This window comes from Carcharodon carcharias, chromosome 11 (assembly GCF_017639515.1).
Source record: "Carcharodon carcharias isolate sCarCar2 chromosome 11, sCarCar2.pri, whole genome shotgun sequence".
Taxonomy (NCBI): domain Eukaryota; kingdom Metazoa; phylum Chordata; class Chondrichthyes; order Lamniformes; family Lamnidae; genus Carcharodon; species Carcharodon carcharias.
Genome location: NC_054477.1, coordinates 49,053,363 through 49,341,720, shown reverse-complemented (window position 1 = coordinate 49,341,720; position 288,358 = coordinate 49,053,363).

Genomic DNA, 288,358 nt, shown 5'->3' with positions numbered 1-288,358 from the left:
AGATTGGGAATCACTGAGAGATGCACTATCAATCTGACAGATATTAAGAGAGATTTTGAATCACTGAGATAAACAAACACTGTGACAAATACTGAGAGAGATTGGGAATCACAGACAGATATACAATCACTGTGAGAAATACTGAGAGATATTGGGAAGCACTGAGAGATATACAATCACTGTGACAGATACTGGGAGAGATTAGGAATCACTGAGAAATATACAATCATTGTGAATGATACTGAGAGTCATTTGGAATCACTGAGAGATATACAATCACTGTGACTGATATTGAGAGAGATTGGGAATCACTGAGAGACATAAAATCACTGTGAAAGATACAGAGAGAGTTTGGGAATGGCTGAGAGATAGGCAATCACTGTGACTGATACTTAAAGGTATTGGCAAAAACCGAGATGTACAATCACTGTGACAGATATTGAGAGAGACTGGGAATCACTGAGAGATATACAATGACTGTGGCAGATACTGGGAGAGATTGGGAATCTCTGAGAAATATACAATCACTGTGACTGATACTGAGAGAGATTTGGAATCACTGAGAGATATACAATTAGTGTGACAGATACTGACAGAGATTGGGAATCACTGAGAGATGTGCAATCACTGTGACAGATACTGAGAGACATTGGGATTCACTGAGTTATACAATCACAGTGAAAGATGCTGAGAGGGATTGAGAATCACTGAGATATACAATCATTGTGATAGATATTGAGAGATATTGGGAATCACTGAGATATAGTCATTCACTGTGACAGACAATGGGAGAAAATGGGATCACTGAGAGTTAAACAATCACTATGACAGATACTGACGGAGATTGGGAATCACTGAGATATACAATCACTGAAACAGATACTGAGAGAGATTGGGAATCACTGAGAGATTGACAATGAATCTGAAAGTTAATGCAAATTATTTGGAATCACTGAGAGATATACAATCACTGTGACTGATTCTGAGATTTATTGGGAACCACTGAGATATATACCATCACTGTGACAGATTCTGAGAGAGATTGGGAGTCACCAAAAAATATTCAATCAATGTGACAGATACTGAGAGAGATTGTAAATCACTGAGAGATATACAGTCACTGTGACAGCTACTTAGAGAAATTGGGAATCACTGATATATAAACAAAGACTGTGACCGATACTGAGTGAGATTGGGAATCAGTGAGAGGTTTAAAATCACTGTGACAAATGGTGAGAGACATTGAGAATCACGGAGAGACATAAAATCAGTTTGAAAGATATTGGGAGAGTTTGAGGTTCGCTGAGATATAGACAATCATAGTGACCGATGCTGAGAGTGACTGGGAATCACTGAAATATATACAATCCCTGTGACAGATACCTAAAGAGATTGTGAATCACTGAGAGATATACACTAACTGTTACAGATATGGAGAGAGATTGGGAATCACTGAGAGATGCACAATCAATCTGACAGATATTGAGACAGATTTTGAATCACTGATATATACAATCACTGTGACAAATACGCAGAGAGATTGGGAATCACAGACAGATATACAATCACTGTGAAAAATACTGAGAGATATTGGGAAGCACTGAGAGATATACAATCAGTGTGACAGACAATGGGAGAAATTGGGAATCACTGAGAGACATGCAATCACTGTGACAGATTCTGAGAAAGATTGGGAATCACTCAGAGATATACAATCACTGTGACAGACACTGAGAGAGATTGGGAATCACTGAGAGATATGCAATCAATGTGACAGATAATGAGAGAGATTGGGAATCACTTAAATGTATTAAATCACTGTGACAAGGCACTGAGAGAGATTGGGAATCACTGAGGTATACAATCACAGCGAAAGATGCTGATATGGATTGGGAATCACTGAGATATACAATCACTGTGACAGATATTGAGAGATATTGGGAATCACTAAGATATATTCATTCACTGTGACAGACAATGGGAGAAATTAGGAATCACTGAGAGAAACACAAGCACTTTGACAGATACTGAGATAGATTGGGAATCACTGAGAGATAGACAATGACTCTGAAAGATACTGCAAATTATTTGGATTCAAAGAGATATACAATCACTGTGACAGATACTGAGATTTATTGGGAATCACTGAGATATATACGATCCCTGTGACAGATTCTGAGAGAGATTGGGACTCACCGAAAAACATTCAATCAATGTGACAGATACTGATAGAGATTGTAAATCACTGAGAGATATACAGTCACTGTTACAGCTACTTAGAGAAATTGGGAATCACTGAGAGACATAAAATCAGCTGGACAGATATTGGGAAAGATTGATATTCGCTGAGATATATACAATCACTGTGACCAATGCTGAGAGTGATTGGGAATCACTGAGATATATACAATCCCTGTGACAGATATGAAAGAGATTGTGAATCACTGAGAGATATACACTAACTGTGACAGATATGGAGAGAGATTGGGAATCACTGAGAGATGCACAATCAATCTGACAGATATTGAGAGAGATTTTGAATCACTGAGATATACAAACACTGTGACAAATACTGAGAGAGATTGGGAATCACAGACAGATATACAATCACTGTGAAAAATACTGAGAGATATTGGGAAGCACTGAGAGATATACAATCACTGTGACAGATACTGGGAGAGATAAGGAATCACTGAGAAATATACAATCATTGTGAATGATACTGAGAGTCATTGGGAATCACTGAGAGATATACAATCACTGTGACTGATATTGAGAGAGATTGGGAATCACTGAGAGATATACAATCACTGTGACTGATACTGAGAGAGATTTGGAATGACTGAGAGATATAGAATTAGTATGACGGAAACTGACAGAGATTGGGAATCACTGAGATATACAATCACTGTGACAGATACCGAGAGAGATTGCGAATCACTGAGATGTACAATCACTGTGACAGATATTGAGTGAGATTGGGAATCACTGAGAGATATACAATCAATATCAGTGATACTGAGAGAGATTTGGAATCACTGAGAGATATACAATTAGTATGACAGATACTGAAAGAGAATGGGAATCACTGAGATATACAATCAATGTGACAGATGCTGAGAGAGATTGGGAATCACTGATTCATGTGCAATCAACATGATAGATGCTTACAGAGATTTGGAATCACTGAGATAGATTGGGAATCAGTGAAATATATACAATCACTGTGACAGGTAGTGAGAGATATTGGGAATCACTAAGAGACAATCACTGTGACATGTACTGAGAGAACACTGGGCATCACTGAGAGAAATACAATCACTGTGACAGATTCTGAGAGAGATTGGGAAACACTAAGATATGCAAACACTGTGACAGATACTGAGACCGATTGGGAATCACTGAGAGATATAAAATCACTGTGAAAGATACAGAGAGAGTTTGGGAATGGCTGAGAGATAGGCAATCACTGTGACTGATACTTAAAGATATTGGCAAAAACCGAAATGTACAATCATTGTGACAGATATTGAGAGAGACTGGGAATCACTGAGAGATATGCAATGACTGTGGCAGATACTGGGAGAGATTGGGAATCTCTGAGAAATATACAATCACTGTGACTGATACTGATAGAGATTTGGAATCACGGAGAGTTATACAATCAGTGTGACAGATACTGACAGAGATTGGGAATCACTGAGAGATGTACAATCACTCTGACAGATACTGAGAGATATTTCGAATCACTGAGATATACAATCACTGTGAGAGATACTGAGAGAGATTGGGAATCACTGAGAGATAGACAATGACTCTGAAAGATGCTGCAAGTTATTTGGAATCACTGAGTGATATACTATCAATGTGACTGATTCTGAGAGTTATTGGGAATGACTGAGATATATAAAATACCTTTGACAGATTCTGAGAGAGATTGGGAGTCAGTGAAAAAAATTCAATCAATGTGACAGATTCTGAGAGAGATTGTAAATCACTGAGAGATATACAATCACTATGACACTTACTGAGAGAGTTTGGGAATCACTGAGAGATATACAATCACTGTGGCAGATACTGGGAGAGATTGGGAATCTCTGAGAAATATACAATCACTGTGACTGATACTAAGAGTGATTTGGAATCAGTGAGAGATATACAATAAGTGTGACAGATACTGAGAGAGATTGGGAATCACTGAGAGATGTACAATCACTCTGACATACTGAGCGATATTTCGAATAACTGAGATATACAATCATTGTCAGAGATACTGAGAGAGATTGGGAATCACTGAGAGATAGACAATGACTCTGAAAGATATTGCAAATTATTTGAAATCACTGAGAGATATACAATCACTGTGACTGATTCTGAGAGTTATTGGGAATGACTGAGATGTATACCATCCCTTTGACAGATTCTGAGAGAGATTGGGAGTCACCGAAAAAAATTCAATCAATGTGACAGAAACTGAGAGAGATTTTTAATCACTGAGAGATATACAATCACTATGACAGATACTGAGAGAGATTGGGAATCACTGAGAGATATACAATCACTGTGACAGATGCTGAGACATATTTGGAATCACTCAGAGATATAGAATTAGTATGACAGAAACTGCCAGAGATTGGGAAGCACTGAGATATACAATCACTGTGACAGATACCGAGAGATATTGGTAATCACTGAGATGTACATTCACAGTGAAAGATGCTGAGAGAGATTGGGAATCACTGAGATATATAATCACTGTGAAAGATACTGAGAGTGATTGAGAATCACTGAGAGATATACAATCAATGTGACTGATACTGAGACAGACTTGGAATCTTTGAGGGATTTACAATTAGAATGACAGATAATGAAAGGGAATGGGAATCACTGAGATATACAATCAATGTGACAGATGCTGAGAGAGATTGGGAATCACTGATTCATACACAGTCAAGGTGACAGATGCTTACAGAGATTTGGAATCACTGGGATAGTTTGGGAATCACTGAGAGATAGACAAAGAGTTTGAAAGTTACTGCAAATTAGTTGGAATCACTGAGAGATATACAATCACTGTGACTGATTCTGAGAGTTATTGGGAATCACTGAGATATATACCATCCCTGAGACGGATTCTGAAAGAGATTTGGAGACACCAACTAAAATTCAATCAATGTGAAAGATACAGAGAGAGATTGTGAATCACTGAGAGATATACAGTCACTGTGACAGCTACTTAGAGATATTTGGAATCACATATATATATAAACAATCACAGTGACCGATACTGAGTGAGAATGGGAATCAGTGAGAGATATACACTAACTGTGACAGATAAGGAGAGAGATTGGAAATCACTGAGAGAGGCACAATCAATCTGACAGATATTGAGAGAGATTTTGAATCACTGAGATATACGAACACTGTGACAAATACTGAGAGAGATTGGGAATCAATGAGAGATATACAATCAACGTGAGTGATACTGAGAAAGATTTGGAATCACTGAGAGATATAAAATCACTGTGAAAGATACAGAGAGAGTTTGGGAATGGCTGAGAGATAGGCAATCACTGTGACTGATACTTAAAGATATTGGCAAAAACCGAGATGTACAATCCCTGTGACAGATATTGAGAGAGACTGGGAATCACTGAGAGATATACAATGACTGTGGCAGATACTGGGAGAGATTGGGAATCTCTGAGAAATATATAATCACTGTGACTGATACTGAGAGAGATTTGGAATCACTGAGAGATATACAATTATTGTGACAGATACTGACAGAGATTGGGAATCACTGAGAGATGTACAATCACTGTGACAGATACTGAGAGACATTGGGATTCACTGAGTTATACAATCACAGTGAAAGATGCTGAGATGGATTGAAAATCACTGAGATATACAATCACTGTGATAGATATTGAGAGAGATTTTGAATCACTGAGATATATTCATTCACTATGACAGACAATGGGAGAAAATGGGATCACTGAGAGATAAACAATCATTGTGAAAGATACTGACAGGGATTGGGAAACACTGAGAGATAGACAATGATTCTGAAAGATAATGCAAATTATTAGGAATCACTGAGAGATATACAATCACTGTGACTGATTCTGAGATTTATTGGGAATCACTGAGATATATACCATCACTGTGACAGATTCTGAGAGAGATTTGGAGTCACCAAAAAAATTCAATCAATGCGACAGATACTGAGAGAGATTGTAAATCACTGAGAGATATACAGTCACTGTGACAGCTACTTAGAGAAATTGGGAATCACTGATATATAAACAAAGACTGTGACCGATACTGAGTGAGATTGGGAATCAGTGAGAGATATAAAATCACTGTGACAAATAGTGAGAGACATTGAGAATCACGTAGAGACATAAAATCAGTTTGAAAGATATTGGGAGAGTTTGAGATTCGCTGAGATATATACAATCATAGTTACCGATGCTGAGAGTGATTGGGAATCACTGAGATATATACAATCCCTGTGACAGATACTGAAAGAGATTGTGAATCACTGAGAGATATACACTAACTGTGACATATATGGAGAGAGATTGGGAATCACTGAGAAATATACAATCACTATAACAGATACTGATTGAGATTGGGATTCACTGAGGTATACAATCATAGCGAAAGATGCTGATAGGGATTGGGAATCACTGAGATATACAATCACTGTGACAGATATTGAGAGAGATTGGGAATCACTAAGATATATTCATTCATTGTGACAGACAATGGGAGAAATTGGGAATCACTGAGAGAAACACAAGCACTGTGACAGATACTGAGAGAGATTGGGAATCACTGAGAGATAGACAATGACTCTGAAAGATACTGCAAATTATTTGGAATCACTGAGAGATATACAATCATTGTGACAGATACTGAGAGTTATTGGGAATCACTGAGATATATACGATCCCTGTGACAGATTCTGAGAGAGATTGGGAGTCACCGAAAAAAATTCAATCAATGTGACAGATACTGATAGAGAGTGTAAATCACTGAGAGATATACAGTCACTGTTACAGCTACTTAGAGGAATTGGGAATCACTGAGAGACATAAAATCAGTTTGACAGATATTGGGAAAGATTGATATTCGCTGAGATATATACAATCACTGTGACCGATGCTGAGAGTGATTGGGAATCACTGAGATATATACAATCCCTGTGACAGATACTGAAAGAGAGTGTGAATCACTGAGAGATATACACTAACTGTGACAGATATGGAGAGAGATTGGGAATCACTGAGAGATGCACAATCAATCTGACAGATATTGAGACAGATTTTGAATCACTGATTTATACAATCACTGTGAGAAATACTGAGAGAGATTGGGAATCACAGACAGATATACTATCACTGTGAAAAATACTGAGAGATATTGGGAAGCACTGAGAGATATACAATCACTGTGACAGACACTGAGAGAGATTGGGAATCACTGAGAGATATGCAATCAATGTGACAGATAATGAGAGAGATTGGGAATCACTGAAATGTATTAAATCACTGTGACAAGGCACTGAGAGAGATTGGGAATCTCTAAGAGACATACAATCACTGTGACAGGTACTAGGAGAGATTGGGAATCACAGACAGATATACAATCACTGTGAAAAATACTGAGAGATATTGGGAAGCACTGAGAGATATACAATCACTGTGACAGATACTGAGAGGATTGGGAATCACTGAGAGATATAGAATCACTGTGACAGCAACTGAGAGAAACTGGGCATCCCTGATAGGTATACAATCACTGTGACAGATACTGAGAGAGATTGAGAATCATTGAGAGATATGCAATCTATGTGACAGATACTGAGAGAGATTGGGAATCACTGAGATATATACAATCACTATAACAGATACTGAGAGAGATTGGGATTCACTGAGGTATACAATCATAGCGAAAGATGCTGATAGGGATTGGGAATCACTGAGATATACAATCACTGTGACAGATATTGAGAGAGATTGGGAATCACTAAGATATATTCATTCATTATGACAGACAATGGGAGAAATTGGGAATCACTGAGAGAAACACAAGCACTGTGACAGATACTGAGAGAGATTGGGAATCACTGAGAGATAGACAATGACTCTGAAAGATACTGCAAATTATTTGGAATCACTGAGAGATATACAATCACTTTGACAGATACTGAGAGTTATTGGGAATCACTGAGATATATACGATCCCTGTGACAGATTCTGAGAGAGATTGGGAGTCACCGAAAAAAATTCAATCAATGTGACAGATACTGATAGAGATTGTAAATCACTGAGAGATATACAGTCACTGTTACAGCTTCCTAGAGAGATTTGGAATCACATATATATATAAACAATCACAGTGACCGAAACTGAGTGAGATTGGGAATCAGTGAGAGATATACACTAACTGTGACAGATAAGGAGAGAGATTGGGAATCACTGAGAGAGGCACAATCAATCTGACAGATATTGAGAGAGATTTCGAATCACTGAGATATACAAACACTGTGACAAATACTGAGAGAGATTGGGAATCACTGAGTGATATACAATCAACGTGAGTGATACTGAGAAAGATTTGGAATCACTGAGAGATATAAAATCACTGTGAAAGATACAGAGAGAGTTTGGGAATGGCTGAGAGATAGGCAATCACTGTGACTGATACTTAAAGATATTGGCAAAAACCGAGATGTACAATCACTGTGACAGATATTGAGAGAGACTGGGAATCACTGAGAGATATACAATGACTGTGGCAGATACTGGGAGAGATTGAAATCTCTGAGAAATATACAATCACTGTGACTGATACTGAGAGAGATTTGGAATCACTGAGAGATATACAATTAGTGTGACAGATACTGACAGAGATAGGGAATCACTGAGAGATGTACAATCACTGTGACAGATACTGAGAGACATTCGGATTCACTGAGGTATACAATCACAGTGAAAGATGCTGAGAGGGATTGAAAATCACTGAGATATACAATCACTGTGATAGATATTGAGAGAGATTGGGAATCACTGAGATATATTCATTCACTGTGACAGACAATGGGAGAAAATGGGATCACTGAGAGATAAACAATCACTGTGAAGGATTCTGACAGGGATTGGGAATCAATGAGACATACAATCACTGTGACAGATACTGAGAGAGATTGGGAATCACTGAGAGATAGACAATGATTCTGAAAGATAATGCAAATTATTTGGAATCACTGAGAGATATACAATCACTGTGACTGATTCTGAGATTTATTGGGAACCACTGAGATATATACCATCACTGTGACAGATTCTGAGAGAGATTGGGAGTCACCAAAAAATATTCAATCAATGTGACAGATACTGAGAGAGATTGTAAATCACTGAGAGATATACAGTCACTGTGACAGCTACTTAGAGAAATTGGGAATCACTGATATATAAACAAAGACTGTGACCGATACTGAGTGAGATTGGGAATCAGTGAGAGATATAAAATCACTGTGACAAATAGTGAGAGACATTGAGCATCACGTAGAGACATCAAATCAGTTTGAAAGATATTGGGAGAGTTTGAGATTCGCTGAGATATATACAATCATAGTTACCGATGCTGAGAGTGATTGGGAATCACTGAGATATATACAATCCCTGTGACAGATATTGAAATAGATTGTGAATCACTGAGAGATATACACTAACTGTGACATATATGGAGAGAGATTGGGAATCACTGAGAGATATACAATCACTATAACAGATACTGAGAGAGATTGGGATTCACTGAGGTATACAATCATAGCGAAAGATGCTGATAGGGATTGGGAATCACTGAGATATACAATCACTGTGACAGATATTGAGAGAGATTGGGAATCACTAAGATATATTCATTCATTGTGACAGACAATGGGAGAAATTGGGAATCACTGAGAGAAACACAAGCACTGTGACAGATACTGAGAGAGATTGGGAATCACTGAGAGATAGACAATGACTCTGAAAGATACTGCAAATTATTTGGAATCACTGAGAGATATACAATCACTTTGACAGATACTGAGAGTTATTGGGAATCACTGAGATATATACGATCCCTGTGACAGATTCTGAGAGAGATTGGGCGTCACCAAAAAAAATTCAATCAATGTGACAGATACTGATAGAGATTGTAAATCACTGAGAGATATACAGTCACTGTTACAGCTACTTAGAGAAATTGGGAATCACTGAGAGACATAAAATCAGTTTGAAAGATATTGGGAAAGATTGATATTCGCTGAGATATATACAATCACTGTGACCGATGCTGAGAGTGATTGTGAATCACTGAGAGATATACACTAACTGTGACAGATATGGAGAGAGATTGGGAATCACTGAGAGATGCACAATCAATCTGACAGATATTGAGACAGATTTTGAATCACTGATATATACAATCACTGTGACAAATAGAGAGATTGGGAATCACTAAGATATATTCATTCATTGTGACAGACAATGGGAGAAATTGGGAATCACTGAGAGAAACACAAGCACTGTGACAGATACTGAGAGAGAATAGGAATCACTGAGAGATAGACAATGACTCTGAAAGATCCTGCAAATTATTTGGAATCACTGAGAGATATACAATCACTGTGACAGATACTGAGAGTTATTGGGAATCACTGAGATATATACGATCCCTGTGACAGATTCTGAGAGAGATTGGGAGTCACCGAAAAAAATTCAATCAATGTGACAGGTACTGATAGAGATTGTAAATCACTGAGAGATATACAGTCACTGTTACAGCTACTTAGAGAAATTGGGAATCATTGAGAGACATAAAATCAGTTTGACAGATATTGGGAAAGATTGATATTCCCTGAGATATATACAATCACTGTGACCGATGCTGAGAGTGATTGGGAATCACTGATATATATACAATCCCTGTGACAGATACTGAAAGAGATTGTGAATCACTGAGAGATATACACTAAATGTGACAGATATGGAGAGAGATTGGGAATCACTGAGAGATGCACAATCAATCTAACAGATATTGAGAGAGATTTTGTATCACTGTCATGTACAATCACTTTGGCAATTACTGAGAGAGATTGGGAATCACAGACAGATATACAATCACTGTGAAAAATACTGAGAGATATTTGGAAGCACTGAGAGATATACAATCAGTGTGACAGACACTGGGAGAAATTGGGAATCACTGAGAGACATGCAATCACCGTGACAGATTCTGCGAAAGATTTGGAAACACTGAGAGATATACAATCACTGTGACAGAAACTGAGAGAGATTGGGAATCACTGAGAGATATGCAATCACTGTTAAAGATACAGAGAGACTTTGGGAATGGCTGAGAGATAGGCAATCATTGAGACTGATACTTAAAGATATTGGCAAAAACCGAGATGTACAATCACTGTGACAGATATTGAGAGAGACTGGAAATCACTGAGAAATATACAATCGCTGTGGCAGATACTGGTAGAGATTGGGAATCTCTGAGAAATATACAATCACTGTGACTGATACTGAGAGAGATTTGGAATCACTGAGAGATATAAAATTAGTTTCAGAGATACTGACAAAGATTGGGAATCACTGAGAGATGTGCAATCACTCTGACAGATACTGAGAGATATTTCAAATCACTGAGATACGCAATCACTAAGAGAGATACTGAAAGAGATTGGGAATCACTGAGAGATAGACAATGACTCTGAAAGATACTGCAAATTATTTGGAATCACTGAGAGATATACATTCACTGTGACTGATTCTGAGAGTTATTGGGAATGACTGAGATATATACCATCCCTGTGACAGATTCTGAGAGAGATTGGGAGTCACCGAAAAAAATTCAATCAATGTGACAGATACTGACAGAGATTGTAATCACTGAGAGATATACAGTCACTGTTACAGCAACTGTAAAAAATGTGAATCACTGATACATAATCAATCACTGTGACCGATACTGAGTGAGATTGGGAATCAGTGAGAGATATAAAATCACTGTGACAAATAGTGAGAGACATTGAGAATCATGGAGAGACATAAAATCAGTTTGACAGATATTGGGAGAGATTGAGATTTGCTGAGATATATACAATCACTGTGACCAATGCTGAGAGTGATTGGGAATCACTGAGATATATACAATCCCTGTGACAGATACTGAAAGAGATTGTGAATCACTGAGAGATATACACTAACTGTGACAGATATGGAGAGAGATTGGGGATCACTGAGAGATGCACAATCAATCTGACAGATATTGAGACAGATTTCGAATCACTGATATATACAATCACTGTGACAAATACGCAGAGAGATTGGGAATCACAGACAGATATTCAATCACTGTGAAAAATACTGAGAGATATTGGGAAGCACTGAGATATATACAATCAGTGTGACAGACACTGGGAGAAATTGGGGATCACTGATAGACATGCAATCACTGTGACAGATTCTGTGAAAGATTGGGAATCACTGAGAGATATACAATCACTGTGACTGATACTGAGAGAGATTGGGAATCACTGAGAGATATGCAATCAATCTGACAGTTACTAAGAAAGATTGGAAATCACTGAAATGTATTAAATTACTGTGACAAGGTACTAAAGAGATTGGGAATCACTAAGAGACATACAATCACTGTGAAAGGTACTGAGAGAGATTGGGAATCACTGTGAGAAATACAATCACTGTAACATATTCAGAGAGACATTGGGAATCACTGAGATATACCATCACTGTGACAGGTACTGAGACAGATTGGGAACCACTCAGATATACAATTAAATTAACAGGTACTGAGATAGATTGGAAATCACTGAAAAATTTACAATCACTGTGACAGGTACTGGGAGGGATTAGGAATCAATAAGAGAGAGACAATCACTGTGGCAGGTACTGAGAGAGATTGTGAATCACTGAGAGGAATACAATCACTGTGACAGATTCTGAGAGAGATTGGGCATCATTAAGATATGCAATCACTGTCACAGATACTGAGACAAATTTGGAATCACTGAAAGATATACAATCACTTTGAAAGATACAGAGAGAGTTGGGAATCGCTGAGAGATGTACAATCACTGTGACAGATATTGAGAGAGACTGGGAATCACTGAGAGATATACAATGACTGTGGCAGATACTGGGAGAGATTGAAATCTCTGAGAAATATACAATCACTGTGACTGATACTGAGAGAGATTTGGAATCACTGAGAGATATACAATTAGTGTGACAGATACTGACAGAGATAGGGAATCACTGAGAGATGTACAATCACTGTGACAGATACTGAGAGACATTCGGATTCACTGAGGTATACAATCACAGTGAAAGATGCTGAGAGGGATTGAAAATCACTGAGATATACAATCACTGTGATAGATATTGAGAGAGATTGGGAATCACTGAGATATATTCATTCACTGTGACAGACAATGGGAGAAAATGGGATCACTGAGAGATAAACAATCACTGTGAAGGATTCTGACAGGGATTGGGAATCAATGAGACATACAATCACTGTGACAGATACTGAGAGAGATTGGGAATCACTGAGAGATAGACAATGATTCTGAAAGATAATGCAAATTATTTGGAATCACTGAGAGATATACAATCACTGTGACTGATTCTGAGATTTATTGGGAACCACTGAGATATATACCATCACTGTGACAGATTCTGAGAGAGATTGGGAGTCACCAAAAAATATTCAATCAATGTGACAGATACTGAGAGAGATTGTAAATCACTGAGAGATATACAGTCACTGTGACAGCTACTTAGAGAAATTGGGAATCACTGATATATAAACAAAGACTGTGACCGATACTGAGTGAGATTGGGAATCAGTGAGAGATATAAAATCACTGTGACAAATAGTGAGAGACATTGAGCATCACGTAGAGACATCAAATCAGTTTGAAAGATATTGGGAGAGTTTGAGATTCGCTGAGATATATACAATCATAGTTACCGATGCTGAGAGTGATTGGGAATCACTGAGATATATACAATCCCTGTGACAGATATTGAAATAGATTGTGAATCACTGAGAGATATACACTAACTGTGACATATATGGAGAGAGATTGGGAATCACTGAGAGATATACAATCACTATAACAGATACTGAGAGAGATTGGGATTCACTGAGGTATACAATCATAGCGAAAGATGCTGATAGGGATTGGGAATCACTGAGATATACAATCACTGTGACAGATATTGAGAGAGATTGGGAATCACTAAGATATATTCATTCATTGTGACAGACAATGGGAGAAATTGGGAATCACTGAGAGAAACACAAGCACTGTGACAGATACTGAGAGAGATTGGGAATCACTGAGAGATAGACAATGACTCTGAAAGATACTGCAAATTATTTGGAATCACTGAGAGATATACAATCACTTTGACAGATACTGAGAGTTATTGGGAATCACTGAGATATATACGATCCCTGTGACAGATTCTGAGAGAGATTGGGCGTCACCAAAAAAAATTCAATCAATGTGACAGATACTGATAGAGATTGTAAATCACTGAGAGATATACAGTCACTGTTACAGCTACTTAGAGAAATTGGGAATCACTGAGAGACATAAAATCAGTTTGAAAGATATTGGGAAAGATTGATATTCGCTGAGATATATACAATCACTGTGACCGATGCTGAGAGTGATTGTGAATCACTGAGAGATATACACTAACTGTGACAGATATGGAGAGAGATTGGGAATCACTGAGAGATGCACAATCAATCTGACAGATATTGAGACAGATTTTGAATCACTGATATATACAATCACTGTGACAAATAGAGAGATTGGGAATCACTAAGATATATTCATTCATTGTGACAGACAATGGGAGAAATTGGGAATCACTGAGAGAAACACAAGCACTGTGACAGATACTGAGAGAGAATAGGAATCACTGAGAGATAGACAATGACTCTGAAAGATCCTGCAAATTATTTGGAATCACTGAGAGATATACAATCACTGTGACAGATACTGAGAGTTATTGGGAATCACTGAGATATATACGATCCCTGTGACAGATTCTGAGAGAGATTGGGAGTCACCGAAAAAAATTCAATCAATGTGACAGGTACTGATAGAGATTGTAAATCACTGAGAGATATACAGTCACTGTTACAGCTACTTAGAGAAATTGGGAATCATTGAGAGACATAAAATCAGTTTGACAGATATTGGGAAAGATTGATATTCCCTGAGATATATACAATCACTGTGACCGATGCTGAGAGTGATTGGGAATCACTGATATATATACAATCCCTGTGACAGATACTGAAAGAGATTGTGAATCACTGAGAGATATACACTAAATGTGACAGATATGGAGAGAGATTGGGAATCACTGAGAGATGCACAATCAATCTAACAGATATTGAGAGAGATTTTGTATCACTGTCATGTACAATCACTTTGGCAATTACTGAGAGAGATTGGGAATCACAGACAGATATACAATCACTGTGAAAAATACTGAGAGATATTTGGAAGCACTGAGAGATATACAATCAGTGTGACAGACACTGGGAGAAATTGGGAATCACTGAGAGACATGCAATCACCGTGACAGATTCTGCGAAAGATTTGGAAACACTGAGAGATATACAATCACTGTGACAGAAACTGAGAGAGATTGGGAATCACTGAGAGATATGCAATCACTGTTAAAGATACAGAGAGACTTTGGGAATGGCTGAGAGATAGGCAATCATTGAGACTGATACTTAAAGATATTGGCAAAAACCGAGATGTACAATCACTGTGACAGATATTGAGAGAGACTGGAAATCACTGAGAAATATACAATCGCTGTGGCAGATACTGGTAGAGATTGGGAATCTCTGAGAAATATACAATCACTGTGACTGATACTGAGAGAGATTTGGAATCACTGAGAGATATAAAATTAGTTTCAGAGATACTGACAAAGATTGGGAATCACTGAGAGATGTGCAATCACTCTGACAGATACTGAGAGATATTTCAAATCACTGAGATACGCAATCACTAAGAGAGATACTGAAAGAGATTGGGAATCACTGAGAGATAGACAATGACTCTGAAAGATACTGCAAATTATTTGGAATCACTGAGAGATATACATTCACTGTGACTGATTCTGAGAGTTATTGGGAATGACTGAGATATATACCATCCCTGTGACAGATTCTGAGAGAGATTGGGAGTCACCGAAAAAAATTCAATCAATGTGACAGATACTGACAGAGATTGTAATCACTGAGAGATATACAGTCACTGTTACAGCAACTGTAAAAAATGTGAATCACTGATACATAATCAATCACTGTGACCGATACTGAGTGAGATTGGGAATCAGTGAGAGATATAAAATCACTGTGACAAATAGTGAGAGACATTGAGAATCATGGAGAGACATAAAATCAGTTTGACAGATATTGGGAGAGATTGAGATTTGCTGAGATATATACAATCACTGTGACCAATGCTGAGAGTGATTGGGAATCACTGAGATATATACAATCCCTGTGACAGATACTGAAAGAGATTGTGAATCACTGAGAGATATACACTAACTGTGACAGATATGGAGAGAGATTGGGGATCACTGAGAGATGCACAATCAATCTGACAGATATTGAGACAGATTTCGAATCACTGATATATACAATCACTGTGACAAATACGCAGAGAGATTGGGAATCACAGACAGATATTCAATCACTGTGAAAAATACTGAGAGATATTGGGAAGCACTGAGATATATACAATCAGTGTGACAGACACTGGGAGAAATTGGGGATCACTGATAGACATGCAATCACTGTGACAGATTCTGTGAAAGATTGGGAATCACTGAGAGATATACAATCACTGTGACTGATACTGAGAGAGATTGGGAATCACTGAGAGATATGCAATCAATCTGACAGTTACTAAGAAAGATTGGAAATCACTGAAATGTATTAAATTACTGTGACAAGGTACTAAAGAGATTGGGAATCACTAAGAGACATACAATCACTGTGAAAGGTACTGAGAGAGATTGGGAATCACTGTGAGAAATACAATCACTGTAACATATTCAGAGAGACATTGGGAATCACTGAGATATACCATCACTGTGACAGGTACTGAGACAGATTGGGAACCACTCAGATATACAATTAAATTAACAGGTACTGAGATAGATTGGAAATCACTGAAAAATTTACAATCACTGTGACAGGTACTGGGAGGGATTAGGAATCAATAAGAGAGAGACAATCACTGTGGCAGGTACTGAGAGAGATTGTGAATCACTGAGAGGAATACAATCACTGTGACAGATTCTGAGAGAGATTGGGCATCATTAAGATATGCAATCACTGTCACAGATACTGAGACAAATTTGGAATCACTGAAAGATATACAATCACTTTGAAAGATACAGAGAGAGTTGGGAATCGCTGAGAGATGTACAATCACTGTGACAGATATTGAGAGAAATTGGGAATCACTGAGATATATTCATTCACTGTGACAGATACTGAGAGAGACTGGGAATCACTGAGAGATATACAATCACTGTGACAGCTACTGAGAGAGACTGGGCATCCCTGATAGGTATACAGTCAGTGTGACAAATACTGAGAAAGATTGGGAATCACAGACAGATATACAATCACTGTGAAAAATACTGAGAGATATTGGGAAGCACCTAGAGATACACAATCACTGTGACAGATACTGGGAGAGATTAGGAATCACTGAGAAATATACACTCATTGTGAAAGATACTGAGAGTCTTTGGGAATCACTGAGAGATATACAATCACTGTGACCGATACTGAGAGAGATTTGGAATCACTGAGAAATATACAATCACTGTGACTGATACTGAGAGAGATTTGGAATCACTGAGAGATATAGAATTAGTAAGACAGAAACTGACAGAGATTTGGAAACACTGAGATATACAATCACTGTTACAGATACCGAGAGAGATTGGGAATCACTGAGATGTACAATCACAGTGAAAGGTGCTGAGAGAGATTTGGAATCACTGAGAGATATACAATCAATGTGAGTGATACTGAGAGAGATTTGGAATCACTGAGAGATATACAATTAGTATGACAGATACTGAAAGAGAATGGGAATCACTGAGATATATAATCACTGTGACAGATACTGAGAGAGATTGGGAATCACTGATTCATATGCAATCAACGTGATTGATGCTTACAGAGATTTGGAATCACTGAGATCGATTGAGAATCAGTGAAATATATACAATCACTGTGACAGGTAGTGAGAGAGATTGGGAATCACTAAGAGACAATCACTCTGACATGTACTGAGAGAAGACTGGGCATCACTGAGAGAAAGGCAATCACTGTGAAAGATTCTGAGAGAGATTGGGAAATACTAAGATATGCAATCACTGTGACAGATACTGAGACAGATTTGGAATCACTGAGAGATATACAATCACTGTTAAAGATACAGAGAGAGTTTGGGAATGGCTGAGAGATAGGCAATCATTGTGACTGATACTTAAAGATATTGGCAAAAACCGAGATGTACAATCACTGTGACAGATATTGAGAGAGACTGGGAATCACTGAGAAATATACAATCACTGTGGCAGATACTGGGAGAGATTGGGAATGTCTGAGAAATATACAATCACTGTGACTGATACTGAGAGAGATTTGGAATCACTGAGAGATATAAAATTAGTTTTACAGATACTGACAAAGATTGGGAATCACTGAGAGATGTGTAATCACTCTGACAGATACTGAGAGATATTTCAAATCACTGAGATACGCAATCACTAAGAGAGATACTGAAAGAGATTGGGAATCACTGAGAGATAGAGAATGACTCTGAAAGATACTGCAAATTATTTGGAATCACTGAGAGATATACAATCACTGTGACTGATTCTGAGAGTTATTGGGAATGACTGAGACATATACCATCCATGTGACAGATTCTGAGAGAGATTGGGAGTCACCGAAAAAAATTCAATCAATGTGACAGATACGGAGAGAGATTGTAAATCACTGAGAGATATACAATCACTATGACAGATACTGAGAGAGATTGGGAATCTCTGAGAAATATACAATCACTGTGACTGATACTGAGAGAGATTTGGAATCACTGAGAGATGTACAATTAGTGTGACAGATACTGAGAGAGATTGGGAGTCACTGAGAGATGTACAATCACTCTGACAGATACTGAGAGATGTTTCAAATCACTCAGATACACAATCATAGTGAGAGATACTGAGAGAGATTGGGAATCACTGATAGATAGACAATGACTCTGAAAGATACTGCAAATTATTTGGAATCACTGAGAGATATACATTCACTGTGACTGATTCTGAGAGTTATTGGGAATGACTGAGATATATTCCATCCCTGTGACAGATTCTGAGAGAGATTGGGAGTCACCGAAAAAAATTCAATCAATGTGACAGATACTGAGAGAGATTGTAATCACTGAGAGATATACTTTCACTGTTACAGCAACTATAAAAAATGGGAATCACTGATATATAAACAATCACTTTGACCGACACTGAGTGAGATTGGGAATCATTGAAAGATATAAAATCACTGTGACACATAGTGAGAGACATTGAGAATCACGGAGAGACATAAAATCAGTTTGACAGATATTGGGAGAGATTGAGATTTGCTGAGATATATACAATCACTGTGACCAATGCTGAGCGTGATTGGGAATCACTGAGATATATACAATCCCTGTGACAGATACTGAATGAGATTGTGAATCAGTGAGAGATATACACTAACTGTGACAGATATGGAGAGAGATTGGGAATCACTGAGAGATGCACAATCAATCTGACAGATATTGAGACAGATTTCGAATCACTGATATATACAATCACTGTGACAAATACTGAGAGAGATTGGGAATCACAGACAGATATACAATCACTGTGAAGAATACTGAGAGATATTGGGAAGCACTGAGAGATATACAATCAGTGTGACAGACACTGGGAGAAATTGGGAATCACTGAGAGACATGCAATCACTGTGACAGATTCTGCGAAAGATTGGGAATCACTGAGAGATATACAATCACTGTGACAGACACTGGGAGAGTTTGGGAATCACTGAGACATATGCAATCAATGTGACAGATACTGAGAGAGATTGGGATCACTGAAATGTATTAAATCACTGTGACAATGTACTGAGAGAGATTGGGAATCACTAAGAGACATACAATCACTGTGACAGGTACTGAGAGAGATTGGGAATCACTGTGAGAAATACAATCACTGTAACATATTCAGAGAGACATTGGGAATCACTGAGATATACCATCACTGTGACAGGTACTGAGACCGATTGGGAAACACTCAGATATACAATTATATTAACACGTACTGAGACAGATTTGGAATCACTGAAATATATACAATCAAAAGGACAGGTACAGGGAGAGATTGGGAAACAATGAGAGACAGACAATCACTGTGGCAGGTACTGAGAGAGATTGGGAATCACTGAGAGGAATACAATCACTGTGACAGATTCTGAGAAAGATTGGGCATCAGTAAGATATGCAATCACTGTGACAGATACTGAGAGAGATTGCAAATCACTGATAGATAGACAATCACTATGACAGATACTGAGAGAGATTGGGAATCAATGAGAGATATACAATCACTGTGGCAGATACTGGGAGAGATTGGGAATCTCTGAGAAATATACAATCACTGTGACTGATACTGAGAGAGATTTGGAATCACTGAGAGATATACAATTAGTGTGACAGATACTGAGAGAGATTGGGAATCACTGAGAGATGTACAATCACTCTGACAGATACTGAGAGATGTTTCGAATCACTGAGATACACAATCACTGTGAGAGATACTGAGAGAGATTGGGAATCACTGAGAGATAGGCAATGACTCTGAAAGATACTGCAAATCATTTGGAATCACTGAGAGATATACATTCACTGTGACTGATTCTGAGAGTTATTGGGAATGACTGAGATATATTCCATCCCTGTGACAGATTCTGAGAGCGATTGGGAGTCACCGAAAAAAATTCAATCAATGTGACAGATACTGAGAGAGATTGTAAATCACTGAGAGATATACAGTCACTGTTACGGCAACTATAAAAAATGGGAATCACTGATGTATAAACAATCAGTGTGACCGATACTAAGTGAGATTGGGAATCAGTGAGAGATATAAAATCACTGTGACAAATAGTGAGAGACATTGAGAATCACAGAGAGACATAAAATCAGTTTGACAGATATTGGGAGAGATTGAGATTCGCTGAGATATATACAATCACTGTGACCAATGCTGAGAGTGATTGGGAATCACTGAGATATATACAATCCCTGTGACAGATACTGAAAGAGATTGTGAATCACTGAGAGATATACACTAACTGTGACAGATATGGAGAGAGATTGGGAATCACTGAGAGATGCACAATCAATCTGACAGATATTGAGATAGATTTCGAATCACTGATATATACAATCAATGTGACAAATACTCAGAGTGATTGGGAATCACAGACAGATATACAATCACTGTGAAAAATACTGAGAGATATTGGGAAGCACTGAGAGACATGCAATCACTGTGACAGACACTGAGAGACATTGGGAATCACTGAGAGATATGCAATCAATGTGACAGATACTGAGAGAGATTGGGAATCACTGAAATGTATTAAATCACTTTGACAAGGTACTGAGAGAGATTGGGAATCAATAAGAGACATACAATTACTGTGACAGGTACTGAGAGAGATTGGGAAACACTGTGAGAAATACAAACACTGTAACATATTCAGAGAGACATTGGGAATCACTGAGATATACCATCACTTTGACAGGAACTGAGACCGATTGGGAAACACTCAGATATACAATTACATTAACAGGTACTGAGATAGATTGAGACTCACTGAAATATATACAATCAATATGACAGGTACTGGGAGAGATTGCGAATCTATAAGAGACAGACAATCACTCTGGCAGGTACTGAGAGAGATTGTGAATCACTGAGAGGAATACAATCACTGTGACAGATTCTGAGAGAGATTGGGCATCATTAAGATATGCAATCACTGTGACAGATACTGAGAGAGATTGGGAATCACTGAGATTTATACAATCACTATGACAGATACTGAGAGAGATTGGGAATCACTGTGAGATATACAATCACTGTGGCAGATATGGGAGAGATGGGAATCTCTAAGAGATATGCAATCACTGTTACTGATACTGATAGAGATTTGGAATCACTGAGAGATATAGAATTAGTGTGACAGATAGTGACAGAGAATGGGAATCATTGAGAGATGTACAATCACTCTGACAGATACGGATAGAGATTTCGAATCACTGATATATACAATCACTGTGAGAGATACTGAGAGAGATTGGGAATCACTGAGAGATATACAATGACTCTGAAAGGTACTGCAAATTATTGGGAATCACTGAGAGGTATATAATCAATGTGACTGCTTCTGATGGTTATTGGGAATCACTGAGATATATACAAAACTTGTGACAGATTCTGAGAGAGATTGGGAGTCACTGAGAAATATATTCTCATTGTGACGGATACTGATAGTCATTGGGAATCATTGAGAGATATAAAACTACTGTGACCGATACTGAGAGAGATTGGGTATCACTGAGAGATATACAATCACTGTGACAGATACTGAGACAGATTTGGAATCAATGAGAGATATAGAATTAGTATAACAGAAGCGGACAGAGATTGGGAATCACTGAGATATACAATCACTGTGACAGATACCGAGAGAGATTGGGAATTACTGAGATATACAATCACTGTGAAAGATATTGAGAGTGATTGGGAATAATTGAGAGATATTCAATCACTGTGACTGCACTGAGACAGATTTGGAATCACAGAGTGATATACAATTAGAATGAAAGATACTGAAAGAAAATGGGAATCACTGCGATATACAATCACTGTGACAGATGCTAAGAGAGATTGGGAATCACTGATTCATATACAATCAAAGTGACAGATGCTTACAGAGATTTGGAATCACTGAGATAGATTGGAAATCACTGAGAGATAGACAATTAAACTGAAGATTCTGCAAATTATTTGGAATCACTGAGAGATATACAATCACTGTGACAGATAATGGGAGAGATTAGGAATCACTGAGAAATATACACTCATTGTGAAAATTACTGAGAATCATTGGGAATCACTGAGAGATATACCATCACTGTGACCAATACTGAGAGAGATTGGGAATCACTGAGAGATATACAATCACTGTGACTGATACTGAGAGAAATTTGGAATCACTGAGAGATATAGAATTAGTAAGACAGAAACTGACAGAGATTGGGAATCACTGAGATGTACAATCATAGTGAAAGATGCTGAGATAGATTGGGAATCACTGAGAGATATACAATCAAAGTGAGTGATACTGAGAGAGATTTGGAATCACTGAGAGATATACAATTAGTATGACTGATAGTGAGAGAGAATGGGAATCACAGAGATATACAATCACTGTGACAGATACTGAGAGAGATTGGGAATCACTGATTCATATGCAATCAACGTGATCGATGCTTACAGAGATTTGGAATCACTGAGATAGATTGGGAATCAGTGATATATATACAATCACTGTGACAGGTAGTGAGAGAGATTGGGAATCACTAAGAGACAATCACTGTGACAAGAACTGAGAGAAGACTGGGCATCACTGAGAGAAATGCAATCACTGTGACAGATTCTGAGAGAGATTGGGAAACACTAAGATATGCAATCACTGTGACAGATAATGAGACATATTTGGAATCACTGAGAGATATAAAATCACTGTGCAAGATACAGTAACGTTTGGGAATGGATGAGAGATAGGCAATCACTCTGACTGATACTTAAAGATATTGGCAAAAGCCAAGATGTACAATCACTGTGACTGATACTGAGAGAGATTTGGAATCACTGAGAGATATACAATTAGTGTGACAGATACGGAGAGAGATTGGGAATCACTGAGAGATGTACAATCACTCTGACAGATTCTGAGCGATATTTCGAATCACTGACATATACAATTACTGTGAGAGATACTGAGAGAGATTGGAAATCACTGAGAGATAGACAATGACTCTGAAAGATACTGCAAATTATTTGGAATCACGGAGAGATATACAATCCCGGTGACAGATTCTGAGAGAGATTGGGAGTCACCGAAAAAAATTCAATCAATGTGACACAAACTGAGAGAGATTGTAAATCACTGAGAGATATACAATCACTGTGACAGATACTGAGAGAGATTTGGAATCACTGAGAGATATACAATCACTGTGACAGATACTGAGACAGATTTGGAATCACTCAGAGATATAGAATTAGTATGACAGAAACTAACAGAGATTGGGAAGCACTGAGATATACAATCACTGTGACAGATACCGAGAGAGATTGGTAATCACTGAGATGTACAATCACAGTGAAAGATGCTGAGAGAGATTGGGAATCACTGAGATATACAATCACTGTGAAAGATACTGAGAGTGATTGGGAATCACTGAGAGATATACAATCACTGTGACTGATACTGAGACAGATTTGGAATCACTGAGGGATATACAATTAGAATGACAGATACTGAAAGAGAATGGAAATCACTGAGATATACAATCACTGTGAAAGATGCTGAGAGAGATTGGGAATCACTGATTCATATACAATCAACGTGACAGATGCTTACAGAGATTTGGAATCACTGAGATAGTTTGGGAATCACTGAGAGATAAACAATGACTCTGAAAGTTACTGCAAATTATTTGGAATCACTGAGAGATATACAATCACTGTGACTCATTCTGAGAGTTATTGGGAATGACTGAGATATATACCACCACAGTGACAGATTCTGAAAGAGATTGGGTGTCACCGAAAAAAATTCAATCAATGTGAAAGATACTGAGAGAGATTGTGAATCACTGAGCTATACAGTCACTGTGACAGCTACTCAGAGAGATTTGGAATCACATATATATATAAACAATCACAGTGACCGATACTGAGTGAGATGGGGAATCAGTGAGAGATATACACTAACTGTAACAGATATGGAGAGAGATTGGGAATAACTGAGAGCTGCACAATCAATCTGACAGATATTGAGAGATTTGGAATCACTGAGATATACAAACACTGTGACAAATACTGAGAGAGGTTGGGAATCACTGAGAGATATACAATCAACGTGAGTGATACTGAGAAAGATTTGGAATCACTGAGAGATATACAATTAGTATTAGAGATACTGAAAGATAATGGGAATCACGGAGATATACAATCACTGTGACAGATGCTGAGAGAGATTGGGAATCACTGATTCATATGCAATCAACGTGATAGATGCTTACAGAGATTTGGAATCACTGAGATAGATTGGGAATCAGTGAAATATATATAATCACTGTGACAGGTAGTGAGAGAGATTGGGAATCACTAAGAGACAATCACTGTGACATGCATTGAGAGAAGACTGGGCACCACTGAGAGAAATGCAATCACTGTGACAGATTCTGAGAGAGACTGGGAAACACTAAGATATGCAATCACTGTGACAGATACTAAGACAGTAGAGGAATCACTGAGAGATATAAAATCACTGTGAAAGATACAGAGAGAGTTTGGGAATGGCTGAAAGATAGGCAATCACTGTGACTGATACTTAAAGATATTGGCAAAAACCGATTGTACATTCACTGTGACAGATATTGAGAGAGACTGGGAATCACCGAGAGATATACAATCACTGTGGCAGATACTTGGAGAGATTGGGAATCTATGAGAAATATACAATCACTGTGACTGATACTGAGAGAGATTTGGAATCACTGAGAGATATACAATTAGTGTGACAGATATTGACAGAGATTGGGAATCACTGAGAGATGTACAATCACTCTGACAGGTACTGAGAAAGATTTGGATTCACTGAGTTATACAATCTCAGTGAAAGATGCTGAGAGTGATTGGGAATCACTAAGATATACAATCAGTGTGATAGATATTGAGAGAAATTGGGAATCACTGAGATATATTCATTCACTGTGACAGACAATGGGAGAAATTGGGATCACTGAGAGATACACAATCACTGTGACAGATACTGACAGAGATTGGGAATCACTGAGATATACAATCACTGTGACAGATACTGAGAGAGATTGGGAATCACTGAGAGATAGACAATGACTCTGAAAGATATTGAGACAGATTTCGAATCACTGATATATACAATCACTGTGACAAATACTCAGAGAGATTGGGAATCACAGACAGATATACAATCACTGTGAAAAATACTGAGAGATATTGGGAAGCACTGAGAGATATATAATCAGTGTGACAGCGACTGGGAGAAATTGGGGATCACTGAGAGACATGCAATCACTGTGACAGATTCTGAGAGAGATTGAAAATCACTGAGAGATATACAGTCACTGTGACAGCTACTTAGAGAAATTGGGAATCACTGATATGTAAACGAAAACTGAACTGATACTGAGTTTGATTCGGAAGCAGTGAGGGATATAAAATCACTATGACAAATAGTGAGAGACATTGAGAATCACCGAGAGACATAAAATCAGTTTGACAGATATTGGGAGAGATTGGGAGTCACCGAAAAAAATTCAATCAATGTGAAGATACTGAGAGAGATTCTAAATCACTGAGAGATATACAGTCACTGTGACAGCTACATAGAAAAATTGGGAATCACTGATATATAAACAAAGTCTGTGACCGATACTGAGTGAGATTGGGAATCAGTGAGAGATATAAAATCACTGTGAAAAATAGTGAGAGACATTGAGAATCACGGAGAGACATAAAATCAGTTTGACAGATATTGGGAGAGATTGAGATTCGCTGAGATTTATACAATCACAGTGACCGATGCTGAGAGTGATTGGGAATCACTGAGATATATACAATCCCTGTGACAGATACTGAAAGAGATTGTGAATCACTGATAGATATACACTAACTGTGACAGATATGGAGAGAGATTGGGAATCACTGAGAGATGCACAATCAATCTGACAGATATTGAGACTGATTTCGAATCACTGATATATACAATCAATGTGACAAATACTGAGAGAGATTGGGAATCACAGACAGATATACAATCACTGTGAAAAATACTGAGAGATATTGGGAAGCACTGAGAGACATGCAATCATTGTGACAGATTCTGCGAAAGATTGGGAATCACTGAGAGATATGCAATCACTGTGACAGACACTGAGAGAGATTGGGAATCACTGAGAGATATGCAATCAATGTGACAGATACTGAGAGAGATTGGGAATCACTGAAATGTATTAAATCACTGTGACATGGTACTGAGAGAGATTGGGAATCTCTAAGAAACATACAATCACTGTGAAAGGTACTGAGAGAGATTGGGAATCACTGTGAGAAGTACAATCACTGTAACATATTCAGAGAAACATTGGGAATCACTGAGATATACCATCACTGTGACAGGTACTGAGACGGATTGGGAACCACTGAGATATACAATTACATTAACAGGTACTGAGATAGATTGGGAATCACTGAAATATATACAATCACTGTGACAGGTACTGGGAGAGATTAGGAATCAATAAGAGACAGAAAATCACTGTGGCAGGTACTGAGAGAGATTGGGAATCACTGAGAGGAATACAATCACTTTGACAGATTCTGAGACAGATTGGGCATCATTAAGATCTGCAATCATTGTGACAGATACTGAGACAGATCTTGAATCACTGAGAGATATACAATCACTTTGAAAGATACAGAGACAGTTGGGAATCGCTGAGAGATGTAGAATCACTGTGACAGATATTGAAAGAGATTGGGAAGAACCGAGATGTACAATCACAGTGACAGGTATTGAGACAAATTGGGAATCACTGAGATATATTCATTCACTGTGACAGATACTGAGAGAGATTGGGAATCACTGAGAGATATACAATCACTGTGACATCTACTGAGAGAGTCTGGGCATCTCTGATAGGTATACAATCACTGTCACAGATACTGAGAGATATTGGGAATCATTGAGAGATATGCAATCTATGTGACAAATACTGAGAGTGATTGGGAATCACTGAGATATACACAATCACTATGACCGATACTGAGAGAGATTGGGAATCAAAGAAAGATATACAATCACTGTGAAAAATACTGAGAGATATTGGGAAGCACTGAGAGATATACAATCACTGTGACAGATACTGGGAGAGATTAGGAATCACTGAGAAATATACACTGATTGCGAAAGATACTGAGATATCAATCAGTGAGAGATATACACTAACTGTGACAGTTATGGAGAGTGATTGGGAATCACTGAGAGATGCACAATCAATCTGACAGATATTGAGAGAGATTTTGAATCACTGAGATATACAAACAATCTGAGAAATACTGAGAGAGATTGGGAATCACAGACAGATATACAATCACTGTGAAAAATACTGAGAGATATTGGGAAGCACTGAGAGATATACAATCACTGTGACAGATAATGGGAGAGATTAGGAATCACTGAGAGATATACACTAACTGTGACAGATATGGAGAGAGATTGGGAATCTCTGAGAGATGCACAATCAATCTGACAGATATTGAGAGAGATTTTGAATCACTGAGATATACAAACACTGTGACAAGTACTGAGAGAGATTGGGAATCACAGACAGATATACAATCACTGTGAAAAATACAGAGAGATATTGGGAAGCACTGAGAAATATACAATCACTGTGACTGATACTGAGAGAGATTTGGAATCACTGAGAGATATACAATTAGTGTGAAAGATACTGACAGAGATTGGGAATCACTGAGAGACGTACAATCACTCTGACAGATACTGAGAGATATTTCGCATCACTGAGATATACAATCACTCTGTGAGATACTGAGAGAGATTGGGAAACACTGAGAGATAGTCAATGACTCTGAAAGATATTGCAAATTATTTGGAATCACTGAGATATATACTATCCCTGTGACAGATTCTGAGAGAGATTGGGAGTCACCGAAAAACATTCAATCAATGTGACAGATACTGAGAGAGATTGTAAATCACTGAGAGATACACAATCACTATGACAGATACTGAGAGATATTGGGAATCACTGAGAGATATGCAATCACTGTGGCAGATACTGGGAGAGATTGGGAATCTCTGAGAAATATGCAATCACTGTGACTGATACTGAGAGAGATTTGGAATCACTGAGAGATATACAATTAGTGAGACAGATACTGAGAGAAATTGAGAATCACTGAGAGATGTACAATCACTCTGACAGATACTGAGAGATATTTCGAATCACTGAGATATACAATCATTGTGAGAGATACTGAGAGAGATTGGGAATCACTGAGAGATAGACAATGACTCTGAAAGATACTGCAAATTATTTGGAATCACTGAAAGATATACAATCACTGTGACTGATTCTGAGAGTTATTGGGAATGACTGAGATATATACCATCCCTGTGACAGATTCTGAGAGAGATTGGGAGTCACCGAAAAAAATTCAATCAATGTGACAGATACTGAGAGAGATTGTAAAACACTGAGAGATATACAATCACTATGACAGATAGTGATAGAGATTGTAAATCACTGAGAGATATACAATCACTATGACAGATACTGAGAGAGAATGGGATTCACTGAGAGATATACAATCACTGTGGCAGATACTGGGAGAGATTGGGAATCTCTTAGAAATATACAATCACTGTGACTGATACTGATAGAGATTTGGAATCACTGAGAGTTATACAGTCACTGTGACAGCTACTGTGAGAGATTGGAAATCACACATACATATAAAAAATCACTGTGACTGATACTGAGTGACATTGGGAATCAGTGAGAGATATACACTTACTGTCACAGTTATGGAGAGAGATTGGGAATCACTGAGAGATGCACAATCAATCTGACAGATATTGATAGAGATTTTGAATCACTGAGATATACAAACAATCTGAGAAATACTGAGAGAGATTGGGAATCACAGACAGATATACAATCACTGTGATAAATACTGAGAGATATTGGGAAGCACTGAGAGATATACTATCACTGTGACAGATAATGGGAGAGATTAGGAATCACTGAGAGATATACACTAACTGTGACAGATATGGAGAGAGATTGGGAATCTCTGAGAGATGCACAATCAATCTGACAGATATTGAGAGAGATTTTGAATCACTGAGATATACCAACACTGTGACAAGTACTGAGAGAGATTGGGAATCACAGACAGATATACAATCACTGTGAAAAATACAGAGAGATATTGGGAAGCACTGAGAGATATACAATCACCGTGACAGATACTGGGAGAGATTCGGAATCTCTAAGAAATATACAATCACTGTGACTGATACTGAGAGAGATTTGGAATCACTGAGAGATATACAATTAGTGTGACAGATACTGACAGAGATTGGGAATCACTGAGAGACGTACAATCACTCTGACAGATACTGAGAGATATTTTGATTCACTGAGATATACAATCACTGTGTGAGATACTGAGAGAGATTGGGAATCACTGAGAGATATTCAATGACTCTGAAAGATACTGCAAATTATTTGGAATCACTGAGAGATATACAATCACTGTGACTGATTCTGAGAGTTATTAGGAATGACTGAGATATATACCATCCCTGTGACAGATTCTGAGAGAGATTCGGAGTCACCGAAAAAAATTCAATCAATGTGACAGATACTGACAGAGATTGTAAAACACTGAGAGATATGCAATCAATATGACAGATAGTGATAGAGATTGTAAATCACTGAGAGATATACAATAACTATGACAGATACTGAGAGAGAATGGGAATCACTGAGAGATATACAATCACTGTGGCAGATACTGGGAGAGATTGGGAATCTCTTAGAAATATACAATCACTGTGACTGATACTGATAGAGATTTGGAATCACTGCGAGTTATACAGTCACTGTGACAGCTACTGTGAGAGTTTGGAAATCACACATACATATAAAAAATCACTGTGACTGATACTGAGTGACATTGGGAATCAGTGAGAGATATACACTAACTGTGACAGTTATGGAGAGAGATTGGGAATCACTGAGAGATGCACAATCAATCTGACAGATATTGAGAGAGATTTTGAATCACTGAGACATACAAACAATCTGAAAAATACTGAGAGAGATTGGGAATCACAGACAGATATACAATCACTGTGATAAATACTGAGAGATGTTGGGAAGCACTGAGAGATATACAATCACTGTGACAGATAATGGGAGAGATTCGGAAACTCTAAGAAATATACAATCACTGTGACTGATACTGAGAGAGATTTGGAATCACTGAGAGATATACAATTAGTGTGACAGATACTGACAGAGATTGGGAATCACTGAGAGACGTAAAATCACTCTGACAGATACTGAGAGATATTTTGATTCACTGAGATATACAATCACTGTGTGAGATACTGAGAGAGATTGGGAATCACTGAGAGATAGTCAATGACTCTGAAAGATACTGCAAATTATTTGGAATCACTGAGAGATATACAATCACTGTGACTGATTCTGAGAGTTATTGGGAATGACTGAGATATATACTATCCCTGTGACAGATTCTGAGAGAGATTGGGAGTCACCGAAAAACATTCAATCAATGTGACAGATACTGAGAGAGATTGTAAATCACTGAGAGATATACAATCACTATGACAGATACTGAGAGATATTGGGAATCACTGAGAGATATGCAATCACTGTGGCAGATACTGGGAGAGATTGGGAATCTCTGAGAAATATACAATCACTGTGACTGATACTGAGAGAGATTTGGAATCACTGAGAGATATACAATTAGTGAGACAGATACTGAGAGAAATTGAGAATCACTGAGAGATGTACAATCACTCTGACAGATACTGAGAGATATTTCGAATCACTGAGATATACAATCATTGTGAGAGATACTGAGAGAGATTGGGAATCACTGAGAGATAGACAATGACTCTGAAAGATACTGCAAATTATTTGGAATCACTGAGAGATATACAATCACTGTGACTGATTCTGAGAGTTATTGGGAATGACTGAAATATATACCATCCCTGTGACAGATTGTGAGAGAGATTGGGAGTCACCGAAAAAAATTCAATCAATGTGACAGATACTGAGAGAGATTGTAAAACACTGAGAGATATACAATCACTATGAAAGATAGTGATATAGATTGTAAATCACTGAGAGATATACAATCACTATGACAGATACTGAGAGAGAATGGGAATCACTGAGAGATATACAATCACTGTGGCAGCTACTGGGAGAGATTGGGAATCTCTTAGAAATATACAATCACTGTGACTGATACTGATAGAGATCTGGAATCACTTAGAGATATACAAATAGTGTGACAGATAATTCGAGAGATTGGGAATCACTGAGAGATGTACAATCACTGTGACATATGCTGAGAGAGATTGTGAATCACGGATTCATATACAATCAACGTGACAGATGCTTGCAGAGATTTGGAATCACTGAGATAGATTGGGAATCACTGAGAGATGTACAATGAATCTGAAAGATTGTGCAATTTATATGGAATCACTGAGAGAAATACAATCACTTTGACTCATTCTGAGAGTTATTGGGAATCACTGAGATATGTACCATCCCTGTGACAGATCCTGAGGGAGATTGGGAGTCACCGGAAAAATTTCAATCAATGTGAAAGATACTGAGAGAGATTGTGAATCACTGAGAGTTATACAGTCACTGTGACAGCTACTGTGAGAGATTGGAAATCACACATACATATAAAAAATCACTGTGACTGATACTGAGTGACATTGGGAATCAGTGAGAGATATACACTATCTGTGACAGTTATGGAGAGTGATTGGGAATCACTGAGAGATGCACAATCAATCTGACAGATATTGAGAGAGATTTTGAATCACTGAGATATACAAACAATCTGAGAAATACTGAGAGAGATTGGGAATCACAGACAGATATACAATCACGGTGAAAAATGCTGAGAGATATTGGGAAGCACTGAGAGATATACAATCACTGTGACAGATAATGGGAGAGATTCGGAAACTCTAAGAAATATAGAATCACTGTGACTGATACTGAGAGAGATTTGGAATCACTGAGAGATATACAATTAGTGTGACAGATACTGACAGAGATTGGGAATCACTGAGAGACGTACAATCACTCTGACAGATACTGAGAGATATTTTGATTCACTGAGATATACAATCACTGTGTGAGATACTGAGAGAGATTGGGAATCACTGAGAGATAGTCAATGACTCTGAAAGATACTGCAAATTATTTGGAATCACTGAGAGATATACAATCACTGTGACTGATTCTGAGAGAGATTGGGAGTCACCGAAAAAAATTCAATCAATGTGACAGATACTGAGAGAGATTGTAAATCACTGAGAGATATACAATTACTATGACAGATACTGAGAGATATTGGGAATCACTGAGAGATATGCAATCGCTGTGGCAGGTACTGGGAGAGATTGGGAATCTCTGAGAAATATACAATCACTGTGACTGATACTGAGAGAGATTTGGAATCACTGTGAGATATACAATTAGTGAGACAGATACTGAGAGAAATTGAGAATCACTGAGAGATGTACAATCACTCTGACAGATACTGAGAGATATTTCGAATCACTGAGATGTACAATCATTGTGAGAGATACTGAGAGAGATTGGGAATCACAGAGAGATGGACAATGACTCTGAAAGATACTGCAAATTATTTGGAATCACTGAGAGATATACAATCACTGTGACTGATTCTGAGAGTTATTGGGAATCACTGAGGTATATACCATCCATGTGACAGATTCTGAGAGAGATTGGGAGTCACTAAAAAAAATTCAATCAATGTGACAGATACTGAGAGAGACTGTAAATCACTGAGAGATATACAGTCACTGTGACAGTTACTTAGAGAAATTGGGAATCACTGATATATATACAATCACTGTTAATGATACTGAGTGAGATTGGGAATCAGTGAGAGATATAAAATCACTGTGACAAATAGTGAGAGACATTGAGAATCACAAAGAGACATAAAATCAATTTGACAGATATTGGGAGAGATTGGGATTCGCTGAGATATATACAATCCCTGAGACAGAAAATGACAGAGATTGTGAATCACTGACAGATGTACACTAACTGTGACAGATATGAAGAGAGATTGGTAATCACTGAGAGATGCACAATCAATCTGACAGATATTGAGAGAGATTTCGAATCAATGAGATATACAATCAATGTGAAAAATACTGAGAGATATTGGGAAGCATTGAGAGATATACAATCAGTGTGACAGACACTGGGAGAAATTGGGAATCACTGAGAGACATGCAATCACTGTGACAGATTATGCGAAAGATTGGGAATCACTGAGAGATATACAATCACTGTGACAGACACTGAGAGAGATTGGGAATCACTGAGAGACATGCAATCACTGTGACAGATACTGAGAGAGATTGTAAATCACTGAGAGATATACAATCACTGTGACTGATACTGAGAGAGATTGGGAATCACTGTGAGATATACAATCACTGTGACTGATACTGAGAGAGATTTGGAATCACTGAGAGATATAGAATTAGTATGACAGAAACTGACAGAGATTGGGAAGCACTAGGATGTACAATCACAGTGAAAGAATCTGAGAGAGATTGGGAATCACTGAGACATATACAATCAATGTGAGTGATACTGAGAGAGATTTGGAATCACTGAGAGATATACAATTAGTATGACAGATACTGAAAGAGAATGGGAATCACTGAGATATACAATCAATGTGACAGAGGCTGAGAGAGATTGGGAATCACTGATTCATATGCAATCAACGTGATAGATGCTTACAGAGATTTGGAATCACTGAGATAGATTGGGAATCAGTGAAATATATACAATCACTGTGACAGGTAGTGAGAGAGATTGGGAATCACTAAGAGACAATCACTGTGACATGTACTGAGAGAAGACTGGGCATCACTGAGAGAAATGCAATCACTGTGACAGATTCTGAGAGAGATTGGGAAACACTAAGATATGCAGTCAATGTGAAAGATACTGAGACAGATTTGGAATCACTGAGAGATATAAAATCACTGTGAAAGATACAGCGAGAGTTTGGAAATCGCTGAGAGGTAGGCAATCACTGTGACTGATACTTAAAGATATTGGCAAAAACCTGTGATTTGTACAATCACTGTGACAGATATTGAGAGAGACTGGGAATCACTGAGAGATATACAATGACTGTGGCAGATAATGGGAGAGATTGGGAATCTCTGAGAAATAAACAATCACTGTGACTTATACTGAGAGAGATTTGGAATCATTGAGAGATATACAATTAGTGTGACAGATACTGACAGAGATTGGGAATCACTGAGAGATGTACAATCACTGTGACAGATACTGAGAGAGATTGGGATTCACTGAGTTATACAATCACAGCGAAAGATGCTGATAGGGATTGGGAATCACTGAGATATACAATCACTGAGATAGATATTGAGAGAGATTGGGAATCACTGAGATATATTTATTCCTTGTGACAGACAATGGGAGAAATTGGGATAACTGAGAGATACACAATCACTGTGACAGATACTGACAGAGATTGGGAATCACTGAGAGATAGACAATGACTCTGAATGCATACTGCAAATTATTTGGAATCACTGAGATATATACATTCACTGTGACTGATTCTGAGAGTTATTGGGAATTACTGAGATATATACCATCCATGTGACAGATTCTGAGAGAGATTGGGAGTCACCAAAAAAAATTCAATCAATGTGACAGATACTGAGAGAGACTGTAAATCACTGAGAGATATACAGTCACTGTGACAGCTGCTTAGAGAAATTGGGAATCACTGATATACAAACAAACACTGTGACCGATACTGAGTGAGTTTTGGAATCAGTGAGAGATATAAAATCACTGTGACAAATAGTGAGAGACATTCAGAATCACGGAGAGACATAAAATCAGTTTGACAGATATTGGGAGAGATTGAGATTCGCTGAGATATATACAATCACTGTAACCAATGCTGAGAGTGATTGGAAATCACTGAGATATATACAATCCCTGTGACAGATACTGAAAGAGATTGTGAATCACTGAGAGATATACACTAACTGTGACATATATGGAGAGAGATTGGGAATCACTGAGAGATGCACAATCAATCTGACAGATATTGAGACAGATTTCGTATCACTGATATATACAATCACTGTGACAGATACTGAGAGAGATTGGCAATCTCAGACAGATATACAATCACTGTGAAAAATGCTGAGAGATAATGCGATCCTTGAGAGATATACAATCAGAGTGACAGACACTGGGAGAAATTGGGAATCACTGAGAGACATGCAATCACTCTGACAGATTATGCGAATGATTGGGAATCACTGAGAGATATACAATCACTGTGACAGACACTGAGACAGATTGGGAATCACTGAGAGATATGCAATCAATGTGACAGATATTGAGAGATTGGGAATCACTGAAATGTATTAAATCACTGTGACAAGGTACTGAGAGGGATTGGGAATCACTAAGAGACATACAATCACTGTGACAGGTACTGAGAGAGATTGGGAATCACTGTGAGAAGTACAATCACTGTAATATATTCAGAGAAACATTGGGAAACACTGAGATATACCATCACTGTGACAGGTACTGAGACCGATTGGGAACCACTGATATATACAATTACATTAACAGGTACTGAGATAGATTGGGAATCACTGAAATATATACAATCACTGTGACAGGTACTGGGAAAGATTAGGAATCAATAAGAGACAGACAATCACTGTGGCAGGTACTGCGAGAGATTGGGAATCACTGAGAGGAATAGAATCACTGTGACAGATTCTGAGAGAGATTGGGCATCATTAAGATATGCAATCACTGTGACAGATACTGAGACAAATTTGGAATTGCTGAGAGATATAAAATTCTTGAAAGATACAGAGAGAGTTGGGAATCGCTGAGAGATGTACAATCACTGTGACAGATACTGAAAGAGATTGGGAAGAACCGAGATGTACAATCACAGTGACAGATATTGAGAGAAATTGGGAATCACTGAGATATATTCATTCACTGTGACAGATACTGAGAGAGATTGGGAATCACTGAGAGATATACAATCACTGTAGCAGATATGGGAGAGATTGGGAATCTCTAAGAGATGTACAATCACTGTTACTGATACTGAGAGAGATTTGGAATCACTGAGAGATATACAATTAGTGTGTCTGATAGTGACAGAGAATGGGAATCACTGAGAGATGTACAATCACTCTGACAGATACTGATAGAGATTTCGACTCACTGATATATACAATCACTGTGAGAGATACTGAGAGGGATTGGGATTCACTGAGGTATACAATCACAGAGAAAGATGCTGAGAGGGATTGGGAATCACTGAGATATACAATCACTGTGATAGATATTGAGAGAGATTGGGAATCACTGAGATATATTCATTCACTGTGACAGACAATGGGAGAAATTGGGAATCACTGAGAGATTTACAATCACTGTGACAGATACTGACAGAGATTGGGAATCACTGCGCTTTACAATCACTGTGACAGATGCTGAGAGAGATTGGGAATCACTGAGATATACATTCTCTGTGACAGGTAATGAGAGAAACTGGGAATCACTGAGATATACATTCTCTGTGACAGGTAATGAGAGAAACTGGGAATCACTGAAATATATTAAATCACTTTGACAAGGTACTGAGAGTGATTGTGAATCACTAAGAGACATACAATCACTGTGACAGGTACTGAGAGAGATTGGGAATCACTGTGAGAAATACAATCATTGTGACATATTCAGAGAGACATTGGGAATCACTGAGATATAGCATCACTGTGACAGATACTGAGACAGATTGGGAAACACTGAGATATAAAATCACATTGACAGTTACTGAGATAGATTTGGAATCACTGAAATATATACAAACACTGTGACAGGTACTGGGAGAGATTGGGAATCAATAAGCTTAAGATAATCACTGTGGCAGGTACTGAGAGAGATTGGGAATCACTGAGAGGAATACAATCACTGTGACAGATTTTGAGAGAGCTTGGGAATCATTAAGATATGCAATCACTGTGACAGAAACTGAGACAGATTTGGAATCACTGAGAGATATACAATCACTGCAAAAGATACAGAGAGAGTTTGGGAATGGCTGAGAGATATACAATCACTGTGACAGATACTGAGACAGATTGGGAAACACTGAGATATAAAATCACATTGACAGTTACTGAGATAGATTTGGAATCACTGAAATATATACAATCACTGTGACAGGTACTGGGAGAGATTGGGAATCAATAAGCTTGAGATAATCACTTTGGCAGGTACTGAGAGAGATTGGGAATCACTGAGAGGAATACAATCACTGTGACAGATTTTGAGAGAGCCTGGGAATCATTAAGATATGCAATCACTGTGACAGAAACTGAGACAGATTTGGAATCACTGAGAGATATACAATCACTGCGAAAGATACAGAGAGAGTTTGGGAATGGCTGAGAGATATACAATCACTGTTACAGATACTGAGAGAGATTGGGAATCACTGAGATATACCATCACTTTGACAGATACTGAGACAGATTGGGAATCAGTGAGAGATAGACATTCAATGTGACAGATACTGAGAGAGATTGGGAATCACAGAGAGTTATGCAATCATTGTTACAGATCCTGAGAAAGATTGGGAAGAACCAGTATGTACAATCACAGTGACAGATATGGAGAGAGATTGGGAATCACTGAGAGATGCACAATCAATCTGACAGATATTGAGAGAGATTTCGAATCTCTGAGATATACAGTCACTGTGACAGTTACTGAGAGATTGGGAATCAGAGACAGATATACAATCACTGTGAAAAATATTGAGAGATATTGGGAAGCACTGAGAGATATACAATCACTCTGAAAGATACAGAGAGAGTTGGGAATCGCTTAGAGATGTACAATCACTGTGACAGATACTGAAAGAGATTGGGAAGAACCGAGATGTACAATCACAGTGACAGATATTGAGAGAAATTGGGAATCACTGAGATATATTCATTCACTGTGACAGATACTGAGAGTGATTGGGAATCACTGAGAGATACACAATCACTGTGGCAGATATGGGAGAGATTGGGAATCTCTAAGAGATGTACAATCACTGTTACTGATACTGAGAGAGATTTGGAATCACTGAGAGATATACAATTAGTGTGTCTGATAGTGACAGAGAATGGGAATCACTGAGAGATGTACAATCACTCTGACAGATACTGATAGAGATTTCGAATCACTGATATATACAATCACTGTGAGAGATACTGAGAGAGATTGGGATTCACTGAGGTATACAATCACAGTGAAAGATGCTGAGAGGGATTGGGAATCACTGAGATATACAATCACTGTGATAGATATTGAGAGAGATTGGGAATTACTGAGATATATTCATTCACTGTGACAGACAATGGGAGATATTGGGAATCATTGAGAGATATGCAATCACTGTGACAGATACTGACAGAGATTGGGAATCACTGAGATATACAATCACTGTGACAGATACTGAGAGAGATTGTGAATCACTGCACTTTACAATCACTGTGACAGATGCTGAGAGAGATTGGGAATCACTGAGATATACATTCTCTGTGACAGGTAATGAGAGAAACTGGGAATCACTGAAATATATTAAATCACTTTGACAAGGTTCTGAGAGTGATTGTGAATCACTAAGAGACATACAATCACTGTGACAGGTACTGAGAGAGATTGGGAATCACTGTGAGAAATACAATCATTGTGACATATTCAGAGAGACATTGGGAATCACTGAGATATAGCATCACTGTGACAGATACTGAGACAGATTGGGAAACACTGAGATATAAAATCACATTGACAGTTACTGAGATAGATTTGGAATAACTGAAATATATACAATCACTGTGACAGGTACTGGGAGAGATTGGGAATCAATAAGCTTAAGATAATCACTTTGGCAGGTACTGAGAGATATTGGGAATCACTGAGAGGAATACAATCACTGTGACAGAATTTGAGAGAGCTTGGGAATCATTAAGATATGCAATCACTGTGACAGAAACTGAGACAGATTTGGAATCACTGAGAGATATACAATCACTGCGAAAGATGCAGAGAGAGTTTGGGAATGGCTGAGAGATATACAATCACTGTTACAGATACTGAAAGAGATTGGGAAGAACCAGTATGTACAATCACACTGACAGATATGGAGAGAGATTGGGAATCACTGAGTGATGCACAATCAATCTGACAGATATTGAGAGAGATTTCGAATCTCTGAGATATACAGTCACTGTGACAGTTACTGAGAGATTGGGAATCACAGACAGATATACAATCACTGTGAAAAATATTGAGAGATATTGGGAAGAACTGAGAGATATACAATCAGTGTGACAGACACTGGTTGAAATTGGGAATCACTGAGAGATATGCAATCACTGTGACAGATTCTGCGAAAGATTGGAAATCACGGAGAGATCTACAATCACTGTGGCAGTTACTGAGCGAGATTGGGAATCACTGAGAGATATGCAATCAATGTCACAGATACTGAGAGAGATTGGGGATCACTGAGAGATATACATTCACTATGACAGATACTGAGAGAGATTGGAAATCACTGAGAGATATACAATCAATGTGGCAGATACTGGGAGAGATTGGGAATCACTGAGAGGTATACAATCACTGTGTCTGATACTGAGATAGATTTGGAATCAATGAGAGATATAGAATTAGTATGATAGAAACTGACAGAGATTGGGTATCGCTGAGATATATAGAATTAGTTTGACAGTACCTGACAGAAATTGGGAATCACTGAGATATAAAATCACTGTGACAGATACCGAGAGATATTGGGAATCACTGAGATGTTCAATCACAGTGAAAGATACTGAGAGAGATTGGGAATCACTGAGATATACAATCACTGTGACAGATTTTGGGAGAGATTGGGAATCACTGAGAGATATACAATCACTGAGACTGATACTGAGACAGATTTGGAATCACTGAGAGATATACAATTAGTATGACAGATACTGAAAGAGAATGGGAATCACTGAGATATACAATCACTGTGACAGATGCTGAGAGAGTTTGGGAATCACTGAGAGATATGCAATCAATGTGACAGATACTGAGAGATTGGGAATCACTGAAATGTATTAAATCACTGTGACAAGGTACTGAGAGGGATTGGGAATCACTAAGAGACATACAATCACTGTGACAGGTACTGAGAGAGATTGGGAATCACTGTGAGAAGTACAATCACTGTAACATATTCAGAGAAACATTGGGAAACACTGAGATATACCATCACTGTGACAGGTACTGAGACCGATTGGGAACCACTGATATATACAATTACATTAACAGGTACTGAGATAGATTGGGAATCACTGAAATATATACAATCACTGTGACAGGTACTGGGAAAGATTAGGAATCAATAAGAGACAGACAATCACTGTGGCAGGTACTGCGAGAGATTGGGAATCACTGAGAGGATAGAATCACTGTGACAGATTCTGAGAGAGATTGGGCATCATTAAGATATGCAATCACTGTGACAGATACTGAGACAAATTTGGAATCACTGAGAGATATACAATCACTTTGAAAGATACAGAGAGAGTTGGGAATCGCTGAGAGTTGTACAATCACTGTGACAGATACTGAAAGAGATTGGGAAGAACCGAGATGTACAATCACAGTGACAGATATTGAGAGAAATTGGGAATCACTGAGATATATTCATTCACTGTGACAGATACTGAGAGAGATTGGGAATCACTGAGAGATATACAATCACTGTGGCAGATATGGGAGAGATTGGGAATCTCTAAGAGATGTACAATCACTGTTAGTGATACTGAGAGAGATTTGGAATCACTGAGAGATATACAATTAGTGTGTCTGATAGTGACAGAGAATGGGAATCACTGAGAGATGTACAATCACTCTGACAGATACTGATAGAGATTTCGAATCACTGATATATACAATCACTGTGAGAGATACTGAGAGAGATTGGGATTCACTGAGGTATACAATCACAGTGAAAGATGCTGAGAGGGATTGGGAATCACTGAGATATACAATCACTGTGATAGATATTGAGAGAGATTGGGAATCACTGAGATATATTCATTCACTGTGACAGACAATGGGAGAAATTGGGAATCACTGAGAGATATACAATCACTGTGACAGATACTGACAGAGATTGGGAATCACTGAGATATACAATCACTGTGACAGATACTGAGAGAGATTGTGAATCACTGCACTTTACAATCACTGTGACAGATGCTGAGAGAGATTGGGAATCACTGAGATATACATTCTCTGTGACAGGTAATGAGAGAAACTGGGAATCACTGAAATATATTAAATCACTTTGACAAGGTACTGAGAGTGATTGTGAATCACTAAGAGACATACAATCACTGTGACAGGTGCTGAGAGAGATTGGGAATCACTGTGAGAAATACAATCATTGTGACATATTCAGAGAGACATTGGGAATCACTGAGATATAGCATCACTGTGACAGATACTGAGACAGATTGGGAAACACTGAGATATAAAATCACATTGACAGTTACTGAGATAGATTTGGAATCACTGAAATATATACAATCACTGTGACAGGTACTGGGAGAGATTGGGAATCAATAAGCTAAAGATAATCACTTTGGCAGGTACTGAGAGAGATTGGGAATCACTGAGAGGAATACAATAACTGTGACAGAATTTGAGAGAGCTTGGGATTCATTAAGATATGCAATCACTGTGACAGAAACTGAGACAGATTTGGAATCACTGAGCGATATACAATCACTGCGAAAGATACAGAAAGAGTTTGGGAATGGCTGAGAGATATACAATCACTTTGACAGATACTAAAAGAGATTGGGAAGAACCAGTATGTACAATCACACTGACAGATATGGAGAGAGATTGGGAATCACTGAGAGATGCACAATCAATCTGACAGATATTGAGAGCGATTTCGAATCTCTGAGATATACAGTCACTGTGACAGTTGCTGAGAGATTGGGAATAAGAGACAGATATACAATCACTGTGAAAAATATTGAGAGATATTGGGAAGCACTGGGAGATATACAATCAGTGTGACAGACACTGGTTGAAATTGGGAATCACTGAGAGATATGCAATCACTGTGACAGATTCTGCGAAAGATTGGAAATCACGGAGAGATCTACAATCACTGCTGCAGTTACTGAGCGAGATTGGGAATCACTGAGAGATATGCAATCAATGTGACAGATACTGAGAGAGATTGGGGATCACTGAGAGATATACATTCACTATGACAGATACTGAGAGAGTTTGGAAATCACTGAGAGATATACAATCAATGTGGCAGATACCGGGAGAGATTGGGAATCACTGAGAGGTATACAATCACTGTTACTGATACTGAGATAGATTTGGAATCAATGAGAGATATACAATTAGTATGATAGAAACTGACAGAGATTGGGTATCGCTGAGATATATAGAATTAGTATGACAGTACCTGACAGAAATTGGGAATCACTGAGATATAAAATCACTGTGACAGATACCGAGAGATAATGGGAATCACTGAGATGTTCAATCACAGTGAAAGATGCTGAGAGAGATTGGGAATCACTGAAATATACAATCACTGTGACAGATACTGAGACAGATATGGAATTACTGAGAGATATACAATTAGTATGACAGATACTGAAAGAGAATGGGAATCACTGAGATATAAAATCACTGTGACAGATGCTGAGAGAGATTGGGAATCACTGATTCATATGCAATCAACGTGACAAATGCTTACAGAGATTTGGAATCACTGAGATAGATTGGGAATCAGTGAAATATATACAATCACTGTGACAGTTAGTGAGAGCGATTCGGAATCACTAAGAGACAATCACTGTGACATGTATTGAGAGAAGAATGGGCATCAAAGAGAGAAATACAATCACTGTGACAGATTCTGAGAGAGATTGGGAAACACTAAGATATGCAATCACTTTGACAAATACTGAGACAGATTTGGAATCACTGAGAGATATAAAATCACTGAGAAAGATACAGAGAGAGTTTGGGAATCGCTGAGAGATATACAATCACTGTGACAGATACCGAAAGAGATTGGCAAAAACCGAGATGTACAATCACTATGACAGATATTGAGAGAGACTGGGAATCACTGAGAGATATACAATCACTGTGGCAGATATTGGGAGAGATTGGGAATCTCTGAGAGATATACAATCACTGTTACTGATACTGAGAGTTATTGGGAATCACTGAGATATATACTATCCCTGTGACAGATTCTGAGAGAGATTGGGAGTTACCGAAAAAAATTCAATCAATGTGACAGATACTGAGAGAGGTTGTGAATCACTGAGTGATGTTCAGTCACTGTGACAGTTACTTAGAGAGATTGGTAATCACTGATATATATACAATCACTGTTAATGATACTGAGAGAGATTGGGAATCAGTGAGAGATATAATATCACTGTGACAATTAGTGAGAGACATTGAGAATCACAGAGAGACATAAAATCAATTTGACAGATATTGGGAGAGATTGGGATTCGCTGAGATATATACAATCACTGTGGCTGATGCTGAGAGTGATTGGGAATCACTGAGATATATACAATCCCTGAGGCAGAAAATGACAGAGATTGTGAATCACTGAGAGATATACACTAACTGTGACAGATATGGAGAGAGATTGGTAATCACTGAGAGATGCACAATCAATCTGACAGATATTGAGAGAGATTTCTAATCAATGAGATATACAATCAATGTGAAAAATACTGAGAGATATTGGGAAGCACTGAGAGATATACAATCAGTGTGACTGACACTGGGAGAAATTGGTTATCTCAGAGAAATATACAATCACTGAGACAGATTTTGCGAAAGATTGGGAATCACTGAGAGATATACAATCACTGTGAAAGATACTGAGAGAGATTGGGAATCACTGAGAGATATGCAATCAATGTGACAGATACTTAGAGAGATTGGGAATCACTGAGAGGTATACAATCACTATGAAAGATACTGAGAGAGATTGGGAATCACAGACAGATATACAATCTCTGTGAAAAATACTGAGAGATAATGGGAAGCACTGAAAGATATACAATCAGTGTGACAGACACTGGGAGAAATTTGGAATCACTGAGAGACATGCAATCACTGTGACAGATTATGCAAAAGATTGGGAATCACTGAGAGATATACAATCACTGTGACAGACACTGAGAGTGATTGGGAATCACTGAGAGACATACAATCAATGTGACAGATGCTTAGAGACTGGGAATCACTGAAATGTATTAAATCACTGTGACAAGGTACTGAGAGAGATTGGGAATCACTAAGAGACATACAATCACTGTGACAGGTACTGAGAGAGATTGGGAAAGACTTTGAGAAATACAATCACTGTAACATATTCAGAGAGACATTGGGAATCACTGAGATATACCATCACTGTGACAGGTACTGAGACCGATTGGGAACCACTGAGATATACAATTACATTAACAGGTACTGAGATACATTGGGAATCACTGAAATATATACAATCACTGTGACATGTACTGGGAGAGATTAGGAATCAATAAGAGACAGACAATCACTGTGGCAGGTACTGAGAGAGATTGGGAATCACTGAGAGGAATACAATCACTGTGACAGATTCTGAGATAGACTGGGCATCATTAAGATATGCAATCACTGTGACAGATACTGAGACACATTTGGAATCAATGAGAGATATACAATCACTTTGAAAGATACAGAGAGAGTTGGGAATCGCTGAGAGATGTACAATCACTGTGACAGATACTGAAAGAGATTGGGAAGAACCGAGATGTACAATCACAGTGAAAGATATTGAGAGAAATTGGGAATCACTGACATATATTCATTCACTGTGACAGATACTGAGAGAGATTGGGAATCACTGAGAGATATACAATCACTGCGACAGTTATTGAGAGAGACTGGGCATCCCTGATAGGTATACAATCAATGTGACAGATACTGAGAGAGATTGGGAATCATTGAGAGATATGCAATTTATGTGACAGATACTGAGAGAGATGGAGAATCACTGAGATATATACAATCACTATGACAGCTATTGGGAAAGATTTGGAATCACTGAGAGATATACAATCACTGTGTCAGATACTGGGAGAGATTGGGAATCTCTGAGAAATATACAATCACTGTGACTGATACTGAGAGAGATTTGGAATCACTGAGAGATATACAATTAGTGTGAAAGATAGTGACAGAGAATGGGAATTACTGAGAGATGTACAATCACTCTGGCAGATACTGATAGAGATTTCGAATCACTGATATATACAATCACTGTGAGAGATACTGAGAGAGATTGGGAATCACTGAGAGATATACAATGACTCAGAAAGATACTGCAACTTATTGGGAATCACTGAGAGATATACAAAACCTGTGACAGATTCTGAGAGAGATTGGGAGCCACTGAGAAATATAGACTCATTGTGATGGATACTGAGAGTCATTGGGAATCATTGAGAGATAGAAAACCACTGTGACCGATACTGAGAGAGATTGGGAATCACTGAGAGATATAAAATCACTGTGACTGATACTGAGAGAGATTTGGAATCACTGAGAGATATACAATCTCTGTGAAAAATACTGAGAGATATTGGGAAGCACTGAGAGATATACAATCAGTGTGACAGACACTGGGAGAAATTTGGAATCACTGAGAGACATGCAATCACTGTGACAGATTATGCGAAAGATTGGGAATCACTGAGAGATATAAGATCACTGTGACAGACACTGAGAGAGATTGGGAATCACTGAGAGATATACAATCAATGTGACAGATACTGAGAGACTGGGAATCACTGAAATGTATTAAAACACTGTGACAAGGTACTGAGAGAGATTGGGAATCACTAAGAGACATACAATCACTGTGACAGGTAGTGAGAGAGATTGTTAATGACTTTGAGAAATACAATCACTGTAACATATTCAGAGAGACATTGGGAATCACTGCGATATACCATCACTGTGACAGGTACTGAGACCGATTGGGAACCACTGAGATATACAATTACATTAACAGGTACTGAGATACATTGGGAATCACTGAAATATATACAATCACTGTGACATGTACTGGGAGAGATTAGGAATCAATAAGAGACAGACAATCACTGTGACAGATTCTGAGATAGATTGGGCATCACTAAGATATGCAATCACTGTGACAGATACTGAGACACATTTGGAATCAATGAGAGATATACAATCACTTTGAAAGATACAGAGAGAGTTGGGAATCGCTGCGAGATGTACAATCACTGTGAAAGATACTGAAAGAGATTGGGAAGAACCGAGATGTACAATCACAGTGACAGATATTGAGAGAAATTGGGAATCATTGAGATATATTCATTCACTGTGACAGATACGGAGAGAGATTGGGAATCACTGAGAGATATACAATCACTGTGACAGCTATTGAGAGAGACTGGGCATCCCTGATAGGTATACAATCACTGTGACAGATACTGAGAGAGATTGAGAATCACTGAGATATATACAATCACTATGACAGCTATTGGGAGAGATTTGGAATCACTGAGAGATATACAATCACTGTATCAGATACTGGGAGAGATTGGGAATCTCTGAGAAATATACAATGACTGTGACTGATACTGAGAGAGATTTGGAATCACTGAGAGATATACAATTAGTGTGACAGATAGTGACAGAGAATGGGAATTACTGAGAGATGTACAATCACTCTGACAGATACTGATAGAGATTTCGAATCACTGATATATACAATCACAGTGAGAGATACTGGGAGAGATTGGGAATCTCTGAGAAATGTACAATCACTGTGACTGATACTGAGAGAGATTTGGAATCACTGAGAGATATACAATTAGTATGACATATAGTTACAGAGAATGGGAATCACTGAGAGATGTACAATCACTCTGACAGATACTGATAGAGATTTCGAATCACTGATATATACAATCACTGTAAGAGATACTGAGAGAGATTGGGAATCACTGAGAGATATACAATGACTCTGAAAGATACTGCAACTTATTGGGAATCACTGAGAGATATACAATCACTGTGACTGCTTCTGAGGGTTATTGGGAATCACTGAGATATATACAAAACCTGTGACAGATTCTGAGAGAGATTGGTAGTCACTGAGAAATATAGACTCATTGTGACGGATACTGAGAGTCATTGGGAATCATTGAGAGATATAAAACCACTGTGACCGATACTGAGAGAGATTGGGAATCACTGAGAGATATACCATCACTGTGACTGATACTGAGAGAGATTTGGAATCACTGAGAGATATAGAATTATTATGACAGAAACTGACAGAGATTGGGAATCACTGAGAGATATACAATCACTGTTACAGATACTGAGAGAGATTGGGATTCACTGAGGTATACAATCACAGTGAAAAATGCTGAGAGGGATTGGGAATCACTGAGATATACAATCACTCTGATAGATATTGAGAGAGATTGAGAATCACTGAGATATATTCATTCACTGTGACAGACAATGGGAGAAATTGGGAATCACTGAGAGATTTACAATCACTGTGACAGATATTGACAGAGATTTGGAATCGCTGCGCTTTACAATCACTGTGACAGATGCTGAGAGAGATTGGGAATCACTGAGATATAATACTCTGTGACAGGTAATGAGAGAAACTGGGAATCACTGAAATATATTAAATCACTTTGACATGGTACTGAGAGTGATCGTGAATCACTAAGAGACATACAATCACTGTGACAGGTACTGAGAGAGATTGGGAATCACTGTGAGAAATACAATCATTGTGACATATTCAGAGAGACATTGGGAATCACTGAGATATAGCATCACTGTGACAGATACTGAAACAAATTGTGAACCACTGAGATATAAAATCACATTGACAGTTACTGAGATAGATTTGGAATCACTGAAATATATACAATCACTGTGACAGGTACTGGGAGAGATTGGGAATCAATAAGCTTAAGATAATCACAATGGCAGGTACTGAGAGAGATTGGGAATCACTGAGAGGAATACAATCACTGTGACAGATTCTGAGAGAGATTGGGAATCATTAAGATATGCAATCACTGTGACAGAAACTGAGACAGATTTGGAATCACTGAGAGATATACAAACACTGTGAAAGATAAAGAGAGAGTTTGGGAATCGCTGAGTGATATACAATCACTGTGACAGATACTGAAAGAAATTGGGAAGAACCAGTATGTACAATCACAGTGACAGATATGGAGAGAGATTGGGAATTACTGAGAGATGCACAATCAATCTGACAGATATTGAGAGAGATTTCGAATCTCTGAGACATACAGTCACTGTGACAGTTACTGAGAGATTGGGAATCACAGACAGATATACAATCACTGTGAAAAATATTGAGAGATATTGGGAAGCACTGAGAGATATACAATCCGTGTGACAGACACTGGGAGAAATTGGGAATCACTGAGAGATATGCAATCACTGTGACAGATTCTGCGAAAGATTGGAAATCACGGAGAGATATAGAATCACTGTGACAGATACTGAGAAAGATTGGGAATCACTGAGAGATATGCAATCAATGTGACAGATACTGAGAGAGATTGGGAATCACTGAGAGGTATACAATCACTGTGACTGATACTGAGATAGGTTTGGAATCAATGAGAGTTATAGAATTGGAATGACAGAAACTGTCAGAGATTGGGTATCGCTGAGATATATCGAATTAGTATGACAGTACCTGACAGAAATTGGGAATCACTGAGATATATGATCACTGTGACAGATACCGAGAGATATTGGGAATCACTGAGATGTTCAATCACAGTGAAAGATGCTGAGAGAGATTGGGAATCACTGAGATATGCAATTACTGTGACAGATATTGAGAGAGATTGGGAATCACTGAGAGATATACAATCACTGTGGCAGATATGGGAGAGATTGGGAATCTCTAAGAGATGTACAATCACTGTTACTGATACTGAGAGAGATTTGGAATCACTGAGAGTTATACAATTAGTGTGTCTGATAGTGAAAGAGAATGGGAATCACTGAGAGATGTACAATCACTCTGACAGATACTGATAGAGATTTCGAATCACTGATATATACAATCACTGTGAGAGAGATTGGGAATCACTGAGAGATATGCAATGACTCTGAAAGATACTGCAACTTATTGGGAATCACTGAGAGATATACAATCACTGTGACTGCTTCTGATGGTTATTGGGAATCACTGAGATATATACAAACCCTGTGACAGATTCTGAGAGAGATTGGGAGTCACTGAGAAATATAGACTCATTGTGACGGATACTGAGATTCATTGGGAATCATTGAGAGATATAAAACCACTGTGACCGATACTGAGAGAGATTGGGAATCACTGAGGGATATACAATCACTGTGACTGATACTGAGAGAGATATGGAATCACTGAGAGATATAGAATTATTATGACAGAAACTGACAGAGATTGGGAATCACTGAGAGATATACAATCACTGTGACAGATACTGAGAGAGATTGAGATTCACTGAAGTATACAATCACAGTGAAAGATGCTGGGAGTGATTGGGAATCACTGATATATACAATCACTGTGATAGATATTGAGAGAGATTGGGAATCACTGAGATATATTCATTAACTGTGACAGACAATGGGAGAAATTGGGAATCACTGAGAGATATACAATCACTGTGACAGATACTGACAGAGATTGGGAATCACTCAGATATACAATCACTGTGACAGATACTGAGAGAGATTGTGAATCACTGTGCTTTACGATCACTGTGACAGATGCTGAGAGAGATTGGGAATTACTGAGATAAACATTCTCTGTGACAGGTAATGAGAGAAACTGGGAATCACTGAAATATATTAAATCACTTTGACAAGGTACTGAGAGTGATTGTGAATCACTAAGAGACATACAATCACTGTGACAGGTACTGAGAGAGATTGGGAATCACTGTGAGAAATACAATCATTGTGACATATTCAGAGAGACATTGGGAATCACTGAGATATAGCAACACTGTGACAGATACTGAGACAGATTGGGAAACACTGAGATATAAAATCAAATTGACAGTTACTGAGATAGATTTGGAATCACGGAAATATATACAATCACTGTGACAGGTACTGGGAGAGATTGGGAATCAATAAGCTTAAGATAATCACTGTGGCAGGTACTGAGAGAGATTGGGAATCATTAAGATATGCAATCACTGTGACAGAAACTGAGAAAGATTTGGAAACATTGAGAGATATACAATCACTGCGAATGATAAAAATAGAGTTTGGGAATCGCTGAGAGATATACAATCACTGTGACAGATACTGAAAGAGATTGGGAAGAACCAGTATGTACAATCACACTGACAGATATGGAGAGAGATTGGGAATCACTGAGAGATGCACAATCAATCTGACAGATATTGAGAGAGATTTCGAATCTCTGAGATATACAGTCACTGTGACAGTTACTGAGAGATTGGGAATCAGAGACAGATATACAATCACTGTGAAAAATATTGAGAGATATTGGGAAGCACTGAGAAATATACAATCAGTGTGACAGACACTGGTTGAAATTGGGAATCACTGAGAGATATGCAATCACTGTGACAGATTCTGCGAAAGATTGGAAATCACGGAGAGATCTACAATCACTGTGGCAGTTACTGAGCGAGATTGGGAATCACTGAGAGATATGCAATCAATGTGACAGATACTGAGAGAGATTGGGGATCACTGAGAGATATACATTCACTATGACAGATACTGAGAGAGATTTGAAATCACTGAGAGATATACAATGAATGTGGCAGATACTGGGAGAGATTGGGAATCACTGAGAGGTATACAATCACTGTGACTGACTGAGATATATTTGGAATCAATGAGTGATATAGAATTAGTATGACAGAAACTGACAGAGATTGGGTATCGCTGAGATATATAGAATTAGTATGACAGTACCTGACAGAAATTGGGAATCACTGAGATATAAAATCACTGTGACAGATACCGAGAGATATTGGGAATCACTGAGATGTTCAATCACAGAGAAAGATGCTGAGAGAGATTGGGAATCACTGAGATATACAATCACTGTGACAGATATTGAGAGAGATTGGGAATCACTGAGATATATACAATCACTGTGACTGATACTGAGACAGATTTGGAATCACTGAGAGATATACAATTAGTATGACAGATACTGAAAGAGAATGGGAATCACTGAGATATACAATCACTGTGACAGATGCTGAGAGAGGTTGGGAATCACTGATTCATATACAAACAACGTGACAGATGCTTACAGAGATTTGGAATCGCTGAGATAGATTGGGAATCAGTGAAATATGTACAATCACTGTGACAGGTAGTGAGAGCGATTCGGAATCACTAAGAGACAATCACTGTGACGTGTACTGAGAGAAGACTGGGCATCAAAGAGAGAAATGCAATCACTGTGACAGATTCTGAGAGAGATTGGGAAACACTAAGATATGCAATCACTTTGACAAATACTGAGACAGATTTGGAATCACTGAGAGATATAAAATCACTGAGAAAGATACAGAGAGAGTTTGGGAATCGCTGAGAGATATACAATCACTGTGACAGATACTGAAAGAGATTGGCAAAAACCGAGATGTACAATCACTATGACAGATATTGAGAGAGACTGGGAATCACTGAGAGATATACAATCACTGTGGCAGATATTGGGAGAGATTGGGAATCTCTGAGAGATATACAATCACTGTTACCGATACTGAGAAAGATTTGGAATCACTGAGAGATATACAATTAGTGTGACAGATACTGACAGAGATTGGGAATCACTGAGAGATGTACAATCACTTTGAGAGATACTGAGAGAGATTGGGAATCAATGAGAGATATACAATCACTGTGGCAGCTACTGAGAGAGATTGGGAATCATTGAGAGATATGCAATCTATGTGACAGATACTGAGAGAGATTGAGAATCACTGAGATATATAAAATCACTATGACAGATACTGAGAGAGATTTGGAATCACTGAGAAATATACAATCACTGTGGCAGACACTGGGAGATATTGGGAATCACTGAGATGTTCAATCACAGTGAAAGATGCTGAGAGAGATTGGGAATCACTGAGATATACAATCACTGTGACAGATATTGAGAGAGATTGGGAATCACTGAGAGATATACAATCACTTTGGCAGATATGGGAGAGATTGGGAATCTCTAACAGATGTACAATCACTGTTACTGATACTGAGAGAGATTTGGAATCACTGAGAGATATACAATTAGTTTGTCTGATACTGACAGAGATTTCGAATCACTGATATATACAATCACTGTGAGAGATACTGAGAGAGATTGGGAATCACTGAGAGATATACAATGACTCTGAAAGATACTGCAACTTATTGGGAATCACTGAGAGATATACAATCACTGTGACTGCTTCTGATGGTTATTGGGAATCACTGAGTTATATACAAACCCTGTGACAGATTCTGAGAGAGATTGGGAGTCACTGGGAAATATAGACTCATTGTGATGGATATCGAGAGTCATTGGGAACCATCGAGAGATATAAAACAACTGTGACCGATACTGAGAGAGATTGGGAATCACTGAGGGATATACAATCACTGTGACTGATACTGAGAGAGATTTGGATTCATTGAGAGATATAGAATTTTTATGACAGAAACTGACAGAGATTGGGAATCACTGAGAGATATACAATCACTGTTACAGATACTGAGAGAGATTGGGATTCACTGAGGTATACAATCACAGTGAAAAATGCTGAGAGGGATTGGGAATCACTGAGATATACAATCACTGTGATAGATATTGAGAGAGATTGAGAATCACTGAGATATATTCATTCACTGTGACAGACAATGGGAGAAATTGGGAATCACTGAGAGATTTACAATCACTGTGACAGATACTGACAGAGATTGGGAATCGCTGCACTTTACAATCACTGTGACAGATGCTGAGAGAGATTGGGAATCACTGAGATATAATACTCTGTGACAGGTAATGAGAGAAACTGGGAATCACTGAAATATATTAAATCACTTTGACATGGTACTGAGAGTGATCGTGAATCACTAAGAGACATACAATCACTGTGACAGGTACTGAGAGAGATTGGGAATCACTGTGAGAAATACAATCATTGTGACATATTCAGAGAGACATTGGGAATCACTGAGATATAGCATCACTGTGACAGATACTGAAACAAATTGTGAACCACTGAGATATAAAATCACATTGACAGTTACTGAGATAGATTTGGAATCACTGAAATATATACAATCACTGTGACAGGTACTGGGAGAGATTGGGAATCAATAAGCTTAAGATAATCACAATGGCAGGTACTGAGAGAGATTGGGAATCACTGAGAGGAATACAATCACTGTGACAGATTCTGAGAGAGATTGGGAATCACTGAGATATATACAATCACTGTGACTGATACTGAGACAGATTTGGAATCACTGAGAGATATACAATTAGTATGACAGATACTGAAAGAGAATGGGAATCACTGAGATATACAATCATTGTGACAGATGCTGAGAGAGGTTGGGAATCACTGATTCATATACAAACAACGTGACAGATGCTTACAGAGATTTGGAATCAATGAGATAGATTGGGAATCAGTGAAATATGTACAATCACTGTGACAGGTAGTGAGAGCGATTCGGAATCACTAAGAGACAATCACTGTGACGTGTACTGAGAGAAGACTGGGCATCAAAGAGAGAAATGCAATCACTGTGACAGATTCTGAGAGAGATTGGGAAACACTAAGATATGCAATCACTTTGACAAATACTGAGACAGATTTGGAATCACTGAGAGATATAAAATCACTGAGAAAGATACAGAGAGAGTTTGGGAATCGCTGAGAGATATACAATCACTGTGACAGATACTGAAAGAGATTGGCAAAAACCGAGATGTACAATCACTATGACAGATATTGAGAGAGACTGGGAATCACTGAGAGATATACAATCACTGTGGCAGATATTGGGAGAGATTGGGAATCTCTGAGAGATATACAATCACTGTTACCGATACTGAGAAAGATTTGGAATCACTGAGAGATATACAATTAGTGTGACAGATACTGACAGAGATTGGGAATCACTGAGAGATGTACAATCACTTTGAGAGATACTGAGAGAGATTGGGAATCAATGAGAGATATACAATCACTGTGGCAGCTACTGAGAGAGATTGGGAATCATTGAGAGATATGCAATCTATGTGACAGATACTGAGAGAGATTGAGAATCACTGAGATATATAAAATCACTATGACAGATACTGAGAGAGATTTGGAATCACTGAGAAATATACAATCACTGTGGCAGACACTGGGAGATATTGGGAATCACTGAGATGTTCAATCACAGTGAAAGATGCTGAGAGAGATTGGGAATCACTGAGATATACAATCACTGTGACAGATATTGAGAGAGATTGGGAAACACTGAGAGATATACAATCACTTTGGCAGATATGGGAGAGATTGGGAATCTCTAACAGATGTACAATCACTGTTACTGATACTGAGAGAGATTTGGAATCACTGAGAGATATACAATTAGTTTGTCTGATACTGACAGAGATTTCGAATCACTGATATATACAATCACTGTGAGAGATACTGAGAGAGATTGGGAATCACTGAGAGATATACAATGACTCTGAAAGATACTGCAACTTATTGGGAATCACTGAGAGATATACAATCACTGTGACTGCTTCTGATGGTTATTGGGAATCACTGAGTTATATACAAACCCTGTGACAGATTCTGAGAGAGATTGGGAGTCACTGGGAAATATAGACTCATTGTGATGGATATCGAGAGTCATTGGGAACCATCGAGAGATATAAAACAACTGTGACCGATACTGAGAGAGATTGGGAATCACTGAGGGATATACAATCACTGTGACTGATACTGAGAGAGATTTGGATTCATTGAGAGATATAGAATTTTTATGACAGAAACTGACAGAGATTGGGAATCACTGAGAGATATACAATCACTGTTACAGATACTGAGAGAGATTGGGATTCACTGAGGTATACAATCACAGTGAAAGATGCTGAGAGGGATTGGGAATCACTGAGATATACAATCACTCTGATAGATATTGAGAGAGATTGAGAATCACTGAGATATATTCATTCACTGTGACAGACAATGGGAGAAATTGGGAATCACTGAGAGATTTACAATCACTGTGACAGATACTGACAGAGATTGGGAATCGCTGCGCTTTACAATCACTGTGACAGATGCTGAGAGAGATTGGGAATCACTGAGATATAATACTCTGTGACAGGTAATGAGAGAAACTGGGAATCACTGAAATATATTAAATCACTTTGACATGGTACTGAGAGTGATCGTGAATCACTAAGAGACGTACAATCACTGTGACAGGTACTGAGAGAGATTGGGAATCACTGTGAGAAATACAATCATTGTGACATATTCAGAGAGACATTGGGAATCACTGAGATATAGCATCACTGTGACAGATACTGAAACAAATTGTGAACCACTGAGATATAAAATCACATTGACAGTTACTGAGATAGATTTGGAATCACTGAAATATATACAATCACTGTGACAGGTACTGGGAGAGATTGGGAATCAATAAGCTTAAGATAATCACAATGGCAGGTACTGAGAGAGATTGGGAATCACTGAGAGGAATACAATCACTGTGACAGATTCTGAGAGAGATTGGGAATCATTAAGATATGCAATCACTGTGACAGAAACTGAGACAGATTTGGAATCACTGAGAGATATACAAACACTGTGAAAGATAAAGAGAGAGTTTGGGAATTGCTGAGTGATATACAATCACTGTGACAGATACTGAAAGAAATTGGGAAGAACCAGTATGTACAATCACAGTGACAGATATGGAGAGAGATTGGGAATTACTGAGAGATGCACAATCAATCTGACAGATATTGAGAGAGATTTCGAATCTCTGAGACATACAGTCACTGTGACAGTTACTGAGAGATTGGGAATCACAGACAGATATACAATCACTGTGAAAAATATTGAGAGATATTGGGAAGCACTGAGAGATATACAATCCGTGTGACAGACACTGGGAGAAATTGGGAATCACTGAGAGATATGCAATCACTGTGACAGATTCTGCGAAAGATTGGAAATCACGGAGAGATATAGAATCACTGTGACAGATACTGAGAAAGATTGGGAATCACTGAGAGATATGCAATCAATGTGACAGATACTGAGAGAGATTGGGAATCACTGAGAGGTATACAATCACTGTGACTGATACTGAGATAGGTTTGGAATCAATGAGAGTTATAGAATTGGTATGACAGAAACTGTCAGAGATTGGGTATCACTGAGATATATAGAATTAGTATGACAGAAACTGACAGAGATTGGGTATCGCTGAGATATATCGAATTAGTATGACAGTACCTGACAGAAATTGGGAATCACTGAGATATAAAATCACTGTGACAGATACCGAGAGATATTGGGAATCACTGAGATGTTCAATCACAGTGAAAGATGCTGAGAGAGATTGGGAATCACTGAGATATACAATTACTGTGACAGATATTGAGAGAGATTGGGAATCACTGAGAGATATACAATCACTGTGGCAGATATGGGAGAGATTGGGAATCTCTAAGAGATGTACAATCACTGTTACTGATACTGAGAGAGATTTGGAATCACTGAGAGTTATACAATTAGTGTGTCTGATAGTGAAAGAGAATGGGAATCACTGAGAGATGTACAATCACTCTGACAGATACTGATAGAGATTTCGAATCACTGATATATACAATCACTGTGAGAGAGATTGGGAATCACTGAGAGATATGCAATGACTCTGAAAGATACTGCAACTTATTGGGAATCACTGAGAGATATACAATCACTGTGACTGCTTCTGATGGTTATTGGGAATCACTGAGATATATACAAACCCTGTGACAGATTCTGAGAGAGATTGGGAGTCACTGAGAAATATAGACTCATTGTGACGGATACTGAGATTCATTGGGAATCATTGAGAGATATAAAACCACTGTGACCGATACTGAGAGAGATTGGGAATCACTGAGGGATATACAATCACTGTGACTGATACTGAGAGAGATATGGAATCACTGAGAGATATAGAATTATTATGACAGAAACTGACAGAGATTGGGAATCACTGAGAGATATACAATCACTGTGACAGATACTGAGAGAGATTGAGATTCACTGAAGTATACAATCACAGTGAAAGATGCTGGGAGTGATTGGGAATCACTGATATATACAATCACTGTGATAGATATTGAGAGAGATTGGGAATTACTGAGATATATTCATTAACTGTGACAGACAATGGGAGAAATTGGGAATCACTGAGAGATATACAATCACTGTGACAGATACTGACAGAGATTGGGAATCACTGAGATATACAATCACTGTGACAGATACTGAGAGAGATTGTGAATCACTGTGCTTTACGATCACTGTGACAGATGCTGAGAGAGATTGGGAATTACTGAGATAAACATTCTCTGTGACAGGTAATGAGAGAAACTGGGAATCACTGAAATATATTAAATCACTTTGACAAGGTACTGAGAGTGATTGTGAATCACTAAGAGACATACAATCACTGTGACAGGTACTGAGAGAGATTGGGAATCACTGTGAGAAATACAATCATTGTGACATATTCAGAGAGACATTGGGAATCACTGAGATATAGCAACACTGTGACAGATACTGAGACAGTTTGGGAAACACTGAGATATAAAATCACATTGACAGTTACTGAGATAGATTTGGAATCACTGAAATATATACAATCACTGTGACAGGTACTGAGAGAGATTGGGAATCATTAATATATGCAATCACTGTGACAGAAACTGAGAAAGATTTGGAAACATTGAGAGATATACAATCACTGCGAATGATAAAAATAGAGTTTGGGAATCGCTGAGAGATATACAATCACTGTGACAGATACTGAAAGAGATTGGGAAGAACCAGTATGTACAATCACACTGACAGATATGGAGAGAGATTGGGAATCACTGAGAGATGCACAATCAATCTGACAGATATTGAGAGAGAATTCGAATCTCTGAGATATACAGTCACTGTGACAGTTACTGAGAGATTGGGAATCAGAGACAGATATACAATCACTGTGAAAAATATTGAGAGATATTGGGAAGCACTGAGAAATATACAATCAGTGTGACAGACACTGGTTGAAATTGGGAATCACTGAGAGATATGCAATCACTGTGACAGATTCTGCGAAAGATTGGAAATCACGGAGAGATCTACAATCACTGTGGCAGTTACTGAGCGAGATTGGGAATCACTGAGAGATATGCAATCAATGTGACAGATACTGAGAGAGATTGGGGATCACTGAGAGATATACATTCACTATGACAGATACTGAGAGAGATTTGAAATCACTGAGAGATATACAATGAATGTGGCAGATACTGGGAGAGATTGGGAATCACTGAGAGGTATACAATCACTGTGACTGACTGAGATATATTTGGAATCAATGAGTGATATAGAATTAGTATGACAGAAACTGACAGAGATTGGGTATCGCTGAGATATATAGAATTAGTACGACAGTACCTGACAGAAATTGGGAATCACTGAGATATAAAATCACTGTGACAGAAACCGAGAGATATTGGGAATCACTGAGATGTTCAATCACAGAGAAAGATGCTGAGAGAGATTGGGAATCACTGAGATATACAATCACTGTGACAGATATTGAGAGAGATTGGGAATCACTGAGATATATACAATCACTGTGACTGATACTGAGACAGATTTGGAATCACTGAGAGATATACAATTAGTATGACAGATACTGAAAGAGAATGGGAATCACTGAGATATACAATCACTGTGACAGATGCTGAGAGAGGTTGGGAATCACTGATTCATATACAAACAACGTGACAGATGCTTACAGAGATTTGGAATCACTGAGATAGATTGGGAATCAGTGAAATATGTACAATCACTGTGACAGGTAGTGAGAGCGATTCGGAATCACTAAGAGACAATCACTGTGACGTGTACTGAGAGAAGACTGGGCATCAAAGAGAGAAATGCAATCACTGTGACAGATTCTGAGAGAGATTGGGAAACACTAAGATATGCAATCACTTTGACAAATACTGAGACAGATTTGGAATCACTGAGAGATATAAAATCACTGAGAAAGATACAGAGAGAGTTTGGGAATCGCTGAGAGATATACAATCACTGTGACAGATACTGAAAGAGATTGGCAAAAACCGAGATGTACAATCACTATGACAGATATTGAGAGAGACTGGGAATCACTGAGAGATATACAATCACTGTGGCAGATATTGGGAGAGATTGGGAATCTCTGAGAGATATACAATCACAGTTACCGATACTGAGAAAGATTTGGAATCACTGAGAGATATACAATTAGTGTGACAGATACTGACAGAGATTGGGAATCACTGAGAGATGTACAATCACTTTGAGAGATACTGAGAGAGATTGGGAATCAATGAGAGATATACAATCACTGTGGCAGCTACTGAGAGAGATTGGGAATCACTGAGAGATATGCAATCTATGTGACAGATACTGAGAGAGATTGAGAATCACTGAGATATATAAAATCACTATGACAGATACTGAGAGAGATTTGGAATCACTGAGAAATATACAATCACTGTGGCAGACACTGGGAGATATTGGGAATCACTGAGATGTTCAATCACAGTGAAAGATGCTGAGAGAGATTGGGAATCACTGAGATATACAATCACTGTGACAGATATTGAGAGAGATTGGGAATCACTGAGAGATATACAATCACTTTGGCAGATATGGGAGAGATTGGGAATCTCTAACAGATGTACAATCACTGTTACTGATACTGAGAGAGATTTGGAATCACTGAGAGATATACAATTAGTGTGTCTGATACTGACAGAGATTTCGAATCACTGATATATACAATCACTGTGAGAGATACTGAGAGAGATTGGGAATCATGAGAGATATACAATGACTCTGAAAGATACTGCAACTTATTGGGAATCACTGAGAGATATACAATCACTGTGACTGCTTCTGATGGTTATTGGGAATCACTGAGTTATATACAAACCCTGTGACAGATTCTGAGAGAGATTGGGAGTCACTGGGAAATATAGACTCATTGTGATGGATATCGAGAGTCATTGGGAACCATCGAGAGATATAAAACAACTGTGACCGATACTGAGAGAGATTGGGAATCACTGAGGGATATACAATCACTGTGACTGATACTGAGAGAGATTTGGATTCATTGAGAGATATAGAATTTTTATGACAGAAACTGACAGAGATTGGGAATCACTGAGAGATATACAATCACTGTTACAGATACTGAGAGAGATTGGGATTCACTGAGGTATACAATCACAGTGAAAGATGCTGAGAGGGATTGGGAATCACTGAGATATACAATCACTGTGATAGATATTGAGAGAGATTGGGAATCACTGAGATATATTCATTTACTGTGACAGACAATGGGAGAAATTGGGAATCACTGAGAGATATACAATCACTGTGACAGATACTGACAGAGATTGGGAATCGCTGCGCTTTACAATCACTGTGACAGATGCTGAGAGAGATTGGGAATCACTGAGATATAATACTCTGTGACAGGTAATGAGAGAAACCGGGAATCACTGAAATATATTAAATCACTTTGACATGGTACTGAGAGTGATCGTGAATCACTAAGAGACATACAATCACTGTGACAGGTACTGAGAGAGATTGGGAATCACTGTGAGAAATACAATCATTGTGACATATTCAGAGAGACATTGGGAATCACTGAGATATAGCATCACTGTGACAGATACTGAAACAAATTGTGAACCACTGAGATATAAAATCACATTGACAGTTACTGAGATAGATTTGGAATCACTGAAATATATACAATCACTGTGACAGGTACTGGGAGAGATTGGGAATCAATAAGCTTAAGATAATCACAATGGCAGGTACTGAGAGAGATTGGGAATCACTGAGAGGAATACAATCACTGTGACAGATTCTGAGAGAGATTGGGAATCATTAAGATATGCAATCACTGTGACAGAAACTGAGACAGATTTGGAATCACTGAGAGATATACAAACACTGTGAAAGATAAAGAGAGAGTTTGGGAATCGCTGAGTGATATACAATCACTGTGACAGATACTGAAAGAAATTGGGAAGAACCAGTATGTACAATCACAGTGACAGATATGTAGAGAGATTGGGAATTACTGAGAGATGCACAATCAATCTGACAGATATTGAGAGAGATTTCGAATCTCTGAGACATACAGTCACTGTGACAGTTACTGAGAGATTGGGAATCACAGACAGATATACAATCACTGTGAAAAATATTGAGAGATATTGGGAAGCACTGAGAGATATACAATCCGTGTGACAGACACTGGGAGAAATTGGGAATCACTGAGAGATATGCAATCACTGTGACAGATTCTGCGAAAGATTGGAAATCACGGAGAGATATAGAATCACTGTGACAGATACTGAGAAAGATTGGGAATCACTGAGAGATATGCAATCAATGTGACAGATACTGAGAGAGATTGGGAATCACTGAGAGCTATACAATCACTGTGACTGATACTGAGATAGGTTTGGAATCAATGAGAGTTATAGAATTGGTATGACAGAAACTGTCAGAGATTGGGTATCGCTGAGATATATCGAATTAGTATGACAGTACCTGACAGAAATTGGGAATCACTGAGATATATGATCACTGTGACAGATACCGAGAGATATTGGGAATCACTGAGATGTTCAATCACAGTGAAAGATGCTGAGAGAGATTGGGAATCACTGAGATATACAATTACTGTGACAGATATTGAGAGAGATTGGGAATCACTGAGAGATATACAATCACTGTGGCAGATATGGGAGAGATTGGGAATCTCTAAGAGATGTACAATCACTGTTACTGATACTGAGAGAGATTTGGAATCACTGAGAGTTATACAATTAGTGTGTCTGATAGTGAAAGAGAATGGGAATCACTGAGAGATGTACAATCACTCTGACAGATACTGATAGAGATTTCGAATCACTGATATATACAATCACTGTGAGAGAGATTGGGAATCACTGAGAGATATGCAATGACTCTGAAAGATACTGCAACTTATTGGGAATCACTGAGAGATATACAATCACTGTGACTGCTTCTGATGGTTATTGGGAATCACTGAGATATATACAAACCCTGTGACAGATTCTGAGAGAGATTGGGAGTCACTGAGAAATATAGACTCATTGTGACGGACACTGAGATTCATTGGGAATCATTGAGAGATATAAAACCACTGTGACCGATACTGAGAGAGATTGGGAATCACTGAGGGATATACAATCACTGTGACTGATACTGAGAGAGATATGGAATCACTGAGAGACATAGAATTATTATGACAGAAACTGACAGAGATTGGGAATCACTGAAAGATATACAATCACTGTGACAGATACTGAGAGAGATTGAGATTCACTGAAGTATACAATCACAGTGAAAGATGCTGGGAGTGATTGGGAATCACTGATATATACAATCACTGTGATAGATATTGAGAGAGATTGGGAATCACTGAGATATATTCATTAACTGTGACAGACAATGGGAGAAATTGGGAATCACTGAGAGATATACAATCACTGTGACAGATACTGACAGAGATTGGGAATCACTGAGATATACAATCACTGTGACAGATACTGAGAGAGATTGTGAATCACTGTGCTTTACGATCACTGTGACATATGCTGAGAGAGATTGGGAATTACTGAGATAAACATTCTCTGTGACAGGTAATGAGAGAAACTGGGAATCACTAAAATATATTAAATCACTTTGACAAGGTACTGAGAGTGATTGTGAATCACTAAGAGACATACAATCACTGTGACAGGTACTGAGAGAGATTGGGAATCACTGTGAGAAATACAATCATTGTGACATATTCAGAGAGACATTGGGAATCACTGAGATATAGCAACACTGTGACAGATACTGAGACAGATTGGGAAACACTGAGATATAAAATCAAATTGACAGTTACTGAGATAGATTTGGAATCACGGAAATATATACAATCACTGTGACAGGTACTGGGAGAGATTGGGAATCAATAAGCTTAAGATAATCACTGTGGCAGGTACTGAGAGAGATTGGGAATCATTAAGATATGCAATCACTGTGACAGAAACTGAGAAAGATTTGGAAACATTGAGAGATATACAATCACTGCGAATGATAAAAATAGAGTTTGGGAATCGCTGAGAGATATACAATCACAGTGACAGATACTGAAAGAGATTGGGAAGAACCAGTATGTACAATCACACTGACAGATATGGAGAGAGATTGGGAATCACTGAGAGATGCACAATCAATCTGACAGATATTGAGAGAGATTTCGAATCTCTGAGATATACAGTCACTGTGACAGTTACTGAGAGATGGGAATCAGAGACAGATATACAATCACTGTGAAAAATATTGAGAGATATTGGGAAGCACTGAGAAATATACAATCAGTGTGACAGACACTGGTTGAAATTGGGAATCACTGAGAGATATGCAATCACTGTGACAGATTCTGCGAAAGATTGGAAATCACGGAGAGATCTACAATCACTGTGGCAGTTACTGAGCGAGATTGGGAATCACTGAGAGATATGCAATCAATGTGACAGATACTGAGAGAGATTGCGGATCACTGAGAGATATACGTTCACTATGACAGATACTGAGAGAGAGTGAAATCACTGAGAGATATACAATGAATGTGGCAGATACTGGGAGAGATTGGGAATCACTGAGAGGTATACAATCACTGTGACTGACTGAGATATATTTGGAATCAATGAGTGATATAGAATTAGTATGACAGAAACTGACAGAGATTGGGTATCGCTGAGATATATAGAATTAGTATGACAGTACCTGACAGAAATTGGGAATCACTGAGATATAAAATCACTGTGACAGATACCGAGAGATATTGGGAATAACTGAGATGTTCAATCACAGAGAAAGATGCTGAGAGAGATTGGGAATCACTGAGATATACAATCACTGTGACAGATATTGAGAGAGATTGGGAATCACTGAGATATATACAATCACTGTGACTGATACTGAGACAGATTTGGAATCACTGAGAGATATACAATTAGTATGACAGATACTGAAAGAGAATGGGAATCACTGAGATATACAATCACTGTGACAGATGCTGAGAGAGGTTGGGAATCACTGATTCATATACAAACAACGTGACAGATGCTTACAGAGATTTGGAATCGCTGAGATAGATTGGGAATCAGTGAAATATGTACAATCACTGTGACAGGTAGTGAGAGCGATTCGGAATCACTAAGAGACAATCACTGTGACGTGTACTGAGAGAAGACTGGGCATCAAAGAGAGAAATGCAATCACTGTGACAGATTCTGAGAGAGATTGGGAAACACTAAGATATGCAATCACTTTGACAAATACTGAGACAGATTTGGAATCACTGAGAGATATAAAATCACTGAGAAAGATACAGAGAGAGTTTGGGAATCGCTGAGAGATATACAATCACTGTGACAGATACTGAAAGAGATTGGCAAAAACCGAGATGTACAATCACTATGACAGATATTGAGAGAGACTGGGAATCACTGAGAGATATACAATCACTGTGGCAGATATTGGGAGAGATTGGGAATCTCTGAGAGATATACAATCACTGTTACCGATACTGAGAAAGATTTGGAATCACTGAGAGATATACAATTAGTGTGACAGATACTGACAGAGATTGGGAATCACTGAGAGATGTACAATCACTTTGAGAGATACTGAGAGAGATTGGGAATCAATGAGAGATATACAATCACTGTGGCAGCTACTGAGAGAGATTGGGAATCATTGAGAGATATGCAATCTATGTGACAGATACTGAGAGAGATTGAGAATCACTGAGATATATAAAATCACTATGACAGATACTGAGAGAGATTTGGAATCACTGAGAAATATACAATCACTGTGGCAGACACTGGGAGATATTGGGAATCACTGAGATGTTCAATCACAGTGAAAGATGCTGAGAGAGATTGGGAATCACTGAGATATACAATCACTGTGACAGATATTGAGAGAGATTGGGAATCACTGAGAGATATACAATCACTTTGGCAGATATGGGAGAGATTGGGAATCTCTAACAGATGTACAATCACTGTTACTGATACTGAGAGAGATTTGGAATCACTGAGAGATATACAATTAGTTTGTCTGATACTGACAGAGATTTCGAATCACTGATATATACAATCACTGTGAGAGATACTGAGAGAGATTGGGAATCACTGAGAGATATACAATGACTCTGAAAGATACTGCAACTTATTGGGAATCACTGAGAGATATACAATCACTGTGACTGCTTCTGATGGTTATTGGGAATCACTGAGTTATATACAAACCCTGTGACAGATTCTGAGAGAGATTGGGAGTCACTGGGAAATATAGACTCATTGTGATGGATATCGAGAGTCATTGGGAACCATCGAGAGATATAAAACAACTGTGACCGATACTGAGAGAGATTGGGAATCACTGAGGGATATACAATCACTGTGACTGATACTGAGAGAGATTTGGATTCATTGAGAGATATAGAATTTTTATGACAGAAACTGACAGAGATTGGGAATCACTGAGAGATATACAATCACTGTTACAGATACTGAGAGAGATTGGGATTCACTGAGGTATACAATCACAGTGAAAAATGCTGAGAGGGATTGGGAATCACTGAGATATACAATCACTGTGATAGATATTGAGAGAGATTGAGAATCACTGAGATATATTCATTCACTGTGACAGACAATGGGAGAAATTGGGAATCACTGAGAGATTTACAATCACTGTGACAGATACTGACAGAGATTGGGAATCGCTGCACTTTACAATCACTGTGACAGATGCTGAGAGAGATTGGGAATCACTGAGATATAATACTCTGTGACAGGTAATGAGAGAAACTGGGAATCACTGAAATATATTAAATCACTTTGACATGGTACTGAGAGTGATCGTGAATCACTAAGAGACATACAATCACTGTGACAGGTACTGAGAGAGATTGGGAATCACTGTGAGAAATACAATCATTGTGACATATTCAGAGAGACATTGGGAATCACTGAGATATAGCATCACTGTGACAGATACTGAAACAAATTGTGAACCACTGAGATATAAAATCACATTGACAGTTACTGAGATAGATTTGGAATCACTGAAATATATACAATCACTGTGACAGGTACTGGGAGAGATTGGGAATCAATAAGCTTAAGATAATCACAATGGCAGGTACTGAGAGAGATTGGGAATCACTGAGAGGAATACAATCACTGTGACAGATTCTGAGAGAGATTGGGAATCACTGAGATATATACAATCACTGTGACTGATACTGAGACAGATTTGGAATCACTGAGAGATATACAATTAGTATGACAGATACTGAAAGAGAATGGGAATCACTGAGATATACAATCATTGTGACAGATGCTGAGAGAGGTTGGGAATCACTGATTCATATACAAACAACGTGACAGATGCTTACAGAGATTTGGAATCAATGAGATAGATTGGGAATCAGTGAAATATGTACAATCACTGTGACAGGTAGTGAGAGCGATTCGGAATCACTAAGAGACAATCACTGTGACGTGTACTGAGAGAAGACTGGGCATCAAAGAGAGAAATGCAATCACTGTGACAGATTCTGAGAGAGATTGGGAAACACTAAGATATGCAATCACTTTGACAAATACTGAGACAGATTTGGAATCACTGAGAGATATAAAATCACTGAGAAAGATACAGAGAGAGTTTGGGAATCGCTGAGAGATATACAATCACTGTGACAGATACTGAAAGAGATTGGCAAAAACCGAGATGTACAATCACTATGACAGATATTGAGAGAGACTGGGAATCACTGAGAGATATACAATCACTGTGGCAGATATTGGGAGAGATTGGGAATCTCTGAGAGATATACAATCACTGTTACCGATACTGAGAAAGATTTGGAATCACTGAGAGATATACAATTAGTGTGACAGATACTGACAGAGATTGGGAATCACTGAGAGATGTACAATCACTTTGAGAGATACTGAGAGAGATTGGGAATCAATGAGAGATATACAATCACTGTGGCAGCTACTGAGAGAGATTGGGAATCATTGAGAGATATGCAATCTATGTGACAGATACTGAGAGAGATTGAGAATCACTGAGATATATAAAATCACTATGACAGATACTGAGAGAGATTTGGAATCACTGAGAAATATACAATCACTGTGGCAGACACTGGGAGATATTGGGAATCACTGAGATGTTCAATCACAGTGAAAGATGCTGAGAGAGATTGGGAATCACTGAGATATACAATCACTGTGACAGATATTGAGAGAGATTGGGAATCACTGAGAGATATACAATCACTTTGGCAGATATGGGAGAGATTGGGAATCTCTAACAGATGTACAATCACTGTTACTGATACTGAGAGAGATTTGGAATCACTGAGAGATATACAATTAGTGTGTCTGATACTGACAGAGATTTCGAATCACTGATATATATAATCACTGTGAGAGATACTGAGAGAGATTGGGAATCACTGAGAGATATACAATGACTCTGAAAGATACTGCAACTTATTGGGAATCACTGAGAGATATACAATCACTGTGACTGCTTCTGATGGTTATTGGGAATCACTGAGTTATATACAAACCCTGTGACAGATTCTGAGATAGATTGGGAGTCACTGGGAAATATAGACTCATTGTGATGGATATCGAGAGTCATTGGGAACCATCGAGAGATATAAAACAACTGTGACCGATACTGAGAGAGATTGGGAATCACTGAGGGATATACAATCACTGTGACTGATACTGAGAGAGATTTGGATTCATTGAGAGATATAGAATTTTTATGACAGAAACTGACAGAGATTGGGAATCACTGAGAGATATACAATCACTGTTACAGATACTGAGAGAGATTGGGATTCACTGAGGTATACAATCACAGTGAAAGATGCTGAGAGGGATTGGGAATCACTGAGATATACAATCACTGTGATAGATATTGAGAGAGATTGGGAATCACTGAGATATATTCATTAACTGTGACAGACAATGGGAGAAATTGGGAATCACTGAGAGATATACAATCACTGTGACAGATACTGACAGAGATTGGGAATCGCTGCGCTTTACAATCACTGTGACAGATGCTGAGAGAGATTGGGAATCACTGAGATATAATACTCTGTGACAGGTAATGAGAGAAACTGGGAATCACTGAAATATATTAAATCACTTTGACATGGTACTGAGAGTGATCGTGAATCACTAAGAGACATACAATCACTGTGACAGGTACTGAGAGAGATTGGGAATCACTGTGAGAAATACAATCATTGTGACATATTCAGAGAGACATTGGGAATCACTGAGATATAGCATCACTGTGACAGATACTGAAACAAATTGTGAACCACTGAGATATAAAATCACATTGACAGTTACTGAGATAGATTTGGAATCACTGAAATATATACAATCACTGTGACAGGTACTGGGAGAGATTGGGAATCAATAAGCTTAAGATAATCACAATGGCAGGTACTGAGAGAGATTGGGAATCACTGAGAGGAATACAATCACTGTGACAGATTCTGAGAGAGATTGGGAATCATTAAGATATGCAATCACTGTGACAGAAACTGAGACAGATTTGGAATCACTGAGAGATATACAAACACTGTGAAAGATAAAGAGAGAGTTTGGGAATCGCTGAGTGATATACAATCACTGTGACAGATACTGAAAGAAATTGGGAAGAACCAGTATGTACAATCACAGTGACAGATATGGAGAGAGATTGGGAATTACTGAGAGATGCACAATCAATCTGACAGATATTGAGAGAGATTTCGAATCTCTGAGACATACAGTCACTGTGACAGTTACTGAGAGATTGGGAATCACAGACAGATATACAATCACTGTGAAAAATATTGAGAGATATTGGGAAGCACTGAGAGATATACAATCCGTGTGACAGACACTGGGAGAAATTGGGAATCACTGAGAGATATGCAATCACTGTGACAGATTCTGCGAAAGATTGGAAATCACGGAGAGATATAGAATCACTGTGACAGATACTGAGAACGATTGGGAATCACTGAGAGATATGCAATCAATGTGACAGATACTGAGAGAGATTGGGAATCACTGAGAGGTATACAATCACTGTGACTGATACTGAGATAGGTTTGGAATCAATGAGAGTTATAGAATTGGTATGACAGAAACGTTCAGAGATTGGGTATCACTGAGATATATAGAATTAGTATGACAGAAACTGACAGAGATTGGGTATCGCTGAGATATATCGAATTAGTATGACAGTACCTGACAGAAATTGGGAATCACTGAGATATATGATCACTGTGACAGATACCGAGAGATATTGGGAATCACTGAGATGTTCAATCACAGTGAAAGATGCTGAGAGAGATTGGGAATCACTGAGATATACAATTACTGTGACAGATATTGAGAGAGATTGGGAATCACTGAGAGATATACAATCACTGTGGCAGATATGGGAGAGATTGGGAATCTCTAAGAGATGTACAATCACTGTTACTGATACTGAGAGAGATTTGGAATCACTGAGAGTTATACAATTAGTGTGTCTGATAGTGAAAGAGAATGGGAATCACTGAGAGATGTACAATCACTCTGACAGATACTGATAGAGATTTCGAATCACTGATATATACAATCACTGTGAGAGAGATTGGGAATCACTGAGAGATATGCAATGACTCTGAAAGATACTGCAACTTATTGGGAATCACTGAGAGATATACAATCACTGTGACTGCTTCTGATGGTTATTGGGAATCACTGAGATATATACAAACCCTGTGACAGATTCTGAGAGAGATTGGGAGTCACTGAGAAATATAGACTCATTGTGACGGATACTGAGATTCATTGGGAATCATTGAGAGATATAAAACCACTGTGACCGATACTGAGAGAGATTGGGAATCACTGAGGGATATACAATCACTGTGACTGATACTGAGAGAGATATGGAATCACTGAGAGATATAGAATTATTATGACAGAAACTGACAGAGATTGGGAATCACTGAGAGATATACAATCACTGTGACAGATACTGAGAGAGATTGAGATTCACTGAAGTATACAATCACAGTGAAAGATGCTGGGAGTGATTGGGAATCACTGATATATACAATCACTGTGATAGATATTGAGAGAGATTGGGAATCACTGAGATATATTCATTAACTGTGACAGACAATGGGAGAAATTGGGAATCACTGAGAGATATACAATCACTGTGACAGATACTGACAGAGATTGGGAATCGCTGCGCTTTACAATCACTGTGACAGATGCTGAGAGAGATTGGGAATCACTGAGATATAATACTCTGTGACAGGTAATGAGAGAAACTGGGAATCACTGAAATATATTAAATCACTTTGACATGGTACTGAGAGTGATCGTGAATCACTAAGAGACATACAATCACTGTGACAGGTACTGAGAGAGATTGGGAATCACTGTGAGAAATACAATCATTGTGACATATTCAGAGAGACATTGGGAATCACTGAGATATAGCATCACTGTGACAGATACTGAAACAAATTGTGAACCACTGAGATATAAAATCACATTGACAGTTACTGAGATAGATTTGGAATCACTGAAATATATACAATCACTGTGACAGGTACTGGGAGAGATTGGGAATCAATAAGCTTAAGATAATCACAATGGCAGGTACTGAGAGAGATTGGGAATCACTGAGAGGAATACAATCACTGTGACAGATTCTGAGAGAGATTGGGAATCATTAAGATATGCAATCACTGTGACAGAAACTGAGACAGATTTGGAATCACTGAGAGATATACAAACACTGTGAAAGATAAAGAGAGAGTTTGGGAATCGCTGAGTGATATACAATCACTGTGACAGATACTGAAAGAAATTGGGAAGAACCAGTATGTACAATCACAGTGACAGATATGGAGAGAGATTGGGAATTACTGAGAGATGCACAATCAATCTGACAGATATTGAGAGAGATTTCGAATCTCTGAGACATACAGTCACTGTGACAGTTACTGAGAGATTGGGAATCACAGACAGATATACAATCACTGTGAAAAATATTGAGAGATATTGGGAAGCACTGAGAGATATACAATCCGTGTGACAGACACTGGGAGAAATTGGGAATCACTGAGAGATATGCAATCACTGTGACAGATTCTGCGAAAGATTGGAAATCACGGAGAGATATAGAATCACTGTGACAGATACTGAGAAAGATTGGGAATCACTGAGAGATATGCAATCAATGTGACAGATACTGAGAGAGATTGGGAATCACTGAGAGGTATACAATCACTGTGACTGATACTGAGATAGGTTTGGAATCAATGAGAGTTATAGAATTGGTATGACAGAAACTGTCAGAGATTGGGTATCACTGAGATATATAGAATTAGTATGACAGAAACTGACAGAGATTGGGTATCGCTGAGATATATCGAATTAGTATGACAGTACCTGACAGAAATTGGGAATCACTGAGATATATGATCACTGTGACAGATACCGAGAGATATTGGGAATCACTGAGATGTTCAATCACAGTGAAAGATGCTGAGAGAGATTGGGAATCACTGAGATATACAATTACTGTGACAGATATTGAGAGAGATTGGGAATCACTGAGAGATATACAATCACTGTGGCAGATATGGGAGAGATTGGGAATCTCTAAGAGATGTACAATCACTGTTACTGATACTGAGAGAGATTTGGAATCACTGAGAGTTATACAATTAGTGTGTCTGATAGTGAAAGAGAATGGGAATCACTGAGAGATGTACAATCACTCTGACAGATACTGATAGAGATTTCGAATCACTGATATATACAATCACTGTGAGAGAGATTGGGAATCACTGAGAGATATGCAATGACTCTGAAAGATACTGCAACTTATTGGGAATCACTGAGAGATATACAATCACTGTGACTGCTTCTGATGGCTATTGGGAATCACTGAGATATATACAAACCCTGTGACAGATTCTGAGAGAGATTGGGAGTCACTGAGAAATATAGACTCATTGTGACGGATACTGAGATTCATTGGGAATCATTGAGAGATATAAAACCACTGTGACCGATACTGAGAGAGATTGGGAATCACTGAGGGATATACAATCACTGTGACTGATACTGAGAGAGATATGGAATCACTGAGAGATATAGAATTATTATGACAGAAACTGACAGAGATTGGGAATCACTGAGAGATATACAATCACTGTGACAGATACTGAGAGAGATTGAGATTCACTGAAGTATACAATCACAGTGAAAGATGCTGGGAGTGATTGGGAATCACTGATATATACAATCACTGTGATAGATATTGAGAGAGATTGGGAATCACTGAGATATATTCATTAACTGTGACAGACAATGAGAGAAATTGGGAATCACTGAGAGATATACAATCACTGTGACAGATACTGACAGAGATTGGGAATCACTGAGATATACAATCACTGTGACAGATACTGAGAGAGATTGTGAATCACTGTGCTTTACGATCACTGTGACAGATGCTGAGAGAGATTGGGAATTACTGAGATAAACATTCTCTGTGACAGGTAATGAGAGAAACTGGGAATCACTGAAATATATTAAATCACTTTGACAAGGTACTGAGAGTGATTGTGAATCACTAAGAGACATACAATCACTGTGACAGGTACTGAGAGAGATTGGGAATCACTGTGAGAAATACAATCATTGTGACATATTCAGAGAGACATTGGGAATCACTGAGATATAGCAACACTGTGACAGATACTGAGACAGATTGGGAAACACTGAGATATAAAATCACATTGACAGTTACTGAGATAGATTTGGAATCACTGAAATATATACAATCACTGTGACAGGTACTGAGAGAGATTGGGAATCATTAATATATGCAATCACTGTGACAGAAACTGAGAAAGATTTGGAAACATTGAGAGATATACAATCACTGCGAATGATAAAAATAGAGTTTGGGAATCGCTGAGAGATATACAATCACTGTGACAGATACTGAAAGAGATTGGGAAGAACCAGTATGTACAATCACACTGACAGATATGGAGAGAGATTGGGAATCACTGAGAGATGCACAATCAATCTGACAGATATTGAGAGAGAATTCGAATCTCTGAGATATACAGTCACTGTGACAGTTACTGAGAGATTGGGAATCAGAGACAGATATACAATCACTGTGAAAAATATTGAGAGATATTGGGAAGCACTGAGAAATATACAATCAGTGTGACAGACACTGGTTGAAATTGGGAATCACTGAGAGATATGCAATCACTGTGACAGATTCTGCGAAAGATTGGAAATCACGGAGAGATCTACAATCACTGTGGCAGTTACTGAGCGAGATTGGGAATCACTGAGAGATATGCAATCAATGTGACAGATACTGAGAGAGATTGGGGATCACTGAGAGATATACATTCACTATGACAGATACTGAGAGAGATTTGAAATCACTGAGAGATATACAATGAATGTGGCAGATACTGGGAGAGATTGGGAATCACTGAGAGGTATACAATCACTGTGACTGACTGAGATATATTTGGAATCAATGAGTGATATAGAATTAGTATGACAGAAACTGACAGAGATTGGGTATCGCTGAGATATATAGAATTAGTATGACAGTACCTGACAGAAATTGGGAATCACTGAGATATAAAATCACTGTGACAGATACCGAGAGATATTGGGAATCACTGAGATGTTCAATCACAGAGAAAGATGCTGAGAGAGATTGGGAATCACTGAGATATACAATCACTGTGACAGATATTGAGAGAGATTGGGAATCACTGAGATATATACAATCACTGTGACTGATACTGAGACAGATTTGGAATCACTGAGAGATATACAATTAGTATGACAGATACTGAAAGAGAATGGGAATCACTGAGATATACAATCACTGTGACAGATGCTGAGAGAGGTTGGGAATCACTGATTCATATACAAACAACGTGACAGATGCTTACAGAGATTTGGAATCACTGAGATAGATTGGGAATCAGTGAAATATGTACAATCACTGTGACAGGTAGTGAGAGCGATTCGGAATCACTAAGAGACAATCACTGTGACGTGTACTGAGAGAAGACTGGGCATCAAAGAGAGAAATGCAATCACTGTGACAGATTCTGAGAGAGATTGGGAAACACTAAGATATGCAATCACTTTGACAAATACTGAGACAGATTTGGAATCACTGAGAGATATAAAATCACTGAGAAAGATACAGAGAGAGTTTGGGAATCGCTGAGAGATATACAATCACTGTGACAGATACTGAAAGAGATTGGCAAAAACCGAGATGTACAATCACTATGACAGATATTGAGAGAGACTGGGAATCACTGAGAGATATACAATCACTGTGGCAGATATTGGGAGAGATTGGGTATCTCTGAGAGATATACAATCACTGTTACCGATACTGAGAAAGATTTGGAATCACTGAGAGATATACAATTAGTGTGACAGATACTGACAGAGATTGGGAATCACTGAGAGATGTACAATCACTTTGAGAGATACTGAGAGAGATTGGGAATCAATGAGAGATATACAATCACTGTGGCAGCTACTGAGAGAGATTGGGAATCATTGAGAGATATGCAATCTATGTGACAGATACTGAGAGAGATTGAGAATCACTGAGATATATAAAATCACTATGACAGATACTGAGAGAGATTTGGAATCACTGAGAAATATACAATCACTGTGGCAGACACTGGGAGATATTGGGAATCACTGAGATGTTCAATCACAGTGAAAGATGCTGAGAGAGATTGGGAATCACTGAGATATACAATCACTGTGACAGATATTGAGAGAGATTGGGAATCACTGAGAGATATACAATCACTTTGGCAGATATGGGAGAGATTGGGAATCTCTAACAGATGTACAATCACTGTTACTGATACTGAGAGAGATTTGGAATCACTGAGAGATATACAATTAGTGTGTCTGATACTGACAGAGATTTCGAATCACTGATATATACAATCACTGTGAGAGATACTGAGAGAGATTGGGAATCACTGAGAGATATACAATGACTCTGAAAGATACTGCAACTTATTGGGAATCACTGAGAGATATACAATCACTGTGACTGCTTCTGATGGTTATTGGGAATCACTGAGTTATATACAAACCCTGTGACAGATTCTGAGAGAGATTGGGAGTCACTGGGAAATATAGACTCATTGTGATGGATATCGAGAGTCATTGGGAACCATCGAGAGATATAAAACAACTGTGACCGATACTGAGAGAGATTGGGAATCACTGAGGGATATACAATCACTGTGACTGATACTGAGAGAGATTTGGATTCATTGAGAGATATAGAATTTTTATGACAGAAACTGACAGAGATTGGGAATCACTGAGAGATATACAATCACTGTTACAGATACTGAGAGAGATTGGGATTCACTGAGGTATACAATCACAGTGAAAGATGCTGAGAGGGATTGGGAATCACTGAGATATACAATCACTGTGATAGATATTGAGAGAGATTGGGAATCACTGAGATATATTCATTAACTGTGACAGACAATGGGAGAAATTGGGAATCACTGAGAGATATACAATCACTGTGACAGATACTGACAGAGATTGGGAATCGCTGCGCTTTACAATCACTGTGACAGATGCTGAGAGAGATTGGGAATCACTGAGATATAATACTCTGTGACAGGTAATGAGAGAAACTGGGAATCACTGAAATATATTAAATCACTTTGACATGGTACTGAGAGTGATCGTGAATCACTAAGAGACATACAATCACTGTGACAGGTACTGAGAGAGATTGGGAATCACTGTGAGAAATACAATCATTGTGACATATTCAGAGAGACATTGGGAATCACTGAGATATAGCATCACTGTGACAGATACTGAAACAAATTGTGAACCACTGAGATATAAAATCACATTGACAGTTACTGAGATAGATTTGGAATCACTGAAATATATACAATCACTGTGACAGGTACTGGGAGAGATTGGGAATCAATAAGCTTAAGATAATCACAATGGCAGGTACTGAGAGAGATTGGGAATCACTGAGAGGAATACAATCACTGTGACAGATTCTGAGAGAGATTGGGAATCATTAAGATATGCAATCACTGTGACAGAAACTGAGACAGATTTGGAATCACTGAGAGATATACAAACACTGTGAAAGATAAAGAGAGAGTTTGGGAATCGCTGAGTGATATACAATCACTGTGACAGATACTGAAAGAAATTGGGAAGAACCAGTATGTACAATCACAGTGACAGATATGGAGAGAGATTGGGAATTACTGAGAGATGCACAATCAATCTGACAGATATTGAGAGAGATTTCGAATCTCTGAGACATACAGTCACTGTGACAGTTACTGAGAGATTGGGAATCACAGACAGATATACAATCACTGTGAAAAATATTGAGAGATATTGGGAAGCACTGAGAGATATACAATCCGTGTGACAGACGCTGGGAGAAATTGGGAATCACTGAGAGATATGCAATCACTGTGACAGATTCTGCGAAAGATTGGAAATCACGGAGAGATATAGAATCACTGTGACAGATACTGAGAACGATTGGGAATCACTGAGAGATATGCAATCAATGTGACAGATACTGAGAGAGATTGGGAATCACTGAGAGGTATACAATCACTGTGACTGATACTGAGATAGGTTTGGAATCAATGAGAGTTATAGAATTGGTATGACAGAAACGTTCAGAGATTGGGTATCACTGAGATATATAGAATTAGTATGACAGAAACTGACAGAGATTGGGTATCGCTGAGATATATCGAATTAGTATGACAGTACCTGACAGAAATTGGGAATCACTGAGATATATGATCACTGTGACAGATACCGAGAGATATTGGGAATCACTGAGATGTTCAATCACAGTGAAAGATGCTGAGAGAGATTGGGAATCACTGAGATATACAATTACTGTGACAGATATTGAGAGAGATTGGGAATCACTGAGAGATATACAATCACTGTGGCAGATATGGGAGAGATTGGGAATCTCTAAGAGATGTACAATCACTGTTACTGATACTGAGAGAGATTTGGAATCACTGAGAGTTATACAATTAGTGTGTCTGATAGTGAAAGAGAATGGGAATCACTGAGAGATGTACAATCACTCTGACAGATACTGATAGAGATTTCGAATCACTGATATATACAATCACTGTGAGAGAGATTGGGAATCACTGAGAGATATGCAATGACTCTGAAAGATACTGCAACTTATTGGGAATCACTGAGAGATATACAATCACTGTGACTGCTTCTGATGGTTATTGGGAATCACTGAGATATATACAAACCCTGTGACAGATTCTGAGAGAGATTGGGAGTCACTGAGAAATATAGACTCATTGTGACGGATACTGAGATTCATTGGGAATCATTGAGAGATATAAAACCACTGTGACCGATACTGAGAGAGATTGGGAATCACTGAGGGATATACAATCACTGTGACTGATACTGAGAGAGATATGGAATCACTGAGAGATATAGAATTATTATGACAGAAACTGACAGAGATTGGGAATCACTGAGAGATATACAATCACTGTGACAGATACTGAGAGAGATTGAGATTCACTGAAGTATACAATCACAGTGAAAGATGCTGGGAGTGATTGGGAATCACTGATATATACAATCACTGTGATAGATATTGAGAGAGATTGGGAATCACTGAGATATATTCATTAACTGTGACAGACAATGGGAGAAATTGGGAATCACTGAGAGATATACAATCACTGTGACAGATACTGACAGAGATTGGGAATCGCTGCGCTTTACAATCACTGTGACAGATGCTGAGAGAGATTGGGAATCACTGAGATATAATACTCTGTGACAGGTAATGAGAGAAACTGGGAATCACTGAAATATATTAAATCACTTTGACATGGTACTGAGAGTGATCGTGAATCACTAAGAGACATACAATCACTGTGACAGGTACTGAGAGAGATTGGGAATCACTGTGAGAAATACAATCATTGTGACATATTCAGAGAGACATTGGGAATCACTGAGATATAGCATCACTGTGACAGATACTGAAACAAATTGTGAACCACTGAGATATAAAATCACATTGACAGTTACTGAGATAGATTTGGAATCACTGAAATATATACAATCACTGTGACAGGTACTGGGAGAGATTGGGAATCAATAAGCTTAAGATAATCACAATGGCAGGTACTGAGAGAGATTGGGAATCACTGAGAGGAATACAATCACTGTGACAGATTCTGAGAGAGATTGGGAATCATTAAGATATGCAATCACTGTGACAGAAACTGAGACAGATTTGGAATCACTGAGAGATATACAAACACTGTGAAAGATAAAGAGAGAGTTTGGGAATCGCTGAGTGATATACAATCACTGTGACAGATACTGAAAGAAATTGGGAAGAACCAGTATGTACAATCACAGTGACAGATATGGAGAGAGATTGGGAATTACTGAGAGATGCACAATCAATCTGACAGATATTGAGAGAGATTTCGAATCTCTGAGACATACAGTCACTGTGACAGTTACTGAGAGATTGGGAATCACAGACAGATATACAATCACTGTGAAAAATATTGAGAGATATTGGGAAGCACTGAGAGATATACAATCCGTGTGACAGACACTGGGAGAAATTGGGAATCACTGAGAGATATGCAATCACTGTGACAGATTCTGCGAAAGATTGGAAATCACGGAGAGATATAGAATCACTGTGACAGATACTGAGAAAGATTGGGAATCACTGAGAGATATGCAATCAATGTGACAGATACTGAGAGAGATTGGGAATCACTGAGAGGTATACAATCACTGTGACTGATACTGAGATAGGTTTGGAATCAATGAGAGTTATAGAATTGGTATGACAGAAACTGTCAGAGATTGGGTATCACTGAGATATATAGAATTAGTATGACAGAAACTGACAGAGATTGGGTATCGCTGAGATATATCGAATTAGTATGACAGTACCTGACAGAAATTGGGAATCACTGAGATATATGATCACTGTGACAGATACCGAGAGATATTGGGAATCACTGAGATGTTCAATCACAGTGAAAGATGCTGAGAGAGATTGGGAATCACTGAGATATACAATTACTGTGACAGATATTGAGAGAGATTGGGAATCACTGAGAGATATACAATCACTGTGGCAGATATGGGAGAGATTGGGAATCACTAAGAGATGTACAATCACTGTTACTGATACTGAGAGAGATTTGGAATCACTGAGAGTTATACAATTAGTGTGTCTGATAGTGAAAGAGAATGGGAATCACTGAGAGATGTACAATCACTCTGACAGATACTGATAGAGATTTCGAATCACTGATATATACAATCACTGTGAGAGAGATTGGGAATCACTGAGAGATATGCAATGACTCTGAAAGATACTGCAACTTATTGGGAATCACTGAGAGATATACAATCACTGTGACTGCTTCTGATGGTTATTGGGAATCACTGAGATATATACAAACCCTGTGACAGATTCTGAGAGAGATTGGGAGTCACTGAGAAATATAGACTCATTGTGACGGATACTGAGATTCATTGGGAATCATTGAGAGATATAAAACCACTGTGACCGATACTGAGAGAGATTGGGAATCACTGAGGGATATACAATCACTGTGACTGATACTGAGAGAGATATGGAATCACTGAGAGATATAGAATTATTATGACAGAAACTGACAGAGATTGGGAATCACTGAGAGATATACAATCACTGTGACAGATACTGAGAGAGATTGAGATTCACTGAAGTATACAATCACAGTGAAAGATGCTGGGAGTGATTGGGAATCACTGATATATACAATCACTGTGATAGATATTGAGAGAGATTGGGAATCACTGAGATATATTCATTAACTGTGACAGACAATGAGAGAAATTGGGAATCACTGAGAGATATACAATCACTGTGACAGATACTGACAGAGATTGGGAATCACTGAGATATACAATCACTGTGACAGATACTGAGAGAGATTGTGAATCACTGTGCTTTACGATCACTGTGACAGATGCTGAGAGAGATTGGGAATTACTGAGATAAACATTCTCTGTGACAGGTAATGAGAGAAACTGGGAATCACTGAAATATATTAAATCACTTTGACAAGGTACTGAGAGTGATTGTGAATCACTAAGAGACATACAATCACTGTGACAGGTACTGAGAGAGATTGGGAATCACTGTGAGAAATACAATCATTGTGACATATTCAGAGAGACATTGGGAATCACTGAGATATAGCAACACTGTGACAGATACTGAGACAGATTGGGAAACACTGAGATATAAAATCACATTGACAGTTACTGAGATAGATTTGGAATCACTGAAATATATACAATCACTGTGACAGGTACTGAGAGAGATTGGGAATCATTAATATATGCAATCACTGTGACAGAAACTGAGAAAGATTTGGAAACATTGAGAGATATACAATCACTGCGAATGATAAAAATAGAGTTTGGGAATCGCTGAGAGATATACAATCACTGTGACAGATACTGAAAGAGATTGGGAAGAACCAGTATGTACAATCACACTGACAGATATGGAGAGAGATTGGGAATCACTGAGAGATGCACAATCAATCTGACAGATATTGAGAGAGAATTCGAATCTCTGAGATATACAGTCACTGTGACAGTTACTGAGAGATTGGGAATCAGAGACAGATATACAATCACTGTGAAAAATATTGAGAGATATTGGGAAGCACTGAGAAATATACAATCAGTGTGACAGACACTGGTTGAAATTGGGAATCACTGAGAGATATGCAATCACTGTGACAGATTCTGCGAAAGATTGGAAATCACGGAGAGATCTACAATCACTGTGGCAGTTACTGAGCGAGATTGGGAATCACTGAGAGATATGCAATCAATGTGACAGATACTGAGAGAGATTGGGGATCACTGAGAGATATACATTCACTATGACAGATACTGAGAGAGATTTGAAATCACTGAGAGATATACAATGAATGTGGCAGATACTGGGAGAGATTGGGAATCACTGAGAGGTATACAATCACTGTGACTGACTGAGATATATTTGGAATCAATGAGTGATATAGAATTAGTATGACAGAAACTGACAGAGATTGGGTATCGCTGAGATATATAGAATTAGTATGACAGTACCTGACAGAAATTGGGAATCACTGAGATATAAAATCACTGTGACAGATACCGAGAGATATTGGGAATCACTGAGATGTTCAATCACAGAGAAAGATGCTGAGAGAGATTGGGAATCACTGAGATATACAATCACTGTGACAGATATTGAGAGAGATTGGGAATCACTGAGATATATACAATCACTGTGACTGATACTGAGACAGATTTGGAATCACTGAGAGATATACAATTAGTATGACAGATACTGAAAGAGAATGGGAATCACTGAGATATACAATCACTGTGACAGATGCTGAGAGAGGTTGGGAATCACTGATTCATATACAAACAACGTGACAGATGCTTACAGAGATTTGGAATCACTGAGATAGATTGGGAATCAGTGAAATATGTACAATCACTGTGACAGGTAGTGAGAGCGATTCGGAATCACTAAGAGACAATCACTGTGACGTGTACTGAGAGAAGACTGGGCATCAAAGAGAGAAATGCAATCACTGTGACAGATTCTGAGAGAGATTGGGAAACACTAAGATATGCAATCACTTTGACAAATACTGAGACAGATTTGGAATCACTGAGAGATATAAAATCACTGAGAAAGATACAGAGAGAGTTTGGGAATCGCTGAGAGATATACAATCACTGTGACAGATACTGAAAGAGATTGGCAAAAACCGAGATGTACAATCACTATGACAGATATTGAGAGAGACTGGGAATCACTGAGAGATATACAATCACTGTGGCAGATATTGGGAGAGATTGGGAATCTCTGAGAGATATACAATCACTGTTACCGATACTGAGAAAGATTTGGAATCACTGAGAGATATACAATTAGTGTGACAGATACTGACAGAGATTGGGAATCACTGAGAGATGTACAATCACTTTGAGAGATACTGAGAGAGATTGGGAATCAATGAGAGATATACAATCACTGTGGCAGCTACTGAGAGAGATTGGGAATCATTGAGAGATATGCAATCTATGTGACAGATACTGAGAGAGATTGAGAATCACTGAGATATATAAAATCACTATGACAGATACTGAGAGAGATTTGGAATCACTGAGAAATATACAATCACTGTGGCAGACACTGGGAGATATTGGGAATCACTGAGATGTTCAATCACAGTGAAAGATGCTGAGAGAGATTGGGAATCACTGAGATATACAATCACTGTGACAGATATTGAGAGAGATTGGGAATCACTGAGAGATATACAATCACTTTGGCAGATATGGGAGAGATTGGGAATCTCTAACAGATGTACAATCACTGTTACTGATACTGAGAGAGATTTGGAATCACTGAGAGATATACAATTAGTGTGTCTGATACTGACAGAGATTTCGAATCACTGATATATACAATCACTGTGAGAGATACTGAGAGAGATTGGGAATCACTGAGAGATATACAATGACTCTGAAAGATACTGCAACTTATTGGGAATCACTGAGAGATATACAATCACTGTGACTGCTTCTGATGGTTATTGGGAATCACTGAGTTATATACAAACCCTGTGACAGATTCTGAGAGAGATTGGGAGTCACTGGGAAATATAGACTCATTGTGATGGATATCGAGAGTCATTGGGAACCATCGAGAGATATAAAACAACTGTGACCGATACTGAGAGAGATTGGGAATCACTGAGGGATATACAATCACTGTGACTGATACTGAGAGAGATTTGGATTCATTGAGAGATATAGAATTTTTATGACAGAAACTGACAGAGATTGGGAATCACTGAGAGATATACAATCACTGTTACAGATACTGAGAGAGATTGGGATTCACTGAGGTATACAATCACAGTGAAAGATGCTGAGAGGGATTGGGAATCACTGAGATATACAATCACTGTGATAGATATTGAGAGAGATTGGGAATCACTGAGATATATTCATTAACTGTGACAGACAATGGGAGAAATTGGGAATCACTGAGAGATATACAATCACTGTGACAGATACTGACAGAGATTGGGAATCGCTGCGCTTTACAATCACTGTGACAGATGCTGAGAGAGATTGGGAATCACTGAGATATGATACTCTGTGACAGGTAATGAGAGAAACTGGGAATCACTGAAATATATTAAATCACTTTGACATGGTACTGAGAGTGATCGTGAATCACTAAGAGACATACAATCACTGTGACAGGTACTGAGAGAGATTGGGAATCACTGTGAGAAATACAATCATTGTGACATATTCAGAGAGACATTGGGAATCACTGAGATATAGCATCACTGTGACAGATACTGAAACAAATTGTGAACCACTGAGATATAAAATCACATTGACAGTTACTGAGATAGATTTGGAATCACTGAAATATATACAATCACTGTGACAGGTACTGGGAGAGATTGGGAATCAATAAGCTTAAGATAATCACAATGGCAGGTACTGAGAGAGATTGGGAATCACTGAGAGGAATACAATCACTGTGACAGATTCTGAGAGAGATTGGGAATCATTAAGATATGCAATCACTGTGACAGAAACTGAGACAGATTTGGAATCACTGAGACATATACAAACACTGTGAAAGATAAAGAGAGAGTTTGGGAATCGCTGAGTGATATACAATCACTGTGACAGATACTGAAAGAAATTGGGAAGAACCAGTATGTACAATCACAGTGACAGATATGGAGAGAGATTGGGAATTACTGAGAGATGCACAATCAATCTGACAGATATTGAGAGAGATTTCGAATCTCTGAGACATACAGTCACTGTGACAGTTACTGAGAGATTGGGAATCACAGACAGATATACAATCACTGTGAAAAATATTGAGAGATATTGGGAAGCACTGAGAGATATACAATCCGTGTGACAGACACTGGGAGAAATTGGGAATCACTGAGAGATATGCAATCACTGTGACAGATTCTGCGAAAGATTGGAAATCATGGAGAGATATAGAATCACTGTGACAGATACTGAGAACGATTGGGAATCACTGAGAGATATGCAATCAATGTGACAGATACTGAGAGAGATTGGGAATCACTGAGAGGTATACAATCACTGTGACTGATACTGAGATAGGTTTGGAATCAATGAGAGTTATAGAATTGGTATGACAGAAACGTTCAGAGATTGGGTATCACTGAGATATATAGAATTAGTATGACAGAAACTGACAGAGATTGGGTATCGCTGAGATATATCGAATTAGTATGACAGTACCTGACAGAAATTGGGAATCACTGAGATATATGATCACTGTGACAGATACCGAGAGATATTGGGAATCACTGAGATGTTCAATCACAGTGAAAGATGCTGAGAGAGATTGGGAATCACTGAGATATACAATTACTGTGACAGATATTGAGAGAGATTGGGAATCACTGAGAGATATACAATCACTGTGGCAGATATGGGAGAGATTGGGAATCTCTAAGAGATGTACAATCACTGTTACTGATACTGAGAGAGATTTGGAATCACTGAGAGTTATACAATTAGTGTGTCTGATAGTGAAAGAGAATGGGAATCACTGAGAGATGTACAATCACTCTGACAGATACTGATAGAGATTTCGAATCACTGATATATACAATCACTGTGAGAGAGATTGGGAATCACTGAGAGATATGCAATGACTCTGAAAGATACTGCAACTTATTGGGAATCACTGAGAGATATACAATCACTGTGACTGCTTCTGATGGTTATTGGGAATCACTGAGATATATACAAACCCTGTGACAGATTCTGAGAGAGATTGGGAGTCACTGAGAAATATAGACTCATTGTGACGGATACTGATATTCATTGGGAATCATTGAGAGATATAAAACCACTGTGACCGATACTGAGAGAGATTGGGAATCACTGAGGGATATACAATCACTGTGACTGATACTGAGAGAGATATGGAATCACTGAGAGATATAGAATTATTATGACAGAAACTGACAGAGATTGGGAATCACTGAGAGATATACAATCACTGTGACAGATACTGAGAGAGATTGAGATTCACTGAAGTATACAATCACAGTGAAAGATGCTGGGAGTGATTGGGAATCACTGATATATACAATCACTGTGATAGATATTGAGAGAGATTGGGAATCACTGAGATATATTCATTAACTGTGACAGACAATGGGAGAAATTGGGAATCACTGAGAGATATACAATCACTGTGACAGATACTGACAGAGATTGGGAATCGCTGCGCTTTACAATCACTGTGACAGATGCTGAGAGAGATTGGGAATCACTGAGATATAATACTCTGTGACAGGTAATGAGAGAAACTGGGAATCACTGAAATATATTAAATCACTTTGACATGGTACTGAGAGTGATCGTGAATCACTAAGAGACATACAATCACTGTGACAGGTACTGAGAGAGATTGGGAATCACTGTGAGAAATACAATCATTGTGACATATTCAGAGAGACATTGGGAATCACTGAGATATAGCATCACTGTGACAGATACTGAAACAAATTGTGAACCACTGAGATATAAAATCACATTGACAGTTACTGAGATAGATTTGGAATCACTGAAATATATACAATCACTGTGACAGGTACTGGGAGAGATTGGGAATCAATAAGCTTAAGATAATCACAATGGCAGGTACTGAGAGAGATTGGGAATCACTGAGAGGAATACAATCACTGTGACAGATTCTGAGAGAGATTGGGAATCATTAAGATATGCAATCACTGTGACAGAAACTGAGACAGATTTGGAATCACTGAGACATATACAAACACTGTGAAAGATAAAGAGAGAGTTTGGGAATCGCTGAGTGATATACAATCACTGTGACAGATACTGAAAGAAATTGGGAAGAACCAGTATGTACAATCACAGTGACAGATATGGAGAGAGATTGGGAATTACTGAGAGATGCACAATCAATCTGACAGATATTGAGAGAGATTTCGAATCTCTGAGACATACAGTCACTGTGACAGTTACTGAGAGATTGGGAATCACAGACAGATATACAATCACTGTGAAAAATATTGAGAGATATTGGGAAGCACTGAGAGATATACAATCCGTGTGACAGACACTGGGAGAAATTGGGAATCACTGAGAGATATGCAATCACTGTGACAGATTCTGCGAAAGATTGGAAATCACGGAGAGATATAGAATCACTGTGACAGATACTGAGATAGGTTTGGAATCAATGAGAGTTATAGAATTGGTATGACAGAAACGTTCAGAGATTGGGTATCACTGAGATATATAGAATTAGTATGACAGAAACTGACAGAGATTGGGTATCGCTGAGATATATCGAATTAGTATGACAGTACCTGACAGAAATTGGGAATCACTGAGATATATGATCACTGTGACAGATACCGAGAGATATTGGGAATCACTGAGATGTTCAATCACAGTGAAAGATGCTGAGAGAGATTGGGAATCACTGAGATATACAATTACTGTGACAGATATTGAGAGAGATTGGGAATCACTGAGAGATATACAATCACTGTGGCAGATATGGGAGAGATTGGGAATCTCTAAGAGATGTACAATCACTGTTACTGATACTGAGAGAGATTTGGAATCACTGAGAGTTATACAATTAGTGTGTCTGATAGTGAAAGAGAATGGGAATCACTGAGAGATGTACAATCACTCTGACAGATACTGATAGAGATTTCGAATCACTGATATATACAATCACTGTGAGAGAGATTGGGAATCACTGAGAGATATGCAATGACTCTGAAAGATACTGCAACTTATTGGGAATCACTGAGAGATATACAATCACTGTGACTGCTTCTGATGGTTATTGGGAATCACTGAGATATATACAAACCCTGTGACAGATTCTGAGAGAGATTGGGAGTCACTGAGAAATATAGACTCATTGTGACGGATACTGAGATTCATTGGGAATCATTGAGAGATATAAAACCACTGTGACCGATACTGAGAGAGATTGGGAATCACTGAGGGATATACAATCACTGTGACTGATACTGAGAGAGATATGGAATCACTGAGAGATATAGAATTATTATGACAGAAACTGACAGAGATTGGGAATCACTGAGAGATATACAATCACTGTGACAGATACTGAGAGAGATTGAGATTCACTGAAGTATATAATCACAGTGAAAGATGCTGGGAGTGATTGGGAATCACTGATATATACAATCACTGTGATAGATATTGAGAGAGATTGGGAATCACTGAGATATATTCATTAACTGTGACAGACAATGGGAGAAATTGGGAATCACTGAGAGATATACAATCACTGTGACAGATACTGACAGAGATTGGGAATCACTGAGATATACAATCACTGTGACAGATACTGAGAGAGATTGTGAATCACTGTGCTTTACGATCACTGTGACAGATGCTGAGAGAGATTGGGAATTACTGAGATAAACATTCTCTGTGACAGGTATTGAGAGAAACTGGGAATCACTGAAATATATTAAATCACTTTGACAAGGTACTGAGAGTGATTGTGAATCACTAAGAGACATACAATCACTGTGACAGGTACTGAGGTAGATTGGGAATCACTGTGAGAAATACAATCATTGTGACATATTCAGAGAGACATTGGGAATCACTGAGATATAGCAACACTGTGACAGATACTGAGACAGATTGGGAAACACTGAGATATAAAATCACATTGACAGTTACTGAGATAGATTTGGAATCACTGAAATATATACAATCACTGTGACAGGTACTGGGAGAGATTGGGAATCAATAAGCTTAAGATAATCACTGTGGCAGGTACTGAGAGAGATTGGGAATCATTAAGATATGCAATCACTGTGACAGAAACTGAGAAAGATTTGGAAACATTGAGAGATATACAATCACTGTGAATGATAAAAATAGAGTTTGGGAATCGCTGAGAGATATACAATCACTGTGACAGATACTGAAAGAGATTGGGAAGAACCAGTATGTACAATCACACTGACAGATATGGAGAGAGATTGGGAATCACTGAGAGATGCACAATCAATCTGACAGATATTGAGAGAGATTTCGAATCTCTGAGATATACAGTCACTGTGACAGTTACTGAGAGATTGGGAATCAGAGACAGATATACAATCACTGTGAAAAATATTGAGAGATATTGGGAAGCACTGAGAAATATACAATCAGTGTGACAGACACTGGTTGAAATTGGGAATCACTGAGAGATATGCAATCACTGTGACAGATTCTGCGAAAGATTGGAAATCACGGAGAGATCTACAATCACTGTGGCAGTTACTGAGCGAGATTGGGAATCACTGAGAGATATGCAATCAATGTGACAGATACTGAGAGAGATTGGGGATCACTGAGAGATATGCATTCACTATGACAGATACTGAGAGAGATTTGAAATCACTGAGAGATATACAATGAATGTGGCAGATACTGGGAGAGATTGGGAATCACTGAGAGGTATACAATCACTGTGACTGACTGAGATATATTTGGAATCAATGAGTGATATAGAATTAGTATGACAGAAACTGACAGAGATTGGGTATCGCTGAGATATATAGAATTAGTATGACAGTACCTGACAGAAATTGGGAATCACTGAGATATAAAATCACTGTGACAGATACCGAGAGATATTGGGAATCACTGAGATGTTCAATCACAGAGAAAGATGCTGAGAGAGATTGGGAATCACTGAGATATACAATCACTGTGACAGATATTGAGAGAGATTGGGAATCACTGAGATATATACAATCACTGTGACTGATACTGAGACAGATTTGGAATCACTGAGAGATATACAATTAGTATGACAGATACTGAAAGAGAATGGGAATCACTGAGATATACAATCACTGTGACAGATGCTGAGAGAGGTTGGGAATCACTGATTCATATACAAACAACGTGACAGATGCTTACAGAGATTTGGAATCACTGAGATAGATTGGGAATCAGTGAAATATGTACAATCACTGTGACAGGTAGTGAGAGCGATTCGGAATCACTAAGAGACAATCACTGTGACGTGTACTGAGAGAAGACTGGGCATCAAAGAGAGAAATGCAATCACTGTGACAGATTCTGAGAGAGATTGGGAAACACTAAGATATGCAATCACTTTGACAAATACTGAGACAGATTTGGAATCACTGAGAGATATAAAATCACTGAGAAAGATACAGAGAGAGTTTGGGAATCGCTGAGAGATATACAATCACTGTGACAGATACTGAAAGAGATTGACAAAAACCGAGATGTACAATCACTATGACAGATATTGAGAGAGACTGGGAATCACTGAGAGATATACAATCACTGTGGCAGATATTGGGAGAGATTGGGAATCTCTGAGAGATATACAATCACTGTTACCGATACTGAGAAAGATTTGGAATCACTGAGAGATATACAATTAGTGTGACAGATACTGACAGAGATTGGGAATCACTGAGAGATGTACAATCACTTTGAGAGATACTGAGAGAGATTGGGAATCAATGAGAGATATACAATCACTGTGGCAGCTACTGAGAGAGATTGGGAATCATTGAGAGATATGCAATCTATGTGACAGATACTGAGAGAGATTGAGAATCACTGAGATATATAAAATCACTATGACAGATACTGAGAGAGATTTGGAATCACTGAGAAATATACAATCACTGTGGCAGACACTGGGAGATATTGGGAATCACTGAGATGTTCAATCACAGTGAAAGATGCTGAGAGAGATTGGGAATCACTGAGATATACAATCACTGTGACAGATATTGAGAGAGATTGGGAATCACTGAGAGATATACAATCACTTTGGCAGATATGGGAGAGATTGGGAATCTCTAACAGATGTACAATCACTGTTACTGATACTGAGAGAGATTTGGAATCACTGAGAGATATACAATTAGTGTGTCTGATACTGACAGAGATTTCGAATCACTGATATATACAATCACTGTGAGAGATACTAAGAGAGATTGGGAATCACTGAGAGATATACAATGACTCTGAAAGATAATGCAACTTATTGGGAATCACTGAGAGATATACAATCACTGTGACTGCTTCTGCTGGTTATTGGGAATCACTGAGTTATATACAAACCCTGTGACAGATTCTGAGAGAGATTGGGAGTCACTGGGAAATATAGACTCATTGTGATGGATATCGAGAGTCATTGGGAACCATCGAGAGATATAAAACAACTGTGACCGATACTGAGAGATATTGGGAATCACTGAGGGATATACAATCACTGTGACTGATACTGAGAGAGATTTGGATTCATTGAGAGATATAGAATTTTTATGACAGAAACTGACAGAGATTGGGAATCACTGAGAGATATACAATCACTGTTACAGATACTGAGAGAGATTGGGATTCACTGAGGTATACAATCACAGTGAAAGATGCTGAGAGGGATTGGGAATCACTGAGATATACAATCACTGTGATAAATATTGAGAGAGATTGGGAATCACTTAGATATATTCATTAACTGTGACAGACAATGAGAGAAATTGGGAATCACTGAGAGATATACAATCACTGTGACAGATACTGACAGAGATTGGGAATCACTGAGATATACAATCACTGTGACAGATACTGAGAGAGATTGTGAATCACTGCGCTTTACAATCACTGTGACAGATGCTGAGAGAGATTGGGAATCACTGAGATATACATTCTCTGTGACAGGTAATGAGAGAAACTGGGAATCACTGAAATATATTAAATCACTTTGACAAGGTACTGAGAGTGATTGTGAATCACTAAGAGACATACAATCACTGTGACAGGTACTGAGAGAGATTGGGAATCACTGTGAGAAATACAATCATTCTGACATATTCAGAGAGACATTGGGAATCACTGAGGATATAGCATCACTGTGACAGGTACTGAGAGAGATTGGGAATCACTGAGAGATATACAATCACTGTGACAGCTATTGAGAGAGACTGGGCATCCCTGATAGGTATACAATCACTGTGACAGATACTGAGAGAGATTTGGAATCATTGAGAGATATGCAATCTATGTGATAGATACTGAGAGAGATTGAGAATCACTGAGAAATATACAATCACTATGACAGATACTGGGAGAGATTTGGAATCACTGAGAGATATACAATCACTGTGGCAGATACTGGGAGAGATTGGGAATCTCTGAGAAATATACAATCACTGTGACTGATACTGAGAGAGATTTGGAATCACTGAGAGATATACAATTAGTGTGACAGATAGTGACAGAGAATGGGAATTACTGAGAGATGTACAATCACTCTGACAGATACTGATAGAGATTTCGATTCACTGATATATACAATCACAGTGAGAGATATGGGAGAGATTGGGAATCACTGAGAAATATACAATCACTGTGACTGATACTGAGAGAGATTTGGAATCATTGAGAGATATACAATTAGTGTGACAGATAGTGACAGAGAATGGGAATTACTGAGAGATGTACAATCACTCTGACAGATACTGATAGAGATTTCGAATCACTGATATATACAATCACTGTGAGAGATACTGAGAGAGATTGGGAATCACTGAGAGATATACAATGACTCTGAAAGATACTGCAACTTATTGGGAATCACAGAGAGATATAAAATCACTGTGACAGATACTGCTAGAGATTGGGAACCACTGAGAGATACCCAATCACTGTGAAAGATACTGAGAGTGATTGGGAAACACATAGGGATAAACAATCATTGTGAGACATACTGAGAGAAATTGGGAATCAGTTAATGATGTACAATCACAGTGACAGAAACCGAGAGATATTGGGAATCACTGAGATATCTACAATCACTGTGTCAGCTGCTGAGAGAGATTTGGAATCACTGAGATATAGAAGCACTGTGACAGTTACTGAGAGAGATTGGGAATCACTGAGATATATAGAAACACTGTGACAGATCCAGAGAGATTGGCAATCATTGAGATTTATACAATCACTGTGGCAGATACTGAGACAGATTAGGAATCACTGAGATATATACAATCACTATGACAGATTCTGAAAGAGATTGGAAATCACTGAGAGACACACAATGACTATGATGGATACTGAGAGCGAGTGGGAATCACTGAGAGATATAAAATCATCTTGTCAGAAACTAAGAGAAATTGGGAATCACTGAGATATGTACAATTACTGTGACAGATACTGAGAGAGAAAGGAAACACATAGGGATATTCAATCACTTTAAGACATATTGAGCAAAATTGGAAATCAGTTAATGATATTCAACCACCGTGACAGATACTGAGAGAGATTGGGAAACACTGAGAGACATACAATCACTGTGGCAGATACTGGGAGAGATTGGGAATCACTGAGAAATATACACTCACTGTGAAGGATACTGAGAATCATTGGGAATCACTGAGAGATATACAATCCCTGTGACCGATACTGAGAGAGATTGAGAATTACTGAGAGATATACAATCACTCTGGTGGATACTGAGAGAGATTTGGAATCACTGACAGATATACAATTAGTGTGACTGATACTGACAGAGATTGGGAATCACTGAGATATACAATCCCTGTGACAGATAGTGAGAGAGATATGGGGTCACTGAGATGTACAATCACTGTGACAGATGCTGAGAGAGATTGGGAATCACTGAGATATACAATCTCGGTGACAGATAATGAGAGAGATTGGGAATCACTGAAATATATACAATCACTGTGACAGGTACTGAGAGAGTTTGGGAATCACTAAGAGACATATAATTACTGTGACAGGCACTGAGATAGATTGGGAATCACTGAAGTATATACAATCACTGTGACAGGTACTGATAAAGATTGGGAATCACTGAGAGATAGACAATCACTGTGACTGATGCTTAGAAAGATTTGGAATCATTGAGATATACAATCACTTTGACAGATACTGACAGAGATTGGGACTCCCTCAGACATATACAATCAACATGACAGATGCTTACAGAAATTTGGAATCACTGACATATACAATCACAATGACAGTTACTGAGATAGATTGGGAATCACTGAAATATATGCAACCACTGTGACAGCTACTGATCAAGATTGGGAATAACTGAGAGATATAAAATCACCCTGACTGATACTGAGAGAGATTGGGAATCACTGAGAGATATAAAATCACTGTGACAGTTACTGAGAGAGATTGGGAATCTATGACAGATATGCAATCACTGTGACAGATACTGAGAGAGATCAGGAATCACTGAGAGATATACAATCACTGTGACAAATAATGAGAGAGATTGTAATCACTCAGAGATATACAATCACTGTCAACGATACTGGGAGAGATCGGGAGTTAATGAGAGATATACAATCACTATGACAGATTATGAGAGAGTTTGGGAATCACTGAGAGAGATACAATCACTGTGACAGATACTGCGAGAGATTGGGAATCATGGAGAGATATACAATGACTGTGACAGATACGGAGAGATATTTTGAATCACTAGGATATGCAATAACCATGACAGATACTGAGAGACTGGGAATCACTGTGAGATATACAATCACTGTGACAGATACTGAGAGATATCGGGAGTCAATGAGAGATTTACAATCATTGTGACATTTTTTAAGAGAGACTGGGAATCACTGAGAGAGATACAATCTCTGTGACAGATACTGAGAGAGATTGGGAATCACTGAGATATATAGAAACACTGTGACAGATCGTGAGAGAGATTGGCAATCACTGAGAGATATGCAATTAACGTGGCAGATACTGAGAGAGATTGGGAATCATTGAGATATATACAATCACTGTTGCAGAAACTGAAACAGATTGGGAATCACCGAGAGATACAATCACTGTGACAGATAATGAGAGAGATTGGGAATCACTGGGATATCCATAATCACTGTGAAAGACACTGAGAGAGATTGCGAATCACTGAGATGTCCATAATCACTGTGAAAGACACTGAGAGAGATTGGGAATCACTGAGAGGGCTACAATCACTGTGACAGATATGGAGAGAGTTTGGCAATCACTGAGATATATACAATTACTGTGACAGATAATGATAGAGATTGGGAATCACCGAGATATATACAATCACTGTGACAGATAGTGAGAGAGAATGGGAAACACGCAGGGATATTCAATCACTTTAAGACATTTTGAGAGAAATTGGGAATCAGTTAATGATATACAAACGTTGTGACAGATACTGAGAGAGATTGAGAATCACTGAGATATATAAAATCACTATGACAGATACTGAGAGAGATTTGGAATCACTGAGAAATATACAATCACTGTGGCAGACACTGGGAGATATTGGGAATCACTGAGATGTTCAATCACAGTGAAAGATGCTGAGAGAGATTGGGAATCACTGAGATATACAATCACTGTGACAGATATTGAGAGAGATTGGGAATCACTGAGAGATATACAATCACTTTGGCAGATATGGGAGAGATTGGGAATCTCTAACAGATGTACAATCACTGTTACTGATACTGAGAGAGATTTGGAATCACTGAGAGATATACAATTAGTGTGTCTGATACTGACAGAGATTTCGAATCACTGATATATACAATCACTGTGAGAGATACTGAGAGAGATTGGGAATCACTGAGAGATATACAATGACTCTGAAAGATACTGCAACTTATTGGGAATCACTGAGAGATATACAATCACTGTGACTGCTTCTGATGGTTATTGGGAATCACTGAGTTATATACAAACCCTGTGACAGATTCTGAGAGAGATTGGGAGTCACTGGGAAATATAGACTCATTGTGATGGATATCGAGAGTCATTGGGAACCATCGAGAGATATAAAACAACTGTGACCGATACTGAGAGAGATTGGGAATCACTGAGGGATATACAATCACTGTGACTGATACTGAGAGAGATTTGGATTCATTGAGAGATATAGAATTTTTATGACAGAAACTGACAGAGATTGGGAATCACTGAGAGATATACAATCACTGTTACAGATACTGAGAGAGATTGGGATTCACTGAGGTATACAATCACAGTGAAAGATGCTGAGAGGGATTGGGAATCACTGAGATATACAATCACTGTGATAGATATTGAGAGAGATTGGGAATCACTGAGATATATTCATTAACTGTGACAGACAATGGGAGAAATTGGGAATCACTGAGAGATATACAATCACTGTGACAGATACTGACAGAGATTGGGAATCGCTGCGCTTTACAATCACTGTGACAGATGCTGAGAGAGATTGGGAATCACTGAGATATAATACTCTGTGACAGGTAATGAGAGAAACTGGGAATCACTGAAATATATTAAATCACTTTGACATGGTACTGAGAGTGATCGTGAATCACTAAGAGACATACAATCACTGTGACAGGTACTGAGAGAGATTGGGAATCACTGTGAGAAATACAATCATTGTGACATATTCAGAGAGACATTGGGAATCACTGAGATATAGCATCACTGTGACAGATACTGAAACAAATTGTGAACCACTGAGATATAAAATCACATTGACAGTTACTGAGATAGATTTGGAATCACTGAAATATATACAATCACTGTGACAGGTACTGGGAGAGATTGGGAATCAATAAGCTTAAGATAATCACAATGGCAGGTACTGAGAGAGATTGGGAATCACTGAGAGGAATACAATCACTGTGACAGATTCTGAGAGAGATTGGGAATCATTAAGATATGCAATCACTGTGACAGAAACTGAGACAGATTTGGAATCACTGAGAGATATACAAACACTGTGAAAGATAAAGAGAGAGTTTGGGAATCGCTGAGTGATATACAATCACTGTGACAGATACTGAAAGAAATTGGGAAGAACCAGTATGTACAATCACAGTGACAGATATGGAGAGAGATTGGGAATTACTGAGAGATGCACAATCAATCTGACAGATATTGAGAGAGATTTCGAATCTCTGAGACATACAGTCACTGTGACAGTTACTGAGAGATTGGGAATCACAGACAGATATACAATCACTGTGAAAAATATTGAGAGATATTGGGAAGCACTGAGAGATATACAATCCGTGTGACAGACACTGGGAGAAATTGGGAATCACTGAGAGATATGCAATCACTGTGACAGATTCTGCGAAAGATTGGAAATCACGGAGAGATATAGAATCACTGTGACAGATACTGAGATAGGTTTGGAATCAATGAGAGTTATAGAATTGGTATGACAGAAACGTTCAGAGATTGGGTATCACTGAGATATATAGAATTAGTATGACAGAAACTGACAGAGATTGGGTATCGCTGAGATATATCGAATTAGTATGACAGTACCTGACAGAAATTGTGAATCACTGAGATATATGATCACTGTGACAGATACCGAGAGATATTGGGAATCACTGAGATGTTCAATCACAGTGAAAGATGCTGAGAGAGATTGGGAATCACTGAGATATACAATTACTGTGACAGATATTGAGAGAGATTGGGAATCACTGAGAGATATACAATCACTGTGGCAGATATGGGAGAGATTGGGAATCTCTAAGAGATGTACAATCACTGTTACTGATACTGAGAGAGATTTGGAATCACTGAGAGTTATACAATTAGTGTGTCTGATAGTGAAAGAGAATGGGAATCACTGAGAGATGTACAATCACTCTGACAGATACTGATAGAGATTTCGAATCACTGATATATACAATCACTGTGAGAGAGATTGGGAATCACTGAGAGATATGCAATGACTCTGAAAGATACTGCAACTTATTGGGAATCACTGAGAGATATACAATCACTGTGACTGCTTCTGATGGTTATTGGGAATCACTGAGATATATACAAACCCTGTGACAGATTCTGAGAGAGATTGGGAGTCACTGAGAAATATAGACTCATTGTGACGGATACTGAGATTCATTGGAAATCATTGAGAGATATAAAACCACTGTGACCGATACTGAGAGAGATTGGGAATCACTGAGGGATATACAATCACTGTGACTGATACTGAGAGAGATATGGAATCACTGAGAGATATAGAATTATTATGACAGAAACTGACAGAGATTGGGAATCACTGAGAGATATACAATCACTGTGACAGATACTGAGAGAGATTGAGATTCACTGAAGTATATAATCACAGTGAAAGATGCTGGGAGTGATTGGGAATCACTGATATATACAATCACTGTGATAGATATTGAGAGAGATTGGGAATCACTGAGATATATTCATTAACTGTGACAGACAATGGGAGAAATTGGGAATCACTGAGAGATATACAATCACTGTGACAGATACTGACAGAGATTGGGAATCACTGAGATATACAATCACTGTGACAGATACTGAGAGAGATTGTGAATCACTGTGCTTTACGATCACTGTGACAGATGCTGAGAGAGATTGGGAATTACTGAGATAAACATTCTCTGTGACAGGTATTGAGAGAAACTGGGAATCACTGAAATATATTAAATCACTTTGACAAGGTACTGAGAGTGATTGTGAATCACTAAGAGACATACAATCACTGTGACAGGTACTGAGGTAGATTGGGAATCACTGTGAGAAATACAATCATTGTGACATATTCAGAGAGACATTGGGAATCACTGAGATATAGCAACACTGTGACAGATACTGAGACAGATTGGGAAACACTGAGATATAAAATCACATTGACAGTTACTGAGATAGATTTGGAATCACTGAAATATATACAATCACTGTGACAGGTACTGGGAGAGATTGGGAATCAATAAGCTTAAGATAATCACTGTGGCAGGTACTGAGAGAGATTGGGAATCATTAAGATATGCAATCACTGTGACAGAAACTGAGAAAGATTTGGAAACATTGAGAGATATACAATCACTGTGAATGATAAAAATAGAGTTTGGGAATCGCTGAGAGATATACAATCACTGTGACAGATACTGAAAGAGATTGGGAAGAACCAGTATGTACAATCACACTGACAGATATGGAGAGAGATTGGGAATCACTGAGAGATGCACAATCAATCTGACAGATATTGAGAGAGATTTCGAATCTCTGAGATATACAGTCACTGTGACAGTTACTGAGAGATTGGGAATCAGAGACAGATATACAATCACTGTGAAAAATATTGAGAGATATTGGGAAGCACTGAGAAATATACAATCAGTGTGACAGACACTGGTTGAAATTGGGAATCACTGAGAGATATGCAATCACTGTGACAGATTCTGCGAAAGATTGGAAATCACGGAGAGATCTACAATCACTGTGGCAGTTACTGAGCGAGATTGGGAATCACTGAGAGATATGCAATCAATGTGACAGATACTGAGAGAGATTGGGGATCACTGAGAGATATGCATTCACTATGACAGATACTGAGAGAGATTTGAAATCACTGAGAGATATACAATGAATGTGGCAGATACTGGGAGAGATTGGGAATCACTGAGAGGTATACAATCACTGTGACTGACTGAGATATATTTGGAATCAATGAGTGATATAGAATTAGTATGACAGAAACTGACAGAGATTGGGTATCGCTGAGATATATAGAATTAGTATGACAGTACCTGACAGAAATTGGGAATCACTGAGATATAAAATCACTGTGACAGATACCGAGAGATATTGGGAATCACTGAGATGTTCAATCACAGAGAAAGATGCTGAGAGAGATTGGGAATCACTGAGATATACAATCACTGTGACAGATATTGAGAGAGATTGGGAATCACTGAGATATATACAATCACTGTGACTGATACTGAGACAGATTTGGAATCACTGAGAGATATACAATTAGTATGACAGATACTGAAAGAGAATGGGAATCACTGAGATATACAATCACTGTGACAGATGCTGAGAGAGGTTGGGAATCACTGATTCATATACAAACAACGTGACAGATGCTTACAGAGATTTGGAATCACTGAGATAGATTGGGAATCAGTGAAATATGTACAATCACTGTGACAGGTAGTGAGAGCGATTCGGAATCACTAAGAGACAATCACTGTGACGTGTACTGAGAGAAGACTGGGCATCAAAGAGAGAAATGCAATCACTGTGACAGATTCTGAGAGAGATTGGGAAACACTAAGATATGCAATCACTTTGACAAATACTGAGACGAATTTGGAATCACTGAGAGATATAAAATCACTGAGAAAGATACAGAGAGAGTTTGGGAATCGCTGAGAGATATACAATCACTGTGACAGATACTGAAAGAGATTGACAAAAACCGAGATGTACAATCACTATGACAGATATTGAGAGAGACTGGGAATCACTGAGAGATATACAATCACTGTGGCAGATATTGGGAGAGATTGGGAATCTCTGAGAGATATACAATCACTGTTACCGATACTGAGAAAGATTTGGAATCACTGAGAGATATACAATTAGTGTGACAGATACTGACAGAGATTGGGAATCACTGAGAGATGTACAATCACTTTGAGAGATACTGAGAGAGATTGGGAATCAATGAGAGATATACAATCACTGTGGCAGCTACTGAGAGAGATTGGGAATCATTGAGAGATATGCAATCTATGTGACAGATACTGAGAGAGATTGAGAATCACTGAGATATATAAAATCACTATGACAGATACTGAGAGAGATTTGGAATCACTGAGAAATATACAATCACTGTGGCAGACACTGGGAGATATTGGGAATCACTGAGATGTTCAATCACAGTGAAAGATGCTGAGAGAGATTGGGAATCACTGAGATATACAATCACTGTGACAGATATTGAGAGAGATTGGGAATCACTGAGAGATATACAATCACTTTGGCAGATATGGGAGAGATTGGGAATCTCTAACAGATGTACAATCACTGTTACTGATACTGAAAGAGATTTGGAATCACTGAGAGATATACAATTAGTGTGTCTGATACTGACAGAGATTTCGAATCACTGATATATACAATCACTGTGAGAGATACTAAGAGAGATTGGGAATCACTGAGAGATATACAATGACTCTGAAAGATAATGCAACTTATTGGGAATCACTGAGAGATATACAATCACTGTGACTGCTTCTGCTGGTTATTGGGAATCACTGAGTTATATACAAACCCTGTGACAGATTCTGAGAGAGATTGGGAGTCACTGGGAAATATAGACTCATTGTGATGGATATCGAGAGTCATTGGGAACCATCGAGAGATATAAAACAACTGTGACCGATACTGAGAGATATTGGGAATCACTGAGGGATATACAATCACTGTGACTGATACTGAGAGAGATTTGGATTCATTGAGAGATATAGAATTTTTATGACAGAAACTGACAGAGATTGGGAATCACTGAGAGATATACAATCACTGTTACAGATACTGAGAGAGATTGGGATTCACTGAGGTATACAATCACAGTGAAAGATGCTGAGAGGGATTGGGAATCACTGAGATATACAATCACTGTGATAAATATTGAGAGAGATTGGGAATCACTTAGATATATTCATTAACTGTGACAGACAATGGGAGAAATTGGGAATCACTGAGAGATATACAATCACTGTGACAGATACTGACAGAGATTGGGAATCACTGAGATATACAATCACTGTGACAGATACTGAGAGAGATTGTGAATCACTGCGCTTTACAATCACTGTGACAGATGCTGAGAGAGATTGGGAATCACTGAGATATACATTCTCTGTGACAGGTAATGAGAGAAACTGGGAATCACTGAAATATATTAAATCACTTTGACAAGGTACTGAGAGTGATTGTGAATCACTAAGAGACATACAATCACTGTGACAGGTACTGAGAGAGATTGGGAATCACTGTGAGAAATACAATCATTCTGACATATTCAGAGAGACATTGGGAATCACTGAGGATATAGCATCACTGTGACAGGTACTGAGAGAGATTGGGAATCACTGAGAGATATACAATCACTGTGACAGCTATTGAGAGAGACTGGGCATCCCTGATAGGTATACAATCACTGTGACAGATACTGAGAGAGATTTGGAATCATTGAGAGATATGCAATCTATGTGATAGATACTGAGAGAGATTGAGAATCACTGAGAAATATACAATCACTATGACAGATACTGGGAGAGATTTGGAATCACTGAGAGATATACAATCACTGTGGCAGATACTGGGAGAGATTGGGAATCTCTGAGAAATATACAATCACTGTGACTGATACTGAGAGAGATTTGGAATCACTGAGAGATATACAATTAGTGTGACAGATAGTGACAGAGAATGGGAATTACTGAGAGATGTACAATCACTCTGACAGATACTGATAGAGATTTCGATTCACTGATATATACAATCACAGTGAGAGATATGGGAGAGATTGGGAATCACTGAGAAATATACAATCACTGTGACTGATACTGAGAGAGATTTGGAATCATTGAGAGATATACAATTAGTGTGACAGATAGTGACAGAGAATGGGAATTACTGAGAGATGTACAATCACTCTGACAGATACTGATAGAGATTTCGAATCACTGATATATACAATCACTGTGAGAGATACTGAGAGAGATTGGGAATCACTGAGAGATATACAATGACTCTGAAAGATACTGCAACTTATTGGGAATCACAGAGAGATATAAAATCACTGTGACAGATACTGCTAGAGATTGGGAACCACTGAGAGATACCCAATCACTGTGAAAGATACTGAGAGTGATTGGGAAACACATAGGGATAAACAATCATTGTGAGACATACTGAGAGAAATTGGGAATCAGTTAATGATGTACAATCACAGTGACAGAAACCGAGAGATATTGGGAATCACTGAGATATCTACAATCACTGTGTCAGCTGCTGAGAGAGATTTGGAATCACTGAGATATAGAAGCACTGTGACAGTTACTGAGAGAGATTGGGAATCACTGAGATATATAGAAACACTGTGACAGATCCAGAGAGATTGGCAATCATTGAGATTTATACAATCACTGTGGCAGATACTGAGACAGATTAGGAATCACTGAGATATATACAATCACTATGACAGATTCTGAAAGAGATTGGAAATCACTGAGAGACACACAATGACTATGATGGATACTGAGAGCGAGTGGGAATCACTGAGAGATATAAAATCATCTTGTCAGAAACTAAGAGAAATTGGGAATCACTGAGATATGTACAATTACTGTGACAGATACTGAGAGAGAAAGGAAACACATAGGGATATTCAATCACTTTAAGACATATTGAGCAAAATTGGAAATCAGTTAATGATATTCAACCACCGTGACAGATACTGAGAGAGATTGGGAAACACTGAGAGACATACAATCACTGTGGCAGATACTGGGAGAGATTGGGAATCACTGAGAAATATACACTCACTGTGAAGGATACTGAGAATCATTGGGAATCACTGAGAGATATACAATCCCTGTGACCGATACTGAGAGAGATTGAGAATTACTGAGAGATATACAATCACTCTGGTGGATACTGAGAGAGATTTGGAATCACTGACAGATATACAATTAGTGTGACTGATACTGACAGAGATTGGGAATCACTGAGATATACAATCCCTGTGACAGATAGTGAGAGAGATATGGGGTCACTGAGATGTACAATCACTGTGACAGATGCTGAGAGAGATTGGGAATCACTGAGATATACAATCTCGGTGACAGATAATGAGAGAGATTGGGAATCACTGAAATATATACAATCACTGTGACAGGTACTGAGAGAGTTTGGGAATCACTAAGAGACATATAATTACTGTGACAGGCACTGAGATAGATTGGGAATCACTGAAGTATATACAATCACTGTGACAGGTACTGATAAAGATTGGGAATCACTGAGAGATAGACAATCACTGTGACTGATGCTTAGAAAGATTTGGAATCATTGAGATATACAATCACTTTGACAGATACTGACAGAGATTGGGACTCCCTCAGACATATACAATCAACATGACAGATGCTTACAGAAATTTGGAATCACTGACATATACAATCACAATGACAGTTACTGAGATAGATTGGGAATCACTGAAATATATGCAACCACTGTGACAGCTACTGATCAAGATTGGGAATAACTGAGAGATATAAAATCACCCTGACTGATACTGAGAGAGATTGGGAATCACTGAGAGATATAAAATCACTGTGACAGTTACTGAGAGAGATTGGGAATCTATGACAGATATGCAATCACTGTGACAGATACTGAGAGAGATCAGGAATCACTGAGAGATATACAATCACTGTGACAAATAATGAGAGAGATTGTAATCACTCAGAGATATACAATCACTGTCAACGATACTGGGAGAGATCGGGAGTTAATGAGAGATATACAATCACTATGACAGATTATGAGAGAGTTTGGGAATCACTGAGAGAGATACAATCACTGTGACAGATACTGCGAGAGATTGGGAATCATGGAGAGATATACAATGACTGTGACAGATACGGAGAGATATTTTGAATCACTAGGATATGCAATAACCATGACAGATACTGAGAGACTGGGAATCACTGTGAGATATACAATCACTGTGACAGATACTGAGAGATATCGGGAGTCAATGAGAGATTTACAATCATTGTGACATTTTTTAAGAGAGACTGGGAATCACTGAGAGAGATACAATCTCTGTGACAGATACTGAGAGAGATTGGGAATCACTGAGATATATAGAAACACTGTGACAGATCGTGAGAGAGATTGGCAATCACTGAGAGATATGCAATTAACGTGGCAGATACTGAGAGAGATTGGGAATCATTGAGATATATACAATCACTGTTGCAGAAACTGAAACAGATTGGGAATCACCGAGAGATACAATCACTGTGACAGATAATGAGAGAGATTGGGAATCACTGGGATATCCATAATCACTGTGAAAGACACTGAGAGAGATTGCGAATCACTGAGATGTCCATAATCACTGTGAAAGACACTGAGAGAGATTGGGAATCACTGAGAGGGCTACAATCACTGTGACAGATATGGAGAGAGTTTGGCAATCACTGAGATATATACAATTACTGTGACAGATAATGATAGAGATTGGGAATCACCGAGATATATACAATCACTGTGACAGATAGTGAGAGAGAATGGGAAACACGCAGGGATATTCAATCACTTTAAGACATTTTGAGAGAAATTGGGAATCAGTTAATGATATACAAACGTTGTGACAGATACTGAGAGAGATTGAGAATCACTGAGATATATAAAATCACTATGACAGATACTGAGAGAGATTTGGAATCACTGAGAAATATACAATCACTGTGGCAGACACTGGGAGATATTGGGAATCACTGAGATGTTCAATCACAGTGAAAGATGCTGAGAGAGATTGGGAATCACTGAGATATACAATCACTGTGACAGATATTGAGAGAGATTGGGAATCACTGAGAGATATACAATCACTTTGGCAGATATGGGAGAGATTGGGAATCTCTAACAGATGTACAATCACTGTTACTGATACTGAGAGAGATTTGGAATCACTGAGAGATATACAATTAGTGTGTCTGATACTGACAGAGATTTCGAATCACTGATATATACAATCACTGTGAGAGATACTGAGAGAGATTGGGAATCACTGAGAGATATACAATGACTCTGAAAGATACTGCAACTTATTGGGAATCACTGAGAGATATACAATCACTGTGACTGCTTCTGATGGTTATTGGGAATCACTGAGTTATATACAAACCCTGTGACAGATTCTGAGAGAGATTGGGAGTCACTGGGAAATATAGACTCATTGTGATGGATATCGAGAGTCATTGGGAACCATCGAGAGATATAAAACAACTGTGACCGATACTGAGAGAGATTGGGAATCACTGAGGGATATACAATCACTGTGACTGATACTGAGAGAGATTTGGATTCATTGAGAGATATAGAATTTTTATGACAGAAACTGACAGAGATTGGGAATCACTGAGAGATATACAATCACTGTTACAGATACTGAGAGAGATTGGGATTCACTGAGGTATACAATCACAGTGAAAGATGCTGAGAGGGATTGGGAATCACTGAGATATACAATCACTGTGATAGATATTGAGAGAGATTGGGAATCACTGAGATATATTCATTAACTGTGACAGACAATGGGAGAAATTGGGAATCACTGAGAGATATACAATCACTGTGACAGATACTGACAGAGATTGGGAATCGCTGCGCTTTACAATCACTGTGACAGATGCTGAGAGAGATTGGGAATCACTGAGATATAATACTCTGTGACAGGTAATGAGAGAAACTGGGAATCACTGAAATATATTAAATCACTTTGACATGGTACTGAGAGTGATCGTGAATCACTAAGAGACATACAATCACTGTGACAGGTACTGAGAGAGATTGGGAATCACTGTGAGAAATACAATCATTGTGACATATTCAGAGAGACATTGGGAATCACTGAGATATAGCATCACTGTGACAGATACTGAAACAAATTGTGAACCACTGAGATATAAAATCACATTGACAGTTACTGAGATAGATTTGGAATCACTGAAATATATACAATCACTGTGACAGGTACTGGGAGAGATTGGGAATCAATAAGCTTAAGATAATCACAATGGCAGGTACTGAGAGAGATTGGGAATCACTGAGAGGAATACAATCACTGTGACAGATTCTGAGAGAGATTGGGAATCATTAAGATATGCAATCACTGTGACAGAAACTGAGACAGATTTGGAATCACTGAGAGATATACAAACACTGTGAAAGATAAAGAGAGAGTTTGGGAATCGCTGAGTGATATACAATCACTGTGACAGATACTGAAAGAAATTGGGAAGAACCAGTATGTACAATCACAGTGACAGATATGGAGAGAGATTGGGAATTACTGAGAGATGCACAATCAATCTGACAGATATTGAGAGAGATTTCGAATCTCTGAGACATACAGTCACTGTGACAGTTACTGAGAGATTGGGAATCACAGACAGATATACAATCACTGTGAAAAATATTGAGAGATATTGGGAAGCACTGAGAGATATACAATCCGTGTGACAGACGCTGGGAGAAATTGGGAATCACTGAGAGATATGCAATCACTGTGACAGATTCTGCGAAAGATTGGAAATCACGGAGAGATATAGAATCACTGTGACAGATACTGAGAACGATTGGGAATCACTGAGAGATATGCAATCAATGTGACAGATACTGAGAGAGATTGGGAATCACTGAGAGGTATACAATCACTGTGACTGATACTGAGATAGGTTTGGAATCAATGAGAGTTATAGAATTGGTATGACAGAAACGTTCAGAGATTGGGTATCACTGAGATATATAGAATTAGTATGACAGAAACTGACAGAGATTGGGTATCGCTGAGATATATCGAATTAGTATGACAGTACCTGACAGAAATTGGGAATCACTGAGATATATGATCACTGTGACAGATACCGAGAGATATTGGGAATCACTGAGATGTTCAATCACAGTGAAAGATGCTGAGAGAGATTGGGAATCACTGAGATATACAATTACTGTGACAGATATTGAGAGAGATTGGGAATCACTGAGAGATATACAATCACTGTGGCAGATATGGGAGAGATTGGGAATCTCTAAGAGATGTACAATCACTGTTACTGATACTGAGAGAGATTTGGAATCACTGAGAGTTATACAATTAGTGTGTCTGATAGTGAAAGAGAATGGGAATCACTGAGAGATGTACAATCACTCTGACAGATACTGATAGAGATTTCGAATCACTGATATATACAATCACTGTGAGAGAGATTGGGAATCACTGAGAGATATGCAATGACTCTGAAAGATACTGCAACTTATTGGGAATCACTGAGAGATATACAATCACTGTGACTGCTTCTGATGGTTATTGGGAATCACTGAGATATATACAAACCCTGTGACAGATTCTGAGAGAGATTGGGAGTCACTGAGAAATATAGACTCATTGTGACGGATACTGAGATTCATTGGGAATCATTGAGAGATATAAAACCACTGTGACCGATACTGAGAGAGATTGGGAATCACTGAGGGATATACAATCACTGTGACTGATACTGAGAGAGATATGGAATCACTGAGAGATATAGAATTATTATGACAGAAACTGACAGAGATTGGGAATCACTGAGAGATATACAATCACTGTGACAGATACTGAGAGAGATTGAGATTCACTGAAGTATACAATCACAGTGAAAGATGCTGGGAGTGATTGGGAATCACTGATATATACAATCACTGTGATAGATATTGAGAGAGATTGGGAATCACTGAGATATATTCATTAACTGTGACAGACAATGGGAGAAATTGGGAATCACTGAGAGATATACAATCACTGTGACAGATACTGACAGAGATTGGGAATCGCTGCGCTTTACAATCACTGTGACAGATGCTGAGAGAGATTGGGAATCACTGAGATATAATACTCTGTGACAGGTAATGAGAGAAACTGGGAATCACTGAAATATATTAAATCACTTTGACATGGTACTGAGAGTGATGGTGAATCACTAAGAGACATACAATCACTGTGACAGGTACTGAGAGAGATTGGGAATCACTGTGAGAAATACAATCATTGTGACATATTCAGAGAGACATTGGGAATCACTGAGATATAGCATCACTGTGACAGATACTGAAACAAATTGTGAACCACTGAGATATAAAATCACATTGACAGTTACTGAGATAGATTTGGAATCACTGAAATATATACAATCACTGTGACAGGTACTGGGAGAGATTGGGAATCAATAAGCTTAAGATAATCACAATGGCAGGTACTGAGAGAGATTGGGAATCACTGAGAGGAATACAATCACTGTGACAGATTCTGAGAGAGATTGGGAATCACTGAGATATATACAATCACTGTGACTGATACTGAGACAGATTTGGAATCACTGAGAGATATACAATTAGTATGACAGATACTGAAAGAGAATGGGAATCACTGAGATATACAATCATTGTGACAGATGCTGAGAGAGGTTGGGAATCACTGATTCATATACAAACAACGTGACAGATGCTTACAGAGATTTGGAATCAATGAGATAGATTGGGAATCAGTGAAATATGTACAATCACTGTGACAGGTAGTGAGAGCGATTCGGAATCACTAAGAGACAATCACTGTGACGTGTACTGAGAGAAGACTGGGCATCAAAGAGAGAAATGCAATCACTGTGACAGATTCTGAGAGAGATTGGGAAACACTAAGATATGCAATCACTTTAACAAATACTGAGACAGATTTGGAATCACTGAGAGATATAAAATCACTGAGAAAGATACAGAGAGAGTTTGGGAATCGCTGAGAGATATACAATCACTGTGACAGATACTGAAAGAGATTGGCAAAAACCGAGATGTACAATCACTATGACAGATATTGAGAGAGACTGGGAATCACTGAGAGATATACAATCACTGTGGCAGATATTGGGAGAGATTGGGAATCTCTGAGAGATATACAATCACTGTTACCGATACTGAGAAAGATTTGGAATCACTGAGAGATATACAATTAGTGTGACAGATACTGACAGAGATTGGGAATCACTGAGAGATGTACAATCACTTTGAGAGATACTGAGAGAGATTGGGAATCAATGAGAGATATACAATCACTGTGGCAGCTACTGAGAGAGATTGGGAATCATTGAGAGATATGCAATCTATGTGACAGATACTGAGAGAGATTGAGAATCACTGAGATATATAAAATCACTATGACAGATACTGAGAGAGATTTGGAATCACTGAGAAATATACAATCACTGTGGCAGACACTGGGAGATATTGGGAATCACTGAGATGTTCAATCACAGTGAAAGATGCTGAGAGAGATTGGGAATCACTGAGATATACAATCACTGTGACAGATATTGAGAGAGATTGGGAAACACTGAGAGATATACAATCACTTTGGCAGATATGGGAGAGATTGGGAATCTCTAACAGATGTACAATCACTGTTACTGACACTGAGAGAGATTTGGAATCACTGAGAGATATACAATTAGTTTGTCTGATACTGACAGAGATTTCGAATCACTGATATATACAATCACTGTGAGAGATACTGAGAGAGATTGGGAATCACTGAGAGATATACAATGACTCTGAAAGATACTGCAACTTATTGGGAATCACTGAGAGATATACAATCACTGTGACTGCTTCTGATGGTTATTGGGAATCACTGAGTTATATACAAACCCTGTGACAGATTCTGAGAGAGATTGGGAGTCACTGGGAAATATAGACTCATTGTGATGGATATCGAGAGTCATTGGGAACCATCGAGAGATATAAAACAACTGTGACCGATACTGAGAGAGATTGGGAATCACTGAGGGATATACAATCACTGTGACTGATACTGAGAGAGATTTGGATTCATTGAGAGATATAGAATTTTTATGACAGAAACTGACAGAGATTGGGAATCACTGAGAGATATACAATTACTGTTACAGATACTGAGAGAGATTGGGATTCACTGAGGTATACAATCACAGTGAAAAATGCTGAGAGGGATTGGGAATCACTGAGATATACAATCACTCTGATAGATATTGAGAGAGATTGAGAATCACTGAGATATATTCATTCACTGTGACAGACAATGGGAGAAATTGGGAATCACTGAGAGATTTACAATCACTGTGACAGATACTGACAGAGATTGGGAATCGCTGTGCTTTACAATCACTGTGACAGATGCTGAGAGAGATTGGGAATCACTGAGATATAATACTCTGTGACAGGTAATGAGAGAAACTGGGAATCACTGAAATATATTAAATCACTTTGACATGGTACTGAGAGTGATCGTGAATCACTAAGAGACATACAATCACTGTGACAGGTACTGAGAGAGATTGGGAATCACTGTGAGAAATACAATCATTGTGACATATTCAGAGAGACATTGGGAATCACTGAGATATAGCATCACTGTGACAGATACTGAAACAAATTGTGAACCACTGAGATATAAAATCACATTGACAGTTACTGAGATAGATTTGGAATCACTGAAATATATACAATCACTGTGACAGGTACTGGGAGAGATTGGGAATCAATAAGCTTAAGATAATCACAATGGCAGGTACTGAGAGAGATTGGGAATCACTGAGAGGAATACAATCACTGTGACAGATTCTGAGAGAGATTGGGAATCATTAAGATATGCAATCACTGTGACAGAAACTGAGACAGATTTGGAATCACTGAGAGATATACAAACACTGTGAAAGATAAAGAGAGAGTTTGGGAATCGCTGAGTGATATACAATCACTGTGACAGATACTGAAAGAAATTGGGAAGAACCAGTATGTACAATCACAGTGACAGATATGGAGAGAGATTGGGAATTACTGAGAGATGCACAATCAATCTGACAGATATTGAGAGAGATTTCGAATCTCTGAGACATACAGTCACTGTGACAGTTACTGAGAGATTGGGAATCACAGACAGATATACAATCACTGTGAAAAATATTGAGAGATATTGGGAAGCACTGAGAGATATACAATCCGTGTGACAGACACTGAGAGAAATTGGGAATCACTGAGAGATATGCAATCACTGTGACAGATTCTGCGAAAGATTGGAAATCACGGAGAGATATAGAATCACTGTGACAGATACTGAGAAAGATTGGGAATCACTGAGATATGTACAATCACTGTGAAAGATACTGAGAGAGAAAGGAAACACGTAGGGATATTCAATCACTTTACGACATATTGAGAAAAATTGGGAATCAGTTACTGATATACAACCACCGTGACAGATACTGAGAGAGATTGAGAATCACTGAGTTATAAAATCACTTTGACAGATACTGAGAGATATTGGGAATTACTTAGATATAGAAGCACTGTGACAGATACTGAGAGAGACTGGGAATCACTGAGGTATACAGAAACACTATGACAGATCCTGAGAGAGATTAGCAATTATTGAGATATATACAATCACTGTGGCAAATATTGAGACAGATTTGGAATCAGTGAGATTTATACAATCACTGTGACAGATTCTGAAAGAGTTTGGAAATCACTGAGAGAGACACAATGACTATGATGGATACTGAGAGCGATTGGGAATCACTGAGAGATATAAAATCACCTTGACAGATACTAAGAGAAATAGGGAATCACTGAGAGATGTACAATAACTGTGACATATACTGAGAGAGCTTGGGAAGCACTGAGAGATAGTACACTGTGACAGAGGCTGAGAGAGATAGGGAATCACTGAGAGAGATACAATGACTGTGACAGATACTGCGAGAGATTGGGAATCATGGAGAGATATACAATCACTGTGACAGATACGGAGAGATGTTGGGAATCATTGAGATATACAATAACCGTGAAAGATACTGAGAGAGATAAGGAATCACTGAGAGATATACAATCACTGTGACAGATACTGAGAGAGTTCGGGAGTCAATGAGAGATATACAATCACTATGACAGATTATGAGAGATATTGGGAATCACTGAGACAAATACAATCACTGTGACAGATACTGCAAGAGATTGGGAATCATGGAGAGGTATACAATGACTGTGACAGATACTGAGAGAGATTGGGAATCACTGCGAGATATACAATCACTGTGACAGATACTGAGAGATATCGGGAGTCAATGAGAGATATACAGTCACTGTGAAAGATTTTTAGAGAGGCTGGGAAACACTGAGAGATAAAATCACTGTGACAGATACTGAGAGAGATTGGGAATCACTGAGATATATAGAAACACTGACAGATCATGAGAGAGATTGGCAATCATTGAGAGATATACAAATAAGGTGGCAGATACTGAGAGAGATTGGGAATCATTGAGATACATACAATCACTGTGGCAGAAACTGAACACAGATTGGGAATCACAGAGAGATACAATCACTGTGACTGATACTGAGAGAGATTTGGAATCACTGAGATATATATGCTCACTGTGACAGATACTGAGAGAGATTGGGAATCACTGAGAGATATATAAAAATTGTGACAGATACTGAGAGAGATTGGGAATCACTAAGAGATATACCATGAATGAAACAGATACTGCACAAGATTGGGAATCACTGAGAGATATATAACCACTGTGACAGCTACTGAGAGAAATTGGCAATCCATGAGGTATAAACAATTACTGTGACAGATAATGATAGTGTTTGAGAATCACTGAGATATGTACAATCACTGTTACAGATACTGAGAGAGATTAGGAACCACTGATAGATACCCAATCACTGTGACAGATACTGAGAGTGATTGTGAAATACATAGGGATAAAAAATCACTGTGAGACATACTGAGAGAAATTGTGAATCAGTTAATGATGCACAATCACTGTGACAGATACTGAGAGAGATTGGGAATCACTGAGATATCTACAATCACTATGTCAGCTGCTGAGAGTGATTTGGAATCACTGAGAGATATAAAATCACCTTGACAGATACTAAGAGAAATAGGGAATCACTGAGAGATGTACAATCACTTTGACATATACTGAGAGAGCTTGGAAAACACTGAGAGATACAATCACTGTGACAGATACTGAGAGAGATTGTGAATCATGGAGAGATATACAATCACTGTGACAGATAATGAGAGAGATCGGGAGATATTGAGAGATATACAATCACTGTGACAGATTATGAGAGAGATTGGGAATCACTGAGAGAGATACAATCAGTGTGAGAGATACTGCGAGAGATTGGGAATCATGGAGGGATATGCAATGACTGTGACAGATACGGAGATATATTGGGAATCACTGAGATATATAATAACCGTGACAGATACTGAGAGAGATTGGGAATCACTGAGAGATATACAATCACTGTGAGAGATACTGAGAAAGATCAGCAGTCAAAGAGAGATATACAATCACTTTGACAGGTTTTTAGAGAGACTGGGAATCACTGAGAGAGATACAAACACTGTGACAGATACTGAGAGAGATTGGGAATCACTGAGATATGTGCAATCACTGTGACAGATACCGAGAGTGATGGGAATCACTGGGATATCCATAATCACTGTGAAAGATACTGAGGGAGATTGGGAATCACTGAGAGATATACAATTAATGTGGCAGATACTGATAGAGATTGTGAATCATTGAGACATATACAATCACTGTGGCACAAACTGAGACAGATTGGGAATCACAGAGAAATACAATCACTGTGACAGATACTGAGAGAGAATGGGAATTACTGAGATAGATACAATCATTGCGACAGATACTGAGAGAGATTGGGAAGCACTTAGAGATATATACAAACTGTGACAGATACTGAGAGAGATTAAGAATCACTGAGATATATAGAAAAACTGAGACAGATCGTGAGAGAGATTGGCAATCACTGAGAGATATATATAAACTGTGACAGATACTGAGAAAGATTGGGAATCACTAAGTGATATACCATGAATGTAACATATACTGCGCGAGATGGGGAATCACTGAGAGATACATAATCACTGTGACAGTAACTGAGAGAGATTGGGAATCACTGAGAGATATATAACCACTGTGACAGCTAATGAGAGAAATTGGCAATCAATGAGATATATACAATTACTGTGACAGATAATGATAGAGATTGGGAATCACCGAGATATATACAATCACTGTGACAGATAGTGAGAGAGAATGGGAAACACGCAGGGATATTCAATCACTTTAAGACATTTTGAGAGAAATTGGGAATCAGTTAATGATATACAAACTTTGTGACAGATACTGAGAGAGATTGAGAATCACTGAGATATATAAAATCACTATGACAGATAATGAGAGAGATTTGGAATCACTGAGAAATATACAATCACTGTGGCAGACACTGGGAGATATTGGGAATCACTGAAATGTTCAAACACAGTGAAAGATGCTGAGAGAGATTGGGAATCACTGAGATATACAATCACTGTGGCAGATATTGAGAGAGATTGGGAATCACTGAGAGATATACAATCACTTTGGCAGATATGGGAGAGATTGGGAATCTCTAACAGATGTACAATCACTGTTACTGATACTGAGAGAGATTGGGAATCACTGAGAGATATACAATGACTCTGAAAGATACTGCAACTTATTGGGAATCACTGAGAGATATACAATCACTGTGACTGCTTCTGATGGTTATTGGGAATCACTGAGTTATATACAAACCCTGTGACAGATTCTGAGAGAGATTGGGAGTCACTGGGAAATATAGACTCATTGTGATGGATATCAAGAGTCATTGGGAACCATCGAGAGATATAAAACAACTGTGACCGATACTGAGAGAGATTGGGAATCACTGAGGTATATACAATCACTGTGACTGATACTGAGAGAGATTTGGATTCATTGAGAGATATAAAATTTTTATGACAGAAACTGACAGAGATTGGGAATCACTGAGAGATATACAATCACTGTTACAGATACTGAGAGAGATTGGGATTCACTGAGGTATACAATCACAGTGAAAGATTCTGAGAGGGATTGGGAATCACTGAGATATACAATCACTGTGATAGATATTGAGAGAGATTGGGAATCACTTAGATATATTCATTAACTGTGACAGACAATGGGAGAAATTGGGAATCACTGAGAGATATACAATCACTGTGACAGATACTGACAGAGATTGGGAATCACTGAGATATACAATCACTGTGACAGATACTGAGAGAGATTGTGAATCACTGCGCTTTACAATCACTGTGACAGATGCTGAGAGAGATTGGGAATCACTGAGATATACATTCTCTGTGACAGGTAATGAGAGAAACTGGGAATCACTGAAATATATTAAATCACTTTGACAAGGTACTGAGAGTGATTGTGAATCACTAAGAGACATACAATCTCTGTGACAGGTACTGAGAGAGATTGGGAATCACTGTGAGAAATACAATCATTCTGACATATTCAGAGAGACATTGGGAATCACTGAGGATATAGCATCACTGTGACAGGTACTGAGAGAGATTGGGAATCACTGAGAGATATACAATCACTGTGACAGCTATTGAGAGAGACTGGGCATCCCTGATAGGTATACAATCACTGTGACAGATACTGAGAGAGATTGGGAATCATTGAGAGATATGCAATCTATGTGACAGATACTGAGAGAGATTGAGAATCACTGAGAAATATACAATCACTATGACAGATACTGGGAGAGATTTGGAATCACTGAGAGATATACAATCACTGTGGCAGATACTGGGAGAGATTGGGAATCTCTGAGAAATTTACAATCACTGTGACTGATACTGAGAGAGATTTGGAATCACTGAGAGATATACAATTAGTGTGACAGATAGTGACAGAGAATGGGAATTACTGAGAGATGTACAATCACTCTGACAGATACTGATAGAGATTTCGATTCACTGATATATACAATCACAGTGAGAGATATGGGAGAGATTGGGAATCACTGAGAAATATACAATCACTGTGACTGATACTGAGAGAGATTTGGAATCATTGAGAGATATACAATTAGTGTGACAGATAGTGACAGAGAATGGGAATTACTGAGAGATGTACAATCACTCTGACAGATACTGATAGAGATTTCGAATCACTGATATATACAATCACTGTGAGAGATACTGAGAGAGATTGGGAATCACTGAGAGATATACAATGACTCTGAAAGATACTGCTACTTATTGGGAATCACAGAGAGATATAAAATCACTGTGACAGATACTGATAGAGATTGGGAACCACTGAGAGCTACCCAATCACTGTGAAAGATACTGAGAGTGATTGGGAAACACATAGGGATAAACAATCATTGTGAGACATACTGAGAGAAATTGGGAATCAGTTAATGATGTACAATCACAGTGACAGAAACCGAGAGATATTGGGAATCACTGAGGTATCTACAATCACTGTGTCAGCTGCTGAGAGAGATTTGGAATCACTGAGATATAGAAGCACTGTGACAGTTACTGAGAGAGATTGGGAATCACTGAGATATATAGAAACACTGTGACAGATCCAGAGAGATTGGCAATCATTGAGATTTATACAATCACTGTGGCAGATACTGAGACAGATTAGGAATCACTGAGATATATACAATCACTATGACAGATTCTGAAAGAGATTGGAAATCACTGAGAGACACACAATGACTATGATGGATATTGAGAGCGAGTGGGAATCACTGAGAGATATAAAATCATCTTGTCAGATACTAAGAGAAATTGGGAATCACTGAGATATGTACAATTACTGTGACAGATACCGAGAGAGAAAGGAAACACATAGGGATATTCAATCACTTTAAGACATATTGAGCAAAATTGGAAATCAGTTAATGATATTCAACCACCGTGACAGATACTGAGAGAGATTGGGAAACACTAAGAGACATACAATCACTGTGGCAGATACTGGGAGAGATTGGGAATCACTGAGAAATATACACTCACTGTGAAGGATACTGAGAATCATTGGGAATCACTGAGAGATATACAATCCCTGTGACCGATACTGAGAGAGATTGAGAATTACTGAGAGATATACAATCACTCTGATGGAGACTGAGAGAGATTTGGAATCACTGACAGATATACAATTAGTGTGACTGATACTGACAGAGATTGGGAATCACTGAGATATACAATCCCTGTGACAGATAGTGAGAGAGATATGGGGTCACTGAGATGTACAATCACTGTGACAGATGCTGAGAGAGATTGGGAATCACTGAGATATACAATCTCGGTGACAGATAATGAGAGAGATTGGGAATCACTGAAATATATACAATCACTGTGACAGGTACTGAGAGAGTTTGGGAATCACTAAGAGACATATAATTACTGTGACAGGCACTGAGATAGATTGGGAATCACTGAAGTATATACAATCACTGTGACAAGTACTGATAAAGATTGGGAATCACTGAGAGATAGACAATCACTGTGACTGATGCTTAGAAAGATTTGGAATCATTGAGATATACAATCACTTTGACAGATACTGACAGAGATTGGGACTCACTCAGACATATACAATCAACACGACAGATGCTTACAGAAATTTGGAATCACTGACATATACAATCACAATGACAGTTACTGAGATAGATTGGGAATCACTGAAATATATGCAACCACTGTGACAGCTACTGATCAAGATTGGGAATAACTGAGAGATATAAAATCACCCTGACTGATACTGAGAGAGATTGAGAATCACTGAGATATAAAATCACTATGACAGATACTGAGAGAGTTTGGGAATCACTGAGGTATAGAAGCAGTGTGACAGATACTGAGAGAGATTGGGAATCACTGAGATATATAGAAACACTGTGACAGATCATGAGAGAGATTGGCAATCATTGAGATATATACAATCACTGAGGCAAATACTGAGGCAGATTAGGAATCAGTGAGATATATACAACCACTGTGACAGATTCTGAAAGCGATTAGAAATCACTGTGAGACACACAATGACTATGATGGATACTGAGAGCGATTGGTATTCACTGAGAGATATGAAATCACATTGACAGATACTAAGAGAAATAGGGAATAACTGAGAGATTTACAATATCTGTGACATATACAGAGAGAGCCTGGGAAGCACTGAGAGATACTATAACTGTGATAGATGCTGAGAGAGAAGGGGAATCACTGAGAGAGATACAATCACTGTGACAGATACTGCGAGAGATTGGGAATCATTGAGATATACAGTAACATTGAAAGATACTGAGAGAGATAAGGAATCACTGAGAGATATTCAATCACTGTGACCAATACTGGGAGAGATCAGGAGTCAGTGAGAGATATAAAATCACTATGACAGATTATGAGAGAGATTGGGAATCACTGAGAGATATACAATGACTGTGACAGATACGAAGAGATATTGGGAATCACTAGGATATACAATAACCATGACAGATACTGAGAGAGATTGGGAATCACTGTGAGATATACAATCACTGTGACAGATACTGAGAAATATCGGGAGTCAATGAGAGATATACAGTCATTGTGACAGATTTTAAAAGAGACTGAGAATCACTGAGAGAGATACAATCACTGTGACAGATACTGAGAGAGATTGGGAATCACTGAGATATATAGAAACACTGTGACAGATCGTGAGAGAGATTGGCAATCACTGAGAGATTTGCAATTAACGTGGCAGATACTGAGAGAGATTGGGAATCATTGAGATATATACAATCACTGTTGCAGAAACTGAGACAGATTGGGAATCACCAAGAGATACAATCACTGTGACAGATACTGAGATAGATTCGGAATCACTGGGATATCCATAATCACTGTGAAAGATACTGATGAGAGGTTGGGAATCACTGAGAGAGATACAATCACTGTGACAAATGATGAGAGAGATTTGGAATCACTGAGATATATGCGCTCACTGTGACAGATACTGAGAGAGATTAGGAATCACTGAGAGAGATATAAAAATTGTGACAGGTACTGGGAGAGATTGGGAATCAGTAAGAGATATACCATGAATTAAACAGATACTGCACGAGATTGGGAATCACTGAGAGATACACAATCACTGTGACAGATACTGAGGGAGATTGTGAATCACTGAGAGATACACAATCACTCTGACAGTAACTGAGAGAGATTGGCAATCAATGAGATATATACAATTACTGTGACAGATAATGATAGAGATTAGGTATCGCTGAGATATGTACAATCACTGTGACAGATACTGAGAGAGATTGGGAACCACTGAGAGATACCCAATCACTGTGACAGATACTGAGAGTGATTGGGAAACACATAGGGATAAACAATCATTGTGAGACATCCTGAGAGAAATTGGGAATCATTTAATGGTGTACAATCACAGTGACAGATACTGAGAGAGATTGGGAATCACTGAGATATCTACAATCACTGTGTATGCTGCTGAGAGAGATATGGAATCACTGAGATATAGAAGCACTGTGACAGTTACTGAGAGAGATTGGGAATCAATGAGATATATAGAAACACTGTGACAGATCCCGAGAGAGATTGGCAATCATTGAGATTTATACAATCACTGTGGCAGATACTGAGACAGATTAGGAATCACTGAGATATATACAATCACTTTGAAAGATTCTGAAAGAGATTGGAAATCACTGAGAGACACACAATGAATATGATGGATACTGAGAGCGAGTGGGAATCACTAAGAGATATAAAATCACCTTGACAGATACTAAGAGAAATAGGGAATCACTGAGAGATGTACAATCACTGTGACATATACTGAGAGAGCTTGGGAAGCAGTGAGAGATACAATCACTGTAACAGATGCTGAGAGATATAGGGAATCACTGAGAGAGATACAATCACTGTGACAGATATGGAGAGATGTTGGGAATCATTGAGATAATCAATGACCGTGACAGATACTGAGAGAAATTTGGGAATCACTGAGATATATACAATCACTGTGACAGATAATGAGAGAGGTCGGAAGGCATTGAGAGATAGACAATCACTGTGACAGATTATGAGAGAGATTGGGAATCACTGAGACAGATACAATCACTGTGACAGATACTGCGAGAGATTGGGAATCACGGAGAGATATACAAGGACAGTGACAAATAAGGAGATATATTGGGAATCACTGAGATATACAATAACCGTGACAGATACTGAGAGAGATTGGGAATCAGTGAGAGATTTGCAATCACTGTGAGAGATACTGAGAGAGATTGGGAGTCAACGAGAGAGATACAATCAATTTGACAGATTTTTAGAGATACTGGGAATCACTGAGAGAGATACAATCACTGTGACAGATACTGATAGAGATTGGGAACCACTGAGAGATACCCAATCACTGTGAAAGATACTAAGAGTGATTGGGAAACACATAGGGATAAACAATCATTGTGAGACATACTGAGAGAAATTGGGAATCAGTTAATGATGTACAATCACAGTGACAGATACCAAGAGAGATTGGGAATCACTGAGATATCTACAATCACTGTGTCAGCTGCTGAGAGAGATTTGGAATCACTGAGATATAGAAGCACTGTGACAGTTACTGAGAGAGATTGGGAATCACTGAGATATATAGAAACAATGTGACAGATCCAGAGAGATTGGCAATCATTGAGATTTATACAATCACTGTGGCAGATACTGAGACAGATTAGGAATCAGTGAGATATATACAATTACTATGACAGATTCTGAAAGAGATTGGAAATCACTGAGAGACACACAATGACTATGATGGATACTGAGAGCGAGTGGGAATCACTGAGAGATATAAAATCACCTTGACAGATACTAAGAGAAATAGGGAATCACTGAGATATGTACAATTACTGTGACAGATACTGAGAGAGAAAGGAAACACATAGGGATATTCAATCACTTTAAGACATATTGAGCAAAATTGGAAATCAGTTAATGATATACAACCACCGTGACAGATACTGAGAGAGATTGGGAATCACTGAGATATAGAAGCACTGTGACAGATACTGAGAGAGATTAGGAATCACTGAGGTATATAGAAACACTGTGAAAGATCCTGAGAGATATTGGCAATCATTGACATATATACAATCACTGTGGCAAATACTGAAACAGATTAGGAATCAGTGCGATATATACAATCACTGTGACAGGTTCTGAAAGAGTTTGGAAATCACTGAGAGACACACAATGACTATGATGGATACTGAGAGCGATTGGGAATCACTAAGAGATATAAAATCACCTTGACAGATACTAAAAGAAATAGGGAATCACTGAGAGATGTACAATAACTGGGATATATACTGAGAGAGCTTGGGAAGCACTGAGAGGTACTAGACTGTGACAGATGCTAAGAGAAATAGGGAATCACTGAGAGAGATACAATCACTGTGACAGATAATGCGAGGGATTGGGAATCACGGAGAGATATACAATCCCTGTGACAGATACGGAGAGATGTTGGGAATCATTGAGAGAGACAATAACCATGAAAGGTACTGAGAGAGATAGGGAATCACTGAGAGATATACAATCACTCTGACAGATACTGAGAGAGATCGGGAGTCAATGAGAGGTATACAATCACGATGACAGATTATGAGAGGTATTGGGAATCAATGAGATAAATACAATCACTGTGACAGATACTGCAAGAGATTGGGAATCACGGAGAGATATACAATGACAGTGACAGATACGGAGAGATATTGGGAATCACTGGGATATACAATAACCGTGACAGATACTGAGAGAGATTGGGAACCACTGAGAGATACCCAAACACTGTGACAGAAACTGAGAGAGATTGGCAAACACATAGGGATAAACAATCACTGTGAGTCATACTGAGAGAAATTGGGAATCAGTTAATGATGTACAATCACAGTGACAGATACTGAGAGAGATTGGGAATCACTGAGATATCTACAATCACTGTGTCAGCTGCTGAGAGAGATTTGGAATCACTGAGATATAGAAGCACTGTGACAGTTACTGAGAGAGATTGGGAATCAATGAGATATATAGAAACACTGTGACAGATCCTGAGAGAGATTGGCAATCATTGAGATTTATACAATCACTGTGGCAGATACTGAGACAGATTAGGAATCACTGAGATATATACAATCACTGTGAAAGATTCTGAAAGAGATTGGAAATCACTGAGAGACACACAATGAATATGATGGATACTGAGAGTGAGTGGGAATCACTGAGTGATATAATATCACCTTGACAGATACTAAGAGAAATAGGGAATCACTGAGAGATGTACAATCACTGTGACATATACTGAGAGCGCTTGGGAAGCAGTGAGAGATACAATCACTGTAACAGATGCTGAGAGATATAGGGAATCACTGAGAGAGATACAATCACTGTGACAGATACTGAGAGAGATTGGGAATCACTGAGAGAGATACAATCACTGTGACAGATACTGTGAGAGATTGGGAATCAATGAGAGATATACAATCACTGTGAGAGATACTGAGAGAGGTCGGGTGTCACCGAGAGATATACAATCACATTGACAGATTTTTAGAGATATTGGGAATCACTGAGAAAGATACAATCACTGTGACAGATACTGCGAGAGATTGGGAATCACTGAGATATATACAATCACTTTGACAGATAGTGAGAGTGATGGGAATCACTGAGATATCCATAATCACTGTGAAAGGTACTGAGAGAGATTGGGAATCACTGGGAGACATACAATCACTGTGACAGATACTGAGAGAGATTGGGATTCACTGAGAGAGATACAATCACTGTGACTGAAAAATGAGGGAGTTTGGGAATCACTGAGATATATAGAAACTCTGTGACAGATCAGGAGCGAGATTTACAATCACTGAGAGATATACAATTAATGTGGCAGATACTGAGAGAGATTGGGAATCATTGAGATATATACAATCAATGTGGCAGAAACGGAGACAGATTGGGAATCACAGAGAGACACAATCACTGTGACAGATAGTGAGAGAGATTGGGGATCACTGAGGGATATACAATCACTGTGACAGATACTGAGAGAGATCGTGTGTCAGTGAGAGTGATACAATAACTGTGACTGATTCTGAGAGAGATTGGGAATCACTGAGAGAGATAAAATCACTATGACAGATACTGAGAGAGATAGGGAATCACTGAGCTATATACACCCACTGTGACAGATACTGAGAGAGATTGGCAATCAATGAGATATATACAATTACTGTGACAGTTAATGAGAGAGATTGGGAATCACTGAGATATGTACAATCACTGTGAAAGATACTGAGAGAGAAAGGAAACACGTAGGGATATTCAATCACTTTACGACATATTGAGAAAAATTGGGAATCAGTTACTGATATACAACCACCGTGACAGATACTGAGAGAGATTGAGAATCACTGAGTTATAAAATCACTTTGACAGATACTGAGAGATATTGGGAATTACTTAGATATAGAAGCACTGTGACAGATACTGAGAGAGACTGGGAATCACTGAGGTATACAGAAACACTATGACAGATCCTGAGAGAGATTAGCAATTATTGAGATATATACAATCACTGTGGCAAATATTGAGACAGATTTGGAACCAGTGAGATTTATACAATCACTGTGACAGATTCTGAAAGAGTTTGGAAATCACTGAGAGAGACACAATGACTATGATGGATACTGAGAGCGATTGGGAATCACTGAGAGATATAAAATCACCTTGACAGATACTAAGAGAAATAGGGAATCACTGAGAGATGTACAATAACTGTGACATATACTGAGAGAGCTTGGGAAGCACTGAGAGATAGTACACTGTGACAGAGGCTGAGAGAGATAGGGAATCACTGAGAGAGATACAATGACTGTGACAGATACTGCGAGAGATTGGGAATCATGGAGAGATATACAATCACTGTGACAGATACGGAGAGATGTTGGGAATCATTGAGATATACAATAACCGTGAAAGATACTGAGAGAGATAAGGAATCACTGAGAGATATACAATCACTGTGACAGATACTGAGAGAGTTCGGGAGTCAATGAGAGATATACAATCACTATGACAGATTATGAGAGATATTGGGAATCACTGAGACAAATACAATCACTGTGACAGATACTGCAAGAGATTGGGAATCATGGAGAGGTATACAATGACTGTGACAGATACTGAGAGAGATTGGGAATCACTGCGAGATATACAATCACTGTGACAGATACTGAGAGATATCGGGAGTCAATGAGAGATATACAGTCACTGTGAAAGATTTTTAGAGAGGCTGGGAAACACTGAGAGATAAAATCACTGTGACAGATACTGAGAGAGATTGTGAATCACTGAGATATATAGAAACACTGACAGATCATGAGAGAGATTGGCAATCATTGAGAGATATACAAATAAGGTGGCAGATACTGAGAGAGATTGGGAATCATTGAGATACATACAATCACTGTGGCAGAAACTGAACACAGATTGGGAATCACAGAGAGATACAATCACTGTGACTGATACTGAGAGAGATTTGGAATCACTGAGATATATATGCTCACTGTGACAGATACTGAGAGAGATTGGGAATCACTGAGAGATATATAAAAATTGTGACAGATACTGAGAGAGATTGGGAATCACTAAGAGATATACCATGAATGAAACAGATACTGCACAAGATTGGGAATCACTGAGAGATATATAACCACTGTGACAGCTACTGAGAGAAATTGGCAATCCATGAGGTATAAACAATTACTGTGACAGATAATGATAGTGTTTGAGAATCACTGAGATATGTACAATCACTGTTACAGATACTGAGAGAGATTAGGAACCACTGATAGATACCCAATCACTGTGACAGATACTGAGAGTGATTGTGAAATACATAGGGATAAAAAATCACTGTGAGACATACTGAGAGAAATTGTGAATCAGTTAATGATGCACAATCACTGTGACAGATACTGAGAGAGATTGGGAATCACTGAGATATCTACAATCACTATGTCAGCTGCTGAGAGTGATTTGGAATCACTGAGAGATATAAAATCACCTTGACAGATACTAAGAGAAATAGGGAATCACTGAGAGATGTACAATCACTTTGACATATACTGAGAGAGCTTGGAAAACACTGAGAGATACAATCACTGTGACAGATACTGAGAGAGATTGTGAATCATGGAGAGATATACAATCACTGTGACAGATAATGAGAGAGATCGGGAGATATTGAGAGATATACAATCACTGTGACAGATTATGAGAGAGATTGGGAATCACTGAGAGAGATACAATCAGTGTGAGAGATACTGCGAGAGATTGGGAATCATGGAGGGATATGCAATGACTGTGACAGATACGGAGATATATTGGGAATCACTGAGATATATAATAACCGTGACAGATACTGAGAGAGATTGGGAATCACTGAGAGATATACAATCACTGTGAGAGATACTGAGAAAGATCAGCAGTCAAAGAGAGATATACAATCACTTTGACAGGTTTTTAGAGAGACTGGGAATCACTGAGAGAGATACAAACACTGTGACAGATACTGAGAGAGATTGGGAATCACTGAGATATGTGCAATCACTGTGACAGATACCGAGAGTGATGGGAATCACTGGGATATCCATAATCACTGTGAAAGATACTGAGGGAGATTGGGAATCACTGAGAGATATACAATTAATGTGGCAGATACTGATAGAGATTGTGAATCATTGAGACATATACAATCACTGTGGCACAAACTGAGACAGATTGGGAATCACAGAGAAATACAATCACTGTGACAGATACTGAGAGAGAATGGGAATTACTGAGATAGATACAATCATTGCGACAGATACTGAGAGAGATTGGGAAGCACTTAGAGATATATACAAACTGTGACAGATACTGAGAGAGATTAAGAATCACTGAGATATATAGAAAAACTGAGACAGATCGTGAGAGAGATTGGCAATCACTGAGAGATATATATAAACTGTGACAGATACTGAGAAAGATTGGGAATCACTAAGTGATATACCATGAATGTAACATATACTGCGCGAGATGGGGAATCACTGAGAGATACATAATCACTGTGACAGTAACTGAGAGAGATTGGGAATCACTGAGAGATATATAACCACTGTGACAGCTAATGAGAGAAATTGGCAATCAATGAGATATATACAATTACTGTGACAGATAATGATAGAGATTGGGAATCACTGAGATATGTACAATCACTGTGACAGATACTGAGAGGGATTGGGAGGCACTGAGAGATAAACATTCACTGTGATAGATACTGAGAGTGATCGGGAAACATATAGGGATAACAATCAATGTGAGACAAAGTGAGAGAAATTGGGAATCAGTAAATGATGTACAATTACTGTGACAGATACGGAGAGAGATTGGGAAAGACTGAGAGATATAAAATCACTGTGGCATATAATGAGAGAGATTGGGAATCACTGAAATATATACAATCACTGTGACAGATACTCAGAGAGATTGGGAATCACTGAGGGATATACAATCACTGTGACAGACACTGAGAGATATCAGGAGTCAATGAGATATATACAATAACTGTGACTGATTCTTAGAGAGATTGGGAAACACTGGAAGAGATACAATCACTGTGACAGATACTGAGAAAGACTGGGAATCACTGAGATATTTACAATCTCCGTGACAGATACTGAGAGAGACTGGGAATCACTGGGAGACATACAATCATTGTGACAGATACTGAGAGAGATTGGGATTCACTGAGAGAGATACAATCAATGTGACTGACACCAAGAGAGATTTGGAATCACTGAGATATATACACTCACTGTGACAGATACTGAGAGATATTGGGAATCACTGAGATATATAGAAACCCTGTGACAGATCGTGAGAGAGATTGGCAATCACTGAGAGATATACAATTAACAAGGCAGATAATGAGAGAGATTGGGTATCATTGAGATATATACAATCACGGTGGCAGAAACTGAGACAGATTGGGAATCACAGAGAGATACAATCACTGTGACAGATACTGAGAGAGATTGGGAATCACTGAGAGATACACAATCACTGTGATAGATACTGAGAGCGATTTGGAAACACAGAGTGATAAACAATGAGTGTGAGACATAGTGAGAGAAATTGGGAATCAGTTAACGATGTACATTCAGTTGACAGATACGGAGAGAGATTGGGAATGACTGAGAGATATAATATCTCAGAGGCTGATTATGAGAGAGATTGGAATCACTGAGTGATATACAATCACTGTGACAGATACTGAGAGAAATCAGGAATCAATGAGAGATATACAATCACTGTGACAGATTCTGAGAGAGATTGGGAATCACTGAGCGAAATACAATCACTGTGACAGATACTGAGAAAAATCGGAAGTCAATGAGAGATATACAATAACTGTGACTGATTCTGAGAGAGATTGGGAATCACTGAGAGAGATACAATTAATGTGACTGATTCTGAGAGAGATTGGGAATCACTGAGAGAGATACAATCAATGTGACAGAAATTGAGTGAGACTGGGAATCACTGAGATATATACAATCACTTTGACAGATACGGAGAGAGATTGGGAAGCACTGAGATATCCATAATCACTGTGAAATTGTAAACCACTAAGATATATACCATCAATGAAACAGATACTGCGAGAGATTGGGAATCACTGAGATTTATACAATTACTGTGACCGATAATGATAGAGATTGGGAATCGCTGAGATATGTGCAATCACTGTGACAGTAACTGAGAGAGATTGGGAACCACTGAGGGATACACAATCACAGTACAGATACTGAGAGATATTGGGTAACACTCAATGTGAGACAAATGGACAGAAATTGGGAAACAGTTAATGATATACAATCATTGTGACAGATATTGAGAGAGATTGTGAATCACTGAGATATATAGAAACATTGTGACAGATCCTGAGAGAGATTGGCAATCATTGAGGTATATACAATTACTGTGGCAGACACCGAGACAGATTGTGAATCACTGAGATATATACAATCACTTAGACTGATTCTGAAAGAGATTGGGGATCACTGGGAGACATACAATCATTGTGACAGACACTGGGAAGATTGGGATTGACTGAGAGAGATACATTCACTGTGACTGACACCAAGAGAGATTGGGAATCACTGAGATATATACACTCACTGTGACAGATACTGAGAGAGATTGGGAATCACTGAGATATATAGAAACCCTGTGACAGATCGTGAGAGAGGTTGGCAATCACTGAGAGAAATACAATTAACATGGCAGATACTGAGAGAGATTGTGTATCATTAAGATATATACAATCACTGTGGCAGAAACTGAGACAGATTGGGAATCACAGAGAGATACAAACACTGTGACAGATACTGAGAGAGATTGGGAATCACTGAGAGATAATCAATCAGTGTGAGACATAGTGAAAGAAATTGAGAATCAGTTAATGATGTATAATTACTTTGACAGAAAGGAGAGAGATTGGGAATGACTGAGAGAGATACAATCACTGTGGCAGATTATGAGAGAGATTGGAATCATTGAGAGATATGCAAACATTGTGACAGAAACTGAGAGAGATCAGGAATCGATGAGAGATATACAATCACTGTGACAGATACTGAGAGAAATCAGGAATCAATGAGAGTTATACAATCACTGTGACAGATTATGAGAGAGATTGGGAATCACTGAGATATATACACTCACTGTGACAGATACTGAGACATATTGGGAATCACTGAGATATATAGAAACCCTGTGACAGATCGTGAGGGAGATTGGCAATCACTGAGACACATACAATTAACAAGGCAGATACTGAGAGAGATTGGGTATCATTGAGATATATACAATCACGGTGGCAGAAACTGAGACAGATTGGGAATCACGGAGAGATACAATCACTGTGACAGATACTGAGAGAGATTGGGAATCACTGAGAGATACACAATCACTGTGATAGATACTGAGAGTGATTTGGAAACACAGAGTGATAAACAATGAGTGTGAGACATAGTGAGAGAAATTGGGAATCCGTTAATGATGTGCATTCAGTTGACAGATACGGAGAGAGATTGGGAATGACTGAGAGAGATAATATCACAGTGGCTGATTATGAGAGAGATTGGAATCACTGAGTGATATACAATCACTGTGACAGATACTGAGAGAGATTGGGAATCACTGAGAGAGATACCATCACTGTGACAGATACTGAGAGAGATTGGGAATCACTGAGCGATATACAATCACTGTGACAGATACTGAGAAAAATCGGAAGTCAATGAGAGATATGCAATAACTGTGACTGATTCTGAGAGAGATTGGGAATCACTGAGAGAGATACAATCAATGTGACAGATATTGAGAGAGACTGGGAATCACTGAGAAATATACAATCACTTTGACAGATACGGAGAGAGATTGGGAATGACTGAGAGTGATACAATCACTGTGGCAGATTATGAGAGAGATTGGAATCATTGAGAGATATGCAATCATTGTGACAGATACTGTGAGAGATCAGGAATCAATGAGAGATACAATCACTGTGACAGATACTGAGAGAAATCAGGAATCAATGAGAGATATACAATCACTGTGACAGATTCTGAGAGAGATTGGGAATCACTGAGAGAGATACCATCACTGTGACAGATACTGAGAGAGATTGGCAATCATTGAGGTATATACAATCAATGTGGCAGACACCGAGACAGATTGTGAATCACTGAGATATATACAATCACTTTGACTGATTCTGAAAGAGATTGGGGATCACTGGGAGACATACAATCATTGTGACAGACACTGGGAGAGATTGGGATTGACTGAGAGAGATACATTCACTGTGACTGACACCAAGAGAGATTGGGAATCACTGAGATATATACACTCACTGTGACAGATACTGAGAGAGATTGGGAATCACTGAGATATATAGAAACCCTGTGACATTTCGTGAGAGAGGTTGGCAATCACTGAGAGAAATACAATTAACATGGCAGATACTGAGAGAGATTGTTTATCATTAAGATATATACAATCACTGTGGCAGAAACTGAGACAGATTGGGAATCACAGAGAGATACAAACACTATGACAGATACTGAGAGAGATTGGGAATCACTGAGAGATACACAATCATTGTGATAGATACTGAGAGAGATTGGGAAACACAGAGTGATAATCAATCAGTGTGAGACATGGTGACAGAAATTGAGAATCAGTTAATGATGTACAATTACTTTGACAGAAAGGAGAGAGATTGGGAATGACTGAGAGAGATACAATCACTGTTGCAGATTATGAGAGAGATTGGAATCATTGAGAGATATGCAAACATTGTGACAGATACTGAGAGAGATCAGGAATCAATGAGAGATATACAATCACTGTGAAAGATTCTGAGAGAGATTGGGAATCACTGAGAAAGATACAATCACTGTGACAGATACGGAGAGAGATTGGGAATCACTGAGCGATATACAATCACTGTGACAGATACTGAGAAAAATCGGAATTCAGTGAGAGATATACATTAACTGTGACTGATTCTGAGAGAGATTGGGAATCACTGAGAGAGATACAATCAATGTGACAGATATTGAGAGAGAATGGGAATCACTGAGATATATACAATCACTTTGACAGATACGAGGAGAGATTGGGAAGCACTGAGATATCCATAATCACTGTGAAATATACTGAGAGAGATTGTAAACCACTAAGAGATATACCATCAATGAAACAGATACTGCGAGAGATTGGGAATCACTGAGATTTATACAATTACTGTGACCAATAATGATAGATTGGGAATCGCTGAGATTTGTACAATCACTGTGATAGTAACTGAGAGAGATTGGGAACCACTGAGGGATACACAATCACAGTACAGATACTGAGAGATATTGGGTAACAGATAGGGATCTTCAAACAATGTGAGACAAATTGAGACAAATTGGGAATCAGTTAATGATATACAATCATTGTGACAGATACTGAGAGAGATTGAGAATCACTGAGATATATAGAAACAGTGTGACAGATCCTGAGAGAGATTGGCAATCATTGAGGTATATACAATCACTGTGGCAGACACCGAGACAGATTGTGAATCACTGAGACATATACAATCACTTTGACTGATTCTGAAAGAGATTGGGGATCACTGAGAGACACACAATGATTGTGATGGATACTGTGAGCGATTGGAATCACTGAGAGATATAAAATCAACTTGACAGATACTAAGAGAAATTGGGAACCACTGAGAGATGTAATATCACTGTGACAGATACTGAGAGAGATTGGGAAGCACTGAGAGAAACAATCACTGTAACAGATACTGAGAGAGATAGGGAATCACTGAGAGAGATACAATCACTGTGACAGATAATGCGAGAGATTGAGAATCATGGAGAGATATACAATCACTGTGACAGATACGGAGAGATATTGAGAATCACTGAGATAGACAATAACCATGACAGATACTGAGAGAGATTGGGAATCACTGGGATATATACAATCACTGCGACAGATACTGAGAATGATGGGAATCACTGAGATATCCATAAGCACTTTGAAAGATACTGAGAAAGATTGGGAATCACTGGGAGACAGACAATAATTGTGACAGATACTGAGAGAAATTGGGATGGACTGAGAGAGATACATTCACTGTGACTGACACCAAGAGAGATTGGGAATTACTGAGATATATACACTCACAGTGACAGATACTGAGAGAGATTGGGAATCACTGAGATATATAGAAACCCTGTGACAGATCGTGAGAGAGGTTGGCAATCACTGAGAGATATACAATTAACATGGCACATACTGAGAGAGATTTGCATCATTAAGATATATACAATCACTGTGGCAGAAACTGAGAGAGATTGGGAATCACAGAGAGATACAAGCACTGTGACAGATACTGAGAGAGATTGGGAATCATTGAGAGATACACAATCATTGCGATAGATACTGAGAGAGATTGGGAAACTCAGAGTGATAATCAATCAGTGTGAGACAAAGTGAGAGAAATTTAGAATCAGTTAATGATGTACAATCACTTTGACAGATAGGGAGAGAGATTGGGAATGACTGAGAGAGATACAATCACTGTGGCAGATTATGAGAGAGATTGGAATCATTGAGAGATATGCAAACATTGTGACAGATACTGTGAGAGATCAGGAATCAATGAGAGATATACAATCACTGTGACAGATACTGAGAGAAATCAGGAATCAATGAGAGATATACAATCACTGTGACAGATTCTGAGAGAGATTGGGAATCACTGAGAGAGATACCATCACTGTGACAGATACTGAGAGAGATTGGCAATCATTGAGGTATATACAATCACTGTGGCAGACACCGAGACAGATTGTGAATCACTGAGATATATACAATCACTTTGACTGATTCTGAAAGAGATTGGGGATCACTGGGAGACATACAATCATTGTGACAGACACTGGGAGAGATTGGGATTGACTGAGAGAGATACATTCACTGTGACTGACACCAAGAGAGATTGGGAATCACTGAGATATATAGAAACCCTGTGACATTTCGTGAGAGAGGTTGGCAATCACTGAGAGAAATACAATTAACATGGCAGATACTGAGAGAGATTGTTTATCATTAAGATATATACAATCACTGTGGCAGAAACTGAGACAGATTGGGAATCACAGAGAGATACAAACACTGTGACAGATACTGAGAGAGATTGGGAATCACTGAGAGATACACAATCATTGTGATAGATACTGAGAGAGATTGGGAAACACAGAGTGATAATCAATCAGTGTGAGACATGGTGACAGAAATTGAGAATCAGTTAATGATGTACAATTACTTTGACAGAAAGGAGAGAGATTGGGAATGACTGAGAGAGATACAATCACTGTTGCAGATTATGAGAGAGATTGGAATCATTGAGAGATATGCAAAAATTGTGACAGATACTGAGAGAGATCAGGAATCAATGAGAGATATACAATCACTGTGGCAGATACTGAGAGAAATCAGGAATCAATGAGAGATATACAATCACTGTGACAGATTCTGAGAGAGATTGGGAATCACTGAGAAAGTTACAATCACTGTGACAGATAATGAGAGAGATTGGGAATCACTGAGTGATATACAATCACTGTGACAGATACTGAGAAAAATCGGAATTCAGTGAGAGATATACAATAACTGTGACTGATTCCGAGAAAGATTGGGAAGCACTGAGAGAGATATAATCAATGTGACAGATATTGAGAGAGACTGGGAAACACTGAGATATATACAATCACTTTGACAGATACGGAGAGAGATTGGGAAGCACTGAGATATATAGAAACCCTGTGACAGATCGTGAGGGAGGTTGGCAATCACTGAGAGAAATACAATTAACATGGCAGATACTGAGAGAGATTGTTTATCATTAAGATATATACAATCACTGTGGCAGAAACTGAGACAGATTGGGAATCACGGAGAGATACAAACACTGTGACAGATACTGAGAGAGATTGGGAATGACTGAGAGATACACAATCATTGTGATAGATACTGAGAGAGATTGGGAAACACAGAGTGATAATCAATCAGTGTGAGACAGAGTGACAGAAATTGAGAATCAGTTAATGATGTACAATTACTTTGACAGAAAGGAGAGAGATTGGGAATGACTGAGAGAGATACAATCACTGTGGCAGATTATGAGAGAGATTGGAATCATTGAGAGTTATGCAAACATTGTGACAGATAATGAGAGAGATCAGGAATCAATGATAGATATACAATCACTGTGGCAGATACTGAGAGAAATCAGGAATCAATGAGAGATATACAATCACTGCGACAGATTCTGAGAGAGATTGGGAATCACTGAGAAAGATACAATCACTGTGACAGATACTGAGAGAGATTGGGAATCACTGAGCGATATACAATCACTGTGACAGATACTGAGAAAAATCGGAATTCAGTGAGAGATATACAATAACTGTGACTGATTCTGAGAGAGATTGGGAATCACTGAGAGAGATACAATCAATGTGACAGATATTGAGAGAGAATGGGAATCACTGAGATATATACAATCACTTTGACAGATACGGAGAGAGATTCGGAAGCACTGAGATATCCATAATCACTGTGAAATATACTGAGAGAGATTGTAAACCACTAAGAGATATACCATCAATGAAACAGATACTGCGAGAGATTGGGAATCACTGAGAGATATACAATCACAGTGACAGATATGGTGAGTTATTGGGAATCATTGAGATATACAAAAACCGTGACAGATAATGAGAGAGATTGGGAATGACTGAGAGATATACAATCACTGTGACAGATACTGAGAGAGATCGGGAGTCAATGAGAGATATACAATCACTGTGACAGATTATGAGAGAGATTGGGAATCACTGAGAGAGATACAATCACTGTGACAGATATTGCGAGTGATCTGGAATCACGGAGAGATATTAAATCATTGTGACAGATACGGAGAGACATTGCGAATGACTGAGATATACTAAAACTGTGACAGATACTGAGAGAGATTAGGAATCACTGAAAGATATACAACCACTGTGACAGATACTGAGAGAGACTAGGAAACACTGAGAGATGCACAATCATTTTGGCAGCTACTGAGAGAGATTGGGAAACACATAGGGATATTCAATAACTGTGAGACATATTGAGCAAAATTGGGAATCAGTTAATGATAGACAATCATTGTGACAGATACTGAGAGAGATTGAGAATCACTGAGATATAAAATCACTCTGACAGATTCTGAGAGAGATTGGGAATCATTGAGATATATACAATCACTGTGGCAGATACTGAGAAAAATTGGGAATCACTGAGAGACATACAAACACTGTGACTGATTCTGAAAGAGATTGGGAATCACTGAGAGACACACAATGACTGTGATGGATACTGAGAGACATTGGCAATCACTGAGAAAGATAAAATCAACTTGACAGATATTAAGAGAAAAAGGGAATCGCTGAGAGATGTACAATCACTGTGACAGATACTGAGAGAGCTTGGGAAGCACTGAGAGATATAATCACTGTAACAGATGCTGAGAGAGATAGGGAATCACTGACAGAGATACAATCACTGTGACAGATACTGCGAGAGATTGGGAATTACTGAGAGATATACAATCACTGTGACAGATATGGTGAGATATTGTGAATCATTGGGATATACAATAACCGTGACAGATAATGAGAGAGATTGGGAAACACTGAGAGATATACAATCACTGTGGCAGATACTGAGAGAGATTGGGAGTCAATGAGAGATATACAATCACTGTGACAGATTATGAGAGTGATTGGGAATCACTGAGAGAGATACAATCACTGTGACAGATATTGTGAGAGATTGGGAATCACGGAGAGATATACAATCACTGTGACAGATACGGAGAGAGATTGGGAATCACTGAGATATACAAAAACCGTGACAGGTACTTAGAGAGATTGGGAACAACTGAGAGATATAAAATCACTGTGACAGATACTGAGAGAGATTGGGAGTCAATGAGAGATATACAATCACGGTGACAGATTTTGAGAAAGACTGGGAATCACTGAGAGAGATACAATCACTGTGACAGATAGTGAGAGAGATTGGTAATCGCTGAGATTTATACAATCACTTTGACAGATACTGAGAGTGATGGGAATCACTGGGATGTCCATAATCACTGTGAAAGATACTGAGAGAGATTGGGAATTACTGGGAGACATACAATAATTGTGACAGATACTGAGTGAGATTGGGATTGACTGAGAGAGATACATTCACTGTGATTGACACTAAGAGAGATTGGGAATCACAGAGATATATACACTCACTGTGACACATACTGAGAGATATTGGGAATCACTGTGAGATATACAATTAACGTGGCAGTTACTGAGAGAGATTGTGTAACATTGAGATATATACAATCATGTGGTGGAAACTGAGACAGATTGGGAATCACAGAGAGATACAATCACTGTGACAGGTACTGAGAGAGATTGGGAATCACTGAGAGATACACAATCACTGTGATAGATACTGAGAGTAATTGGGAAACACAGAGTGACAATCAATCAGTGTGAGACATAGTGAGAGAAATTGGGAATCAGTTAATGATGGAAAATCACTTTGACAGGTAGGGAGAGAGATTGGGAATGACTAAGTGAGATACAATCACTGTGGCGATTATGAGAGAGATTGGAATCACTGAGGGATATACAATCACTTTGACAGATACTGAGAGAGATCTGGAATCAATGAGAAATATACAATCCCTGTGACAGATTCTGAGAGACTTTGGGAATCACTGAGAGAGATACAATCACTGAGACAGATACTGAGAGAGATTGGGAATCACTGAGGGATGTACAATCACTGTGACAGATACTGAGAGAGATTGGGAGTCAATGAGAGATATACAATCACGGTGACAGATTTGGAGAAAGACTGGGAATCACTGAGAGAGATACAATCACTGTGACAGATACGGAGAGATATTGAGAATCACTGAGATAGACAATAACCAACACAGATACTGAGAGAGATTGGGAATCACTGAGATATATACATTCACTGTGACAGATACTGAGAATGATGGGAATCACCGAGATATCCATAAGCACTTTGAAAGATACTGAGAAAGATTGGGAATCACTGGGAGACAGACAATAATTGTGACAGATACTGAGAGAAATTGGGATGGACTGAGAGAGATACATTCACTGTGACTGACACCAAGAGAGATTGGGAATTACTGAGATATATACACTCACAGTGACAGATACTGAGAGAGATTGGGAATCACTGAGATATATAGAAACCCTGTGACAGATCGTGAGAGAGGTTGGCAATCACTGAGAGATATACAATTAACATGGCACATACTGAGAGAGATTTGCATCATTAAGATATATACAATCACTGTGGCAGAAACTGAGACAGATTGGGAATCACAGAGAGATACAATCACTGTGACAGATACTGAGAGAGATTGGGAATCATTGAGAGATACACAATCATTGCGATAGATATTGAGAGAGATTGGGAAACACAGAGTGATAATCTATCAGTGTGAGACAAAGTGAGACAAATTTAGAATCAGTTAATGATGTACAATCACTTTGACAGATAGGGAGAGAGATTGGGAATGACTGAGAGAGATACAATCACTGTGGCAGATTATGAGAGAGATTGGAATCATTGAGAGATATGCAATCATTGTGACAGATACTGAGAGAGATCAGGAATCAATGAGAGATATACAATCACTGTGACATATTCTGAGAGATTGGGAATCACTGAGATATCTACAATCACTGTGACAGCTACTGGGAGAGATTTGGAATCACTGAGGTATAGAAGCACTGTGAAAGATACTGAGAGAAATTGGGAATCACTGAGGGGTATACAATCACTGTGACAGATACTGAGAGAGATCGGAAGTCAATGAGAGATATATAATAACTGTGACTGATTCTGAGAGAGATTGGGAATCACTGAGAGAGATACAATCACTGTGACAGATACTGAGAGAGACAGGGAATCACTGAGATATATACAATCACTTTGACAGATAGGGAGAGAGATTGGGAAGAACTGAGATATCCATAATCACTGTGGAATATACTGAGAGAGATTGGAAACAACTAAGAGATATACCATCAATGAAACAGATACTGTGAGAGATTGGAAACCATGGAGACATATACAATCACTGTTACAGAATCTGAGAAAGATTGAGAATCACTGAGAGATATACAATCACTGTGACAGATACTGAGAGAGATTGGGAGTCAATGAGAGAGATACAATTGCTGGGACAGATACTGAGAGAGCTTGGGAATCACGGAGGGATATACAATCACTGTGACAGATACTGAGGGAGATTTGGAATCATGGAGAGATATTCAATCACTCTAATAGTAACTGAGAGAGATTGGGAATCACAGAGAGATATACAATCAGTGTGAGAGATACACAGAGAGATTGACAATCACTGAGATTTGTACAATCACAGTAAAAGATACTGAGAGAGATTGGAAACCACTGAGAGATACACAATCACTGTGACAGATACTGAGAGAGATTGGGAAGCACTGAGAGATACAATCACTGTAACAGATGCTGAGAGAGATAGGGAATCACTGAGAGAGATACAATCACTGTGACAGATAATGCGAGAGATTGAGAATCATGGAGAGATATACAATCACTGTGACAGATACGGAGAGATATTGAGAATCACTGAGATAGACAATAACCATGACAGATACTGAGAGAGATTGGGAATCACTGAGATATATACAATCACTGTGACAGATACTGAGAATGATGGGAATCACTGAGATATCCATAAGCACTTTGAAAGATACTGAGAAAGATTGGGAATCACTGGGAGACAGACAATAATTGTGACAGATACTGAGAGAAATTGGGATGGACTGAGAGAGATACATTCACTGTGACTGACACCAAGAGAGATTGGGAATTACTGAGATATATACACTCACAGTGACAGATACTGAGAGAGATTGGGAATCACTGAGATATATAGAAACCCTGTGACAGATCGTGAGTGAGGTTGGCAATCACTGAGAGATATTCAATTAATGTGGCACATACTGAGAGAGATTTGCATCACTAAGATATATACAATCACTGTGGCAGAAACTGAGACAGATTGGGAATCACAGAGGGATACAATCACTGTGACAGATACTGAGAGAGATTGGGAATCATTGAGAGATACACAATCATTGCGATAGATATTGAGAGAGATTGGGAAACACAGAGTGATAATCAATCAGTGTGAGACAAAGTGAGAGAAATTTAGAATCAGTTAATGATGTACAATCACTTTGACAGATAGGGAGAGAGATACAATCACTGTGGCAGATTATGAGAGAGATTGGAATCATTGAGAGATATGCAATCATTGTGACAGGTACTGAGAGATCAGGAATCAATGAGAGATATACAATCACTGTGACATATTCTGAGAGAGATTGGGAATCACTGAGATATCTACAACACTGTGACAGCTACTGGGAGAGATTTGGAATCACTGAGGTATAGAAGCACTGTGAAAGATACTGAGAGAGATTGGGAATCACTGAGGGATATACAATCACTGTGACAGATACTGAGAGAGATCGGAAGTCAATGAGAGATATATAATAACTGTGACTGATTCTGAGAGAGATTGGGAATCACTGAGAGAGATACAATCACTGTGACACATACTGAGAGAGACAGGGAATCACTGAGATATATACAATCACTTTGACAGATAGGGAGAGAGATTGGGAAGAACTGAGATATCCATAATCACTGTGGAATATACTGAGAGAGATTGGAAACAACTAAGAGATATACCATCAATGAAACAGATACTGTGAGAGATTGGGAACCATTGAGATATATACAATCACTGTTACAGATACTGAGAAAGATTGAGAATCACTGAGAGATATACAATCACTGTGACAGATACTGAGAGAGATTGGGAGTCAATGAGAGAGATACAATTGCTGAGACAGATACTGAGAGAGCTTGGGAATCACTGAGGGATATACAATCACTGTGACAGCTACTGAGGGAGATTTGGAATCATGGAGAGATATACAATCACTCTAATAGTAACTGAGAGAGATTGGGAATCACAGAGAGATATACAATCAGTGTGAGAGATACACAGAGAGCTGGACAATCACTGAGATTTGTACAATCACTGTAACAGATACTGAGAGAGATTGGGAACCACTGAGAGATACACAATCACTGTGACAGATACTGAGAGAGATTGGGAAACAAATAGGGATATTCAATTACTTTGAGACATATTGAGAGAAATTGGGAATCAGTTAATGATATACAAACATTGTGACAGATACTGAGCGAGATTAAGAATCACTGAGATATCTACAATCACTGTGACAGCTACTGAGAGAGATTTGGAACCACTGAGATATAGAAGCAGTGTGACAGATACTGAGAGAGATTGAGCAACTCTGAGATATATACAATCACTGTGGCAGACACTGAGACAGATTGGGAATCACAGATATATACAAACACTGTGACTGATTCTGAAAGAGATTGGGAATCATTGAAAGACACACAATGACTGCGATGGATACGGAGAACCATTGATTATCACTGAGAGATATGAAAACAACTTGACAGATACTAAGAGAAATAGAGAATTACTGAGAGATGTACCATCACTGTGACAGATATTGAGAGAGATTGGGAAGCATTGAGAGATATAATCACTGTAACAGATGCTGAAAGAGATATGGAAACACTGAGAGAGATACAATCAAAGTGACAGATACTGCGAGAGATTCGGAATCACTGAGAGATATACAATCACAGTGACAGATATGGTGAGTTAGTGGGAACCATTGAGGTATACAATAACCGTGACAGATAATGAGAGAGATTGGGAATGATTGAGAGATATACAATCACTGTAGCAGATACTGAGAGAGATAGGGAGTCAATGAGAGATATACAATCACTGTGACAGATTATGAGAGAGATTGGGAAACACTGAGAGAGATACAATCACTGTGACAGATCTTGCGAGTGATCTGGAATCACGGAGAGATATTAAATCATTGTGACAGATACGGAGAGACATTGCGAATGACTGAGATATACTAAAACCGTGACAGATAGTGAGAGAGATTGGGAATCACTGAAAGATATACAACCACTGTGACAGATACTGAGAGAGACTAGGAACCACTGAGAGATGCACAATCATTTTGGCAGCTACTGAGAGAGATTGGGAAACACATAGGGATATTCAATAACTGTGAGACATATTGAGCAAAATTGGGAATCAGTTAATGATAGACAATCATTGTGACAGATACTGAGAGAGATTGGGAATCACTGAGATATATACAATCACTGTGACAGATACTGAGAATGATGGGAATCACTGAGATATCCATAAGCACTTTGAAAGATACTGAGAAAGATTGGGAATCACTGGGAGACAGACAATAATTGTGACAGATACTGAGAGAAATTGGGATGGACTGAGAGAGATACATTCACTGTGACTGACACCAAGAGAGATTGGGAATTACTGAGATATATACACTCACAGTGACAGATACTGAGAGAGATTGGGAATCACTGAGATATATAGAAACCCTGTGACAGATCGTGAGTGAGGTTGGCAATCACTGAGAGATATGCAATAAACGTGGCACATACTGAGAGAGATTTGCATCACTAAGATATATACAATCACTGTGGCAGAAACTGAGACAGATTGGGAATCACAGAGAGATACAATCACTGTGACAGATACTGAGAGAGATTGGGAATCATTGGGAGATACACAATCATTGCGATAGATATTGAGAGAGATTGGGAAACACAGAGTGATAATCAATCAGTGTGAGACAAAGTGAGAGAAATTTAGAATCAGTTAATGATGTACAATCACTTTGACAGATAGGGAGAGAGATACAATCACTGTGGCAGATTATGAGAGAGATTGGAATCATTGAGAGATATGCAATCATTATGACAGATACTGAGAGAGATCAGGAATCAATGAGAGATATACAATCACTGTGACATATTCTGAGAGAGATTGGGAATCACTGAGATATCTACAATCACTGTGACAGCTACTGGGAGAGATTTGGAATCACTGAGGTATAGAAGCACTGTGAAAGATACTGAGAGAGATTGGGAATCACTGAGGGATATACAATCACTGTGACAGATACTGAGAGAGATCGGAAGTCAATGAGAGATATATAATAACTGTGACTGATTCTGAGAGAGATTGGGAATCACTGAGAGAGATACAATCACTGTGACAGATACTGAGAGAGACAGGGAATCACTGAGATATATACAATCACTTTGACAGATAAGGAGAGAGATTGGGAAGAACTGAGATATCCATAATCACTGTGGAATATACTGAGAGAGATTGGAAACAACTAAGAGATATACCATCAATGAAACAGATACTGTGAGAGATTGGGAACCATTGAGATATATACAATCACTGTTACAGATACTGAGAAAGATTGAGAATCACTGAGAGATATACAATCACTGTGACAGATACTGAGAGAGATTGGGAGTCAATGAGAGAGATACAATTGCTGAGACAGATACTGAGAGAGCTTGGGAATCACTGAGGGATATACAATCACTGTGACAGATACTGAGGGAGATTTGGAATCATGGAGAGATATACAATCACTCTAATAGTAACTGAGAGAGATTGGGAATCACAGAGAGATATACAATCAGTGTGAGAGATACACAGAGAGATTGACAATCACTGAGATTTGTACAATCACTGTAACAGATACTGAGAGAGATTGGGAACCACTGAGAGATACACAATCACTGTGACAGATACTGAGAGAGATTGGGAAGCACTGAGAGATACAATCACTGTAACAGATGCTGAGAGAGATAGGGAATCACTGAGAGAGATACAATCACTGTGACAGATAATGCGAGAGATTGAGAATCATGGAGAGATATACAATCACTGTGACAGATACGGAGAGATATTGAGAATCACTGAGATAGACAATAACCATGACAGATACTGAGAGAGATTGGGAATCACTGAGATACATACAATCACTGTGACAGATACTGAGAATGATGGGAATCACTGAGATATCCATAAGCACTTTGAAAGATACTGAGAGGGATTGGGAATCACTGGGAGACAGACAATAATTGTGACAGATACTGAGAGAAATTGGGATGGACTGAGAGAGATACATTCACTGTGACTGACACCAAGAGAGATTGGGAATTACTGAGATATATACACTCACAGTGACAGATACTGAGAGAGATTGGGAATCACTGAGATATATAGAAACCCAGTGACAGATCGGGAGAGAGGTTGGCAATCACTGAGAGATATACAATTAACGTGGCACATAGTGAGAGAGATTTGCATCATTAAGATATATACAATCACTGTGGCAGAAACTGAGACAGATTGGGAATCACAGAGAGATACAATCACTGTGACAGATATTGAGAGAGATTGGGAAACACAGAGTGATAATCCATCAGTGTGAGACAAAGTGAGACAAATTTAGAATCAGTTAATGATGTACAATCACTTTGACAGATAGGGAGAGAGATACAATCACTGTGGCAGATTATGAGAGAGATTGGAATCATTGAGAGATATGTAATCATTGTGACAGATACTGAGAGAGATCAGGAATCAATGAGAGATATACAATCACTGTGACATATTCTGAGAGTGTTTGGGAATCACTGAGATATCTACAATCACTGTGACAGCTACTGGGAGAGATTTGGAATCACTGAGGTATAGAAGCACTGTGAAAGATACTGAGAGAGATTGGGAATCACTGAGGGATATACAATCACTGTGACAGATACTGAGAGAGATCGGAAGTCAGTGAGAGATATATAATAACTGTGACTGATTCTGAGAGAGATTGGGAATCACTGAGAGAGATACAATCACTGTGACAGATACTGACAGAGACAGGGAATCAATGAGATATATACAATCACTTTGACAGATAGGGAGAGAGATTGGGAAGAACTGAGATATCCATAATCACTGTGGAATATACTGAGAGAGATTGGAAACAACTAAGAGATATACCATCAATGAAACAGATACTGTGAGAGATTGGAAACCATTGAGATATATACAATCACTGTTACAGATACTGAGAAAGATTGAGAATCACTGAGAGTTATACAATCACTGTGACAGATACTGAGAGAGATTGGGAGTCAATGAGAGAGATACAATTGCTGAGACAGATACTGAGAGAGCTTGGGAATCACTGAGGGATACACAATCACTGTGACAGCTACTGAGGGAGATTTGGAATCATGGAGAGATATACAATCACTCTAATAGTAACTGAGAGAGATTGGGAATCACAGAGAGATTTACAATCAGTGTGAGAGATACACAGAGAGATTGACAATCACTGAGATTTGTACAATCACTGTAACAGATACTGAGAGAGATTGGGAACCACTGAGAGATACACAATCACTGTGACAGATACTGAGAGAGATTGAGAAACAAATAGGGATATTCAATTACTTTGAGACATATTGAGAGAAATTGGGAATCAGTTAATGATATACAAACATTGTGACAGATACTGAGCGAGATTAAGAATCACTGAGATATCTACAATCACTGTGACAGCTACTGAGAGAGATTTGGAGCCACTGAGATATAGAAGCAGTGTGACAGATACTGAGAGAGATTGAGCAACTCTGAGATATATACAATCACTGTGGCAGACACTGAAACAGATTGGGAATCACAGATATATACAAACACTGTGACTGATTCTGAAAGAGATTGGGAATCACTGAAAGACACACAATGACTGCGATGGATACGGAGAACCATTGATTATCACTGAGAGATATGAAAACAACTTGACAGATACTAAGAGAAATAGAGAATCACTGAGAGATGTACCATCACTGTGACAGATATTGAGAGAGATTGGGAAGCATTGAGAGATATAATCACTGTAACAGATGCTGAAAGAGATATGGAAACACTGAGAGAGATACAATCAAAGTGACAGATACTGCGAGAGATTGGGAATCACTGAGAGATATACAATCACAGTGACAGATATGGTGAGTTATTGGGAACCATTGAGATATACAATAACCGTGACAGATAATGAGAGAGATTGGGAATGACTGAGAGATATACAATCACTGTAGCAGATACTGAGAGAGATAGGGAGTCAATGAGAGATATACAATCACTGTGACAGATTATGAGAGAGATTGGGAATCACTGAGAGAGATACAATCACTGTGACAGATATTGCGAGTGATCTGGAATCACGGAGAGATATTAAATCATTGTGACAGATATGGAGAGACAATGGGAATGACTGAGATATACAAAAACCGTGACAGATAGTGAGAGAGATTGGGAATCACTGAAAGATATACAACCACTGTGACAGATACTGAGAGAGACTAGGAACCACTGAGAGATGCACAATCATTTTGGCAGCTACTGAGAGAGATTGGGAAACACATAGGGATATTCAATAACTGTGAGACATATTGAGCAAAATTGGGAATCAGTTAATGATAGACAATCATTGTGACAGATACTGAGAGAGATTGAGAATCACTGAGATATAAAATCACTCTGACAGATACTGAGAGAGATTGGGAATCACTGAGATATCTACAATCACTGTGACCGCTACTGAGAGAGATTTGGAATCACTGAGATATAGAAGCACTGTGACAGATTCTGAGAGAGTTTGGGAATCATTGAGATATACACAATCACTGTGGCAGATACTGAGAAAAATTGGGAATCACTGAGAGACATACAAACACTGTGACTGATTCTGAAAGAGATTGGAAATCACTGAGAGACACACAATGACTGTGATGGATACTGAGAGACATTGGCAATCACTGAGAGAGATAAAATCAACTTGACAGATATTAAGAAAAAAGGGAATCGCTGAGAGATGTACAATCACTGTGACAGATACTGAGAGAGCTTGGGAAGCACTGAGAGATATACAATCACTGTAACAGATGCTGAGAGAGATAGGGAATCACTGACAGAGATACAATCACTGTGACAGATACTGCGAGAGATTGGGAATTACTGAGAGATATACAATCACTGTGACAGATATGGTGAGATATTGGGAATCATTGGGATATACAATAACCGTGACAGATAATGAGAGAGATTGGGAATCACTGAGAGATATACAATCACTGTGGCAGATACTGAGAGAGATTGGGAGTCAATGAGAGATATACAATCACTGTGACAGATTATGAGAGTGATTGGGAATCACTGAGAGAGATACAATCACTGTGACAGATATTGTGAGAGATTGGGAATCACGGAGAGATATACAATCACTGTGACAGATACGGAGAGAGATTGGGAATCACTGAGATATACAAAAACCGTGACAGATACTGAGAGAGATTGGGAACAACTGAGAGATATACAATCACTGTGACAGATACTGAGAGAGATTGGGAGTCAATGAGAGATATACAATCACGGTGACAGATTTTGAGAAAGACTGGGAATCACTGAGAGAGATACAATCACTGTGACAGATAGTGAGAGAGATTGGTAATCGCTGAGATTTATACAATCACTTTGACAGATACTGAGAGTGATGGGAATCACTGGGATGTCCATAATCACTGTGAAAGATATTGAGAGAGATTGGGAATTACTGGGAGACATACAATCATTGTGACAGATACTGAGTGAGATTGGGATTGACTGAGAGAGATACATTCACTGTGACTGACACTAAGAGAGATTGGGAATCACAGAGATATATACACTCACTGTGACACATACTGAGAGATATTGGGAATCACTGTGAGATATACAATTAACGTGGTAGTTACTGAGAGAGATTGTGTAACATTGAGATATATACAATCATGTGGTGGAAACTGAGACAGATTGGGAATCACAGAGAGATACAATCACTGTGATAGATACTGAGAGAGATTGGGAATCACTGAGAGATACACAATCACTGTGATAGATACTGAGAGAAATCAGGAATCAATGAGAGATATACAATCACTGTGACAGATTCTGAGAGAGATTGGGAATCACTGAGAGAGATACCATCACTGTGACAGATACTGAGAGAGATTGGCAATCATTGAGGTATATACAATCAATGTGGCAGACACCGAGACAGATTGTGAATCACTGAGATATATACAATCACTTTGACTGATTCTGAAAGAGATTGGGGATCACTGGGAGACATACAATCATTGTGACAGACACTGGGAGAGATTGGGATTGACTGAGAGAGATACATTCACTGTGACTGACACCAAGAGAGATTGGGAATCACTGAGATATATACACTCACTGTGACAGATACTGAGAGAGATTGGGAATCACTGAGATATATAGAAACCCTGTGACATTTCGTGAGAGAGGTTGGCAATCACTGAGAGTAATACAATTAACATGGCAGATACTGAGAGAGATTGTTTATCATTAAGATATATACAATCACTGTGGCAGAAACTGAGACAGATTGGGAATCACAGAGAGATACAAACACTATGACAGATACTGAGAGAGATTGGGAATCACTGAGAGATACACAATCATTGTGATAGATACTGAGAGAGATTGGGAAACACAGAGTGATAATCAATCAGTGTGAGACATGGTGACAGAAATTGAGAATCAGTTAATGATGTACAATTACTTTGACAGAAAGGAGAGAGATTGGGAATGACTGAGAGAGATACAATCACTGTGGCAGATTATGAGAGAGATTGGAATCATTGAGAGATATGCAAACATTGTGACAGATACTGAGAGAGATCAGGAATCAATGAGAGATATACAATCACTGTGACAGATTCTGAGAGAGATTGGGAATCACTGAGCGATATACAATCACTGTGACAGATACTGAGAAAAATCGGAATTCAGTGAGAGATATACATTAACTGTGACTGATTCTGAGAGAGATTGGGAATCACTGAGAAAGATACAATCACTGTGACAGATACGGAGAGAGATTGGGAATCACTGAGCGATATACAATCACTGTGACAGATACTGAGAAAAATCGGAATTCAGTGATGATATACATTAACTGTGACTGATTCTGAGAGAGATTGGGAATCACTGAGAGAGATACAATCAATGTGACAGATATTTAGAGAGAATGGGAATCACTGAGATATATACAATCACTTTGACAGATACGAAGAGAGATTGGGAAGCACTGAGATATCCATAATCACTGTGAAATATACTGAGAGAGATTGTAAACCACTAAGAGATATACCATCAATGAAACAGATACTGCGAGAGATTGGGAATCACTGAGATTTATACAATTACTGTGACCAATAATGATAGATTGGGAATCGCTGAGATATGTACAATCACTGTGATTATAACTGAGAGAGATTGGGAACCACTGAGGGATACACAATCACAGTACAGATACTGAGAGATATTGGGTAACAGATAGGGATCTTCAATCAATGTGAGACAAATTGAGAGAAATTGGGAATCAGTTAATGATATACAATCATTGTGACAGATACTGAGAGAGATTGAGAATCATTGAGATATATAGAAACAGTGTGACAGATTCTGAGAGAGATTGGCAATCATTGAGGTATATACAATCACTGTGGCAGACACCGAGACAGATTGTGAATCACTGAGATATATACAATCACTTTGACTGATTCTGAAAGAGATTGGGGATCACTGAGAGACACACAATGATTGTGATGGATACTGTGAGCGATTGGAATCACTGAGAGATATAAAATCACCTTGACAGATACTAAGAGAAATTGGGAACCACTGAGAGATGTAATATCACTGTGACAGATACTGAGAGAGATTGGGAAGCACTGATAGAGATACAATCACTGTGACAGATAATGCGAGAGATTGAGAATCATGGAGAGATATACAATCACTGTGACAGATACGGAGAGATATTGAGAATCACTGAGATAGACAATAACCATGACAGATACTGAGAGAGATTGGGAATCACTGGGATATATACAATCACTGCGACAGATACTGAGAATGATGGGAATCACCGAGATATCCATAAGCCCTTTGAAAGATACTGAGAAAGATTGGGAATCACTGGGAGACAGACAATAATTGTGACAGATACTGAGAGAAATTGGGATGGACTGAGAGAGATACATTCACTGTGACTGACACCAAGAGAGATTGGGAATTACTGAGATATATACACTCACAGTGACAGATACTGAGAGAGATTGGGAATCACTGAGATATATAGAAACCCTGTGACAGATCGTGAGAGAGGTTGGCAATCACTGAGAGATATACAATTAACATGGCACATACTGAGAGAGATTTGCATCATTAAGATATATACAATCACTGTGGCAGAAACTGAGAGAGATTGGGAATCACAGAGAGATACAATCACTGTGACAGATACTGAGAGAGATTGGGAATCATTGAGAGATACACAATCATTGCGATAGATACTGAGAGAGATTGGGAAACTCAGAGTGATAATCAATCAGTGTGAGACAAAGTGAGAGAAATTTAGAATCAGTTAATGATGTAAAATCACTTTGACAGATAGGGAGAGAGATTGGGAATGACTGAGAGAGATACAATCACTGTGGCAGATTATGAGAGAGATTGGAATCATTGAGAGATATGCAAACATTGTGACAGATACTGTGAGAGATCAGGAATCAATGAGAGATATACAATCACTGTGACAGATACTGAGAGAAATCAGGAATCAATGAGAGATATACAATCACTGTGACAGATTCTGAGAGAGATTGGGAATCACTGAGAGAGATACCATCACTGTGACAGATACTGAGAGAGATTGGCAATCATTGAGGTATATACAATCACTGTGGCAGACACCGAGACAGATTGTGAATCACTGAGATATATACAATCACTTTGACTGATTCTGAAAGAGATTGGGGATCACTGGGAGACATACAATCATTGTGACAGACACTGGGAGAGATTGGGATTGACTGAGAGAGATACATTCACTGTGACTGACACCAAGAGAGATTGGGAATCACTGAGATATATACACTCACTGTGACAGATACTGAGAGAGATTGGGAATCACTGAGATATATAGAAACCCTGTGACATTTCGTGAGAGAGATTGGCAATCACTGAGAGAAATACAATTAACATGGCAGATACTGAGAGAGATTGTTTATCATTAAGATATATACAATCACTGTGGCAGAAACTGAGACAGATTGGGAATCACAGAGAGATACAAACACTGTGACAGATACTGAGAGAGATTGGGAATCACTGAGAGATACACAATCATTGTGATAGATACTGAGAGAGATTGGGAAACACAGAGTGATAATCAATCAGTGTGAGACATGGTGACAGAAATTGAGAATCAGTTAATGATGTACAATTACTTTGACAGAAACGAGAGAGATTGGGAATGACTGAGAGAGATACAATCACTGTTGCAGATTATGAGAGAGATTGGAATCATTGAGAGATATGCAAAAATTGTGACAGATAATGAGAGAGATCAGGAATCAATGAGAGATATACAATCACTGTGGCAGATACTGAGAGAAATCAGGAATCAATGAGAGAAATACAATCACTGTGACAGATTCTGAGAGAGATTGGGAATCACTGAGAAAGTTACAATCACTGTGACAGATACTGAGAGAGATTGGGAATCACTGAGTGATATGCAATCACTGTGACAGATACTGAGAAAAATCGGAATTCAGTGAGAGATATACATTAACTGTGACTGATTCTGAGAGAGATTGGGAATCACTGAGAGAGATACAATCAATGTGACAGATATTTAGAGAGAATGGGAATCACTGAGATATATACAATCACTTTGACAGATACGAAGAGAGATTGGGAAGCACTGAGATATCCATAATCACTGTGAAATATACTGAGAGAGATTGTAAACCACTAAGAGATATACCATCAATAAAACAGATGATGCGAGAGATTGGGAATCACTGAGATTTATACAATTACTGTGACCAATAATGATAGATTGGGAATCGCTGAGATATGTACAATCACTGTGATTGTAACTGAGAGAGATTGGGAACCACTGAGGGATACACAATCACAGTACAGATACTGAGAGATATTGGGTAACAGATAGGGATCTTCAATCAATGTGAGACAAATTGAGAGAAATTGGGAATCAGTTAATGATATACAATCATTGTGACAGATACTGAGAGAGATTGAGAATCATTGAGATATATAGAAACAGTGTGACAGATTCTGAGAGAGATTGGCAATCATTGAGGTATATACAATCACTGTGGCAGACACCGAGACAGATTGTGAATCACTGAGATATATACAATCACTTTGACTGATTCTGAAAGAGATTGGGGATCACTGAGAGACACACAATGATTGTGATGGATACTGTGAGCGATTGGAATCACTGAGAGATATAAAATCACCTTGACAGATACTAAGAGAAATTGGGAACCACTGAGAGATGTAATATCACTGTAACAGATACTGAGAGAGATTGGGAAGCACTGAGAGAAACAATCACTGTAACAGATACTGAGAGAGATAGGGAATCACTGAGAGAGATACAATCACTGTGACAGATAATGCGAGAGATTGAGAATCATGGAGAGATATACAATCACTGTGACAGATACGGAGAGATATTGAGAATCACTGAGATAGACAATAACCATGACAGATACTGAGAGAGATTGGGAATCACTGGGATATATACAATCACTGCGACAGATACTGAGAATGATGGGAATCACCGAGATATCCATAAGCACTTTGAAAGATACTGAGAAAGATTGGGAATCACTGGGAGACAGACAATAATTGTGACAGATACTGAGAGAAATTGGGATGGACTGAGAGAGATACATTCACTGTGACTGACACCAAGAGAGATTGGGAATTACTGAGATATATACACTCACAGTGACAGATACTGAGAGAGATTGGGAATCACTGAGATATATAGAAACCCTGTGACAGATCGTGAGAGAGGTTGGCAATCACTGAGAGATATACAATTAACATGGCACATACTGAGAGAGATTTGCATCATTAAGATATATACAATCACTGTGGCAGAAACTGAGAGAGATTGTTAATCACAGAGAGATACAATCACTGTGACAGATACTGAGAGAGATTGGGAATCATTGAGAGATACACAATCATTGCGATAGATACTGAGAGAGATTGGGAAACTCAGAGTGATAATCAATCAGTGTGAGACAAAGTGAGAGAAATTTAGAATCAGTTAATGATGTAAAATCACTTTGACAGATAGGGAGAGAGATTGGGAATGACTGAGAGAGATACAATCACTGTGGCAGATTATGAGAGAGATTGGAATCATTGAGAGATATGCAAACATTGTGACAGATACTGTGAGAGATCAGGAATCAATGAGAGATATACAATCACTGTGACAGATACTGAGAGAAATCAGGAATCAATGAGAGATATACAATCACTGTGACAGATTCTGAGAGAGATTGGGAATCACTGAGAGAGATACCATCACTGTGACAGATACTGAGAGAGATTGGCAATCATTGAGGTATATACAATCACTGTGGCAGACACCGAGACAGATTGTGAATCACTGAGATATATACAATCACTTTGACTGATTCTGAAAGAGATTGGGGATCACTGGGAGACATACAATCATTGTGACAGACACTGGGAGAGATTGGGATTGACTGAGAGAGATACATTCACTGTGACTGACACCAAGAGAGATTGGGAATCACTGAGATATATACACTCACTGTGACAGATACTGAGAGAGATTGGGAATCACTGAGATATATAGAAACCCTGTGACATTTCGTGAGAGAGATTGGCAATCACTGAGAGAAATACAATTAACATGGCAGATACTGAGAGAGATTGTTTATCATTAAGATATATACAATCACTGTGGCAGAAACTGAGACAGATTGGGAATCACAGAGAGATACAAACACTGTGACAGATACTGAGAGAGATTGGGAATCACTGAGAGATACACAATCATTGTGATAGATACTGAGAGAGATTGGGAAACACAGAGTGATAATCAATCAGTGTGAGACATGGTGACAGAAATTGAGAATCAGTTAATGATGTACAATTACTTTGACAGAAACGAGAGAGATTGGGAATGACTGAGAGAGATACAATCACTGTTGCAGATTATGAGAGAGATTGGAATCATTGAGAGATATGCAAACATTGTGACAGATACTGAGAGAGATCAGGAATCAATGAGAGATATACAATCACTGTGACAGATTCTGAGAGAGATTGGGAATCACTGAGAGAGATAGACAATCACTGTGACAGATACGGGGAGAGATTGGGAATCACTGAGCGATATACAATCACTGTGACAGATACTGAGAAAAATCGGAATTCAGTGAGAGATATACATTAACTGTGACTGATTCTGAGAGAGATTGGGAATCACTGAGAGAGATACAATCAATGTGACAGATATTTAGAGAGAATGGGAATCACTGAGATATATACAATCACTTTGACAGATACGAAGAGAGATTGGGAAGCACTGAGATATCCATAATCACTGTGAAATATACTGAGAGAGATTGTAAACCACTAAGAGATATACCATCAATGAAACAGATACTGCGAGAGATTGGGAATCACTGAGATTTATACAATTACTGTGACCAATAATGATAGATTGGGAATCGCTGAGATATGTACAATCACTGTGATAGTAACTGAGAGAGATTGGGAACCACTGAGGGATACACAATCACAGTACAGATACTGAGAGATATTGGGTAACAGATAGGGATCTTCAATCAATGTGAGACAAATTGAGAGAAATTGGGAATCAGTTAATGATATACAATCATTGTGACAGATACTGAGAGAGATTGAGAATCACTGAGATATATAGAAACAGTGTGACAGATCCTGAGAGAGATTGGCAATCATTGAGGTATATACAATCACTGTGGCAGACACCGAGACAGATTGTGAATCACTGAGATATATACAATCACTTTGACTGATTCTGAAAGAGATTGGGGATCACTGAGAGACACACAATGATTGTGATGGATACTGTGAGCGATTGGAATCACTGAGAGATATAAAATCACCTTGACAGATACTAAGAGAAATTGGGAACCACTGAGAGATGTAATATCACTGTGACAGATACTGAGAGAGATTGGGAAGCACTGAGAGAAACAATCACTGTAACAGATAATGCGAGAGATTGAGAATCATGGAGAGATATACAATCACTGTGACAGATACGGAGAGATATTGAGAATCACTGAGATAGACAATAACCATGACAGATACTGAGAGAGATTGGGAATCACTGGGATATATACAATCACTGCGACAGATACTGAGAATGATGGGAATCACCGAGATATCCATAAGCACTTTGAAAGATACTGAGAAAGATTGGGAATCACTGGGAGACAGACAATAATTGTGACAGATACTGAGAGAAATTGGGATGGACTGAGAGAGATACATTCACTGTGACTGACACCAAGAGAGATTGGGAATTACTGAGATATATACACTCACAGTGACAGATACTGAGAGAGATTGGGAATCACTGAGATATATAGAAACCCTGTGACAGATCGTGAGAGAGGTTGGCAATCACTGAGAGATATACAATTAACATGGCACATACTGAGAGAGATTTGCATCATTAAGATATATACAATCACTGTGGCAGAAACTGAGAGAGATTGGGAATCACAGAGAGATACAATCACTGTGACAGATACTGAGAGAGATTGGGAATCATTGAGAGATACACAATCATTGCGATAGATACTGAGAGAGATTGGGAAACTCAGAGTGATAATCAATCAGTGTGAGACAAAGTGAGAGAAATTTAGAATCAGTTAATGATGTACAATCACTTTGACAGATAGGGAGAGAGATTGGGAATGACTGAGAGAGATACAATCACTGTGGCAGATTATGAGAGAGATTGGAATCATTGAGAGATATGCAAACATTGTGACAGATACTGTGAGAGATCAGGAATCAATGAGAGATATACAATCACTGTGACAGATACTGAGAGAAATCAGGAATCAATGAGAGATATACAATCACTGTGACAGATTCTGAGAGAGATTGGGAATCACTGAGAGAGATACCATCACTGTGACAGATACTGAGAGAGATTGGCAATCATTGAGGTATATACAATCACTGTGGCAGACACCGAGACAGATTGTGAATCACTGAGATATATACAATCACTTTGACTGATTCTGAAAGAGATTGGGGATCACTGGGAGACATACAATCATTGTGACAGACACTGGGAGAGATTGGGATTGACTGAGAGAGATACATTCACTGTGACTGACACCAAGAGAGATTGGGAATCACTGAGATATATACACTCACTGTGACAGATACTGAGAGAGATTGGGAATCACTGAGATATATAGAAACCCTGTGACATTTCGTGAGAGAGGTTGGCAATCACTGAGAGAAATACAATTAACATGGCAGATACTGAGAGAGATTGTTTATCATTAAGATATATACAATCACTGTGGCAGAAACTGAGACAGATTGGGAATCACAGAGAGATACAAACACTGTGACAGATACTGAGAGAGATTGGGAATCACTGAGAGATACACAATCATTGTGATAGATACTGAGAGAGATTGGGAAACACAGAGTGATAATCAATCAGTGTGAGACATGGTGACAGAAATTGAGAATCAGTTAATGAGGTACAATTACTTTGACAGAAACGAGAGAGATTGGGAATGACTGAGAGAGATAGAATCACTGTTGCAGATTATGAGAGAGATTGGAATCATTGAGAGATATGCAAAAATTGTGACAGATACTGAGAGAGATCAGGAATCAATGAGAGATATACAATCACTGTGGCAGATACTGAGAGAAATCAGGAATCAATGAGAGATATACAATCACTGTGACAGATTCTGAGAGAGATTGGGAATCACTGAGAAAGTTACAATCACTGTGACAGATACTGAGAGAGATTGGGAATCACTGAGTGATATACAATCACTGTGACAGATACTGAGAAAAATCGGAATTCAGTGAGAGATATACAATAACTGTGACTGATTCTGAGAAAGATTGGAAGCACTGAGAGAGATATAATCAATGTGACAGATATTGAGAGAGACTGGGAATCACTGAGATATATACAATCACTTTGACAGATACGGGGAGAGATTGGGAAGCACTGAGATATATAGAAACCCTGTGACAGATCGTGAGGGAGATTGGCAATCACTGAGAGAAATACAATTAACATGGCAGATACTGAGAGAGATTGTTTATCATTAAGATATATACAATCACTGTGGCAGAAACTGAGACAGATTGGGAATCACGGAGAGATACAATCACTGTGACAGATACTGAGAGAGATTGGGAATCATTGAGAGATACACAATCATTGCGATAGATACTGAGAGAGATTGGGAAACTCAGAGTGATAATCAATCAGTGTGAGACAAAGTGAGAGAAATTTAGAATCAGTTAATGATGTACAATCACTTTGACAGATAGGGAGAGAGATTGGGAATGACTGAGAGAGATACAATCACTGTGGCAGATTATGAGAGAGATTGGAATCATTGAGAGATATGCAAACATTGTGACAGATACTGTGAGAGATCAGGAATCAATGAGAGATATACAATCACTGTGACAGATACTGAGAGAAATCAGGAATCAATGAGAGATATACAATCACTGTGACAGATTCTGAGAGAGATTGGGAATCACTGAGAGAGATACCATCACTGTGACAGATACTGAGAGAGATTGGCAATCATTGAGGTATATACAATCACTGTGGCAGACACCGAGACAGATTGTGAATCACTGAGATATATACAATCACTTTGACTGATTCTGAAAGAGATTGGGGATCACTGGGAGACATACAATCATTGTGACAGACACTGGGAGAGATTGGGATTGACTGAGAGAGATACATTCACTGTGACTGACACCAAGAGAGATTGGGAATCACTGAGATATATACACTCACTGTGACAGATACTGAGAGAGATTGGGAATCACTGAGATATATAGAAACCCTGTGACATTTCGTGAGAGAGGTTGGCAATCACTGAGAGAAATACAATTAACATGGCAGATACTGAGAGAGATTGTTTATCATTAAGATATATACAATCACTGTGGCAGAAACTGAGACAGATTGGGAATCACAGAGAGATACAAACACTGTGACAGATACTGAGAGAGATTGGGAATCACTGAGAGATACACAATCATTGTGATAGATACTGAGAGAGATTGGGAAACACAGAGTGATAATCAATCAGTGTGAGACATGGTGACAGAAATTGAGAATCAGTTAATGATGTACAATTACTTTGACAGAAACGAGAGAGATTGGGAATGACTGAGAGAGATACAATCACTGTTGCAGATTATGAGAGAGATTGGAATCATTGAGAGATATGCAAAAATTGTGACAGATACTGAGAGAGATCAGGAATCAATGAGAGATATACAATCACTCTGGCAGATACTGAGAGAAATCAGGAATCAATGAGAGATATACAATCACTGTGACAGATTCTGAGAGAGATTGGGAATCACTGAGAAAGTTACAATCACTGTGACAGATACTGAGAGAGATTGGGAATCACTGAGTGATATACAATCACTGTGACAGATACTGAGAAAAATCGGAATTCATTGAGAGATATACAATAACTGTGACTGATTCTGAGAGAGATTGGGAATCACTGAGAGAGATACAATCAATGTGACAGATATTGAGAGAGAATGGGAATCACTGAGATATATACAATCACTTTGACAGATACGGAGAGAGATTCGGAAGCACTGAGATATCCATAATCACTGTGAAATATACTGAGAGAGATTGTAAACCACTAAGAGATATACCATCAATGAAACAGATACTGCGAGAGATTGGGAATCACTGAGAGATATACAATCACAGTGACAGATATGGTGAGTTATTGGGAATCATTGAGATATACAAAAACCGTGACAGATAATGAGAGAGATTGGGAATGACTGAGAGATATACAATCACTGTGACAGATACTGAGAGAGATCGGGAGTCAATGAGAGATATACAATCACTGTGACAGATTATGAGAGAGATTGGGAATCACTGAGAGAGATACAATCACTGTGACAGATATTGCGAGTGACCTGGAATCACGGAGAGATATTAAATCATTGTGACAGATACGGAGAGACATTGCGAATGACTGAGATATACAAAAACTGTGACAGATACTGAGAGAGATTGGGATTGACTGAGAGAGATACATTCACTGTGACTGACACTAAGAGAGATTGGGAATCACAGAGATATATACACTCACTGTGACACATACTGAGAGATATTGGGAATCACTGTGAGATATACAATTAACGTGGTAGTTACTGAGAGAGATTGTGTAACATTGAGATATATACAATCATGTGGTGGAAACTGAGACAGATTGGGAATCACAGAGAGATACAATCACTGTGACAGGTACTGAGAGAGATTGGGAATCAATGAGAGATACACAATCACTGTGACAGATACTGAGAGAAATCAGGAATCAATGAGAGATATACAATCACTGTGACAGATTCTGAGAGAGATTGGGAATCACTGAGAGAGATACCATCACTGTGACAGATACTGAGAGAGATTGGCAATCATTGAGGTATATACAATCAATGTGGCAGACACCGAGACAGATTGTGAATCACTGAGATATATACAATCACTTTGACTGATTCTGAAAGAGATTGGGGATCACTGGGAGACATACAATCATTGTGACAGACACTGGGAGAGATTGGGATTGACTGAGAGAGATACATTCACTGTGACTGACACCAAGAGAGATTGGGAATCACTGAGATATATACACTCACTGTGACAGATACTGAGAGAGATTGGGAATCACTGAGATATATAGAAACCCTGTGACATTTCGTGAGAGAGGTTGGCAATCACTGAGAGAAATACAATTAACATGGCAGATACTGAGAGAGATTGTTTATCATTAAGATATATACAATCACTGTGGCAGAAACTGAGACAGATTGGGAATCACAGAGAGATACAAACACTATGACAGATACTGAGAGAGATTGGGAATCACTGAGAGATACACAATCATTGTGATAGATACTGAGAGAGATTGGGAAACACAGAGTGATAATCAATCAGTGTGAGACATGGTGACAGAAATTGAGAATCAGTTAATGATGTACAATTACTTTGACAGAAACGAGAGAGATTGGGAATGACTGAGAGAGATACAATCACTGTTGCAGATTATGAGAGAGATTGGAATCATTGAGAGATATGCAAACATTGTGACAGATACTGAGAGAGATCAGGAATCAATGAGAGATATACAATCACTGTGACAGATTCTGAGAGAGATTGGGAATCACTGAGAAAGATACAATCACTGTGACAGATACGGAGAGAGATTGGGAATCACTGAGCGATATACAATCACTGTGACAGATACTGAGAAAAATCGGAATTCAGTGAGAGATATACATTAACTGTGACTGATTCTGAGAGAGATTGGGAATCACTGAGAGAGATACAATCAATGTGACAGATATTTAGAGAGAATGGGAATCACTGAGATATATACAATCACTTTGACAGATACGAAGAGAGATTGGGAAGCACTGAGATATCCATAATCACTGTGAAATATACTGAGAGAGATTGTAAACCGCTAAGAGATATACCATCAATGAAACAGATGATGCGAGAGATTGGGAATCACTGAGATTTATACAATTACTGTGACCAATAATGATAGATTGGGAATCGCTGAGATATGTACAATCACTGTGATAGTAACTGAGAGAGATTGGGAACCACTGAGGGATACACAATCACAGTACAGATACTGAGAGATATTGGGTAACAGATAGGGATCTTCAATCAATGTGAGACAAATTGAGAGAAATTGGGAATCAGTTAATGATATACAATCATTGTGACAGATACTGAGAGAGATTGAGAATCACTGAGATATATAGAAACAGTGTGACAGATCCTGAGAGAGATTGGCAATCATTGAGGTATATACAATCACTGTGGCAGACACCGAGACAGATTGTGAATCACTGAGATATATACAATCACTTTGACTGATTCTGAAAGAGATTGGGGATCACTGAGAGACACACAATGATTGTGATGGATACTGTGAGCGATTGGAATCACTGAGAGATATAAAATCACCTTGACAGATACTAAGAGAAATTGGGAACCACTGAGAGATGTAATATCACTGTGACAGATACTGAGAGAGATTGGGAAGCACTGAGAGAAACAATCACTGTAACAGATACTGAGAGAGATAGGGAATCACTGAGAGAGATACAATCACTGTGACAGATAATGCGAGAGATTGAGAATCATGGAGAGATATACAATCACTGTGACAGATATGGAGAGATATTGAGAATCACTGAGATAGACAATAACCATGACAGATACTGAGAGAGATTGGGAATCACTGGGATATATACAATCACTGCGACAGATACTGAGAATGATGGGAATCACCGAGATATCCATAAGCACTTTGAAAGATACTGAGAAAGATTGGGAATCACTGGGAGACAGACAATAATTGTGACAGATACTGAGAGAAATTGGGATGGACTGAGAGAGATACATTCACTGTGACTGACACCAAGAGAGATTGGGAATTACTGAGATATATACACTCACAGTGACAGATACTGAGAGAGATTGGGAATCACTGAGATATATAGAAACCCTGTGAAAGATCGTGAGAGAGGTTGGCAATCACTGAGAGATATACAATTAACATGGCACATACTGAGAGAGATTTGCATCATTAAGATATATACAATCACTGTGGCAGAAACTGAGAGAGATTGGGAATCACAGAGAGATACAATCACTGTGACAGATACTGAGAGAGATTGGGAATCATTGAGAGATACACAATCATTGCGATAGATACTGAGAGAGATTGGGAAACTCAGAGTGATAATCAATCAGTGTGAGACAAAGTGAGAGAAATTTAGAATCAGTTAATGATGTACAATCACTTTGACAGATAGGGAGAGAGATTGGGAATGACTGAGAGAGATACAATCACTGTGGCAGATCATGAGAGAGATTGGAATCATTGAGAGATATGCAAACATTGTGACAGATACTGTGAGAGATCAGGAATCAATGAGAGATATACAATCACTGTGACAGATACTGAGAGAAATCAGGAATCAATGAGAGATATACAATCACTGTGACAGATTCTGAGAGAGATTGGGAATCACTGAGAGAGATACCATCACTGTGACAGATACTGAGAGAGATTGGCAATCATTGAGGTATATACAATCACTGTGGCAGACACCGAGACAGATTGTGAATCACTGAGATATATACAATCACTTTGACTGATTCTGAAAGAGATTGGGGATCACTGGGAGACATACAATCATTGTGACAGACACTGGGAGAGATTGGGATTGACTGAGAGAGATACATTCACTGTGACTGACACCAAGAGAGATTGGGAATCACTGAGATATATACACTCACTGTGACAGATACTGAGAGAGATTGGGAATCACTGAGATATATAGAAACCCTGTGACATTTCGTGAGAGAGGTTGGCAATCACTGAGAGAAATACAATTAACATGGCAGATACTGAGAGAGATTGTTTATCATTAAGATATATACAATCACTGTGGCAGAAACTGAGACAGATTGGGAATCACAGAGAGATACAAACACTGTGACAGATACTGAGAGAGATTGGGAATCACTGAGAGATACACAATCATTGTGATAGATACTGAGAGAGATTGGGAAACACAGAGTGATAATCAATCAGTGTGAGACATGGTGACAGAAATTGAGAATCAGTTAATGATGTACAATTACTTTGACAGAAACGAGAGAGATTGGGAAAGACTGAGAGAGATACAATCACTGTTGCAGATTATGAGAGAGATTGGAATCATTGAGAGATATGCAAAAATTGTGACAGATACTGAGAGAGATCAGGAATCAATGAGAGATATAAAATCACTGTGGCAGATACTGAGAGAAATCAGGAATCAATGAGAGATAGACAATCACTGTGACAGATTCTGAGAGAGATTGGGAATCACTGAGAAAGTTACAATCACTGTGACAGATACTGAGAGAGATTGGGAATCACTGAGTGATATACAATCACTGTGACAGATACTGAGAAAAATCGGAATTCAGTGAGAGATATACAATAACTGTGACTGATTCCGAGAAAGATTGGGAAGCACTGAGAGAGATATAATCAATGTGACAGATATTGAGAGAGACTGGGAATCACTGAGATATATACAATCACTTTGACAGATACGGAGAGAGATTGGGAAGCACTGAGATATATAGAAACCCTGTGACAGATCGTGAGGGAGGTTGGCAATCACTGAGAGAAATACAATTAACATGGCAGATACTGAGAGAGATTGTTTATCATTAAGATATATACAATCACTGTGGCAGAAACTGAGACAGATTGGGAATCACGGAGAGATACAAACACTGTGACAGATACTGAGAGAGATTGGGAATGACTGAGAGATACACAATCATTGTGATAGATACTGAGAGAGATTGGGAAACACAGAGTGATAATCAATCAGTGTGAGACAGAGTGACAGAAATTGAGAATCAGTTAATGATGTACAATTACTTTGACAGAAAGGAGAGAGATTGGGAATGACTGAGAGAGATACAATCACTGTGGCAGATTATGAGAGAGATTGGAATCATTGAGAGTTATGCAAACATTGTGACAGATAATGAGAGAGATCAGGAATCAATGAGAGATATACAATCACTGTGGCAGATACTGAGAGAAATCAGGAATCAATGAGAGATATACAATCACTGCGACAGATTCTGAGAGAGATTGGGAATCACTGAGAAAGATACAATCACTGTGACAGATACTGAGAGAGATTGGGAATCACTGAGCGATATACAATCACTGTGACAGATACTGAGAAAAATCGGAATTCAGTGAGAGATATACAATAACTGTGACTGATTCTGAGAGAGATTGGGAATCACTGAGAGAGATACAATCAATGTGACAGATATTGAGAGAGAATGGGAATCACTGAGATATATACAATCATTTTGACAGATACGGAGAGAGATTCGGAAGCACTGAGATATCCATAATCACTGTGAAATATACTGAGAGAGATTGTAAACCACTAAGAGATATACCATCAATGAAACAGATACTGCGAGAGATTGGGAATCACTGAGAGATATACAATCACAGTGACAGATATGGTGAGTTATTGGGAATCATTGAGATATACAAAAACCGTGACAGATAATGAGAGAGATTGGGAATGACTGAGAGATATACAATCACTGTGACAGATACTGAGAGAGATCGGGAGTCAATGAGAGATATACAATCACTGTGACAGATTATGAGAGAGATTGGGAATCACTGAGAGAGATACAATCACTGTGAGAGATATTGCGAGTGATCTGGAATCACGGAGAGATATTAAATCATTGTGACAGATACGGAGAGACATTACGAATGACTGAGATATACAAAAACTGTGACAGATACTGAGAGAGATTGGGATTGACTGAGAGAGATACATTCACTGTGACTGACACTAAGAGAGATTGGGAATCACAGAAACATATACACTCACTGTGACACATACTGAGAGATATTGGGAATCACTGTGAGATATACAATTAACGTGGTAGTTACTGAGAGAGATTGTGTAACATTGAGATATATACAATCATGTGGTGGAAACTGAGACAGATTGGGAATCACAGAGAGATACAATCACTGTGACAGGTACTGAGAGAGATTGGGAATCACTGAGAGATACACAATCACTGTGATAGATACTGAGAGAAATCAGGAATCAATGAGAGATATACAATCACTGTGACAGATTCTGAGAGAGATTGGGAATCACTGAGAGAGATACCATCACTGTGACAGATACTGAGAGAGATTGGCAATCATTGAGGTATATACAATCAATGTGGCAGACACCGAGACAGATTGTGAATCACTGAGATATATACAATCACTTTGACTGATTCTGAAAGAGATTGGGGATCACTGGGAGACATACAATCATTGTGACAGACACTGGGAGAGATTGGGATTGACTGAGAGAGATACATTCACTGTGACTGACACCAAGAGAGATTGGGAATCACTGAGATATATACACTCACTGTGACAGATACTGAGAGAGATTGGGAATCACTGAGATATATAGAAACCCTGTGACATTTCGTGAGAGAGGTTGGCAATCACTGAGAGAAATACAATTAACATGGCAGATACTGAGAGAGATTGTTTATCATTAAGATATATACAATCACTGTGGCAGAAACTGAGACAGATTGGGAATCACAGAGAGATACAAACACTATGACAGATACTGAGAGAGATTGGGAATCACTGAGAGATACACAATCATTGTGATAGATACTGAGAGAGATTGGGAAACACAGAGTGATAATCAATCAGTGTGAGACATGGTGACAGAAATTGAGAATCAGTTAATGATGTACAATTACTTTGACAGAAACGAGAGAGATTGGGAATGACTGAGAGAGATACAATCACTGTTGCAGATTATGAGAGAGATTGGAATCATTGAGAGATATGCAAACATTGTGACAGATACTGAGAGAGATCAGGAATCAATGAGAGATATACAATCACTGTGACAGATTCTGAGAGAGATTGGGAATCACTGAGAAAGATACAATCACTGTGACAGATACGGGGAGAGATTGGGAATCACTGAGCGATATACAATCACTGTGACAGATACTGAGAAAAATCGGAATTCAGTGAGAGATATACATTAACTGTGACTGATTCTGAGAGAGATTGGGAATCACTGAGAGAGATACAATCAATGTGACAGATATTTAGAGAGAATGGGAATCACTGAGATATATACAATCACTTTGACAGATACGAAGAGAGATTGGGAAGCACTGAGATATCCATAATCACTGTGAAATATACTGAGAGAGATTGTAAACCACTAAGAGATATACCATCAATGAAACAGATACTGCGAGAGATTGGGAATCACTGAGATTTATACAATTACTGTGACCAATAATGATAGATTGGGAATCGCTGAGATATGTACAATCACTGTGATAGTAACTGAGAGAGATTGGGAACCACTGAGGGATACACAATCACAGTACAGATACTGAGAGATATTGGGTAACAGATAGGGATCTTCAATCAATGTGAGACAAATTGAGAGAAATTGGGAATCAGTTAATGATATACAATCATTGTGACAGATACTGAGAGAGATTGAGAATCACTGAGATATATAGAAACAGTGTGACAGATCCTGAGAGAGATTGGCAATCATTGAGGTATATACAATCACTGTGGCAGACACCGAGACAGATTGTGAATCACTGAGATATATACAATCACTTTGACTGATTCTGAAAGAGATTGGGGATCACTGAGAGACACACAATGATTGTGATGGATACTGTGAGCGATTGGAATCACTGAGAGATATAAAATCACCTTGACAGATACTAAGAGAAATTGGGAACCACTGAGAGATGTAATATCACTGTGACAGATACTGAGAGAGATTGGGAAGCACTGAGAGAAACAATCACTGTAACAGATAATGCGAGAGATTGAGAATCATGGAGAGATATACAATCACTGTGACAGATACGGAGAGATATTGAGAATCACTGAGATAGACAATAACCATGACAGATACTGAGAGAGATTGGGAATCACTGGGATATATACAATCACTGCGACAGATACTGAGAATGATGGGAATCACCGAGATATCCATAAGCACTTTGAAAGATACTGAGAAAGATTGGGAATCACTGGGAGACAGACAATAATTGTGACAGATACTGAGAGAAATTGGGATGGACTGAGAGAGATACATTCACTGTGACTGACACCAAGAGAGATTGGGAATTACTGAGATATATACACTCACAGTGACAGATACTGAGAGAGATTGGGAATCACTGAGATATATAGAAACCCTGTGACAGATCGTGAGAGAGGTTGGCAATCACTGAGAGATATACAATTAACATGGCACATACTGAGAGAGATTTGCATCATTAAGATATATACAATCACTGTGGCAGAAACTGAGAGAGATTGGGAATCACAGAGAGATACAATCACTGTGACAGATACTGAGAGAGATTGGGAATCATTGAGAGATACACAATCATTGCGATAGATACTGAGAGAGATTGGGAAACTCAGAGTGATAATCAATCAGTGTGAGACAAAGTGAGAGAAATTTAGAATCAGTTAATGATGTACAATCACTTTGACAGATAGGGAGAGAGATTGGGAATGACTGAGAGAGATACAATCACTGTGGCAGATTATGAGAGAGATTGGAATCATTGAGAGATATGCAAACATTGTGACAGATACTGTGAGAGATCAGGAATCAATGAGAGATATACAATCACTGTGACAGATACTGAGAGAAATCAGGAATCAATGAGAGATATACAATCACTGTGACAGATTCTGAGAGAGATTGGGAATCACTGAGAGAGATACCATCACTGTGACAGATACTGAGAGAGATTGGCAATCATTGAGGTATATACAATCACTGTGGCAGACACCGAGACAGATTGTGAATCACTGAGATATATACAATCACTTTGACTGATTCTGAAAGAGATTGGGGATCACTGGGAGACATACAATCATTGTGACAGACACTGGGAGAGATTGGGATTGACTGAGAGAGATACATTCACTGTGACTGACACCAAGAGAGATTGGGAATCACTGAGATATATACACTCACTGTGACAGATACTGAGAGAGATTGGGAATCACTGAGATATATAGAAACCCTGTGACATTTCGTGAGAGAGGTTGGCAATCACTGAGAGAAATACAATTAACATGGCAGATACTGAGAGAGATTGTTTATCATTAAGATATATACAATCACTGTGGCAGAAACTGAGACAGATTGGGAATCACAGAGAGATACAAACACTGTGACAGATACTGAGAGAGATTGGGAATCACTGAGAGATACACAATCATTGTGATAGATACTGAGAGAGATTGGGAAACACAGAGTGATAATCAATCAGTGTGAGACATGGTGACAGAAATTGAGAATCAGTTAATGAGGTACAATTACTTTGACAGAAACGAGAGAGATTGGGAATGACTGAGAGAGATAGAATCACTGTTGCAGATTATGAGAGAGATTGGAATCATTGAGAGATATGCAAAAATTGTGACAGATACTGAGAGAGATCAGGAATCAATGAGAGATATACAATCACTGTGGCAGATACTGAGAGAAATCAGGAATCAATGAGAGATATACAATCACTGTGACAGATTCTGAGAGAGATTGGGAATCACTGAGAAAGTTACAATCACTGTGACAGATACTGAGAGAGATTGGGAATCACTGAGTGATATACAATCACTGTGACAGATACTGAGAAAAATCGGAATTCAGTGAGAGATATACAATAACTGTGACTGATTCTGAGAAAGATTGGAAGCACTGAGAGAGATATAATCAATGTGACAGATATTGAGAGAGACTGGGAATCACTGAGATATATACAATCACTTTGACAGATACGGGGAGAGATTGGGAAGCACTGAGATATATAGAAACCCTGTGACAGATCGTGAGGGAGATTGGCAATCACTGAGAGAAATACAATTAACATGGCAGATACTGAGAGAGATTGTTTATCATTAAGATATATACAATCACTGTGGCAGAAACTGAGACAGATTGGGAATCACGGAGAGATACAATCACTGTGACAGATACTGAGAGAGATTGGGAATCATTGAGAGATACACAATCATTGCGATAGATACTGAGAGAGATTGGGAAACTCAGAGTGATAATCAATCAGTGTGAGACAAAGTGAGAGAAATTTAGAATCAGTTAATGATGTACAATCACTTTGACAGATAGGGAGAGAGATTGGGAATGACTGAGAGAGATACAATCACTGTGGCAGATTATGAGAGAGATTGGAATCATTGAGAGATATGCAAACATTGTGACAGATACTGTGAGAGATCAGGAATCAATGAGAGATATACAATCACTGTGACAGATACTGAGAGAAATCAGGAATCAATGAGAGATATACAATCACTGTGACAGATTCTGAGAGAGATTGGGAATCACTGAGAGAGATACCATCACTGTGACAGATACTGAGAGAGATTGGCAATCATTGAGGTATATACAATCACTGTGGCAGACACCGAGACAGATTGTGAATCACTGAGATATATACAATCACTTTGACTGATTCTGAAAGAGATTGGGGATCACTGGGAGACATACAATCATTGTGACAGACACTGGGAGAGATTGGGATTGACTGAGAGAGATACATTCACTGTGACTGACACCAAGAGAGATTGGGAATCACTGAGATATATACACTCACTGTGACAGATACTGAGAGAGATTGGGAATCACTGAGATATATAGAAACCCTGTGACATTTCGTGAGAGAGGTTGGCAATCACTGAGAGAAATACAATTAACATGGCAGATACTGAGAGAGATTGTTTATCATTAAGATATATACAATCACTGTGGCAGAAACTGAGACAGATTGGGAATCACAGAGAGATACAAACACTGTGACAGATACTGAGAGAGATTGGGAATCACTGAGAGATACACAATCATTGTGATAGATACTGAGAGAGATTGGGAAACACAGAGTGATAAACAATCAGTGTGAGACATGGTGACAGAAATTGAGAATCAGTTAATGATGTACAATTACTTTGACAGAAACGAGAGAGATTGGGAATGACTGAGAGAGATACAATCACTGTTGCAGATTATGAGAGAGATTGGAATCATTGAGAGATATGCAAAAATTGTGACAGATACTGAGAGAGATCAGGAATCAATGAGAGATATACAATCACTCTGGCAGATACTGAGAGAAATCAGGAATCAATGAGAGATATACAATCACTGTGACAGATTCTGAGAGAGATTGGGAATCACTGAGAAAGTTACAATCACTGTGACAGATACTGAGAGAGATTGGGAATCACTGAGTGATATACAATCACTTTGACAGATACTGAGAAAAATCGGAATTCAGTGAGAGATATACAATAACTGTGACTGATTCTGAGAAAGATTGGGAAGCACTGAGAGAGATATAATCAATGTGACAGATATTGAGAGAGACTGGGAATCACTGAGATATATACAATCACTTTGACAGATACGGAGAGAGATTGGGAAGCACTGAGATATATAGAAACCCTGTGACAGATCGTGAGGGAGGTTGGCAATCACTGAGAGAAATACAATTAACATGGCAGATACTGAGAGAGATTGTTTATCATTAAGATATATACAATCACTGTGGCAGAAACTGAGACAGATTGGGAATCACGGAGAGATACAAACACTGTGACAGATACTGAGAGAGATTGGGAATGACTGAGAGATACACAATCATTGTGATAGATACTGAGAGAGATTGGGAAACACAGAGTGATAATCAATCAGTGTGAGACAGAGTGACAGAAATTGAGAATCAGTTAATGATGTACAATTACTTTGACAGAAAGGAGAGAGATTGGGAATGACTGAGAGAGATACAATCACTGTGGCAGATTATGAGAGAGATTGGAATCATTGAGAGTTATGCAAACATTGTGACAGATAATGAGAGAGATCAGGAATCAATGAGAGATATACAATCACTGTGGCAGATACTGAGAGAAATCAGGAATCAATGAGAGATATACAATCACTGCGACAGATTCTGAGAGAGATTGGGAATCACTGAGAAAGATACAATCACTGTGACAGATACTGAGAGAGATTGGGAATCACTGAGCGATATACAATCACTGTGACAGATACTGAGAAAAATCGGAATTCAGTGAGAGATATACAATAACTGTGACTGATTCTGAGAGAGATTGGGAATCACTGAGAGAGATACAATCAATGTGACAGATATTGAGAGAGAATGGGAATCACTGAGATATATACAATCACTTTGACAGATACGGAGAGAGATTCGGAAGCACTGAGATATCCATAATCACTGTGAAATATACTGAGAGAGATTGTAAACCACTAAGAGATATACCATCAATGAAACAGATACTGCGAGAGATTGGGAATCACTGAGAGATATACAATCACAGTGACAGATATGGTGAGTTATTGGGAATCATTGAGATATACAAAAACCGTGACAGATAATGAGAGAGATTGGGAATGACTGAGAGATATACAGTCACTGTGACAGATACTGAGAGAGATTGGGAGTCAATGAGAGATATACAATCACTGTGACAGATTATGAGAGAGATTGGGAATCACTGAGAGAGATACAATCACTGTGACAGATATTGCGAGTGATCTGGAATCACGGAGAGATATTAAATCATTGTGACAGATACGGAGAGACATTGCGAATGACTGAGATATACAAAAACTGTGACAGATACTGAGAGAGATTGGGAATCACTGAAAGATATACAACCACTGTGACAGATACTGAGAGAGACTAGGAAACACTGAGAGATGCACAATCATTTTGGCAGCTACTGAGAGAGATTGGGAAACACATAGGGATATTCAATAACTGTGAGACATATTGAGCAAAATTGGGAATCAGTTAATGATAGACAATCATTGTGACAGATACTGAGAGAGATTGAGAATCACTGAGATATAAAATCACTCTGACAGATTCTGAGAGAGATTGGGAATCATTGAGATATATACAATCACTGTGGCAGATACTGAGAAAAATTGGGAATCACTGAGAGACATACAAACACTGTGACTGATTCTGAAAGAGATTGGGAATCACTGAGAGACACACAATGACTGTGATGGATACTGAGAGATATTGGCAATCACTGAGAGAGATAAATTCAACTTGACAGATATTAAGAGAAAAAGGGAATCGCTGAGAGATGTACAATCACTGTGACAGATACTGAGAGAGCTTGGGAAGCACTGAGAGATATAATCACTGTAACAGATGCTGAGAGAGATAGGGAATCACTGACAGAGATACAATCACTGTGACAGATACTGCAAGAGATTGGGAATTACTGAGAGATATACAATCACTGTGACAGATATGGTGAGATATTGGGAATCATTGTGATATACAATAACCGTGACAGATAATGAGAGAGATTGGGAAACACTGAGAGATATACAATCACTGTGGCAGATACTGAGAGAGCTTGGGAGTCAATGAGAGATATACAATCACTGTGACAGATTATGAGAGTGATTGGGAATCACTGAGAGAGATACAATCACTGTGACAGATATTGTGAGAGATTGGGAATCACGGAGAGATATACAATCACTGTGACAGATACGGAGAGAGATTGGGAATCACTGAGATATACAAAAACCGTGACAGGTACTTAGAGAGATTGGGAACAACTGAGAGATATAAAATCACTGTGACAGATACTGAGAGAGATTGGGAGTCAATGAGAGATATACAATCACGGTGACAGATTTTGAGAAAGACTGGGAATCACTGAGAGAGATACAATCACTGTGACAGATAGTGAGAGAGATTGGTAATCGCTGAGATTTATACAATCACTTTGACAGATACTGAGAGTGATGGGAATCACTGGGATGTCCATAATCACTGTGAAAGATACTGAGAGAGATTGGGAATTACTGGGAGACATACAATAATTTGACAGATACTGAGTGAGATTGGGATTGACTGAGAGAGATACATTCACTGTGACTGACACTAAGAGAGATTGGGAATCACAGAGATATATACACTCACTGTGACACATACTGAGAGATATTGGGAATCACTGTGAGATATACAATTAACGTGGCACATACTGAGAGAGATTTGCATCATTAAGATATATACAATCACTGTGGCAGAAACTGAGACAGATTGGGAATCACAGAGAGATACAATCACTGTGACAGATACTGAGAGAGATTGGGAATCATTGAGAGATACACAATCATTGCGATAGATACTGAGAGAGATTGGGAAACACAGAGTGATAATCAATCAGTGTGAGACAAAGTGAGAGAAATTTAGAATCAGTTAATGATGTACAATCACTTGTACAGATAGGGAGAGAGATTGGGAATGACTGAGAGAGATACAATCACTGTGGCAGATTATGAGAGAGATTGGAATCATTGAGAGATATGCAATCATTGTGACAGACACTGAGAGAGATCAGGAATCAATGAGAGATATACAATCACTGTGACATATTCTGAGAGAGATTGGGAATCACTGAGATATCTACAATCACTGTGACAGCTACTGGGAGTGATTTGGAATCACTGAGGTATAGAAGCACTGTGAAAGATACTGAGAGAGATTGGGAATCACTGAGGGATATACAATCACTGTGACAGATACTGAGAGAGATTGGGAGTCAATGAGAGATATACAATCACGGTGACAGATTTGGAGAAAGACTGGGAATCACTGAGAGAGATACAATCACTGTGACAGATACGGAGAGATATTGAGAATCACTGAGATAGACAATAACCATGACAGATACTGAGAGAGATTGGGAATCACTGAGATATATACATTCACTGTGACAGATACTGAGAATGATGGGAATCACTGAGATATCCATAAGCACTTTGAAAGATACTGAGAAAGATTGGGAATCACTGGGAGACAGACAATAATTGTGACAGATACTGAGAGAAATTGGGATGGACTGAGAGAGATACATTCACTGTGACTGACACCAAGAGAGATTGGGAATTACTGAGGTATATAGACTCACAGTGACAGATACTGAGAGAGATTGGGAATCACTGGGATATATAGAAACCCTGTGACAGATCGTGAGAGAGGTTGGCAATCACTGAGAGATATACAATTAACGTGGCACATACTGAGAGAGATTTGCATCATTAAGATATATACAATCACTGTGGCAGAAACTGAGACAGATTGGGAATCACAGAGAGATACAATCACTGTGACAGATACTGAGAGAGATTGGGAATCATTGAGAGATACACAATCATTGCGATAGATATTGAGAGAGATTGGGAAACACAGAGTGATAATCAATCAGTGTGAGACAAAGTGAGACAAATTTAGAATCAGTTAATGATGTACAATCACTTTGACAGATAGGGAGAGAGATTGGGAATGACTGAGAGAGATACAATAAATGTGGCAGATTATGAGAGAGATTGGAATCATTGAGAGATATGTAATCATTGTGACAGATACTGAGAGAGATCAGGAATCAATGAGAGATATACAATCACTGTGACATATTCTGAGAGAGATTGGGAATCACTGAGATATCTACAATCACTGTGACAGCTACTGGGAGAGATTTGGAATCACTGAGGTATAGAAGCACTGTGAAAGATACTGAGAGAGATTGGGAATCACTGAGGGATATACAATCACTGTGACAGATACTGAGAGAGATCGGAAGTCAATGAGAGATATATAATAACTGTGACTGATTCTGAGAGAGATTGGGAATCACTGAGAGAGATACAATCACTGTGACAGATACTGAGAGAGACAGGGAATCACTGAGATATATACAATCACTTTGACAGATAGGGAGAGAGATTGGGAAGAACTGAGATATCCATAATCACTGTGGAATATACTGAGAGAGATTGGAAACAACTAAGAGATATACCATCAATGAAACAGATACTGTGAGAGATTGGAAACCATTGAGATATATACAATCACTGTTACAGATACTGAGAAAGATTGAGAATCACTGAGAGTTATACAATCACTGTGACAGATACTGAGAGAGATTGGGAGTCAATGAGAGAGATACAATTGCTGAGACAGATACTGAGAGAGCTTGGGAATCACTGAGGGATATACAATCACTGTGACCGATACTGAGGGAGATTTGGAATCATGGAGAGATATACAATCACTCTAATAGTAACTGAGAGAGATTGGGAATCGCAGAGAGATATACAATCAGTGTGAGAGATACACAGAGAGATTGACAATCACTGAGATTTGTACAATCACTGTAACAGATACTGAGAGAGATTGGGAACCACTGAGAGATACACAATCACTGTGACAGGTACTGAGAGAGATTGGGAAGCACTGAGAGATACAATCACTGTAACAGATGCTGAGAGAGATAGGGAATCACTGAGAGAGATACAATCACTGTGACAGATAATGCGAGAGATTGAGAATCATGGAGAGATATACAATCACTGTGACAGATACGGAGAGATATTGAGAATCACTGAGATAGACAATAACCATGACAGATACTGAGAGAGATTGGGAATCACTGAGATATATACAATCACTGTGACAGATACTGAGAATGATGGGAATCACTGAGATATCCATAAGCACTTTGAAAGATACTGAGAAAGATTGGGAATCACTGGGAGACAGACAATAATTGTGATAGATACTGAGAGAAATTGGGATGGACTGAGAGAGATACATTCACTGTGACTGACACCAAGAGAGATTGGAAATTACTGAGATATATACACTCACAGTGACAGATACTGAGAGAGATTGGGAATCACTGAGATATATAGAAACCCTGTGACAGATCGTGAGTGAGGTTGGCAATCACTGAGAGATATACAATTAACGTGGCACATACTGAGAGAGATTTGCATCACTAAGATATATACAATCACTGTGGCAGAAACTGAGACAGATTGGGAATCACAGAGAGATCCAATCACTGTGACAGATACTGAGAGAGATTGGGAATCATTGAGAGATACACAATCATTGCGATAGATATTGAGAGAGATTGGGAAACACAGAGTGATAATCAATCAGTGTGAGACAAAGTGAGAGAAATTTAGAATCAGTTAATGATGTACAATCACTTTGACAGATAGGGAGAGAGATACAATCACTGTGGCAGATTATGAGAGAGATTGGAATCATTGAGAGATATGCAATCATTGTGACAGATACTGAGAGAGATCAGGAATCAATGAGAGATATACAATCACTGTGACATATTCTGAGAGAGATTGGGAATCACTGAGATATCTACAATCACTGTGACAGCTACTGGGAGAGATTTGGAATCACTGAGGTATAGAAGCACTGTGAAAGATACTGAGAGAGATTGGGAATCACTGAGGGATATACAATCACTGTGACAGATACTGAGAGAGATCGGAAGTCAATGAGAGATATATAATAACTGTGACTGATTCTGAGAGAGATTGGGAATCACTGAGAGAGATACAATCACTGTGACAGATACTGAGAGAGACAGGGAATCACTGAGATATATACAATCACTTTGACAGATAGGGAGAGAGATTGGGAAGAACTGAGATATCCATAATCACTGTGGAATATACTGAGAGAGATTGGAAACAACTAAGAGATATACCATCAATGAAACAGATACTGTGAGAGATTGGAAACCATTGAGATATATACAATCACTGTTACAGATACTGAGAAAGATTGAGAATCACTGAGAGTTATACAATCACTGTGACAGATACTGAGAGAGATTGGGAGTCAATGAGAGAGATACAATTGCTGAGACAGATACTGAGAGAGCTTGGGAATCACTGAGGGATATACAATCACTGTGACCGATACTGAGGGAGATTTGGAATCATGGAGAGATATACAATCACTCTAATAGTAACTGAGAGAGATTGGGAATCGCAGAGAGATATACAATCAGTGTGAGAGATACACAGAGAGATTGACAATCACTGAGATTTGTACAATCACTGTAACAGATACTGAGAGAGATTGGGAACCACTGAGAGATACACAATCACTGTGACAGGTACTGAGAGAGATTGGGAAGCACTGAGAGATACAATCACTGTAACAGATGCTGAGAGAGATAGGGAATCACTGAGAGAGATACAATCACTGTGACAGATAATGCGAGAGATTGAGAATCATGGAGAGATATACAATCACTGTGACAGATACGGAGAGATATTGAGAATCACTGAGATAGACAATAACCATGACAGATACTGAGAGAGATTGGGAATCACTGAGATATATACAATCACTTTGACAGATACTGAGAATGATGGGAATCACTGAGATATCCATAAGCACTTTGAAAGATACTGAGAAAGATTGGGAATCACTGGGAGACAGACAATAATTGTGATAGATACTGAGAGAAATTGGGATGGACTGAGAGAGATACATTCACTGTGACTGACACCAAGAGAGATTGGGAATTACTGAGATATATACACTCACAGTGACAGATACTGAGAGAGATTGGGAATCACTGAGATATATAGAAACCCTGTGACAGATCGTGAGTGAGGTTGGCAATCACTGAGAGATATACAATTAACGTGGCACATACTGAGAGAGATTTGCATCACTAAGATATATACAATCACTGTGGCAGAAACTGAGACAGATTGGGAATCACAGAGAGATCCAATCACTGTGACAGATACTGAGAGAGATTGGGAATCATTGAGAGATACACAATCATTGCGATAGATATTGAGAGAGATTGGGAAACACAGAGTGATAATCAATCAGTGTGAGACAAAGTGAGAGAAATTTAGAATCAGTTAATGATGTACAATCACTTTGACAGATAGGGAGAGAGATACAATCACTGTGGCAGATTATGAGAGAGATTGGAATCATTGAGAGATATGCAATCATTGTGACAGATACTGAGAGAGATCAGGAATCAATGAGAGATATACAATCACTGTGACATATTCTGAGAGAGATTGGGAATCACTGAGATATCTACAATCACTGTGACAGCTACTGGGAGAGATTTGGAATCACTGAGGTATAGAAGCACTGTGAAAGATACTGAGAGAGATTGGGAATCACTGAGGGATATACAATCACTGTGACAGATACTGAGAGAGATCGGAAGTCAATGAGAGATATATAATAACTGTGACTGATTCTGAGAGAGATTGGGAATCACTGAGAGAGATACAATCACTGTGACACATACTGAGAGAGACAGGGAATCACTGAGATATATACAATCACTTTGACAGATAGGGAGAGAGATTGGGAGTCAATGAGAGAGATACAATTGCTGAGACAGATACTGAGAGAGCTTGGGAATCACTGAGGGATATACAATCACTGTGACCGATACTGAGGGAGATTTGGAATCATGGAGAGATATACAATCACTCTAATAGTAACTGAGAGAGATTGGGAATCGCAGAGAGATATACAATCAGTGTGAGAGATACACAGAGAGATTGACAATCACTGAGATTTGTACAATCACTGTAACAGATACTGAGAGAGATTGGGAACCACTGAGAGATACACAATCACTGTGACAGATACTGAGAGAGATTGGGAAGCACTGAGAGATACAATCACAGTAACAGATGTTGAGAGAGATAGGGAATCACTGAGAGAGATACAATCACTGTGACAGATAATGCGAGAGATTGAGAATCATGGAGAGATATACAATCACTGAGACAGATACGGAGAGATATTGAGAATCACTGAGATAGACAATAACCATGACAGATACTGAGAGAGATTGGGAATCACTGAGATATATACAATCACTGTGACAGATACTGAGAATGATGGGAATCACTGAGATATCCATAAGCACTTTGAAAGATACTGAGAAAGATTGGGAATCACTGGGACACAGACAATAATTGTGACAGATACTGAGAGAAATTGGGATGGACTGAGAGAGATACATTCACTGTGACTGACACCAAGAGAGATTGGGAATTACTGAGATATATACACTCACAGTGACAGATACTGAGAGAGATAGGGAATCACTGAGATATATAGAAACGCTGTGACAGATCGTGAGTGAGGTTGGCAATCACTGAGAGATATACAATTAACGTGGCACATACTGAGAGAGATTTGCATCACTAAGATACATACAATCACTGTGGCAGAAACTGAGACAGTTTGGGAATCACAGAGAGATACAATCACTGTGACAGATACTGAGAGAGATTGGGAATCATTGAGAGATACACAATCATTGCGATAGATATTGAGAGAGATTGGGAAACACAGAGTGATAATCAATCAGTGTGAGACAAAGTGAGACAAATTTAGAATCAGTTAATGATGTACAATCACTTTGACAGATAGGGAGAGAGATACAATCACTGTGGCAGATTATGAGAGAGATTGGAATCATTGAGAGATATGTAATCATTGTGACAGATACTGAGAGAGATCAGGAATCAATGAGAGATATACAATCACTGTGACATATTCTGAGAGAGATTGGGAATCACTGAGATATCTACAATCACTGTGACAGATACTGGGAGAGATTTGGAATCACTGAGGTATAGAAGCACTGTGAAAGATACTGAGAGAGATTGGAAATCACTGAGGGATATACAATCACTGTGACAGATACTGAGAGAGATCGGAAGTCAATGAGAGATATATAATAACTGTGACTGATTCTGAGAGAGATTGGGAATCACTGAGAGAGACACAATCACTGTGACAGATACTGAGAGAGACAGGGAATCACTGAGATATATACAATCACTTTGACAGATAGGGAGAGAGATTGGGAAGAACTGAGATATCCATAATCACTGTGGAATATACTGAGAGAGATTGGAAACAACTAAGAGATATACCATCAATGAAACAGATACTGTGAGAGATTGGAAACCATTGAGATATATACAATCACTGTTACAGATACTGAGAAAGATTGAGAATCACTGAGAGTTATACAATCACTGTGACAGATACTGAGAGAGATTGGGAGTCAATGAGAGAGATACAATTGCTGAGACAGATACTGAGAGAGCTTGGGAATCACTGAGGGATACACAATCACTGTGACAGCTACTGAGGCAGATTTGGAATCATGGAGAGATATACAATCACTCTAATAGTAACTGAGAGAGATTGGGAATCACAGAGAGATATACAATCAGTGTGAGAGATACACAGAGAGATTGACAATCACTGAGATTTGTACAATCACTGTAACAGATACTGAGAGAGATTGGGAACCACTGAGAGATACACAATCACTGTGACAGATACTGAGAGAGATTGAGAAACAAATAGGGATATTCAATTACTTTGAGACATATTGAGAGAAATTGGGAATCAGTTAATGATATACAAACATTGTGACAGATACTGAGCGAGATTAAGAATCACTGAGATATCTACAATCACTGTGACAGCTACTGAGAGAGATTTGGAACCACTGAGATATAGAAGCAGTGTGACAGATACTGAGAGAGATTGAGCAACTCTGAGATATATACAATCACTGTGGCAGACACTGAAACAGATTGGGAATCACAGATATATACAAACACTGTGACTGATTCTGAAAGAGATTGGGAATCACTGAAAGACACACAATGACTGCGATGGATACGGAGAACCATTGATTATCACTGAGAGATATGAAAACAACTTGACAGATACTAAGAGAAATAGAGAATCACTGAGAGATGTACCATCACTGTGACAGATATTGAGAGAGATTGGGAAGCATTGAGAGATATAATCACTGTAACAGATGCTGAAAGAGATATGGAAACACTGAGAGAGATACAATCAAAGTGACAGATACTGCGAGAGATTGGGAATCACTGAGAGATATACAATCACAGTGACAGATATGGTGAGTTATTGGGAACCATTGAGATATACAATAACCGTGACAGATAATGAGAGAGAATGGGAATGACTGAGAGATATACAATCACTGTAGCAGATACTGAGAGAGATAGGGAGTCAATGAGAGATATACAATCACTGTGACAGATTATGAGAGAGATTGGGAATCACTGAGAGAGATACAATCACTGTGACAGATATTGCGAGTGATCTGGAATCACGGAGAGATATTAAATCATTGTGACAGATACGGAGAGACAATGGGAATGACTGAGATATACAAAAACCGTGACAGATAGTGAGAGAGATTGGGAATCACTGAAAGATATACAACCACTGTGACAGATACTGAGAGAGACTAGGAACCACTGAGAGATGCACAATCATTTTGGCAGCTACTGAGAGAGATTGGGAAACACATAGGGATATTCAATAACTGTGAGACATATTGAGCAAAATTGGGAATCAGTTAATGATAGACAATCATTGTGACAGATACTGAGAGAGATTGAGAATCACTGAGATATAAAATCACTCTGACAGATACTGAGAGAGATTGGGAATGACTGAGATATCTACAATCACTGTGACCGCTACTGAGAGAGATTTGGAATCACTGAGATATAGAAGCACTGTGACAGATTCTGAGAGAGTTTGGGAATCATTGAGATATATACAATCACTGCGGCAGATACTGAGAAAAATTGGGAATCACTGAGAGACATACAAACACTGTGACTGATTAAGAAAGAGATTGGAAATCACTGAGAGACACACAATGACTGTGATGGATACTGAGAGACATTGGCAATCACTGAGAGAGATAAAATCAACTTGACAGATATTAAGAGAAAAAGGGAATCGCTGAGAGATGTACAATCACTGTGACAGATACTGAGAGAGCTTGGGAAGCACTGAGAGATATAATCACTGTAACAGATGCTGAGAGAGATAGGGAATCACTGACAGAGATACAATCACTGTGACAGATACTGCGAGAGAGTGGGAATTATGAGAGATATACAATCACTGTGACAGATATGGTGAGATATTGGGAATCATTGGGATATACAATAACCGTGACAGATAATGAGAGAGATTGGGAATCACTGAGAGATATACAATCACTGTGGCAGATACTGAGAGAGATTGGGAGTCAATGAGAGATATACAATCACTGTGACAGATTATGAGAGTGATTGGGAATCACTGAGAGAGATACAATCACTGTGACAGATATTGTGAGAGATTGGGAATCACGGAGAGATATACAATCACTGTGACAGATACGGAGAGAGATTGGGAATCACTGAGATATACAAAAACCGTGACAGATACTGAGAGAGATTGGGAACAACTGAGAGATATACAATCACTGTGACAGATACTGAGAGAGATTGGGAGTCAATGAGAGATATACAATCACGGTGACAGATTTTGAGAAAGACTGGGAATCACTGAGAGAGATACAATCACTGTGACAGATAGTGAGAGAGATTGGTAATCGCTGAGATTTATACAATCACTTTGACAGATACTGAGAGTGATGGGAATCACTGGGATGTCCATAATCACTGTGAAAGATATTGAGAGAGATTGGGAATTACTGGGAGACATACAATCATTGTGAAAGATACTGAGTGAGATTGGGATTGACTGAGAGAGATACATTCACTGTGACTGACACTAAGAGAGATTGGGAATCACAGAGATATATACACTCACTGTGACACATACTGAGAGATATTGGGAATCACTGTGAGATATACAATTAACGTGGTAGTTACTGAGAGAGATTATGTAACATTGAGATATATACAATCATGTGGTGGAAACTGAGACAGATTGGGAATCACAGAGAGATACAATCACTGTGACAGGTACTGAGAGAGATTGGGAATCACTGAGAGATACACAATCACTGTGATAGATACTGAGAGTAATTGGGAAACACAGAGTGACAATCAATCAGTGTGAGACATAGTGATAGAAATTGGGAATCAGTTAATGATGGAAAATCACTTTGACAGGTAGGGAGAGAGATTGGGAATGATTAAGTGAGATACAATCACTGTGGCGATTATGAGAGAGATTGAAATCACTGAGGGATATACAATCACTTTGACAGATACTGAGAGAGATCTGGAATTAATGAGAAATGTACAATCCCTATGACAGATTCTGAGAGACTTTGGGAATCACTGAGAGAGATACAATCACTGAGACAGATACTGAGAGAGATTGGGAATCACTGAGGGATGTACAATCACTGTGACAGATACTGAGAGAGATTGGGAGTCAATGAGAGATATACAATCACGCTGACAGATTTGGAGAAAGACTGGGAATCACTGAGAGAGATACAATCACTGTGACAGATACTGAGAGATATTGAGAATCACTGAGATAGACAATAACCATGACAGATACTGAGAGAGATTGGGAATCACTGAGATATATACATTCACTGTGACAGATACTGAGAATGATGGGAATCACTGAGATATCCATAAGCACTTTGAAAGATACTGAGAAAGACTGGGAATCATTGGGAGACAGACAATAATTGTGACAGATACTGAGAGAAATTGGGATGGACTGAGAGAGATACGTTCACTGTGACTGACACCAAGAGAGATTGGGAATTACTGAGATATATACACTTACAGTGACAGATACTGAGAGAGATTGGGAATCACTGAGATATATAGAAACCCTGTGACAGATCGTGAGAGAGGTTGGCAATCACTGAGAGATATACAATTAACGTGGCACATACTGAGAGAGATTTGCATCATTAAGATATATACAATCACTGTGGCAGAAACTGAGACAGATTGGGAATCACAGAGAGATACAATCACTGTGACAGATACTGAGAGAGATTGGGAATCATTGAGAGATACACAATCATTGCGATAGATACTGAGAGAGATTGGGAAACACAGAGTGATAATCAGTCAGTGTGAGACAAAGTGAGAGAAATTTAGAATCAGTTAATGATGTACAATCACTTGTACAGATAGGGAGAGAGATTGGGAATGACTGAGAGAGATACAATAAATGTGGCAGATTATGAGAGAGATTGGAATCATTGAGAGATATGTAATCATTGTGACAGATACTGAGAGAGATCAGGAATCAATGAGAGATATACAATCACTGTGACATATTCTGAGAGAGATTGGGAATCACTGAGATATCTACAATCACTGTGACAGCTACTGGGAGAGATTTGGAATCACTGAGGTATAGAAGCACTGTGAAAGATACTGAGAGAGATTGGGAATCACTGAGGGATATACAATCACTGTGACAGATACTGAGAGAGATCGGAAGTCAATGAGAGATATATAATAACTGTGACTGATTCTGAGAGAGATTGGGAATCACTGAGAGAGATACAATCACTGTGACAGATACTGAGAGAGACAGGGAATCACTGAGATATATACAATCACTTTGACAGATAGGGAGAGAGATTGGGAAGAACTGAGATATCCATAATCACTGTGGAATATACTGAGAGAGATTGGAAACAACTAAGAGATATACCATCAATGAAACAGATACTGTGAGAGATTGGAAACCATTGAGATATATACAATCACTGTTACAGATACTGAGAAAGATTGAGAATCACTGAGAGTTATACAATCACTGTGACAGATACTGAGAGAGATTGGGAGTCAATGAGAGAGATACAATTGCTGAGACAGATACTGAGAGAGCTTGGGAATCACTGAGGGATATACAATCACTGTGACCGATACTGAGGGAGATTTGGAATCATGGAGAGATATACAATCACTCTAATAGTAACTGAGAGAGATTGGGAATCGCAGAGAGATATACAATCAGTGTGAGAGATACACAGAGAGATTGACAATCACTGAGATTTGTACAATCACTGTAACAGATACTGAGAGAGATTGGGAACCACTGAGAGATACACAATCACTGTGACAGGTACTGAGAGAGATTGGGAAGCACTGAGAGATACAATCACTGTAACAGATGCTGAGAGAGATAGGGAATCACTGAGAGAGATACAATCACTGTGACAGATAATGCGAGAGATTGAGAATCATGGAGAGATATACAATCACTGTGACAGATACGGAGAGATATTGAGAATCACTGAGATAGACAATAACCATGACAGATACTGAGAGAGATTGGGAATCACTGAGATATATACAATCACTGTGACAGATACTGAGAATGATGGGAATCACTGAGATATCCATAAGCACTTTGAAAGATACTGAGAAAGATTGGGAATCACTGGGAGACAGACAATAATTGTGATAGATACTGAGAGAAATTGGGATGGACTGAGAGAGATACATTCACTGTGACTGACACCAAGAGAGATTGGGAATTACTGAGATATATACACTCACAGTGACAGATACTGAGAGAGATTGGGAATCACTGAGATATATAGAAACCCTGTGACAGATCGTGAGTGAGGTTGGCAATCACTGAGAGATATACAATTAACGTGGCACATACTGAGAGAGATTTGCATCACTAAGATATATACAATCACTGTGGCAGAAACTGAGACAGATTGGGAATCACAGAGAGATCCAATCACTGTGACAGATACTGAGAGAGATTGGGAATCATTGAGAGATACACAATCATTGCGATAGATATTGAGAGAGATTGGGAAACACAGAGTGATAATCAATCAGTGTGAGACAAAGTGAGAGAAATTTAGAATCAGTTAATGATGTACAATCACTTTGACAGATAGGGAGAGAGATACAATCACTGTGGCAGATTATGAGAGAGATTGGAATCATTGAGAGATATGCAATCATTGTGACAGATACTGAGAGAGATCAGGAATCAATGAGAGATATACAATCACTGTGACATATTCTGAGAGAGATTGGGAATCACTGAGATATCTACAATCACTGTGACAGCTACTGGGAGAGATTTGGAATCACTGAGGTATAGAAGCACTGTGAAAGATACTGAGAGAGATTGGGAATCACTGAGGGATATACAATCACTGTGACAGATACTGAGAGAGATCGGAAGTCAATGAGAGATATATAATAACTGTGACTGATTCTGAGAGAGATTGGGAATCACTGAGAGAGATACAATCACTGTGACAGATACTGAGAGAGACAGGGAATCACTGAGATATATACAATCACTTTGACAGATAGGGAGAGAGATTGGGAAGAACTGAGATATCCATAATCACTGTGGAATATACTGAGAGAGATTGGAAACAACTAAGAGATATACCATCAATGAAACAGATACTGTGAGAGATTGGAAACCATTGAGATATATACAATCACTGTTACAGATACTGAGAAAGATTGAGAATCACTGAGAGTTATACAATCACTGTGACAGATACTGAGAGAGATTGGGAGTCAATGAGAGAGATACAATTGCTGAGACAGATACTGAGAGAGCTTGGGAATCACTGAGGGATATACAATCACTGTGACCGATACTGAGGGAGATTTGGAATCATGGAGAGATATACAATCACTCTAATAGTAACTGAGAGAGATTGGGAATCGCAGAGAGATATACAATCAGTGTGAGAGATACACAGAGAGATTGACAATCACTGAGATTTGTACAATCACTGTAACAGATACTGAGAGAGATTGGGAACCACTGAGAGATACACAATCACTGTGACAGGTACTGAGAGAGATTGGGAAGCACTGAGAGATACAATCACTGTAACAGATGCTGAGAGAGATAGGGAATCACTGAGAGAGATACAATCACTGTGACAGATAATGCGAGAGATTGAGAATCATGGAGAGATATACAATCACTGTGACAGATACGGAGAGATATTGAGAATCACTGAGATAGACAATAACCATGACAGATACTGAGAGAGATTGGGAATCACTGAGATATATACAATCACTTTGACAGATACTGAGAATGATGGGAATCACTGAGATATCCATAAGCACTTTGAAAGATACTGAGAAAGATTGGGAATCACTGGGAGACAGACAATAATTGTGATAGATACTGAGAGAAATTGGGATGGACTGAGAGAGATACATTCACTGTGACTGACACCAAGAGAGATTGGGAATTACTGAGATATATACACTCACAGTGACAGATACTGAGAGAGATTGGGAATCACTGAGATATATAGAAACCCTGTGACAGATCGTGAGTGACGTTGGCAATCACTGAGAGATATACAATTAACGTGGCACATACTGAGAGAGATTTGCATCACTAAGATATATACAATCACTGTGGCAGAAACTGAGACAGATTGGGAATCACAGAGAGATCCAATCACTGTGACAGATACTGAGAGAGATTGGGAATCATTGAGAGATACACAATCATTGCGATAGATATTGAGAGAGATTGGGAAACACAGAGTGATAATCAATCAGTGTGAGACAAAGTGAGAGAAATTTAGAATCAGTTAATGATGTACAATCACTTTGACAGATAGGGAGAGAGATACAATCACTGTGGCAGATTATGAGAGAGATTGGAATCATTGAGAGATATGCAATCATTGTGACAGATACTGAGAGAGATCAGGAATCAATGAGAGATATACAATCACTGTGACATATTCTGAGAGAGATTGGGAATCACTGAGATATCTACAATCACTGTGACAGCTACTGGGAGAGATTTGGAATCACTGAGGTATAGAAGCACTGTGAAAGATACTGAGAGAGATTGGGAATCACTGAGGGATATACAATCACTGTGACAGATACTGAGAGAGATCGGAAGTCAATGAGAGATATATAATAACTGTGACTGATTCTGAGAGAGATTGGGAATCACTGAGAGAGATACAATCACTGTGACACATACTGAGAGAGACAGGGAATCACTGAGATATATACAATCACTTTGACAGATAGGGAGAGAGATTGGGAGTCAATGAGAGAGATACAATTGCTGAGACAGATACTGAGAGAGCTTGGGAATCACTGAGGGATATACAATCACTGTGACCGATACTGAGGGAGATTTGGAATCATGGAGAGATATACAATCACTCTAATAGTAACTGAGAGAGATTGGGAATCGCAGAGAGATATACAATCAGTGTGAGAGATACACAGAGAGATTGACAATCACTGAGATTTGTACAATCACTGTAACAGATACTGAGAGAGATTGGGAACCACTGAGAGATACACAATCACTGTGACAGATACTGAGAGAGATTGGGAAGCACTGAGAGATACAATCACAGTAACAGATGTTGAGAGAGATAGGGAATCACTGAGAGAGATACAATCACTGTGACAGATAATGCGAGAGATTGAGAATCATGGAGAGATATACAATCACTGAGACAGATACGGAGAGATATTGAGAATCACTGAGATAGACAATAACCATGACAGATACTGAGAGAGATTGGGAATCACTGAGATATATACAATCACTGTGACAGATACTGAGAATGATGGGAATCACTGAGATATCCATAAGCACTTTGAAAGATACTGAGAAAGATTGGGAATCACTGGGACACAGACAATAATTGTGACAGATACTGAGAGAAATTGGGATGGACTGAGAGAGATACATTCACTGTGACTGACACCAAGAGAGATTGGGAATTACTGAGATATATACACTCACAGTGACAGATACTGAGAGAGATTGGGAATCACTGAGATATATAGAAACGCTGTGACAGATCGTGAGTGAGGTTGGCAATCACTGAGAGATATACAATTAACGTGGCACATACTGAGAGAGATTTGCATCACTAAGATACATACAATCACTGTGGCAGAAACTGAGACAGTTTGGGAATCACAGAGAGATACAATCACTGTGACAGATACTGAGAGAGATTGGGAATCATTGAGAGATACACAATCATTGCGATAGATATTGAGAGAGATTGGGAAACACAGAGTGATAATCAATCAGTGTGAGACAAAGTGAGACAAATTTAGAATCAGTTAATGATGTACAATCACTTTGACAGATAGGGAGAGAGATACAATCACTGTGGCAGATTATGAGAGAGATTGGAATCATTGAGAGATATGTAATCATTGTGACAGATACTGAGAGAGATCAGGAATCAATGAGAGATATACAATCACTGTGACATATTCTGAGAGAGATTGGGAATCACTGAGATATCTACAATCACTGTGACAGATACTGGGAGAGATTTGGAATCACTGAGGTATAGAAGCACTGTGAAAGATACTGAGAGAGATTGGAAATCACTGAGGGATATACAATCACTGTGACAGATACTGAGAGAGATCGGAAGTCAATGAGAGATATATAATAACTGTGACTGATTCTGAGAGAGATTGGGAATCACTGAGAGAGACACAATCACTGTGACAGATACTGAGAGAGACAGGGAATCACTGAGATATATACAATCACTTTGACAGATAGGGAGAGAGATTGGGAAGAACTGAGATATCCATAATCACTGTGGAATATACTGAGAGAGATTGGAAACAACTAAGAGATATACCATCAATGAAACAGATACTGTGAGAGATTGGAAACCATTGAGATATATACAATCACTGTTACAGATACTGAGAAAGATTGAGAATCACTGAGAGTTATACAATCACTGTGACAGATACTGAGAGAGATTGGGAGTCAATGAGAGAGATACAATTGCTGAGACAGATACTGAGAGAGCTTGGGAATCACTGAGGGATACACAATCACTGTGACAGCTACTGAGGCAGATTTGGAATCATGGAGAGATATACAATCACTCTAATAGTAACTGAGAGAGATTGGGAATCACAGAGAGATATACAATCAGTGTGAGAGATACACAGAGAGATTGACAATCACTGAGATTTGTACAATCACTGTAACAGATACTGAGAGAGATTGGGAACCACTGAGAGATACACAATCACTGTGACAGATACTGAGAGAGATTGAGAAACAAATAGGGATATTCAATTACTTTGAGACATATTGAGAGAAATTGGGAATCAGTTAATGATATACAAACATTGTGACAGATACTGAGCGAGATTAAGAATCACTGAGATATCTACAATCACTGTGACAGCTACTGAGAGAGATTTGGAACCACTGAGATATAGAAGCAGTGTGACAGATACTGAGAGAGATTGAGCAACTCTGAGATATATACAATCACTGTGGCAGACACTGAAACAGATTGGGAATCACAGATATATACAAACACTGTGACTGATTCTGAAAGAGATTGGGAATCACTGAAAGACACACAATGACTGCGATGGATACGGAGAACCATTGATTATCACTGAGAGATATGAAAACAACTTGACAGATACTAAGAGAAATAGAGAATCACTGAGAGATGTACCATCACTGTGACAGATATTGAGAGAGATTGGGAAGCATTGAGAGATATAATCACTGTAACAGATGCTGAAAGAGATATGGAAACACTGAGAGAGATACAATCAAAGTGACAGATACTGCGAGAGATTGGGAATCACTGAGAGATATACAATCACAGTGACAGATATGGTGAGTTATTGGGAACCATTGAGATATACAATAACCGTGACAGATAATGAGAGAGAATGGGAATGACTGAGAGATATACAATCACTGTAGCAGATACTGAGAGAGATAGGGAGTCAATGAGAGATATACAATCACTGTGACAGATTATGAGAGAGATTGGGAATCACTGAGAGAGATACAATCACTGTGACAGATATTGCGAGTGATCTGGAATCACGGAGAGATATTAAATCATTGTGACAGATACGGAGAGACAATGGGAATGACTGAGATATACAAAAACCGTGACAGATAGTGAGAGAGATTGGGAATCACTGAAAGATATACAACCACTGTGACAGATACTGAGAGAGACTAGGAACCACTGAGAGATGCACAATCATTTTGGCAGCTACTGAGAGAGATTGGGAAACACATAGGGATATTCAATAACTGTGAGACATATTGAGCAAAATTGGGAATCAGTTAATGATAGACAATCATTGTGACAGATACTGAGAGAGATTGAGAATCACTGAGATATAAAATCACTCTGACAGATACTGAGAGAGATTGGGAATGACTGAGATATCTACAATCACTGTGACCGCTACTGAGAGAGATTTGGAATCACTGAGATATAGAAGCACTGTGACAGATTCTGAGAGAGTTTGGGAATCATTGAGATATATACAATCACTGCGGCAGATACTGAGAAAAATTGGGAATCACTGAGAGACATACAAACACTGTGACTGATTAAGAAAGAGATTGGAAATCACTGAGAGACACACAATGACTGTGATGGATACTGAGAGACATTGGCAATCACTGAGAGAGATAAAATCAACTTGACAGATATTAAGAGAAAAAGGGAATCGCTGAGAGATGTACAATCACTGTGACAGATACTGAGAGAGCTTGGGAAGCACTGAGAGATATAATCACTGTAACAGATGCTGAGAGAGATAGGGAATCACTGACAGAGATACAATCACTGTGACAGATACTGCGAGAGAGTGGGAATTATGAGAGATATACAATCACTGTGACAGATATGGTGAGATATTGGGAATCATTGGGATATACAATAACCGTGACAGATAATGAGAGAGATTGGGAATCACTGAGAGATATACAATCACTGTGGCAGATACTGAGAGAGATTGGGAGTCAATGAGAGATATACAATCACTGTGACAGATTATGAGAGTGATTGGGAATCACTGAGAGAGATACAATCACTGTGACAGATATTGTGAGAGATTGGGAATCACGGAGAGATATACAATCACTGTGACAGATACGGAGAGAGATTGGGAATCACTGAGATATACAAAAACCGTGACAGATACTGAGAGAGATTGGGAACAACTGAGAGATATACAATCACTGTGACAGATACTGAGAGAGATTGGGAGTCAATGAGAGATATACAATCACGGTGACAGATTTTGAGAAAGACTGGGAATCACTGAGAGAGATACAATCACTGTGACAGATAGTGAGAGAGATTGGTAATCGCTGAGATTTATACAATCACTTTGACAGATACTGAGAGTGATGGGAATCACTGGGATGTCCATAATCACTGTGAAAGATATTGAGAGAGATTGGGAATTACTGGGAGACATACAATCATTGTGAAAGATACTGAGTGAGATTGGGATTGACTGAGAGAGATACATTCACTGTGACTGACACTAAGAGAGATTGGGAATCACAGAGATATATACACTCACTGTGACACATACTGAGAGATATTGGGAATCACTGTGAGATATACAATTAACGTGGTAGTTACTGAGAGAGATTATGTAACATTGAGATATATACAATCATGTGGTGGAAACTGAGACAGATTGGGAATCACAGAGAGATACAATCACTGTGACAGGTACTGAGAGAGATTGGGAATCACTGAGAGATACACAATCACTGTGATAGATACTGAGAGTAATTGGGAAACACAGAGTGACAATCAATCAGTGTGAGACATAGTGATAGAAATTGGGAATCAGTTAATGATGGAAAATCACTTTGACAGGTAGGGAGAGAGATTGGGAATGATTAAGTGAGATACAATCACTGTGGCGATTATGAGAGAGATTGAAATCACTGAGGGATATACAATCACTTTGACAGATACTGAGAGAGATCTGGAATTAATGAGAAATGTACAATCCCTATGACAGATTCTGAGAGACTTTGGGAATCACTGAGAGAGATACAATCACTGAGACAGATACTGAGAGAGATTGGGAATCACTGAGGGATGTACAATCACTGTGACAGATACTGAGAGAGATTGGGAGTCAATGAGAGATATACAATCACGCTGACAGATTTGGAGAAAGACTGGGAATCACTGAGAGAGATACAATCACTGTGACAGATACTGAGAGATATTGAGAATCACTGAGATAGACAATAACCATGACAGATACTGAGAGAGATTGGGAATCACTGAGATATATACATTCACTGTGACAGATACTGAGAATGATGGGAATCACTGAGATATCCATAAGCACTTTGAAAGATACTGAGAAAGACTGGGAATCATTGGGAGACAGACAATAATTGTGACAGATACTGAGAGAAATTGGGATGGACTGAGAGAGATACGTTCACTGTGACTGACACCAAGAGAGATTGGGAATTACTGAGATATATACACTTACAGTGACAGATACTGAGAGAGATTGGGAATCACTGAGATATATAGAAACCCTGTGACAGATCGTGAGAGAGGTTGGCAATCACTGAGAGATATACAATTAACGTGGCACATACTGAGAGAGATTTGCATCATTAAGATATATACAATCACTGTGGCAGAAACTGAGACAGATTGGGAATCACAGAGAGATACAATCACTGTGACAGATACTGAGAGAGATTGGGAATCATTGAGAGATACACAATCATTGCGATAGATACTGAGAGAGATTGGGAAACACAGAGTGATAATCAGTCAGTGTGAGACAAAGTGAGAGAAATTTAGAATCAGTTAATGATGTACAATCACTTGTACAGATAGGGAGAGAGATTGGGAATGACTGAGAGAGATACAATCACTGTGGCAGATTATGAGAGAGATCAGGAATCAATGAGAGATATACAATCACTGTGACATATTCTGAGAGAGATTGGGAATCACTGAGATATCTACAATCACTGTGACAGCTACTGGGAGTGATTTGGAATCACTGAGGTATAGAAGCACTGTGAAAGATACTGAGAGAGATTGGGAATCACTGAGGGATATACAATCACTGTGACAGATACTGAGAGAGATTGGGAGTCAATGAGAGATATACAATCACGGTGACAGATTTGGAGAAAGACTGGGAATCACTGAGAGAGATACAATCACTGTGACAGATACGGAGAGATATTGAGAATCACTGAGATAGACAATAACCATGACAGATACTGAGAGAGATTGGGAATCACTGAGATATATACATTCACTGCGACAGATACTGAGAATGATGGGAATCACTGAGATATCCATAAGCACTTTGAAAGATACTGAGAAAGATTGGGAATCACTGGGAGACAGACAATAATTGTGACAGATACTGATTAGAAATTGGGATGGACTGAGAGAGATACATTCACTGTGACTGACACCAAGAGAGATTGGGAATTACTGAGATATATAGACTCACAGTGACAGATACTGAGAGAGATTGGGAATCACTGAGATATATAGAAACCCTGTGACAGATCGTGAGAGAGGTTGGCAATCACTGAGAGATATACAATTAACGTGGCACATACTGAGAGAGATTTGCATCATTAAGATATATACAATCACTGTGGCAGAAACTGAGACAGATTGGGAATCACAGAGAGATACAATCACTGTGACAGATACTGAGAGAGATTGGGAATCATTGAGAGATACACAATCATTGCGATAGATATTGAGAGAGATTGGGAAACACAGAGTGATAATCAATCAGTGTGAGACAAAGTGAGACAAATTTAGAATCAGTTAATGATGAACAATCACTTTGACAGATAGGGTGAGAGATTGGGAATGACTGAGAGAGATACAATAAATGTGGCAGATTATGAGAGAGATTGAAATCATTGAGAGATATGTAATCATTGTGACAGATACTGAGAGAGATCAGGAATCAATGAGAGATATACAATCACTGTGACATATTCTGAGAGAGATTGGGAATCACTGAGATATCTACAATCACTGTGACAGCTACTGGGAGAGATTTGGAATCACTGAGGTATAGAAGCACTGTGAAAGATACTGAGAGAGATTGGGAATCACTGAGGGGTATACAATCACTGCGACAGATACTGAGAGAGATCGGAAGTCAATGAGAGATATATAATAACTGTGACTGATTCTGAGAGAGATTGGGAATCACTGAGAGAGATACAATCACTGTGACAGATACTGAGAGAGACAGGGAATCACTGAGATATATACAATCACTTTGACAGATAGGGAGAGAGATTGGGAAGAACTGAGATATCCATAATCACTGTGGAATATACTGAGAGAGATTGGAAACAACTAAGAGATATACCATCAATGAAACAGATACTGTGAGAGATTGGGAATCACTGAGAGATATACAATCACAGTGACAGATATGGTGAGTTATTGGGAACCATTGAGATATACAATAACCGTGACAGATAATGAGAGAGAATGGGAATGACTGAGAGATATACAATCACTGTAGCAGATACTGAGAGAGATAGGGAGTCAATGAGAGATATACAATCACTGTGACAGATTATGAGAGAGATTGGGACTCACTGAGAGAGATACAATCACTGTGACAGATATTGCGAGTGATCTGGAATCACGGAGAGATATTAAATCATTGTGACAGATACGGAGAGACAATGGGAATGACTGAGATATACAAAAACCGTGACAGATAGTGAGAGAGATTGGGAATCACTGAAAGATATACAACCACTGTGACAGATACTGAGAGAGACTAGGAACCACTGAGAGATGCACAATCATTTTGGCAGCTACTGAGAGAGATTGGGAAACACATAGGGATATTCAATAACTGTGAGACATATTGAGCAAAATTGGGAATCAGTTAATGATAGACAATCATTGTGACAGATACTGAGAGAGATTGAGAATCACTGAGATATAAAATCACTCTGACAGATACTGAGAGAGATTGGGAATGACTGAGATATCTACAATCACTGTGACCGCTACTGAGAGAGATTTGGAATCACTGAGATATAGAAGCACTGTGACAGATTCTGAGAGAGTTTGGGAATCATTGAGATATATACAATCACTGCGGCAGATACTGAGAAAAATTGGGAATCACTGAGAGACATACAAACACTGTGACTGATTAAGAAAGAGATTGGAAATCACTGAGAGACACACAATGACTGTGATGGATACTGAGAGACATTGGCAATCACTGAGAGAGATAAAATCAACTTGACAGATGTTAAGAGAAAAAGGGAATCGCTGAGAGATGTACAATCACTGTGACAGATACTGAGAGAGCTTGGGAAGCACTGAGAGATATAATCACTGTAACAGATGCTGAGAGAGATAGGGAATCACTGACAGAGATACAATCACTGTGACAGATACTGCGAGAGAGTGGGAATTATGAGAGATATACAATCACTGTGACAGATATGGTGAGATATTGGGAATCATTGGGATATACAATAACCGTGACAGATAATGAGAGAGATTGGGAATCACTGAGAGATATACAATCACTGTGGCAGATACTGAGAGAGATTGGGAGTCAATGAGAGATATACAATCACTGTGACAGATTATGAGAGTGATTGGGAATCACTGAGAGAGATACAATCACTGTGACAGATATTGTGAGAGATTGGGAATCACGGAGAGATATACAATCACTGTGACAGATACGGAGAGAGATTGGGAATCACTGAGATATACAAAAACCGTGACAGATACTGAGAGAGATTGGGAACAACTGAGAGATATACAATCACTGTGACAGATACTGAGAGAGATTGGGAGTCAATGAGAGATATACAATCACGGTGACAGATTTTGAGAAAGACTGGGAATCACTGAGAGAGATACAATCACTGTGACAGATAGTGAGAGAGATTGGTAATCGCTGAGATTTATACAATCACTTTGACAGATACTGAGAGTGATGGGAATCACTGGGATGTCCATAATCACTGTGAAAGATATTGAGAGAGATTGGGAATTACTGGGAGACATACAATCATTGTGAAAGATACTGAGTGAGATTGGGATTGACTGAGAGAGATACATTCACTGTGACTGACACTAAGAGAGATTGGGAATCACAGAGATATATACACTCACTGTGACACATACTGAGAGATATTGGGAATCACTGTGAGATATACAATTAACGTGGTAGTTACTGAGAGAGATTATGTAACATTGAGATATATACAATCATGTGGTGGAAACTGAGACAGATTGGGAATCACAGAGAGATACAATCACTGTGACAGGTACTGAGAGAGATTGGGAATCACTGAGAGATACACAATCACTGTGATAGATACTGAGAGTAATTGGGAAACACAGAGTGACAATCAATCAGTGTGAGACATAGTGATAGAAATTGGGAATCAGTTAATGATGGAAAATCACTTTGACAGGTAGGGAGAGAGATTGGGAATGATTAAGTGAGATACAATCACTGTGGCGATTATGAGAGAGATTGAAATCACTGAGGGATATACAATCACTTTGACAGATACTGAGAGAGATCTGGAATTAATGAGAAATGTACAATCCCTATGACAGATTCTGAGAGACTTTGGGAATCACTGAGAGAGATACAATCACTGAGACAGATACTGAGAGAGATTGGGAATCACTGAGGGATGTACAATCACTGTGACAGATACTGAGAGAGATTGGGAGTCAATGAGAGATATACAATCACGCTGACAGATTTGGAGAAAGACTGGGAATCACTGAGAGAGATACAATCACTGTGACAGATACTGAGAGATATTGAGAATCACTGAGATAGACAATAACCATGACAGATACTGAGAGAGATTGGGAATCACTGAGATATATACATTCACTGTGACAGATACTGAGAATGATGGGAATCACTGAGATATCCATAAGCACTTTGAAAGATACTGAGAAAGACTGGGAATCATTGGGAGACAGACAATAATTGTGACAGATACTGAGAGAAATTGGGATGGACTGAGAGAGATACGTTCACTGTGACTGACACCAAGAGAGATTGGGAATTACTGAGATATATACACTTACAGTGACAGATACTGAGAGAGATTGGGAATCACTGAGATATATAGAAACCCTGTGACAGATCGTGAGAGAGGTTGGCAATCACTGAGAGATATACAATTAACGTGGCACATACTGAGAGAGATTTGCATCATTAAGATATATACAATCACTGTGGCAGAAACTGAGACAGATTGGGAATCACAGAGAGATACAATCACTGTGACAGATACTGAGAGAGATTGGGAATCATTGAGAGATACACAATCATTGCGATAGATACTGAGAGAGATTGGGAAACACAGAGTGATAATCAGTCAGTGTGAGACAAAGTGAGAGAAATTTAGAATCAGTTAATGATGTACAATCACTTGTACAGATAGGGAGAGAGATTGGGAATGACTGAGAGAGATACAATCACTGTGGCAGATTATGAGAGAGATCAGGAATCAATGAGAGATATACAATCACTGTGACATATTCTGAGAGAGATTGGGAATCACTGAGATATCTACAATCACTGTGACAGCTACTGGGAGTGATTTGGAATCACTGAGGTATAGAAGCACTGTGAAAGATACTGAGAGAGATTGGGAATCACTGAGGGATATACAATCACTGTGACAGATACTGAGAGAGATTGGGAGTCAATGAGAGATATACAATCACGGTGACAGATTTGGAGAAAGACTGGGAATCACTGAGAGAGATACAATCACTGTGACAGATACGGAGAGATATTGAGAATCACTGAGATAGACAATAACCATGACAGATACTGAGAGAGATTGGGAATCACTGAGATATATACATTCACTGCGACAGATACTGAGAATGATGGGAATCACTGAGATATCCATAAGCACTTTGAAAGATACTGAGAAAGATTGGGAATCACTGGGAGACAGACAATAATTGTGACAGATACTGATTAGAAATTGGGATGGACTGAGAGAGATACATTCACTGTGACTGACACCAAGAGAGATTGGGAATTACTGAGATATATAGACTCACAGTGACAGATACTGAGAGAGATTGGGAATCACTGAGATATATAGAAACCCTGTGACAGATCGTGAGAGAGGTTGGCAATCACTGAGAGATATACAATTAACGTGGCACATACTGAGAGAGATTTGCATCATTAAGATATATACAATCACTGTGGCAGAAACTGAGACAGATTGGGAATCACAGAGAGATACAATCACTGTGACAGATACTGAGAGAGATTGGGAATCATTGAGAGATACACAATCATTGCGATAGATATTGAGAGAGATTGGGAAACACAGAGTGATAATCAATCAGTGTGAGACAAAGTGAGACAAATTTAGAATCAGTTAATGATGAACAATCACTTTGACAGATAGGGTGAGAGATTGGGAATGACTGAGAGAGATACAATAAATGTGGCAGATTATGAGAGAGATTGAAATCATTGAGAGATATGTAATCATTGTGACAGATACTGAGAGAGATCAGGAATCAATGAGAGATATACAATCACTGTGACATATTCTGAGAGAGATTGGGAATCACTGAGATATCTACAATCACTGTGACAGCTACTGGGAGAGATTTGGAATCACTGAGGTATAGAAGCACTGTGAAAGATACTGAGAGAGATTGGGAATCACTGAGGGGTATACAATCACTGCGACAGATACTGAGAGAGATCGGAAGTCAATGAGAGATATATAATAACTGTGACTGATTCTGAGAGAGATTGGGAATCACTGAGAGAGATACAATCACTGTGACAGATACTGAGAGAGACAGGGAATCACTGAGATATATACAATCACTTTGACAGATAGGGAGAGAGATTGGGAAGAACTGAGATATCCATAATCACTGTGGAATATACTGAGAGAGATTGGAAACAACTAAGAGATATACCATCAATGAAACAGATACTGTGAGAGATTGGGAATCACTGAGAGATATACAATCACAGTGACAGATATGGTGAGTTATTGGGAACCATTGAGATATACAATAACCGTGACAGATAATGAGAGAGAATGGGAATGACTGAGAGATATACAATCACTGTAGCAGATACTGAGAGAGATAGGGAGTCAATGAGAGATATACAATCACTGTGACAGATTATGAGAGAGATTGGGACTCACTGAGAGAGATACAATCACTGTGACAGATATTGCGAGTGATCTGGAATCACGGAGAGATATTAAATCATTGTGACAGATACGGAGAGACAATGGGAATGACTGAGATATACAAAAACCGTGACAGATAGTGAGAGAGATTGGGAATCACTGAAAGATATACAACCACTGTGACAGATACTGAGAGAGACTAGGAACCACTGAGAGATGCACAATCATTTTGGCAGCTACTGAGAGAGATTGGGAAACACATAGGGATATTCAATAACTGTGAGACATATTGAGCAAAATTGGGAATCAGTTAATGATAGACAATCATTGTGACAGATACTGAGAGAGATTGAGAATCACTGAGATATAAAATCACTCTGACAGATACTGAGAGAGATTGGGAATGACTGAGATATCTACAATCACTGTGACCGCTACTGAGAGAGATTTGGAATCACTGAGATATAGAAGCACTGTGACAGATTCTGAGAGAGTTTGGGAATCATTGAGATATATACAATCACTGCGGCAGATACTGAGAAAAATTGGGAATCACTGAGAGACATACAAACACTGTGACTGATTAAGAAAGAGATTGGAAATCACTGAGAGACACACAATGACTGTGATGGATACTGAGAGACATTGGCAATCACTGAGAGAGATAAAATCAACTTGACAGATATTAAGAGAAAAAGGGAATCGCTGAGAGATGTACAATCACTGTGACAGATACTGAGAGAGCTTGGGAAGCACTGAGAGATATAATCACTGTAACAGATGCTGAGAGAGATAGGGAATCACTGACAGAGATACAATCACTGTGACAGATACTGCGAGAGAGTGGGAATTACTGAGAGATATACAATCACTGTGACAGATATGGTGAGATATTGGGAATCATTGGGATATACAATAACCGTGACAGATAATGAGAGAGATTGGGAATCACTGAGAGATATACAATCACTGTGGCAGATACTGAGAGAGATTGGGAGTCAATGAGAGATATACAATCACTGTGACAGATTATGAGAGTGATTGGGAATCACTGAGAGAGATACAATCACTGTGACAGATATTGTGAGAGATTGGGAATCACGGAGAGATATACAATCACTGTGACAGATACGGAGAGAGATTGGGAATCACTGAGATATACAAAAACCGTGACAGATACTGAGAGAGATTGGGAACAACTGAGAGATATACAATCACTGTGACAGATACTGAGAGAGATTGGGAGTCAATGAGAGATATACAATCACGGTGACAGATTTTGAGAAAGACTGGGAATCACTGAGAGAGATACAATCACTGTGACAGATAGTGAGAGAGATTGGTAATCGCTGAGATTTATACAATCACTTTGACAGATACTGAGAGTGATGGGAATCACTGGGATGTCCATAATCACTGTGAAAGATATTGAGAGAGATTGGGAATTACTGGGAGACATACAATCATTGTGAAAGATACTGAGTGAGATTGGGATTGACTGAGAGAGATACATTCACTGTGACTGACACTAAGAGAGATTGGGAATCACAGAGATATATACACTCACTGTGACACATACTGAGAGATATTGGGAATCACTGTGAGATATACAATTAACGTGGTAGTTACTGAGAGAGATTATGTAACATTGAGATATATACAATCATGTGGTGGAAACTGAGACAGATTGGGAATCACAGAGAGATACAATCACTGTGACAGGTACTGAGAGAGATTGGGAATCACTGAGAGATACACAATCACTGTGATAGATACTGAGAGTAATTGGGAAACACAGAGTGACAATCAATCAGTGTGAGACATAGTGATAGAAATTGGGAATCAGTTAATGATGGAAAATCACTTTGACAGGTAGGGAGAGAGATTGGGAATGACTAAGTGAGATACAATCACTGTGGCGATTATGAGAGAGATTGAAATCACTGAGGGATATACAATCACTTTGACAGATACTGAGAGAGATCTGGAATTAATGAGAAATGTACAATCCCTATGACAGATTCTGAGAGACTTTGGGAATCACTGAGAGAGATACAATCACTGAGACAGATACTGAGAGAGATTGGGAATCACTGAGGGATGTACAATCACTGTGACAGATACTGAGAGAGATTGGGAGTCAATGAGAGATATACAATCACGCTGACAGATTTGGAGAAAGACTGGGAATCACTGAGAGAGATACAATCACTGTGACAGATACTGAGAGATATTGAGAATCACTGAGATAGACAATAACCATGACAGATACTGAGAGAGATTGGGAATCACTGAGATATATACATTCACTGTGACAGATACTGAGAATGATGGGAATCACTGAGATATCCATAAGCACTTTGAAAGATACTGAGAAAGACGGGGAATCATTGGGAGACAGACAATAATTGTGACAGATACTGAGAGAAATTGGGATGGACTGAGAGAGATACGTTCACTGTGACTGACACCAAGAGAGATTGGGAATTACTGAGATATATACACTTACAGTGACAGATACTGAGAGAGATTGGGAATCACTGAGATATATAGAAACCCTGTGACAGATCGTGAGAGAGGTTGGCAATCACTGAGAGATATACAATTAACGTGGCACATACTGAGAGAGATTTGCATCATTAAGATATATACAATCAGTGTGGCAGAAACTGAGACAGATTGGGAATCACAGAGAGATACAATCACTGTGACAGATACTGAGAGAGATTGGGAATCATTGAGAGATACACAATCATTGCGATAGATACTGAGAGAGATTGGGAAACACGGAATGATAATCAATCAGTGTGAGACAAAGTGAGAGAAATTTAGAATCAGTTAATGATGTACAATCACTTGTACAGATAGGGAGAGAGATTGGGAATGACTGAGAGAGATACAATCACTGTGGCAGATTATGAGAGAGATTGGAATCATTGAGAGATATGTAATCATTGTGACAGATACTGAGAGAGATCAGGAATCAATGAGAGATATACAATCACTGTGACATATTCTGAGAGAGATTGGGAATCACTGAGATATCTACAATCATTGTGACAGCTACTGGGAGAGATTTGGAATCACTGAGGTATAGAAGCACTGTGAAAGATACTGAGAGAGATTGGGAATCACTGAGGGATATACAATCACTGTGACAGATACTGAGAGAGATTGGGAGTCAATGAGAGATATACAATCACGGTGACAGATTTGGAGAAAGACTGGGAATCACTGAGAGAGATACAATCACTGTGACAGATACGGAGAGATATTGAGAATCACTGAGATAGACAATAACCATGACAGATACTGAGAGAGATTGGGAATCACTGAGATATATACATTCACTGTGACAGATACTGAGAATGATGGGAATCACTGAGATATCCATAAGCACTTTGAAAGATACTGAGAAAGATTGGGAATCACTGGGAGACAGACAATAATTGTGACAGATACTGATTAGAAATTGGGATGGACTGAGAGAGATACATTCACTGTGACTGACACCAAGATAGATTGGGAATTACTGAGATATATAGACTCACAGTGACAGATACTGAGAGAGATTGGGAATCACTGAGATATATAGAAACCCTGTGACAGATCGTGAGAGAGGTTGGCAATCACTGAGAGATATACAATTAACGTGGCACATACTGAGAGAGATTTGCATCATTAAGATATATACAATCACTGTGGCAGAAACTGAGACAGATTGGGAATCACAGAGAGATACAATCACTGTGACAGATACTGAGAGAGATTGGGAATCATTGAGAGATACACAATCATTGCGATAGATATTGAGAGAGATTGGGAAACACAGAGTGATAATCAATCAGTGTGAGACAAAGTGAGACAAATTTAGAATCAGTTAATGATGAACAATCACTTTGACAGATAGGGAGAGAGATTGGGAATGACTGAGAGAGATACAATAAATGTGGCAGATTATGAGAGAGATTGGAATCATTGAGAGATATGTAATCATTGTGACAGATACTGAGAGAGATCAGGAATCAATGAGAGATATACAATCACTGTGACATATTCTGAGAGAGATTGGGAATCACTGAGATATCTACAATCACTGTGACAGCTACTGGGAGAGATTTGGAATCACTGAGGTATAGAAGCACTGTGAAAGATACTGAGAGAGATTGGGAATCACTGAGGGGTATACAATCACTGTGACAGATACTGAGAGAGATCGGAAGTCAATGAGAGATATATAATAACTGTGACTGATTCTGAGAGAGATTGGGAATCACTGAGAGAGATACAATCACTGTGACAGATACTGAGAGAGACAGGGAATCACTGAGATATATACAATCACTTTGACAGATAGGGAGAGAGATTGGGAAGAACTGAGATATCCATAATCACTGTGGAATATACTGAGAGAGATTGGAAACAACTAAGAGATATACCATCAATGAAACAGATACTGTGAGAGATTGGAAACCATTGAGATATATACAATCACTGTTACAGAATCTGAGAAAGATTGAGAATCACTGAGAGATATACAATCACTGTGACAGATACTGAGAGAGATTGGGAGTCAATGAGAGAGATACAATTGCTGAGACAGATACTGAGAGAGCTTGGGAATCACTGAGGGATATACAATCACTGTGACAGATACTGAGGGAGATTTGGAATCATGGAGAGATATTCAATCACTCTAATAGTAACTGAGAGAGATTGGGAATCACAGAGAGATATACAATCAGTGTGAGAGATACACAGAGAGATTGACAATCACTGAGATTTGTACAATCACTGTAACAGATACTGAGAGAGATTGGGAACCACTGAGAGATACACAATCACTGTGTTAGATACTGAGAGAGATTGGGAAGCACTGAGAGATACAATCACTGTAACAGATGCTGAGAGAGATAGGGAATCACTGAGATATATAGAAACCCTGTGACAGATCGTGAGAGAGGTTGGCAATCACTGAGAGATATACAATTAACGTGGCACATACTGAGAGAGATTTGCATCATTAAGATATATACAATCAGTGTGGCAGAAACTGAGACAGATTGGGAATCACAGAGAGATACAATCACTGTGACAGATACTGAGAGAGATTGGGAATCATTGAGAGATACACAATCATTGCGATAGATATTGAGAGAGATTGGGAAACACAGAGTGATAATCAATCAGTGTGAGACAAAGTGAGAGAAATTTAGAATCAGTTAATGATGTACAATCACTTTGACAGATAGGGAGAGAGATACAATCACTGTGACAGATATTGAGAGAGATTGGGAATCATTGAGAGATACACAATCATTGCGATAGATATTGAGAGAGATTGGGAAACACAGAGTGATAATCAATCAGTGTGAGACAAAGTGAGAGAAATTTAGAATCAGTTAATGATGTACAATCACTTTGACAGATAGGGAGAGAGATACAATCACTGTGGCAGATTATGAGAGAGATTGGAATCATTGAGAGATATGTAATCATTGTGACAGATACTGAGAGAGATCAGGAATCAATGAGAGATATACAATCACTGTGACATATTCTGAGAGAGATTGGGAATCACTGAGATATCTACAATCACTGTGACAGATACTGGGAGAGATTTGGAATCACTGAGGTATAGAAGCACTGTGAAAGATACTGAGAGAGATTGGAAATCACTGAGGGATATACAATCACTGTGACAGATACTGAGAGAGATCGGAAGTCAATGAGAGATATATAATAACTGTGACTGATTCTGAGAGAGATTGGGAATCACTGAGAGAGATACAATCACTGTGACACATACTGAGAGAGACAGGGAATCACTGAGATATATACAATCACTTTGACAGATAGGGAGAGAGATTGGGAAGAACTGAGATATCCATAATCACTGTGGAATATACTGAGAGAGATTGGAAACAACTAAGAGATATACCATCAATGAAACAGATACTGTGAGAGATTGGGAACCATTGAGATATATACAATCACTGTTACAGATACTGAGAAAGATTGAGAATCACTGAGAGTTATACAATCACTGTGACAGATACTGAGAGAGATTGGGAGTCAATGAGAGAGATACAATTGCTGAGACAGATACTGAGAGAGCTTGGGAATCACTGAGGGATATACAATCACTGTGACCGATACTGAGGGAGATTTGGAATCATGGAGAGATATACAATCACTCTAATAGTAACTGAGAGAGATTGGGAATCGCAGAGAGATATACAATCAGTGTGAGAGATACACAGAGAGATTGACAATCACTGAGATTTGTACAATCACTGTAACAGATACTGAGAGAGATTGGGAACCACTGAGAGATACACAATCACTGTGACAGATACTGAGAGAGATTGGGAAGCACTGAGAGATACAATCACTGTAACAGATGTTGAGAGAGATAGGGAATCACTGAGAGAGATACAATCACTGTGACAGATAATGCGAGAGATTGAGAATCATGGAGAGATATACAATCACTGAGACAGATACGGAGAGATATTGAGAATCATTGAGATAGACAATAACCATGACAGATACTGAGAGAGATTGGGAATCACTGAGATATATACAATCACTGTGACAGATACTGAGAATGATGGGAATCACTGAGATATCCATAAGCACTTTGAAAGATACTGAGAAAGATTGGGAATCACTGGGAGACAGACAATAATTGTGACAGATACTGAGAGAAATTGGGATGGACTGAGAGAGATACATTCACTGTGACTGACACCAAGAGAGATTGGGAATTACTGAGATATATACACTCACAGTGACAGATACTGAGAGAGATTGGGAATCACTGAGATATATAGAAACCCTGTGACAGATCGTGAGTGAGGTTGGAAATCACTGAGAGATATACAATTAACGTGGCACATACTGAGAGAGATTTGCATCACTAAGATATATACAATCACTGTGGCAGAAACTGAGACAGATTGGGAATCACAGAGAGATACAATCACTGTGACAGATACTGAGAGAGATTGGGAATCATTGAGAGATACACAATCATTGCGATAGATATTGAGAGAGATTGGGAAACACAGAGTGATAATCAATCAGTGTGAGACAAAGTGAGAGAAATTTAGAATCAGTTAATGATGTACAATCACTTTGACAGATAGGGAGAGAGATACAATCACTGTGGCAGATTATGAGAGAGATTGGAATCATTTAGAGATATGCAATCATTGTGACAGATACTGAGAGAGATCAGGAATCAATGAGAGATATACAATCACTGTGACATATTCTGAGAGAGATTGGGAATCACTGAGATATCTACAATCACTGTGACAGCTACTGGGAGAGATTTGGAATCACTGAGGTATAGAAGCTCTGTGAAAGATACTGAGAGAGATTGGGAATCACTGAGGGATATACAATCACTGTGACAGATACTGAGAGAGATCGGAAGTCAATGAGAGATATATAATAACTGTGACTGATTCTGAGAGAGATTGGGAATCACTGAGAGAGATACAATCACTGTGACAGATACTGAGAGAGACAGGGAATCACTGAGATATATACAATCACTTTGACAGATAGGGAGAGAGATTGGGAAGAACTGAGATATCCATAATCACTGTGGAATATACTGAGAGAGATTGGAAACAACTAAGAGATATACCATCAATGAAACAGATACTGTGAGAGATTGGGAACCATTGAGATATATACAATCACTGTGACAGATACTGAGAGGGATTGGGAGTCAATGAGAGAGATACAATTGCTGAGACAGATACTGAGAGAGCTTGGGAATCACTGAGGGATATACAATCACTGTGACCGATACTGAGGGAGATTTGGAATCATGGAGAGATATACAATCACTCTAATAGTAACTGAGAGAGATTGGGAATCACAGAGAGATATACAATCAGTGTGAGAGATACACAGAGAGATTGACAATCACTGAGATTTGTACAATCACTGTAACAGATACTGAGAGAGATTGGGTACCACTGAGAGATACACAATCACTGTGACAGATACTGAGAGAGATTGGGAAGCACTGAGAGATACAATCACAGTAACAGATGTTGAGAGAGAAAGGGAATCACTGAGAGAGATACAATCACTGTGACAGATAGTGAGAGAGATTGGTAATCGCTGAGATTTATATAATCACTTTGACAGATACTGAGAGTGATGGGAATCACTGGGTTGTCCATAATCACTGTGAAAGATATTGAGAGAGATTGGGAATTACTGGGAGACATACAATCATTGTGAAAGATACTGAGTGAGATTGGGATTGACTGAGAGAGATACATTCACTGTGACTGACACTAAGAGAGATTGGGAATCACAGAGATATATACACTCACTGTGACACATACTGAGAGATATTGGGAATCACTGTGAGATATACAATTAACGTGGTAGTTACTGAGAGAGATTGTGTAACATTGAGATATATACAATCATGTGGTGGAAACTGAGACAGATTGGGAATCACAGAGAGATACAATCACTGTGACAGGTACTGAGAGAGATTGGGAATCACTGAGATATACACAATCACTGTGATAGATACTGAGAGTAATTGGGAAACACAGAGTGACAATCAATCAGTGTGAGACATAGTGATAGAAATTGGGAATCAGTTAATGATGGAAAATCACTTTGACAGGTAGGGAGAGAGATTGGGAATGACTAAGTGAGATACAATCACTGTGGCGATTATGAGAGAGATTGAAATCACTGAGGGATATACAATCACTTTGACAGATACTGAGAGAGATCTGGAATTAATGAGAAATGTACAATCCCTATGACAGATTCTGAGAGACTTTGGGAATCACTGAGAGAGATACAATCACTGAGACAGATACTGAGAGAGATTGGGAATCACTGAGGGATGTACAATCACTGTGACAGATACTGAGAGAGATTGGGAGTCAATGAGAGATATACAATCACGCTGACAGATTTGGAGAAAGACTGGGAATCACTGAGAGAGATACAATCACTGTGACAGATACTGAGAGATATTGAGAATCACTGAGATAGACAATAACCATGACAGATACTGAGAGAGATTGGGAATCACTGAGATATATACATTCACTGTGACAGATACTGAGAATGATGGGAATCACTGAGATATCCATAAGCACTTTGAAAGATACTGAGAAAGACTGGGAATCATTGGGAGACAGACAATAATTGTGACAGATACTGAGAGAAATTGGGATGGACTGAGAGAGATACGTTCACTGTGACTGACACCAAGAGAGATTGGGAATTACTGAGATATATACACTTACAGTGACAGATACTGAGAGAGATTGGGAATCACTGAGATATATAGAAACCCTGTGACAGATCGTGAGAGAGGTTGGCAATCACTGAGAGATATACAATTAACGTGGCACATACTGAGAGAGATTTGCATCATTAAGATATATACAATCACTGTGGCAGAAACTGAGACAGATTGGGAATCACAGAGAGATACAATCACTGTGACAGATACTGAGAGAGATTGGGAATCATTGAGAGATACACAATCATTGCGATAGATATTGAGAGAGATTGGGAAACACAGAGTGATAATCAATCAGTGTGAGACAAAGTGAGAGAAATTTAGAATCAGTTAATGATGTACAATCACTTTGACAGATAGGGAGAGAGATACAATCACTGTGGCAGATTATGAGAGAGATTGGAATCATTGAAAGATATGCAATCATTGTGACAGATACTGAGAGAGATCAGGAATCAATGAGAGATATACAATCACTGTGACATATTCTGAGAGAGATTGGGAATCACTGAGATATCTACAATCACTGTGACAGCTACTGGGAGAGATTTGGAATCACTGAGGTATAGAAGCACTGTGAAAGATACTGAGAGAGATTGGGAATCACTGAGGGATATACAATCACTGTGACAGATACTGAGAGAGATCGGAAGTCAATGAGAGATATATAATAACTGTGACTGATTCTGAGAGAGATTGGGAATCACTGAGAGAGATACAATCACTGTGACACATACTGAGAGAGACAGGGAATCACTGAGCTATGTACAATCACTTTGACAGATAGGGAGAGAGATTGGGAAGAACTGAGATATCCATAATCACTGTGGAATATACTGAGAGAGATTGGAAACAACTAAGAGATATACCATCAATGAAACAGATACTGTGAGAGATTGGGAACCATTGAGATATATACAATCACTGTTACAGATACTGAGAAAGATTGAGAATCACTGAGAGTTATACAATCACTGTGACAGATACTGAGAGGGATTGGGAGTCAATGAGAGAGATACAATTGCTGAGACAGATACTGAGAGAGCTTGGGAATCACTGAGGGATATACAATCACTGTGACCGATACTGAGGGAGATTTGGAATCATGGAGAGCTATACAATCACTCTAATAGTAACTGAGAGAGATTGGGAATCACAGAGAGATATACAATCAGTGTGAGAGATACACAGAGAGATTGACAATCACTGAGATTTGTACAATCACTGTAACAGATACTGAGAGAGATTGGGAACCACTGAGAGATACACAATCACTGTGACAGATACTGAGAGAGATTGGGAAGCACTGAGAGATACAATCACAGTAACAGATGTTGAGAGAGATAGGGAATCACTGAGAGAGATACAATCACTGTGACAGATAATGCGAGAGATTGAGAATCATGGAGAGATATACAATCACTGAGACAGATACGGAGAGATATTGAGAATCACTGAGATAGACAATAACCATGACAGATACTGAGAGATATTGGGAATCACTGAGATATATACAATCACTGTGACAGATACTGAGAATGATGGGAATCACTGAGATATCCATAAGCACTTTGAAAGATACTGAGAAAGATTGGGAATCACTGGGAAACAGACAATAATTGTGACAGATACTGAGAGAAATTGGGATGGACTGAGAGAGATACATTCACTGTGACTGACACCAAGAGAGATTGGGAATTACTGAGATATATACACTCACAGTGACAGATACTGAGAGAGATTGGGAATCACTGAGATATATAGAAACGCTGTGACAGATCGTGAGTGAGGTTGGCAATCACTGAGAGATATACAATTAACGTGGCACATACTGAGAGAGATTTGCATCCCTAAGATATATACAATCACTGTGGCAGAAACTGAGACAGATTGGGAATCACAGAGAGATACAATCACTGTGACAGATATTGAGAGAGATTGGGAATCATTGAGAGATACACAATCATTGCGATAGATATTGAGAGAGATTGGGAAACACAGAGTGATAATCAATCAGTGTGAGACAAAGTGAGAGAAATTTAGAATCAGTTAATGATGTACAATCACTTTGACAGATAGGGAGAGAGATACAATCACTGTGGCAGATTATGAGAGAGATTGGAATCATTGAGAGATATGTAATCATTGTGACAGATACTGAGAGAGATCAGGAATCAATGAGAGATATACAATCACTGTGACATATTCTGAGAGAGATTGGGAATCACTGAGATATCTACAATCACTGTGACAGATACTGGGAGAGATTTGGAATCACTGAGGTATAGAAGCACTGTGAAAGATACTGAGAGAGATTGGAAATCACTGAGGGATATACAATCACTGTGACAGATACTGAGAGAGATCGGAAGTCAATGAGAGATATATAATAACTGTGACTGATTCTGAGAGAGATTGGGAATCACTGAGAGAGATACAATCACTGTGACAGATACTGAGAGAGACAGGGAATCACTGAGATATATACAATCACTTTGACAGATAGGGAGAGAGATTGGGAAGAACTGAGATATCCATAATCACTGTGGAATATACTGAGAGAGATTGGAAACAACTAAGAGATATACCATCAATGAAACAGATACTGTGAGAGATTGGGAACCATTGAGATATATACAATCACTGTTACAGATACTGAGAAAGATTGAGAATCACTGAGAGTTATACAATCACTGTGACAGATACTGAGAGAGATTGGGAGTCAATGAGAGAGATACAATTGCTGAGACAGATACTGAGAGAGCTTGGGAATCACTGAGGGATACACAATCACTGTGACAGCTACTGAGGGAGATTTGGAATCATGGAGAGATATACAATCACTCTAATAGTAACTGAGAGAGATTGGGAATCACAGAGAGATATACAATCAGTGTGAGAGATACACAGAGAGATTGACAATCACTGAGATTTGTACAATCACTGTAACAGATACTGAGAGAGATTGGGAACCACTGAGAGATACACAATCACTGTGACAGATACTGAGAGAGATTGGGAAACAAATAGGGATATTCAATTACTTTGAGACATATTGAGAGAAATTGGGAATCAGTTAATGATATACAAACATTGTGACAGATACTGAGCGAGATTAAGAATCACTGAGATATCTACAATCACTGTGACAGCTACTGAGAGAGATTTGGAACCACTGAGATATAGAAGCAGTGTGACAGATACTGAGAGAGATTGAGCAACTCTGAGATATATACAATCACTGTGGCAGACTCTGAGACAGATTGGGAATCACAGATATATACAAACACTGTGACTGATTCTGAAAGAGATTGGGAATCACTGAAAGACACACAATGACTGCGATGGATACGGAGAACCATTGATTATCACTGAGAGATATGAAAACAACTTGACAGATACTAAGAGAAATAGAGAATCACTGAGAGATGTACCATCACTGTGACAGATATTGAGAGAGATTGGGAAGCATTGAGAGATATAATCACTGTAACAGATGCTGAAAGAGATATGGAAACACTGAGAGAGATACAATCAAAGTGACAGATACTGCGAGAGATTGGGAATCACTGAGAGATATACAATCACAGTGACAGATATGGTGAGTTATTGGGAACCATTGAGGTATACAATAACCGTGACAGATAATGAGAGAGATTGGGAATGACTGAGAGATATACAATCACTGTAGCAGATACTGAGAGAGATAGGGAGTCAATGAGAGATATACAATCACTGTGACAGATTATGAGAGAGATTGGGAATCACTGAGAGAGATACAATCACTGTGACAGATATTGCGAGTGATCTGGAATCACGGAGAGATATTAAATCATTGTGACAGATAGGGAGAGACATTGCGAATGACTGAGATATACAAAAACAGTGACAGATAGTGAGAGAGATTGGGAATCACTGAAAGATATACAACCACTGTGACAGATACTGAGAGAGACTAGGAACCACTGAGAGATGCACAATCATTTTGGCAGCTACTGAGAGAGATTGGGAAACACATAGGGATATTCAATAAATGTGAGACATATTGAGCAAAATTGGGAATCAGTTAATGATAGACAATCATTGTGACAGATACTGAGAGAGATTGGGAATCACTGAGATATATACAATCACTGTGACAGATACTGAGAATGATGGGAATCACTGAGATATCCATAAGCACTTTGAAAGATACTGAGAAAGATTGGGAATCACTGGGAGACAGACAATAATTGTGACAGATACTGAGAGAAATTGGGATGGACTGAGAGAGATACATTCACTGTGACTGACACCAAGAGTGATTGGGAATTACTGAGATATATACACTCACAGTGACAGATACTGAGAGAGATTGGGAATCACTAAGATATATAGAAACGCTGTGACAGATCGTGAGTGAGGTTGGCAATCACTGAGAGATATACAATTAACGTGGCACATACTGAGAGAGATTTGCATCATTAAGATATATACAATCACTGTGGCAGAAACTGAGACAGATTGGGAATCACAGAGAGATACAATCACTGTGACAGATACTGAGAGAGATTGGGAATCATTGAGAGATACACAATCATTGCGATAGATATTGAGAGAGATTGGGAAACACAGAGTGATAATCAATCAGTGTGAGACAAAGTGAGAGAAATTTAGAATCAGTTAATGATGTACAATCACTTTGACAGATAGGGAGAGAGATACAATCACTGTGGCAGATTATGAGAGAGATTGGAATCATTGAGAGATATGCAATCATTATGACAGATACTGAGAGAGATCAGGAATCAATGAGAGATATACAATCACTGTGACATATTCTGAGAGAGATTGGGAATCACTGAGATATCTACAATCACTGTGAGAGCTACTGGGAGAGATTTGGAATCACTGAGGTATAGAAGCACTGTGAAAGATACTGAGAGAGATTGGGAATCACTGAGGGATATACAATCACTGTGACAGATACTGAGAGAGATCGGAAGTCAATGAGAGATATGTAATAACTGTGACTGATTCTGAGAGAGATTGGGAATCACTGAGAGAGATACAATCACTGTGACGGACACTGAGAGAGACAGGGAATCACTGAGATATATACAATCACTTTGACAGATAGGGAGAGAGATTGGGAAGAACTGAGATATCCATAATCACTGTGGAATATACTGAGAGAGATTGGAAACAACTAAGAGATATACCATCAATGAAACAGATACTGTGAGAGATTGGGAACCATTGAGATATATACAATCACTGTTACAGATACTGAGAAAGATTGAGAATCACTGAGAGATATACAATCACTGTGACAGATACTGAGAGAGATTGGGAGTCAATGAGAGAGATACAATTGCTGAGACAGATACTGAGAGAGCTTGGGAATTACTGAGGGATATACAATCACTGTGACAGCTACTGGGGGAGATTTGGAATCATGGAGAGATATACAATCACTCTAATAGTAACTGAGAGAGATTGGGAACCACTGAGAGATACACAATCACTGTGACAGATACTGAGAGAGATTGGGAAGCACTGAGAGATACAATCACTGTAACAGATGCTGAGAGAGATAGGGAATCACTGAGAGAGATACAATCACTGTGACAGATAATGCGAGAGATTGAGAATCATGGAGAGATATACAATCACTGTGACAGATACGGAGAGATATTGAGAATCACTGAGATAGACAATAACCATGACAGATACTGAGAGAGATTGGGAATCACTGAGATATATACAATCACTGTGACAGATACTGAGAATGATGGGAATCACTGAGATATCCATAAGCACTTTGAAAGATACTGAGAAAGATTGGGAATCACTGGGAGACAGACAATAATTGTGACAGATACTGAGAGAAATTGGGATGGACTGAGAGAGATACATTCACTGTGACTGACACCAAGAGAGATTGGGAATTACTGAGATATATACACTCACAGTGACAGATACTGAGAGAGATTGGGAATCACTGAGATATATAGAAACCCTGTGACAAATCGTGAGAGAGGTTGGCAATCACTGAGAGATATACAATTAACGTGGCACATACTGAGAGAGATTTGCATCATTAAGATATATACAATCACTGTGGCAGAAACTGAGACAGATTGGGAATCACAGAGGGATACAATCACTGTGACAGATACTGAGAGAGATTGGGAATCATTGAGAGATACACAATCATTGCGATAGATATTGAGAGAGATTGGGAAACACAGAGTGATAATCAATCAGTGTGAGACAAAGTGAGAGAAATTTAGAATCAGTTAATGATGTACAATCACTTTGACAGATAGGGAGAGAGATACAATCACTGTGGCAGATTATGAGAGAGATTGGAATCATTGAGAGATATGTAATCATTGTGACAGATACTGAGAGAGATCAGGAATCAATGAGAGATATACAATCACTGTGACATATTCTGAGAGAGATTGGGAATCACTGAGATATCTACAATCACTGTGACAGCTACTGGGAGAGATTTGGAATCACTGAGGTATAGAAGCACTGTGAAAGATACTGAGAGAGATTGGGAATCACTGAGGGATATACAATCACTGTGACAGATGCTGAGAGAGATCGGAAGTCAGTGAGAGATATATAATAACTGTGACTGATTCTGAGAGAGATTGGGAATCACTGAGAGAGATACAATCACTGTGACAGATACTGAGTGAGACAGGGAATCACTGAGATATATACAATCACTTTGACAGATAGGGAGAGAGATTGGGAAGAACTGAGATATCCATAATCACTGTGGAATATACTGAGAGAGATTGGAAACAACTAAGAGATATACCATCAATGAAACAGATACTGTGAGAGATTGGAAACCATTGAGATATATACAATCACTGTTACAGATACTGAGAAAGATTGAGAATCACTGAGAGTTATACAATCACTGTGACAGATACTGAGAGAGATTGGGAGTCAATGAGAGAGATACAATTGCTGAGACAGATACTGAGAGAGCTTGGGAATCACTGAGGGATACACAATCACTGTGACAGCTACTGAGGGAGATTTGGAATCATGGAGAGATATACAATCACTCTAATAGTAACTGAGAGAGATTGGGAATCACAGAGAGATATACAATCAGTGTGAGAGATACACAGAGAGATTGACAATCACTGAGATTTGTACAATCACTGTAACAGATACTGAGAGAGATTGGGAACCACTGAGAGATACACAATCACTGTGACAGATACTGAGAGAGATTGAGAAACAAATAGGGATATTCAATTACTTTGAGACATATTGAGAGAAATTGGGAATCAGTTAATGATATACAAACATTGTGACAGATACTGAGCGAGATTAAGAATCACTGAGATATCTACAATCACTGTGACAGCTACTGAGAGAGATTTGGAACCACTGAGATATAGAAGCAGTGTGACAGATACTGAGAGAGATTGAGCAACTCTGAGATATATACAATCACTGTGGCAGACACTGAAACAGATTGGGAATCACAGATATATACAAACACTGTGACTGATTCTGAAAGAGATTGGGAATCACTGAAAGACACACAATGACTGCGATGGATACGGAGAACCATTGAATATCACTGAGAGATATGAAAACAACTTGACAGATACTAAGAGAAATAGAGAATCACTGAGAGATGTACCATCACTGTGACAGATATTGAGAGAGATTGGGAAGCATTGAGAGATATAATCACTGTAACAGATGCTGGAAGAGATATGGAAACACTGAGAGAGATACAATCAAAGTGACAGATACTGCGAGAGATTGGGAATCACTGAGAGATATACAATCACAGTGACAGATATGGTGAGTTATTGGGAACCATTGAGATATACAATAACCGTGACAGATAATGAGAGAGATTGGGAATGACTGAGAGATATACAATCACTGTAGCAGATACTGAGAGAGATAGGGAGTCAATGAGAGATATACAATCACTGTGACAGATTATGAGAGAGATTGGGAATCACTGAGAGAGATACAATCACTGTGACAGATATTGCGAGTGATCTGGAATCACGGAGAGATATTAAATCATTGTGACAGATACGGAGAGACAATGGGAATGACTGAGATATACAAAAACCGTGACAGATAGTGAGAGAGATTGGGAATCACTGAAAGATATACAACCACTGTGACAGATACTGAGAGAGACTAGGAACCACTGAGAGATGCACAATCATTTTGGCAGCTACTGAGAGAGATTGGGAAACACATAGGGATATTCAATAACTGTGAGACATATTGAGCAAAATTGGGAATCAGTTAATGATAGACAATCATTGTGACAGATACTGAGAGAGATTGAGAATCACTGAGATATAAAATCACTCTGACAGATACTGAGAGAGATTGGGAATCACTGAGATATCTACAATCACTGTGACCGCTACTGAGAGAGATTTGGAATCACTGAGATATAGAAGCACTGTGACAGATTCTGAGAGAGTTTGGGAATCATTGAGATATATACAATCACTGTGGCAGATACTGAGAAAAATTGGGAATCACTGAGAGACATACAAACACTGTGACTGATTCTGAAAGAGATTGGAAATCACTGAGAGACACACAATGACTGTGATGGATACTGAGAGACATTGGCAATCACTGAGAGAGATAAAATCAACTTGACAGATATTAAGAGAAAAAGGGAATCGCTGAGAGATGTACAATCACTGTGACAGATACTGAGAGAGCTTGGGAAGCACTGAGAGATATAATCACTGTAACAGATGCTGAGAGAGATAGGGAATCACTGACAGAGATACAATCACTGTGACAGATACTGCGAGAGATTGGGAATTACTGAGAGATATACAATCACTGTGACAGATATGGTGAGATATTGGGAATCATTGGGATATACATTAACCGTGACAGATAATGAGAGAGATTGGGAATCACTGAGAGATATACAATCACTGTGGCAGATACTGAGAGAGATTGGGAGTCAATGAGAGATATACAATCACTGTGACAGATTATGAGAGTGATTGGGAATCACTGAGAGAGATACAATCACTGTGACAAATATTGTGAGAGATTGGGAATCACGGAGAGATATACAATCACTGTGACAGATACGGAGAGAGATTGGGAATCACTGAGCTATACAAAAACCGTGACAGATACTGAGAGGGATTGGGAACAACTGAGAGATATACAATCACTGTGACAGATACTGAGAGAGATTGGGAGTCAATGAGAGATATACAATCACGGTGACAGATTTTGAGAAAGACTGGGAATCACTGAGAGAGATACAATCACTGTGACAGATAGTGAGAGAGATTGGTAATCGCTGAGATTTATACAATCACTTTGACAGATACTGAGAGTGATGGGAATCACTGGGATGTCCATAATCACTGTGAAAGATATTGAGAGAGATTGGGAATTACTGGGAGACATACAATCATTGTGACAGATACTGAGTGAGATTGGGATTGACTGAGAGAGATACATTCACTGTGACTGACACTAAGAGAGATTGGGAATCACAGAGATATATACACTCACTGTGACACATACTGAGAGATATTGGGAATCACTGTGAGATATACAATTAACGTGGCAGTTACTGAGAGAGATTGTGTAACATTGAGATATATACAATCATGTGGTGGAAACTGAGACAGATTGGGAATCACAGAGAGATACAATCACTGTGACAGGTACTGAGAGAGATTGGGAATCACTGAGAGATACACAATCACTGTGATAGATACTGAGAGTAATTGGGAAACACAGAGTGACAATCAATCAGTGTGAGACATAGTGATAGAAATTGGGAATCAGTTAATGATGGAAAATCACTTTGACAGGTAGGGAGAGAGATTGGGAATGACTAAGTGAGATACAATCACTGTGGCGATTATGAGAGAGATTGGAATCACTGAGGGATATACAATCACTTTGACAGATACTGAGAGAGATCTGGAATCAATGAGAAATATACAATCCCTGTGACAGATTCTGAGAGACTTTGGGAATCACTGAGAGAGATACAATCACTGAGACAGATACTGAGAGAGATTGGGAATCACTGAGGGATGTACAATCACTGTGACAGATACTGAGAGAGATTGGGAGTCAATGAGAGATATACAATCACGGTGACAGATTTGGAGAAAGACTGGGAATCACTGAGAGAGATACAATCACTGTGACAGATACTGAGAGATATTGACAATCACTGAGATAGACAATAACCATGACAGATACTGAGAGAGATTGGGAATCACTGAGATATATACATTCACTGTGACAGATACTGAGAATGATGGGAATCACTGAGATATCCATAAGCACTTTGAAAGATATTGAGAAAGACTGGGAATCATTGGGAGACAGACAATAATTGTGACAGATACTGAGAGAAATTGGGATGGACTGAAAGAGAGATACGTTCACTGTGACTGACACCAAGAGAGATTGGGAATTACTGAGATATATACACTCACAGTGACAGATACTGAGAGAGATTGGGAATCACTGAGATATATAGAAACCCTGTGACAGATCGTGAGAGAGGTTGGCAATCACTGAGAGATATACAATTAACGTGGCACATACTGAGAGAGATTTGCATCATTAAGATATATACAATCACTGTGGCAGAAACTGAGACAGATTGGGGATCACAGAGAGATACAATCACTGTGACAGATACTGAGAGAGATTGGGAATCATTGAGAGATACACAATCATTGCGATAGATACTGAGAGAGATTGGGAAACACAGAATGATAATCAATCAGTGTGAGACAAAGTGAGAGAAATTTAGAATCAGTTCATGATGTACAATCACTTGTACAGATAGGGAGAGAGATTGGGAATGACTGAGAGAGATACAATCACTGTGGCAGATTATGAGAGAGATTGGAATCATTGAGAGATATGCAATCATTGTGACAGATACTGAGAGAGATCAGGAATCAATGAGAGATATACAATCACTGTGACATATTCTGAGAGAGATTAGGAATCACTGAGATATCTACAATCACTGTGACAGCTACTGGGAGTGATTTGGAATCACTGAGGTATAGAAGCACTGTGAAAGATACTGAGAGAGATTGGGAATCACTGAGGGATATACAATCACTGTGACAGATACTGAGAGAGATCGGAAGTCAATGAGAGATATATAATAACTGTGACTGATTCTGAGAGAGATTGGGAATCACTGAGAGAGATACAATCACTGTGACAGATACTGAGTGAGACAGGGAATCACTGAGATATATACAATCACTTTGACAGATAGGGAGAGAGATTGGGAAGAACTGAGATATCCATAATCACTGTGGAATATACTGAGAGAGATTGGAAACAACTAAGAGATATACCATCAATGAAACAGATACTGTGAGAGATTGGAAACCATTGAGATATATACAATCACTGTTACAGATACTGAGAAAGATTGAGAATCACTGAGAGTTATACAATCACTGTGACAGATACTGAGAGAGATTGGGAGTCAATGAGAGAGATACAATTGCTGAGACAGATACTGAGAGAGCTTGGGAATCACTGAGGGATACACAATCACTGTGACAGCTACTGAGGGAGATTTGGAATCATGGAGAGATATACAATCACTCTAATAGTAACTGAGAGAGATTGGGAATCACAGAGAGATATACAATCAGTGTGAGAGATACACAGAGAGATTGACAATCACTGAGATTTGTACAATCACTGTAACAGATACTGAGAGAGATTGGGAACCACTGAGAGATACACAATCACTGTGACAGATACTGAGAGAGATTGAGAAACAAATAGGGATATTCAATTACTTTGAGACATATTGAGAGAAATTGGGAATCAGTTAATGATATACAAACATTGTGACAGATACTGAGCGAGATTAAGAATCACTGAGATATCTACAATCACTGTGACAGCTACTGAGAGAGATTTGGAACCACTGAGATATAGAAGCAGTGTGACAGATACTGAGAGAGATTGAGCAACTCTGAGATATATACAATCACTGTGGCAGACACTGAAACAGATTGGGAATCACAGATATATACAAACACTGTGACTGATTCTGAAAGAGATTGGGAATCACTGAAAGACACACAATGACTGCGATGGATACGGAGAACCATTGAATATCACTGAGAGATATGAAAACAACTTGACAGATACTAAGAGAAATAGAGAATCACTGAGAGATGTACCATCACTGTGACAGATATTGAGAGAGATTGGGAAGCATTGAGAGATATAATCACTGTAACAGATGCTGAAAGAGATATGGAAACACTGAGAGAGATACAATCAAAGTGACAGATACTGCGAGAGATTGGGAATCACTGAGAGATATACAATCACAGTGACAGATATGGTGAGTTATTGGGAACCATTGAGATATACAATAACCGTGACAGATAATGAGAGAGATTGGGAATGACTGAGAGATATACAATCACTGTAGCAGATACTGAGAGAGATAGGGAGTCAATGAGAGATATACAATCACTGTGACAGATTATGAGAGAGATTGGGAATCACTGAGAGAGATACAATCACTGTGACAGATATTGCGAGTGATCTGGAATCACGGAGAGATATTAAATCATTGTGACAGATACGGAGAGACAATGGGAATGACTGAGATATACAAAAACCGTGACAGATAGTGAGAGAGATTGGGAATCACTGAAAGATATACAACCACTGTGACAGATACTGAGAGAGACTAGGAACCACTGAGAGATGCACAATCATTTTGGCAGCTACTGAGAGAGATTGGGAAACACATAGGGATATTCAATAACTGTGAGACATATTGAGCAAAATTGGGAATCAGTTAATGATAGACAATCATTGTGACAGATACTGAGAGAGATTGAGAATCACTGAGATATAAAATCACTCTGACAGATACTGAGAGAGATTGGGAATCACTGAGATATCTACAATCACTGTGACCGCTACTGAGAGAGATTTGGAATCACTGAGATATAGAAGCACTGTGACAGATTCTGAGAGAGTTTGGGAATCATTGAGATATATACAATCACTGTGGCAGATACTGAGAAAAATTGGGAATCACTGAGAGACATACAAACACTGTGACTGATTCTGAAAGAGATTGGAAATCACTGAGAGACACACAATGACTGTGATGGATACTGAGAGACATTGGCAATCACTGAGAGAGATAAAATCAACTTGACAGATATTAAGAGAAAAAGGGAATCGCTGAGAGATGTACAATCACTGTGACAGATACTGAGAGAGCTTGGGAAGCACTGAGAGATATAATCACTGTAACAGATGCTGAGAGAGATAGGGAATCACTGACAGAGATACAATCACTGTGACAGATACTGCGAGAGATTGGGAATTACTGAGAGATATACAATCACTGTGACAGATATGGTGAGATATTGGGAATCATTGGGATATACAATAACCGTGACAGATAATGAGAGAGATTGGGAATCACTGAGAGATATACAATCACTGTGGCAGATACTGAGAGAGATTGGGAGTCAATGAGAGATATACAATCACTGTGACAGATTATGAGAGTGATTGGGAATCACTGAGAGAGATACAATCACTGTGACAAATATTGTGAGAGATTGGGAATCACGGAGAGATATACAATCACTGTGACAGATACGGAGAGAGATTGGGAATCACTGAGCTATACAAAAACCGTGACAGATACTGAGAGGGATTGGGAACAACTGAGAGATATACAATCACTGTGACAGATACTGAGAGAGATTGGGAGTCAATGAGAGATATACAATCACGGTGACAGATTTTGAGAAAGACTGGGAATCACTGAGAGAGATACAATCACTGTGACAGATAGTGAGAGAGATTGGTAATCGCTGAGATTTATACAATCACTTTGACAGATACTGAGAGTGATGGGAATCACTGGGATGTCCATAATCACTGTGAAAGATATTGAGAGAGATTGGGAATTACTGGGAGACATACAATCATTGTGACAGATACTGAGTGAGATTGGGATTGACTGAGAGAGATACATTCACTGTGACTGACACTAAGAGAGATTGGGAATCACAGAGATATATACACTCACTGTGACACATACTGAGAGATATTGGGAATCACTGTGAGATATACAATTAACGTGGCAGTTACTGAGAGAGATTGTGTAACATTGAGATATATACAATCATGTGGTGGAAACTGAGACAGATTGGGAATCACAGAGAGATACAATCACTGTGACAGGTACTGAGAGAGATTGGGAATCACTGAGAGATACACAATCACTGTGATAGATACTGAGAGTAATTGGGAAACACAGAGTGACAATCAATCAGTGTGAGACATAGTGATAGAAATTGGGAATCAGTTAATGATGGAAAATCACTTTGACAGGTAGGGAGAGAGATTGGGAATGACTAAGTGAGATACAATCACTGTGGCGATTATGAGAGAGATTGGAATCACTGAGGGATATACAATCACTTTGACAGATACTGAGAGAGATCTGGAATCAATGAGAAATATACAATCCCTGTGACAGATTCTGAGAGACTTTGGGAATCACTGAGAGAGATACAATCACTGAGACAGATACTGAGAGAGATTGGGAATCACTGAGGGATGTACAATCACTGTGACAGATACTGAGAGAGATTGGGAGTCAATGAGAGATATACAATCACGGTGACAGATTTGGAGAAAGACTGGGAATCACTGAGAGAGATACAATCACTGTGACAGATACTGAGAGATATTGACAATCACTGAGATAGACAATAACCATGACAGATACTGAGAGAGATTGGGAATCACTGAGATATATACATTCACTGTGACAGATACTGAGAATGATGGGAATCACTGAGATATCCATAAGCACTTTGAAAGATATTGAGAAAGACTGGGAATCATTGGGAGACAGACAATAATTGTGACAGATACTGAGAGAAATTGGGATGGACTGAAAGAGAGATACGTTCACTGTGACTGACACCAAGAGAGATTGGGAATTACTGAGATATATACACTCACAGTGACAGATACTGAGAGAGATTGGGAATCACTGAGATATATAGAAACCCTGTGACAGATCGTGAGAGAGGTTGGCAATCACTGAGAGATATACAATTAACGTGGCACATACTGAGAGAGATTTGCATCATTAAGATATATACAATCACTGTGGCAGAAACTGAGACAGATTGGGGATCACAGAGAGATACAATCACTGTGACAGATACTGAGAGAGATTGGGAATCATTGAGAGATACACAATCATTGCGATAGATACTGAGAGAGATTGGGAAACACAGAATGATAATCAATCAGTGTGAGACAAAGTGAGAGAAATTTAGAATCAGTTCATGATGTACAATCACTTGTACAGATAGGGAGAGAGATTGGGAATGACTGAGAGAGATACAATCACTGTGGCAGATTATGAGAGAGATTGGAATCATTGAGAGATATGCAATCATTGTGACAGATACTGAGAGAGATCAGGAATCAATGAGAGATATACAATCACTGTGACATATTCTGAGAGAGATTAGGAATCACTGAGATATCTACAATCACTGTGACAGCTACTGGGAGTGATTTGGAATCACTGAGGTATAGAAGCACTGTGAAAGATACTGAGAGAGATTGGGAATCACTGAGGGATATACAATCACTGTGACAGATACTGAGAGAGATCGGAAGTCAATGAGAGATATATAATAACTGTGACTGATTCTGAGAGAGATTGGGAATCACTGAGAGAGATACAATCACTGTGACAGATACTGAGAGAGACAGGGAATCACTGAGATATATACAATCACTTTGACAGATAGGGAGAGAGATTGGGAAGAACTGAGATATCCATAATCACTGTGGAATATACTGAGAGAGATTGGAAACAACTAAGAGATATACCATCAATGAAACAGATACTGTGAGAGAGTGGGAACCATTGAGATATATACAATCACTGTTACAGATACTGAGAAAGATTGAGAATCACTGAGAGATATACAATCACTGTGACAGATACTGAGAGAGATTGGGAGTCAATGAGAGAGATACAATTGCTGAGACAGATACTGAGAGAGCTTGGGAATCACTGAGGGATATACAATCACTGTGACAGATACTGAGGGAGATTTGGAATCATGGAGAGATATACAATCACTCTAATAGTAACTGAGAGAGATTGGGAATCACAGAGAGATATACAATCAGTGTGAGAGATACACAGAGAGATTGACAATCACTGAGATTTGTACAATCACTGTAACAGATACTGAGAGAGATTGGGAACCACTGAGAGATACACAATCACTGTGACAGATACTGAGAGAGATTGAGAAACAAATAGGGATATTCAATTACTTTGAGACATATTGAGAGAAATTGGGAATCAGTTAATGATATACAAACATTGTGACAGATACTGAGCGAGATTAAGAATCACTGAGATATCTACAATCACTGTGACAGCTACTGAGAGAGATTTGGAACCACTGAGATATAGAAGCAGTGTGACAGATACTGAGAGAGATTGAGCAACTCTGAGATATATACAATCACTGTGGCAGACACTGAAACAGATTGGGAATCACAGATATATACAAACACTGTGACTGATTCTGAAAGAGATTGGGAATCACTGAAAGACACACAATGACTGCGATGGATACGGAGAACCATTGATTATCACTGAGAGATATGAAAACAACTTGACAGATACTAAGAGAAATAGAGAATCACTGAGAGATGTACCATCACTGTGACAGATATTGAGAGAGATTGGGAAGCATTGAGAGATATAATCACTGTAACAGATGCTGAAAGAGATATGGAAACACTGAGAGAGATACAATCAAAGTGACAGATACTGCGAGAGATTGGGAATCACTGAGAGATATACAATCACAGTGACAGATATGGTGAGTTATTGGGAACCATTGAGATATACAATAACCGTGACAGATAATGAGAGAGATTGGGAATGACTGAGAGATATACAATCACTGTAGCAGATACTGAGAGAGATAGGGAGTCAATGAGAGATATACAATCACTGTGACAGATTATGAGAGAGATTGGGAATCACTGAGAGAGATACAATCACTGTGACAGATATTGCGAGTGATCTGGAATCACGGAGAGATATTAAATCATTGTGACAGATACGGAGAGACAATGGGAATGACTGAGATATACAAAAACCGTGACAGATAGTGAGAGAGATTGGGAATCACTGAAAGATATACAACCACTGTGACAGATACTGAGAGAGACTAGGAACCACTGAGAGATGCACAATCATTTTGGCAGCTACTGAGAGAGATTGGGAAACACATAGGGATATTCAATAACTGTGAGACATATTGAGCAAAATTGGGAATCAGTTAATGATAGACAATCATTGTGACAGATACTGAGAGAGATTGAGAATCACTGAGATATAAAATCACTCTGACAGATACTGAGAGAGATTGGGAATCACTGAGATATCTACAATCACTGTGACCGCTACTGAGAGAGATTTGGAATCACTGAGATATAGAAGCACTGTGACAGATTCTGAGAGAGTTTGGGAATCATTGAGATATATACAATCACTGTGGCAGATACTGAGAAAAATTGGGAATCACTGAGAGACATACAAACACTGTGACTGATTCTGAAAGAGATTGGAAATCACTGAGAGACACACAATGACTGTGATGGATACTGAGAGACATTGGCAATCACTGAGAGAGATAAAATCAACTTGACAGATATTAAGAGAAAAAGGGAATCGCTGAGAGATGTACAATCACTGTGACAGATACTGAGAGAGCTTGGGAAGCACTGAGAGATATAATCACTGTAACAGATGCTGAGAGAGATAGGGAATCACTGACAGAGATACAATCACTGTGACAGATACTGCGAGAGATTGGGAATTACTGAGAGATATACAATCACTGTGACAGATATGGTGAGATATTGGGAATCATTGGGATATACAATAACCGTGACAGATAATGAGAGAGATTGGGAATCACTGAGAGATATACAATCACTGTGGCAGATACTGAGAGAGATTGGGAGTCAATGAGAGATATACAATCACTGTGACAGATTATGAGAGTGATTGGGAATCACTGAGAGAGATACAATCACTGTGACAAATATTGTGAGAGATTGGGAATCACGGAGAGATATACAATCACTGTGACAGATACGGAGAGAGATTGGGAATCACTGAGCTATACAAAAACCGTGACAGATACTGAGAGGGATTGGGAACAACTGAGAGATATACAATCACTGTGACAGATACTGAGAGAGATTGGGAGTCAATGAGAGATATACAATCACGGTGACAGATTTTGAGAAAGACTGGGAATCACTGAGAGAGATACAATCACTGTGACAGATAGTGAGAGAGATTGGTAATCGCTGAGATTTATACAATCACTTTGACAGATACTGAGAGTGATGGGAATCACTGGGATGTCCATAATCACTGTGAAAGATATTGAGAGAGATTGGGAATTACTGGGAGACATACAATCATTGTGACAGATACTGAGTGAGATTGGGATTGACTGAGAGAGATACATTCACTGTGACTGACACTAAGAGAGATTGGGAATCACAGAGATATATACACTCACTGTGACACATACTGAGAGATATTGGGAATCACTGTGAGATATACAATTAACGTGGCAGTTACTGAGAGAGATTGTGTAACATTGAGATATATACAATCATGTGGTGGAAACTGAGACAGATTGGGAATCACAGAGAGATACAATCACTGTGACAGGTACTGAGAGAGATTGGGAATCACTGAGAGATACACAATCACTGTGATAGATACTGAGAGTAATTGGGAAACACAGAGTGACAATCAATCAGTGTGAGACATAGTGATAGAAATTGGGAATCAGTTAATGATGGAAAATCACTTTGACAGGTAGGGAGAGAGATTGGGAATGACTAAGTGAGATACAATCACTGTGGCGATTATGAGAGAGATTGGAATCACTGAGGGATATACAATCACTTTGACAGATACTGAGAGAGATCTGGAATCAATGAGAAATATACAATCCCTGTGACAGATTCTGAGAGACTTTGGGAATCACTGAGAGAGATACAATCACTGAGACAGATACTGAGAGAGATTGGGAATCACTGAGGGATGTACAATCACTGTGACAGATACTGAGAGAGATTGGGAGTCAATGAGAGATATACAATCACGGTGACAGATTTGGAGAAAGACTGGGAATCACTGAGAGAGATACAATCACTGTGACAGATACTGAGAGATATTGACAATCACTGAGATAGACAATAACCATGACAGATACTGAGAGAGATTGGGAATCACTGAGATATATACATTCACTGTGACAGATACTGAGAATGATGGGAATCACTGAGATATCCATAAGCACTTTGAAAGATATTGAGAAAGACTGGGAATCATTGGGAGACAGACAATAATTGTGACAGATACTGAGAGAAATTGGGATGGACTGAAAGAGAGATACGTTCACTGTGACTGACACCAAGAGAGATTGGGAATTACTGAGATATATACACTCACAGTGACAGATACTGAGAGAGATTGGGAATCACTGAGATATATAGAAACCCTGTGACAGATCGTGAGAGAGGTTGGCAATCACTGAGAGATATACAATTAACGTGGCACATACTGAGAGAGATTTGCATCATTAAGATATATACAATCACTGTGGCAGAAACTGAGACAGATTGGGGATCACAGAGAGATACAATCACTGTGACAGATACTGAGAGAGATTGGGAATCATTGAGAGATACACAATCATTGCGATAGATACTGAGAGAGATTGGGAAACACAGAATGATAATCAATCAGTGTGAGACAAAGTGAGAGAAATTTAGAATCAGTTCATGATGTACAATCACTTGTACAGATAGGGAGAGAGATTGGGAATGACTGAGAGAGATACAATCACTGTGGCAGATTATGAGAGAGATTGGAATCATTGAGAGATATGCAATCATTGTGACAGATACTGAGAGAGATCAGGAATCAATGAGAGATATACAATCACTGTGACATATTCTGAGAGAGATTAGGAATCACTGAGATATCTACAATCACTGTGACAGCTACTGGGAGTGATTTGGAATCACTGAGGTATAGAAGCACTGTGAAAGATACTGAGAGAGATTGGGAATCACTGAGGGATATACAATCACTGTGACAGATACTGAGAGAGATCGGAAGTCAATGAGAGATATATAATAACTGTGACTGATTCTGAGAGAGATTGGGAATCACTGAGAGAGATACAATCACTGTGACAGATACTGAGAGAGACAGGGAATCACTGAGATATATACAATCACTTTGACAGATAGGGAGAGAGATTGGGAAGAACTGAGATATCCATAATCACTGTGGAATATACTGAGAGAGATTGGAAACAACTAAGAGATATACCATCAATGAAACAGATACTGTGAGAGAGTGGGAACCATTGAGATATATACAATCACTGTTACAGATACTGAGAAAGATTGAGAATCACTGAGAGATATACAATCACTGTGACAGATACTGAGAGAGATTGGGAGTCAATGAGAGAGATACAATTGCTGAGACAGATACTGAGAGAGCTTGGGAATCACTGAGGGATATACAATCACTGTGACAGATACTGAGGGAGATTTGGAATCATGGAGAGATATACAATCACTCTAATAGTAACTGAGAGAGATTGGGAATCACAGAGAGATATACAATCAGTGTGAGAGATACACAGAGAGATTGACAATCACTGAGATTTGTACAATCACTGTAACAGATACTGAGAGAGATTGGGAACCACTGAGAGATACACAATCACTGTGACAGATACTGAGAGAGATTTAGAAACAAATAGGGATATTCAATTACTTTGAGACATATTGAGAGAAATTGGGAATCAGTTAATGATATACAAACATTTTGACAGATACTGAGCAAGATTAAGAATCACTGAGATATCTACAATCACTGTGACAGCTACTGAGAGAGATTTGGAACCACTGAGATATAGAAGCAGTGTGACAGATACTGAGAGAGATTGAGAATCTCTGAGATATATACAATCACTGTGGCAGACACTGAGACAGATTGGGAATCACTGAGATATATACAAACACTGTGACTGATTCTGAAAGAGAGTTGGGAATCACTGAAAGACACACAATGACTGCGATGGATACGGAGAACCATTCATTATCACTGAGAGATATAAAAACAACTTGACAGATACTAAGAGAAATAGAGAATCACTGAGAGATGTACCATCACTGTGACAGATGTTGAGAGAGATTGGGAAGCATTGAGAGATATAATCACTGTAACAGATGCTGAAAGAGATATGGAAACACTGAGAGAGATACAATCAAAGTGACAGATACTGCGAGTGATTGGGAATCACTGAGAGATATACAATCACAGTGACAGATATGGTGAGTTATTCGGAATCATTGAGTATACAATAACCGTGACAGATAATGAGAGATATTGGGAATGACTGAGAGATATACAATCACTGTAGCAGATACTGAGAGAGATAGGGAGTCAATGAGAGATATACAATCACTGTGACAGATTATGAGAGAGATTGGGAATCACTGAGAGAGATACAATCACTGTGACAGATATTGCGAGTGATCTGGAATCACGGAGAGATATTAAATCATTGTGACAGATACGGAGAGACAATGGGAATGACTGAGATATACAAAAACCGTGACAGATAGTGAGAGAGATTGGGAATCACTGAAAGATATACAACCGCTGTGACAGATACTGAGAGAGACTGGGAACCACTGAGAGATGCACAATCATTGTGGCAGCTACTGAGAGAGATTGGGAAACACATAGGGATATTCTATAACTGTGAGACATATTGAGCAAAATTGGGAATCAGTTAATGATAGACAATCATTGTGACAGATACTGAGAGAGATTGAGAATCACTGAGATATAAAATCACTCTGACGGATACTGAGAGAGATTGGGAATCACTGAGATATCTACAATCACTGTGACAGCTACTGAGAGAGATTTGGAATCACTGAGATATAGAAGCACTGTGACAGATTCTGAGAGAGATTGGGCATCATTGAGATATATACAATCACTGTGGCAGACGCTGAGAAAATTTGGGAATCACTGAGAGACATACAAACACTGTGACTGATTCTGAAAGAGATTGGGAATCACTGAGAGACACACAATGACTGTGATGGATACTGAGAGACATTGGCAATCACTGAGAGAGATAAAATCAACTTGACAGATATTAAGAGAAAAAGGGAATCGCTGAGAGATGTACAATCACTGTGACAGATACTGAGAGAGCTTGGGAAGCACTGAGAGATATAATCACTGTAACAGATGCTGAGAGAGATAGGGAATCACTGACAGAGATACAATCACTGTGACAGATACTGCGAGAGATTGGGAATTACTGAGAGATATACAATCACTGTGACAGATATGGTGAGATATTGGGAATCATTGGGATATACAATAACCGTGACAGATAATGAGAGAGATTGGGAATCACTGAGAGATATACAATCACTGTGGCAGATACTGAGAGAGATTGGGAGTCAATGAGAGATATACAATCACTGTGACAGATTATGAGAGTGATTGGGAATCACTGAGAGAGATACAATCACTGTGACAGATATTGTGAGAGATTGGGAATCACGGAGAGATATACAATCACTGTGACAGATACGGAGAGAGATTGGGAATCACTGAGATATACAAAAACCGTGACAGATACTTAGAGAGATTGGGAACAACTGAGAGATATACAATCACTGTGACAGATACTGAGAGAGATTGGGAGTCAATGAGAGATATACAATCACGGTGACAGATTTTGAGAAAGACTGGGAATCACTGAGAGAGATACAATCATTGTGACAGATAGTGAGAGAGATTGGTAATCGCTGAGATTTATACAATCACTTTGACAGATACTGAGAGTGATGGGAATCACTGGGATGTCCATAATCACTGTGAAAGATACTGAGAGAGATTGGCAATTACTGGGAGACATACAATCATTGTGACAGATACTGAGAGAGATTGGGATTGACTGAGAGAGATACATTCACTGTGACTGACACTAAGAGAGATTGGGAATCACAGAGATATATACACTCACTGTGACACATACTGAGAGATATTGGGAATCACTGTGAGATATACAATTAACGTGGCAGTTACTGAGAGAGATTGTGTAACATTGAGATATATACAATCATGTGGTGGAAACTGAGACAGATTGGGAATCACAGAGAGATACAATCACTGTGACAGGTACTGAGAGAGATTGGGAATCACTGCGAGATACACAATCACTGTGATAGATACTGAGAGTAATTGGGAAACACAGAGTGACAATCAATCAGTGTGAGACATAGTGAGAGAAATTGGGAATCAGTTAATGATGGAAAATCACTTTGACAGGTAGGGAGAGAGATTGGGAATGACTAAGTGAGATACAATCACTGTGGCGATTATGAGAGAGATTGGAATCACTGAGGGATATACAATCACTTTGACAGATACTGAGAGAGATCTGGAATCAATGAGAAATATACAATCCCTGTGACAGATTCTGAGAGACTTTGGGAATCACTGAGAGAGATACAATCACTGAGACAGATACTGAGAGAGATTGGGAATCACTGAGGGATGTACAATCACTGTGAGAGATACTGAGAGAGATTGGGAGTCAATGAGAGATATACAATCACGGTGACAGATTTTGAGAAAGACTGGGAATCACTGAGAGAGATACAATCACTGTGACAGATACTGAGAGAGATTGGTAATCGCTGAGATTTATACAATCACTTTGACAGATACTGAGAGAGATTGGGAATCACTGGGATGTCCATAATCACTGTGAAAGATACTGAGAGAGATTTGGAAGTACTGGTAGACATACAATCATTGTGACAGATGCTGAGAGAGATTGGGATTGACTGAGAGAGATAGATTCACTGTGACTGACACTAAGAGAGATTGGGAATCACAGAGATATATACACTCACCGTGACACATACTGAGAGATATTGGGAATCACTGAGATATATAGAAACCCTGTGACAGATCATGAGAGAGATTTGCAATCACTGTGAGATATACAATTAACGTGGCAGTTACTGAGAGAGATTGTGTAACATTGTGATATATATAATCATGTGGTGGAAACTGAGACAGATTGGGAATCAGAGAGATACAATCACTGTGACAGATACTGAGAGAGATTGGGAATCACTGAGAGATACACAATCACTGTGATAGATACTGAGAGTAATTGGGAAACACAGAGTGACAATCAATCAGTGTGAGACATAGTGAGAGAAATTGGGAATCAGTTAATGATGGAAAATCACTTTGACAGGTAGGGAGAGAGATTGGGAATGACTAAGTGAGATACAATCACTGTGGCGATTATGAGAGAGATTGGAATCACTGAGGGATATACAATCACTTTGACAGATACTGAGAGAGATCTGGAATCAATGAGAAATATACAATCCCTGTGACAGATATTGCGAGACTTTGGGAATCACTGAGAGAGATACAATCACTGAGACAGATACTGAGAGAGATTGGGAATCACTGAGGGATATACAATCACTGTGACAGATACTGAGAGAGATCGGAAGTCAATGAGAGATATACAATAACTGTGACTGATTCTGAGAGAGATTGGGAATCACTGAGACAGATACAATCATTGTGACAGATACTAAGAGAGACTGGGAATCACTGAGATATATACAATGACTTTGACAGTTACTGAGAGAGATTGGGAAGCACTGAGATATCCTAATCACTGTGAAATATACTGAGAGAGATTGGAAACCACTAAGAGATATAACATCAATGAAACAGAAACTGTGAGAGATTGGGAATCACTGAGAGATATACAATCACTGTGACAGATACTGAGGGATATTGGGAATCATGGAGAGATACACAATCACTGTGACAGTAAATGAGAAAGATTGGGAATCACTGAGAGATACATATTCACTGTGACAGAAACTGAGAGAGATTGGCAATCACTGAGAGTTATACAATTACTGTGACAGATAATAATAGAGATTGGGAATCGCTGAGATATATACAATCGCTGTGACAGATACTGAGAGACATTGAGAATCACTGAGATATAAAATCACTGTGACAGATACTGAGAGAGATTGGGAATCACTGTGATATCTACAATCACTGTGAATGATACTGAGAGAGATCAGGAATCAATGAGAAATATACAATCACTGTGACAGATTCTGAGATAGATTGGGAATCACTGAGAGATATACAATCACTGAGACAGATACTGAGAGAGATTGGGAATCACTGAGGGATATACAATCACTTTGACAGATACTAAGAGAGATCGGAAGTCAATGAGAGATATACAATAACTGTGACTGATTCTGAGAGAGATTGGGAATCACTGAGAGAGATACAATCACTGTGACAGATACTGAGAGAGACTGGGAATCAATGAGATATATACAATCACTTTACAGATACGGAGAGAGATTGGGAAGCACTGAGATATCCATATTCACTGTGAAATATACTGAGAGAGATTAGAAACCACTAAGAGATATAACATCAATGAAACAGAAACTGCGAGAGATTGGGAATCACTGATAGATATACAATCACTGAGGCAGATACTGAGGGAGATTGGGAATCATGGACAGATACACAATCACTTTGACAGTAACTGAAAGAGATTGGGATTCACTGAGAGATATACAATTACTGTGACAGATAATGATAGATATTCAGAATCACTGAGATATGTAAAATCACTGTGACAGATACTGAGAGAGATTGGGAACCACTAAGAGATACACAATCACTGTGACAGTACCTGAGAGAGATTGGGAATCACTGAGGGATATACAATCACTGTGAGAGATACTGAGAGAGATTGGAAGTCAATGAGAGATATACAATAACGGTGACTGATTCTGAGAGAGACTCGGAATCACTGAGAGAGATACAATCATTGTAACAGATACTGAGAGAGATGGGAATCACTTCGATATATACAATCACTTTGACAGATACGGAGAGAGATTGGAAGTCAATGAGAGATATACAATAACTGTGACTGATTCTGAGAGAGACTCGGAATCACTGAGAGAGATACAATCATTGTGACAGATACTGAGAGAGATGGGAATCACTTAGATATATACAATCACTTTGACAGGTATGGAGAGAGATTGGAAGTCAATGAGAGATATACAATAACTGTGACTGATTCTGAGAGAGATTGGGAATCACTGAGAGAGATACAATCACTGTGACAGATACTGAGAGAGATGGGAATCACTTAGATATTTCCAATCATTTTGACAGATATGGAGAGAGATTGGAAACCACTAAGAGATATAACATCAATGAAACAGATACTGTGAGAGATTGGGAATCAGTGAGAGATATACTATCATTGTGAAAGATACTGAGGGAGATTGGGAATCACTGAGAGAGACACAATCACTGTGACTGTAACTGAGAGAGATTGGGAATCACTGAGAGATATACAATCACTGTGACAGATACTGAGAGAGATTGGCAATCACTGAGATATAGAAGCATAGTAACAGCTACTGAGAGAGATCAGGAATCAATGAGAGATATACAATCACTGTGACAGATTCTGAGAGAGATTGGGAATCACTGTGAGATATAGAATCACTGAGACAGATACTGAGAAAGATTGGGAATCACTGAGAGATATACAATCACTTTGACAGATACTGAGAGAGATCAGGAAGTCAATGAGAGATATACAATCACTGTGACAAATACTGAGAGTGATTGGGAAGCACTGAGAGATATACAATCACTATGAGAGATACTGGGAGAGATTGGGAATCACTGAGAAATATACACTCATTATGATGGATACTGAGAGTGATTGGGAATCACTGAGAGATATATAATCACTGTGACCAATACTGAGAGAGATTGCGAATCACTGAGATATACACAATCACTGTGACTAATACTGAGAGAGATTTGGAATCACCGAGAGATATACAATTAGTGTGACAGATACTGACAGAGATTGGGAATCACTGAGAGACATACAATCACTATGACAATTCGTGAGAGATACTGGGAATTACTGAGAGATTTCCAATCACTCTGACAGATGCTGTGAAAGATTGCAAAACACTGACAGATATAAAATCACTGTAACAGATTCTGAGAGAGATTGGGAATCACTGAGATATACAATCCCTGTGACAGATACTGACAGAGATTGGGAATAATTGAGAGATATACAATAACTGTGACAGACATTGACAGAGATTGGGAATCACTGAGAGATGTACAATCACTCTGATGGATACTGAGAGAGATTTCGAATCACTGAGATATACAATCACTATCAGAGATACTGAGAGGGATTGGGAATCACAGAGAGATATACAATCACTCTAACAGATACTGTGAGATATTGGAAAGCACTGAGAGATATACAATCACTGTGACAGATACTGAGAGAGTTTGGAGAGCACTGAGATATATAAAATCACTGGGACAGATACTGAGAGAAATTGGGAATCTCTGAGAGATATACAATCACTGCGACATTTACTGGGAAAGATTGGGAATCACTGAGAGATATACAATCACTGTGACAGATACTGAGAGGGATTGCGAACCACTGACAGATATGCAATCACTGTGACAGACACCGAGAGATATTGGGAATGACTGAGAGATATACAATCACTGTGACAAATACTGAGAAAAATTGGGATCACTGAGAGATAGACAATCACTATGACAGAAGCTGTGAATTATTGGGAATCACTGAGAGATATACAATCACTGTGACTGATTCTGAGAGAGATTGGGTGTCACTGAAAAATATTCAATCATTGTGACAGATACTGAGAGAGATTGGGAATTACTGATAATTATACAATCACTGCCACTGATACTGAGTGAGATAGTGAATCACTGAGAGAAGTACAAACACTGTGACAAATAGTGAGAGACATTGGGAATCCCTGACAGACATAAAATCAGTTTGACAGATACTGGGAAAGATTGTGAATCACTGAGAGATATACAATCAATGTGACAGATACTGAGATAGATTGGGATTCACTAAGAGATATACAATCACTGAGACCAATGCTGAGAGAGATTGGGAATCACTGAGATATATACAATCCCTGTGACAGATAGTAACAGAGATAGTGAATCACTGAGAAATATACAATTCCTATGAGAGATATGGAGAGAGATTGGGAAGAACTGAGAGATGTACAATCATGTCTGACACATATTGAGAGAGATTTCGAATCAATGAGATATACAATCACTGTGACATATACTGAGAGAGATTGGGAAACACAGAGAGATATAAAATCACTGTGACAGGTACTGAGAGAAATTGGCAAGCACTGAGAGATATACAATCACTGTGACAGATACTGGGACAGATTGGGAATCACTCAGAAATATACACTCATTGTGACAGATACTGAGAGAGATTGGGAATCACTGAGAGATATACAATCACTGTGACTGATACTGAGAGAGATTTGGAATCACTGAGAGATATACAATTAGTATGACAGATACTGACAGAGATTGGGGATCACTGAGATATACAATCACTGTGACAGATACCGAGAGAGATTGGGAATCACTGAGATATATTCATTCGCTGCGACAGATGCTGAGAAAGATTGGGAATCACTGAGAGATACACAATCACTGTGATAGATACTGAGAGTAATTGGGAAACACAGAGTGACAATCAATCAGTGTGAGACATAGTGAGAGAAATTGGGAATCAGTTAATGATGGAAAATCACTTTGACAGGTAGGGAGAGAGATTGGGAATGACTAAGTGAGATACAATCACTGTGGCGATTATGAGAGAGATTGGAATCACTGAGGGATATACAATCACTTTGACAGATACTGAGAGAGATCTGGAATCAATGAGAAATATACAATCCCTGTGACAGATTCTGCGAGACTTTGGGAATCACTGAGAGAGATACAATCACTGAGACAGATACTGAGAGAGATTGGGAATCACTGAGGGATATACAATCACTGTGACAGATACTGAGAGAGATCGGAAGTCAATGAGAGATATACAATAACTGTGACTGATTCTGAGAGAGATTGGGAATCACTGAGACAGATACAATCATTGTGACTGATACTAAGAGAGACTGGGAATCACTGAGATATATACAATGACTTTGACAGTTACTGAGAGAGATTGGGAAGCACTGAGATATCCTAATCACTGTGAAATATACTGAGAGAGATTGGAAACCACTAAGAGATATAACATCAATGAAACAGAAACTGTGAGAGATTGGGAATCACTGAGAGATATACAATCACTGTGACAGATACTGAGGGATATTGGGAATCATGGAGAGATACACAATCACTGTGACAGTAAATGAGAAAGATTGGGAATCACTGAGAGATACATATTCACTGTGACAGAAACTGAGAGAGATTGGCAATCACTGAGAGTTATACAATTACTGTGACAGATAATAATAGAGATTGGGAATCGCTGAGATATATACAATCGCTGTGACAGATACTGAGAGACATTGAGAATCACTGAGATATAAAATCACTGTGACAGATACTGAGAGAGATTGGGAATCACTGTGATATCTACAATCACTGTGAATGATACTGAGAGAGATCAGGAATCAATGAGAAATATACAATCACTGTGACAGATTCTGAGATAGATTGGGAATCACTGAGAGATATACAATCACTGAGACAGATACTGAGAGAGATTGGGAATCACTGAGGGATATACAATCACTTTGACAGATACTAAGAGAGATCGGAAGTCAATGAGAGATATACAATAACTGTGACAGATTCTGAGAGAGATTGGGAATCACTGAGAGAGATACAATCACTGTGACAGATACTGAGAGAGACTGGGAATCAATGAGATATATACAATCACTTTACAGATACGGAGAGAGATTGGGAAGCACTGAGATATCCATATTCACTGTGAAATATACTGAGAGAGATTAGAAACCACTAAGAGATATAACATCAATGAAACAGAAACTGCGAGAGATTGGGAATCACTGATAGATATACAATCACTGAGGCAGATACTGAGGGAGATTGGGAATCATGGACAGATACACAATCACTTTGACAGTAACTGAAAGAGATTGGGATTCACTGAGAGATATACAATTACTGTGACAGATAATGATAGATATTCAGAATCACTGAGATATGTAAAATCACTGTGACAGATACTGAGAGAGATTGGGAACCACTAAGAGATACACAATCACTGTGACAGTACCTGAGAGAGATTGGGAATCACTGAGGGATATACAATCACTGTGAGAGATACTGAGAGAGATTGGAAGTCAATGAGAGATATACAATAACGGTGACTGATTCTGAGAGAGACTCGGAATCACTGAGAGAGATACAATCATTGTAACAGATACTGAGAGAGATGGGAATCACTTCGATATATACAATCACTTTGACAGATACGGAGAGAGATTGGAAGTCAATGAGAGATATACAATAACTGTGACTGATTCTGAGAGAGACTCGGAATCACTGAGAGAGATACAATCATTGTGACAGATACTGAGAGAGATGGGAATCACTTAGATATATACAATCACTTTGACAGGTATGGAGAGAGATTGGAAGTCAATGAGAGATATACAATAACTGTGACTGATTCTGAGAGAGATTGGGAATCACTGAGAGAGATACAATCACTGTGACAGATACTGAGAGAGATGGGAATCACTTAGATATTTCCAATCATTTTGACAGATATGGAGAGAGATTGGAAACCACTAAGAGATATAACATCAATGAAACAGATACTGTGAGAGATTGGGAATCACTGAGAGATATACTATCATTGTGAAAGATACTGAGGGAGATTGGGAATCACTGAGAGAGACACAATCACTGTGACTGTAACTGAGAGAGATTGGGAATCACTGAGAGATATACAATCACTGTGACAGATACTGAGAGAGATTGGCAATCACTGAGATATAGAAGCATAGTAACAGCTACTGAGAGAGATCAGGAATCAATGAGAGATATACAATCACTGTGACAGATTCTGAGAGAGATTGGGAATCACTGAGATATCTACAATCATTGTGACAGCTACTGGGAGAGATTTGGAATCACTGAGGTATAGAAGCACTGTGAAAGATACTGAAAGAGATTGGGAATCACTGAGGGATATACAATCACTTTGACAGATACTAAGAGAGATCAGGAAGTCAATGAGAGATATACAATCACTGTGACAAATACTGAGAGTGATTGGGAAGCACTGAGAGATATACAATCACTATGAGAGATACTGGGAGAGATTGGGAATCACTGAGAAATATACACTCATTATGATGGATACTGAGAGTGATTGGGAATCACTGAGAGATATATAATCACTGTGACCAATACTGAGAGAGATTGCGAATCACTGAGATATACACAATCACTGTGACTAATACTGAGAGAGATTTGGAATCACCGAGAGATATACAATTAGTGTGACAGATACTGACAGAGATTGGGAATCACTGAGAGACATACAATCACTATGACAATTCGTGAGAGATACTGGGAATTACTGAGAGATTTCCAATCACTCTGACAGATGCTGTGAAAGATTGCAAAACACTGACAGATATAAAATCACTGTAACAGATTCTGAGAGAGATTGGGAATCACTGAGATATACAATCCCTGTGACAGATACTGACAGAGATTGGGAATAATTGAGAGATATACAATAACTGTGACAGACATTGACAGAGATTGGGAATCACTGAGAGATGTACAATCACTCTGATGGATACTGAGAGAGATTTCGAATCACTGAGATATACAATCACTATCAGAGATACTGAGAGGGATTGGGAATCACAGAGAGATATACAATCACTCTAACAGATACTGTGAGATATTGGAAAGCACTGAGAGATATACAATCACTGTGACAGATACTGAGAGAGTTTGGAGAGCACTGAGATATATAAAATCACTGGGACAGATACTGAGAGAAATTGGGAATCTCTGAGAGATATACAATCACTGCGACATTTACTGGGAAAGATTGGGAATCACTGAGAGATATACAATCACTGTGACAGATACTGAGAGGGATTGCGAACCACTGACAGATATGCAATCACTGTGACAGACACCGAGAGATATTGGGAATGACTGAGAGATATACAATCACTGTGACAAATACTGAGAAAAATTGGGATCACTGAGAGATAGACAATCACTATGACAGAAGCTGTGAATTATTGGGAATCACTGAGAGATATACAATCACTGTGACTGATTCTGAGAGAGATTGGGTGTCACTGAAAAATATTCAATCATTGTGACAGATACTGAGAGAGATTGGGAATCACTGATAATTATACAATCACTGCCACTGATACTGAGTGAGATAGTGAATCACTGAGAGAAGTACAAACACTGTGACAAATAGTGAGAGACATTGGGAATCCCTGACAGACATAAAATCAGTTTGACAGATACTGGGAAAGATTGTGAATCACTGAGAGATATACAATCAATGTGACAGATACTGAGATAGATTGGGATTCACTAAGAGATATACAATCACTGAGACCAATGCTGAGAGAGATTGGGAATCACTGAGATATATACAATCCCTGTGACAGATAGTAACAGAGATAGTGAATCACTGAGAAATATACAATTCCTATGAGAGATATGGAGAGAGATTGGGAAGAACTGAGAGATGTACAATCATGTCTGACACATATTGAGAGAGATTTCGAATCAATGAGATATACAATCACTGTGACATATACTGAGAGAGATTGGGAAACACAGAGAGATATAAAATCACTGTGACAGGTACTGAGAGAAATTGGCAAGCACTGAGAGATATACAATCACTGTGACAGATACTGGGACAGATTGGGAATCACTCAGAAATATACACTCATTGTGACAGATACTGAGAGAGATTGGGAATCACTGAGAGATATACAATCACTGTGACTGATACTGAGAGAGATTTGGAATCACTGAGAGATATACAATTAGTATGACAGATACTGACAGAGATTGGGGATCACTGAGATATACAATCACTGTGACAGATACCGAGAGAGATTGGGAATCACTGAGATATATTCATTCACTGCGACAGATGCTGAGAAAGATTGGGAATCACTGAGAGATATACAATCACTGTGACTGATACTGAGAGACATTTGGAATCACTGAGAGAAGTACAATTAGTATGACAGATACTGAAAGAGATTGGGAATCTCCGAGATATAAAATCACTGTGACAGATGCTGAGAGACATTGGGAATCACTGATTCATAGGCAATCAAAGTGACAGATGCTTACAGAGATTTGGAATCACTGAGATGCACTTTGACAGGTACTGAGATAGATTGGGATTCAGTGAAACATATACAATCACTGTGATAGGTAGTGAGAGAGATTGGGAATCACTAAGAGACAGACAATCACTGTGACAGGTACTGAGAGAAGACTGGGAATCCCTGAGAGAAATACAATCACAGTGACAGATTCTGAGAGAGATTGGGAAGCAATAAGATATGCAATCAAATTGACAGATACTGAGACAGATTTGTAATAACTCAGAGATATACAATCACTGAGAGACATAAAATCAGTTTGACAGATAATGGGAGAGATTGGGTTTCACTGAGATATATACAATCGCTGTGACCGATGCGGAGAGAGATTATGAATCACTGAGAGATATACACTAACTTTGACAGATATGGAGAGAGATTGGGAATCACTGCGATGTACAATCACTGTGACAGATACTGAGAGAGATTGGGAATCAAAGATAGATATACAATCACTGTGAAAAATACTGAGATTTTGGGAATCACTGAGAGATATATAATCAATGTGACAGATACTGAGATAGATTGGGATTCACTAAGAGATATACAATCACTGTGACCAATGCTGAGAGAGATTGGGAATCACTGAGATATATACAATCCCTGTGACAGATAGTAACAGAGATTGTGAATCACTGAGAAATATACAATAACTGTGACAGATATGGAGAGAGATTGGGATTCACTGAGCGATATACAATCACTATGACCGATGCTGGGAGAGATTGGGAATCACTGAGATATATTCAAAAGCTGTGACAGATATTGACAGAGATTTTGAATCACTGAAAGATAGACAATAACTATGACAGATATGGAGAGAGATTTGGAATCACTAAGAGATGTACAATCACTCTGACGGATATTGAATGAGATTGTGAATCACAGAGAGAAATACAATCACTGTGACAGATAATGAGAGTTATTGTGAATCACCGAGAGATATACAATCAATGTGACAGATACTGAGAGAGATTGGGAAACACTCAGATATACAATCACTGTTACAGATACTGAGAGAGATTGGGTAACACTGAGAGAAATACAATCACTTTGACAGTCAGTGAGAGCGATTGGGAATCACTGATGGATATACAATCACTGTGACAGATACTGAGAGAGAATGGGAATCACTGAGAGATATGCAATCACTGTGACAGACACGGAGAGAGAATGGGAATCACTGAGAGATATGCAATCACTGTGACAGATACTGAGAGAGATTGGGAATCACTGAGAGATATACAATCACTGTGGCAGATACTGGAATAGCTTGGGAATCACCGAGAGAGAAACAATCACGATGACAGATAGAGGGAGAGATAGGGAATGAATGAGAGATGTACAATCACTGTGGCAGGTACTGGGAGAGTTTGGGAATCACACAGAAATATACATTCATTTTGACGTATACTGAGAGAGATTTGGAATCACTGAGAGATAAACAATTAATGTGACAGATACTGACAGAGATTGGGAATCACTGAGATATTCAATCACTGTGACAGATACTGAGAGAGATTGGGAATCACTGAGAGAAATACAATCAAATTGACATACAGTGAGAGTGATTGGGAATCACTGAGGGATCGACAATCACTGTGACAGATACTGAGAGAGATTTGGTAACACTGAGATATATGCAATCAGTATGGCAGAAATGGAGAGAAATTGGGAATCAAAAAGAAATATTAAATCACTGTGACAGATTCTGAGAGAGATTCAGCATCACTGAGATATACAATCACTGTGACAGATAATGAAACAGTTTGGGAATTACTGAGAGATGTAAAATCACTCTGATGGATCTTGAGAGAGATTTCGAATCACTGAGATATAAAATCACTGTGACAGAAACTGAGAGAGTTTGGGAAGCACTGAGAGATATACAATCACTGTGACAGATACTGAGAGAGATTGCGAATCACTGGGAGATATACAATCACTATGACAGATGCTGCGAATTAAAGGAATCACTGAGAGATATACAATCACTGTGACTGATGCTGAGAATGATTGGGAATCATTGAGCTATATACAATCACTCTGACAAATTCTGAGAGAGATTGGGAATCACTGAGGTATACAATCACTGTGACAGATACTGGGACAGATTGGGAATTACTGAGAGATATACAATCACTGTGACAGATTCAGAGAGAGATTGGGAATCACTGAGATATACAATCACTGTGACAGATACTGAGAGAGATTCAGAATTACTGAGAGATATACAATCAATGTGACAGATACTGAGAGAGATTGGGAATCACTGAAATATATACAATTACTGTGACAGATTCGGAGAGAGTTTGGGAATCACTGAGATATACAATCACTGTGACAGATTCTGAGAGAGATTGCGAATCACTGAGAGATATACAATCACTGTGACATTACTGGGAAAGATGTGGAATCACTGAGAGATATACAATCACTGTGACAGATACTGAGAGAGATTGGGAATCATTGAGAGACATACAATGACTGTGGCAGATACTGAGAGAAATTGCGATTCGCTGAGAGATATACAATCACTATGACCGATGCTGAGAGAGATTGGGAATCGCTGAGATATATACAATAGCTGTGACAGATATTGACAGAGATTCTAAATCACTGAGAGATCGACAATAACTGTGACAGATACTGAGAGAGATTTGGAATCACTAAGAGATGTACAATCATTCTGATGGATATTGAGTGAGATTCTGAATCACAGAGAGAAATACAATCACTGTGACAGATAATGAGAGCTATTGTGAGTCACTGAGAGATATACAATCAATTTGACATATACTGAGAGAGACTGGGAAACACTCAGATATACAATCACTGTTACAGATACTGAGAGAGATTGGGTATCACTGAGAGAAATACAATCACTGTGACAGCTACTGAGAGAGATTGGGAATCACTGAGAGATAAACAATTAATGTGACAGATCCTGACAGAGATTGGGAATCACTGAGATATTGAATCACTGTGACAGATACTGAGAGAGATTGGGAATCACTGAGAGAAATACAATCACTTTGACAGACAGTGAGAGTGATTGGGAATCACTGAGGGATATACAATCACTGTGACAGATACTGAGAGAGATTTGGTAACACTGAGATATATGCAATCACTATGACAGATACGGAGAGAGATTGGGAATCAAAGAGAAATATTAAATCACTGTGACAGATTCTGAGAGAGATTCAGCATTACTGAGATACACAATCACTGTGACAGATACTGAGACAGATTGGGAATTACTGAGAGATGTACAATCACTCTGAAGGATCTTGAGAGAGATTTCGAATCACTGAGATATAAAATCACTGTGACAGAAACTGAGAGAGTTTGGGAAGCACTGAGAGATATGCAATCACTGTGACAGATACTGACAGAAATTGAGAATCACTGAGAGATAAACAATCACTATGACAGATGCTGTGAATTGTTGGGAATCACTGAGAGATATACAATCACTGTGACTGATGCTGAGAATGATTGGGAATCATTGAGCTATATACAATCACTATGACTGATTCTGAGAGAGATTGGGTATCACAGAAATATATACAATCACTGTGACAGATTCAGAGAAAGATTGGGCATCACTGAGACATACATTCACAGTGACAGATACTGAGAGAGATTTGGAATTACTGAGAGATATACAATCACTGTGTCAGATACTGAGAGTGATTGTGAATCACTGACAGATATACAATCACTGTGACAGATGCTGAGAGAGATTGGGAATCACTGAGATATATGCAATCCCTGTGACACATTCTGAGAGAGATTGGGCGTCACTGAGAAATATTCAATCATTGTGACAGATACTGAGAGTTATTGGCAATCACTGAGAGATATACAATCACCATGACAAAATCTGAGAGAGATTGGTAATCATTGAGATAAGCAATCACTCTGACAGATACTGAGAGAGATTGTGAATCGCTGCGAGATATACAATCACTGTGAAAGATACAGAGAGTTTGGGAAGCAGTGAGGGATATACAATCACTATGACAAATGCTGAGAGAGATTGGGGCTCACTGAGAGATATCCAATCACTGTGGAAGGTCATGAGAGAGATTGGGAATCACTGAGAGATATACAATCACTGTGACAGATACTGGGAGAGATTGCGAATGACTGAGGTATTTACAATCCCTGTGACAGATACTGAGAGACATTGGGATTCACTGAGTGATATACAATCACTGTGACAGATGCTGAGAGAGATTGGGAATCACTGAGATATATACAATCCCTGTGACAGATACTGACAGAGGTTGTGAATCACAGAGAGATAGACAATAACTGTGACAGATATGGAGAGAGATTGGGAATCACTAAGAGATGTACAATCACTCTGATGGATATTGAGAGAGATTGGGAATCACAGAGAGAAATACAATCACTGTGACAGATACTGGGAGAGATAGGGAATCACTGAGAGATATACAATCACTGTGACAGATACTGAGAAAGATTGGGAATTACTGAGAGATATACAATCACTGTGACAGATTCTGAGAGAGATTGGGAAGCACTGAAATATATACAATTACTGTGACAGATTCTGAGAGAGATTGGGAATCACTGAGACATACAATCACTGCGACAGATACTGAGAGATTTCGCGAATCACGGAGAGATATACAATCACTGTGACATTACCTGGAAAGATGTGGAATCACTGAGAGATATACAATCTCTATGACCGATGCTAAGAGAGATTGGGAATCACTGTGATAAATACAATAGCTGTGACAGATATTGACAGAGATTGTGAATCAATGAGAGATAGACAATAACTGTGACAGATATGGAGAGAGATTTGTAATCACTGAGAGATGTACAATCACTTTGACGGATATTGAGTGAGATTTTGAAACACAGAGAGAAATTGAATCACTGTGACAGATAATGAGAGTTATTGTGAATCACTGAGAGATATACAATCAATGTGACAGATACTGAGATAGTTTGGGAAACACTCAGATATACAATCACTGTTACAGTTACTGAGAGAGATTGTGTATCACTGAGAGAAATACAATCACTTTGACAGTCAGTGAGAGCGATTGGGAATCACTGAGGGATATACAATCAATGTGACAGATACTGAGAGAGATTTGATAACACTGAGATATATGCAATGACTATGACAGATACGGAGAGAGATTGTGTATCACTAAGAGATATACAATCACTGTGACGGATACTGAGAGGGATTGTGAAGCACTGAGCTACATACAATCACTGGGACAGATACTGAGAGAGTTTGGGGATCACTGAGAGATATACAATCACTGAGACAGAAACTGGGAGACATTGGGAATCACTGAGAGACATACAATGACTGTGACAGATACTGAGAGAAATTGGGATTCACTGAGAGATGTACAATCTCTATGACCGATGCTGAGAGAGATTGGGAATCACTGTGATAAATACAATAGCTGTGACAGATATTGACAGAGATAGTGAATCACTGAGAGATAGACAATAACTGTGACAGATATGGAGAGAGATTTGTAATCACTGAGAGATGTACAATCACTTTGACAGATATTGAGTGAGATTTTGAAACACAGAGAGAAATACAATCACTGTGACAGATAATGAGAGTTATTGTGAATCACTGAGAGATATACAATCAATGTGACAGATACTGAGATAGATTGGGAAACACTCAGATATACAATCACTGTTACAGTTACTGAGAGAGATTGGGTATCACTGAGAGAAATACAATCACTTTGACAGTCAGTGAGAGCGATTGGGAATCACTGAGGGAAATAGAATCAATGAGACAGATACTGAGAGAGAGTTGATAACACTAGGATATATGCAATGACTATGACAGATACGGAGAGAGATTGTGTATCACTAAGAGATATGCAATCAGTGTGACAGATACTGAGAGGGATTGTGAAGCACTGAGCTACGTACAATCACTGGGACAGATACTGAGAGAGTTTGGGAATCACTGAGAGATATACAATCACTGAGACAGATACTGGGAGACATTGGGAATCAGTGAGAGATATCCAATCACTTTGACAGATACTGAGAGAGAATGGGAATCACTGGGAGATAGGCAATCACTGTGACAGATAGTGAGAGAGATTGGGCATCACTGAGAGATATACAATCACTGGGACAGATACTGAGAGAGAATGGGAATCACTGAGAGATATGCAATCACTGTGACAGATACTGAGAGTGATTGTGAAGCACTGAGCTATATACAATCACTGGGACAGATACTGAGAGAGTTTGGGAATCACTGAGAGACATACAATCATTGAGACAGATACTGGGAGACATTGGGAATCACTGAGAGATATACAATCACTGTGACAGATACTGAGAGAGAATGGGAATCACTGAGAGATATGCAATCACTCTGACAGTTACTGAGAGAGTTTGGGAATCACTGAGAGATATACAATCACTGTGGCTGATACTGGGATAGATTGGGAATAACCGAGAGAGAAACAATCATGATGACAGATTGGGGGAGAGATCAGGAATCAATGAGAGATATACAATCCCTGTGGCAGGTAGTTTGGGAATCACTGAAAATATACATTCATTGTGGCGTATACTGAGAGAGATTGGGAATCACTGAGAGAAATACAATCACTTTGAAAGACATTGAGAGCGATTGAGAATCACTGAGGGATATACAATCACTTTGACAGATACTGAGGGAGATTTGGTAACACTGAGATATATGCAATCACTATGACAGATACAGAGAGAGATTGGGAATCAAAGAGAAATATTAAATCACTATGACAGATTCTGAGAGAGATTCAGCATCACTGAGATATACAATCACTGTGACAGATACTGAGACAGATTGGGAATTACTGAGAGATGTACAATCACTCTGACGGATCTTGAGAGATATTTCGAATCACTGAGATATACAATCACTGTGACAGATACTGAGAGGGTTTGGGAGGCCCTGAGAGATATACAATCACTGTGACAGATACTGAGAGAAATTGCGAATCACTGAGAGATATACAATCACTATGACAGATGCTGCGAATTATTGGGAATCACTGAGAGATATACAATCACTGTGACTGATACTGAGAATGATTGGGAATCACTGAGTTATATAAAGTCACTCTGACAGATTCTGAGAGAGATTGGGAATCACTGAGATATACAATGACTGCGTCAGATACTGGGACAGATTGCGAATTACTGAGAGATATACAATCACTGTGACAGATACTGAAGATTGCGAATCACGGAGAGATATACAATCACTGTGACAGATTCTGAGAGAGATTGGGAATTACTGAAATAATTACAATCACTGTGACAGATTCAGAGAGAGATTGGGAATAACTGAGTTATACAATCACTGTGACATATGCTGAGGCAGATTGGGAATTACTGAGAGATATACAATCACTGTTTCAGATACTGAGAGAGATTGCGAATCACTGAGAGATATACAATCACGGTGACAAATACTGAGAGAGATTCGGAATCCCTGAGTGATATACAATCACAATGACAGATGTAGCGATTTATTGGGAATCACTGAGAGATATACAATCACTTTGATTGATGTTGAGAATGATTGGGAATCATTGAGATATATACAATCCCTGCGGCAGATTCGGAGTGAAATTGGGCGTCACCGAGAAAAAATCAATCATTGTGACAGATAATGAGAGCGATTGGGAATCACCGAGAGATATACAATAACTGTGACAGATACTTAGAAGCATTTAGAATCACTGTTATATACAATTATTTTGACAGACTGAGTGAGATTGGCAATCACTGAGAGATATACAATCACTGTGTCTGATACAGTGAGAGAATGGTAATCACTGAGAGATATACAATTATTGTGACAGAATCTGAGAGAGATTGGTAATCATTGAGATAAACAATCACTCTGACAGATACTGAGAGAGATTTTGAATCGCTGAGAGTTATACAATCACTGTGACAGATACTGAGAGTTCGGGAAGCAGTGAGGGATATACAATCACTGTGACAAATGCTGAGAGAGATTGGGGCTCACTGAGAGATATCCAATCACTGTGGCAGGTTCTGAGAGAGATTCAGAATCACTGAGCGATATACAATCACTGTGATAGATAATGGGAGAGATTGCGATTGACTGAGGTATTTACAATCCCTGTCACAGATACTGAGAGAGATTGGGATTCACGGAGAGATATACAATTACTGTGACCGATGCTGAGAGAGATTGGGAATCACAGAGAGATAGACAATAACTGTGACAGATATGGACAGAGACTGGGTATCACTAAGAGATGTACAATCACTCTGACAGATATTGAGAGAGATTGGGAATCACAGAGAGAAATACAATCACTGTGACAGATACTGGGAGTGACAGGGAATCACTGAGAGATATACAATCACTGTGACAGATTCTGAGAGAGATTGGGAATCACTGAAATATATACAATTACTGTGACAGATTCAGAGAGAGATTGGGAATCACTGAGATATACAATCACTGCGACAGATACCGAGAGACATTGCGAATCACTGAGAGATATACAATCACTGTGACATTACTGGGACAGATGTGGAATCACTGAGAGATGTACAATCACTGCGACAGATACTAGAGATAGATTGTGAATCACTGACAGATATACAATCACTGTGACAGATCCAGAGATAGATTGTGAATCACTGAGAGATATACAATCACTATGACAAATACTGAGAGGGAATCGGAATCCCTGAGCGATATACAATCACAGTGACAGATGCTGTGATTTATTGGGAATCACTGAGAGATATACAATCACTGTGACTGATGTTGAGAATGATTGGGAATCACTGATATATATACAATCCCTGTGACAGATTCTGAGAGAGATTGGGCATCACCTAGAAATGTTCAATCATTGTGATAGATACTGAGAGCGATTGGGAATCACTGAGAGATATACAATAACTGTGACAGATACTTAGAGGCATTTGGAATCACTGTTATGTACAATCATTTTGACAGATACTGAGTGAGATTGGGAATCACTGAGAGATATACAATCACTGTGACAGAATCTGAGAGAGATTGGTAATCATTGAGATAAACAATCACTGACAGATAATGAGAGAGATTGAGAATCGCTGAGAGATATACAATCACTGTGACAGATACAGAGAGTTTGGGAAGCAGTGAGGGATATACAATCACTGTGACAAATTCTGAGAGAGATTGGGTCTCACTGAGAGATATCCAATCACTGTGGCAGGTTATGAGAGAGATTGGGAATCACTGAGAGATATAAAATCACTGAGACAGATACTGGGAGACATTGGGAATCAGTGAGAGATATACAATCACTTTGACAGATACTGAGAGAGAATGGGAATCACTGAGAGATATGCAATCACTGTGACAGATACTGAGAGTGATTGTGAAGCACTGAGCTATATACAATCACTGGGACAGATACTGAGAGAGTTTGGGAATCACTGAGAGACATACAATCATTGAGACAGATACTGGGAGACATTGGGAATCACTGAGAGATATACAATCACTGTGACAGATACTGAGAGAGAATGGGAATCACTGAGAGATATGCAATCACTCTGACAGTTACTGAGAGAGTTTGGGAATCACTGAGAGATATACAATCACTGTGGCTGATACTGGGATAGATTGGGAATAACCGAGAGAGAAACAATCATGATGACAGATTGGGGGAGAGATCAGGAATTAATGAGAGATATACAATCCCTGTGGCAGGTAGTTTGGGAATCACTGAAAATATACATTCATTGTGACGTATACTGAGAGAGATTGGGAATCACTGAGAGAAATACAATCACTTTGAAAGACATTCAGAGCGATTGGGAATCACTGAGGGATATACAATCACTTTGACAGATACTGAGGGAGATTTGGTAACACTGAGATATATGCAATCACTATGATAGATTCTGAGAGAGATTCAGCATCACTGAGATATACAATCACTGTGACAGATACTGAGACAGATTGGGAATTACTGAGAGATGTACAATCACTCTGACGGATCTTGAGAGAGATTTCGAATCACTGAGATATACAATCACTGTGACAGATATTGAGAGGGTTTGGGAGGCACTGAGAGATATACAATCACTGTGACAGATACTGAGAGAAATTGCGAATCACTGAGAGATATACAATCACTATGACAGATGCTGCGAATTATTGGGAATCACTGAGAGATATACAATCACTGTGACTGATACTGAGAATGATTGGGAATCACTGAGTTATATAAAGTCACTCTGACAGATTCTGAGAGAGATTGGGAATCACTGAGATATACAATGACTGCGTCAGATACTGGGACAGATTGCGAATTACTGAGAGATATACAATCACTGTGACAGATACTGAAGATTGCGAATCACGGAGAGATATACAATCACTGTGACAGATTCTGAGAGAGATTGGGAATTACTGAAATAATTACAATCACTGTGACAGATTCAGAGAGAGATTGGGAATCACTGAGATATACAATCACCGTGACTGATAATGAGACAGATTGGGAATTACTGAGAGATATACAATCACTGTGTCAGATACTGAGAGAGATTGCGTAGCACTGAAACATATACAATCACTGTGACATTACTGGGAAAGATTGGGAATCACTCAGTGATATACAATCACTGTGACAGATACTGAGAGAGATTGGGACTTACTGAGAGATATACAATCATTGTGACAGATACTGAGAGTGATTGGGAATCACTGTGGGATATACAATAACTTCGACAGATACTTAGAGGCATTTGGAATCACTGTTATATAATATAATTTTGACAGATACTGAGTGAGATTGGGAATCACTGAGAGATATACAATCACTGTGACTGATACTGTGAGAGATTGGTAATCACTGAGAGAAATACAATCACTGTGACAGAATCTGAGAGATTGGGAATCACTGAGATATACAATCACTGTGACAGATACTGAGAGTGTTTGTTAATCATTGAGATAAACAATCACTCTGACAGATACTGAGAGAGATTGTGAATCGCTGAGAGATATAGAATCACTGTGACAGATACTGAGAGTTTGGGAAACTTTGATGGATATACAATCACTGTGACAAATGCTGAGAGAGATTGGGGCTCACTGAGAGATATCCAATCACTGTGGCAGGTTCTGTGAGAGATTGGTAATCACTGAGAGATATACAATCACTGTGACAGAATCAGAGAGAGATTGGTAATAATTGAGATAAACAATCACACTGACAGATATTGAGAGAGATTGTGAATTGCTGATAGATAAGCAATCACTTTGACAAATGCTGAGAGAGATTGGGGCTCACTGAGAAATATCCAATCTCTGTGGCAGGTTCTGAGAGTGATTGGGAATCACTGAGAGATAAACAATCACTGTGACAGATATTGGGAGAGACTGAGAATGACTGAGGTATTTACAATCCCTGTGACAGATACTGAGAGAGATTGGGATTCACTGAGATATATACAATCCCTGTGACAGATACTGACAGAGGTTGTGAATAACTGAGAGATAGACAATAACTAAGACTTTTATGGAGAGAGATTGGGAATAACTAAGATATGTACAATCACTCTGTTGGATATTGAGAGAGATTTCGAATCACTGAGATATACAATCACTTTGACAGATACTGAGAGAGATTGTGAAGCACTGAGAGATATACAATCACTGTGACAGATACTGAGAGAGATTGTGAAGCACTGAGATATATACAATCACTGTGAAAGTTACTGAGACAGATTGGGAATTACTGAGAAATAAACGATCATCGTGACAGATACTGAGAGACATTGCGAATCACTGAGAGTTATACCATCACTGTGACAGATTCTGAGAGGGATTGGGAATCACTGAAATATATACAATCACAGTGACAGATTCAGAGAGAGATTGGGAATCAATGAGATATACAATCACTGTGACATATACTGAGGCAGATTGGGAATTACTGAGAGATATACAATCACTGTTTCAGATACTGAGAGAGATTGCGAATCACTGAGAGATATACAATCACAGTGAAAAATACTGAGAGAGATTTGGAATCCCTGAGTGATATACAATCACAATGACAGATGTAGCGATTTATTGGGAATCACTGAGAGATATACAATCACTTTGACTGATGTTGAGAATGATTGGGAATCATTGAGATATATACAATCCCTGCGGCAGATTCGGAGTGAAATTGGGCGTCACCGAGAAAAAATCAATCATTGTGACAGATAATGAGAGCGATTGGGAATCACCGAGAGATATACAATAACTGTGACAGATACTTAGAAGCATTTAGAATCACTGTTATATACAATTATTTTGACAGACTGAGTGAGATTGGCAATCACTGAGAGATATACAATCACTGTGTCTGATACAGTGAGAGAATGGTAATCACTGAGAGATATACAATTATTGTGACAGAATCTGAGAGAGATTGGTAATCATTGAGATAAACAATCACTCTGACAGATACTGAGAGAGATTTTGAATCGCTGAGAGTTATACAATCACTGTGACAGATACTGAGAGTTCGGGAAGCAGTGAGGGATATACAATCACTGTGACAAATGCTGAGAGAGATTGGGGCTCACTGAGAGATATCCAATCACTGTGGCAGGTTCTGAGAGAGATTCAGAATCACTGAGCGATATACAATCAGTGTGATAGATAATGGGAGAGATTGCGATTGACTGAGGTATTTACAATCCCTGTCACAGATACTGAGAGAGATTGGGATTCACGGAGAGATGTACAATTACTGTGACCGATGCTGAGAGAGATTGGGAATCACAGAGAGATAGACAATAACTGTGACAGATATGGACAGAGACTGGGTATCACTAAGAGATGTACAATCACTCTGACAGATATTGATAGAGATTGGGAATCACAGAGAGAAATACAATCACTGTGACAGATACTGGGAGTGACAGGGAATCACTGAGAGATATACAATCACTGTGACAGATTCTGAGAGAGATTGGGAATCACTGAAATATATATAATTACTGTGACAGATTCAGAGAGAGATTGGGAATCACTGAGATATACAATCACTGCGACAGATACCGAGAGACATTGCGAATCACTGAGAGATATACAATCACTGTGACATTACTGGGACAGATGTGGAATCACTGAGAGATGTACAATCACTGCGACTGATACTAGAGATAGATTGTGAATCACTGACAGATGTACAATCACTGTGACAGATCCAGAGATAGATTGTGAATCACTGAGAGATATACAATCACTATGACAAATACTGAGAGGGAATCGGAATCCCTGAGCGATATACAATCACAGTGACAGATGCTGTGATTTATTGGGAATCACTGAGAGATATACAATCACTGTGACTGATGTTGAGAATGATTGGGAATAACTGATATATATATACAATCCCTGTAACAGATTCTGAGAGAGATTGGGCATCACCTAGAAATATTCAATCATTGTGACAGATACTGAGAACGATTGGGAATCACTGAGAGATATACAATAACTGTGACAGATACTTAGAGGCATTTGGAATCACTGTTATGTACAATCATTTTGACAGATACTGAGTGAGATTGGGAATCACTGAGAGATATACAATCACTGTGACAGAATCTGAGAGAGATTGGTAATCATTGAAATAAGCAATCACTGACAGATACTGAGAGAGATTGTGAATCGCTGAGAGATATACAATCACTGTGACAGATACAGAGAGTTTGGGAAGCAGTGAGGGATATACAATCACTGTGACAAATGCTGAGAGAGATTGGGTCTCACTGAGAGATATCCAATCACTGTGGCAGATTATGAGAGAGATTGGGAATCAATGAGAGATATACAATCACTGTGACAGATACTGGGAGAGATTGCGAATGACTGAGGTATTTACAATCCCTGTGACAGATACTGAGAGAGATTGGGATTTACGGAGAGATATACAATCACTGTGACAGATGATGAGAGAGATTGGGAATCACTGAGATATATACAATCCCTGTGACAGATACTGACAGAGGTTGTGAATCACAGAGAGATAGACAATAACTGTGACCGATATGGAGAGAGATTGGGAATCACTAAGAGATGTACAATCACTCTGATGGATATTGAGAGAGATTGGGAATCACTGAGAGTAATACAATCACTGTGACAGATACTGGCAGAGATAGGGAATCACTGAGAGATATACAATCACTGTGACAGATTCTGGGAGACATTGGGATTCACTGAGATATACAATCACTGTGACAGATACTGAGAAAGATTGGGAATTTCTGAGAGATATACAATCACTGTGACAGATTCTGAGAGAGATTGGGAATCTCTGAAATATATACAATTACTGTGACAGATTCTGAGAGAGATTGGGAATCACTGAGACATACAATCACTGTGACAGATACTGAGAGATTTGGTGAATCACGGAGAGATATACAATCACTGTGACATTACCTGGAAAGATTTGGAAACACTGAGAGATATACAATCACTGTGATAGATACTGAGAGAGATTGGGAATCACTGAGAGACATACAATAGCTGTGACAGATATTGACAGAGATTGTGAATCACTGAGAGATAGACAATAACTGTGACAGATATGGAGAGAGATTTGTAATCACTGAGAGATGTACAATCAATTTGACGGATATTGAGTGAGATTGTGAAACACAGAGAGAAATACAATCACTGTGACAGATAATGAGAGTTAATGTGAATCACTGAGAGATATACAATCAATGTGACAGATACTGAGATAGATTGGGAAACACTCAGATGTACAATCACTGTTACAGTTACTGAGAGAGATTGGGTATCACTGAGAGAAATACCATCACTTGACAGTCAGTGAGAGCGATTGGGAATCACTGAGGGATAAAGAATCAATGTGAAAGATACTGAGAGAGATTTGATAACACTGAGATATATGCAATGACTATGACAGATACGGAGAGAGATTGTGTATCACTAAGAGATATACAATCAGTGTGAGAGATACTGAGAGGGATTGTGAAGCACTGAGCTACATACAATCACTGGGACAGATACTGAGAGAGTTTGGGAATCACTGAGAATTATACAATCACTGAGACAGATACTGGGAGACATTGGGAATCACTGGGAGATAAACAATCACTGTGACAGATACTGAGAGAGAATGGGAATCACTGGGAGATAGGCAATCACTGTGACAGATACTGAGAGAGATTGGGCATCACTGAGAGATATACAATCACTGTGGAAGATACTGAGAGAGATTGTGAAGCAATGAGATATATACAATCACTGGGACAGATACTGAGAGAGAATTGGAATCACTGAGAGATATGCAATCACTGTGACAGATACTGAGAGAAATTGTGAAGCACTGAGCTATATACAAACACTGGGACAGTTATTGAGAGAGTTTGGGAATCACTGAGAGATATACCATCAATGTGACAGATACTGAGATAGATTGGGAAACAATCAGATATACAATCACTTTTACAGATACTGAGAGTGATTGGGATTCACTGAGAGAAATACAATGACTTTGACAGTCAGTGAGAGCGATTGGGAATCACTGAGGGATATACAATCACTGTGATAGATACTGAGAGAGATTTGATAACACTGAGATATATGCAATCACTATGACAGATACGGAGAGAGATTGTGTATCACTAAGAGATATACAATCACTGTGACAGATGCTGAGAGGGATTGTGAAGAACTGAGCTACATACAATCACTGGGACAGATACTGAGAGAGTTTGGGAATCACTGAGAGATATACAGTCACTGAGACAGATACTGGGAGACATTGGGAATCACTGAGAGATATACAATCACTTTGACAGATACTGAGAGAGAATGGGAATCACTGGGAGATAGGCAATCACTGTGACAGATACTGAGAGAGATTGGGCATCACTGAGAGATATACAATCACTGTGGAAGATACTGAGAGAGATTGTGAAGCACCGAGATATATACAATCACTGGGACAGATACTGAGAGAGAATGGGAATCACTGAGAGATATGCAATCACTGTGACAGATACTGAGAGAGATTGTGAAGCACTGAGCTATATACAATCACTGGGACAGATACTGAGAGAGTTTGGGAATCACTGAGAGATATACAATCACTGAGACAGATACTGGGAGACATTGGGAATCACTGAGAGATAAACAATCACTGTGACAGATACTGAAAGAGAATGGGAATCACTGAGAGATATGCAATCACTGTGGCAGATACTGAGATAGATTGGAAATCACCGAGAGAGAGAGAAACAATCATAATGACAGATTGGGGGAGAGATCAGGAATCAATGAGAGATATACAATCTCTGTGGCAATCCCTGAGAGCGATTGGAAATCACTGTGGGATATACAATAACTTCGATAGATACTTAGACGCATTTGGAATCACTGTTATATAATATCATTTTGACAGATACTGAGTGAGATTGGGTATCACTGAGAGAAATACAATGACTTTGACAGTCAGTGAGAGCGATTGGGAATCACTGAGGGATATACAATCACTGTGACTGATACTGTGAGAGATTGGTAATCACTGAGAGAAATACAATCACTGTGACAGAATCTGAGAGATTGGGAATCACTGAGATATACAATCACTGTGACAGATAATGAGAGTGTTTGTTAATCATTGAGATAAACAATCACTCTGACAGATACTGAGAGAGATTGTGAATCGCTGAGAGATATAGAATCACTGTGACAGATACTGAGAGTTTGGGAAACTTTGATGGATATACAATCACTGTGACAAATGCTGAGCGAGATTGGGGCTCACTGAGAGATATCCAATCACTGTGGCAGGTTCTGAGAGAGATTGGGAATATCTGAGAGATATATAATCACTGTGACAGATACTGGAACTGATTGCGAATGACTGAGGTATATACAATCCCTGTGACAGGAACTGAGAGTGATTGGGATTCACTGACAGATATACAATCACTGTGACCGATGCTGAGAGAGATTGGGAATCACTGAGATATGTACAAACCCTGTGACAGATACTGACACAGATTGTGAATAACTGAGAGATAGACAATAACTAAGACTTTTATGGAGAGAGATTGGGAATCACTAAGATATGTACAATCACTCTGTTGGATATTGGGAGAGATTTCGAATCACTGAGATATACAATCACTTTGACAGATACTGAGAGAGATTGTGAAGCACTGAGAGATATACAATCACTGTGACAGATACTGAGAGAGATTGTGAAGCACTGAGATATATACAATCACTGTGAAAGTTACTGAGACAGATTGGGAATTACTGAGAAATAAACGATCATCGTGACAGATACTGAGAGACATTGCGAATCACTGAGAGTTATACCATCACTGTGACAGATTCTGAGAGGAATTGGCAATCACTGAAATATAGACAATCACAGTGACAGATTCAGAGAGAGATTGGGAATCAGTGAGATATACAATCACTGTGACATATACTGAGACAGATTGGGAATTACTGAGAGATATACAATCACTGTTTCAGATACTGAGAGAGATTGCGAATCACTGAGAGATATACAATCACGGTGACAAATACTGAGAGAGATTCGGAATCCCTGAGTGATATACAATCACAATGACAGAGGTAGCGATTTATTGGGAATCACTGAGAGATATACAGTCACTTTGACTGATGTTGAGAATGATTGGGAATCATTGAGATATATACAATCCCTGCTGCAGATGCGGAGTGAAATTGGGCATCACCGAGAAATATTCAATCATTGTGACAGAGAATGAGAGCGATTGGGAATCACTGATTGGTAATAATTGAGATAAACAATCACACTGACAGATATTGAGAGAGATTGTGAATTGCTGATAGATAAGCAATCACTGTGACAAATGCTGAGAGAGATTGGGGCTCACTGAGAGATATCCGATCTCTGTGGCAGGTTCTGAGAGTGATTGGTAATCACTGAGAGATAAACAATCACTGTGACAGATATTGGGAGAGACTGAGAATGACTGAGGTATTTACAATCCCTGTGACAGATACTGAGAGAGATTGGGATTCACTGAGAGATATACAATCACTGTGACCGAAGCTGAGGGAGATTGGGAATCACGGAGATATATACAATCCCTGTGACAAATACTGACAGAGGTTGTGAATAACTGAGAGATAGACAAAAACTAAGACTTTTATGGAGAGAGATTGGGAATCACTAAGATATGTACAATCACTCTGTTGGATATTGAGAGAGATTTCGAATCACTGAGATATACAATCACTGTGACATATACTGAGACAGATTGGGAATTACTGAGAGATATACAATCACTGTTTCAGATACTGAGAGAGATTGCGAATCACTGAGAGATATACAATCACGGTGACAAATACTGAGAGAGATTCGGAATCCCTGATTGATATACAATCACAATGTCAGATGTAGCGATTTATTTGGAATCACTGAGAGATATACAATCACTTTGACTGATGTTGAGAATGATTGGGAATCATTGAGATATATACAATCCCTGCGGCAGATTCGGAGTGAAATTGGGCATCACCGAGAAATATTCAATCATTGTGACAGATATTGAGAGCGATTGGGAATCACTGAGAGATATACAATAACTGTGACAGATACTTAGAAGCATTTTAAATCACTCTTATATACAATTATTTTGACAGACTGAGTGAGATTTCCAATCACTGAGAGATACACAATCACTGTGTCTGATACTGTGAGAGAATGGTAATCACTGAGAGATATACAATTACTGTGACAGAATCTGAGAGAGATTGGTAATCATTGAGATAAACAATCACTCTGACAGATACTGAGAGAGATTTTGAATCGCTGAGAGTTATACAATCACTGTGACAGATACTGAGAGTTCGGGAAGCAGTGAGGGATATACAATCACTGTGACAAATGCTGAGAGAGATTGGGGCTCACTGAGAGATATCCAATCACTGTGGCAGGTTCTGAGAGAGATTCAGAATCACTGAGCGATATACAATCACTGTGATAGATAATGGGAGAGATTGCGATTGACTGAGGTATTTACAATCCCTGTGACAGATACTGAGAGAGATTGGAATTCACGGAGAGATACACAATTACTGTGACCGATGCTGAGAGAGATTGGGAATCACTGAGATATATACAATCCCTGTGACAGATACTGACAGAGGTTGTGAATCACAGAGAGATAGACAATAACTGTGACAGATATGGACAGAGACTGGGAATCACTAAGAGATGTACAATCACTCTGACAGATATTGAGAGAGATTAGGAATCACAGAGAGAAATACAATTACTGTGACAGATACCGGGAGTGACAGGGAATCACTGAGAGATATACAATCACTGTGAGAGATTCGGAGAGAGATTGGGAATCACTGAGATATACAATCACTGTGACAGATACTGAGACAGAGTGGGAATTTCTGAGAGATATACAATCACTGTGACAGATACTGAGAGAGATTGGAATCACTGAGAGACATACAATCACTGTGACAGATTCTGAGAGAGATTGGGAATCACTGAAATATATACAATTACTGTGACAGATTCAGAGAGAGATTGGGATTCACTGAGATATACAATCACTGCGACAGATACTGAGCGACATTGCGAATCACTGAGAGATGTACAATCACTGTGACATTACTGGGAAAGATGTGGAATCACTGAGAGATATACAATCATTGTGACAGATACTGAGAGAGATTGCGAATCACTGAGAGATATACAATCACTGTGACATTACTGGGAAAGATTGGGAATCACTGAGAGATATACAATCACTGCGACAGATACTAGAGAGAGATTGTGAATCACTGACAGATATACAATCACTGTGACAGATCCAGAGATATATTGGGAATCACTGAGAGATATACAATCACTATGACAAATACTGAGAGGGAATCGGAATCCCTGAGCGATATACAATCACAGTGACAGATGCTGTGATTTATTGGGAATCACTGAGAGATATACAATCACTGTGACTGATGTTGAGAATGATTGGGAATCACTGATATATATACAATCCCTGTGACAGATTCCGAGAGAGTTTGGGCATCACCTAGAAATTTTCAATCATTGTGACATATTGAGAGCGATTGGGAATCACTGAGAGATATACAATAACTGTGACAGATACTTAGAGGCATTTGGAATCACTGTTATGTACAATCATTTTGACAGATACTGAGTGAGATTGGCAATCACTGAGAGATATACAATCACTGTGACTGATACTGTGAGAGATTGGCAATCACTGAGAGATATACAATCACTGTGACAGAATCTGAGAGAGATTGGTAATAATTGAGATAAACAATCACACTGACAGATATTGAGAGAGATTGTGATTCGCTGCGAGATATACAATCACTGTGAAAGATACAGAGAGTTTGGGAAGCAGTGAGGGATATACAATCACTGTGACAAATGCTGAGAGAGATTGGGGCTCACTGAGAGATATCCAATCTCTGTGGCAGGTTCTGAGAGTGATTGGGAATCACTGAGAGATAAACAATCACTGTGACAGATATTAGGATAGACTGAGAATGACTGAGGTATTTACAATCCCTGTGACAGATACTGAGAGAGATTGCGATTCACTGAGAGATATACAATCACTGTGACCGAAGCTGAGAGAGATTGTGAATCACGGAGATATATACAATCCCTGTGACAGATACTGACACAGATTGTGAATAATTGAGAGATAGACAATAACTAAGACTTTTACGGAGAGAGATTGGGAATGACTAAGATATGTACAATCACTCTGTTGGAAATTGAGAGAGATTACGAATCACTGAGATATACAAACACTTTGACAGATACTGAGAGAGATTGTGAAGCACTGAGAGATATACAATCACTGTGAAAGTTACTGAGACAGATTGGGAATTACTGAGAGATATACGATCATCGTGACAGATACTGAGAGAAATTGCGAATCACTGAGAGTTATACCATCACTGTGACAGATTCAGAGAGGGATTGGGAATCTCTGAAATATATACAATCACAGTGACAGATTCAGAGAGAGATTGGGAATCAATGAGATATACAATCACTGTGACATATACTGAGACAGATTGGGAATTACTGAGAGATATACAATCACTGTTTCAGATACTGAGAGAGATTGCGAATCACTGAGAGATATACAATCACGGTGACAAATACTGAGAGAGATTCGGAATCACTGAGAGATATACAATCACTTTGACTGATGTTGAGAATGATTGGGAATTATTGAGATATATACAATCCCTGCGGCAGATTCGGAGTGAAATTGGGCATTACCGAGAAATATTCAATCATTGTGACAGATAATGAGAGCGATTGGGAATCACTGAGAGATATACAATAACTGTGACAGATACTTAGAAGCATTTAGAATCACTGTTATATACAATTATTTTGACAGACTGAGTGAGATTTCCAATCACTGAGATATATACAATCTCTGTGTCTGATACTGTGAGAGAATGGTAATCACTGAGAGATATACAATCACTGTGACCGAATCTGAGAGAGATTGGTAATCATTGAGATAAGCAATCACTCTGACAGATACTGAGATTGATTTTGAATCGCTGAGAGTTATACAATCACTGTGACAGATACTGAGAGTTCGGGAAGCAGTGAGGGATATACAATCACTGTGACAAATGCTGAGAGAGATTGGGGCTCACTGAGAGATATCCAATCACTGTGGCAGGTTCTGAGAGAGATTCAGAATCACTGAGTGATATACAATCACTGTGATAGATAATGGGAGAGATTGCGATTGACTGAGGTATTTACAATCCCTGTGACAGATACTGAGAGAGATTGGGATTCATGGAGAGATATACAATTACTGTGACCGATGCTGAGAGAGATTGGGAGTCACTGAGATATATACAATCCCTGTGACAGATACTGACAGAGGTTATGAATCACGGAGAGATAGACAATAACTGTGACAGATATGGACAGAGACTGGGAATCACTAAGAGATGTACAATCACTCTGACAGATATTGAGAGAGATTGGGAATCACATAGAGAAATACAATCACTTTCACAGATACTGGGAGTGACAGGGAATCACTGAGAGATATACAATCACTGTGACAGATTCTGAGAGAGATTGGGAATCACTGAGATATACAATGACTGTGACAGATACTGAGACAGAGTGGGAATTTCTGAGAGATATACATTCACTGTGACAGATACTGAGAGAGATTGGAATCACTGAGAGATATACAATCACTGTGACAGATTCTGAGAGAGATTGGGAATCACTGAAATATATACAATTACTGTGACAGATTCAGAGAGAGATTGGGAATCACTGAGATATACAATCACAGCAACAGATACTGAGAGACATTGCGAATCACTGAGAGATGTACAATCACTGTGACATTACTGGGAAAGATGTGGAATCACTGAGAGATATACAATCATTGTGACAGATACTGAGAGAGATTGCGAATCGCTGAGATATACAATCACTGTGACATTACTGGGAAAGATTGGGAATCACTGAGAGATATACAATCACTGCGACAGATTCTAGAGAGAGATTGTGAATCACTGACACATATACAATCACTGTGACATATCCAGAGATAGATTGGGAATCACTGAGAGATATACAATCACTCTGACAAATACTGAGAGAGAATCGGAATCCCTGAGCGATACACAATCACAGTGACAGATGCTGTGATTTATTGGGAATCACTGAGAGATATACAATCACTGTGACTGATGTTGAGAATGATTGGGAATCACTGATATATATACAATCCGTGTGACAGATTCGGAGAAAGATTGGGCATCACCTAGAAATTTTCAATCATTGTGACAGATACTGAGAGTCATTGGGAATCACTGAGAGAAATACAATAACTGTGACAGATACTTAGAGGCATTTGGAATCACTGTTATGTACAATCATTTTGACAGATACTGAGTGAGATTGGCAATCACTGAGAGATATACAATCACTGTGACTGATACTGTGAGAGATTGGTAATCACTGAGAGATATACAATCACTGTGACAGATTCTGAGAGAGATTGGGAATCATTGAAATATATACAATTACTGTGACAGATTCAGAGAGACATTGGGAATCACTGAGATATACAATCACTGCGACAGATACTGAGAGACATTGCGAATCACTTAGAGATGTACAATCACTGTGACATTACTGGGAAAGATGTGGAATCACTGAGAGATATACAATCATTGTGACAGAAACTGAGAGAGATTGCGAATCACTGAGAGATATACAATCACTGTGACATTACTGGGAAAGATTGGGAATCACTGAGAGATATACAATCACTGCGACAGATACTAGAGAGAGATTGTGAATCATTGACAGATATACAATCACTGTGACATATCCAGAGATAGATTGGGAATAACTGAGAGATATACAATCACTATGACAAATACTGAGAGAGAATCGGAAACCCTGAGCGATATACAATCACAGTGACAGATGCTGTGATTTATTGGGAATCACTGAGAGATATACAATCACTGTGACTGATGTTGAGAATGATTGGGAATCACTGATATATATACAATCCCTGTGACAGATTCTGAGAGAGATTGGGCATCACCTAGAAATTTTCAATCATTGTGACAGATACTGAGAGTGATTGGGAATCACTGAGAGATATACAATAACTGTGACAGATACTTAGAGGCATTTGGAATCACTGTTATGCACAATCATTTTGACAGATACTGAGTGAGATTGGCAATCACTGAGAGATATACAATCACTGTGACTGATACTGTGAGAGATTGGCAATCACTGAGAGATATACAATCACTGTGACAGAATCTGAGAGAGATTGGTAATAATTGAGATAAACAATCACACTGACAGATATTGAGAGAGATTGTGAATTGCTGATAGATAAGCAATCACTGTGACAAATGCTGAGAGAGATTGGGGCTCACTGAGTGATATCCAATCTCTGTGGCAGGTTCTGAGAGTGATTGGGAATCACTGAGAGATAAACAATCACTGTGACAGATATTGGGAGAGACTGAGAATGACTGAGGTATTTACAATCCTTGTGACAGATACTGAGAGAGATTGGGATTCACTGAGAGATATACAATCACTGTGAACGAAGCTGAGAGAGATTGGGAATCACGGAGATATATACAATCCCTGTGACAGATACTGACAGAGGTTGTGAATAACTGAGAGATAGACAATAACTAAGACTTTTATGGAGAGAGATTGGGAATCACTAAGATATGTACAATCACTCTGTTGGATATTGAGAGAGATTTCGAATCACTGAGATATACAATCACTTTGACAGATACTGAGAGAGATTGTGAAGCACTGAGATATATACAATCACTGTGAAAGTTACTGAGACAGATTGGGAATTACTGAGAAATAAACGATCATCGTGACAGATACTGAGAGACAGTGCGAATCACTGAGAGTTATACCATCACTGTGACAGATTCTGAGAGGGATTGGGAATCACTGAAATATATACAATCACAGTGACAGATTCAGAGAGAGATTGGGAATCAATGAGATATACAATCACTGTGACATATACTGAGGCAGATTGGGAATTACTGAGAGATATACAATCACTGTTTCAGATACTGAGAGAGATTGCGAATCACTGAGAGATATACAATCACGGTGACAAATACTGAGAGAGATTCGGAATCCCTGAGTGATATACAATCACAATGACAGATGTAGCGATTTATTTGGAATCACTGAGAGATATACAATGACTATGACTGATGCTGAGAGAGATTGGGAATCACTAAGATATATACAATAGCTGTGACTGATACTGACAGAGATTGGGAATCACTGAGAGACATACAATGACTATGACTGATGCTGAGAGAGATTGGGAATCACTAAGATATATACAATAGCTGTGACTGATACTGACAGAGATTGTGAATCACCGAGAGATAAGCAATAACTGTAACAGATATGGACAGAGATTTGGAATCACGAAGAGATGTACAATCATTCTGATGGATATTGTGAATCACAGAGAGAAATACAATCACTGAGACAGATAATGAGAGTTATTGTGATTCACTGAGAGATATACAATCAGTGTGACAGATACTGAGAGAGATGGGGAAACACTAAGATATACAATCACTGTTACAGATACTGAGAGAGATTGGGAATCACTGAGAGAAATATAGTTACTTTGACAGTCAGTGAGAGCGATTGGGAATCACTGAGGGATATGCAATCACTGTGACAGATACTGAGAGAGATTGGGTATCACTGAGAGATATGCATCAGTTTGATAGATACAGAGAGTGTTTGGGAGTAACTGAGAGATATACAATCTCTGTGGCAGATAGTGAGAGAGATTGCGAATCACTGAGGGATATACAATCACTGTGACAAATACTGAGAGAGATTGGGAATCACTGGGAGGTATACAATCACTATGACAGATGCTGCGAAATATTGCCAATCACTGAGAGATATACAATCTCTGTAGCAAATAGTGAAGAGATATTGTGAATCACTGAGATACATATAATCACTGTGACAGATACTGAGAGAGATTGGAATCACTGAGAGATATACAATCACTGTGACAGATTCTGAGAGAGATTGGGAATCAATGAAATTTATACAATCACTGTGACAGGTTCTGGGAGAGTTTGGGAATCACTGAGATATACAATCACTGTGATCCATAGTGAGAGAGACTGGGAATTACTGAGAGATGTACAATCACTCTGACAGATCTTGCGAGTGATTTCAAATCACTGAGATATAAAATCACTGTGACGCAAACTGAGAGAGATTGGCAATCACAGAGCGATATACAATCACTCTGATGGATACTAAAAAAAACTGGGAAGCGCTGAGAGATATACAATCACTGTGAGAGATACTGAGAGAGATTGTGAAGCACTGAGATATATACAATCAGTGGGATAGATACTGAGAGAAATTGGGAATCACTGAGAGATATAAAATCACTGTAACATTTCTGGGAAGGATTTGGAATCACTGAGAGATATACTATAACTGTGACAGATACTGAGCGAGATTGCGAAACACTGAGAGATATACAATTACTGTGACAAATACTGAGAGATTGGGAATCACTGAGAGATATACAATCACTGTGACAAATACTAAGAGATATTGGGAATCAGTGGGAGATATACATTCACTATGACAGATGCTGTGAATTAATGGGTTATCACTTAGAGATATACAATCACTGCGACAGATACTGAGAGAGATTGCGAATAACTGAGAGATCTACAATCACGGTGACAGATACTGAGAGAGTTTGGGAATCAGTTCGAGATATACAATCAAATTGAAAGATGCTGCGAGTTAATGGAAATCACTGAGAGATATTCAATCTCTGTGACAGACACTGAGAGAGATTGGTAATCACTGAGAGATATACAATCACTGTGGCAGGAAGTGAAAGAGATTGGGAATCAGAGAGAGAAATACAATGACTGTGACAGATACTGAGAGTTATTGTGAAGCACTGAGATATTGACAATCACTGGGACAGATAGTGAGAGAGATTGGGATTAACTGAGAGATATACAATCACTGTGACAGATACTGAGAGGGATTGGGAATCATTGAGAGATATACAATCACTGTGGCAGGTTCTGAGAGAGATTGGGAATCACTGAGAGATTTACAATTGCTGTGACAAATACTGAGAGAGATTGGCAATCACTCAGCGATATACAATCACTATGACAGATGTTGTGATACATTGAAAATCACTGAGACAAATACAATCACTGTAGCAAATATTGAGAGATATTATGAATAACTGAGAGACATACAATCACTGTGACTGATGCTGAGAGAGATTGGGAATCACAGAGATATATACAATCGCTGTGAAAGATACTGACAGAGATTGAGAATCACTGAGAGATAGACAATAACTGTGATAGATATGGAGAGAGTATGGGAATCAATAAGAGATGCAGAATCACTGTGACGGATATTGAGAGAGATTACGAATAACTGAGATATACAATCACTGTGATAGATACTGAGAGAAATTGGAAATCACTGAGATATGTACAATCACTGTGAAAGATACTGACAGAGATTGTGAATCACTGAGAGATAGACAATAACTGTGATAGATATGGAGAGAGTATGGAAATCACTAAGAAATGCACAATCACTCTGACGGATATTGAGAGAGAATACGAATAACTGAGATATACAATCACTGTGATAGATACTGAGAGAGATTGGGAATCACTGAGATATGTACAATCGCTGTGAAAGATACTGACAGAGATTGTGAATCACTGAGAGATAGACAATAACTATGATAGATATGGAGAGAATATGGAAATCACTAAGAGATGCACAATCACTCTGATGGATATTGAGAGAGATTACGTATAACTGAGATATACAATCACTGTGATAGATACTGAGAGAGATTGGGAATCACTGAGATATGTACAATCGCTGTGAAAGATATGGACAGAGAATGTGAATCACTGAGAGATAGACAATAACTGTGATAGATATGGAGAGACTATGGGAATCACTAAGAGATGTACAATCACTCTGATGGATATTGATAGAGATTACGAATAACTGAGATATACCATCACTTTGATAGATAATGAGAGAGATTGGGAATCACAGAGAGAAATACAATCACTGTGACAGATACTGAGAGTTATTGTGAAGCACTGAAATATAGACAATCACTGGGACAGATACTCACAGAGATTGGGAATCACTGAGAGATATACAATCACTTTGACAGATATTGTGAGAGATTGGGAATCACTGAGTGATATACAATCACTGTGACAGATACTGAGAGAGATTGGGAATCATAGAGAAAGACACAATCACTGTGACAGATATTGAGTTAGATTGGGAATTAAGTAGAGATGTACAATCACTGTGACAGATCTTGCGAGTGATTTCAAATCACTGAGAAATACAATCATTGTGACAGATACTGAGAGAGATTGGGAATCACAGAGAGATATACAATTACTGTGACATAACTGGGAAAGATTGGGAAGCACTGAGAGATATACAATCACTGTGACAGATACTGAGAGAGATTGTGTATCACTGAGAGATATACAATCAGTGTGAAAAATGCTGAGAGAGATTCCGAATCACTGAGAGGTATACAATCACTGTGACAAATACTGAGAAATATTGGGAATCACTGGGAGATATACAATCACTCTGACAGATGCTCCGAATTAATGGGAATCTCTTCAAGATATACTATCACTGTGACAGATACTCTTAGAGATTGTGAATCACTGAGAGATCTACAATCACTGTGACTGATACCGAGAGAGATTGTGTATCACTGAGATATATACAATCAGTGGGACAGATACTGAGAAAAATTGAGAATCACTGAGAGATATCCAATCACTGCGGCAGGTTCAGTGAGAGATTGGGAATCACTAACAGATTTGCAATCGCTTTGAAAAAATACTGAGAGAGATTGACAATCACTCAGAGATATACACTCACTATGACAGATGTTGCGATACATTGGAAATCACTGAGACATATACAATCACTTTAGCAAATAGTGAGAGATATTATGAATCACAGAGAGACATACAATCCCTGTGAAGGATACTGAGAGAGATTTGGATTCACTGAGAGATATGCAATCACTGTCACCGATGCTGAGAGAGATTGGGAATCACAGAGATATATACAATCGCTGTGAAAGATACTGACAGAGATTGTGAATCACTGAGAGATAGACAATAACTTTGATAGATATGGAGAGAGTATGGGAATCACTAAGAGATGCACAATCACTCTGATGGATATTGAGAGAAATTAGGAATAACTGAGATATACAATCACTGTGATAGATACTGAGAGAGATTGGCAATCACAGAGAAATGTACAATCGCTGTGAAAGATACTGACAGAGATTCTGAATCACTGAGAGATAGACAATAACTGAGATAGACATGGAGAGAGTATGGGAATCACTAAGAGATGTACGAGCATTCTGACAGATATTGAGAAAGATTACGAATAACTGAGTTATAAAATCACTGTGATAGATATTGAGAGAGATTGGGAATCACAGAGAGAAATACAATCACTGTGACAGATACTGAGAGAGATTGCGAAACACTGAGAGATATTCAATCACTGTGACAAATACTGAGAGTCATTGGGAATCACTGAGAGATATACAATCACTGTGACAAATACTGAGAGAGATTGGGAATCAGTGGGAGATATACAATCGCCATGACAGATGCTGTGAATTAATGGGTTATCACTTAGAGATATACAATCACTGCGACAGATACTGAGAGAGATTGCGAATAACTGAGAGATCTACAATCACGGTGACAGATACTGAGAGAGTTTGGGAATCAGTTCGAGATATACAATCAAATTGAAAGATGCTGCGAGTTAATGGAAATCACTGAGAGATATTCAATCTCTGTGACAGACACTGAGAGAGATTGGTAATCACTGAGAGATATACAATCACTGTGGCAGGAAGTGAAAGAGATTGGGAATCAGAGAGAGAAATACAATGACTGTGACAGATACTGAGAGTTATTGTGAAGCACTGAGATATTGACAATCACTGGGACAGATAGTGAGAGAGATTGGGATTAACTGAGAGATATACAATCACTGTGACAGATACTGAGAGGGATTGGGAATCATTGAGAGATATACAATCACTGTGGCAGGTTCTGAGAGAGATTGGGAATCACTGAGAGATTTACAATTGCTGTGACAAATACTGAGAGAGATTGGCAATCACTCAGCGATATACAATCACTATGACAGATGTTGTGATACATTGAAAATCACTGAGACAAATACAATCACTGTAGCAAATATTGAGAGATATTATGAATAACTGAGAGACATACAATCACTGTGACTGATGCTGAGAGAGATTGGGAATCACAGAGATATATACAATCGCTGTGAAAGATACTGACAGAGATTGAGAATCACTGAGAGATAGACAATAACTGTGATAGATATGGAGAGAGTATGGGAATCAATAAGAGATGCAGAATCACTGTGACGGATATTGAGAGAGATTACGAATAACTGAGATATACAATCACTGTGATAGATACTGAGAGAAATTGGAAATCACTGAGATATGTACAATCACTGTGAAAGATACTGACAGAGATTGTGAATCACTGAGAGATAGACAATAACTGTGATAGATATGGAGAGAGTATGGAAATCACTAAGAAATGCACAATCACTCTGACGGATATTGAGAGAGAATACGAATAACTGAGATATACAATCACTGTGATAGATACTGAGAGAGATTGGGAATCACTGAGATATGTACAATCGCTGTGAAAGATACTGACAGAGATTGTGAATCACTGAGAGATAGACAATAACAATGATAGATATGGAGAGAATATGGAAATCACTAAGAGATGCACAATCACTCTGATGGATATTGAGAGAGATTACGTATAACTGAGATATACAATCACTGTGATAGATACTGAGAGAGATTGGGAATCACTGAGATATGTACAATCGCTGTGAAAGATATGGACAGAGAATGTGAATCACTGAGAGATAGACAATAACTGTGATAGATATGGAGAGACTATGGGAATCACTAAGAGATGTACAATCACTCTGATGGATATTGATAGAGATTACGAATAACTGAGATATACCATCACTTTGATAGATAATGAGAGAGATTGGGAATCACAGAGAGAAATACAATCACTGTGACAGATACTGAGAGTTATTGTGAAGCACTGAAATATAGACAATCACTGGGACAGATACTCACAGAGATTGGGAATCACTGAGAGATATACAATCACTTTGACAGATATTGTGAGAGATTGGGAATCACTGAGTGATATACAATCACTGTGACAGATACTGAGAGAGATTGGGAATCATAGAGAAAGACACAATCACTGTGACAGATATTGAGTTAGATTGGGAATTAAGTAGAGATGTACAATCACTGTGACAGATCTTGCGAGTGATTTCAAATCACTGAGAAATACAATCATTGTGACAGATACTGAGAGAGATTGGGAATCACAGAGAGATATACAATTACTGTGACATAACTGGGAAAGATTGGGAAGCACTGAGAGATATACAATCACTGTGACAGATACTGAGAGAGATTGTGTATCACTGAGAGATATACAATCAGTGTGAAAAATGCTGAGAGAGATTCCGAATCACTGAGAGGTATACAATCACTGTGACAAATACTGAGAAATATTGGGAATCACTGGGAGATATACAATCACTCTGACAGATGCTCCGAATTAATGGGAATCTCTTCAAGATATACTATCACTGTGACAGATACTCTTAGAGATTGTGAATCACTGAGAGATCTACAATCACTGTGACTGATACCGAGAGAGATTGTGTATCACTGAGATATATACAATCAGTGGGACAGATACTGAGAAAAATTGAGAATCACTGAGAGATATCCAATCACTGCGGCAGGTTCAGTGAGAGATTGGGAATCACTAACAGATTTGCAATCGCTTTGAAAAAATACTGAGAGAGATTGACAATCACTCAGAGATATACACTCACTATGACAGATGTTGCGATACATTGGAAATCACTGAGACATATACAATCACTTTAGCAAATAGTGAGAGATATTATGAATCACAGAGAGACATACAATCCCTGTGAAGGATACTGAGAGAGATTTGGATTCACTGAGAGATATGCAATCACTGTCACCGATGCTGAGAGAGATTGGGAATCACAGAGATATATACAATCGCTGTGAAAGATACTGACAGAGATTGTGAATCACTGAGAGATAGACAATAACTTTGATAGATATGGAGAGAGTATGGGAATCACTAAGAGATGCACAATCACTCTGATGGATATTGAGAGAGATTAGGAATAACTGAGATATACAATCACTGTGATAGATACTGAGAGAGATTGGAAATCACAGAGAAATGTACAATCGCTGTGAAAGATACTGACAGAGATTCTGAATCACTGAGAGATAGACAATAACTGAGATAGACATGGAGAGAGTATGGGAATCACTAAGAGATGTACGAGCATTCTGACAGATATTGAGAAAGATTACGAATAACTGAGTTATAAAATCACTGTGATAGATATTGAGAGAGATTGGGAATCACAGAGAGAAATACAATCACTGTGACAGATACTGAGAGAGATTGCGAAACACTGAGAGATATTCAATCACTGTGACAAATACTGAGAGTCATTGGGAATCACTGAGAGATATACAATCACTGTGACAAATACTGAGAGAGATTGGGAATCAGTGGGAGATATACAATCGCCATGACAGATGCTGTGAATTAATGGGAAGCACTTAGAGATATACAATCACTGCGACAGATACTGAGAGAGATTGCGAATCACTGAGGGATCTACAATCACGGTGACAAATACTGAGAGAGATTGGGAATCAGTAAGAGATATACATTCAAATTGACAGATGCTGCAAATTATTGGAAATCAGTGGGAGATATTCAATCACTGTGACAGACACTGAGAGAGATTGGTAATCACTGAGAGATATACAATCACTGTGGCAGATAGTGAAAGAGATTGGGAATCACAGAGAGAAATACAATGACTGTGACAGATACTGAGAGTTATTGTGAAGCACTGAGATATATACAATCACTGCGACAGATAATGAGAGAGATTGGGATTGATTGAGAGATATACAATCACTGTGACAGATACTGAGAGAGATTGGGAATCACTGAGAGATATACAATCACTGTGACAGATACAGAGAGAGATTGGGAATCATAGAGAAATATACAATCACTGTGACAGATACTGAGAGAGATTGGGAATCACTAACAGATATACATTCACTGTGAGAGATACTGAGAGAGATTGGGAATCACTGAGTGAAATACAATTACTGTGACAGACACTGAGAGTTATTGTGAAGCACTGACATATATACAATCACCGGGACAGATGGTGAAAGAGATTGGGATTGACTGAGAGATATACAATCACTGTGACAGACACTGAGAGAGATTGGGAATCACTGAGAGATATACAATCACTGTGACAGATACAGAGAGAGATTGGAAATCATAGAGAAATATACAATCACCGTGACAGGTACTGAGAGAGATTGGGAATCACTAACAGATATACATTCACTGTGACAGGTACTGAGAGAGATTGGGAATCACTGAAATATATACAATCACTGTGAAAGGTTCTGAGAGAGTTTGGAAAACACTGAGCTATACATTCACTTTGACAGATACTGAGACCGATTGGGAATTACTGAGAAATGTACAATCACTCTGACAGATCTTGTGATTGATTTCAAATCACTGAGATATACAATAACTGTGACAGATACTGACTGTGATTGGGAATAACAGAGAGATATACAATCACTCTGACAGATACTGAGAAATATTGGGAAGAACTGACAGATATACAACACTGTGACAGATAATGAGAGAGATTGGGAATCAGTGGGAGATATACAATCGCCATGACAGATGCTGTGAATTAATGGGAAGCACTTAGAGATATACAATCACTGCGACAGATACTGAGAGAGATTGCGAATCACTGAGAGATCTACAATCACGGTGACAAATACTGATAGAGATTGGGAATCAGTAAGAGATATACATTCAAATTGACATATGCTGCAAATTATTGGAAATCAGTGGGAGATATTCAATCACTGTGACAGACACTGAGAGAGATTGGTAATCACTGAGAGATATTCAATCACTGTGGCAGATAGTGAAAGAGATTGGGAATCACAGAGAGAAATACAATGACTGTGACAGATACTGAGAGTTATTGTGAAGCACTGAGATATATACAATCACTGGGACAGATAATGAGAGAGATTGGGATTGACTGAGAGATATACAATCACTGTGACAGATACTGAGAGAGATTGGGAATCACTGAGAGATATACAATCACTGTGACAGATACAGAGAGAGATTGGGAATCATAGAGAAATATACAATCACTGTGACAGATACTGAGAGAGATTGGGAATCACTAACAGATATACATTCACTGTGAGAGATACTGAGAGAGATTGGGAATCACTGAGTGAAATACAATTACTGTGACAGACACTGAGAGTTATTGTGAAGAACTGACATATATACAATCACTGGGACAGATGGTGAGAGAGATTGGGATTGACTGAGAGATATACAATCACTGTGACAGACACTGAGAGAGATTGGGAATCACTGAGAGATATACAATCACTGTGACAGATACAGAGAGAGATTGGAAATCATAGAGAAATATACAATCACCGTGACAGGTACTGAGAGAGATTGGGAATCACTAACAGATATACATTCACTGTGACAGGTACTGAGAGAGATTGGGAATCACTGAAATATATACAATCACTGTGAAAGGTTCTGAGAGAGTTTGGAAAACACTGAGCTATACATTCACTTTGGCAGATACTGAGACCGATTGGGAATTACTGAGAAATGTACAATCACTCTGACAGATCTTGTGATTGATTTCAAATCACTGAGATGTACAATAACTGTGACAGATACTGACTGTGATTGGGAATAACAGAGAGATATACAATCACTCTGACAGATACTGAGAAATATTGGGAAGAACTGACAGATATACAACACTGTGACAGATAATGAGAGAGATTGGTAATCCTGTGAGACATACAATCACTGTGACAAATAATGAGAGACATTGGGAATCACTGGGATATACAAAATAACTATGACAGACGCTGTGAATTAATGGGAATCATGTCGAGATATACAATCACTGTGACAGATACTGAGAGTGATTGCGAATCACTGAGAGATATCCAATCACTGTGGCAGGTTCTGAGAGAAATTGGGAATCACTGAGAGATTTACAATCGCTGTGACAAATACTGAGAGAGATTGGCAATCAGTCAGAGTTATAAAATCACTATGACAGATGTTGCGATACTTTGGAAATCAATGAGACATATAGTATCACTGTAGCAAATAGTGAGAGATATTATGAATCACTGAGAGATATACAATCACTGTGACGGATACTGAGAGAGATTTGGATTCACTGAGAGATATACATTCACTGTGACCAATGCTGAGAGAGAATGGGAATTACAGAGATATATACAATCACTGTGAAAGATACTGACAGAGATTGTGAATCACTGAGAGATAGACAATAACTGTGATAGATATGGAGAGAGTATGGGAATCACTAAGAGATGCACAATTACTCTGACGGATATTGAGAGAGATTACGAATAACTGAGGTATACAATCACTGTGATAGATACTGAGAGAGATTGGGAATTACAGAGAGAAATATAATCACTGTGACAGATACTGAGAGTTATTGTGAAGCACTGAGATATAGACAATCACTGGGAAAGATACTCACAGAGATTGGGAATCACTGAGATATATACAATCACTGTGACAAATACTGAGAGAGATTGGGATTCATAGAGAAATATTCAATCACTGCGACAGATACTGAGATAGATTGGGAATTACTGAGAGATGCACAATCACTGTGACAGATCTTGCGAGTGATTTCAAATCACTGAGAAATATAACCATTGTGACAGATACTGAGAGAGATTGGGAATCACAGAGAGATATACAATTACTGTGACATTACTGGGAAAGATTGGGAAGCACTGAGAGATATACAATCACTGTGACAGATACTGAGAGAGATTGTGAATCACTGAGAGATATACAATCACTGTGACAAATACTGAGAGAGATTGGGAATCACTGGGAGATATACAATCACTATGACAGATGCTCCGAATTAATGGGAATCACTTTGAGATATACAATCACTGCGACAGATACTCTTAGAGATTGTGAATCACTGAGAGATCTACAATCACTGTGACAGGTACTGTTAGAGATTGTGAATCACTGAGAGATCTACAATCAATGTGACAGATACTTAGAGAGATTGGGTATCACTGAGATATATACAATCACTGGGACAGATACTGAGAGAAATTGGAAATCACTGAGAGATATACAATCACTATGACCGATGCTGAGACAGATTGGGAATCACTAACAGATATACATTCACTGTGACAGATATTGAGAGACATTGGGAATCAATGAAATATGCACAATCACTGTGACAGGTTCTCAAAGAGTTTGGGAATCACTGAGATATATACAATCGCTGTGAAAGATACTGATGGAAATTGTGAATCACTGAGAGATAGAAAATAAAACTGTGATAGATATGGAGAGAGTATGGGAATCATTTAGAGATGTACATTCACTCTGACGGTAATTGAGAGAGATTACGAATAACTGAGATATACAATCACTGTGATAGATACTGAGAGAGATTGGGAATCACAGAGAGAAATACAATCACTGTGACAGATAATGAGAGTTATTGTGAAGCACGGAGATATATACAATCAATGGAACAAATACTGAGATAGACTGGGAATCACTGAGAAATATACAAACACTTTGACAGATACTGTGAGAGATTGGGAATCACTTAGAGATATACAATCACTGTGACAGATGCAGAGAGAGATTGGGATTCATAGAGAAATATGCAATCACTGTGACAGACATTGAGAGAGATTGGGAATCAATGTAATATATACAATCACTGTGCCAGGTTCTGAGAGAGTTTGGGAATCACTGATATATACAATAACTGTGACCCATACTGAGAGAGATTGGAAATCACAGAGAGATATACAATCACTCTGACGGATACTAAAAAAAATTGGGAAGCGCTGAGAGATATACAATCACTGTGAGAGATACTGAGAGAGATTGTGAAGCACTGAGATATATACAATCACTGGGATAGATACTGAGAGAAATTGGGAATCACTGAGAGATATACAATCACTGTAACATTTCAGGGAAAGATTGGGAATCACTGAGACATATACTATCACTGTGACAGATACTGAGAGAGATTGCGAAACACGGAGATATATACATTCACTGTGACAAATACTGAGAGAGATTGGGAATCACTGAGAGATATACAATCACTGTGACGAATACTGAGTGAGTTTGGGAATCAGTGGGAGATATACAATCGCTATGACAGATGCTGTGAATTAATGGGAATCACTAGTGATATACAATCACTGTGACAGATACTGAGAGAGATTGGGAATCATAGAGAAATATAAAATCAATGTGACAGATACTGAGATAGATTGGGAATTACTGAGAGATCTACAATCGCTGTGACAGATCTTGCAAGTGATTTCAAATCACTGGGCTGTACAACCATTGTGACAGATACTGAGAGAGATTGGGAATCACAGAGAGATATACAATTACTGTGACATTACTGGGAAAGATTGGGATTCACTGAGAGATAAACAATTACTGTGACAGATACTGAGAGAGATTGTGAATCACTGAGAGATATACAATCACTGTGACAAATACTGAGAGAGATTCGGAATTACTGAGAGGTATACAATCACTGTGACAAATACTGAGAGAGATTGGGAATCACTGGGAGATATACAATCACTATGACAGATGCTCCGAATTAATGGGAATCACTGAGAGATATACAATCACTGCGACAGATACTCTTAGAGATTGTGAATCACTGAGAGATCAACAATCACTGTGACAGATACTGAGAGAGATGGGTATCACTGAGATCTATACAATCCCTGGGACAGACACTGAGAGAAATTGGAAATCACTGAGAGATATACAATCACAGTGACAGATACTAAGAGAGATTGGGAATTACTGAGAGATATACAATCACTATGACCGATGCTGAGAGAGATTGGGAATCACTAACAGATATACTTTCACTGTGACAGATATTGAGAGACATTGGGAATCAATGAAATATGCACAATCACTGTGACAGGTTCTCAAAGAGTTTGGGAATCACTGAGATATATACAATCGCTGTGAAAGATACTGATAGAGATTGTGAATCACTGAGAGATAGAAAATAAAACTGTGATAGATATGGAGAGAGTATGGGAATCACTAAGAGATGTACAATCACTCTGACGGTAATTTCGAGAGATTACGAATAACTGAGATATACAATCACTGTGATAGATACTGAGAGAGATTGGGAATCACAGAGAGAAATACAATCACTGTGACAGATAATGAGACTTATTGTGATTCACGGAGATATATACAATCACTGGGACAAAAACTGAGAGAGACTGGGAATCACTGAGAGATATACAAACACTTGACAGATACTGTGAGAAATTGGGAATCACATAGAGATATAAAATCACTGTGACAGATGCAGAGAGAGATTGGGAATCGCTAACAGATATACATTCACTGTGACAGATATTGAGAGAGATTGGGAATCAATGAAATATATACAAACACCGTGCCAGGTTCTGAGAGAGTTTGGGAATCACTGAGATATACAATCACTGTGACCAATACTGAGAGAGATTGGCAATCACAGAGAGATATACAATCATTCTGACGGATACTAAAAAAATTGGTAAGCGCTGAAAGATATACAATCACTGTGAGAGATACTGAGAGAGATTGTGATGCACTGAGATATATACAATCACTGGGATAGATACTGAGAGAAATTGGGAATCACTGAGAGATATACAATCACTGTAACATTTCTGGGAAATATTGGGAATCACTGAGATATATACTATCAAAGTGACAGATACCGAGAGAGATTGCGAAACACTGAGAGATATACATTCACTTTGACAAATACTGAGAGAGATTGTGAATCAGTGGGAGATATACAATCGCTATGACAGATGCTGTGAATTAATCGGAATCACTTAGAGATATACAATCACTGCGACAGATACTGAGAGAGATTGCGAATCACTGAGAGTTATACAATCACTGAGCCAGATACTGAAAGAGATTGGGAGTCACAGAGAGAAATACAATGACTGTGACAGATACTGAGAGTTATTGTGAAGCACTGAGATATATACAATCACTGGGACAGATAGTGAGAGAGATTGGGATTGACTGAGAGATATGGAATCACAGTGACAGATACTGAGAGAGATTGGGAATCACTGAGAGATTTACAATCACTGTGACAAATACTAGAGAGATTGGCAATCACTCAGAGATATACAATCACTATGACAGATGTTGCGATACATTGGAAATCACTGAGACATATACAATCACTGTAGCAAATAGTGAGAGATATAATGAATCACTGACAGACATACAATCCCTGTGATGGATACTGAGAGAGATTTGGATTCATTGATAGATATACAATCACTGTGAACGATGCTGAGAGAGATTGGGAATTACAGAGATATAAACAAGCGCTGTGAAAGATACTGACAGAGATTGTGAATCAGTGAGAGATAGACAATAACTGTGATAGATATGGAGAGAGTATGGGAATCACTAAGAGATGCACAATCACTCTGAAGGATATTGAGAGAGATTACGAATAACTGATATATACAATCTCTGTGATAGATACTGAGAGAGAATTGTAATCAGAGAGATATGTACAATCGCTGTGATAGATACTGACAGAGATTGTGAATCACTGAAAGATAGAAAATAACTGTGATAGATATGGAGAGAGTATGGGAATCACTAAGAGATGCACAATCACTCTGACGGATATTGAGAGAGATTACGAATAACTGAGATATACAATCACTGTGATAGATACTGAGAGAGATTGGGAATCACACAGATATGTACAATCACTGTGAAAGATACTGACAGAGAATGTGAATCACTGAGAGATAGACAATAACTGTGATAGATATTGGGAGAGTATGGGAATCATTAAGAGATGTACAATCACTCTGATGGATATTGAGAGAGATTACGAATAACTGAGATATACCATCACTGTGATAGATACTGAGAGAGATTGGGAATCACAGAGAGAAATACAATCACTGTGACAGATAATGCGAGTTATTGTGAAGCACTGAGATATAGACAATCACTGGGACTGATACTCACAGAGATTGGGAGTTACTGAGAGATATACAATCACTTTGACAGATACTGTGAGAGATTGGTAATCACTGAGAGATACACAATCACTGTGACAGATAATGCGAGTTATTGTGAAGCACTGAGATATAGACAATCACTGGGACTGATACTCACAGAGATTGGGAATTACTGAGAGATATACAATCACTTTGACAGATACTGTGAGAGATTGGTAATCACTGAGAGATACACAATCACTGTGACAGATACTGAGAGAGATTGGGAATAATAGAGAAATATACAATCACTGTGACAGATACTGAGATAGATAGGGAATTACTGAGACATGCACAATCACTGTGACAGATCTTGCGAGTGATTTCAAATCATTGAGAAATACAATCATTGTGACAGATACTGAGATAGATTGGGATTCACAGAGAGATATACAATTACTGTGACATTACTCGGAAAGATTGGGAAGCACTGAGAGATATACAATCACTGTGACAGATACTGAGAGAGGTTGTGAATCACTGAGAGATATACAATCACTGTGACAAATACTGAGAGAGATTGGGAATCACTGGGAGATATACAATCACTATGACAGATGCTCCGAATTAATGGGAATCACTTCAAGATATACAACCACTGGGACAGATACTCTGAGAGATTGTGAATCACTGAGAGATCTACAATCACTGTGACAGATACTGTTAGAGACTGTGAATCACTGAGAGATCTACAATCACTGTGACAGATACTGAGAGAGATTGGGTATCACTGAGATATATACAATCACTGGGACAGACACTGAGAGAAATTGGAAATCACTGAGAGATATACAATCACTTTGACAGATACTGAGAGAGATTGGGAATCACTGAGAGATATACAATCACTATGACCGATGCTGAGAGAGATTGGGAAACACTAACAGATATACATTCACTGAGACAGATATTGAGAGACATTGGGAATCAATGAAATATGCACAATCACTGTGACAGGTTCTGAAAGAATTTGGGAATCACTGAGATATATACAATCGCTGTGAAAGATACTGATAGAGATTGTGAATCACTGAGAGATAGAAAATAAAATTGTGATAGATATGGAGAGAGTATGGGAATTACAAAGTGATGTACAATCATTCTGATGGTAATTGAGAGAGATTACGAATAACTGAGATATACAATCACTGTGAGAGATACTGAGAGAGATTGGGAATCACAGAGAGAAATACAATCACTGTGACAGATAATGAGATTTATTGTGAAGCACGGAGATATGTACAATCAATGGGACAAATACTGAGAGAGACTGGGAATCACTGAGAGATATACAAACACTTTGACAGATACTGTGAGGGATTGGGAATCACTTAGATATATACTATCACTGTGACAGATGCAGAGAGAGATTGGGATTCATAGAGAAATATGCAATCACTGTGACAGATACAGAGAGAGATTGGGAATCACTAACAGATATACATTCACTGTGACAGATATTGAGAGAGATTGGGAATCAATGAAATATATACAATCACTGTGCCAGGTTCTGAGAGAGTTTGGGAAAAACTGAGATATACAATCACTGCGACCCATACTGAGAGAGATTGGCAATCACAGAGAGATATACAATCATTCTGACGGATACAAAAAAAATTGTGAAGCACTGAGATATATACAATCACTGGGATAGATACTGAGAGAAATTGGGAATCACTGAGTGATATACAATCAATGTAACATTTCTGGGAAAGATTGGGAATCACTGAGAGATATACTATCACTGTGACAGATACTGAGAGAGATTGCGAAACACTGAGAGATATACATTCACTGTGACAAATACTGAGAGGGATTGGGAATCAGTGGGAGATATACAATCGCTATGACAGATGCTGTGAATTAATGGGAATCACTTAGAGATATACAATTACTGCGACAGATTCTGAGAGAGATTGCGAATCACTGAGAGATCTACAATCACGGTGACAGATAATGAGAGAGATTGGGAATCAGTTAAAGATATACAATCAAATTGACAGTTGCTGTGAGTTATTGGAAATCACTGAGAGATATTCAATCACTGTGACAGACACTGAGAGGGATTGGTAATCACTGAGAGATAAACAATCACTGTGGCAGATACTGAAAGAGATTGGGAATCACAGAGAGAAATACAATGACTGTGACAGATACTGAGAGTTATTGTGAAGCACTGAGATATATACAATCACTGGGACAGATAGTGAGAGAGATTGGGAAAGACTGAGAGATATGCAATCACTGTGACAGATACAGAGAGAGATTGGGAATCATAGAGAAATATACAATCACTGTGACAGATACTGAGACAGATTGGGAATCAATTAAAGATATACATTCACTGTGACAGATTCTGAGAAAGATTGGGAATCACTGAAATATATACAATCACTGTGAAAGGTTCTGAGAGAGTTTGGAAAACACTGAGATATACAATCACTTTGACAGATACTGAGACCAATTGGGAATTACTGAGGAATGTACAATCACTCTGACAGATCTTGTGATTGACTTCAAATCACTGAGATATACAATAACTGTGACAGATACTGACAGAGATTTGGATTCACAGAGAGATATACAATCACTGTGACAGATACAGAGAGAGATTGGGAATCATAGAGAAATATACAATCACTGTGACAGATACTGAGACAGATTGGGAATGACTAACAGATATACATTAACTGTGACAGATACTGAGAGAGATTGGGAATCACTGAAATATATACAATCACTGTGAAAAGTTCTGAGAGTTTGGAAAACACTGAGATATACAATCACTTTGACAGATACTGAGACCGATTGGGAATTACTGAGAAATGTACAATCACTCTGACAGATCTTGTGATTGATTTCAAATCACTGAGATGTACAATAACTGTGACAGATACTGAGAGAGATTGGGAATCACAGACAGATATACAATCACTCTGACAGATACTAAGAAATATTGGGAAGAACTGACAGATATACAACACTGTGACAGATACTGAGAGAGATTGGTAATCCTGTGAGACATACAATCACTGTGACAAATAATGAGAGACATTGGGAATCACTGGGAGATATAAAATAACTATGACAGATGCTGCGAATTAATGGGAATCACGTCAAGATATACAATCACTGTGACAGATACTGAGAGTGATTGCGAATCACTGAGAGATATCCAATCACTGTGGCAGGTTCTGAGAGAGATTGGGAATCACTGAGAGATTTAAAATCGCTGTGACAAATACTGAGAGAGATTGGCAATCACTCAGAGATATACAATCACTATGACAGATGTTGTGATACATTGGAAATCACTGAGACATATACAATCACTGTAGCAAATAGTGAGAGCTATTATGAATCACTGACAGACATACAATCCCTGTGATGGATACTGAGAGAGATTTGGATTCACTGAGAAATATACAATCACTGTGACCGATGCTGAGAAAGATACGGAATTACAGAGATATATACAAGCGCTGTGAAAGATACTGACAAAGATTGTGAATCACTGATAGATAGACAATAACTGTGATAGATATGGAGAGTGTATGGGAATCACAAAGAGATGCACAATCACTCTGACGGATATTGAGAGAGATTACGAATAACTGATATATACAATCTCTGTGATAGATACTGAGAGAGATTGGGAATCACAGAGATATGTACAATCGCTGTGATAGATACTGACAGAGATTGTGAATCACTGAGAGATAGACAATAACTGTGATAGATATGGAGAGAGTATGGGAATCACTAAGAGATGCGCAATCACTCTGACGGATATTGAGAGAGATTACGAATAACTGAGATATAAAATCACTGTGATAGATACTGAGAGAGATGTGGATTCAAAGAGAAATATGCAATCACTTTGAAAGATACAGAGAGAGATTGGGAATCACTAACAGATATTCATTCAATGTGACAGATATTGAGAGAGATTGGGAATCAATGAAAAATATACAATCACTGTGCCAGGTCCTGAGAGAGTTTGGGAATCACTGAGATATACAATCACTGTGACCCATACTGAGAAAGATTTGCAATCACAGAGAGATATACAATCATTCTGACGAATACTAAAATAAATTGGGAAGCGCTGAGAGATATACAATCACTGTAAGAGATACTGACAGAGATTGTGAAGCACTGAGATTGGGAATCAGTGTGAGATATACAATCGCTATGACAGATGCTGTGAATTAATGGGAATCACTTAGAGATATACAATCACTGCAACAGATACTGAGAGAGATTGCGAATTACTGAGAGTTCTACAATCATGGTGACAGATACTGAGAGAGATTGGGAATCAGTTCGAGATATACAATCAAATTCACAGATGCTGATAGTTATTGGAAATCACTGAGAGATATTCAATCACTGTGACAGACACTGAGACGGACTGGTAATCATTGAGAGATATACAATCACTGTGGCAGAC